Genomic DNA, 230522 nt, shown 5'->3' with positions numbered 1-230522 from the left:
CCAGATGCTGGAAAAACTGGGGCTGCAGCAGCACCCCTGCTGTCGGTGTGTGCCCGCCATGCCAGGAGCTGAGCTTGACCTGTGACCTTCCGGGGGTCAGGCTAGCCCGGTTTTCCTCCACTCTGCACATTTGCACTACTGTTTGAGTAAAGTGAGTTTTCAAATAATCCAAGAATAATGGGAAGGGACCACCTAGCAGCTCCTCCCTCAGCACTGACCTCCATCCGCCATCCAACGGGCCCCGTGTCACTCCCCTGAGCGCAGTGCTTGCCGGGTGATCAGGCACACTTGTGCTTGCCATCTAAGTGTGGTACCACTCAGCCCAGCCCCAGCCCCCAACACAATTAAAAATCTAACTTTCATTTATGTAATCTCAATTTTTGTGATTATGTATTAATTATATTCTCATCATGCCTATTATATTCTCATCATGTCTATAAAATGAAGAGAAAAAAACTTACCAATTTCTTGCTTTGCAGAGACGATTCTAGAAGGACAAACTTCTTCCCAGCATCCTCTGTGAAACTTTGGATTCTCTACGGCCTGTCACCGCTGTCAGTTCTGCCTCACAAGATAACGACAGTGGCCTACTGGCTGTACCTTCTCACAAAAGGAGGGGTGGGAGGGTCGGGGGGCCCTCCCTTCCTGACCAGTTGTATGCAATTCTGCCCCAGTTACAAGAGGCCAGAAGATAAAGGTGGGGAAGGACCAAAGAAGGGGCCCAGGGGAAGCCCTCACCCCGCCATGGCAGGCTTCCCAGTGTGCCTGCCTTAAAGCCCTGTGCTCCTGTTTGGGGGCCTCAACCGTCGTGCATTGTACTGTAAGCACTCAGTGAACTCTGGTGAAATCACACTCGGCTTGGCAATTAGGACCTTAGGAGGAGGGGTACGGGTCGTAGATCAAGTTTGTTGTTGTTGTTTTCAAGACTGGGTTTCTCTGTGTAGCCCTGGCTGTCCTGGAACTCGCTCTGTAGACCAGGGTGACCTCAGACTCAGATAGATCCACCTGCCTCTGCTTCCAGCACGCCTGGGCCGCAGGGCAGGCGTTTTAGCGCACGTTAGGCAGCGGCTTGGCAGTGTGCACAGCCCTGTCCACTACTGCTGTGCACACCAGCGGCCCTACCTTCCCTCGGGTGGCGGCTGCGCTGAGGCCGGTGGAAAGTCCCGGCTCAGACTCAGGCACAGTCGGTCCCAGCCGTGGATCTCTGTCTATCCTTAGCCTGGCTAAACTCTCTCCCCTAGGGCCGAGGTCCCTTTTAACCCTGCAGTGGACGGCAGCACTGGAGGAGGTGCAGGGTTTCTGGGATGCTCAAAAGACTAGTTAGCAGGTAGAAAGAGGCTGTCTGAGATCACAGACATAGTCTTGCAAGCTTCCAGGACAAGCCTTCCTCAGGTGGCCAACGCCGGTGGCTCCCCCTGCTGGGCCAGCTGGAGCCCTCACTGCCCATCTGGGTTCCACCCTGCCCCTGAGGTGTACAGCTACCCTTCTGTCTTCTTCCTCCTGCCATCCGCAGCAGCTGGCCAGACTGTCAGGCATGGTCACAGTCTCTTCCCAGAATTTGCTAGCCGCACAAGTGACTGAATCAAAGCAGAAAATTACTGCTTTGAAAAATTTGCAATCATAACTGAAAATCAGACACAAGTCCATGGCCAGTAGCCCAAGAGAGACACCAAGACTGTATAGTAGTTTGCTTTCTGAGTCAGAAACAAAGTGTCCAAGGAGCCCTGGAAGGCTCTGCAGCCTCTGAACCTCACACAGCTGTGAGGGAGGAGCTTTCAGCTCCTTTCCAGCGAAGTTTGCAAGAGCAACTGAAGGCTAAGCGAGGGGCTCAGCCACACTGACAGCGTAGGTTCCCGGGGTAAGGAGCAACTGAAGGCTAAGCGAGGGGCTCAGCCACACTGACAACGTAGGGTTCCCGGGGTAAGGAGCAACTGAAGGCTAAGCGAGGGGCTCAGCCACACTGACAACGTAGGGTTCCCGGGGTAAGGAACGGATTTTCTCGCCGTGTGTCCCAGAGAATCCAAAAGCGTGGCTGGGGAAATGCCTCAGAGGGGGTGTGTCTGCTGTTTCAGTTTGGATTCCCAGCATCCGTCAGGAGACAGCGCAAGTCTGTGACCTTAACTCTGGGATGGCAGAGACAGGAAGAGCCTGGGGGATCGCTGACAGCTCACTAGTGCATCTGAAATGAAAAGTGTAGAGGAATTTTAATTCAGAGCATGGCTGCTCTGGAAAGAGATCACATCCAAAGACCTTCTAGGTCTGTGTGATCCTGCTGGAATACAGACATGCCTTTAATCCCACGAGACAGAGGCAAGCAGATCTGAGTTCAAGGCCAGCCTGGGACAGAGCAAGTTTCGGGTAGGGAAAAGCTTAGGTCCAGGTGTGGCATGTTGGACCTTTAATGAAGCACTCAGGAGACAGAGGCTTGCAGCTCTGAGTTCTAATCAGTGCTGTTCAGGCAGTTCAGCTGAGTCAGTGAGCTGAGAGGCAGTGCAGTGGAGCTAAGTTTGTGGCAGTTCAGTTTGTGGAATTCAGAGGCAGTTTTACTGGGAGAGTTTTACAGAGGCAGGTTGAAGAGAGAGAACAAGCTAGACACAGGTAAAGGCAGAATGAGCCAGAGAATGAGAAGGAGCCAGATTAGAACAGATTGCTAGAATTAGCTTGAAGCCAAGCAGAGCAATTCAGTCAGAAACTGAGAGAAGCCAGATGGAATCAGCGTGGAGAGCAGTTTGAGCCAGAACAGCTGAGTTGAACCAGCCATCCAGAGTTCAGAAAGAGCTAGAAAGGGTGAGCTTATTCAGCAGGAAGTCTCAGAGGCTAAGCACATTCTAGGCCCAGGTTCGAGTGTATGGAGACTAGAAGCTTCCAGGACTAGGCCTAGGGTAGCAGAGGGAGGCAGGAAGCCTTGGAGAGGACAATTACGTCAGGAGAATAAAAGTTACTTTTACAGGAAAGTTCCAGGTTCATTGAGAAAGCCTGTCTCAAAAACTAAGATGGAAGGTGTCTTAGTATTCTATTACTGTGAAGAGTCCCCATGATCAAGGCAACTCTTAGAGAAGAAAACATTTGATTTGATTCCCTGTGGTTCCAGAGGGTCCATGACCATCATGGTGGAAAGCAGTTGGCACGGCACTGGAACAGTATCTGAATCTGAGAACTTTGCATCCTTAACCCATAAGCAGCAGGCAGAGAGAGAGAGAGAGAGATGCTGGGCTTGTCATGGGCTTCTGAAACCTTAAAACCCACCTCAAGGCCACACCTCCTCCAACAAGGCCACACCTCCTAATCCTTCCCAAACAGTCCCATAACTGGGGACTGCTTTCAAACCTGCAACCCTATGGGAGCCATTCTCATTCAAACCAACAAAGAGGGACTGGAGAGGTGGCTCAGCAGTTAAGAGCATTTACTGCTCTATCAGGGGACCGGAGTTCAGATCCCACATAGGGCACTTCCCAGAATGCCTCTATCTCCAGCTCCAAGGGGTTTCACTCTCTTTTCTGGCTCCTGTGGAAACCGGCACACATGTGCACACACACAAATAAAAGCGAGCCTTACAAAGAAAAGGTGAAGAGGCTGCAGAGGTGTGTCAGTGTGGGGGCACAAGGGCCCTTGAGCCCACAGATCACTAGGGAAACCAGAATGCTAAACGTACAGAAGCCTTTCTCCACGGGGAGATGAAACAGCTGTTTTCCTGCCCAGGAGGCTGGAAGTGGATTTTGCCCTGGTGCCCTTTGTACTGTCTGCAGAGGCAGAACTCACCCAAAGGCCCCAGACTCTTCCCCGAGAGACCGTTTTCCCTCCTCGGGGGGCTGCTGTGTGCTTTATAGCTAGCTGAGCTCTATGCCATGGGTCAGAGACCGCATCAGACTCAGGCCTTCTAGCTTTAGAACCCACCCTCACGGTCACCTGCACTTTGGGAAAGAGTCCCTGTGTGGTCCTCCTGGAACTGAACTAAGTGTTGCCTCAAAACCATTTTCCAGATTGTACCGTGGTTTAAAGATGCTGGCGATGGAAAGCCTGGTGTGAGGCTCCCCGAAGTCTGACCCAGGCTGACAAAGTCTGGGTAGCCCAGGATACCGGGAGGGACCCCTCACCCAATAGTTAAGGGCACTGGCTGTCCTTCCAGATGACCTGGGTTTGAGTCCCAGCACCCACATGGCAGCTCACAACTGTCTGTGACTCCTGGTGCACGCTGGCTACCCGGCCTCCTAGACTGCCCCAGGCGGTGGACCCCTCCCCCACCCGGCCAGCCTCCCTGGCCCCACCCTCACAACCAGACCTTGCCTTCAACCCAGCTCAACAGTTCTGCTTCCTTCCTGTGGTCCCACTCCACCCCTCATTCCAGACTCTAGGATGCCTCCCCTCCATACCAGCCAGGCTGGGCTAATTTGCCTGAGTAAGTGGACCATGGCACCCCAAACTCTGAAAGCTCACAGCTGGTGCACCAGAGAAGAATTGCACGGCCATCTGTGGGTTGCCGAAGCCCACTGTCCTGTGCAGAAGGCCTGGGTGGAGAGGCTTACACAGATGCCCTGATTTCCTGTCATGGTTAGTGGCTGAATGGAAGTTGGTTTAACACAAGGAGCCCCTAGCCAAGGGCGAAGTTTCTCAAAGCGTGCTGGACTGATCAGCTGCAGAGAGTGGGATCTGCTTGTTCAGCCCCTGTCCTGGATGACACGGGGGAGACAGAGAAGAGGTGCCTCAACTGAGAAAGCACCTGCATGCGATGGGGGGAGGGGAGAAATTTTCCTAGTTAGTGATCCGTGGGGCCGCCCAGGGAGCGTGGGTGGGGCCATCCCCAGGCTGGTGGTCCTGCTTTCTACAGGAAAGGGGCTGAGTGCACCTCAGGACGGTGGTGGTGGTGGCGCCCCCTCTAACCACAGCACTTGGGAGGGAGAGGCAGTCCCAGCTCTGTGAGATCAAGGGCAGCCTGGTCTACATAGTAAGTTCTAGGCCAGCGAGGGTTACACAGTGCAACATTGTCTCAAAAACTAAACACCTTATCAAGGGGTTGAGCAGATAGCATTGCGGGGTAACCGGGAGGACTTCCCTGTGACCTGAAGAGTCCACGAACAACGGCAGGCAGACAGCACGCTCTTTCGTCCTGGTGCTCAGGCAGTGGGCAGGGAGACCCGAGGCTCGCCAGCCAGCAGCCACATATTTGTGACCTGCAGTCCAGTGCACGCCTGGCCTCAGGTGAGGTGGATGGTTTCTCTGAACATGACACCCCCACCACAACTCAAAAAAGAGGGCTATGGGGCTGGAGAGCTGGCTCAGAAGTTAAGAGTGCTGGCTGCTCTTCCAGAGGTCCTGAGTTCAATTCCCAGCAACCACATGGTAGCTCACAACCACCTATAATGAGATCTGGTGCCCTCTTCTGGCCTGCAGGTGTACATGCAGATAGAGCACTGTATTCATAATAAATAAATAAATTGATTGATTAATTAATTAATTAATAAGAGGGCTAGGGGTGTGAGTCCCTTAGTAGCACACATGTCGGATGCACAGACATGCAAGTAAGTGTGCCCAGCATGGGTGGGGGAGAGCTGTTCTTGCTCAGGGCATCTCATCAGCTGAATCTAACAAGGCCGCGCTGCCTCCGTCATCTGACATCAGAGACAACAGGCACATGTGCCCATGCTACATACATGGGGATGGCGCCGATCCAGAGCACATGCTTACAGACATCATGCCTGTTGCTGTGTTCCGGCACAGCTTGGATCCTGGAGTCCTCACTAGGGCCCGTGAGGAAAGGAAGACACAAAGGTGTATGGACACCCAGAGAAGCTGGGTCAGGAGGTCTGACGGAGAAGCCACAGCACCGGAGAACCAGTGTGCTCCACAGGGAGACGGGGCTGAGCGAGGAAGCCGCGTAGCTGACCTCTGCGGGAGAACACAGGGAAGTGATCCAGGGTAGGGTGCAGAAAGCTACCGTGAGCATTTTACACCAACACGGTCAACCTCCCAATCAGGCCAGAGGAAGTCTTCGCCTCCCCTCAGACCAGGGCCTGGAACTCCGCCTCCCTGAGGGCCTGAGGCACTGGGATGTGTCCTCGTCGACAACACACATGCTCTCAGCACTCACTCCTGCAGTCTACCGAGTCTTAGACTCCACGATGCCTGACAAGGTTCCTGATGAGAGGACCAAGCGGCTGGATTCTCCTTGGGGCACCAGAACAGCACATTCCCATACCCTGGACCCTTAGGTCAGCACAGAGGTCACACAGGTGGCCCCGTAACGTACCTTAAGCCTTCCTACTTTTTGGATTTTAAATCTTCTGTCACACAGAAATCTTGCTGGGGGAGAGGGGAACCAACCAAACAGCAAACAAACACAGAAAGACCTACGCCCCAGCGGGTGTGACACTGAGACCCCAGTGTGCCCCTGCCTCACCAGCACCTGGTGCTTCTTTTTCCCTTGTGATCCAGTGCGTCTAGGAGAACGTGGGGGCGCTATGGGAGTGTGCACAGTTCAGGTGTGACCACTGGAAAGAACCTTGACATTCACCCACTGTTGCTGAGAAACACGCACACCAACAACTCAGCAGGCCCTCGGCCATGGATTCAGCTTTTCTCTACAAAGGAGAAAATAAAGGGCCTCGGTGACTTTATTTTCAGTGACTTCAGTCCTGGCCAGCGCCAGCGCCGCGCCTGCAGAGCCAGGGGCTGTCCCTCGGTACTGCAGCGGCCCCTGCTGTCTGTGCCTGCCATGCCGGGAGCAGCCTCGGCAGCCAGTCTCTTACCTGCCACTTCCTGCTGTGCATCTCAGAGGCATGTCTGTCCCTCTGGTCTTCCTCATGGTCCTCCCGTGCTGGGAGCTAGCCCACTACCAGGAGCTCAAGTCTGAGACTCGGCTCTCTTTCCAGGGTATCAGAGCGCAGGGGTCAGAGTGGAAAATGGTTAGAAAGTCTGTAACCACAGCCAAAAGCTAGACATGAGTGCTCGGCTAGTCACGCAAGAGGAGCACGAAGGTGTGGCCACTTGGCCAAGTGAATATGCGGGGAAAACAAATCGGACAAATCGGACTTTTTTTTTCTTTTTGTAGCTAGCAGGGAGGTAGCAAGGGTTTCAGGGAAAGACAGGGAAGAACTGGAAACAGGATGTGATAGGGTGTGTGATGTGAAAATCCCCAAAGAATCAATTAAAATATGTTAAGAAAAAAAAGCGAGCCAACTGACACAGGTCATTTGACAGCCCAAACTCAAGAGATTCGCTTCTGCAAAGAGAGGGACCCTTTCCTCCCTTTTGTTGTTTGTTTAAGCTCCCATCCGGATCAGTTCAGCCCATTGCTGCATCTTCCCTGAGTGGAGCTTTGGTGTGCAGCTCCGGGTTTGAATTAAAGACAAAACACCCACGAAGCCTTGGAAGGTTTTCGGGCCTCAGCATCATATACTCAACTGTCAGAAGAGTCAGCTCTGAGGATGAAGCCTTAGGATTTTTCAAAGGCATTTCCCAAGAAGTTGTTTTTTTGTTTGTTTGTTTTGAGACAGGGTCTCTCTGTGTAGCCCTGGCTGTCCTGGAACTCGCTCTGTAGACCAGGCTGGCCTCAAACTCAGAGTCCCGCCTGCCTCTGCCTCCCGAGTGCTGGGATTAAAGGCTAGTGCTGCCGCTTCTCCCCCCTCCCCCCGACAGGAAGTTAAGTGTTTGAGAGCAACTGGAGACTCTCAGTGAAGCCAGTGGGACCCAACCAGAGTCACTGACGCTGAGGAATTAACAGGAAGAAAAACAAGGCTCTCTCCCCATACATCCTGAAGAATCCAAAAATGAGGATAAAGAGATGGTTGGAGGGTAGTGTCCGCGGTGTGCAAACTTGACCTCAGTTTGGGTCCCTGGGAGGCAGGTAAGAAGCTGAGTGAAGAGGCAGCAGGAATCTGTCTCCCAAGCTCTGGGGAAGTGGAGACAGGAGGATCACGGGAGGACGGAGGGACGGTGGCAGCTCCCTGGCCTCCAGTCTAGCTGAAATGGTACACTTCAGTTCACTGAGACCCTGTTTCAAAACAATGTGGAATCCATTGAAGATGACAGCCAGTGTCAGCCTCTGACCTCTGCGTGAGCATCTCTCCTTCCCGGACACACGTGCACACACACACACACCCCCCCCCCCACAGGGAATCAGAAACTGTGGACAGTAAAGCCATCTTCAGTGTGACAAGGAGGAGGCTATGGCATTTGGAACTTACTGGCTGTTTAGAAATAGGGGCTTGTGCGCCAGGGCGCTCTCAAACGATGAGCTCATGAGTCAAAGGTAGCAATGAGGGAGCAGGAGCAGTTTCTGGGTATCGGTGGGCTGTGTGGTGCTTAGGTTACAGTGCGGGCCCCGGCAGGTGTGGACTCTGGGGACACAGCCACGTGTTCTCTGACCCATGGCAAGCTGCACAGCCTCTGGGGGTTTAGACCTGGCCTGTTTTGAGCAGTTATGTCACCCTGAAGAGTCTGCGGACAACCCTCCCGTTGGCATGGCCATTTCCATCCTTGCCCCTGTAATCCAAAGACACTGTTTTCTGGAGGAGCCTTGAGCGAGCGCAGTGCAGGCTACAGACCAAGGGGAGGCCTCCAAACCCCAGGTGCTGGGTGGAGTTAAGCCTTGCCACATTTCCACGTCTGCACACAGGCAGGTGAGCGGGTCACAGATGAGCGGACACTTCCCTCAGAGCACCATAAGGTTGCGTCAGGACTGCAGCAGCTTCTGACTCCCCACTCTCTCACTTCAGGCTGTCTAACCTGGAGGCTGAGCCAGTGCCTGCTTCCCAGCCTCAGCCCTTGCCCCTCCACCCAGAACCTGTCTGCACAGAGCCACAGCCTCCCCCTAGAGCTCCAGCCATCTAAAGCCCCAAGCCCTGGAAGATCTGACCCACACTGGCGTGAACCTGTTCACATGCGCACGTGAAGGCTACCCTCAGATACCGTCCCTCCAGTACAAAGCACCTTGTTTTATTCTTTTTCTGAGGCGGGGCCTCTCTGCGTAGCCCAGGCTGGCCCTCAGATACCGTCCTCCAGTATAAAGCACCTTGTTTTATTCTTTTTCTGAGGCAGGGCTTCTCTGTGTAGCCCAGGCTGGCCTGGAACTAGTTCTGTCCAGCAGGCTGGCCTCCAACTCAGATCCCCTGAGGGATGAGACTAAAGCTGTGTGCCAACACATCCAGTTTATTTTCTCTCTTAATGTGGGTTCTGTACCCCACACTCATATCTTCATGCAGCGTGGCAAGCACTGCAGTGACCCAGTGTGTGTCCAGGCACCCAGGCATACCTGTCCACAGAGCAGCCACAGCCACACGCCCCCACGTACCCAAGCACACCATGCACATGGCCATACCCACAGGCTGTTGCCAAGCACACCATGCACACAGCAGCTGTGCCTGTGGTCTCAGGTCACCAGCCATCCCATGCACAAAACACATGTGCCCACACTGGCCTTTGCATTCAGGCACAGTCACACACAGCCATGCTCACGTATGCGCGGCGGCAGTTCCACCGTGGGTGTTGAGGAAGCCCACTCTAGTCCTGCTTGGCCTCACGTATGTTAGGTTAAGGAGGTAGGCAGCGCTGCAGCAACAGGCCTTCCTGAGAGAGGGAGCTATGTGTGGACATCTGCAAAGCTTTTAGCTGCCAAGCGTCTCGGTCACATATCACAAGAGGACCCCAACTGGAAATGACAGAGACGCCTTTACTCAATCCTCTGACAGCCCCCGACCCCCGCAGGGTGCCCCTGGGTCTGCCCCTTGTTCCTGAGGGGCCCAGAGGAAAGGATCTAGCTGTGCTATTGGCCTGTGGGAAGCTCGGGAGGCCACAGATGGTGGCAGAACAGCAGATCTGCTTGGAAGCACAGCCTTGGAGCTGGTCGTTCGTGTCCACTGGCCAGGTCATCTGCACATCCCGGGTGGTAGCAGGGGCCTTGTGAGCCCTCTGGAAGAGCCTGTGGGCAGGCTTGGAGCCCACCCCTTACTGGCCAGCCCACCTGGACCATCTTCCACAGGTGAGGAAAGCTGCAGCTGTGCGGTGCTGAGAACCAGTCCCCTTCTGGGCCACAGACACTCGGGTAGGAGACCTTAGCCATGGGAAGGACCTTTGGGCTAGAGGCATCTCGGCTCAGCAGTGTTTGTTCCGGGATGATCTCAGCATGCACGGCCCAGCTGTCCTCATTTTCTGGAGGTTCCTGGTGTCCAGCTGGAGCAGGGAGCCTGGGAGCCTGCAAGCAGCTTCAGCCTGAACCCAAGGGCTGAGGGAACCGCGCAGAGCAGCGCCAGGGGCTGCCAGTTACTGAAAAGCTGCTTCAGCCCTGTTCTTCACAGGACACCAGTGGGTGTCTGGATAGAGAAGGCAGTGCACAGACTGAAACCTGTCAGGGGAAGAAGGAGGCTCAGGTCTACCGGGTGGGGGTCTGACACCAGAGCCCACCAGGGCCAAAAGCGCCCAGCGTCTACTCACCGTGTAGGGTCCTGTTGTATACTGAAGCTTCCGGCCACGTTCACCACATTACGTGGGTCCTCAGGGCCCCCATAGCTCAGGGTGACCTGGGAGGGGGGACCAGGGAGAGGGAGGGTCAGTTCTTCCTCCGGGGTCCTTCACCTGCCAGAGGAAACGTCACTCACCCCTCGGGCTCAGGGAAGCAGGATGAAGGCCCTTCATCCAGAAGGCAAAGTCTCTGCCCAGGTCCACCGCCCAGGCACAAGAACCCTGGGGCTAGCCCTCTCCTAAGCCTGGCCACACCAGGAGAGCCCGTGCCAGGGCTGGGCCTTCCTACCTGCTGCAGCACAGCATCGGACGGCAGCCTCTGCAGGTTCTCCAGGTGCGAGTGGAACAGGGAGCTGTGGAGCAGCCGGGCACCCAGGAGCCCCTCCACGATGTAGCCCACCGTGCAGTCATCAGGCAGCCGCACCCGCTCCGCTGTGCTCATGAAACTGCCGAGGCTGGAGGGCACACTAGCCAGTGCCTCCACAGCCCTTACCACCCCCAAACCAGGCAGCTGGGTGCCCAGTCTCCCACTTACCTGGCCCATGGGCTCATTTTGAGGGCAAGGCCCCTGCTCAGGCAGAACCCAGCCCCACCAGTAGCAAACCAGAATTTCACTGTGTTTGACTGGAAAAAGAGAAAGCTTGGTCAAGGCTGCCAGGGACGGCACCTGGCCCTCCACCGCCCAGCTGAATCTTGTTTTCTAGGCCACCATGTAGGAGTCTGCAGAAGGCCCTTTTCCATCACTGGGCCTGGCTTGCCAGCTCCATGTGGCCTGGAACCAGAGTACCCAGCCCACACCTGCCTTAGCCCTTTCTCACTCCTGCGGCCCCAGGGAGGATGCTGGCCCAGCACTCACTGAGCCTCCGCCCTGGACCCTCTCAGTGGCTTCGATGGGGTGGTCCAGACTCGGTCGTCCCAGATAGATGTCCTGGTTGGACGAGAAAGTGGAAAGCAAGTGCAGCAGGCTTTTGGGGTTCACGTAGTTGTCATCATCCACGTGGCAGAACCATCTGGAGGTGAAGGGAGAGGCCTATGCACTGAGGCCCCGTTTGGGTGGGCACCTCCACGCTCCAGGGTCCTCTGGTGGGCGGGGTGACTTACCTTCGTCCAGACTCTATGAACTTATCGTATTCCACCGACATCTTACAGCATAGTGCCTGGCGGGTGCGCACAGCAGAGCAATTGGTGTTGATCATGCGGCCGCCTGCACGGTTGGAAACGGGAAGTGTGAGGGGTGACTCCAGCACGCTTCCTTAGCTTTAGGCTGGAATAGGCCTGTCCAGCCAATGGACCAGGTCCCACTGCAGCCCTGCACAGCTCATCCTGAAGCAGACGACAGTGACTTAGAACAGAACAGGTGGGAAACAGGACAGGACGTGGCAGGTGACGAGGGTGACACTGGTCAGAGGCCGCGGCACCTTGCCAGGAACTGGGGGCCCAGGAGGGATCTGATGATTGGAGGGCACCGGAAGGTGGACTGGCAATGGATGGGTGTCGCGGCTCTACCCTCCCCTGGCTGTTTGACATAAGCACGAACAGCCCCAGTAGGTACAGCTCGGTGCGGGGGAGCGCCTCACCTGCCAGCTGCTGGAGCTCAGGGTCGTCTCCATCGGTGAAGATGAACGTCTGTGGGAGAAAACACCGTAAGGCGCCGGAGGATCCCGTGACGGTCCGGGGGCGGGGGCGGAGCCCCGGGCCCACGGGCGCAGGGACCCCAGCAAGGGTTTCAAGAACCTCCACGGCGCGGGGCGGATTGGGGCGCGCACCTGTCGTGGGGCTCGCGAGATCCAGGTGCGCAGCAGCAGCCGCAGGCGCGGACCGTGGTTCTTCCGAGTGCTCTTGACAGCGATGAAGATGTCGTCGGGCTGCAGGCGGGAGACCACGGGGGTCCGGCCCGGGGTCGGGAGCCGGCCGGAGTCCGGGGCGGGCGCGCGAGGCAGCGGCAGGGGCAGGGGCAGCAGCAGCAATACAGCCAGGACCGCGGCCAGCGCGAGGCAGGCGCGGCACAGCAGCCCGCGCGCGCGGCTCATGCGCTCGCCCCGGCCCGGGCGCTGGGCGCCCGCCTGCGAGTGCGGCGGCCCCTTTAAGAGTAACGAGCGGCCCGCCCCGAGCCTTGACCCGGAACTGACGGACGCGCCGCCCCGGAAGTGAACGTCGCTGTGCGGCGCCGGGGGTGGAAGATGCCGCTGCCGGTTCAGGTGTTCAACTTGCAGGTAGGGGTTGCTGGCTGAGCCCGCCGCGTGGCCGTTCCGTCCAGAGCGGGCCTGGTGGGCGGGGCTGGCGGCGGGCGGGGCGGGGCGGGGCCCGCGGCCCTGGCCTGGGCGCGTGAGCGTCGCCTGCCTCGCGGGCCGCTCTGGGCCCCGGCCCCCGCCCCGCCCCCGCCTCGCGCGCCAACGCTTTTCGTGCGGGTGCCGACTGCCCAGGAGAGGTGCGGCGGTCAGGATGCGGGGCAGCCCGGCGCCCAGCTCCGCTTCGTCGTCGGCCTCCGACCTGAGCCGCAGCCCTGCTCACAGCAGGTCGGACTTGCGGCCCGGCACGTCGGGCGACTACAGCCTGAGCGCCAGCCTGTCGGCCTGCACGCTGCTCTCCGAGGTACCGCTGCGCGCCTGGCGGGAAGCGGCTCTCCCCGTTGTCGTTCGAGGCCCTGGGCCCCTCCAATCTTCCACCGTCCTCTTCCACGTCGTGGCCGGCCTGCCTTGGCTCTCCTGACTTCTTGGAGAGAGGGTGGCAAACTTTCAGTCTCTGGCCTGGAGGAGGCTGCATCAGGATGGCGGCAGGGAGCGCCGGAGGGCTCCTGAAGTCAGTCAGGACTGGGGTGGGAGAGCTGAGGAGGGCACTTGGCCGCCAGCACCTGTGGGAGCCCAGTGCCCTTGGAAAGTCTCGGGCAGAACTGACCCTGGGGGACAGGAGCATCCCCCGGCTTCCCTGGTGCCATGTGTCAAGGTGCTTTCTTTATTGTAGGGGGCGGTGGAGCCCATGCAGATTGATGTAGATCCCCAGGAAGATCCCCAGAACGCACCTGATGTGAACTATGTGGTGGAGAACCCCACTCTGGTACGGATCTCCGTGTGGGGGAGGGCTGCCGGCAACTTCGATCTGTTGAGGGGTCCAAGTCGGCCTCCCTACTGTGGTGTATATGCCAGGAAGATTGATGCTTCTTAGTGACCAGGTTAATCACCTCTTTCTAAGCCAGGAAGCCGAGTTTTCATTTGCCCACTCATGTTGTGTTCCCAGGCACCTCCATGACCCTAAACCCACTTCCATAGGAAGCAGCTCTAGTAAGGCACGGTGTGACGCAAAGGTCTGCTTACAGCCAACACGCTTTCCTCTGTGCTCAGCCCAGTACCCATCACTTGTCAGGGTATACTCATATTCCCACTTGCCAGTGCAGAGCTTGAACCTGAAGGTCCTTAATCCCTTATGGTCTCTTCCAGAATTGGATAGTATCCAGGACTGTAGGCCCAGGGCTCAGGTTGTCAGGCCCCTGCTTACCCCCTTGACCCTCTTACCCCTCCCCTCAAGGACCTGGAGCAGTACGCAGCCAGTTACAGCGGCCTGATGCGAATTGAGCGGCTGCAGTTTATTGCTGACCGCTGCCCTCCGCTGCGGGTAGAGGCCTTGAAAATGGCCCTGTCCTTCGTGCAGAGGACCTTCAATGTGGACATGTATGAAGAGATACACCGGAAGCTCTCCGAGGCTACTAGGTGAGGCCTGGGAGGGGCAAGTGACCAAGGCAGGGCTGCCTTGTGTGCCCAGAATTTCCCTGGTGATGTGCCAGGAGCAGTCCCTCTACATACCCAGAAGCATGAACACGTTTCCTCCTTGGAACAGGGAAATGGTAGCAGGCCTTGTTTTCTCTTTCCTGGCCTCCTTTGCCTCTGTGTGGACAGTTAGGATTTCTAATTCTTAAGAATCTGGTATAGCTGCCCCCCCCCAAACAAACAAACAAACAAACAAACCAAACAACCCTGGCTTCAGTGGGTGGAAAGCACTCATCCTCCTTTGAACGTCCTTACCTGGCCATGGGCTCTCTGACAGCAGTTTTCTCTGTACCCCTGGTACAGCCTGCCTCCTTTTATTGGGCAGGGGAATAGGCAAAGGCCTCTTGAGGGCCGGCCTGGCCTGTGGAAGTGGTGTCCCTTCCTCCCTGGCCTGCAGTTACCCCTATCCTGATGGCTAGGTCACCCTGCAGGGAGCTGCAGAACGCACCAGACGCTATTCCTGAGAGTGCAGTGGAGCCCCCACCCCTGGACACAGCCTGGGTGGAGGCCACTCGGAAGAAGGCCCTATTGAAACTGGAGAAGCTGGACACAGACCTGAAGAATTATAAGGGCAATTCTATCAAAGAGAGTATCAGGTGCTGGCCTGCTCTGGGCAGGGGAGGTGGGCAGCTGGGCCTGGCTGGCCCCTCGACCAGTATCCACTCACTGTCAGGCCTCCAGGCGTGGCCACGATGACCTGGGCGACCACTACCTGGACTGTGGGGACCTCAGCAATGCCCTCAAGTGTTACTCGCGAGCCCGAGACTACTGCACCAGCGCTAAGCACGTCATCAACATGTGCCTCAATGTCATCAAGGTTGCCTGGGTGACAGGAGGGTAGACGTGGAGGGCCCCACAGGGACAACCCAGACTCACTCTGTCCTTACCCGCCAGGTCAGTGTCTACTTGCAAAATTGGTCTCATGTGTTAAGCTATGTCAGCAAGGCTGAGTCTACTCCAGAGATTGCTGAGGTAAGGGCACCTCCACAGATCCCGTGCTCTAGAAGTGTCAGCCCCAGTGCCTCATACCCATTCCTCGCCTGAGCCTGCCTTTGACTTTGTTCTCTGGGTAGGGTGGGACAGGAGGTAGAGCTCCTTCAACAAGGAGGCAGGGTAGGCACCCTCATGTCTGCTGTCTTCCCCTGCAGCAGCGTGGAGAGCGGGACAGCCAGACCCAGGCCATCCTCACCAAGCTCAAGTGTGCTGCGGGTGAGGCTCCCAGGCACCTCCCGCCCACCCTGGGGGAATAGCTGGGAACACAGTACTGGCAGGCTTCAGGGTGTCAGTGGATACCATGCTGTGGCGGGGGCTAGGGGCACTTGCTCAGCTTCAAATAGAGAAGCTGGTGGGGCCCACAGAAGGGCAGCTGGTTTCCCTGAGCCTGGCTGTGTGTTATTTCATTCTGAGGATTCCCTGCAGACATAACTCACAGGAATGTCTTCAGTTCCGTGCTGTTACTGACAGCTAGGATTTCTGTTCCTAAACTAAGGATACTGGTCGCAGGAGGCCAGAGGCTCTGTGCTGATGACCACAGGGCTCCTAGGGCTCTAGTGGCCTGCTCTAAATAGCTCAGCTTCCTGTCTCACCTCCCTGGACCCCCGTTAGGCTTGGCTGAGTTGGCTGCTCGAAAGTATAAGCAAGCTGCAAAGTGCTTCCTTCTGGCTTCTTTTGATCACTGCGACTTCCCAGAGGTAAGGAGCATGAGGGACCCTTCAGCTCGTCCAGGTTCATGAGAGTGAGAGTTTAAGCTGGACACAGTGGCACACACCTGTGATCCCAGCACTCACAGTAGCAGAGACAGGTGGATCTCTGTGAGTTCCAGGCCAGCCTGGTCTATAAAGCAAGTCCAGGACAGCCAAGGCTACACAGAGAAACCCTGTGTAAGAGAGGGTGTAAGCACTGTCTGAGTGGGTAATGGGAAGGGCAGGGCAGGCCCCAACTCTGGGCTTCTTGGTCTGTGCACTGGTCAATGCCCAGGATCCCAGGTCTCTGGACCCACCTCCCCTTCTGCCTCTCAGCTGCTGTCCCCCAGCAATGTGGCTGTGTATGGTGGCCTGTGTGCCTTAGCCACCTTTGACCGGCAGGAGCTGCAACGCAATGTCATCTCTAGCAGGTAAGTTGGGTGGTGGGCTCCTTCAACCTTTGTTTCCAAGCCAAGCCCTGTGTCCCTTCCTAGCTGACACTCTGGTGTCCTCAGCTCCTTCAAGTTGTTCTTGGAGCTGGAACCACAGGTCAGAGACATCATCTTTAAGTTTTATGAGTCCAAGTATGCATCCTGCTTGAAGATGCTGGACGAGATGAAGGTAAGGGTGGGGTCTAGTCACCCTGGAGCTGGGCAGGCTGTGCCCAGGCCACTGAGCAGCTCTCCTCTGCAGGACAACCTGCTCTTGGACATGTACCTGGCTCCTCACGTCAGGACACTATATACCCAGATCCGCAACCGGGCTCTCATCCAGGTAAGTGTGTGTGCTGGGGGTCGGGGGGTTTAGGCAAGGGCGGTGTGGAGTGCAGACATTCTGAGGCGCAGTGGACAGCTTGTAGCTTCTGTCCTGTAGTACTTCAGCCCCTACGTGTCAGCTGACATGCACAAGATGGCTGCGGCCTTCAACACAACAGTTGCAGCCCTGGAGGACGAGCTGACGCAGCTCATTCTGGAGGGGCTCATCAACGCCCGCATCGACTCACACAGCAAGGTGGGCACTCGGGGCTGGGCTGGGGCTGGGCTGGGGCTGTGGCGGGCTGGGGGGCCGCTCTGAGCCTCCTCTTGTGCCTCTACAGATACTGTATGCTCGTGATGTGGACCAGCGCAGCACCACCTTTGAGAAATCCCTCCTGATGGGCAAGGAGTTCCAGCGACGTGCCAAGGCCATGATTCTCAGGGCAGCTGTGCTACGCAACCAGATACATGTCAAGGTGAGCAGCCTGGTGTGCGGAGGGATGGGCAGTGCCTCCACAGCCTCCACTGAACCCCCTGTGTCCACTTCAGTCTCCTCCTAGAGAAGGGAGCCAAGGGGAGCTGACTCCAGCCAACAGCCAGTCACGGATGAGCACTAACATGTGAGAGGCGCCCCATGACCCTCAGAGGATGCTCCGCACACCTGCTCTGCTTGTGGAAGCAGCACCTGGGCCTCCTGCCTGCTTTTCTCGCGATGAGACCCCAGACTGTGTGGCTCGTTAGAGCAGCCTGGCCTTGGATGCCAGTTCATGGGCCTTCCACTCTGAGGTACCCTCTGCTGTGGTAGGCAGGCTGCCCATTATGGCCACTCAGACCTGACTCTAGGTCTCTGTCCCAATGAACAGACCATGTGCAATGCCCAGGTCGGGTACCTCCAGCCCTTCCTGTCCATGTGTAGTTGTGACTGCAGCAGTGTCACTGACCGCGTAGTCCATTAAAATACAGGTTGACCATAGGCTCTCTTCCTTTCTGCTCTGGACGATCCAATCCAGGGCAATCTGCCTGTGTCCCCTGGAGACCCTGACCACTTAGAAGAGGCGGAGAGGGGCAGGGAGCCGGAGAGCCTCCTTGGATGTGGGCTGGGAGCAACAGCCATAGGCCATTACTAGATCTCTGAATGGTTTATTGTTCAATGCTGGAAACAAGTGTGGGGACAGGGCAAGTCCAGCCAAGGCCACCCTTGGTGCAGTACTGCCAGGCCCCCGCCTAAAGACATCAACATGTCCTCCTGTGTCAATAGGAGATTCCCTGAGAAAAGGTATTTCCTTAAGTGTCCAGGCGTCAGTGGCTGTCCTGGAGTGGAGACGGCTCCTGCTGGCTTTCAGGCTAGGGCACTCCCCACAACTTCAGAGAAACCACCTGGTGTTCCAGGCCTCACTTGCTGAGGCTCCTGCAGCCCAGGCTGGGTCCCTTTCCAGGCCAGAGACTTCTCTAATTTGGTCTTAAAAAGCAATCCATGACCTGACAGGAGGGCAAGAGGAGAACGGGGGTGAGGAGGCCAAGGTGCCCACTGTTGCTGCAGGCGGATGGGCGGGTTACAGCGGACACCCACTCACCTGGGCAATCTGCTGTTTCTCTGAAGGCTCGTTTCTTGCAGCAGCCACGGCACAGGTTAAACACACACCTATTGCCCTGTGTACAAGAAGCTAGTGAACTGAGGCCAACACCCGCACCTAGACTAAATTCTAGGTAGGTAGTACCAGACAGACTCTAGTACCATAAAGAGCCTCTGGAACATCGTTGGGGACTGCCCTGCCCACAGAGCCAAAGAAGGGCCAGCTCACCTTTGGATTTCCACACTGGTCACACTTGGCATATTTGGCTGAAAAAAAAAAAGAGGGCAGGTTGAATGAGGTGAACATGAGGCAAGCCAGAGTGAGCAGCTGCCATCCACCTCTACAGAGCTTACTGTGACCACCTGGGCCAGGAGACTGGTTAGGGACAGTGAGGATGCGGCTAGTTATGACAGGAGATGGCCGGTAGCCTCACTGCAAACAAGTGGAAGCAGGTGGGCTGCCCACTCCACCCCTCGCCCCCAGCTTGCTGCTGAGTGTAAATTCAATGTGAACTACACAGTGAGGTCCAAGGCAGCTAAGATTACAGAAAACAAAAAAGGCACAATCAGAGCCCTGTCCTGATGCCCCTTCCTGTGTGCAGAATCACAGGCAGAAAAAGAAACTCCCATGGCATTTTCTGTACAAAAGCAGTCCAAGCTGTGACAAGGCGGTTCCTGCCATCTCCCCAGACTCTTAAAGCCATCGGACAGGACTCCCAGGGAGCTGCTGCCAGACTGCTGAGCTTCTAGGAAAGGAAGCAGCTGAGTGTGAGAGCACAGGTTGCCAAAATGGCCAGGACAGGGCAAGGCATGGACTGAGACCTCGACGCTGCACACTGAGAAGTCCCGAGTGACCTTCAGGTCTTTCCGTTTGAGCCAGCTCCTGGCTGACCACTATCCAAAAGCACAGCAACCTTGCATGCTCGCCAGAGTTCCCAGTGACTGCCCCCCACCTCCCATGCAAGGCTGAAGCTCACCCAGGACGCAGCAGGACAAGGACAGCCCTCACGACCCAAAACCATGGTCACTTGACCGAAACCTAGCCAAGGAGCTTATATAATGGCCTTGTCTGATACATAGTAGGTTTATAGCAACACTAGATCAGACTCAAAGGCTCTTCACAGGTTCTTAGTGTCATATCCAAAGTCCGGTCTGAGAATTGTCCTGACAGGCCTGGACTCCTTTCCCGGTAAAGAAGATGGAGAATGAAGGTCTCCAGGCAGCCTGTCCAACTACCCTGGCCTGAACGGCAAGAATAGCACTTACGTTTCAGGGAAGGATCAAAGGTTTTGTGAGGGTTTCTCAGCTGCTTCTTCAGCTTATTCTTGGATAAGCCATCCATGCTGCCCTCTTCTTCCTCCAGAGCCCGCTTGCTTCGACCACCACTGTTCTCCTTGCTCCCTTCCCTAGGGCTAAGGGAAAGGGCAGTGAGCATACTCAAAGACACCTATAAGATAGGCTCAGTTCACCATTGCCAAACGGGGTAGACCTCGGGACGAGTTCCAAGGCAGAGGGGCTGGATGGCCATGGAGGGCACTGGTGCCAAGGACCCAGCTCAAGTAACTCTATTCTTGGCTGCCCAGGCAAAGAGGGCTTGTCCTAGAACACAGGACATAGATACAGCCCATACAATAGAGTGGCTAACAGAGAAGTTAAGACTTCCTGGAATGACATCTGAATTTGAGGGGCCCAGGGACTGTGACACCAAGCCCAGGCAGGCTGTGATCACAGATGACAGGTCTAAAGGATCTTAGATAAGTACCCAAGACACCTTCACACAGGCTCTGTGTGGCTTCCTCCACTCAAAATGGGAACTTTGCCTTGGTGACTAGAGGAAGTGGCAAAGGGCACCTGTGTGTGGACTCCCACTATAGGCTGCTCGGCTCACCCTGGCCGGATGTAGGGCTGGCAGATCCAGTGGAAAGCAGGTAAGTTGCCAGTTGGCTTCACTCCTTCTTGCTGCCTAGATATGTCCTCCTGCGAAGGTGCAAGGCCTGTCAAAGACCTGAGCCTCTGGCCCCTCCCACAACCTCCTGGGCTCCCTCAACCCCGCACCTGCCTGGCACCGACGCTTTAGAGCCTGGTTCACAGCAGCCACGCCTTCCAGGGTCTTCACCTTGGCCAGCTCCTCTCGAAGCTGCTGATGTACCTGCAGCCTGAGGCAGATGCCTGTCACTCCAGTCGTCATCTGAGCCAAATGCTAGACACGTGGCCAACATCTCTTCCCACCAAAGCTCCTGCCCTCCCACACTGCCACGCCACCAGCCCTTCAGCAGACTTGGTGGCAAGTTGTTTTGGAAAGAGCACACAATACTCCAGGCAGGGACTGGGACACTGCCTAGAGAGGCCGACTCGCAAGCCCGTGAGGAGCCACTCACGTGTGGTGCCACAGCTTGAAGAGGTGGGCCCGGACGTAGGACAGCGGGCACGGGTACTGCTGCACAATGTCCAGGTACTCCTCGGCCAGCTCCCACACCGCGGGGCTGCGGCCCTCGAACAGGGCCGGGTTGTGCAGGTTCCCCTCTGGGAAGGGGAAGGAAGAAAGCCTGGAACACCCCTGGCCCCGCAGGTCACTACCTAGCTACGGGGTTGGCAAGCCTGGAAAACCTCTCCTGAGGGCGTGGCTTGGGCTCCATCTACTTACACAGTCTACAAAGACAGCATGTTGGAGGCACCCGCACTCACCTGCGCTCATGACCCCCTGCACACCCGTGTCCTGGATGCACCGCTCCACGTCCTGCAGGCACCGGATGTTCCCATTGGCAAACACAGGGATCCCCACGGCCTTCCTGTGGGGGAAGAGACCTGACCCTGTACCATGCCAGGAGGGCAAGGACCACCCACCAAGTTCTGTCTTGTTGAGACACCTTGCCTTCCATAGTATAGCTGCCTTCCCTCCTGGGTAATTCTAGGACATCAGGTAATGCTGGACATCCCGAGGTTTATGCCACCTCCATGGAGTCCAGTGGCACCTGACCCACCATACCTACTCACCGAACTGCCTTGATGTGCTCCCAGGAGGCTGTTCCTGCCATGGGCCCCTTCTGCTCCTTGGTGCGTCCATGCACAGTCAGCAGCTAGGACAGACGCACCTGGTCCAACCTGCTCCACGCAAAGGTCCCAGACCAGCTACAAGGGCCCTTCGAGGCTCTCAGCTTTCCATGTTGGGAACAGCCAAGACCATCTGGGCATGGATCTATCCCTGGCCCCAGGGTCTTGACAGCCCTGCCCCTCTGGAGGAGCCCCAGGCTGCAACCAGGAGTCAAGAGCCAGAACCCCAAGTACAGGGAAAACTTGGAAGAACTCAGGATGCAAAGTACCGAGGATGGCTCCCGCCATTCCCAGGAGCTACCTGTCTCAGAGCACACTTGACTGGGCTCAGCAAGTGTGACGGGGGAAGAGGACCACGTCCGACACCCACGGCTTATGCCCGGTCCTCCAGAGACCGGGTACTGAGCTCACCTACAGCAGCCTGGGCTGATGCCTGGACAGCCCAGAGATGGGGTAGTGAGCCAATGCTGCTCTCCTGCAGATAAGACCCTGGGGCCAGGGGCCAGTTTCGGAGGTCTGAGACCAGGCTCAGTCTGGAAGGGAGGTCAGGAGAGGCCCACTGCCCTTCCCACAGAAAACATCTTGTCTGCAGCCCTGACTCAAGAGCTCCAGGAGAAGCAAGCTCCTTGTAGTCTTAGAAGATTGTCAGGGGGACAGAATGCTGGAGCGTGGGGCCAGGCTGCCTGCTGGACCCCAACGGCTGCCCCTGGGAGCCATGGCCCTCACCTGACAGCCAGCCTTCTCCAGCATCTGCGCGTACCTCACTGTCTTGTCAATCTCTGGGAAGACACGGATTTTGCATGTGACAGGAACAGAGAGTCTCTCATGAGCCAACAGAACTGAGGAAAAAATGATGGCCTCTGAAGGAAGCACGGTCCTACCCCAAGGTGGCCAAGCCCCTCTATGTTCAGCACACAGAACCACACTAGCTTTGCTGTATGGTGTGCTGGCTTCCAATGAGAGGTGGCAACCAAGAAGCCTGGCTGTCCTCATGGGAGCTATGAGGAGCCAGGGCACTGTCCTGGCACTTAATGTCTGGTTCTCAGGGGATGTCTGGCATACGTCGGGGGACACTATAGTCACCTCCTTCCAGCAGGGAAGGTGGGCCAAGAGCAGAAGGATCACCATTGTTCTCTCCTGAACCCCAACCAAACAGCTGTGCTATGGGCCCTGTCAGACTGTCTGCTGACTCAGTGGCATGCTGCCAACTCACTCATTCTTTGAAGAAGATCCCACTCCTCCTGCAGAAAGGCGCCATAGTGACCTGCAAAGGTGAGAGTGGCCCAATGTCACTGGCATCCACATCGTCGTGAACACTCTACTAGGCCAGTGCCTCAGAATACAGAGGGCTTCACAGCCAGGCTGTGTGCATTCCTGTCAGCCTTTACACAGGATCCCCAAAATCAGTAGTGTCACTGGCCAGAACAGGGGTGGAAATGAAGTTAAATGGCTTCTCAGCCCTGACTTGGGAGCTGTCTGAGCCGCACAGAACACTTAGGCCACATAGCCGAAGATCAGTAGTGCTTGTGGGGGGCGCCCAGTGAGCCCGTGTGTGTGATTACAGAGCCATGGAACTCCCATCAGCTGGTAACATTTATCTATAGGATACCTATGGGGCCAGCAGAGTCTGGTCCTCAGTCAAGTACCCAAGAACTCTCTAAGATATGCCCAGAAAAAGGGCTGGTGCCACCAGTCAGTGGCAGAAAAGCAGTTCTCCCTATGCCCACCCATACCCATACTCCACCAGAACAGGCCTGCACCCCTTATCTGAAGGCCTAGTGGACTCAGTACTGGACCAGGCAAGTGTCAACACAGACTGCAAAAATTGATCTCACCTCTCTTGGCTATCATCTGTGGGCAGCCCAAGTTCAGGTCAATGGCATCACAGTAATCTTGTGCTAGGAGAGCTGCCTGGACAAATACCTCTGGGTCATTGGCACAGAACTGCGAAGACATGAATGTCACCCATGGTCAGCCCAGGCCTAGGTCTCCCTGCCTAGGCCACCCAGCCCTCTGAGGATGCCCATGGTCTTTCCACCAACATTTACAACATGACAAAGCAGGAAGCATCTTACACAACTAGGAATGTGAACTATACGCATGCCCTTTCTCTGGATGTGTAACAAAAGCCACTGGCACAGACTTGTGAAGAACTGAGTCGGGGGTCACCAGACCAGGGGGAATATCAAAGGCATCCAAGCTGTCCCTTCTCCAGGGCTTAGGCTAGTTCCCCCAATTTGGGGGCCCCTCCCACTCGGCAGCCGCTTCCTACTCCGTGTGTCAAAGCAGGACCGCAGGACCCCACCCTCCTCCTGGGTCTGAGAGCTTGGGGAAGCTTTCATATCCAGGGCCCCTCCACCCACCTGCACAATGAGAGGCCTGTCCTCAGGGCACACTTCACAGTACAGATTCTCTTTCCGGTAGTTGGCATCTCTGACAAAGACCTGGGCGTGCAGCATGGGCGTGTAGCACAGCTGGGCTCCGTGGCGGCGGCTCAGCAGCCTCCAGGCCAGCTCGCTCTGGTCCACCATCGGTGCCACCACATGTCGAGCGCCCCCAAGGGTGTGGCTCCAAAACTCAAAACCCTGCAGTTTGGGCATCCTCTCCACACTTGGGGCAAAAGAGGACCAGGCTGTCATTTCAGCCATAGTATACCGCTATACCCGGGTAAGGGTACAAAGTTCAGCTCAAAGGGGCTGACCACGCCTGTCAGGTATTGCTTCCGGCTCCTCCAAACACAAGTGAAGGTCTGGGTAGCACAGGATGACGGCAAGGAGAGGTATCTAAGCAGGCACAGGGTCACGCTGCCCCCCACCCCTTCCAGCAGTGACCCTGATATACCACTCATCCTCTCTGGACCTTACCCCTCATTTGGTTCAATGCCAGCCTAGTGGCACCAGTGTGGAGAGTAAACAGGTCTGTGCCCGAAATCTGGGTCTGCGCTCCCGAGGGCCGGACCTGGCCAGGTGAAACCCACCGGGCTGCACGCGACCCCACACCGCGTCGGCTCTTGAGCAGCGAGCACGTCGGTCCCGCGGGCCCCTTCCCTGGTCTGGTCTGGAGCCTCCTGATCTGAGCCTGTCTTGCCCCTTGGGCTGGGGACCCGAGACCGCCGCCGGACGACGGCAAAGGGGCCTGAATTAGCACTACTTGCCACGCCGTGGGAGCTGGCCGGGGCTCGGAGAAGGCCTGTGGCTGTGGGCACGCTCCAAAGAAAGGGACACACGGGCCCCGGAGCCTCCGCCTTACCCGCAGCGCCGGCTGGAGGACCCGCGGGAACGCGGCGCCAGTCGCCAGGCTTGGTGCTCAGCCTCAGCGCATCCCTGCCGGAAGTGCCGCCGCCGGAAGCGCACTGCCAGGCGCTCCGCGCCGTCCGCGGTGCGGCGGAGAACCAGCTCCCCGGAAACCGCAGCTCAGAGCTGAGGGGACCGGCGCTGTGGCGACTGGAGCTGAGCAGCAGGGCCGCGCTGTACCTTCCAGACAGGCGGCGTGGGGCGACCTTCCCTCCCATCCGCACACCCCGGCTTCCACTCCCCGCTGCATTCCGGGAGCCGCCCTGGTTCTTCAGACCCGAGACGTAAATTCAGTAAATTCACATGGACTGAGATAAAGAACTACTACTTCAGGGGCGGGAAAGGCTCCAAGAGGCCCGTCCTTCCTTGAGTAACGGGAAGCTTCGTAGGGGAAAGGAACACGCGTAAGGAAAGATGGTGTTGGCTGGGCGGTGGTGGCACACTCCTTTAATCCCAGCACTCAAGGGACAGAAGCAGGTGGATCTCTGTGAGTTCGAGGCCAGCTGGTCTACAGAGTGAGTTCCAGTACGGCCAGGGCTACACAGAGAGACCCTGTCTTAAAACAAACAAAAAAGCAAAACAACAATAAAAAAACAGGAAACAAAACTATGACAGTAAATTGTTAATAGTAGTGCTCTATTTCCTCTATTAGATTCCTTTTCTTTTTTTTTTTTATGTGCACTGGTCCCCTGGAACTGTAGTTACACACAGTTGTGAGCTGCCATGCGAGTGCTGTGAATTGAACTCAGATGCTCTGGAAAATTAGCCAGTGCTCTTAACCTCTGAGCCATCTCTCCAGCCCCTCTATTGGATTCTTAATAGCACTTCATCTTAGCCAGGTGTGCTGACGAAAGCCTTTTATCCCAGCACTCAGAAGGCAGAGGCAGACAGATCTCTGAGTTTGAGGCCAGCCTGGTCTACAGAAAGAGTTCCAGGACACCCAAGACTGTTAACAGAAAGAAACTCTGTCTTGAAAAACCTAAAAGAAAAAGAAAAAAACAAAAAACTTCATCTTATTGCTTTTTTTTTTTTTTTTTTTTTTGTATCTTCAAAGATACAAAGATCACTATGTATCTCGCCAGCCACCATGTCTGACTCTTTTTTTTACTACTCTTTTAATTGTTCTGGGCTGGAGAGATGGCTCAGAGGTCTGGTCTTGCAAAGGTCCTGGGTTCAATTCCCAGTCAACCACATGGTGGCTCAGAATCATCTCTAATGATATCTGGTGCTCCCTTCAGGCATGTAGGTGTACATGCAGTCAGAACACTGTATACATAATAAATAAATCTTTTAAAAAATGTTCTAAGGCTACTTATTGTCCCTTGAGCTAAAATGTCTTTTTTTAAAAAGTATTTTTAAAAACTTTTTCTTGATTCCTTGTGAGTTTCACATCACACACCCCAGTCTTGTCTTGCTCATCTCCCCATCCCCTCATATCTGCTCTTCACCCTTGGAACCTCCGCCCAAAATAAAACACAATACTAACCAAACAACAACAAAAACAAAACACAGACAACATCTCACCTTGGACACTGTATTGTGTCACAGTGTGTTCCACAGTACAGCCCTCTGTCCACACACAAGTCCTCGATCTACCCCGAGATCCCTGGCTTCTGTGACACCATCAGTGTTGGCTCCTCATCCACACCCCTCCCAGTGTTCCTGATGTTGCCCTGTGTCTTAGGGACCCCGTAGCTTCGGTTCAGCGGGGCTGACCCCTTCACTCCTCCCAAGTGTTAACAGATGATGCAGATTTTGGGGTGGGCCAACCCAGAGCCCTGGATCTCTGGCCTGGGTGGCAGCCGAATTGGTCTCAGCAAGCCCTCTCCCTTATCTGCACCCCAGGGGGAGCTCTACAGCAGTGCTCTGGCAAGGCCACCCAGTGCCACCTGAGGCAAGGGGCAAAGCGGGGTCAACGCCCCTGCTCACATGCCCTTGGGGCTGGCTCCCGTGCACCTTCTCTAGAGCCAGCTCCACTGTGCTGCCCGGTCAAGGCTCCAAGTGCTGCAGCCTGTGAGGGGCTGAGCCAGCTCTCCCGCTCTCACCCCCCGGGGTGGCTCACCTGTGCCATCCCCATCAGGGCCAGCCCCACTCTGTGTTTCCAGGCATGGTACAGGGCTCACTCTCCCAAGTGCTGTAGCCAGTGAGGGACAGGGCCAGCTCTCCTGCTCCCATGACTTCGGGGCCAGACTGCCAAAGGTGGTGAGGGGTGAGAGGATAGAGGGCATCTCCCCCACCCTTCTTAGCAGATGAGTGTCCGGGATCCAGTGAGGGGCAGGGGCAGTTATACACAGCCCCTGGGCATCCCTACCTGGTCCCCCAGCTGCCACCGCCAGTTCCCCATGTTGTTCAGTAGTAATACAAGCCACGGACATTGACCCAGACCCAGTCATGGCCCTCAGCAGCAGCTCAGGCTGGGACCTCACCATGGCCTCAGGTGGCAGGGCTGGCCACTCACAACAGGCTGCTCCTGTTCACCCTTGAGTCTCTAGTTCCAGCTCTTCATAAAGCTCAAGCTGCTCCACTTCTCTTTCTCCCATCTTTCCCTCCCACCGCATACTAGGACACTGTGGTGGTCCCCACAGCAGGCAGGCTGGGCACAGGGCTGGCAGGCTCCTGTGCTGTGTGGCATGGCAGCAAGCTGGTGTCTATGGCTTGCCTGTGTTGTGGGCTGTGAGTGACATTTGTCCAAAGGCATTTGTCTGTCTTCCTCTTTCTGCTCAATGCTGCCTGGATTTGATCTTACTTGTTTGTTTTGTTTTTTTCAAGACAGGGTTTCTCCATGTAGCCTTGACTGTCCTGGACTCAATTTGTAGACCAGGCTAGCCCTGAACTCACAGAGCTTTGCCTGCAGGCCTGTGCTACCACCTGGCTGATTTTGTTTGATTTTTAAGAGTCCTACGCATAAGACAGCTTTGGCCACCAAGCCAGGCTCAAGCCACGGCGAACGAAGGACCGCCATCTGCTCTGCCCTGACTGATACAAGACCAACACCACCACCACGTGTCTCTCTGCCTCTCCCCAGGGAGGAGCTAAAATATCTGCTAGTCTTCATAGATCGGATCTGAGACAGATCAATGGTCTCACTTTCACTTATTTGTAAATTTCTGAAACCGCATCTCAACAAACAAACAAGAGGCCAGGCCTGATGGCTCATGCCTTTAATCCCGGCACTCAGGAGACAGAGGCAGGCGGATCTCTGAGTTCAAGACCAGCGTGGGAATCTAAGACAGCCAGGGCTACACAGAGAAACCCTGTCTCAGAAAACAAACTAACAAAACAACCAGACAACTGGGCATGGTGACACACGCTTGTAGTTCCAGCTCGCCTGCAACTCTCCATCCTCCTCCTGAGCTGCTGAATACTAGGGCTGCAAACCCGTGCCACCACACCCAGCGATGACTTGTTTTCTTAGCATTTCTACTGTTTGGGTTTGCTAAGTGTCTGTTATCTGTAGGTTAATTTTTCCAACATATGTAGCAATATCTCCGCCATTCTTTTGTTGTTCTCTTAACAGGGTCTCTAACCCAGGTTGGTCTTGACCTAAATTTGTAGCTGAAATCTCAGGATGACGATGACCTTGGATTTCTGCTCCTCCCGATTTCCCACCACCCAAACCCTTAGTCTCTGCTGTTCTGGAAAGCAAAGCAGGCATGTGTGTGCAGGTCAGGCACTCCACCTGCTCAGCCCGTTCTCATTTTTTTTTTTTTTTTTTCTGCTCTTCCCTCGTTTATGCAACAGCCTACATTTCCATTGTTTGCAGACAGTGTTTGGGGCTGGAATTTCCTTCTGCTTTGTTTCCTGGGGTCCTTGCCCTTAGGTTGGCCTGCCCCCTAGTGGAACCTTCCAACACTGTCTGTCAGCCGAGGCAGCCAACGTGCTGCCAACAGCTGGGAAGGGCAGGCTGTTACTTTCACTCCTCTCCTGGCAGGGCGCCATGATCTTACTGTAAGGCTGGGTAAAGACGCTGAGATCGGACTTCCTGCCAACCAGAGCCGAACTCCAACCTCCAGAGGGGGTTGGTGAGGAAGGTCCCTGGCAGGTGCTGGAACACAGAGCTGGGTGGTGAGCCTGGGCGAGGGAGCCTGTCCTCAGCTGCACCCATCTAGAGTGAGCTGGCATCATGTGGGCAGAAGGGAGAAATGGGCCACGGCGAGTGCCCCAGACTCACTGTTCCTGCCAGGGTTTGGTAGAGTCCCCTGATACTGTTTTCCTTTGGCCGAGAGTCCTCAGAACAACTTTCAGCACTTCCCGTGACTTTCTGGAGACGGGTCACCACAAAGGCTGTTCTTCTGGGGGTGGTCGTCTGAACCCCTCTGGCCTGGGAGTGTGGGTGGTGTTCACACTTTTGATTCAATATGGCTGACACTGGTGCTCAGGCAGCTGGAGGTTCTGCCAATGTTTGCCCACTTTGTCCTTCCCAGGATCTCACTTTGTGGCCTTAGCTGGACTGGAACTTGTGTAGACCAGGCTGGCCTCGGGCTCGCAGAGATCAGCTTCTGCCTCCCGTGTGCTGTGTACAGGAGCAGCATGTGCCATGTGCCTAGACACGGAAACACACGGCAGCAGCTGAACTAAACGGCGTATTCTGAGAACTACCCTTTCCCCCTCCTCCCGTCTGCCCATCCACCCTAACGCACAAAGAGGACGTTAGCACTGAGTTTCCGTGTGCTGACGCAGGGTCTCACGTGGCTAGCTCGAAACTTTCTCTGTAGCCCAGGCTAGTCTCAAACTTACGGTGTCTTCTTGCTTCAGCCACCCTAGTGTTAGGACTACAGAGTCCCAGGCTAACCCGTCTGTCCCAGGTTGCGTTTCCTTACTCACGGCACTCCTATGGACACTCATGATACCGTTTGTTCTGTCGGCCACTGTGAGAGCTATTTAGGTTTCTGTCGGCCACTGTGAGAGCTATTTAGGTCATCTTTAATATGTTGCAATTTACAGTTTTATAATTGGTGTGTGTGTGTGTGTGGTGTGTGTAGGCGAAGCCTGAAGCCTGGAGACTTTCCAAGAAGCTTGAACACAAGGTGATTTTTCTGTGTGCTGCCAGATCTTCCCCCAAGACCTTTGCTCTACGCCTCCCACCTTGGGGCTGGCTTCCTGTGATCACCTGTGGTCATGTTTGCAGCCTGCCGACCTGACAGATAAGGAGCTGTCCCTGGCGTGACTACCATTTTTTATTTCCCCTATAATGAGAGGTTAAACATCTTTTTATATGTTTAGAGGTCTCACTGGCTATTATTTTGTTTATAACTCCCTTCTTAAGTAGCTTCATGGAGGCATAATTAATATTTTTAAAGTATTGAGAGTGACAATTACATGTTATAGATTCCGTAATACAAGTGAAACTGTTCCAGGGAATGAAAGTGTGTGTTGCCTCCCCCGGTTTCCCTGTGCCACCACCGGAACCATCCAAACACTTCTGTTGCTCCTGACATGCGGACTTTCGTGGGGCTTTGTATGGACAGGTTCGTGTCAAGTCCTTGTGTTTGGTCGGAGGCGCACGGCTCATTCTTCCTGCGGCTAAGCAGGTTCTGTTATGGCTTGTTCTGAAGCATGTCTCTCCATCCACCTGTTTGTGAATCTGGAGTGGTCTCTGATCCAAACTGTTGCTATAAACGTTCTTATCAAATCTTCATGTGGACAGAGGGTGATGTATGTACCGAGGAGCAGAATGGTAGATCATATGTTTTTTGACATGGGTTTCATGTAGCCCGGGGGCTGGCCTCAAATTCTCTATGTAGCCAAGGGTGACCTTGAACTCTTGATTCCCCTGCCTCTTCCACCCAAATGAGTGCTAGGAAACAGGTATGTGCCACCACACCTGGATTCACGTTTCATTGTGTGTGTCTGTGTGTTTGAAGGAAAGGGTTTATTTGGCTTATTCCTCCAATCGCAGTCCACCATGAACGAAAGTTAGGGCAGGAACCAGACAGAAACTCACAGTCAGGAACTGAAGCAGAGGCCGTGGAGGCACACTGCTTGCTGCCCGTGTTCAGCCCGAGCCATGGCTGAGCACCATCTGTCTGTGACTTCTTTGGTGACTGCTGTTGGCTTTATTACAAGCTAAATCCCAGTCCCTGAGGTCATCCAGTGAAGGACACACTGCCTCCTCTTTGCACGTCTGTTCTACACCTGTGCTACCTAAATTGTTTTTTTTAAAAAAAGGATTTATTGTATGTGAAGAGTGACCACCAGACATACCGCTGCCTGCGGAGGTCGGAGGACAGTGTGGGAGCCCCTGGGCCTGCTGCAGATGGCTGTGAGCTGCCCAGTGTGGTCTGAGAGCCCAACTCCATCCCTGGAAGAGCAGCCAGTGCTCTTAACTACTGAGCCATCCTCCCCCCCCCCCACTTGTCTGAAATATTCCTCCATTACTCAGAATTGTGTGACTTATCCTGTTTTTATTTCATTATCTTTTAAGACAAGGTCTCAAACGGCCTCAGACTCTTATGTACCTTGACTTCTTGATGGTTCTTCCTCCACCTCTTGAGTGGCAGGATGCCAGGCCTGGGCACCATACCCAGATCTTACTTCAATCATTAAGCCATTGGAAGTTAGGAAAAGTCTACTCAGGGGCTGGAGAGATGGCTCAGAGGTTAAGAGCACTGGCTGTTCTTCCAAAGGTTCTGAGTAAAATTCCCAGCACCCACATGGTGGCTCACAACCACCTGTAGTGAGATCTGGTGCTCTACTGTGGCATGTAGGCGCACATTCAGACAAAGTACCGTATAAATAATAAATCTTTAAAAAAGAAAAGTATACTAATTTATTATTATTATTATTATTATTATTATTATTATTATTATTATTATTATTGGGGGGTTCAAGACAGGGTTTCTCTGTGTAACAGAACTGGCTGTCCTGTACTTGCTTTGTAGACCAGGCTGGCCTCAAACTCACAGAGATACAGAGATCTGCCTGGCTCTGCCTCCTGAATGCTGGGACTAAAGGTGTGCACTTTTTTTTTTTTTTTCTTCTTTGAAACAAGGTTTCTCTATGTAACCCTGGCTGTCCTGTAGACCAGGCTGGCTTTGAACTCAGAGATCCGCCTGCCTCTGCCTCCTGAGTGCTGGGATTAAAGGCCTGTGCCACCATCGCCTGGTAAAGTACGCTCTTAATAGCTCAGCTGGGCACTTTCTGAGGTTAGGGAGCAAGAACAATACCCCAGGTAGACTAGCTGGTGTGGCCCCTGCTGTAGCTGGGCTGGTGATGATTAATTTCTTGTACTCATTTTGCCCTCAGCTTCTGGATAAGATTTAATAAAAAATTGTTAATGAGTAGATGTGCACCTTGAGGCTGATTGTTTTCCATACAGAAGTTTAGATATGTGATTCTTTAAAATGTTTATAAACTACCTTTTAAGAAAATTGATTCCTGCCAGTAAAAAAATTGCAGCCTGTCAGTAAAGACTAGCTGAAAAAAATTACCTTGCTTGCTTTTATTTTGTTATTCTACAACAAGTTGCTTAGTTACAAACGGATGGGGGTTCTTGGGGAAAATCTGTTTCCCACCGTTACCCTGCTCGTGGGAGTGTATTGGGAACATGCTTGTCTATGTTGTGATCATTCCTTGAAGAAAAACAGCAGTAACCACATTGTGGTTATTCTGCTTGAAGACTTTGCTGGGATGTATAAACTGCGGGAGAAAAAAATAGCTGTTTTGCTCCATCCACAAAATGTGTGTGTGCGTGTATATATGTGAATATGTAAAAATGGTTGAAGCTCACTCTTTGGAGTTTTGCTCCACGTATGTATGTATGTATGTGCGTACGTATGTGTGTGCGTATGTATGTGTGTGAAGTTGTTGAAGCTTGTTGGAACTGGCTTGTTGGAGCTTGTCTTGCTTCATCCATCTAGTGTGTTTGCGTGTGTACGCACATGTCCCTTTTCTCCTTTTCTCCGTCCCTGGCTTTTCCGCAGCAGCCCCCACCAGGAGCCAACGAGCTCCAGCCCTCCGCCAGTCACCATCAGTTCTGCCTACTCTTGGCTTGCTGTCTTCAGTGGCAGCCCCCGTCAGCAACAATTAGTTCTGGCTTGCAGAACCAAGCTTTCTACGCTCAGAGAAAGCTGCTAGGTGACCAGCCAGCTGTCTAGCTCCTCCTGCCTCAGTTTACCTGTGACGTCACCTTCTGAGACAGGGTTTCTCTGTAACAGCCCTGGCTGTCCTGCAACTTGCTTTATAGTCTAGGCTGGCCTCAAACTCATGGAGCTTCACCTGGCTTTGCCTGAGCACCGGGATTAAAGGAGTATGCTACCACTACCAGGCCTGCTTGCAGTTTTTCTAAGAGCATTCTGTCATGTCTGTAGCCCAGGCTGGCCTTGAAGTCAGAGGTCCACCTGCCTCTGCCTCCTGAGTGCTGGGATTAAAGGCCTGTGCCACCATCGCCCGGCAAAGTACGCTCTTAATAGCTCAGCTGGGGACTTTCTGAGGTTAAATAAGCATTGGCTGATGCTTATTTCTGTTTTCTCCATTCAAGAATTTTATGGTTCTTGGTGAACAAGTGTTTTTAAATAGATGAAAACTTCCTGGTTAGTGTTTTAAGCTGTGAGAGTCATTCAACCCTTCAATTTGGCTGATCTGTCTTCCACCAGGACAAAGTGGTATAAAGGCCTGGCTGTTGCCGCCTCGAAGGTCACCAAGGAGGGAGGCCTCTGAGGTAGAGGGGATCATCATAAAAAAAAAAAAAAAAAAGGGTTAGAGACAGTTGTGAGCTGCCATATGGTCCTGGGAATTGAACCCAGGTCCTTTGGAGGAGCAGACAGTGCTCTTAACCACTGTACCATCTCTCCAGCTACTAGGATCTTCATTTCTGCAGAGCAGCCTCTGGCCCCCATACCACTAGCGTTAGGTGTTGGGCTCCTTGCTATAACCCACCGTTCTGATTTGCTAGGCTGGCTTTCCTGCCCTGACTAGATTGCCATTCTTTTCCTGGGGCTAGAACTCAGGACCTCAAAGTCTAGGCAAGTCCTCTACCATCTGACTCACACCCACAAACCTCCTGAACAGGCGTGTAGCCCAGGTTAGCCCTGAGCTAGCAGCAGTCACCTTACTTCAGACTCTCACGTGCTCGGGTCACAGCTGCACACACACTACCACAGAGACCTTCATGGGCCTGGGGCCTTTGGTCTATGCCCTCTCCGGGCCCTTCCCACCCCGCTCCCCGGACGCTGAAGGCACACACACAGCTGAGCTCCCATCAGGACTCAGCATTTTGGGTTGCTTGTCCGTGTTCAGTGGCTACTCCGCACTAGGCGCGTGCACGATGGAGGGCCAGTCTCCCCATCTTCCCAGGGGTGAGAAGTTTTTGCTTCTAGTATTTTTTCTTTGTTGTTTTATTGAGCAATGTGACTGTGGCAGCCCTTAGCAGATATGTTTCCTGAGCCTGAGTTTCTTCCCTGAACCTACAAGCTTGAAAATGAGGCCCAGCCCTCCCCCTCTCCCAGTTCTACGGACTGAAAGCAGGGCCTTGTGCACATCACACAAAGGCCACTTTTCCTCTCAAACTGCAGCCCCTGCCCTTTTACTCTGGGACTCCAAATTACCCATGAGGTCCCATCTGTTCCTGAGCTCTGTTCCTGATTAAAAAGAAATGAAGATTCCTGCTCCCTGGAGGACCAGCCCAGACTGTTCTCCACCCAGTAAGCCTGCCATGACTATCTTCACCGGTGTTACTCAGCGGTCCTTTCTCTTGCTTGTGTCCTTCACTATCCCCAGGTGTTCGGCCTGTGGTGGTTACACCTTACTTTTTTTTTCTTTTTGGTTGCTGTCTAGTCTCGTGATCGTGTTCCCACTTCTTTTTTTCCTCTCAGAGATAGGGTTCTTTTGCGTAGCCTGGCTGGCCCCGAGCGCTGGAACTAAAGGTGTGTAGCCTCACTGCCCAGCATCCCCTGCTTCATATATAGCCCAGGCTGGCCTCTGCCTGTGGGGTCAGGAGTGCACAGGTAGCCAAGGCTCCGGTCTTCTCCAGCTGTCGGCAGTTTAGTTAGGAACCTGACTCTTAGGCTTAGTGGTGGCGGGGCACACCTTTAACCCCAGCAGACAGGCAGTTCCAGGACAGCCAGGCCCCAGCGTGAGTCTACCCACAGGAGAATCTCAAGTCACGTGGTGGGGGGGCACCAAAGAGCAGGAAGACACCAGGTGAGCACACCACATGAGCGCTGAAGATCCCAGCCTTGTGAGGGAGTCAGGCCTTTCCAGTTTATAGGACGGTTCCTGTCACCAGACCCCAGAGTTAGGCAATCTCTAGGTGGGGCTAGAGCTAACCAGTTGTCAGTCTTGGGCTGAGGAGCCTTCTGAGCACCCTACCACAGCGGTTTCCTAGGTTACAGGGACACAGCTGGACAGGAATGCTGGCCGTTTCTGCCAGTCTCTCCTGGACACTCCTGCCGGCGACTCTGCAGCCCTCCTTTAGTCCTGGCCCCTGCGTGTCTCCGCAAGCTGCCTCCCCTCCAAGCCAATGTACACAAGCTGGGTGCCCTTGCGGGCCTAGGAGGCTGTGCCTACGGTGCCCTTGCGGGCCTAGGAGGCTGTGCCTACTTCTCTCAGGGCCTTACAGCGCCCTCTTGACTCACCTCCCCCACTGCTCGCCTCCAAACACACGGTCAGTTTGGTGTGATGAGGCAGCCGCCAGCCCCCTGCTCTGGGATCTGCCTCTCCCATCAGGCAGCTGCTGCAGTTTTCTGCTAGAGGGGCTGGCACCAACTTTCGCTGACCCTGGGGTGGGGGCTTCTAAGCCGATGCTCTTAGAGCAACTTCAAGATGAACTAATTCTGCTCATACCAGTGCCACGGTTCTAGCCAGCCCGATGCTGAAACCCTCACCTGCACTGTACTCCCCTTAAACTTGGACAGAACCCCAAACCCATGACCCCAGGAGCTGCTCAACTTAATCCTCATGTGGAGGTCCCCCAGACAGTACCAGAACCTGAAGACCAAATCAGGGACCGGAAAGAAAGTGAACAGGAGCCAGCGCTCACGTGCAGTTTAATTGTGGGAATGGGCAGCATCAAGAGCAGCTTTTTTATCAGGTTGGTGGAAAATGACACAGTCCAGACATGGTTCTCCACACTGCCACCGGCAGCAAATCCAACCCAAGCAGCAATCTGAATCTCTTCTTGGAAAACAACTAAGATCAGTGCCCGGAGCGGTCCACAGGGTCACTTTGGCCCTGCATCATGGGTGCAGCCGGGCGTGCTGGGACCAAGGGCCGAGGGTACAGTGTCTGCTGGGGTCCTCGTTCCCCGGGAACCAGCCCTCTCTGTACCCTGCCCTGCACTGAGCAGGGCCAGGGCCAGGACACAAAGGGGCTCCAGCCAGCAGCCTGTAGAGGGGGCCTGGAGACTTTCCAGAAACCTTCCCCGACGGCTTCCACCATTTCAAGGGGTTCTGGATTGAGCCAGCCCTGGGGGTCTTTCCCAGCAACGCAATAAATATGAGAATTTAATGGATAAGCAGCCAGTGCGGCAAAGGCCACACGGCAGAAAAGGCTCAGTTTGGCTCCGGCTGGCCTCCACCGACTCTTCACAGACCAGGTGTCTCCAAGTCGGGGCTTGAGGAACCCCACTCGGTGGCTGGGATACACGGGACGGTCCTGTTTCCAGCAGCCACCGGGGGAGGGGCGGTGCTGGGCCACGAGGGCAGGGGGTCCCACCAGCAGGACCCTCCCCAGTCCCCGAGATCGGGGCGCGGTGGGGATCGGTGCGTCTCTGGTGGCGGGCGCGGAGCGTGGCTTGGTGGCCTAGCCCTCCCGCACACTCACTCGAGGCTCAGCCAGGGAGCTGTGGATGATGGTGATGATGGACTCCAGGCCACTGCCCTCCAGCAGCGTGCGGTGGTCGCCCTCAATGACGTGCACAGATACCTTCCCGTCGCACACCTGTGAACACCGGCAGCTCTCGTGGGACCACCGACCCCCCGGCCTGTGGCTGTGCCTGCCTCGCCTGCGACCCCCCGGCCCGTGGCTGTGCCTGCCTTGCCTGCTCCACTCACCTGCGACCCCCCGGCCCGTGGCTGTGCCTGCTCCACTCACCTGCGAGAGGTTGTAGTCGGCTCCCAAGTCCTCCCCGTAGGTGCCGCCTGTCTTGGCACGCAACAGCGTCACGTTGCCGTGGTACTTGGCCTTGGGCTTGTACTGCTCGGCTGCTCGAAGCTTGTGGTAGAAGGACAGGGCGGCAAAGCTCAGCTCCCGGCGGTCCAGGCCCTGGTGGCTTTTGGTGATGAGGTCCACAGCAGCGGCCACCCGGTCGTCCAGGCTCTTCAGTGGGATCAGGGCCTCCAGCACCTAGAGGGGGCGGTTCTGAGCGTGGTGGCTGGGCAGGCGGGCTCTGGAGGAGCACTCTCACCACCCGGTCCACGTGGGCGGGGGCAGACCCCGTTCCCCCAGACCCACCATTCCGGCCACTCAGCCCACCTTGTTGTGTTCGGCGTCGATGAACTGCTTTATGAAGAAGCAAATGGCCTCAGCCTCGGCCTCGGCCTCACAGCCGGGGGTCATCTTTGCTCGATAGCTCTGTCAGGGAGGGAGAGACTGCTGCGGCAAGCACTGAAGTGACCAGGACCCTCCCGGGAGAGGTGCAAAGCCAAGAGGCAGGTGGCAGCACTCAGGACCAGCTGGCCCGGCTCTCACCTGGGTGTAGGCCAGGACATAGGTGTGGGAGCCGTCGAACAAGAAGAGGCTGTTGTGGGTGGGGGCCGGGCCCTGCTGGGCCTGCAGCTGGGAGCACATCTCGAAGGCCACACAGGCGCCGAAGGAGTACCCGGCCACTCGGTAGGGGCCCTCGGGCTGCACCTGCTTGATGCAGTCGATGTAGTAGGCAGCCAGGTTGGGGATGCTGTCCAGAGGTGCCGCTGCAAGGACAGCAGAGGCCAGCGCTTAGCAAGGACCCAGGCCCCGGCAGCGCGCAGCACGGCCCGGCGGGCGCACGTACCTCCGGTGAACTGCAGGCCGTAGGTGGGCACGCTGAGCTTGGCAGCCAGGCTGTGGAACACAGTGGTGGAGCCTTCGATGGGGTGCACCAGGAACAGGGGCCGCTCGGAGCTCTGCACTGAGTTGAGCCGCGTCAGGGTAGGGCCCTCGGGGTTCACCAGCAGGGTATTCAGGTTCAGCTGGCTCTGCTTCAAGGCCGCGTCACTCTTGGACTTGGGGGCTGCCGTCTCTGTGAGGGCGGGGGACATGGGGTAGCCTTGGCATGTGGCTCTGGTACGGGATGCCGTGCACACACATACCAAGTGCCCCGACAGGCCTGACGCACTACGCACCCGTGGCTGAGCCAGCCTTGGCGGACAGCTCCTGCAGCTTCCGCAGCGTGAGCTGCCGCACCTCGCGCATGGGCAGCACCAGATCGTGTTCCCGCTCCAGGATCTGGCGAACTTCCACACCCATGAGCGAGTCCAGGCCCAGGTCTGCCAGCGAGCTGTCCAGGTTAATGCCCGCCAGGTCTCGGATGCCTGCGCAAGGGACCACTGTCATCGCTTAGAAGGGGACATGGGGACATGACGGCCGTTCATCTCCACAGGACCATCACTGTGGTCAGAGCTCTGCGCCTTGGCCGCCAGTCACCCAGCCCAACGTGCAGGCCACTCTGCCCTCTGGGTCTGCAGACAGGAAATTAAGGCTCAGGAGGCCGCTCACCTAGGATGTGAGCTATGGCCTTCACCAGGTCCCTCTGGGCTTCACCGTCGCCATGGGCCACCGCTTTCTTCTCGGCCAGCACAAAGCTGCTCAGGACTGCATGGGGCTGGTTGAGGAAGAGGTCCAGCACCTCCATGCAGGAGGTGATGCGCTGTGGCAGCGTGCCGCCGATGACCGTGTCATTGGTGCCCATCGCTTCCAGGACGATGCCCACATCACCAATGGCACCCCACTGCACGGCAAGGCCTGTGATCGAGCAAGGTGGCGGGTGAGGTGAGGTGGGGAGCGAGGCGGCGAGGCGGGGAGCGAGGGAGCCAGACAGGGGCGGGCTGGGCAGAGGCCCACCTGGGAGGCCGGCGTGCCTGCGCTGCTCGCATATGCGCTCCATGGCAGAGTTGGCGAAGCCGTAGTTGGTCTGGCCGGCGTTCCCACGCCCACAGCTCACAGAGGAGAAGGCCACGAAGTAGTCCAGCTCGGGGCAGGCTTCCCGGGTTGCCCTGTGGGTGCTCGCGTCACTCTCTGCCAACTCGCACGCCCACAACCTCTCCGGGCAAGGCAGAGAAGGCCAGAGGTGGCACAGCCCTGCCTCCCCAGACCCTCAGGTCCCGCAGGGACCAGTCCAGACAGGGGCAGAGGGAGAACAGTGGAGGGGCTCCCCACCTGTCGAGGTTCAGGGTGCCGCTGTATTTGGGCTTGTTGACGTCCTGAAAGAGCTCCGGAGTCTGGTTCTCCAGCATGGCGTCTCTCAGCACCTAGGAGAAGGGGTTTCAGTGCTCGCTGAGGTGAGGTTCGCACCCACTTAACAGCTGCCCCAGGCCTCGGGCTTTGGAGGTACCCAGAGCCCAGGATGCTTTTCTCACCATGGCCAGGTTGAAGACGCCGCCAACAGGGCCCAGCCTCGCGGCTTCAGCGATGAGAGCGCGGGCCCCCTCCAGCGAGCTGGCATTGCTTGTGGACACCAGCACCTGTATGCCCTGGCGCCGCCACTCTCGAACCTGCTTGGCTTGGTAGCCTGTGGGACACAGGGCTGTGGGCTGCACCAGAGGAGGGAGGCCCACAGCCCACCAGAGGGAAGCCTGCTAAGGCTGCTGCCCCAGCTGCCCCGTGCTGCTTACCTGTGCGGATTCCAGACCGGGAGGTCAGCACGAGCCTCTGGGCCCCCCGAAGCACGAGCCACCGGGCCAGCTCCAGGCCAAAGCCACCCAGGCCACCGGCGATGATGTAACTCTTATGGGCCGGGCAGAAGGTCTTGGAGATGGCGGAAATCTGAGTGGGCTGAGCCCCGGGCAGCACGGCCTCCGGCTCCTCTGCCCGCACCTGCATGTAAGCAGCAATGGCTCAGAGCAGGAAAAGCGCTTGCGTGGTGACCTGAGCCCTGGGACACACAGAGTAGAGGGAACCGACTCTTCCAAGTTGTCCTCTAACCCCAACACTTGTGCCGTGGCACACACATGCCACAGTACCGACGTAAGCAAGCCAGGAGGGCCTCACCTGGACAAGCACTTTGCCAATGTGTCTCCCCTGAGCCATGTAGCGGAAGGCGTCCTCCACCTTGTCCTTGGGAAACACTGTGCACTTGAGCGGCTTTACCACCCCGTCCTGGATGCCGGCCTGCAGCAGCGCTGCCACCTCCCGCCAGCTGCTGTTGGCCTCCTCGAAGAGCGCATCCAGCAGGATCCCGTGGAAAGTGATGTTCTTCAAGAAGACAGCCATGCCTGGCCGGGACAGCAGCCACGTCACCAACGCCACCCACCGACACTACCCCCGCCCCGGACCCCCGGGCCAGCCGTACCCAGCGGATGGTTGTTAGAAAGGTCAAATTTGCCAATCTCTAAGAAGCGTCCATGCTGAGCCAGGCACCGCACACTGGCCTGTAGCTTCTCCTCTGCCAGGGAGTTGAGAACCAGGTCGACCCCTGTGGTGGCAAACAGGCCTTGGTCATGCCGGGTTCACCCACACTCAATGAGAGGTCCAGGCTGACGGCGTGAAGCGCCCAGGCCCAGGCGGGCGCTCACCCTTGCCGCCCGTGTGCCCTCAGGCCCAGGCGGGCGCTCACCCTTGCCGCCCGTGTGCCCTCAGGCCCAGGCGGGCGCTCACCCTTGCCGCCCGTGTGCAGCAGCACGTGCTGCTCAAAGGACGTGTCTCGAGAGTTAGCAAAGCTGCTGTCCTCAAGCTGCGGGAACCGGGCCTGGAGGTATGCCCGCTTCTCGGCGGAGCCTGTGGGGGAGAGGCCCGGTAAGCTGGGGCCATGGAGCTCCAGCAGGTGTGCGGACTTTCAGGCTGGGGGGGACGGGACAGGACGGGGCCTCACCCACGGTGGTGAAGACTCGGCAGCCCAGGCTGAGGGCGATGGAGATGGCCGCCTGGCCCACACCCCCGGAGCCGGAGTGGATCAGCACCGTCTCCCCTCGCTGAACGCGCCCCCGCACAACCAGGGAGTAGTAGGCAGTGGCGTAGACGACCGGGACAGACGCCGCCTCCTCCAGGGTCCTGAGGGCACAGCACAGGGTCAGCCCGGTCTGGCCACCGGGACCGTGTCAGCCCCTCTGCAGCCAGCCCACTCACCAGCTGGCGGGTACGTCCCAGAGGAAGTCCGGCGACAGCAGGACCGAGGTGGCCAGGCCTTCAGCGGGCACCAGCCCCATCACACGCCGGCCGCTCCTGTCACGGCCCGAGAATTCCATTCCCAGCATGCAGTCCCGGCCGGCCCATTTGCCTGTGGATTTGCAGAAGGGAGGCTCAGGTCTGCCCCGAGGTTGCTGGGGCGCCCCTCTCCCCTGGGAGCTGGCTGTCAGGACTTCTCCCCGGGCTGCCGTGGCACACACTTTCCCGCTCTGGCTGGTACCTGGAATGGCGTCGGGGGACAGCTTGCCCGTGGCTAGCATGATGTCCCGGAAGTTGAGGGAGGCATAGTAGACGGTGCAGAGCTGCAGGCCTGCGCTGCTGGGCTGCGCGTGCCTCAGGGGCGAGCAGACCCAGCGGAGGGAGGCCAGGTCCCCTCGCGTTAGGGCGTTCACAAAGGCATGTGCCGTCTGCTCCTCCGGCTTGTCTGCGGGCAAAAGCAAGCAAGGATGCCACGGGGCCCACCTGGCCAGGGCTCTCTGTCCCCCATGCCCTCCTTGGCCTGGAAGTGTACAGGCAGCCACGGGCTCACCCTGCTCTAACAGGAAGTGACGGAAGGCACCCCAGGCCCCATCGCGGTACACGTTCATCACCAGGTCCTTCTCCAGCACCTTCTGCAGCTCTGAGGAGCCTGGGTCCAACTTGGGGACGTGAGATGCGCTGCTGAGGTTAGACAGCAGCAGACACCTGTGGGAACAAAGTGGGTAAGGACAGCAACGGGGGAGGGGAAGGGGCAGGGAGGCAAGGCACAGCTCAGGGATCGCCTACCGAATTCGGTGTCCACCAGGCTCTTTGCGGAGACAGTTCACCAAGCCCACCACACCCGAGGTGGGACAGTCCGTGGCCGTCAGCCACACAGGTTGGGAGGAAGGCGTGGCCAGAATGCTCTGCAGGGTAGACAAGGGTCAGCCTCTAGGAGTGTCACGTGCAGGGTGAGGAAGGCACCCAGCCCGGGCCCTGACCTTCAGAGAGTCCACCCACTGGAAGCTGGTATCCTCCACAGGCAGGAAGAGGGGCTTGTCCTGCGGCAGGGGCCGGCGGCACAGGAAGAGCGCAGTCCCGTAGAAGGAGCTCTTAAGGCCCACCAGGCGCAGGGCTTTCCTTGAGAACAGGCTCTCCCACTCCTCCTACATCCGTGAAGTCCGTCAGTGCCAAGCTGGCTGAGCCACACCCAGCCCTCCCCTGCCCCCAGCGAGGACCCCTAGCGGCAGTACCTGGCTTAGGAGGCTGGGCCCGGGCTGCACCTCAGAGGGGAGGCAGGCCAGGGTCTCCCCAAGGGCCTGGCCTCTGAGCACTGTGTGCAGCAACAGGAAACCCCCTTCCTTGAGGGCAGCTACCATGTTGTCCAGCGCCAGGGCTGGGTCTCCCAGTGTGGCCACCGCACAGTTGCACACCAGGAGGTCAAGTGCACCCAGGTTGTTGGGAGCGGGATCGGAGGGGTTCCACTGGCCCGGGCTGACGGCATGCTGCTGTAGCTGGGCGTCCTGCAGGGCCTGCGGGTGCCGGTCCGTGGCTGTGTACTCCAGCTGCAGCATAGGCTGCGTGTTGAGCAGCGCCGGGATGCGAGTGAACAAGTGACCTTCTCCAGCCAGCACCTGGGGCGGGAGAGTGCCTCAGATCTGCTGCCTCCAGGGGCAGCATAGATCCGGGCTGCGCTCGCCCCCTGGCTCCTCAGTCTATGGCCATGCAAGCACAGAGCCTCTCCCTGCTCTACTCTGCTCTTCTGTAGTCTCCACGATGCCCCAGCCCGGAGGCCAGAGCATCCCAGGATTCTTTCCCACAGCCTTCTGGTATTTCATGCCCTGGGCTGCTAGGGTGACATTTTCTCAATCTTTTAAGGTGGACCAGGCCAAACAAAGCACAGGGACCACGGAAAGCTACCACGTCATGACCGGCTGCTCTGGGGTCAGCTCTGGGATTGCCCCAGACCCACGCGTAGGGCCTGTCCGCCTTGTGGCACCCACCTCCGCCACCTTCATCTTGAGACTAGTCAAGTTCTCCAGGGCTGTGTCTACGCAGGCTTTGAGGGCCTGGGAGTTGAGGAGGCCACTCAGGAGAGGGTCTTCGGGCAGCAGGAGCCGTTCCTGAGCCAGCGCCTCACCCAGCTCCAGCTGCAGGTTCCCGTTGAGCTGCAGCTGACAAGCAGCTGCCAACAGCTGAGGCAGCCCATGCTGTGGATGGTCCTCCAGCCCAGGCACTGTCTTCAGTCCCTGCTGGGTGGCCTTGGCCTGCAGAGCCTGGGCCAGACCTGGGGGGAGGAAAGCCTGTGTTCTCTAGCCATCTCCCCAGGCCCACAGGAGGCAGGCTGCTGTCACCAACCCCAAGCTGCCCAGAGGCCAGGCCTTGTCTGCTGGGTCTCAAAGACAAGGACTGAGGGAAGAGGAGGGCAAGTTTGGGCCCTCAGGAGGCTGCCTCACCCTTGCACAGCTGCAGCTCTCTCTGCAGGGCAGCGCTCTCGGCCAGGCACCCGGTCTCCACGTGGGGTGTGAAAACGAACTTCTCCAAGGTGGGAACCAGGTGCTCCTGCTGCCGCCTCGGGGCTGCTGTGGTGTGCAGTCTTAAGATGTGCACGCCGCCGGACACCAGGCTGCCCAGCCTGGGGCTGGTTCTCACGTCGGCCACTGCGGAGACACACACATCAGTGCAGGCAGTGCCCAGCCCGAGGCGGGGCCCGGAGCTAGGGCCAGAGCTACCTTGGGTCTCGCCCTCCAGCGTGTACACCTTCTGCAGGTGGGTCGCAGGGTCGATGTGGATGGCCGTCACACGGGTGGGGAGCCGCAGACTCTGCTGGCTGGCCCCCAGGATGGAGATCTGCAGCATGGTGTCCAGGAAGGTCACCCAGTTGTCCTTCCAGAGCAGCTTGCCCTGTTCACCTGCAGCCAAGGCGGGGGTCAGCACGCCACGCCCCACCTGCCCAGAGCTGCCGCCTCCCCCATCTCCCCAGCCCACCTTCAAGGCTGGCCTCATAGATGCCCTGGAACTGAGGGCCATAGTCATAGCCACGCAGCCGCAACTCCCGGTACACTTCTGCCTGGGTCAACCGGGAGGTGGGGGCGGATTCAGGGGGGCTCAGGTCCTCAGGGTGGTCGAAGAACTTGGAGTTAGGGTCTTCCCACTGGTACACTTTTCCTGTAGGAGACAGGCAACCTCCTGAGCTTGGGGCAGGCTAGGAGGGGCTGGGGGCCCACCCTGCAGGCCCAGGAGGCTCCCACTCACCACTCACGATCAGGTTGCCGTTCTCAGACACCTCAAAGGCACGGGAAGCCTCCAGCAGGCGCACCTCCAGAGGCACAGTCCCTGCGGAGGAGGAGGCTCAGAGCAAGGTCACGACAACCCCAGCAGCCCCACCGCAGGGGCCCCTTACCTGTCCTGGGCAGTATGGTGGCCTGGTGAAGGATCACGTCCTCAAACACGACAGGAGTGTGTTCCAGCGCCAGCCCCAGGCCTCGAGCCAGCGCCCGCCACACCAGGCACAGGTAGCCCGTGGCAGGGAAGATGGCGCGCCCATCGATGCAGTGGTCCACCAGGTAGTGGTCAGGGGACTCGGGACTGGCGTCTGCAAGGCACCAACGCCTCAGCAGCGGCCCAGAGGCTGGGGGGGAACCTGCCCACCACGAGACCCGGCTCACCGATATTATACACTGTAGCGGAGGAGGAGCTGGAGCCATTGGGGAAGTCCTCAGCAGCTGGGACATCCCAAGTCTGACTGTGGTCCCACTTGATGTGAGGGGAGATGAGAGGGGTCCCTCGGGGAGCCGGGAACACCACGGGCGGGAACAAGGCATTAGGGTTGACGTCGATGCTGGAGAAAAGGGACGTGAGTAGCCCAGCTGGCCCCGAGAGCTGGCGCACCTCTTGCCTCACTTTTCATTATTTATTTATTACATACACAGTGTTCTGCCTGCATGTACACATTCATGCTAGAAGTGGGCACTGGACCTCATTTTAGACGGTTGTGAGCCACCATGTGGTTGTTGGGAATTGAACTCAGGACCTCTAGAAGAGCAGACAGTGCTCTTAACCTCTGAGCCAGCTCTCCAGCCCTGTTGCCCCATTTTTGCTTTAAGACCCCAAGATGGCCAGAACTGAGCTAGCAGCAGTAACCCCTCTCACGGGCCTGGTGTGGGACCCCACGGAGGCAGCAGGAAGGACCTACCCTGTGAGGTGCACCTTGCCAAGGTTGGTGAGGAAGAACTCCAGGTTGTCTTTATGGTCCCTCTTCATCAAGGGGATGATGGTGCAGCTGGACTTCACGCCCCGTTTCAGGACAGCCTACGAAGGGCAGAGGGTTGGCCGTGAGCCCGCCCATGCCACACCCACCCCTCAGTGGCCCCCACAGAGGCCGGGCGCTTACCTGGAGCAGGGCATGTGGAGCGATCTCCAGCACCACGGCGTGCTCGGGGACGTGCCACAGCGCCTCCTGGAAGAGCACGGGGCTCACCAGGTTGTTGACGTTGTACTCGGCGGAAGACGTGCGGGCCAGGCTGCTCTGCCACTGGGCCTCGGGGATGGAGGTGCTGAGCCAGCGAGCCGAGCGCGGCCTCGGCTCCTGGATCACCTGCACGCGGGAGCTTGTTAGCGGGGAAGGTAAGCCACCGCACCCTTAGGTCCCTGGGGGGCCAGGCGCTCACCTTCTTGAGAGCCTGCAGCAGCGTGGGGGCAATGCCTTCCATGAAATAGGAGTGAAAGGCAAGGCCGCCCGTCCGCACCTCCTTGGCAAACACACCCTCTTGCTTCAGCTGCTCCACAAACTCGCTCACGGCAGCCTGCAGGCATCAAGGCAGCGGTCAGAGGGGCCTGGACTGGCTCTCCCTGGTCAGGCAGAGTCCACCCAGCTTAGGCCTCACCCAGAGGGTCTGAGACAAGTGTAGCTCACCAGCTGGGCCCTTCAGAACTTAGCAGACACAGACTGAGGAGGCCTTGCCTCCCAGGCAGGCCCAGGGCAAAGTGCAGGGGACAGAAGTCCTGCTATGGCTGCAGGCCCACCTGAGGTCCAGAGATGGTCACGGTGTCCTCAGAGTTATGGCAGGCAGGCACTACACCAGAGGGGCAGCGCTGTTTGCACTCCTCCCAGGACAAGCCTGCAACAAGAGTGGCTGGCCTGAGACCTGGCTGCAGGCCAGCCCATGCCCCTGGACCAGGGAAGAATCTGCCATGAGCACCACCCAGGCCAACGGCGTTGGTGGGGCCACAAGAGGTGGCCTGATGACAGCCTTAGAGCGTGGCACCTTTACCCGGCTATGTCTAACCTCACGAGGAGGTGCCATCATGGAGGCAGTTAGAAAGGGAGCCTGAGAGGTGGCGAGGGGAAGCAGTGGAGGAGCTGGGCACTCAACAGGGTAAGGAGGTGGCTCTCCGCAGCTCCTGACCCCATCTCCTGCGTGCTGTTTTCATACTTTGCTCGGGCCTGCGGGCTCAGCAGACCTGAAGCCTCCTATAAAGATAATCTGAACAGAGTGACCTTTCCTGAACCAAGGCAGCTGGTTCTTTTAAAGGGCCCAGGACAGAAACCCCTTCCAGAAGGACCCGGCGCCTGAGGAGGCTGGCGGCCCGGGGAGGAACCTACCGACAGCGGCCATGGCGCCAGCGGGGAGGTGGGCCTCCTTGATGCACTGGCCTCTCCAGTAGGCCGCAAGCACAGCCTCTCTCTGAGAGAGACAGCCATCCGCATAGCCACAGGAGACCTCCCCCAAGGAGTGTCCGATGATGCCATCAGGCTTCAGGCCCACAGATGTCAGCAGGTCTATGAGGGCAATCTGGAAGTAGGGACACAGGCCGTGTCACATAGAAGACAATCTCTCAAGAAGGCTGGCATGCCTGGCACACCAGGCCTCTCCTGGGTACTTCTATGCCTGATGTCAGGACCCCGGCAACGCCCACCCTTCCCTAAGCTTGCACGCATTGCAAAGCTCTGCCCAGTGAAGGACACATGCTGGCACCCCCACACTGGACAGGGCCAGGACTCCTCACTTCTGAGGAAGGCAAGACTTGACACAAGTGTCCCAGGACCCCAGCAGCACGCAGGTGACACACCTGGATGGCAGTGAGGCTCACGAAGGCATGCACGATGTCGTCAAAGGTGTTCTCATCTGTGCTCAGCAGCAGGTCTGACACCTTCACTCCCAGTGGCTTCACAGCCTCGTCAGAGCGCAGGATGGACTCCCGGAAGCTGTCCAGGCGCATGAGGCTCAGCCCCATCCCGCGCCACTGTGTGCCCATCCCTGTCCCAGAAAGTTCATCAGGGCCGTGGCTACCTCCCAGCCTCACCCTCAAGCAAAGGGACCCCCTCCTCTGAGGGCCAGCCTGGGAGCACGGGGGCAGCCTCACCAGAGCAGATGAACCAGAGTGGCCGCTTGTTGGCCGGTGCCTGCTGCACTTCCTGGACAGCCCCCTCAACACCTAGCACCGTGTAGCCCCTGAAGGGCATGGCTGCTGTAGGGGTGGCTGCAATGTCGTTGAGCATGCTAACAAAGGCCAAGTCCTGCCTGTGCTGGCGGCCCTGTTCCAGCAGGCCCTGCACCGCCTCGACGGTGCGTCCACTGGCGTGCAGCAAACGCGGAAGGGCAGCATGTGGGGCCGGCACGGCGGCCTGCTGTGTGTTGGGCTGGAGGATGACGTGAACGTTGGCGCCTCCAAAGCCGAAAGAGTTGATGCCCACGTTGCCACCTCGAACAGGCAGGGGTTTGTCTACCACCTGCAGGCGCCCATCCAGCAGTGCTGGGATTTCAGGGTTGGGGTTGTGGAAATGCAGGTTGGGGGCCCAAATGCCGTGCTCCAGGGAGAGCAGCACCTACAGTGAGAACACACAGTTAGCGGCAGCTGCCCCAGCCAAGTGTGGCCTCCTAGGCCCCAGGGGCCATGTGCCGTGTGTGGTACGGGCCCCTAAGACCCGTGTCCTCTCCGGCCTTGTGCCCTCACTGTTTTTATGTGCCAGCCAGGGGACAAGGTCCCCAAGGTGAGGGGTTGTAGGCTTGAACACAGTTCCTCAAGCCAGGCCAAGCCCCAGAAGCCCAAAGAGACGGGTGTTCCAAATGACCACATGTGCCTGCCAATGCACAAACGGGCTGAAGGTCCCTACGAGAGGGCAGGGTCACCCAGCAGGAACCGGCACACCAGAGCCCATGCTGGCTCACTCCTCCCTTTCCCATCCCAGACCAGGCATCTTACTAGACCTGGCTGTGCAGACAAGCCTCAGGCTGTACCATCCTTCCCACAGCCGTTTCCTTTGGCCAGAAGCTGCACAGCTCAGCACACTGACCACAGGAGCGTGCCATGAGGGAAGCTCCATTCTCCCTGCCATTCCAGCCATGGCCCAGCCAGGGGGCCAGCTGGTAGGCAGGCAGCTCTGAGGTGGGCAGCACAGCGGTCACAGCACACAACTGTCCCCGTGACAGGGACTCTGTCGCAGAGCATGGCCTGCTCACCTTGGCCAGGGCGGCCAGCCCCGAGGCAGGCTCTGGGTGCCCCATGTTGGATTTGGTGGATCCAATTAACAGAGGGCCCTGGCGGGAGGCACACAGGGCGCGCACAATGCTGTTCAGTTCCTGGGGGTCGCCCACCTGCAGGGGACAGAGGACGTCAGGGCTGCAGCCTGCGGAGCCTCGAGCGAGGGCCGAGGAGTCACAGGTGTGGGGCAGAAGGAGCTGTCACCTTGGTGCCTGTGCCGTGGGCTTCCACATACTCAAGGGACTCAGGGGCCAGGCCAGCTGGCTGGTACAGCGACTGGATGAGCTGCTCCTGAGCCTCGCCAGAGGGGAACGTCACACCTGGGGTAATGGCGGAGTCAGCCTTGCACGCTCCACCTCCCCACCTCCTGGGACACAGGCTCTCCTTCCCTCCCTCTGTGCCCACCTTGCTCCTTGCAGCCATCTGTGTTGGTGCCAGCATTCAGCACCGTGGCATAGACCCGCCGGGCCAGGGACTTCTTAGTCAGCAGAACTGCCACAACAGCCTCAGAGCGACAATATCCATTCCCTAGAGCAGATGGACACCTCAGCCATGTGCTCTGGGGTAAGTGTGCGCGCACGTGTGTATGGTGTATGTGTGTATCCTCACACCACACACTCTGGGTACAGACCCCGAGGACCCCACCGGGGCCAACCTTACCCGAGTCGTCAAAGGACTTGCAGGTGCCCTCTGGGCTGAGCATGCCCAGCTTCATGAACTGCACGGAGGTGTTGGGCTTCAGTAGCACGTTGATGCCACCCACGAGGGCGGCGGGGCATTCCCCACTGCGGATGGCCTGATAGGCGTTCTGTAGTGCCAGCAGGCTGGAGGAGCAGGCCGTGTCCAGGGCAATGCTGGGTCCTGTGGGCGTGGCATAGAGCAAGTGTTGGTGCCCCAGGGCAGACGCTGACCCTCCCCGGCCCCCGGCCTTGAGTACCCCAATCAGCCTTCCCCAGGAACAAGGAAGTCTGGGTCCAAAAGGGCTACTGGGGTAGGAGGACACATGCAGCGGGGCCCAAGGCCAGGGCCGGGCCATCCACCCACCAGGGCTGGGAGAGAGCCCACCTTTGAAGTCAAAGAAGAAGGAGAGCCGGTTGGCCATCATTGCACGCTGGCAGCCCACCATGCTGTAGCCCAGGAGCGTCTCAGGGTCTCTGCTCAGGGCCTCTGATGCCTCGGAGCCACTCACGCCCACCCACACACCGGTGTTGGTCCCTCGGAGTGAGGCCGGGTTGATGCCTGCCGGGGGAAGCAGCCGCCACACAGGCTTGGATGAGGGGGAAGCCATCGGGGGCACAGTGGACCTCTGCGGTCTGGGTCATGCGGCGACCACAGGAAGGACAGAGGACAGCATTGTCTAAAGGCAGCTCCCTTGGCCTCTGGTGTCACTGGTGGGTCTCAAGAGCCTCTGGCCAATGAGTTCCCTAGTGCCAAGGGCAGCGTGCCCTGGGACAGGCTGAGATAAGGAGATACAGGGACACAAAGGCCAAGTGTCCAAGCTGGGAAAGCAGAGGACAGTGGGCAACCCCCGGGGAGCTGTGCCCAGCCTCTGACGGAGCCTGAGCGGCCAGACAGGCCCACTTTCACACTGAGGCTACTGGGGTCCTGCACTGTGTTTAACTGCAGGACTGTGCATCAGGCTGTTTATCAAGTACAGGGCTAATTAGCATCCAGCAACCTGGAGTTCACACCCACGCACCACCCACGCTGGCTGCCCGGTGTGGGGCCGTCTACCCTGCGGACACATCAATGTCCCAAGTAGCAGGGTCCAGAATAAGAGACAGCCAGGGGCCAAGCCCCTGCAGAGCTACCTGCTAGAAACCCCGCCCCAGCCCAAGACCAGCCAGACATCAGGCAGTGAGGAAACTGGGGTAACAGGGCGCGTCTGGGACACTGCTAGTGTGCAGTTGTGAAACCGTGGCCTGCTCAGGGACCCCGCCTCCTGAACCACTGGCCCCACATCAGGGTTGGGGACATAGCCAGAGCGGCCTATGTCATGCCTTTCTCTGAGCTCTTGATATCTCAGAGCCAAAAAAGATATTATTGTTGCATTTCCTTTTCCTTCTTACAGTGCTGAGGATGAGGGCCAGGATGAGGGCTCCCAAGAGAACTGCACCCCAGTCCTCACGACAGCATGTTCTAAAAGCAACCTCCCAGTGACCCACCTCCGTCCACGATAGCCTCATAGCTGACTTCCAGGAGCAGCCGAAGCTGGGGGTCCATTGTGTGTGCCTGCTTGGGGTGAACCCCGAAGAAGGAGGCATCAAACTTGGACAGGTCCTTCAGCTTTCCGGACCGCTTGGGCAGCCCATAGAGCCCTGCGGAACAACACAGCCCCTGAAGCCAGGGAGCCAAGGAAGCCCTCTTCTTGAGGAGGGCTCCCAGAAAGAAATGTTGGTGACCCAGCCTCAGTGCTAACGAAGGGTCCCAAAACACCCACGTGTGTGGCCCAAACCCCCAGCTAACCCCAAGCCTGCTGGAGACCCTCTGCCTGCTAGGAGGCTGGCGCCCACCCCCAGCTAACCCCAAGCCTGCTGGAGACCCTCTGCCTGATAGGAGGCTGGCGCCCACCCCCAGCTAACCCCAAGCCTGCTGGGGACCCTCTGCCTGATAGGAGGCTGGCCAGGCCAGCCTTGCAATGCTGACTCACACTTGTCCATCAGGTAGAGCCACTCTGTGCTCTATGTCAGAGCCCATTGGGTGTGAAAGTCAAACCAGCATCTGCCAGCTCAGGGCACAGGCTGCAGAGGGGACATTCACAGGGCCCAACCCCTTCCTTTGCCCAACTCTGGGGTCCTCATTCAGCACCCAACCAAACAAGCTGTCCCTTTCTGTTCTGACTGGTTCTCAACCTCACAGCTATACAAGGTAATCGGCAGGCATCTTCACAGGAAGTGCCTTGGCCACACTCTCAGCGGTCCTGCCGCCTGGCCCTGAGGGGCACTCACCAGCCTTCCATCGCCTGTCATCATCTGTGACCATGTCCACACCGCCAATGAGGTTGTCCCAGAACTCCTGCAGGTTTTCTGACTCGGGCAACTTCCCCGACATGCCGGCTATCACCACCTCCTCCATGGCTATTCTCTGCGGGGAAGGTGGCATGGAGGGCCAACACAGTCAGTCCCAGTACCAGCCACAGCCGCCAGAATCCACAGGTAGTTCCCGCCCTGACTTTCTGAGAGCAAGGACTCAGAAAGGCCCCAGTGGAAACTATCCGGATCCGGCTGTAACACTGGATGAGCCGAGTGTCGGGTCTCTCTGCAGTGATAGCTATTTCTGAGGTTTCGATGCCTTGCAGCGTTCAGACATTCGACCCGGCCTGACCCTCCTCCCATGCCTTGCCAGAGCCACCTGGGACAGTGATCTGCCTAGTGTGCGCTCCATCCCAAGCTGGCTAAACCAGGAACTTGCAAAGAGGTGGGGCTTCAAGAAGCAGGGTAGGGGCACCCTCACCTCAAGCCACGGGGAAGCCAGTGCTTCCCTTTCACGACTGGGGTGGAGATCGGCTGCTGTTCAGGGCCAGCCAAGACGCCAGGCTTGGTAAGGACCCAAGGGGACAGCCCCGGCTACTATTATTGAGCCCAGGCCTGGTGGGGCCAAAGGGCCCCTCCAGCAAGATCCGCTAGGTGCGGAGCAGGGCAGACGGAAGCCTCTGGCCACTTGGCCGAACACCTTGTAGCCTGGCCGAGGCAACAGAAGGATCTGCTAGATCCTCGGGTTCCTAAGGCACCTGCCCAGGGCAGTGCAGGCCTTGCGGCCGGCCGTAGTCCGACGTAGAGGCTTCCGCGCCACCTAGCCGGTGAGGCCTGGATGCTCGGATGACTTCCGCTGAGGCCCCCGGGGCCTCGTGCGCACCCAGACCAGCATCTGGCCTCTCCGGGCTGGCGCCGGAGGACCACCGCGGCCTCCTGCGCCCTGCCAAAGCCTCCCAGCGCGAGGGAAGGCCCCAGCCCCATCCACGCGGCGCCCAGCCTCCTGCACCCGGCTGGCGCGGCGCCCACGTGACACGGCCCGCCGCGCTGGCTCTCCGCACACCCCTCCCGCGCCCCTCTCGGCCGGACCGCGGCGCGCATCCGGGTGCTCCGTGGTCGGAGGGGCACGGCGGCGCTTTTGTGAGCGCAGCGGGGCCGGGTGCCGAGGATCGGCGCCCACCCGTCCTCCCACCGGAGCCCCGCCACCCCGCCACCGGCCTGCCGCCCCGGACCCCGGAACGCGGCGGCGTACCTGACCGGGCTCTGGAGGCAGACGACGAGCGAGGAGCGCGGCGGGCGAACTGGATGGGACGCCGCTGCCGTCTCTCTGGCTCCCTCTAGGCCGCGCCGGCGCTATTTAAACCGCGGCCATCCCCGCGCGGCCACGCCACATGGGCTGACAGCTTGGCTGCGCCGCCCAGGCCAATGAGCGTCGGGGCTGCGCCCCGGGACCCGGCGCGCCGCCGCCGGTGGGGTGATGCCCGCGCGCGCCGCCCCCAGGACCCTGCGCGAGCGCGCGCAGGAGCGCAGGGCGCGCGCATCCCCCGCCTGCTTCCGTTCCCGCCCCCAGCCTCGCGCAGGCCACGCGGGTCCCGTCCGACGCCCTCGTTTCCGTGCCCCACCCCCGCGGCCGGGGCCGGGTGTACACTGAGCGCGCGCAGTGTGGATGGGGCGTGCTTGGTCACACTGGGGACTGCACTGGGGACGACTCCAGGGCCACGCGGGGCACGGGCCCACGTCGCCGCGACTCCACGCCGTGATCGTAGCGCGCGCGGAGCCGAGGGGCGTGGCCAGCTCCGCATCGAGACCAATTGGGCACCGAGGCCATTCGGGACGGCCCAATGGCGGCGCGCGGGTGGGCGTTGCTAGGCAATAGGGTGATGGGCCGGCAACAGCGGCGAGGCGCTTCGCGGGCCCCCGCGCAAGCGCGGTCGTTGACCCTGGCGGAGGGCGCCTCCGGTGGGGTTACTACCGGTCATCGCTGGCCGTCTTTCTCGGACACCCACCTTCTCTTCGGCCGCCTTGGAGACCAGGGTGCGGGCAGGAGCGGGAGCAGTGGGCAGAATCGGGAACACTGACGGGCGCGTGCCGCGGTCTCCGGAGTCCGCGCAGTGTCCAAGGCGCGGCCATCTGGCGAGCGGGATACCACCCCTCCCCCGCATGGTGGGAACAAAGGAGCTGCTGCGCGCCTCACGAGATGCTAGCTTCCGGGACCCTTTTCCTCCCTTTAAATTCTTTTGAAAGGGTTATCGAATTTGGGGACGGGAGATGACAAAACCCACCAACCAAAAAAAAAGACTGACGACTCACGGTTGGGCCCCTTGAGTGCCCGGGGAGGTTGCTTTCTTCCCTGCTGCTCTTACACTTTAGGCCCAAGCCACCAAGGCGACACCTTCTAATGGGGCAATGGCCTTGCTGGGTGGACGGGGTGTCAGTGGTCCTTGACTGCCTCTATAGTTTGGCGCCTCAAAAAGCCTAGATACAAAAGGTTGCCAGAGCCTCAGATGCTGGGTGTCAACCTTGTCTTCCAGCTTCCCTGACTTGGCTGTCATCCGGCTGTGAAAGGTGGCTGAGCAGGGACCCTGAAGGACAGCCTACAATGGCATCTACCCGCACACGGGCTTGCCCCCATGTCTCTAGGGGCCGTTCTGTGCCCTGCTGTTGGCTTCTTTTGCTGTAATGTGTGTTCTGTGGAGGTGGAGGGTGCAGAACCCAGGTCCCACACCTGCTCTGTCCCCATTTGAGGGCCTTCACTTTGGTGTTCGCTGTGGGCTTCAGGCCCAGCCCTGGGAGAGGTTTTCAAAAGGCTTGTGCATGTGCCAGCTAGAGCTGTCCAACCCCCCCCCCCCCCCGCCTGGTGCCTTCAAATATGCCATGCTTGCCTTCTCACTGGCCATTGCCGGTCAGCCATGGGTGGTCAGCAGAGCTCTGCCTCTGGAGCTGTGAGGGACTCAGGTGCAAGGGCTGTGACTCAGGATGCCAGGCTCGAGGGCAGAGTCCGGGCCTGTCCACGGAAGAGGATACTGAGGTCAGAGCAGACATCTCTGCTCATCTGTTCAATGGAGGCTGCAGGGTGACCTGTCACCTGGCCTCACCAACAGAGCATTGCCGTTGGCCCTGCTGGCCCCTGACACAGTTCCTGGGCGGCCGACTGTGAAGGTACCCCATGGTTCTGTGTGTGCACCTACTACAAACACACAGCCAAGAGTGAGCCGCAGAGGTTGCTGCCTAGGCCTGAGTTCTCACCTGGCATACGAGCCCATATTCCTGAGTGTGGCTTTCCTTTGATGTTTGTCTGGGCCACACCTGGGAGCCAGCCAGCGAGGAATCGCTGTCAGTCTTTTACACAGATGCAAAGTGAATCTGCAGAAGTCACATGATTAGTTAGGGACACAGCAGTCTGGGCCTGAGAAGTGCCTCCACCCCCACAGCTGAGGCCAGGGCCATCTTTAATTCTGCTGTGGGCAGGAAATGGTCAGGCAGTGATAACAGGTCCCAGGACACCTCAAATGCTTGACTTGACCAGTGCCAAGGCAGGTGGCATGAGGTTTTCAGAAGGGCATATGGATAAGTTCCTGTGGGCCTGAGGCTGAGAGGGGCTTCCCCGGCCAGGCTCCTGCTCCTGGGAGGACCTCTCTCACAATGCTCTGGGAGACATACCCGCTTTGGAGGTGGCCGCACCGTTTCCCCACCAGTGGCTGGAAGTGATGACCTAGGCGGGCAGCAGAGCTCAGCCCAGGCTCTAGTGTGCAAGTTGGTTCAGCATTTCCCAAGTAGGACAAGACAGACAACCTAGGCCAAGGGTTTTAATGGCTTGGCAGCATCAGGAAGGCCATCATCCGGGGGCCTGGCCTGTGCCCACAGCCCACCTGTGGGCTCCGAAACACCAAGGTGAACGCCCTCTGAGCCCCCTGCAGGAGAAGGGCTTTTAGTCCTTGAGGTTGTAGTTGCGGATCCGGATCCGAGGGAGCCGCTGCTGCTGGCAGTTTGTAGGTTTCACTGGATGAGACTTGCTGGGTCTGAAGTGTGTGGCTTTTGGCTGAGGTTCCATCTTTAGCCCTTGGACAGCAAAGGCCCTTTGCATGGAGACAGGGCTCTGGTCAGCCTTTTGGGAACAGCTGGCTCCCGGAGGTTCTGGGCACTCTATAGGCAAGAAGCAGAGGACGCGTAGATTAGGAAAACAGGAAAGGGTGCGTGCCCAGAGCTGGCCATGCCACACTGGGGGGACTCGGTCTGTTTTCCTTTGCAGAAGCCTACACAGGCCAGCAGGCCCTCCACAGTGACCTAGCCTGAGCCGGAGGCAGCAACTGTTGGGTTGACTGTGGTGCGTGACAGGTTTGTGTGGGCACGGGCTCCACATATTCCCAGCTGGTCCTCGGCTGCCTCTCCCTCAGCACACAGAAGTCTGGGCTCTGGAGACAAAATAACCCCCTGACCTGCTGCTACCATTTCCTAAGGGCATGGAGCAGGTAGCCCCCGCTCCCATTCAAGCCCGGCCACCTGTCTGTCCTCAGGGCCTGAGCACAAGGGTGGTGTTCCTGAGTGCTTCTGAGCACTCAGCCTCCCTAGAGACCGGCCAGGGCCTGGGAGCTGCACATAGGCACAGGGGAATGGGGGGGGGAGGGACCCTGGCAGCAGCCCTGCCGGCGCCTGCATGAACCACAGTCCGACTGATTATCCCATTGCTGCTGCTGCTAGAACCCAGATGTAACAGGTAGGTGCCGGCCAGTGAGGTAGTGACGTGCACCTAGCCTTTGTAGATGGCCACCTACAAGTTTGAGCTTTTCTGTCTTCTGAGTCTTCAACAATAAAAACGAATTTCTCTTCTAAGACAGAGCACTTCACCTCTCTAAAGTACCCAGACAGATCTTGCTCCCTGGCAGCCTGGCCCGGCAGACAGGCAGGTTCTGGTTTATCTGGGTTACATTTTTATTCTTTTTCTTTTCCTTCTTAGGCAGGACCTACTATGTAGCCCTGGTTTACCTGGAACTCACTATATAAACTGCTTGGCCTAGAAACTAGAGAGCCACCTGCCTCTGCCTCCTACGTGCAGGGGTTAAAGGTCCAGCCACGCACTCTAGTGTTTTGCAGCAGAACCTGGTGGCTTGCGGGTAAGCCACTGCTGGCCAGCCTTGACAGCCTTGCCTCAGCCACCTGGCATGAGGCAGCTGGGCGGCCTTGTACATGGTCTGAGTTGATGTGTCCACCCTGTGACTCCCGTGGACCCGGAACACGCTGAATGGGCACTGATGAGGAAGTCAGTGCAGCCCCACACTGGCCAGCTGAGTTCCTGTGCCACGGGCATGGAGCCTGAGTGCTTGCGCGGGCTCCAGGGAAGTGGCCTGCGGGTGAGCTGCCCTCGGCCCTGCTTCCCAAGCTGTATTCTCGATACTTGCTGCCCTGAGAGTGACGTGCCTCTTTTTCTCTTTGTCTCTTTGAAGTCAGGGTCTTGCTTTGTACTCCAGGCTGGCCTTAAACCCATGGCAATCCTCCTGCTTCAGCCATGTGATACCATGTCCAACTTTCTGAGGAAACTTTTTGAAACATCTAGAACCAGCAGACTCAATAGGGCCGTTTCTGCTCTAGCCCCAGTGGGACCAGGCTCTGCCATCCGACTCAGGGGTCTTCTGGGATCCTGAACATTCCTGCTGGCTGTGCCTGGCTCTCCAAACCCAGGCTACCTCTGCTCTGCACAGATGCTCCCACCGGCCTCTCTCCCCGCCAGTAGCTGCCATGTCACTTGGCTCTTTCCCTTCTAAGGCTCCCAGAAGGCATCACTGCAGAAAGGGCTTTGTGCTAGCTCCCCTTGCTGCCCCCCTGGAACAGGCAAAGGCCCGGGAAGGAACTAGCCTAGTCCATGGTGGCCAAGTGGAGCGCCTCATGACTCAAGACCAAAGTGGCTTCGAACTGGCCCCAGAGCTGGGAGCCCCTGAACTGTTCCTAAGCAGGTCTGGTTGGAGGAAGGACACCCTACTTTGTGGTCCTTGGTTTCTGCTCCTGGCCTCTCTCTGAGAGTCCTCCCTGTAGGAGGAAAGGAGGTAGCAGGCCTCCAGGGCAGGGGGTCCCAGCTCCTACTCTGCAGCTGGGGTGCATGGCACAGGGTATATCAAGCCTGTCTGAGGCCTGAGTCCCTGTGACCAGAGGTTTGGTTCCACCTGTGCTGACCTGGGGCCCTACCAGTAACTGGCCTGCAAAACCCGCCCTGCCTGTCGGGAATTCTACTTTCCACCTGGGCTCCTGAGTGGGCACCAGGGAAGTCTGGGTATACAGCTGTCTTGCACATTGCCAGACAAAGGCCCTGCCCATCAGCCTCCTGTTGGCTCCGTCCCTGCACAGCACTTGACCTGTGGAAAGTTGTACCTCTGTGAAGTATCTTGGGGCTTGCGGCTCTCAGCTGAGGGAGAGCGTGTGCCTGTGCATTGCTGCAGCACCACTGCATCTCTTTCCTGAACATTGGACCTTGGGGTCTGCGAGTAGAGCTGACTGTCTGGAGATGGACTCGTGCCTGATGACCAAGCGGTGTACTTTCTGAGCACGGCCGTCCTGCTCCTGGGAGTCCTAACCCCACGAGCACCACATCCCAGCTGCTTGGCTCCAGAGTATGCTTCAACCTCTCAGCTCTATGGCTGCCCTGATGTGGTTTTGCAGAGAAATAGACTCAGTGAGGTCTCAGAGCCTGCCTTGGGGTGGGAGGGCTTGCCCTGGGTGTCTTTAGTCCAAGCTGTGGCCCTGGGCATAGCTGACAAGACCTTGCTAGCTCATCTTGGCTGCTCCAGCCAGTCCTGTCTTTGGGGGTTAGCCAACCCTCACTGGGACCTCTCTCCTCTCCCCATGGGCTCTTGTGTGCACCTTAGCTTTCTTGGCATTTATCCTGAGCTGCTTTTTCCACCATGCTTATCCATTAGGTTGTATTACACTTTCTGGCCCTTCAAACTCTCCAAGGCTCCCTGCCACCTCCAAAGTAAGGTCCATGCCTTCAGTGTGGCCTGCACAGGTCCTCAGCTGCAGTGACAACATCCGCACGTGAGCCAACCCTGCCTCATGCCTTTCTCCAAAGGAGCCTCCAGCCTCAGGTGATTAGACGCTACCTGACTGCTCGTCATTACAGAACGCCGGACAAATGGCCAGGAGCTTGGGCTCCGTTCACAGGACTGTTGGCTACCACGTCCCCTTGAGCTGTGCCACAGCAGGAGAGCAAGCACCTCGGCTAAGTGTCCAGACAGAGGCTGTGCCCAACAAGTGCTTGCCTGCGCAGCCACCTAGCCCAATCCTAATTCTGCGTCTGGCAGGGGTGGGGGCGGTGGGGAGCCAGGGCTGAGGGCAAGGGTGCTGGATGCAGGAGGAGGGAGCTGCGTTCTGAGATACTTACTTGGGAAGACACAGACAACAATGAGGGCAGAAGGTGAGAGAGGGGTAGGGAGGTCAAGGGACATAACATGTCTCAAGTTGCTTGGGAAGCTGTCACCGGCTGCAGGACGTCACTGTCCCTATGCCCCCTGTGTGGAAGGCTCTATCAGGTATTCTCTGGGGATGGCCAACTTGTGTTTGGCTGGCTTCTAGATAAAAGTCATGACAGGAACTTTGATAGGCTCAGCCGACCCACTTGAGGCTCCAGGCAGCCCCGGAGCATTCTAGGCTACCCTGGCAGGGCAGGCCAGAGCTGGTGAGAGACTGTTAGGCCCACTGTGGGTAGCAAGCCCCTCGCTCCCTGCGTCTCACCTCACTGTGGGGACACTGTGGTTGCGGCATCTCTGGGCTGCTGTACCTTAGCTGTTCTCTGCTTTCCCAGCCCAGGACAGCTGAGTGAGGCAATGCTCCCCTCATTACCACTGTGGCCTCATGAGGAGAGGCCGCCGGCCACGCTGACACAGGCTGCCCAGCTTGCTCAAGACATTATGGGCGGCTGGCCAGGTCAAAGGCCTCCTCTGAAATCATTCTCTGGAGGTTTGGCCATTGACCCTTTGGACCCCATGAGCTGCTTTCCGTCCCCCCAGAAAGGAGAGACAGAGGGATGGCATGCCTGCAGCACATGCAGGAAGGGTGTACTCCCCTGGTGTCCTGAGGGCCAGGGCCCCCGACGTGCTCGGGCGCCTGGTGGGGCGCACAGCTCAGCACCATGTCTCTGTTACCTTCTCAGGGCTCTCGGCTTCAGCACAGCGCTGTAGGAAGGATGGGGGACGCCCAGTGTGGCACTGTATGAAGGATGGGGGATGGGGGCCCCAGCATGGCGCTGTATGGAGGATGGGGGACCTACCCCCCACCCCAGGCTGAAGGTGGGGAGAGCCCCAGGGAGATGAGTAGACATGGCTTCCTGAGGAAGGAGGCCAGCTTCATCCTGTGGTGGCTCCACAGGGATCCCAGCGCAGCATTGCTTTGCAGGTTCTAGGACAAACAGGACTTGCTGGGCTTGGGGAGGTCCTGGGGATTGGAGGAAGGCAGACATCATCCAATGTTCTGCTTCTCTGGGTTAGGGATGAAGGGTCAGTACTGCAGAATAGTGGGCCCGTGTCTACACTGATGGGAGATTCTTCCTGGGAGCAGAGTGTGGAGCTGAGGGCTGCAGGCTATCCCTCCTGCCTCAGTTGCTTTTAGCTTCCTCCACACCACTGAGTGCTCAGGATAGCTACAGGGTCTGAGTCATTCGCTGCAAAGGGGGAAGCCACTGTGTCGCTCTCACAGGTAGGAATTCTCATCCGAGTGTGCACAGCTGTGTCGGGAGGCCTGCTCTCCTGCTCTTCCCCTGCATGTTCTGTCCACACTGGTGCAGGAGCAGATAGCACTTCCCTGTTCTCCAAGTTAAGGCCAGAGGCCACCTTCCTCAGAATCACCTCGGAGTCTCTGAGCGTGGCCCTTAGCACAGGCTGGCTGGCGAGGAGGGTCTCTCTGAGCACTGGGCCCTGCTGGAAGGGCCTGCTGCAGGTCCAAGAGTCTGACCTGCACCCCCACCTCACGAGTAAGGGTGCCCCCGTACAGGTGGCTGCTCTGTCCTTGTTCACATGAAGGTTCAGCCCTGGTTACAGAATGACACGAACTCTGCAAATGTGTGCCTTAAGTGACAGAATGATAGAATCCAACAGCCTGTTGCTGGCTTTCCATTTCAGGCAAAGATCAGTGGTGCCACAATGTTCATGCTCAGAGAACACCAATCCCTGCCTCTCCAGAGTGCACAGCCAGTCTCTCACCCCCAGTCCTCAGAGTCAGCCTGACAGGGAACACGGCCTTGGCCCTACTAGCCTGCTCGGTTCTGAGGTTGGATCAGGAAGGCCACATTTCCTAACCCTGAGCTTGAATGGAAGGTTTTACTGAATAGCTGCCGCCAAGGTGCCCTGCTGCAGTTACCTGAGAACTAGCTCCTGTGGCCTTGGCAGACTCCGTGAGGAAGTCAGGGAAAAGTAGGTGCCTGACGTGTGCGGAGGGCACGTGCATGCACACACGCACACATGCACACACGCACGCACGCACGCACACGCACGCACGCACGCACACGCACACAGGCATGCATACACACACATGCACACACGCACGCACGCACGCACAGGCACACACACATGCACACACACACATGCACACACACACACACGCACACGGAGAAACACTGACCCTAGGGCACACATAGTTTTCAAGGTAAGGATGAAGAACAGCCTCAACCTAAACCCTCCACCTCTTCTGAATTGCAAGCAGAACTTTTCAGGTACTATAGGCACAGCACAGGTTCTTAAATGTGGAAGGAGAATTCTGGTTTGGGTTTTGTTGTTGTTGTTGTTTGTTTGAGACGGAGTTTCTCCGTGTATCCCTGGCTGTCCTGGAACTCATTCTGTAGAGCAGGCTGGCCTCTGCCTCCTGACCTCCGGGATTAAAGGTATGTGCTACTGTAGCAAGTGAATTCTGATTCTATATAATGGCTTACACATAGATCCCTCTTCTAAAGCAGGGAGAGACCAAGCTGGGTGGGAGGTGCCTTTAATCCCAGCTCTGGAGAGGCAGAAGAGCTGTATCTTGGACTGTTAGAGTTATAGTGAGATGCTATCTCGAAAGGAAGAGGGAGGGAGAGAGCGACAGGAAGGAAGGAAGGAAGGAGGGAGGGAGGGAGGGAGGGAGGAAGGGAAGGAAAGAGCAAGGAAGGAAGCAAGCAAGGAAGGAAGGAAGCAAGGAAGGAAGGAATGAAGGAGAGAAAAGAAAAAGTGAGGAAGGAAATACTAGGAAATAGTCAAGTCCTATCTTCTCCAAATTATTCACAAGATAAAGAGTGAGCTCTGGGCTAGGTTAAAGAGTGAGAGCTGGGCTAATGACTGGAGGCAGAAGCAGTAGGGTCATTAGTTCAAATTCAGCCTGGGTTAGATAGGGACATCTTATCTCAAAAACCCAAAAATAGTCAGAGGTGGTGGCACAGGCCTTTAATCCCAGCCCTCCGGAGGCAGAGGCAGGTGAGTATCTGAGTTGGAGGCCAGCCTGTCTAGAGAGTGAGTTCCAGGACAGCCAGGAAACAGACACAGAAAAACCCTGTCTCAAAAGCAAACACACACACACACACGTACACAGACACATGTACAGAAAACATAAAACAAATACAGGCAAAACAAACCAAATCAGTACTAAAGAGGGCACATCATTGCAAAGTCAAGTTCACGGCTGCACTGTAAGGTGACCCTCACCAGGTCTGAATTGCTTCACCATACTCACACTTCAGCACAGATAAAGCATGGGCAAGGTTTAGAAAGTACCTTTTCACAGTCCTGGGGAGCCCAAGGCTGGTGTCTGCTAAGCACAGCCTCCAGCCCTGCTGGGAGAAACGCTTAGCTTGATAAAGGTCCCATTGAGAAGCACACAGCAATCATCACATTTAGAAGCTTTAGCCTAATCCCCTTATTTAGGAAGGACACAAGACAGCTACTGTCACCACTCCTGTTACCATGGCGCTGGGAGGCCCAGCCAAGTCTTTAAGAAAAGGGAAAGGAGTGTATGGACTGGAAGAGAAGAAACAGAAGGAAGACAGCATCGTCTACATGGCAGGAGAGAGAAGAGAAGCCAAGTTCAGGGGTTCAGGAAGGCCAGCAGCTCCAGCTACACTGCAGAGCCCTTCTGAGGCAGCTGGAGGGCTGCAGCTTCAGAAGCAGCAAGGCAAGTGCTGCTGTGAAGCTCCCCGGCGCTGCCCAGTGTCTGGGCCTGGACGGGAGAAGACAGCCCCGGAGGCTTGATTTATACCCTGTTCAAGTTAAATCTCCAGGGTAGACTTTTACTCAAGCTATTGGGGGGTTGTGTGTGTGTGTGTGTGTGTGTGTGTGTGTGTGTGTGTGCGCGCGCGCGCGTGCTGCATGGGTTTCTGGCACCTCCACTGGCTCTGTCCCCTGGGTTCTACTACACTCCCAGGGTGCTGGGGCTCCTGGCTTGCTTGTCTAAAATAATGGCCTCCCTTGATGCCCTAAATGCCACAGGGGAGAACAATTAGAAGCCTCTAATGGCCTGGTGAAAATAAGCGTCCTGCAAAAGGCCACCAAACAACACGCTCAGCAGGATAAGGCATTTCCTGCACAGACTTGTCTCCACTTTGTCTGTAATGGACCCAGATCTCCAAGCAGAAAGAATGGAGTAGCATTCTATGAGCGTGCCGTGGGGGAGGGGAGGAGATGGGGTATGTGTGCCACAGCATGCATTCTGGAAGCTACAGTGTGGATTCCTGGACGGAACCCAAGTTGTCAGACTCAGAGTGCCCTAACCTGGTGAGCCATTTCTCAGGCCTCTGAAATCATTTTTATTAAGAAGTAATTTATATACAATAGAGGGCATCTTCCTAGCACTTCCTGGCAATTTATCTATTTTGTAAGGTATGTGCTTAAATATTTTAGTAATTTTTCTTGTTTTTCTTTTTCTTGAATCAGTTTCGTGTTTCCCATGGTGGCTTCCAATCTGTGACTTTGATCCTCTTGCCGTTACCTCCCTTTGCATATTGCCGGGCATTGAACCCAGGGCTTTGTGGGTGCCAGCTCAGGCACCCTACCAACTGAGCCATTTATCCCAAAGCCCAAGCCCTCAATTCAGATGCTCTGGAGAGGACCGGTTAATATGTTTTTGTTTGTTTGCCTATTTTTTGAGACAGGATCACACTGGGTAGCTAAAGCTGGTCTCCAACTTGTGATCCCCTGCCTCAGCCTCTTGAGTGCTTGGATTATAACTGTATGCAGTCAGGCCGGGCAGCTTTGCTTTGCAGTGCTGGGGTTAAACTGGGGCCCTCCAGGGCGGAAATAATGGTTCAATGGCTAAAAACACCTATTGCTCTTGCAGAGGACATGGATTCATATCCAAGTATCCATTTGGTGGCTTAAAAATATCCCTCGCCCCAGTTCAGGGGGACCCAATGCCCTCTCCTGAATTCCGAAGGCACCAGGCACACAGACATAAAGGCAAACACTCTTACAATAAAACAAATGAATCCACAGACAAACAAACTGGGATTTTCCACGAGAAAAGATGAGGACTCTGTCATTTGGCTTCAGGCAGGCTCACAGACCTTCCTGCCTGCTTCCCAGGTACCATGGGTGCATGCTACCATGCCTGGACTCTCTTTATTTTTATTTTTATTTTTATTTTTTGGTGGGTTCCTGGGAGCAGACCATGTGATACTGGAATGAAGAGTGCTTCCTGCCTCAAACTCAGAGATCTGTCTGCTTCTGCCTCTGAATGCCGGATTCCAGGCGTTTGATACCACTGCCTGGCCTTTTTTTTTTTTTTTTTTTTCCAAATCATGAATGTTTCTAATTTTTTTTTCTTCATCTAAGTCACATGAAAATGTTTAAGATAAGCTTAGTGTGGTAGCACATTTCTTTAATCCAGAGTTAGAGGCAGGTAGATCTCTGTGAGTTCCAGGCCAGCCTGGTCTACAGAGTGAGTCCAGGACAGCCAAGGCTACACAGAGAAACCCTGTCTCAAAACCAAAACCAACCAAACTAACAAAGAGGCTCAATGTGGTGGCTCACACTAATTTCAACACCTAAGAGGCAGAGATGCAGGAGGATTGAAAGCTCAAATTCAAGTTAAAAGAAAAAAAGAAGAGAAACAGCCAATATGGTTGGTCAGGGCTGAACGTTTGAGGTGAAAAGATTCTCACCGCTCACCTGATTCACGCAGTGCTGGCTGGAGTGTGACAAAAAGGGGGCAGGGTCACTGTAACACAGACCTCTCCACACCTGCCTGTGGGTGTCAGTACAGCTCCTGCCCAGCTCCCTGCGGCCTCCACCTGACCACTGCCCTGCCTGTGGGCCTGGGAGGAAAACACGCACGTCCATGGTCCTTAAAGGTGCTCTGTGATGCTGGAGTACTCCCTCCATCAGAGGAGTGGCTGAGGCCCGTGCCCTCAGTCCCAGCGAGCTGCGCTCGGGCTTCTCCTCCGAGTGCGTTTTCATAAAACCTTGCTTCCCTGCACTTAGTCACACCTTCCACTCAATGGGGAAAGTTCTGCCTTGGCCACTTGGTATGCTGCACAGCACACTGCCTTAGGACCCAGTGCCAGCGCCAGGGCTGGTGCGGCCGCAGCAACAAGCTCACCCACACTCTGCCACATCATGACTTATGATTAGTAGCTCCTTTGGTCTTTGTCCCTATTTCCTGGTACACAATGGCTAGAACCAGAGTGGAGTCATGCTTTGATGCTTACAGGGGCTCAGCTCCAGGCCGTCTCCCTCCCTAGTTCTCATATGCCCTAGTTCTCATATGGAATGTCTGTGTTTGGATGGCGACTCTAAATCACCTCTCCTAATTCCATACAATACAGTGGGAGTCCTCTCCCTACAGACACCTGCTGCGCTGCATTCTCAGAGATGGCAGAAAAAGGATGCACATGTTTAATATGAATTCAAGTACAAACACTTTTTAAAAGCGTTTCCAGCCCATTTTGGCTGAAATCAGGGGTGCAGATTTACTCTATTTTTTGCTTGCTTTGGTCTTTTTCTGTTGGTAAGCCATCAATAGAATCATCAAATGAAAAGATTATGCTAAGAAAATGTTATGGTGTGGTGTGAGGCCTGGAGATAAAGCCAGCTAACGTGTAGCTGAGCATGGTGATTCACACCTAGTAAGATCGCTGCCCAAGCTGGAATTACAGGCCTTTGCCACAGGCTCAGCTAGAAATGTTAAAGTTCCTGTCCTTGCTTGGGATGTAGCTCAGCGGTGGAGCACTTTCTTACCAATGACCCTTGGCTCCATCCTAACTACATAAAACTACTTTCTTTGTAAGGTTGGACCTGGCAGCTAAAACAATAGAAAATGATTGATTAAGCAACACTGCTTCCCTTTAGGTAGGCTATTTTGTGATGGGATTAGGACGGAGAGAACTCTGTTATCTTGCCAAGTGGCCTGTTTGGGAATTTGGCAGTTGTCTCTTGAGGTCCAATTTCTGGAAGGTAAGGTAAAGAGCTTGGCTTTAAGCTGGACAAGAGGAAGAGTGGCCTCAGCAATTCCATGCTGACATCAAGCCTGGTCTGCTGGGCCCAGTGCAGGGCTGAACGCCGGCAGGGCCCTCTCTGCATACCCGTTCTGCCACCAAATCCTGATTCGCCAAATGCAGTTGGAGCCCATTCCCTCCGTTTCTTGGGCTTCCGTTCCTTTGGTCCTTTTCTCCTCCCTCTGGAGGTCTTGTTTTCCTGTGTTTTGTCTGCATGTATGCAGACACAGCACATGCATGCTGTGGCCTTCTTTCGAACATCTGCCCCCTGCCACATAGGCCCTTCCATCCAGAAACACTCCTTGTTGGGACTTAATCCTCTCACTGAAAAAAATTAACCTGCAGCAGCTGTGTTAACTGGGCAGCTGTTTTTCTGTTGCTGGATTCTTGGCTTGCTTAATCTGCTTTTAGATTTTTTTCAAGGGGGAGGAGGCTCCCCCATGGATGTGGTGACACACTCCTGTGATCTGGGCACAGTAGATATGGAGGCAAGAGGCTAGTTCAGTGTCATGATAACAAGTGCCAGGTCACCCTGAGCTATATTAGGTCCTGCCTTAAAAAATAAAAGAAAAAAGAGATGGGGCTGGAGATGGCTCAGCGGTTAAGAGCACTGGCTGCTCTTTCAGGGGACCTGGGGTCAATTCCCAGCACCCACATGGGAGCTCCTGGCTCACTCTAGTTCCAGAAGGCGCAACCTCAGACATACGTGCATGTAGGCAGAACACCCAAGAACACAAAACACATGTGCTTTCTGTGCTGGCCTGGAGCTCCCAGGTTCCACTGATCCTCGACAGTGGTCTCGGGAGGAACTGAGACTACAGGTCTACAGATGTCTGTCACTGCCAGGCTGCTATGTGGGCTCCTAGCAGGACATAGCCGGATCTTGGCTCTTCCTCCCAGTCGGTTAACACAGAGCTTAAACCACGTAAATGTTAGTCTAGGAAACTAGAATTCTGTCTCATACATGCCAGGCCATACCTTTTTTTCTTTAAAGGGGTGTGTGTGTTGAGACAAGGTTTCTCTGTGTAGCCCTGGCTGTCCTCTGGCTCTGTAGACCAGGCTGGCCTCAAACTTATAGAGATCTACCTGCCTCTGCCCCCAACCCCAAGTGTTGGGCTTAAAGATATATGCCACCACCACCCAGCTGCTGCTCTTCTTTTTCCTTTTCCTCTTCTTCTTCTCTTCTTCCTTCTTCTTCCTCCTTCCTCTTCCTCCTCTTCTTCTTTTCTTCTTCTTAAAGGTCTCACATAGCCTAGGCTGGCCCAGAACTCCACATATAGCTGAAACACTTGCTCTTCTTGCCTTTGCCTCCCCATGCTAGGATGACAGACTTGCACTGATGTGGTCATTGGTGAAGTGTGGGGATGCGAAACCCGTGGACTCTAGGCAAACTCTCTATCCGCTGAACATCCTCGGCCCCTACTGTCCTGACACTAAGCTACACACACCATACTGGCTTTTGTTTCTGTTTTGTTGTTGTTACTGTTTTTGGAGACAAGATTTCTATGTAGGTAGCACAGGATAGCCTCAACCTTTCAGCCCTTCTATCTCAACCTAAGAGCTAACAGGGAGGAAGACACAGCAGACTAGGTGTGGTCTGATTTCCAGGGGAAATCCTGCTTTGTGGCTTTTGATTTCCGAGAGAAGCTTATCAGGATTTTTATCTTCCTTTCTCATGTGTAATGTGCTAGTTTTTCTTTGATGGCTTTAATATCACTTCTTTAATTAATTAATTAATTAATTAATGCCTTGGCTGTCCGGAATTCACTCTGCAGACCAGGCTGGCCTTGAATTCACAGAGATCCACCTACCTCTGCCTCCCTGAGTGTTGGGATCACAGGTGTGCGGCACTATGGCCTGGCTATCTTTATCACCTTCTTAAAATATTGCTTATTAGTGTGTGTGCGAGCGTGTGTGTATGATATGGGTTGTCCACAGCCCAGACTCAGACGCCAGAAAAAACACACAGCGTCACCTTCCCACCTTTCTGTGGGCTCCAGGGGTCGGCAGGCTTGTTTGGCTCCGCTCACTGCACCACCTCTAGGGACACCGCTTATTTGAGAAGTGTGATCATCGTGCCTGTCAATCCCATCGCCAGGGAGGCAGAGGTGGCGGATCTCAGTGGGTCTGAGGTCAGCCTACCACAGCGAGTTCCAGACCAGCCAGAGCTACAGAGAGAACCTCACTGTAAATAAAACCAGACAACCCTCACGGAGAACAAACCACTCAGAACACCTCTTCTGCCCCTCACCTCTTTTTCTGTAAGACTACGAAGATTATGACTGGAATTAAAGGTGTATGCCACCACCATCTGGAAAGGCTTCTTGTTTTAAAAAACAAGAAACAGGGCTGGAGAGATGGCTCAGGGGTTAGTAGCACTGTCTGCTCTTCCAAAGGACCGGGGTTCAATTCCCAGCACCCACATGGCAGCTCACAATTCCAAGGGCTCTGACATCTTCACACCAATGCACATGAAATTAAATAAATTATTAAAAAGGAAAACGACAAGAAACAGAAAAGGAGAGGATGAGGCAGGGCAGAGGGGAGGGGAGGGAAAGTGAGGTCTGGATGTAAGGAAAATAATATTGAAAAAAGAGAAAAACAAACTAACCGACAAACATTTTTTTAAAAAAGCAGCCGCCCCCAAATGTGTTGACAATAGCGCAGGCTGGCCTACAACTACCTAAGTCAGCAGTTCTCAGCCTGATTCATAACAGCCGAATCACAGTTATGAAGCAGCAATGAAATAGTTCATGGCTGGAGCGAGCACAACATGAGGAACTGTATTAAAAAGTCACAGCATCAGGAAGGGTGAGAACCACTGAGCTAGGCAGCCAAGGATGACCTTCAGCTTCTGGCCCTCCTGCCTCATCTGCGTGCTGGGATTATGGGGTTGTACTGGTCTGTGCAGCGAGGGGATTGGACCCTGGCCCGAGGGCATGCCAGTGGGCACTCTGCCGCCTCAGCCACGCCCCTGGCCCACCAGCCTCCTAACAGTTCCCACATTACTGACTGATATCCCTGCTTTGTTTTGGTTTGGTTTGTGTTTTGCAGACAGGGTTTCTCTGTGTAGTCCTGGCTGTCCTGGAACTCACTATGCAGTCCAGGCTGGCCCCGAACTCCCAGAGATCCGCCTGCCTCTGTCTCCCACATGCTGGGATCAAAGGCATGTGCCATCACCACTTGGCCCTGGACATTTTCTTGCACAGCTGAAATCTCCTCTGTCTCTCAGAGGAGCCTGGCTTGGTTTTGGTTCAGCTGAGCTACCATATAGGACGTAGATTGGAGACGCAGCTTCGCCCTCCTGCATGGAAGGGGGGGGGTCCCCGGGGATGCACACTCACACCGTCTGGGGCCTGACAGCCCCTACCCTGGCAGACCGCCGGCAGTTTTTCTTTTTCTTTCTTCCTCCCTTGACTCCCCCCTCTCCCGCTCTTTCTTTTTTCTTTTTTTCTCCATCTCACTGCTTTTTTGAGATAGGGTCTCAAGCTATGCATCCCAGACTGGCCTCAAAAAAAAAAAATGTTTTTTTGGGGGGAGGGATTATTGAAACAGGGTCCTATGTGTAGACCTAGCTTGTTTGGAAGTTTGCAGGTAGAGCAGGCTGGCCTTGAACTTGTGGCCCTCGTCCTGGGCTTGTGTTTCACTTTGTGGTGCTGGGATAAGCAGAGGCGTGGACAGGCCAGGCAAGCCCTCCTCCATGTGCTGCCCCGCATGTGCTGTGGGATATTGAGAGCTCTCTTCTGCATACTTCCTCTCTTTCTTTTATTATTCGTTTGTTTGTTTCTTTTTGCTTTTTCTAGACTGGGTTTCCCTGGGTAGCCCTGGCTGTTCTGGAACTCACTCTGTAGACAGGCTGGCTTCTAAGCGGAGATGCTCCTGCCTCCTCCTCCGGTCCTCTCCAAGTTCCATTCTCATCTCCGGGGCGCTCTCTGCCTGGGCTCACTGGTTCCCTGCAGCCCTGGCTGAAGGCCAGACGTCCCAGAACGGACTTCTGCCCCTCCACTGCAAGGGTGCACTCAGCGACGTCTGCCCTCCGTCTGCAAACAGCTGCTCTGCATCTTCACCCAGTTAACCAGTTGTTCGTGGGAACCTTAGAGTCCTGTCCTTATCACCAGAGCCTGCAGAAGCGGAAGTGGGTGCCGGGCCTTCTGTGGGCCTGGAATAAATGCGGCTAAGAAGCAAGCCGATCTGGTTATTTCTAAATGTGTTTGCTTTGCTTAAGAAGGGACTTCAACACATTGCTTTCCTAAGTGGCAGCTGGCACTCCTCAGAACTAGTTTTAAAAGCCCAACAGATCTCTGGGGCTTCCATGTCTCAAAATTGTGTCTGTCCTGAAGGCCCACAGCTCAGACAGCAACAGGACCTCCACGGGTTTGCTTGTTTAGTTCCTTCTGTTGTTGTTTTTGGAGACAGGGTTTCTCTGAGTGGCCCTGGCTGCCCTGGACTCCCACTGTAGACCAGGCTGGCCTGGAAAGAGCCACCTGCCTCTGCCTCTCAAATGCTGGGATAACAGCCGTGCACCACTGTGCCCAGTCATTTCCATTTTTCTAAAGCAATTTTGTTGTTGTTTTGTTTGTTGAAAAAAATTTTGTGTATGTAGCCCTGGCTGTTCTAAAGGTGTGTGCCATCACCAACTGGCCTTTCTTTCTTTCTTCCTTCCTTCCTTTTTTTTTCCAAGACAGGGTAGCCTTGGTTGTCCTGGACTTTGCAGACCAAGCTGTCCTCAAACTCATAGAGATCTGCCTGCCTCTGCCCCCCTGAGTGCTGGGATTAAAGGCATGAGCCACCATGCCCCACTTTTTACATTCATTTCTATTTTATGTGTAGGAGCACGCACTGGAACACTGGAACCGGAGGTATGGACTGTAAGCAGCTCTGCGGGCCCCGGAACCAAACTCAGGTCCTCCGGAAGAGCCTCCAGTACTCTCAACTGTGGAGCCCTCTCTCCAGCCCTGCACAGGTTTCTCCGATGCTGTGGAACTGAGTGCAGGCATCAAATGAGTGTTGCTCTCATTCGAAAATAGGGACCAGGCTAAGGACAGAAATGCTGGGAGATGGAGAGGAGCCTTGACCTCCTGAGTGAGAGCAGTCTTGGTCGTAGAGCAAGGCTGCGTGACAGTGGCGGGGCTGGGGGCCAGGCCTGCACAGGCTGGGCCCCTCCTGAGGGGGCTCCTGAGGGGCTTGCTTTCCCCTCCAGGGTTGTTGTTCCCAGATCTCACCTTGGCCACCAGAGCCTCATGTCCACTGTCCAGCTCAGGTTATTCAGACCTGGGGGAATTCTCTGTCACTTAGGGTGAGGAGCAGACAGGAAAGGAACACCATGTTCTGGGTCAGCTTACAGTAGTCACAAACTGTTCTTGGAGTTACCATTCTGTGAGATTTTCACTTGACTTTTCTTATCACAAGCAGCTCATTACCATGTCCCACAAGGACATCTTGACTGCTCTCCTGAGCTCACCTTGGATTTCACAAGAGACACAAAGCACCTGGAGAGCTGGAGAGTGGACAGGTGTCAGGGACTCCCGGTTAAAGAGCATCACAGGACGCCAGGCTGGCCTAACAGCAGCAAAGCAGGGAAAGCCTCAGAATAACCTCACTCCCGCTAAAGCCCATACCCCATCCTGAGGCTAAGCCGCTTGTGTGAGCCCCTGCAGTTTCCCACGCAGGCCTCTTCTCTTCCTGTCCCACCTTCCTGGCCCCACTTCCTCTCCCTTCCTTCCCATCCTTACCCCACTTCACCTTTCCTTCCTTAAAAAAGTATTATTTCTCCTGTGTGTTTTGCCCACCTGTGTAATGTGTGCACCCTGTGTGTGCCTGGCGTCATGACGTCAGAGTTTCCTGGCACTGACTTAAGGAGTGCTGGGAGGCGCCATGTGGTGTGGGAATTGAACTCAGGTCCTCTGCACAAACCAACATGTGCTTTTAACCGCTCACCCTCTCCCCAGCGCCCCGTTCTTGTTTTTTTTTAAAAACAGGGTCTCACATAGCCTACGTTGGTTCTGCCTCTGCTCCCAGCCCCGCGCTAGATCACGGATATTTGCACCACATCCACATTCCCTCTTTTTATGACGGGTCCTGGTACAGTCCACGCTGGCCTTGAATAAGCCGGCTAGCCGCAGGCTCCCGCGCTGAGAATGGAGGGTGGGCCCTCACCAGGGAGTCTCTTTCTTTCTTTTTCTTTCCTTCCTTCCTTTCTTCTCCTTAGATTTTATTTTATTATTTTGTTTGTTTGTTTCTGAGCAGGGTTTCTCTGTGTCGCCCTGGCTGTCCTGGAACTCACTCTGGAGACAGGCTGGCCTTGAATTTCCACAGATCTGCCTGCTCTGGCTCCAGGGCACCTTCCCACTACTGCCTTGGGAGTTTTCTTTATTTTTATTTTGTGCGTTTTAGTGTTTTTCTTAAATGGATGTCTATGCACAACATTTCTGTGTGGTGCCTTAAAAGGCCAGATTCCCCGGGACTGGAGTCTCAAAAGACTGTGAGCCATGGGGGTGGCTGGGAACTGGACAGAGGTCCTGTTATTATTATTATTGCTACTATTATTCATGGGTTTTCTTTTTTTTTTTTTTAAGACTTATTTATTTTGTATACAATGTTCTGCCTGCATCTGTAAACAATGTGTGTCTGTAGGCCAGAAGAGGGCACCAGATCTCATTATAGGTGGTTGTGAGCCACCATGTGGGTGCTGGGAATTGAACTCCGGACCTCTGGAAGAGCAGCCAGTGCTCTTAACTTCCGAGCCATCTCTGCAGTTCACTATTAATGGGTTTTCAAGACAGAGTTTCTCAGAGTCTCTGGCTGTCCTAGAACTCACTTTGTAAACCAGGCTGGCCCTCAAACTCAGAGATCTACCTGCCTCTGTTTCCCAAAGTGCTGGAATCACAGGCGTGAGCCACTGTGCCTGGCCACCGCCGTGTTCTTAGCTGCTGAGCCATCTCTCCCTGCAGTCCATCAGCTCCTCAGTTGGCACCGACAGTGAGGCCGCTCAGCGACTGGATGGAGGCCGCACAGGTGGGAGGCTCCAGGGGCGCACTGCTCCCCCCCCCCCCGAGTTTGAAAGCCTCTGGGATTAGCCCATACTTTGTTTTGACTCAATTAAGTGCAAGGTTCAAATGTTAAAGTTTAATCTAATTAGTTTTCAGTTTCTTTTAAAGATTGACCTACTTTTAGGTGCATGGTCTTTCTGCGGCTCGTTGGCATATGCACCACGTGTGCACGCAGTCAGAAGAGGGCGGTGGACCTTGGAACTGGAGTTAGAGATGGTTGTGAGCAGCCATGTGAGGGTTGGGTTTCAAACCCATGTCCGTGACAAGAGCAACAGGCGCTCTAATTGGCTGAGCCACCTTTCCAACCCCTACTTGTTGTTTTGTGTGCTGGGGACACATTTGTCACACATGTATGTGAAGGTCAGTTTGTGGTAGCTCTTTCCTTACCGTGTCCCAGGACCAAAGTCTAGCTGTCAGGTTTGGCAGCAAGCGCTTTTATCCACTAAGCCATCTTGTCAGCCCCTTATTTTATTTATTTTGGTTTTTCTCTGGGTAGTCCTGTCTGTCCTAGAACTTACTCTGTAGAGCAGGCTGGTCTTGAACTCAAAGACCTTGCATTACAGTACCTTAAATTGTTGTTTTTGAGACAGGGTTTCTCTGTATAGGCCTGGCTGTCCTGAAACTCTCTCTGTAGGCTGGCCTCGAACTCAGAGATCTGCCTGCCTCTGCTTCCTGAGTGCTGGGCTCAAAGGCGTGTGCCACCACTGCCTGATTTCACTTAATTTTTTGAGACAGAGTCTCTATTATGTCACTCTAGCTGTCCTGGAACTTGATATGTAGACCAGGCTGGCCTTCATAGAGAAGGCTAGGGTCACAGGTGTGCGCCATCAAACCTGGCTGAGGTCTCTCACTGAGTTTGAATCCACTATGGCAGGCCCATGCTGCCACACCGGGCCTATGTGGGTGCAGGATCTGAACTCAGGGCTTGAGCAGCACTTTTATCCACAAAGATATCCTCTTGACCCTTACAAGAATCATGTTGGCAGGGCAGTAGTGGCACACGCTTTTAATTCCAGCGCTTTGGAGGCAGAGGCAGGAGGAGCTCTGAATTTGAGGCCAGCCTGGTCTACAGAGCTAAGCTACACAGAGAAACCCAACAACAAAGGAAAGAAAGAAAGAAAGAAAAAAAGAAAGAAAGAAAAAGAAAGAAAGAAAGAGAAGGAAAGAAGAAAGGAAGAAAGAAAGAAAGAAAGAAAGAAAGAAAGAAAGAAGGAAAGAAAGAAAGAAAGAAGGAAGGAAGGAAGGAAGGAAGGAAAGAAAGAAAGAAAGAAAGAAAGAAAGAAAGAAAGAAGGAAAGAAGAATTGTTCTGTAGTTGGGTGGTGGTGGCACAACCTTTGATCTAAACACTAGGGTTGCAGAGGCAGGTGGATCGCTCAGCTCCGGGTGACCTGGTCTGTGGATCTGAGTTCTAGGACAGCCAGGGCTACAGAGGGAAATCCTGCCAAACAGGTTTCAAAGCGAACGTTTTTTTTAAAGGAAAAAAAAACCAAAAAACAAATGTTTCCAGCTTCCCTAGAAACAGAAGCGTTGGCTCCAAGGAGCCAGGGAGGGGCCACTGTGGGTGTGCCCAAGGCCTAGCCCACTGGCCACTTCCTGCCTGCCCCTCCCTCGCCCCACCCTCCTTCCCTGCTGGAGACACTCAGACCAGGAGTACTCTCCTGAGGTGGAGGGCTGGCCATTCGAGCCTGCGACAGTGAGCCTCCACAAGCAGGCCATCAGACAAGGGCTGGTTGTTCAGTCCTTTCTTTTCCCTCTGGATCTTCAGATAAGGGCGGCCTGCAGGACAGTGCGATCACTGTCAGATGGCACAGAAGCTGTTACATAAGTGGGATTTAAGAAATGACTTTCAACTACAGCACGTTTTACCTTAACATTTTAAACACCAACCCTTTTTTTTTTATTTATTTTATTTTATTTTATTTTCTTGCTTTTTGACTGGGCTCCAGTATGTGGCCAGGCTGGCCCTGAATTCATAATGACCCTCTTCCCTCTGCCTCTCAGAGCTGGGGCTTAAGGCTTGTGCCATGAGGGTTTTTAACAGAAAAAACAAACCAGTCACTGCACTGTGCTACCTTGCGCCTTCAGCTTGGTGGGAGAAGCTGGCAGACGGGAGGAGCCCAGACTGATCGGAGGAGCTGGGTTAGTCCGGACTGGTAGCCTCCCTGCCTCCTCAGGTGCTTCCACCTGGGACCCTGTGGCCCTTGGACAACCTCAGCCCTCCTGCTAACCCGCCCCTTCCAGGCAGCTCTGGTTAGGTCTGTGCAGGCCAGGAGCACTGAGCAGTTATTTGGTAACTGGGATCTGGCCTCAGTTGCCACCTGAAAATGGGCTCATTGTACCTGGGACTTTGTCTTGTACACCTCAAACCAAGAACCTGAAGGGTGCTCTGGAGATGCAGTCCCCGCTTCCCGAGGGGGTAGCCCTTCAGCCCGGCCCTGGCCTCCCAGCACCGCCCCTTTCCTAGGTAGAGGGCCCCTTTCTAGACTGCCCTAAGTCTCCAGCTTCCCCCGTCCTCGGTGAAAAGGTCACAAATCCATATTAAACCCAACCAAGAAATGTCTACAGCTTCAAAGCTGCAGATAAGGGGCTGGGTGTGGTGGCACACACCTTCAATCTCAGCACTCCGGAAGCAGAGGCAGATTTTGGTACCTTCAAGGCCAGCCTGAACTACCCAGTGCATGGTTCTGGGAGAGTCAGTGCTATAAAGTCACACCCTGACTCAAAAACACCCAAACAAACAGCGACAAACTGAACCAACCACTTAAGCAAAACAAGTAAATTAAGGAGCTGGAGGCAGCAGAATCAAAAGTTCAAAATCATTTTAAACTACTTAGCGTCCGAGACAAGCCTGAGCTACAGGAAACCCTGTTTCCAAAACAAAACCAACCAACCAACCAACCAAACAAACAAATAAACAAACAAAAACCCCAAGCCCCCCAAATAATTGTAAATTAAAACCAGCAAAGAAGTGTCAGTTCCATCTGAGACTGCGCAGGCCCGGGGTGCCGCAGTGGGGCAGAGAGCAGCCCTCCACCGGCAGCCAGCGGCAGGCACGCGGCCAGGCTCTTTTACAACAATTTGGTAACACTTCAAACTCCCCACACCTTTGACCTAGCTATTTCCCTTCTAGATAATTGTCCAACCGTGGGCTCCCACAAGGACAAGGGCCCTGCAGCACCACACGCAGTGTGGAGGATGACACACGGGAGACGCTGGGACAGACCAAGCCAGGCAGGGCAGCGGGGCCCGGGCAGGATCTGCCAGCCCCGCACACCTTCAGACGCGGCAGGAGAGCAGCTGCTGAGGGCTGCCTGCTGTTGGAAGGAAAAGGGCCACGTGTTTAGAGACCCAGTGCCCCTGGCCCTGGCAGCTGGGTAGGTGGAAGGGAACTCACTGGCCAGTGGGTGGATTGGAGGCAGGAGAGACTGTTTTTCAACTCGGGGTGACAGAAGGCATAGCCAGGTTGCCACTGGAGCCCCTTTCCTCCAGAGACCCAGTAGGTTCTCTGACACCGCTGCCACTTGCGAAGCTGGGACAGACACTAGGAAGGCTGGACTCTCCTAAGTCCTGGAAAAGACACCAATGCTTGCACTCCAACAAGGCAGCTGAGGTCTACCTTGGGACTGAGCTTTGGACACAGGTCTTGTGGATGAGGCCCTGAAGCCCTGCCTGGCTTCTGCAGAGGTGTCTGGAGCAGCTGTTTGGAGCGGCCTTTGCTGGGCTGGAAGGAGCCTCCCGTCAGGTCTCTGATTACTTTTGGCGCTGAGGACCACCCAGGGCCCCAGAGATGCTGCTCATGGACAGTGCCCGAAGCGCTGCCAGGGTCCCAAGCCCCCCTCTCCAGCTGGAGGCCCTCTCTGCTCGGGCTGGTCCCGTCCCCGGGGCCCGTGCCTGTGTGTGTGGCTACAGACGGCCCTAGCGCCTTGCACACGGGCGGTGCGTCTCTACCGCTGAGCTACGCCCAGCCTTGCATCATATGTCTTAATGCTTAATGTGTAGAAGGCTACGGCAGGCTGATGGCCTCTTCCCCAGGCGTTTCACTGCTGTGGAACTTGAAAATCCACTTGTTTGGCTTCGAGAGAAAGTCTGTCCACATTTCAGTTAGGATTACACTAAAGGTTTCTTCACTCTGGAGAAAACCGCTGCCCTGATCATATTTAATACTTTCATCTAGGAAGTACTTGTATTTTTAAAGCCTTACTTTTTTTTTTTTTTCCTTCCCAGAACAGGGTCTTCTGGGTACCCAGTCTGTCTTGATAGGCTTTCTTCTCCTGAGCCAGGCTCCAGTGCTGGAATTACAGGTGTGCACCACTGTAGGGGCAAGCCTTAGTCTGGGGCCTGTGGGGTGGGGGAGGAATGAGAGCTTTCTGGATGTTAGGCTAGGGCTTCACCCTGGAGCTGTGGCCCATGCTTTGCAGTGTCCCTATCAGCCATCACTTTTACTTCCTGAAATTCTTTCTAGCCCCACCCCACCAGGCTGCAGACATCCATCTCTCCTTTATCCTGCACACGGGTAGTCCATTATCCAAGACAAAGCCTCCAGTGTCCCCACCCCTAGGGACATTCCTGAAGAGGTGGAAGGGACTCAAGATAAATAAGAGAAAGAGAAAGAGGCTGATGCCCGGGGCGGCAGAGTGAAGCTGGGTAGGATTCACTTGTTGGCTGTGCTGAGGGTAGGAGGCAGGTGCTAGGGAGATGGGCGGGGTGAGGGATGCCCTTAGGTGGGAGGGGTCTCAGGAGGGGGCAAGCCTCCTGGTGTCTGCAGGTGGGTGCTGGGCCCTCGGGCTATCCAGTAACTCAGGGAGCAGAAGAATGGGGCCCAGGCCCTGGGCCAGCACTACTCAGAAAGACTTGAGGCTTTTGCAAGAATGAAGGTGAGAGAGGAAGCCTGGCTTGCAGGTGGGTAGGTGTGTGTCGTGGGGTAGAAATCAGGGGTTGGGGGGCGCTATCTCAGGTGTCAATTTGTACGACCCAGACCCCAGGAAGCTGTCCAGAGCTGGTCGTGGGGCTGAGGCCTTGCCCCGACCCTGGCAGAACCTGGGCAGGAAACCATAGAAGCCACTGAAGGCCCTGGGGGTTGGGGTGAGACAGCGCTGGCTCCCACCTCGAACCTGGAGGTGTGAAGCAGGCAGTCCCAGCCGCCAGCAGCCAGCCTCCGGCCTGATCCTCCTACCTCACCTCCTGAAGGCTGGGATAAGACGGCCGTGGCCCCAGCCGCGCAGCAGTTCTCCATGTCCTTCAACATGGACATCGGTGCACGTCGGGCCCTGTGCGGCTTCAGCAGCACTGTTAGGCGTCCAGGACCATGCAGCGGTCAGTGTGTGCTCACAGTGCGCTGAAGTGCAAACACCTCAAAAACAACCCTGAAGAAGGTCCACCGAGTTTCTGAAGTGAGGCCCGCAGGCTGGGGACTGGTCCTACCCAAGCCTGCTAACACGGCGAGGTCAGCCACCCCTTCACCAGAGACCTCATCTCCCAAGGTAGCACTGTGTCCAGAAATTAGCTTCACAAGCCACTCCAGTACTGGTCTAGAGAGAAAGCTCAGTTACACACGCCCAAGCCTCCAGGACGCCAGGCCTGCACCAGGAGAGGTAAATAAACCACTAGACTGCACAGATGATGCCCAGCTTCTCTCAACAAAATCCTTTGTTGGGTGAACCATGAAGACAGAAGTCTTTGCTGTTTTTAGTTTTTCGAGCCAGGGTTTCTCTGTGTAGCCTTGGCTGTCCTGGAACTCACTGTGTAGGCCAGGCTGGCCTCGAACTCACTTTTTTTTGTTAAACTTACTTTTATTACGAAATAGCTGCTAAAGTTATCAGCCACATTCCACACTCAGGCTGGGGGATGGCAGCTGTTTCTTCCCCATCTTCCCCACAGAGCTCCAAGTGGCGGGCAGGCTGCCTAGGGCACAGGTGTGAGCGGCCCCCTGGGCAAGTGGGGGTGGCCGGGACAGCCACGGAAAGCAGGTGTGTGGGCTCTAGGGATGCATCCCCTTACTGACAAAAGTGAATCTGTGGGAGAAGGGGACAGGCTTTGTGACTCACGGGACCTCCCAGTCACCATGGGAAGAGGACAGTGTGGACCTCACGGGGCCAGCCAGAGGCCGCATCCTCCTACTGGCCCTGCAGGTTGGTGCAAGCTTGTGTTCTGGCCCGTGTGTGTGTGTGGGGGGGGGGGGACACGGAGCCTGTGGCAGGACATGGCCAGTGCTGGTCCCGGTGGCTGATCTGACATGGAGCTGCATCACACTTGCTGTGAAGCTCTGCTCCACGCACCTTCACCAGGAGCCTGTGACTTGCAGCTGCAAGCGTCTCGCCCGCCAAGTGCCACCATCACGCTCTCAGCCCATGCTCCCCGGAAACCTTTGGTTACGTGTGCTGCTTCTGCTGTCTCCCCAGCTGCCAGCCAGGTGCTCCCAGGCTGCACGCGGACAGCATGCGGACAGCATGTGGACAGCATGTGGACAGCAGCTCCAACTCTCACTCTGACCCAGGCCCAGCTCTCCTGCTGTTGGACACAGGTCCTGCCTGGCAGAGGTGCCCGCAGCTACTGTTCAAGAGTCAGAGTGGAAAGTCTGAGACTGGGGAAGGCGTGTCAGCATTGGCAGCCAGTCTGCCCTCTGCTCCAGTCACTGTCCTGAACTGGGAGTAGTTGGCTGTCCTGCCCAAGGTCACCGCAAGGTTGGCATCGCACCCTCACCTCCTCCGTCCCCTTGCCCACCTCGCCCACCTGCTCACGGCAAGCTCCTGCTGCTAGCCCCTGCTCCACCTCTCACTGGGCTGTGGCTCCTGATTGTTGCTTCCTGAGAGTCCATCCCACTCTCTGGGAAACCATTCAGCCAGGAGACTAACCCCACTGAGAGCACTCTGAAAGCCACCAGTGATCTGTTCTAGAGGCAGAACAGGGGGACATGTTTGTGATCCTAGCACTGGGAGGGCAGAGGCGGGAGGGCTGTGGCCAGGTTCAGGCTAGCCAGGGCTACATAGCAAGACGCCAAAATCTAATCAAAAAGTGTCCCTTCTCAATGTGATGTGTGTTTGGGCTCCTCTTTGCTTCTGCGGGGCTGACACTTCCTCACTTTTTAAAGCAAGCAGGGTGTAGATCCTGTAGTTCCTGTAATCCCAGCACTTGGGAGGCACAGGTTCACTGCAAAAGCAAGGCCAGGCAGAAATATGCAGACAGACCCAGTCTCAAAAAACCAAAACTAACAACAAAAACATCAAACACACGTGATCTACATAGTTGAACAATGAAAATAATTTAAGGTCTGTCCGTCCAGCTTAAGGAACAGAATGTCACTCCCGCTTACTTCTGCAAAGAAGTTTGGCTCTCACTGGCTGTGCCTGCTGCCTGTCTGGACTCTGCGCTGCTCTCCTGCCTTCGAGGCCGAGAGGCGCAGCTGAGGACCGATGGATGAGTGATGGATGATGGGATGTATTTGGCTAACTCTGAGCTCTTTCTGATGAGGGGCAGCGGGTGGTGACACTGCTCCGGCCTCTGCGTCACTGTGCACACCTCCACCCTCTTCCTGGCCTGTGCTGCTGCGACAGAGCTTCCAAGGTCAGGAGGATGGCGCTGGGCTGCAGAGACGGCTCTGCAGTGCGCAGTGAGCATCTCCCAGCCTCCTCTGCCATCCGAGGCCTCCTTGAGAACCTGCTGCTCTGTCACTTCCTGGGTGTGGGTTTCTTTGTTCTGTGTGTGGTTTGCTGGGCTCTCTGAGACCAAGTAGGGATATTTTCTAACAATTCTAGGAGTTCCTGCCTTCCGCTCCCAGGCCCGCCCTCTATCTGCCCTTCTTTTTCTCCTCTGTCCTGGGATGGCACCTGCGCCTGGCACCTGTGGCCTGTGAGCTGCTTCCCAGCCCATCAGGTTCTGCTTGAAGCTTCCTTAGATTTGCTTTCCTGCTATCTCATTCTTTGCTTTGTTTCTTGAAATGAGTTTCACTGTGTAGCCCAGGCTGTCCTGGGACTCATCCTGTAGACCAGGCTGGCCTTGAATTCACAGAGATCCACCTGCCTATGCAGTGCTGGAATGAAAGGCTTACCCTTCCCCCTGCCCCCTGTGGCTGGGTTGTTAGAGTGAGTGCCTAGCATGTGGGAAGCCCCGGGTTTGATTCTCAGCACTGCCTAAGCCACAGGTGGTGGTACGTACATATGACCTCAGCACTCAGGAGTTGGAGGCAAGATTAGAAATTCAAGGTCATCCTTAGCTACGTGGGGAATCTGAGAACAGCTCTCTCTAGAGACATTGTCTTAAAAAGAAGAGTACCAATGTGGTGGCACACCTTTAATCCCAGCACCCAGGGAGGCAGAGGCAGGTGAATTACTGTGAGTTCAAGGCCAGCCTGGTCTACAAAGCAAGTCCAGGACAGTCAAGACTACACAGAGAAACCCTGTCCTGAAAAACCAAAAAAAAAAAAAAAAAAAAAAGAAAAAAGAAAAAGCTGAACTCAGTGAGTAAAGGTATTTAAGGTACTGGCCACTAAGCCTGACGACCTGAGTTCAATCCTTGGGACTTGGTGAAAGAACTGAGTCAATTCCTGAACGCTGTTCTCTGCCCAGCACACACATGCGCAAAGCTGCTGGGGATATTGCTTAGTGGTAGAGCCTCTGCCGGACTCGCTCCAGGCCTGGGTCCCCAGACAAAGACAAAAAGGTATTGTGCTTCCAACTTTGCCAGACACAATCTGAGTGATGTCCACAGACCACAGGTTCTTCCACCCCTAACTATACTGAGGGAGCACACACACGTACATAAGATGCACATACTAAACACGCACATATGCGTGTATGTGCATACACATACATGTAGTTTGAATGTGAAGGTCCTCCACCAGGCTCACATGTCTTACGGCTTGGTCCCCGCTGGGACTGTTTGGAAAGGAGCAGGGGTGCGGCCTTGTGGGCAGGCTTTGAGGTGCCCACTGCCTCCTGGTTAGTCCCCACTGCCAGAGGATGTAGCTATGGCTGCGGCTGCGCACCACGCCTGCCGCCACGCTCCCACCGTGATGAGCGTGGACGCTAAGCCGCTAGAACCGTAAGCCCAAGTTAAAGGCTTTCATTTATGAGCTGACTTAGCACAGTGTTTGCCGTAACAGTGGGAGAATAGCTGAGACAGGGGTGGGTGTGGGTGTGTGTGTGGGTGTGTGTGTGGTTTAACAGATTGCTATTTTATTTTTGATACACGGCTTCTCTGTGTAGCCCTGATCCATCCTGGAACTCAGTCCGTAGACCAGGCTGGCCTTAAAGTCAGAGCTCCAGCTGCTCCTGCCTCCCGAGCGCTGGGATTCAAGGTGTGCACCGCCAACAGTAACGGGTGCTGCAACAGTAATGCAGCAGTAATTTTTTTTTTTTTTTTTTGAGAAAGCAAACTCCTTTGGAAATTTCTGCTATTACAATTTCTATTACTATTACTTCCTCCTCCTTCTCTGAGACAGGGCAGTGCTTGTGTGTTGGTGGCCTGACAGATGTGCCCAGGGAAGTACTGGATTTCTGGACTCTTGTCTCAGGGGTGTGTGTCGTGCTCACCTCAGAACTAAGTTAGCGTAGAGCAGTGCTAAAGCACATGTCCACGGGTGCTCGCCATCCTCTTACTGGTAATGGCAAAGGGCTAGAAATGGCCTGGAGGCAGCTGTGGGCGAACACGCCAGGACGCAGCCACACAGCACAGCGGACGGTGCCCGAGAGAAGGACCCAGTCAGGCCCACAGCACAGACACCAGGGTCCTGTGCCACGTTCAGTGTCTCTGGCTGCGCGAGTTTTTATTTTTATCTTTTGACACAGGGTCTCTGTGTGTAGCCCTGGCTGTCCTGGAGCTCACTATATAAACCAGGCTGGCCTTGAATTCACTGAGTTCTGGATTAGAGGTGTGCCCTCCCATGCCAGGCCTTGTTTGTTCTGTCTGGCTTTGATTTGAAATCAGTTTTTCTTCCTCTACCCTTCCTTGGTGGCATCTCAGACAGTCCCCAAAAGCGGGCCCTGTGGAGAGTTTCCCAATATCTCACTGCAACCATCACTGGCTCTTCTAGAGAGGCAGGCCATCCACCCTGCTTCCACCTTGTGGAGAAGCAGACCTCATGCTGACGGCTCTGAGGGCCAGTGATGCGGTGTGTGCGGGTCTGATCTGCAGGGCTCTATGACAGACGGCCCGGGACACTCCGGCGTGTGCAGGAGCTCAGGCGCACAGTCCCAGGAGAGCAAAAGGGCGGAAAGAAGGCAACAACCAACCCCTTCACTTCAGAATGGTGCAGCCACACTGCCCCGCTCCCTCTGTGGGGAGCAATCAGGCAGGCAGGTCTCCTACCTGAGGCAGAGCCACCCTGGGAGGGCACGCCTGGAAGGCTGGATCCCAGGTCTAGCGGCCTCCAAGCGTCCTGCAGGGAACTGCTGGCCAATGACGATGAGGCGTGGGTACGGCACCCGCTTTCCTTAGGGACTGTCTGCGCCTGCGGTGCCCTTGGGGGCCTGTTCTCCTTCTGATCAGCTGACTTCCAAGTCTCTGCAGGAGCTCTGTGGGGCTTCTGTAGAGGTAAGGGAAGAGTCATCTATGATAGCTGCCCGCCGCCAGCCTTGGGGTGCTGTAGCTCTCCTTGCTGCGCCCATCAGGGTAGGGGACAGTTCTCAAGAAGGGATGGACTCCTGGAGAGCAACCGGGTGCTCTGGGCACAGAACCCCAGCAGTGCTGACGGACATCACCAGGCTCACCTGAGTGTCAGAAGCCCAAGTGAGTCCGGAATAGAGGTGTGGGGACAGGGCCCTGAAGCTGCAGCTCCCACCAGGGTGAGGCCACTCTGAGGTACACCAGGTGTCCTGGCGTCTGCTCCCCCACCTGCCCCAGGACTCTAAGATGAAGCACCGATAGCAACTCCATGATGGCATCGGAGCATGTGACCTCTGTAAGGCTCCCACGTGTTTATGCTCCCAGTTTCCATCCTCAAGAGCGTGTGGTCACCCCCGGCGCCCCCAGAGACCACAGCACCCAGCACCTGGCGGTACCTGAGCAGGCCTTGATGCTGTGCCTGCCTTGCGGCCTCGTGGGGAATTGTTTTTGCTGACCGCTTCGGCTGAGTGGGGTTGATTTTTCTGTGCATATTCAGAAACACATTTTCTCTCGGTGTGCCTGGGGTCCTGTCATGAAAAGTCAAGAGAAATTCAGGAACTGATATCATTGGTACACAAGCTTTCTGACAACATTACAAGAAACATTCCCCAAATCCCGGGACTCTCTTCATCTGGTGTCAGCCTTTGAAGGAACGACCTGCTTGTTTTACTACACAGAACTAATTCATCCATCTTCCTCCAGTTGGCCAAGGTGCTTCTCGAGACCTTCTGGGGAAGAAAGCCCTGAATTCCAAGCAGAAATCTCTTCCCCAAGAGCAGGGTGGTCCTGAATGACACTGGCTTAGGTAGAGCCCAGCCCAAGATGGCGCCTCTGGTCCCTCATTGGGCCTCTCTGCCCACCATACCATCTGAATGATTGTTTCTACCCATGCTCCACAGAAAAGTCAATGGAAAAGGAGGGGGCGGGTATCAAAGAACCACGTAAGGGACATGAAGGGAAACATGAAAAAGAAGACCAGCAGGGCTTGTGCCAAACACAGTGGGTATGACAGGGCGCAGCCCCTCTGCAGTCCTCCAGTGGTCATGAGCCCACCATGCCCACTGCCCCCAGCTCTCTTCCCCGTTTTTACCCATTTGCTTTATTCTTAAGCATGGGTAATTCATTTGTGTATGTTCTATGTGAGTTCTTGGTTTGGTCGTTTTTTAAAATACTTTATTTAATTTTACTTTATGTGCATTGGTGTAAGGGTGTCAGGTGCCCTGGAAACAGAGGGACACATGGTTGTGAGCTGCCATGTGGGTGCTGGGAACTGAACTTGAGTCCTCTGGAAGAGCAGCCAGTGCTCTTAGCCACTGAGCCATCTCCCTAGCACCGTTGTTTTCTTTTTCTTCCTTTTAAGACAGAGCGTCACCGTCACCGTATCCCCAAGTTAGTCTGAAACTCTCCACCCTCTTGCCGCATTCATCTCCAGGGCTTTTTCTTCTGGAGTTTAAGTTATTTCAGGAGCTGTAATAACTGTGGTAGTTTTGATGTGTGGAAAAAATCAGTTTAATATTTATTACTCTGGGAAGCAGTTGTACAACAGCAATTGATAGTAGGCTTGCTCACTTGACATGGGGAAGATTTCTTCTGACCAAACACATTTGAGAAGGGGGAACTACGATTAATACAAGTGGCTGAAAATTCCCGACTGCTTAGAGAAAATTCCTGACTGCCCCAAGACCAAAGAGCAGCTCCCACAGGTCAGGAGCAGCACTTCCATGAGCACACGCCTGTGGCAGCCCGTGGGGGAGGTGGTGGAGCGCTCCCACAGCGAGCGAGGCTCCAAATGGGGCCTCCTTTCTGGGCTCTCTTCCTTCTCAATTCTCCTTCCCACTTTCCCTCAAGGAAGACGGCTGCTGGGAAACCTGGGCTTGCCCTGCTTCCTCTGGCCAATCCTGCTCAGTTTCCTCTCAGACCAAACAGCTGACCTCTGGCTCCAGCTGTTCCCTCAGGCCTGTCTCCTGGGTGGCCTTGCCCTGTCCCTGACTCAGTTCTTCCCTTTGCTCGTTGTGTGTGGCCTGAAGCTGGCCCGGGTGTGAATGGAGAAGAAATGCCTCCAGCTTGCCCCTGGCAGCCCCTGGCCCCTCTTCCCCATGCAGCTGCACAGCCTAAGCTTGATGTTCTTTGCTGGTGTCCCTGATGTTCATTTTCCACACTTGAGCTCTGACCCCAACCCCACCATACCTCACAGCCTCAGTGGCTCTCACTAGTGATGGCTCAAAGCCTGCTGCTCCCCGCTGACTGGGAGTAAATTTAGCCCTTGCATCATCCCTGGGCAAACACATCTCTATATGGCTTTCTTTTAACTTATTTTAAGTAAACTTTTGGTTTGGTTTTGTTTTTTAAGACAGGGTTTCTCCGAGCTCACAGTGACCCGCCTCTTCTGCCTCCCTGAGTGCTGGGATTACAGTCGTGTGCCACTGCACCCAACTTCTTGTAACTTATTTGAAGTACACTCAAAAGACAAGTTCCTGTGGGAGAATGTATTTGCAGTTATTCAATAAATATGAATCAGTATTGAGGTTCCAAAAGTAATTTTCATAGCCTTAAAAGAGCTGATCACTTGTAGCTTAAAATCTACATTCAGCTGGTCCAGAGACCTGCTGCACTTTAGGAGCCCAGGCAGGGCTGCCAGCCTCTGCCTCAAAAGTCCAGGAACCCCAGCCACGTACATGCACGGCTCCAAGGCACAGGTGTGCTGTGTTCATCAGGCCGTGGTGGAAAGCTGTGGAAGAACAAAGCAGTGTGAGCAGCCATGGCATCCCAGGAGTGGCGGAAGTCTAATCAGGTCAAAGGAATAAAATGGCTGGAGCTGACATTTTAATGTTGCGGGATGAAACCAGGACCTCATGCGTACTACACATGTGTTCTACCACCGAGCCACACCCCAGTCCTTGACCACAGCTGCCACGCCTGGCTATAACAAGTTTAGGTGGTGGCACTTGCCTTTAATACCAGCACTCGAGGTGAAGGCAGACAGATATCCATGAGGCCTGTCTACATTGTTTCGGGCCCTTCAGAGCTACAGAGAAATTGTATCTAAAAAATTGCTACATACACACATATGTGTTATATATAAAGTATGTACATATTTTAGACAGGCTTTTAGACAGGGTCTCTGTGTCGCCCTGGCTGTCCTAGAACTCCCTCTGTAGCCCAGGCTGGCCTCGAGCTCACAGAGCTCCGCCTGCCTCTGCCTCAGGAGTGCTGGGATCACAGGCGTGCGTCACTATTGCCCAAACCAAGCTTCAGTTTCTGCTTTTCCTCCCCAGGCTGCATCACAGCACACAAAGCAAACTGACCGACATAAATTATCAGGATGGCAGTTATCGCTAAGACAGGCGGGACTACGCTGTGCTGAGGAAGGCTGAGAAAAGGTCTGGACCTTTGAGCTGGAAAAGCCATTGAGTTCTCAGAGTTTAATGAGCTGTTGTGGGAGCTTGGAAGGAAAAATACTGAGAGAGCCAGGTGTGATGGCGCACACCTTTAATCCCAGCACTGGGAGGCAGAGGCAGGCAGATCAAAGCGAGTCCAGGACAGCCAGGGCTATGCAGAGAGACCCTGTCTAGGAAAAGCAAAAGCAAAACTAAAAACAAAAACAGAAAAAGAACAGCATCATAAATGAGGTGAACTCTTCCGGGAAGTGTTTCATTAGGGCCAGCTCAGAAGCTGCGGCTCCGCAGGCCAAGGCTGCATCGGGTGAGAATCTCCCCTGGTTTTGGCAGTTTTTGAGAGCTGTGGGATCAAAGGGTCGTGGGGAACAGATGAAGCTTGGCCTGTGGGAGGCCATGGGTAAGGTGCAGCCTCAGTTGCAGTAGGAACCTCAGGCCTGAAGGGTCATGCAGAGCTGAGTTAACAGGAGGACACAGGGGTAGAGTCCCTAAAGAGGTCACTGAAGACGCAGCCTCGTTACCGTGGAGATCCCAGGATCTCATGTATGCCAGGCTGCAGGGTGGCGCCAAGGAGAGCGCAGGTGTGGATGGAGCAAGCCTGCGCCTGAGAGGAGCTCGGTGCTGCCGATGGCAGAGCTGGGCGGTGGAGCTGCCCAAGCCCTTTGGAGACCATAGGTGGTGAATGAGTCCTAGATACGGACACTGAATTATTTACACTGTTGGAGTTTGGTTTTGTTTTGATTTGATTGTAAATGCCCCAGGTTCTTCACACTTAGAGTAAAATAAGTATTTAAACTTTTTTTTTTTTTTTTACTATTTTATTTTTACAGTTGAAAGACTTTGGGTTTTTAAAAAAAGATTTTTGAACTTTTAGTGTTTAAACTTTTTGTTTTATTTTTTTTTCCCTTTTCTTTCCTTTTTTTTTTTTTTTTTGGAGTTTTGTTTTGTTTTGCTTTTTTTTTTAAGACAGGGCTTCTCTGTATAGCCCTGTATGTCCTAGAACTAGCTCTGTAGACCAGGCTGGCCTTGAACTTACAGAAATCCACCTGCCTTTGTCTCCTGAGTGCTGGGACTAAAGGCATTCACCACTCTGACATGCTAAAGCATTTGCATTTTTGTTTGTTTTGTTTTTCAAGAGACAGGGTTTCTGTGTTTATTTCCTAACAGCTATTAAAAAGAACCGAGAAGTGTGGCTTAGTGTTGATGCATCGCTATTGCTGTGTCAAGCTGATAAGGGGTGAATGGTGGCCAGTTTTTTGTCAACTTGACACACGCTAGAGTCAGGTGGCAAGAGGGACCCTGAGCTGAGAACACCCCTTCAGGCTGCCTGTCCCAGGCTGTGGGGCATCTCCTTCACAAACGGTCCATGTGGCAGGCGCTGCCCACCCCGCTACGGGTGGTGCCCCCTCGGGCGAGGGGTCCTGAGTCGTACAGGGCAGCAGGCTGGCGGCTAGAGAGATGGCTCAGCGGTTACAAGCTTGCTGCTTTTCTGGAGGACCCAGGTTTGAATCCCAGCCCCCACACGGCGGCACACCACCATCTGTAACTTTAGTTCCAGGGACAGGCACGTAATGTCTCTCCTGGCTTCCACAAGTACCGGGCATGCACACAGAGCACAGACAAACATGCAAGCAAACCACGAACACATATAAAATACAAACAAATTAAGAAAACACACAAAAAACTAGCTGAGCACGCCACGAGAAGCAAGCCAGTAAGCAGTGTGACTCCAGGACTTCTGCTTCAGCGTCTGCCTCCAGGTTCCTGCCTCGACTTCACATGGACCATGACTGGGATCTACAAGGCAATTAAGCCCTTTCCTTACCAAGTTGCTTCTGGTTCTGGTGTTTTGTCACAGGACTGGAAAGTAACCTGAGACAGATCCCCTAGAGCTCCAGTCAGTTCCAGGAGGCTGTGGGCTGCCTGGGAGACAGACAGGGGCTCTGGAGGAGCAACAAGTAGGTGGCTACTGCGGCAGCTCTCCAGTACCAGGACATTTTTATTAAAGATAGAAATTTTAAACTTCACACTGGTGAAGGCTGAAAACGTAATACCCACGTGGGCAAAGCTAGTAAAACCACATGCACATCTGTTAGTTAAACCGTGAACAGGTACAGAAGCCAGCATGGGAGGGCGCTGAGCAGGAGGACCCAGGTTCAAGCTTGCCTGGGCTACCCAGTGACTCTGTCTCCAAAACCAAGTGAAAGGCGAAGGGGCAGGCGGAGTGTGGCGCTTCTGGCGCCATGGGGCTCTTACGAGAGGCCTTCCTTGCTGCCGCCTGCAGTTGGTGTAAGGAAGACCACACTGGCGCTCAGGAAAGCCTCACACAGATTTTGTAGGTGCAGAGGTTACCTGAGCTGTTGAGTGGGGCTGCAGTTGTCCCAGAGGCGGGTGGCGTGAAGGCTTCTCGGGCACCTCGAGGGCGTCCTGGGGCTCAGAGGTGGGAGGAGGTGGGCCAGGAGGCAGGTTCCCTGGAAACAGGATCAGGAAAGGGTTGGTTCCCCATGTTCGTCACACATAAAAACAGCACACTAAGATGGGCGGTGGGGGTGGGGCACAGCTGTAATTCCAGCACTTGGGAAGCAGAGGCAGGAGTTCAAGGCCAGCCTGGTCTACTGATAGTTCCAGGGCTACAGAGAAACCCTGTTTCAAATAACTCGTGTGTGTGTGTGTGTGTGTGGCAACAGAAAACTATTTTTCAAAACCAAAGCAACCTTTACTCTAGAGACAGATTTGGGTCAGAGGTCAACTGGGAGTTGCGGAGCTCAGGGACAACCTCCCAGCCTAACACGCAGACGGCTGCATGGAGCAGCACAGGAACGAATTCACAACAGTCACTCACACCCGCTCCAGGCCAGCGATCAAAACATCTGCCTGTGCAGGACCCCCCGCCACACATGTCACACACACACACACACACACACACACACACACAAATATACACACCACACACACACACTTTGTATCGAGAATTTTGGTTTCTTTTACTTTAATTTATTTACCTTTATTTTTTTATGTGCATTGGTGTTTCGCCTGCATGTATGTTTGTGTGAGTTTTAGATCTTGGAGTTACAGACAGTTGTGAGCTGCCATGTGGGTGCTGGGATTTGAACCTGGGTTTTCTGGGAGCGCAGTCAGTACCCCTAACTGCTGAGCCATCTCTCCAGCCCTCAAATTTTGGTTTCTTTAAAAAACACAGCAATATTATATGTTTCCGTTTTACTCTCAGGTGTGTGGCACGGGGCTGCTTCATAGCAGCTCACTATGATTTGCCTCGTGCTCTAGCAGAAGCGTGATTTTGCCAGCTGCAGACCGCTTCTGGGACTGTGTGGCACTGGCAATTCTGGGGACTTTTCCAAGGATATATATAAATGCTAGGCCATAGGTAGGTTGTTGGTTGTGGTTTGTTAAGCAGTCATGTGCAGAGAAAACAGGAAAAGGAGGAGGAGGAGGAACCATTAGGTATCCTCATGTTGAAGATCCTCCTTGCCCCAGAAGCTCAGTGCCTCTACTCAGCAGGAAGTAGTCTGAAGATGCCGTCACCCCTTTCCTCTCCACCCTTTTTCTCTCTAGTGTTAGGGAGTTGAGCGGGTGGAGACAAGGGGAGGAGAGGGTGGCAGAAAGAAGAACCCCAAAGCAGCAAAGACCAGCTACAGCTGGCACTCGCACATGGGTGACCAAATGGGATGCTTTATGTCAAATGCCACACAGGGGATGAGGGAATGAATATTTTTTTCAAGCTGCCAGCGAAAAAATGTATCGACGCTGCTCCCACTGGGACATCCCCACTTTGCTCCCAGAGGGCATTTCCTCTTCTTTTCTTCCTGTATTTTGCTTCAAAAAAGGCTGGGTGAATGGCTGAGCAGCTGGAGAAACTGCCTGAGAATGGAGGAACACTGCAGAGGGGAGGACGGAGTTTCTGGGGGAGGAAAAAGGGCCAGAGAGAAGGCGGTAGGCTAGTCTAAGGAAACAGCTTGTGTCAAGAGAAAGGGTCAATCTTGAACCCAGCGCACTGCCAGAGTGGGAGGAGGGGAGGCCCGGGGTTATGACATCACCACATCTGCACTCAGACAGTCACACAGCATGTGCCTGCTAATGGCCTGTGTAACCTTATGTGTCTGGTGCCTTGTGTTGTGTTAGATTGTTAATTATTTTGCCCTTGAGGTCTGCTTGCTGTCTTTTACCACTCATGTACCCCAAAAGATGTTTGTAATCCTTGCCTCCAAAACACCCTGACTGGCTGAATAAATGCCAACACACCTGGCAGGGTAGACGTCAGGGAGGTGTGGCCAGGGGTCATGCAGGAGGTGGAGCACAGAGGAGGAGAGCAGTCACATGGGCAAGTGTTTAGGGGGTGCTGGACTTGGAGCAACGGCGTGGGGTGGAGGGCTGGGTGGTGAGCTCGGTCGCTTAGGGAGTTTCTATCTGCCCAGCCCCAGGTAGAAGAAGGCTCATCTAAAACCTATCAGGTGTCTGTCATTTATTGATTTGGTAGCAGGTTAGAGAATAATACCACCACAGTAACTACAGGCTCTAATAATAAATGTTCTTAGCCATATTTTATTTACTACAACAGATGTGGAACAAGGTTATAACAAGATAGGATGAAAAATGATAGCTTTAAGGGGTTTGAAAGAGGCCATAATTTCATATGGTATGCACTTGCCTTATGTGAAACAAATTCTACATAACTGGGCTATACAAAATAGAATTATTTCCTGTCAGGGGCTAGTCTGGTGCTATCCTATTGCTCCTCCCACCCCCCAGGCCTGCTTGCTACAAGCAGACAGTCACATACCCCAAATGACCTTGTAAACTTTGCCTCTCTGTTTAACCAATAAAAAGCCAGCACCTGGGCAAGGCAAAGGTGAGGTGGGCGGAGCTAGGACTCCTGGACTTGGAGGATGGATAGAGTCTTGAGAAGGAGACAGATGACAGGAGGAAGGAGGAAGCCACCTTGGGTTATGTGGAGAGAGAACCATGTGGACCAGCAGGAAGGACTCCAAGAATGGCATGGAAAGGAGCAATTCAGACGAAAAATACAAGCATGCATCTTGGGATTATGGATGGAAGGTAGCCCAGACAGGAAGGATAAAGCAGATGGAATGGGATGGAGGCTGGGAGATATGAGAAAGCATAGGTGGAATTATCTGCCCAGTCCAAGGTATGGATCCTAAAGCAATGATAAAATCTAACAGGGTTGTGTCTTATTGATTATGATAGCGGGATAGATAATGCCACCGTAATAATTACAGAGCTAATAACAAACATATTTGGCCTGGTATAATTTATTTCCAACAACTATTTCCCAAGACTGGAGGGGCTAGTGATACCCTTTCTAGAAGCCAGGCCACAGTTCCAGTGGTGGGGGAAGCTGTGAACAGTGAACAGTGCAACAGAGCGAGGGGAGTGAACGGTGAAAGTCAGCTGCTGAGGGAAGGGCGATACTCCAATATACACAAACAGATTCAGCCTGATGATGCTACTACAGAACAATGCTGCTTAGCAGCTTCAGAGCTTGGGACAAGGTTGAGGAACCCAGGTCCAACACATTTACAACGATTACAAAAGGCTCTGAGAAGCCTTTACTGACTTTTCACAAAGATAAGTCTCAGCTGTGAACAAAGCTATATCAGACCCTGATGCAAGGCAGGTAGAGACCTTGGTGTAGGAATACGAGACTACAGAATATAAAAAGGTTATTAGACCATTAAAGGCAAAGGCAGCACCTATAGACAAGTGGATAAGGGATACTATCCATATTGGTTCTAATGTGTACTATGCTTATATCACAGGTCAAGTTACAGCTAGAGGTCTCTGATGTCAAAATGCCCAGTGCTTCAAATATGGGAAGTACAGTCATTTGCAAAGAGCCTGTGATCAAGCCACTTAGATCACAAAATGCTTGGTGCTCCCCCCCCTTGAGATGGGGTTTCCCTGTGTAGCCTTGGCTGTCTTGGACTCACTTTTGTAGATCAGGATGGCCTCAAACTCACAGAAATCTGCTTGCCTCCCAGAGTGCTGGAATTATAGGTGTGTGCCACGGTGCCTGACTGCTTGGTGCTTTAATTGTGGGAAATTTGGTTATTTGTAACAACATTATGTACAAGGCATCTCTAAGGGCAATGGGTTTTCTAAATATACACCAGAAAGGTCTAGGCTTCCAGAGGTGTGCAGACGACGTGGCAAGGGTTGCCACTGGACCAGCGGGTGCAGGTCCAAGAGAGCTATCCAAGGCAATTTCTTGCCATTGAGAAATGGCCTTGGGGGCCTGGCTCAAATCTCCACAGCAGAAATTACGAGCCATTTCAGAGAAATGGCTAAGAGTCTCCAGGTCATAGAAAAAAAAACAAAAAAACAAAAAACAAAAAAAACCTGTGGAATTATATCAACCTATATAGTATGAGTATATGTTAACATCAGAATGGAAACCCGAGAAAGTTTTGCGTTGGGGATGCAGATTTGCTTATATTTCCACAGGAAGAGAAAAACTGTGGATACCATCAAAACTGATAAATAGCATTAGGTAGGGGAGGTGCTGGGCTACTGTGTACTCAAATGTTAACGTCCCCAGGATCTTTACAGCAAGTGCTCACGTATCCAAAATCATGTGGTAGAAATCTTTCCTCTCAAGTTACCCATGATGGGCAAATAAAGTTGTCTGCACCTGGGCTGGGCAGAAGAGAGGAAGGAGGAGCCAAGGTTCAGGGGCTTTGGGGGCTCAGAGAGAGACCAGAAGGAGGAGAGAGGATGGAGGAAGAAAGTACAGAGGTCATCATGGGTTAGCGTGAATTAAAAGCGTGTGGCAGAGAGCAGCTTGCTCTGAGGAGTGGCACGATGCAGTGAGGTTTGGGAGTAGACAGGGCAGCTTACAGGGTTAATATCCGCCCAGCCCCAGTGCAGTGAGGTTTATTAAAAATTAACAGGTTTCTGTGTCTTTATTTGTAAAATAGCAGGCTAAGGAATAACTGCCACCTTAATATGAATCAATATTAAAAATATTACAACAGAGAGGTTTCCAGAAAACCTTGGCCACTGATCTGTGAAAGTGCTTATTTCATTGAAAATGTCTTTGTTTATAATTTTCTACCACACACAGCACAATTAATGGCTTAAAACAGAAAGAGGGAAATGCAATGAAAATTCTGGAATTTTGGTTTCTTTAAAAAAAACACAGAAATAGAGCTGGGTGAGGTGGCACACACCTGTAATCCCAGCACTCTGGGAGGCAGAGGCAGGTAAATTGCTATGACTTTGAGACCAGCCTGGTCTACAAATCAAGTCTAGGACAGCCAAGGCTACACAGAGAAACCATGTCTTGAAAACAAAACAAAACAAATAAAATAATAACAACAACAGGCTGGAGAGATGGCTCAGAGGTTAAGAGCACTGGCTGCTCTTCCAGAGGTCCTGAGTTCAATTCCCAGCAACCATATGGTGTCTTACAACCATCTATAATGAAATCTGTTGCCCTCTTCTGGTGTGCAGGTGTACATGCAAAACACAACATTGTATACATAATAAATAAGTAAATCTTTAAAAAAAAAAACAACAAAAAACAAAAAAACAAAAACTAAACAAAAACCCAACCTGAGATGGCCTGAAGTGCTCTGGGACATTGTTTCTCACGTTCCCAGTGCAATGGCTCTTGGGTAGGGATAGGACTCTTGCTTTCCACTAAGTCTGGGAGACCAATCAGCCGGGGAGCCTCATCTTTAATCAGGACTGGGCAGCAACTCTGGCTTTGGCCATTCAAGGAAGTCCTCTAAGAGACTCAAGTTGTGACTCAGTCTTCCCAGTCAAGAAGTAAAATGGGATGAAGACAGGAATTCATATGCTGGGCTGAGTGGACTGGGAGGCAGTAGCAGCTCTCCCGAGTTCTCGTGGATACAACCTCTGCCCTGCTCCTCACTGCTCAGTGAAGAGCAAAATCTAAACACAGGCTCATGTCCACACCTGGGTGACAGCCATGCTTTCTGCCTGAAATGATCTAACCATGGATATTGCCAAGTGTTAAAGGACACCATTGAGCCAGAAATCAACACCCCTGGTCAACACGCAGTGCAAAAGACAAACTTCAAAGGGCAGGAAGAGGCAAGGAAAAGCCAGGAATGGAGAAGGTGCCGACACGCTGCAGCAGGTAAACCGCAGGGCAGGCTCCAGCCCGGAGGCATCAAGAGCCCTTTATTCAATTGTTCAACATCAGAAGATGGAGAGCAGAGATTCTGAAAATCTCTCCTAGATAACTCAGGTGACATGGAAACCTGAGCCCACAGGGCAACTGTCTTGAACTTCTTCGCTATCTGCTAACTGTGTCCTGTATGTCTCTGGGACATGTTTGAAGCCACATTCACATAGGAATTTACACCTGAAAACATGCAATGGTAAAGCAGGCATGGTGGCACAGGCCTTCAATCTCAGTACTGGGAAGACAGAGACAGGTGGATCCCTGAGTTCAAGGCTAGCCTGGTCTATAGAGCAAATACCAGGACAGCCAAGACTACACAAAGAAACCCTGTCTCAAAAAACAAACAAACAAACAAACAAAAAAAAAAACAAACAAAAAACAAAACCCCAAAACAAAAAACAAAACAAAATCCCAAAACAAAAACAAAAACAACAAAAATCATGCAATAACTCCACTTGAAAGAATCAAGACAAATGCTAGACATTCAATCTCGAAACCAGGAAAAGAACAATCAAATCAGCTCAAGAAAAGGAGCGAAGATGAGGTGGTAACTGACACCTAGGCCCCTAGGAACTAATCTAGTGGCTTCCAACAGCCACTTTAGAAGCTTCTAGAAAGAAAAAGAAAACACACACACACTTCTGCTACGGCGAGGAACTGAGGAAGGAATGGGAAGCAGCATTTGAAGGAATAATGGTTGGATTTTTTGCTTTTTCATGTGTGTGCATGTTATTTGTGTGTGGAAATGCAGGCCTGTGTGTACCTGTGAACCCTGAGGCCCAAGGCTGATGTCGGGCATGAAGTGTTATCTATCGTTCTTGCACCTTATTCTTTGAAGCAGCACCTGCTGGTCAAACCCAGAGGTCACTGACAGGGCCAACCTCTCTGGCTGGTTTGTTCTGGGAATCTCGGTCTCTGGCTACCTCATCCTGGGATTTGGGGACTCAAATTTCAGTCCTTGTGTTTATTCACCAACGCTTAACCACAGAGCCACCTTCCCAGTCCCTTTGGCTAAGTATTCTAGAGTATATATCACATGGACTTTTTTTGTTTTTGTTTTTTTGTTTGTTTGTTTTCCAAGGCAGATTTTCTCTGTGTAGCCTTGGCTATTCTGGATTCCCTCTGTAAACCAGGCTGGTCTCAAACTCACAGAGACCCACCTGCCCCCCTGAGTGCTGGGATTACAGGCATGTGCCACCTTGCCTTACTCTCACATGAACTTTTAGTCAGGACAAACCACACTGAGCCCCAGATGGACACAGCATACAATGGGGAGACAACAGGTCACAAGTGGCCAGTGGGCATACAACAGACCCTTCACCAATGAGCCAAGACCAGACTGCTAGCCTACTGTTTGTGAGATCACACATTTGTGATTCCAGCGTATGGGAGGCTGAGGCAGACGGGGTTTGAGTTGAGGCCAGCCTGAGCTACACAGTGAGACCCTGTGTGGAGAATAAGCATGGAGAGGCATAGCTCCAGCTCTGGCAAAGTTCTAGACTGGGTTAGACCAGGCTCCTGTCAGGCATGTGGGCACCCCAGGAAGGCTCTCTGGAAAAGAGAAAAGCCTCAGAGGATGAAGCAGAATGTCAGGTTCCCTCCAGAGGAGGCGGCTGCCTTTTGTGGAGTCTGAGGAGGCCCAGTGTGGAGGCCTGCTGCCAGGGCCCAGGAAGGTGGCAGAGCAGCAGGGCCCTGGTTCATGAGGTGAAATTTTGTGCTCAAGTGATTTCTTCCCAATTAGTGCGTTTCTGCAGCAGGATTTGGATGCACCCATCACTGTCGTTACTTAGTGTATCCGCCTGACAACTGTACACACACACACACACACACACACACACACACGCTCGAGAGCGAAACCGCAGCTGTAACCACAGGGAAAAACCAACTGTGGTCCCCAGTTACCTTCTCTTTTAGTTTTTGACTGTGGCTGGTCTTGACCTCCTGATCTTCCTGCCTGGGCCTCTTGAGTGCTGGGATCACAGGCAGCTATCCCTGCCTCCAGCAAGGTAGGTTTTCCCCAAACCTTTCAGAGATGGATCAAATTTTCACCAGCAGGGCAGGGGATGCAGCTCAGTGGAAGAGTGCTGGCCTGCAATGCACAGGCCCTGGTGTGATAGCTAGTATATAAATCAGAAGTGTAATAATACAGTTAAGCATAAGCAGGGGAAACCCTACGAAAGTGAGAGCTGTGTGAGGTAAAACAAGGAGGTGCTTTACTCATCCTGATCTTAATGGTGGGCCTGTGGTCAAAGGGGATTCTAATCCTCTGTGCAGGTCTCTTTTGGCACTTCACAGCTCATGAGGAGTGCGGAGAGGAGTGTGGAGACAGACGTTAGGCTGCTGGCAGATGAGAAGGAAGCCAGACCCCACTAACAGGCCACCGGAAGAAGAAAGAAGTCAGTGATGCCATTGTTCCATCTCTTCTAGGAGCCAGCTTGCTAATGACTGACAATGCACGGCCTGTTGGGAGGAAAAGCAGGCTGTGTGCCCACCGTGTGCCTGGAGTCTCTGTCCGAGGACTCTGGATGGGGGTGAGGGTAAGTGAGCAGTGTGCACAGGGGCAGAAAGAGCGAATGTCCACCTAACTGGAAGGCAGGGGTGCTGGCATCGCCATCAAAATGTGGGGTAGCTCCAAAACTGGATTACTCCTTTTTGTTTTCTCGTCATTTGCCTTGTGTTATTTATTTATTTGTTTTATACACATGACGGGTTTGCCTGTGTGTTTGCGCAGACACGCCTCCTGCCTGGGAAGGTTAGAAGGTGTTGGATCTCCTAGAACTAGATTTCAGGACTGTTGTCAGAGACTCAACTAAACCTGATTCTCTGCTAGAGCAACAAGTGCTCTTAAACACTGAGCCGTTGCTCCAACCCCTTGATCTAGTTTTTTATGAAAAGGTCTCACTCTGTAGCACAGGCTGGTTTTGAACTCACAATGTTTCTGCACTAGTCTGCCTTGTGCTGGATTAAAGCATTAGGTACCAGGTCTAGGAAAGACCTTAATTGGTACAGAGCTTGCCTAGCAAGTATGAAGCCCTGGGGTAGGTGCTCAGCACCACAGAACACTGTTCTGGGGGGTGGAGACCGGAGGAGCAACTCATTCTTGACCAGGCAGGGAGTTCTTCTGAGGCTAGCCTGAGCTATCTGAGACCTTGCCTAAAAATTAAAAACAAGGGGCCAGAGAGATGACTCAGCAGTTAAGAGCCCCGGCTGCTCTTCCAGAGGACCTGGGTTCAATTCCCAGCAATCACATGGCAGCTCACAATGCTGTCTGTCGCTCCAGTTCCAGAGGATCTGACACCATTCCACAAACATACATGTAGGCAAATCACCAATGCACTTAAAAATAATCAAATCTTTAAGAAAGCAACAAATGAACAAACAACAAAACACAAAAAAGTTAGGTGTTGAAAAAAGGCAAGAACTGATGTTGAGCTCTGATTTGGGGAGCATTAGACAGCATTAGACAGCATTAGACAGAGGGAAAGTACAGGAGAGAAAGAGGTGGCCAAAATGGACCTGGGCTCTGCCTGCTTGCAGGGGCTTGGTCCATCTGTGGGCCCATCTTCCCCCTCCTCCGTATTCCCCTCTGTTCTCCGTGGCTGGTCTTGGGACCCCGCATAGGCACTGCACTCTGAACTAACTGCCAGTCCTCACCACCAAGCCACCTCTCCAGCCTTGTTTTCTTTTTTCTTTTTTTTTAAAGATTTATTTATTATTTATACATTATTCTGCCACATGTACATGCCAGGAGAGGGCACAGGATCTCATCATAGATGGCTGTGAGCCACCATGTGGTTGCTGGGAATTGAACTCAGGACCTTTGGTAGAACAGCCAGTGCTCTTAACCTCTGAGCCATCTCTCCAGCCCGCCTTGTTTGTTTTCAAGAGAGGGTCTTACAGCACAGCCCTGGCTGGCCTGGAACTTGTGGTCCTTCTGCCTTAGCCTCTTGAGTGCTGGGATTACAGGTAGGAGCCACTACACTCACCTGTCCTGCATTAAAAAAAAAAAAAAAGCCTGGGTCCCGAGTCTCATTTGCTTCTGGTGGGAAGTCAATCAAGCATCAGCAAACAGCAGCACTCTCTGCGGACCCCTATGGGGCTGGCCTGGGACTGCCTTGCTGCTGGCCTCGCAGGACCTCAGCTGCTCCACGGCTGTTTCTTCCAGATGTGGCCAGAAGAGTGGGTCAAGGGACACCCAGTGCTGAGATGAAGCCCTGCTCTGTGCCTAAGGCGTCTGGCTGGCTCCGTTCCACCGCCAGTGGCCTCCCTGGGAAGCCAGCCTGCAGCCCTCCTTCTGGCCCCAGGCATTTGGCCTCCTGTGACAGAACCATGGCACCACCTTCCCCCCTGCTGGCATGAACCCAGAGGTGGCCTGGCCCACCATCCTGTTCCCAGGTCCTTACCTTTAGGGTGGCCCAGCTCAGCTCGGAGTCTATTCCCCATTTCTAGGAGCTGCTCCCTTTCCAGGTGGAGGCTGAGGATCTTCCTAGCTGCGTCCTTTAGTTTCCTTTGCAGATGCGGCACAGACAGGGTCTGCAGAGGCTGTGCCCCTTCCAGGGGGAAACTAGGGGACTCTGTCTGGTCCTCCATGCCCACAGGTCTCCAGTCAGCCAAACCCTGTACACAAAACCCAACCAGGAGACAGCCCTGTTAGATACTCCCGAAAGCCTGCTGGGGAAATCCGGAGGGCCAGGAGCTGGTGGGGTGGCCCACTGTCCAGCGCACGGATGCTCGCCCACATGGCTGGCAGGCTCACTGGTGACACCCTTCCAAAAGAAAGAGAGCAGAGTGACCCTTCCCCCACGCTTGACTGGGAGTTGGGAACAGTCCCCAGGCCCTGCTGAGCTGCCTCTCCTGGGGGAGGGTTGCAGTTCTCTGGAGACCATAGCCCAGAGCACTCCTTTCCGGGGATGAGCTGCTGAGTCTAGGTGTTTTCAAGTGGAGATAATGAGAGCTTCCACCCAGCCAGCAGGGGCTCCCTGAAGGCCTTTGTGGGCCTGCCCTGGAAGAGAGAAGGAAGGCCCCTGTGAGTCTCCAGCAGTACCCCAGACCTGGGGAGCCTGGGAAGTGTGAACATGGGCCCCTGTGGCAAAGCCACTTCTCACTGCTATGGGCTCCACTCTGCCCTGTGCTGACTGGACCCTCCCTCAGCCCTCCCTTGTTGCCCGGGGACAGGCATGCCTTTCCTTCTCCAACCCTTTCACTTCCTCTGGTCACCCCTTCTTCTGCCTGCCTGTTAAAAGAGTCCCTTCTCCACCCTGAGGCTCAGCTCTGGTCTCCTTTCCCTGAGAAAGCCTGCCGGGGAGGCAGAGTCAAGTAGACACAGACACGTACCCGAGAAGCACCATGTGCTCCTTGTTCAGCCTGGACTTGGGAGCCAACCCACACCTGCAGAAAACCAGGAGACCAGGTTCTGGCCTGGCCCACCTGCTCTTGACAGTTACGAGAAGCCATGACAATGGGCCACAATTCTGCGCATTTGAGCTCCCTGTCCTGGAACATCCTGGATGCCCTGCTCTGGCTTCCTGGTCCTTGCCAGCGCTGGCAGGTGCCTGTGCCCTCTGGGTGCTACTGTTCCTCAGGTAGCCTGAAGTGTGTGGGTGATTGCACCTATAGGTGACTGCACCTAGGTGCTTCTGGCATCTGCTGCAGGCCACAAGAGACTGAAGGGCTCACAGAAAGACACAGCAGAGGAAAGAACCCTGAGTCAGGGAAGGTCCTAGGGGAAGCTCTGACCAAGCCAGGCAAGCGCAGCAGGTTCCCAGGGGGCACTGTTACAGACCCAACTCTCCATGTGTTTACTCACTAATGCTCTGATGTAGGAGTCACTTCACATTTCCTTCTTAAAAATCATTCTTATTACATCTGTCTGTCTGTGTGGGGTGCTGTGTATGCCACTGTGCACATGTTGTGGAGGACATGGGTCCCAGGGGGTGCACTTGGCCTCAGGCTTGACAGCAAGTGCCTTTGCCTGCTGACAGAGCTTGCTGGCCTCCGCTTCGTTGTCTGTTCTCTTGGCCTACATCACTTCAGGATTTCCTCTGAAATTGGTGGACTGCAGTCTCTCCTGGCTGAGATGGTCAGCTGGAACCTTTTCCAGCTGGCATCTGAACCCTCCTAGTACAGCCATTTGGAACTGGCATTGTTCAGCGAGCCCTGACCCTGGACCTGGAGTGAGAGGTTGTGGAGCAGCTTCTGGACACAGGCACTGGTGGCTGCAAGGTCTTGGACCGTGGGAGTGGGCACACGCACGTGTCCTCTATTTCTCTACGCTTCAGGACAGCTGAGGCCACTGCCCATGGTTCCAGCTCATCAGCTCCCTTGGAAGCATTGATTTCTAGGCTTCCCAGTCTCTGGGCATCTAACACTTGGTCCAGATGGGGGCCATGCTGCCAGGCAGTGGGTACCAGCCTGCAGCCTTGTCCAGCAGGGCACTCATGTTTCTGTTGCTTCATTCCCAGAATGACTTCACAGTGCCAAAATCATAGCTACTAAGACCCAGCAGGGGCAGGGTGCCTGCTAACTGCATTTTACATCCGTGAGTGCTGAGGCCGAGGCCCACTGCTCCAAACCACTCTACCACCATTTAAAAGCCAGTGTGATATGGCGTGCTGAGCTGCCCACTGACTTGAGCCTGGGGAGGGTGGGGTGCAGGGACCCTGGGTGAGCACAGCTCAATACATCCATGTTGGTTAGTTCAGGCTCTTGCTGGAGCCTCAGCTCCCTCAGTCCCATGCCTGCCCCGCTTCTTCTTAGACACAGCCTCTGCCAGAGGCCACGGCTGTGTTCCTGTCCTTGTAATATGGTGCCATAAGGACATACAGTGTCTTAAATGTCTCAGCTGAGTGCCTAGAACCTGTGGTAAGTAATAGGTCACCACCAGCAACCACAGGGGCCACGAGCCACTGCAGGTCGGCACAGGTAGCCAAAAGTGACATAAGTCACCACTGTCACTGCGGGTCAGCTGGCAGGGGGGAGAGCACTGTAGGTTACAGTGGTTCAATGCAGGGGCAGGCCATCGTGGGTCAGGACACATCACCCGAGGTCACCCAATGACCAGAGGGCCTCAGGGGCACAGCTGCAGAGGTAAGGCCATCACCCTTCCTCCCCACGGCTCTCTGGGGACCGTAGGTGGGAAGAATGGGCTGCACTTCCTCAGCGGAGGTCCAGGGCCCTCTCTGTAGCTTAGGCTCTGTCATGGGATGCTGAGGACTCAGCTGCTCAGTCCTCAGCCCTGGCCACAGTGCTGACCAGATGCTGAGAGCTCTGTGGCCCTTCTCTCACAGGCAAGCCAGATGAGCTCACAGAGCGCCTTCTCGGCCGTCAGCCCAGGCCTGTCTGTGGACAGGTAGAATTCTCTGCAATGTGTTTCCGAAGGAAGGCTACTCAGTCACAGAGGGCATGGGCTCCATTCCAGCAACAGTATGGCCAGCCAAAGAAGTGTGGCAAGCCCACAGAGAAAAGCGGTGGGTGACAAGGAAGGCAGTGTCTGGGAAGTTAACCCGTGGGCACGACTGCCTGGCTTCACAGACCAGGAACCCAGCCAGGTGCCAGCGGACGTGTTTGCCTTCAGCAGTGGAAGCTGATGGCCCACGGTGGGAGACAGTGGCGGCAGTCCCGCCTGTGCAGCACCCACCTCTCTCTGTAGCTGCCGCCTGTGAGGAGGCTCTCGCTGGGGACCTGCCATTGTGAGGTGCTTCCTTAGCTCAGCCACCTGCTGCTGCAGCTCCGAAACCTCCAGGTGCATCTGCCCCACTTCCCTGGGGAGCTCGTGCTGGACAGTGCCCAGCTCCAGGGGTCTGTGCCGCAGCTGGGAATCAGGCAGAGAGCGAAGTTAGGCTGGAGGGGCTGTCCAAGGAAGGACGGGAGCATGAGGTGCCAGGGTGAAGCAGGGCCAAGTGGCTGTTCCTTCTCTGGCTGTACATACTGATCTGGGACCTGCCTCTGTGTGTTCTACTTCTGTGCAGTCCATGCCAAGGCCCTCAGAGGAGAAGATCTTCATGAAGGTGAGTTACATCCTCCCTCGGGCCCTGGTTCCCAGGAAGACATGAACTGCTGCTGGAACACTGCCCGTGACTAGGGAGTCCTTTCTATGGAAAGGGCAAATGGAAGGCTGGATGAGGTAGCCCGAGCCTTTAATTCCAGCACTTGGGAGGCAGAGGCAGGTGGATCTCCGGGAGTTCTAGGCCAGCCTGGTCCACATAGTGAGTTCCAGGACACACAGGGTTCTGTAGAGAGACCATCTCAAAAGACCAAAACTGGGGGTGGGGGTGCAGAGGAGACAGGAAGGAAGTGAGTGTGAGGGGGAAGCTACAAAAGGCAGGGACAGGCAGGGGCTACAGTTCAGTTGACAAAGTGCTTTCCTAGCATGCATGAAGCCCTGGGCTTAACTGCCAACATCACACAAACAGGGTGCAGTGGTGCATGCCTGTGACTCCAGCACTTGGGAGGTAGAGGCAGAAAGATCGGAAGTTCAAGGCCATCCTCAGCAAGTATGAGGCCAACCTGGGTTACATGAGAACCTAGCTTAAAAAAAAAAAAAAGACAGTGGGAGAAGTGGCTGTGGTGGATGTGAGGTTGAGAAAGCAGAGTTGGGGGCCAGCTCTCTCTGTAGCCATGAATGACCTTGACTCTCCTGCCTCTCCCCCCTGGGTTGGGATACAGGCACTCATCACCGTATCAGGCTTCCCTGTGAGCCACCCACCCATAGCCACACACAAGATAAACCAAACACTGTACAGCACAGTCCTTTGGTTGGGAAGACACCAAGGTCAGTAAGGTCACACCTGGCACCTCGCAGAGCCTGCGCCTGCGTCCAAACCTGGTTCTTCAGTAGGAGGTGCGAGTAAACCTTACGTGTCCGGGGCTAGTCTCACCTTCTTTCTGAGCTGCGTCAGCAGCAGGTTCAAGAGATGCACTCTGTCTCCAAGTTTTCTGAGTGCCAGCGCAGTAGACTCCTGGTCTGCCAGGGCCGGACCTGCAGAGAGAGCAGCGTCTCTCAGCCTCCCTGCACAGTTGAACCTCTTTTCCCCCAGAGGCTCACTGAAGCTCCTAACTGACCTCGAGGTAAATTGTGTCCATCCTTGAACCAAGAATTGGGTCCCTAGAGAGACCAGAGGCGCACTGACTGTCCAGTACAGAGTTGGGTCCCTAGAGAGACCAGAGGCACGCTGACTGTCCAGTACACCCTTACGGACAGAGTAGACCTCAGGATGAAAGCCAGCCTTACCACGTCAGGTAAATTTTCCCACCTAAACACAGGACCATTTATTCGAAAAGTAAGAGAGAAAAGATGCTCACGTAATACCTGGGGCAAAGATGCGACACCCGATATTCTAAGCTATTTGAGTGGAAATAATACATGGAAAATACATACATACAGAATAATAAGAATGATAAATGTATGTACAGCTGTTCTTTTGAGAACACTCAGGGCACCTAGGCCTGGTGGCTCACAGCTATAAATTCCAGCTGCTGAGGACGTGGAGGAAGGAGGATCACGGCTCACAGAACCAGACGAGCAAAACAGACAGGACCAGAGACTTCTTCCCAGAAGTTTGAGAACCTGATGAAACAGATGATTTCCTAGCATAAGGTAACAAGAATATATAAAAAGAAAATATACCAGCTGGCAGAGGTGGCATACGCCTGTAATCCCAGCACTCAGGAGGCAGAGGCAGGCAAATCTCTGTGAGTTCAAGGCCAGCCTGGTCTACAAAGTGAGTCCAGGACAGCCAGGGCTACACAGAGAAACCCTGTCTCAAAAAACCAAAAAACCAAAAAACCCACCCCTGCCCCCGACCAAAAGAAAGAAAGAAAGAAAGAAAGAAAGAAAGAAAGAAAGAAAGAAAGAAAGAAAGAAAGAAAGAAAGAAAATATGCCAGCAGTGGTGGCACAGGCCTTTAGTCCCAGCACAGAGGCAGATGGATCTCTGTGAGCTTGAGACCAGCCTGGTCTACAGAGTGAGTTCCAGCACAGCCAGGGCTACACAGAGGAACCTTGTCTTGGGGGAAATAAAGATGAAAATAAGAACAGTCCCGTAACTACAAATACATTAAGTTTCAAAGCTTCCAACAAGGAAAACTCTAGGCTCTGGTGATTTCAAAGTTGAATTCTACAAATAATTTAAGAAAAATGTGTGTCTGATCAAGCATATTTCTAAGGACAGAGTAGCCCTGGTTCTAAACTCTGACCTGAACATTAGAAAAAAGCAAATGAATATTGCATAAGTGTAACCCGCTCCTGAGCCAAACATAGTAGTTCTGGTGTCTCTACCAGACACTGGCAAGCAGGGCCCAGGAGCCCACGAGGAGGCGTGCCACAGTCTCTGGGCTCCTTCCCAGGAAGGAGAGGTGTGACAGGACAGAGAGTAGGTTTCACCCTGCTTTACTCACTATCACAATGGCATACAGAAGAGTCTGGAAGATGAGTGAGAGATAGCCCTGGTCAGGGCTGGGGCCCCTGGATGACCCATGTGCGCCTCAGGCACTGGGGGTGTCCTCGGCACCCCATACACACTCCTGTCCAGAATGAGAGCACCGGAAGCCTGACAGCAATGACGCCTGTCCCCTGTGCTCCTGCCTCAGCGCCCGTGTCAGCTCTGCACCATGAGAGCGGACGCCTGGCAAGGCCTGAGGGCACAGGGACCACAGACTTCTGGGACTTGGCATCGTGAGTGCTGCTTCAGGTCCCTCAGCGGCCCAGGCGTTTGAGCGCTTGCTCCCCAGCTGGTGGCGCTGTGTAGGGAGGCCTAGCAGGAGCTGTGTCACCGCAGGCTAACGACCCGCACCATTTGCAGTTCGCCCTCGGCCTGCTTGGTGCTTATGGTTCAGGATGTGCTCTCGACATGCTGGCCCAGTGGCCATCCCTGTCTGCTGCCTCGGCCCTGTCCTTTAGTCTCTGACCCTATGCACACATACGTCAGAATAAATGTTTTCTTCTGTACATTGTCTAGTTCATGGTGTTTTTTCACAGCAACAATAAAGTAACCACTACATTCACTGTGACAGCCAGGGCAGATTCCACAAGCTCAGGAAAAGGTGGTCACGGTCACACGGGAATGCAAACCCACACTGGCAGGGTGTACCACAGCCTGCAAGATGGCTACCCAGGAAGACAGGCTATACACACTCAGGGGCTCTCCTGCAAGCTGCTGACTGACGGGGAAACACAGCACTGTGAAGTCTGGCATTGCTCACTAAAACACTTTAGACAGAAGACACCAGACATACACACACGTGCCCCATAATTCCACTTACGTGAGAAGACAAAGTTCCTTCCCATCACCGGGGACTTCCAGGAGACAGGCCTGATGGCGGGGAGCACTGTGCTCAGCATGCATGCATTTGGAAGGCCTGTCTCTAGTCCACCTCAGTTTTCACCGTCAGTGTCACCGGGATAGCATAAGGTTCGGGCGTCCGGGGCACTCACCGGCTGCTTCTGCAGAGCCGCAGGCACCAGGGTGTGGGTCAGCAGTGGTCAGGGATGTCTTCACTGGCTCTTCCATGCCTTGCAGCTGCTCTTCCAGAGCCTTAATTTTATCCTTTAGGTTTTGCATTTCTGCTTCAAGGGCCAGAACATAATCTGCCAAAGCACACACTCACTGGCACGCTGGCTCCGCTTGGCTGCTGCTACAGCTGCAGGCGCCTCAGCTCCCCTCCCCTGGTCTCCCAGGCCCGGGCTCCCAGGACCTCCCTCTGCCTCTCAGCTCAGCTTCCATGAGCTCCAGGAAGGCTTTGGGACCAGGCGTGAGGACTTGCCTGCCTCCACTCCCACAGGCTTTGTGGTAACTCCCACATCAGGGACTTGTCCCTTAGAAGCAGCCATGGTGCCTGCTAAGAGCAAGCGTGGGTGTGGCTGCCACCTCAGGCCCACCACAGCATGCTCCTCCTGAGGAAGGCCTAGCCGGCAGCCTACTGATCAGGCCCCATCTGCCCCGCGCTTGCCAGGCCATCAAACATGTGTCCTGCACTCCCTGCCATGTCACCAAACAAACACCATTCAATACAGAACTTGAGTCTCTGTTGCACTTTGTCACCTGTCTAGGGGTGCACACGCCCTGTTCTTTACTGCTCCTGGGACCCCACCATCTTCTCATCCTTCCTCCTCACCTCCACCTCTCCCTGCTCACCTGGAGGGGCCGAATCTCCTCCAGCCTTGGGATCAGGACCTGCATCTAAACACTCTTCCGAGTGAGCAGGGGGATGATGCCCGCTCAGCATTTCCATCTCTCTCCTCATCTGTGCAACAGCGTTCCGCAGACCTGCGTTCTGTTCCTGGAGCCTCTGGATCTCACTAGATGGAAAATCTTTCCTCATTTCTCCTTCATGCTGCTGTGCAGGTACCTACCAACCACACAGATCAAAGGAGAATAAGTACGGATACAAACGAGAGGTCCTGTGTGAGAAGTTTTGGTGTGTTTAAAACTCAGTTATGTTATGCTTTGTAAACATGTTTTTGTTTTAATCCATGTGCGGTAGATGGGGCTGACTCAGAGGGTCCACGCCAGCAAGAGCCCGGTGCTGGCTCTGAGAGGGGCTTTTGCCAACTGCAGATAGTTTTCATTCTGAGGACTCTGACAAGCAATAAACAGTAGAGCCAGGAGAGAGATTGGGGGCTCTGAGAAAAAAGAAGGGTGCTGGTGCTCCCACTGCTGCTCCTGGTTGTTGATGCAGTTTGATGAGAAGTTGGAGATACCCTGAAACGAAGATTTGACTTGCCCCAAGGTACCCAACAACCCTAAGCAGCAGGAAGTAGCTAAAGGAAAATGACGCCCCCTTTCCCCTGCAACCTTCCTTCTCTCCTACCTTGTGTTGGGGTGGTGGAAGGGATTTGGGTTGAAATGGAGGAAGAGGCGTTAAGAACCCGAATAAGGTAGGTAAAAAGTTTGCCAACAAGGCCCTTTGCTCCAGCTGACCTTGGAGCCACGTCCTGTCCTCTGGAACTGTGTTCCCTCTGAGCGGAACAGCCACCACCTTCACCAGAATAGCAGGGTATTTGCGAGACAACCTCGAGATCAGGCTTGCTGACTGCTGACACTCCCTCACAGGCGGGAATGAAGGGGTCTCTGGGCCCTCACGTGTCTGTGTCTCTCACTCAGGAGTATGCAATCTTGCCCTAAGTGCATGCGACCTTATGGTCTAGAGACATGTCAGAATGTATATAGACTGTGGAGGCTAACTGAGGGCAGGAAGCTCTACCTATGGGGCTACAGGACCGTCACTGTCCACACAGCTGCTCCTACCGTTTTTCCCGAATTCATGTTCCTGAAAGCAGCCCCTCACACTTGCTCTGTAAGAAAGCTCAGGAACTCTGAGGTTCCCCAGCTGGACTTAGCAGACTCACCCCTGGTGTGTCACCAGCGCTCTATGGAGGGAACATGCCTGCTTCTGTTCTCCCACAACACGGTGACCCTGATAACCCAGAAGCACATGCCTTGAGAGGCGGAGATCTGAGAGGCACGCCATGACAAGGTTGCTAGTGGCTGGATTCAGAGTCAGACACTGATCACGGGGGCTAGGAAGGCAGAAGGGCACTGGGGGCTCTGCAGGTGGGTGACTGTTCACTCACAGGCCTGTGTTTGGCACATCCCAGGATTTATGAAGATTTTTTAAGTTTTAAAAAAGATTTCTTTCTTTCTTTCTTTCTTTCTTTCTTTTTTTTTGTTTGTTTTTGTTGTTGTTGTTGTTTTTGTTTTGAGACAGGGTTTTTTCTGTGCAGCCTTGGCTGTCCTGGAACTCTCTTTCCAGACCAGGCTGACCACAAACTCACAGAGATCCACCTGCCTCTGCCTCCCACCCCATCCTCTCCTTCAGTGCTGGGATTAATGGCATGTGCCACCATGCCTGGCTTGTTTATTGGTTTTTAGAGACAGGGTTTCTCTGTGTATCCCTGCCTGTCTTGACTCTGTAGACCAGGCTGCTGGTGAACTCACAGATCCACCTGCCTCTGCTTTGCCAGTGCTGGGATTAAAGGTGTGTACCATCCCTGCCTGGCCAAGATTTATTTACTTTTATTTTATGTGCATTCGTGTTTGGCCTGCATGCATGTCTGTGTGAGGATGTCGGATCCCCTGGAACTGGAGTGACAGACAGTTGTGAGCCGCCACGTGGGTCCTGGGAATTGAACCCGGATCCTCTGGAAGAGGAGGCAGTGCTATTAACTGCTGAGCCACCTCTCCAGTCCTGGCTTTAAGAATTCTATGCAGTTTTAGAACAATCCAAAAATTCACTGGGTACAGTACATCTGAAAGCAGAGAGACGAGCAGGAGTTAAAAATGCATCGGAAAGCATCCAAACAGGTCAGGAGAGCAGAGCTCCTGGGGCCTGGGGACAACATGAGCTGCAGACAAACTGACACTCACTCAGAACAAGAAGGGGAAGAAAAAAATCCTCATGACCAGAGGGATTTCACATGTCCTATCAGTGCAGACTGAGTTGAGTCTGACCTGTTACCAGCGTCTCTGGTCATAAGCCAAGCAAGAGCCAGCACAGGAATCCTAGCCGATCTCCTGAAGAGACACGAATGTGTCCAACACCACAGCTAAAAGGATTCATGGATTTTTATGTTCTGACTGTTTTGACTGCAAGTCTGTACATGCATATTTGCACTATATGCGTGTCACACAGAGGCCGGAAGAGGGTGCTGAACACCTGGCACTGGAGTTACAGATGGCTGTGAGCGGCCATCTATGGCGGCCATCTGTGTGGCGGCCATCTGTGTGGTCCTGGGAACTGAACCTAGGTCCTGTGCAAGAGCAGCAAGTGCTCTTAACTGTGGAGCCATCACTCTAGCCTCCTTCCCTCCCTTACACCTGTGACGCCAAGCTGGCTCTCCTCATCTCAGGCTGGCTACATCTTCTCCTTCTTGGGGTCCCCAAGGTGACAACTCTGGAGCATGAGGGCCACCCGTCTGATCTGCCCTAGACAATGAGTCAAGTTCCCATGAACAGGTGCCAGACAGGAGCCTGTAAAATGACTGTGTCACAGTCAGCCAATCCCAGTTAGCCGAGGAAGCCTATGGCAAGTTTGGTGTCAGCCTCTTGCACAGCACAGGCCCCTGGCCATTCAGACACAGTCCCCAGGTGCTCCCAGTGGGGCCTGCGGCCCTACTCGGTGACCCTCAGGCAGCAGCTCCGATGCTGACTTCTGAGGCTCCCCAGCAGGGCAGGGGGGGAGCAGCCCTCAGCATTTGGCTCAGCTTTGTGTACGGCTGCCCGTCGGGAGCTAGCAAGGGCTTCTCCCGAGCACTCTGGCCCATCACTCCACTCCTTGCACACGCTGGCATATCTGGGAATCACACTGGGCACTCCGGTTGTTGCCCAAGATCAAGGGTGCACTTAAGGGGGTGGTGGGCGTGGGCTGTTCCTGATGACAGAGCACACTTCTAACGCTTATTGTTTGCCCAACAAAGAAGCCAGCCAACCGGCAGGCCTTGCTGGCCTGCTCAGCTGGTACTTGGAGACAAACGTCCTCTTTTGATTGCTAGCCTAGGGGAAAAGTACAAGAAAGCTTCCAGTAAGGCACCATTGATGAAAATAAGTGCTTTCTCCTCCGTCATCTGTCTATAGTGTTCCCTGTGCTCAGGCTGGGGAGCGCTTCATCTGTCTATAGTGTTCCCTGTGCTCAGGCTGGGGAGCGCTTCATCTGTGACCTCAGGAAAGCCTGGCAGGAAAGGCCTGTGGGTACTAAAGCTATGGACCCTCACCTTGAGGATCCCCTTGAGATCTCTCTGCTTGTGGGAGAAATATGACCACAACTGCTAGGGTGTGTCCTCAGTGCTCAGTCCCTAGGGCCACCTGCCTCACAGGTCCCAGGAGGGTCACAAGTATCTTCAACCAACTTTCCTGCCATGGGCCAAGTTTGGAACTTGAGTGTGAGAGCTCGGAGGAGAATTTGGTTGCTGTTGTAAACTACTCAGCCCCGGCAAGCCCACCGCATGGCTCCGGGCAAGCGCCAGCTGCCGGCACCAGAGCCATCCATCAGTTCCAGTGCAGGTACTATCCTCCCTGTGTCTCCTTCTTGTGATCTGGGAACTTGGCCTTCAAGGGAATGTCAGCTTAGCAGGAGAAAGACAAGTCTTAGGCAGCTATCCCTCAGGAATGGCCCACAAGAACTTCAGTATTTGTACCCCAGAGACCTGATGAAAGGGCAGATTTTTTTTCATAAAGGGGCAGATGTTCGACTACTGAAAAAAAAAAAAAAAAAAAAAGACACCGTGTGCTAAAGCCATCTGAGAGAAGAGAACCCCAATCAAGAAAACGCCTCCGAAAAATCAGGCTGTAGGCTAACCTGTAGGGCATTCTCTTAGTTAGTGATTGATGGGGAGGGCCCAACCCACTGTGGGTGGAGACATCCCTGGGCTGGAGGTCCCAGGTTCTACAGGAAAGCAGGCTGAGCAAGCCAGTGAGCAGCGCCCTCCATGGCCTCTGCGCCAGCTCCTGCCTCCAGGTTCCTGTCCTGCTTGAATTCCTGCCCTGACTTCCTTCAATGATGGACTATGATGGAGAAGTGTAAACTGAGTAAACCCTTTCCTCCCCAACTTGCTTTTGGTCATGGTGTTTCCTCACAGCAATAGAAACACTGACTAGCGACCATTAAAGGAAGTCCTGGAAAAGGGTCACACCGAGTTAAGCCTTGTCTTCAAAGGGGCGCAGAGTAGGAGAGCCTGTAGAGAGCCAGCCCAGGCTGAGCTTTAGTGCCATCTGTGGGAGTTTTCTGCAGCTTCAGGATCATATAACCATAAACTGGGTTCAACAGAAATTTATTCTCTCCTGTTAGCAGGCCCAGAGCCCGAGATTACGCTGTGAGGAAAGCTGTGCCTCATCTAAAGGCTTGCAGAGGATCTGTTCCGGCCTTGTCAGCATCTGGTGCTTGTTAGTAATCCTTGCTGTTTGCAAGGATTGTAAATTTGTCCCCTGGTCTCTGCCCCTGCCATCACACGGCCATCCTGGGCATCTGCATGTCCTCTCCTCTTAGCACAGCAGGCACAGGGAACAGGGCGTGGGGCCGTGCTGCTCCAGCATGGCTCATCTTAATTTACTCCCCCCTCAGCTATACGATCTCAGTGAGTCATACGCTGAAGTTTGCTGTGGGGAATGCAGCTCAGCCCACAGGCATCCTGTAACCAGTGTCTGACTGAAGCCATCACCGAGCTGCTAGACCAGGACACGTGGAGGAAAGGCCATCTTCTTCCATCTGCCATTACTCAGACAACATGCATGAAGTCATGGCCTGTGTACAGAACTCCAGCCTCTTACCCAGGATTTAGTGATGGAAAGGGCTCCTAAGCCAGCTGGCTGAGTAAGACCACTTGACTTGAAAGTCTGGCCATTTGAGCATGATGCCTGGAATATGCATGCTGTAAGGAGAGAACCTAAATTCCCTAAGGTTGTCCTCCGACTCTACCCATGTGGTATGTGCACACATGCGCACACACATGCACACAGAATAAATAATGTAACAAAAAAAAACCTGACTACATCCTGAAATGCTATTCTGGACATTTGGCAGTACACTCAATTTTCCAAAATTGACACCATTAACTGATGAGGTTAATAAAAGAGGAAGCACTATTTTGCATTTTAAAAATGAAGGCCTGTATCTCCAACCAAGGACCATGTATGGATATAACCTAGAACCCCTGCTTGGATGTAGCCTATGGTAGCTCAGTATCCAAGTGGGTGTCCTAGTAAGGGGAGCAGGGACTATTTCTGACATGAACTCAATGGCTGGCTCTTTGACACCCCCCCCACACACACACACCCGAGGGAGGAGCAGCCCTGCTAGGCCACAGAGGAGGACTGTGCAGCCAGGCCTGAAGATACCTGATAAGCTAGGATCAGATGAAAGGGGAGGAGGACCTCCCCTATCAGTGGACTTGGAAAGGGGTAGGGAGAAGATGAAGGAGGAGGGTGGGATTGGGAGGGAATGAGGGAGAGGGCTACAGCTGGGATACAAAGTTAATAAACTGTAACTAATATTAACAAAATAAAAATTTAATATAAAAAAATGAAGGCAAGGCAGCTGTGGCACACGCTGTCCCAGAACTTGGGAGGCAGAGGCAGGTGAATCTCTATGAGTTTGAGGCCAGCCTGGTCTACAGGACAGCCAGGGCTACACAGAGAAACCATTTATTGAAAAACTAAAAAAAACAAAACAAAACAAACAAACAAACAAAAATCCACAACAACAACAATTCAATGCTCTGTATAGTCTATATAGTGAGCTGCAGGACAGCCAAAGATGCATAGTGAGTCCTGGTCTAAAAAAAAAACAAAAACAAAAATAGCTGGGCATAGTGGCTCACACCTTTAACCCAAGCACTCAGGGAGGCAGAGGCAGGCAGATCTCTGTGAGTTCGAGCCTGGGTCTACAAAGCAAGTCCAGGGAGCCAAGGCTACATAGTCTTGAAAAAAATAAAAAACACAGAAGCAACCAAACCAAAATATCTGGGCACAGGTTCTTTTCTGAGACTGATACTCCAACCAAGAATCATGCATGGAGACAACCTAGAACCCCTGCACAGATGTAGCCCATGGCAGTTCAGCCTCCAAGCAGGTTCCCTAGTAATGGGAACAGGGACTGTCTCAGACATGAACTCTGGCTCTTTGATCACCTCCCCTGATGGCCCAGCACCCTTACCAGGCCACAGAGGAGGACAGTGCAGCCAGTCCTGATGAGAACTGATAGGCTAGGGTCAGAGGGAAGGGGAGGAGGACCTCCCTATCAGTGGACTGGGGAAGGGACATGAAAGGAGATGAGGGAGGGAGGGTGGGATTGGGAGAGGTTGAGGGAGGGGGCTACATGTGGGATACAAAGTGAATAAATTGTAATTAATAAAAAATAAATACATTAAAAAACAAAACAAAACCCCCAAAGAAAACCAAAGCATTTGTGACTAGCGATGATGTGGGCGTGAGAGGCCTCACCCCAGACAACTCTTCCTGCTCAGGCTCTCCTCCTTTGAGAAGCTGCCACTGCTCACATGCCTGTATTCACAAGGTGGCAGCCCACAGCCAGGAGTACACAGACAGCCAGTCTCCTGTGGCTAAACAATCCAGGGAGCAGAGGTGGGACCCTCAATATGTCCTGCGATGTCATGTGCTCAGGTTCAGCACAGGGAGGAAATCACTCCCGGGCCGTGAGCTTCACAGCAGGACAGTGAGGAGGAGCGCAGCGACAGAGCACATTTATGTGTGTGGTGCTCAGGCCCTGATCGTGCAGGGAAAGTGCTCTGTCCCTGTACCCTGACCTGTTTAAAAATTCTCAGTCCATGCTGGCCTTAAACTCACAATTTTCTTCCTTCAGCTGCCTGACTACTGAAATTACAAGTGTGTGCCACCACACTTGTGTGAGTGTCCATGTGTGTATGGATGTGTGGTATGACTCTGTAACTTAGTGAATGTTTTAGGCACTAACCCACTTCCCATCCTGTCAAATATTCTTATTTTGGAGTGGGTGGGGTTAGAGACAGGCTAACCCTGTGTAGCTCTGGCTGGCCTGGAACTCACTACGTAGACCAGGATGGTTCCCAACTCACAGAGTTCTGCTGGGATTAAAGGGAGGCACCACCATGCTGGCCCTTGAAATAGTCTCCTTATCTATTTTATGTAGGAGTACTCCATCGGCAAGTACACCTGTGCACCAGAAGAGGGCACCAGATCACATTACAGATGGTTGTGAGCCATCGTGTGGGTGCTGGGAATTGAACTCAGGACTTCTGGAAGAGCAGCCAGTGCTCTTAACCTCTGAGCCAACTCTCAAGGCCCCCTTGAAATATTCTTAACCATGGCCAGGACCACAGCACGCAATAGAGGGACTCTGCCCACCAGGTCTTCCATGGCAACATAACAGAAGCCATAGCCAGAGGACTAAGTCGATGAGGACAGAAATCAGAATATGGCTGCCTTGGGTGGGGAGATGGGACCAAGGGAAGGGTGTAGGGAGCTTTAGAGAGTGAAGAAAGGCTTTCTGGAAGCATATGTGGTACATGTACCCATTAGACTCTCTTCAGGATGCTAGACCTTCTTCATTTTGTCACATTGGGATGTGAGAACACCCATTTAAAATAAAGAAAAAAGCAAGAAAAAAAAGCAAAACCTTTTGCAGGCCCAGGATAATGCTGTTCCCAGCCTCTCCCAGTCTAAGGGTGCCTCTAGGAATCAGCTCTGCTAACAACTGCAACAGCTCAGGCAGGTAGGTCTCCATGCTGGCAGTGCTCACCTCTAAGAGGGAGGCAGTCGGAACCAGGGCAATGTCTCCACAGGTAAAGACTTGCTGCACAAGCCTAATCATCTGAGTTAGCCCCCCGAAACCCACCGCTGTGGAGCTGGTGCCCTCTGACCTTCACACACAACAGGAATGATGAATAACAACAAATAAAATGGTCTGGTCTGGGGAGTGGTGACACAGCCTGAGCACAGAACAAGGAGCGACTCAGCAGCGATCTGACGCTGCCACCTAGTGTACAGGAGGCAGGAACGCGCCTTTCTTCAGCCTCTTTGCAAGTGGGTTTTAGAGCGCCAAAGGCAGAAGAACAGAGAAGGCTGCACTGGCTCGTCCACTTGAACACTGTAAAGTTTGGACTTCCCCCTTTGGAGCTCCTGTCTTTGAGAGAGGCTGGACTAGGAAAGCCTGAGCCAGCCGAGCGCAGGCTGCTGTCTCCTCTGCATTGTGGTGGGAAGGCTCTTGAGGCCAGCAGGGGGCTCACCTGTGCCTCCGGTCCAGTGAGGATGCCGTGTGTCCGCAGCGTGTCCATGGCCTGGTCTCGCTCCAGTGACACAGCCTCCAGCAGTGCCTCCTGCTGGCGCAGCGCCCTCTCTGTCTCCTGGAGCTTTGCAGCAACCTGAGAGAGTGTCATCTGTGGGTGGCGCTGGTCTCGGAGGCCAGACTCCCTTTTGCTTACAAAGTGGCCAGCAGGGTCAAGTGAATGGCCACAAGAGTGATATATATGTCGCTCTCAGCATGCTGGGCCATGGTTGGGGGGGACTTTCCTGTTCAGCTATGGTGCCCAGTTTGCCCTGGCCAGGCAGAGGCCACGCCAATGGGTAGGGACCAAATCAGCACTCCCAGAACCATGCCCCTGTCAGGAAAAAGAACCCCTATAAATACATTTGAGGACAGGGCAGAGACTGGTTTTTGTTCAGATTGGCCTTGAACCTGAGATCCTCCTGCCTCCTTTTCCTGAGCAGCTGGGATTACCGGGCTGCATCAGCACACCGGGACGACTGTGACTCTGCCACAAATTAACTGGTGTTTTCTGAGTTAAAAAATTATATGGCAAGGGCCAAAGCCATCCTGTACTGTCCTGCGTAGACTCCACACCCACAGCACCCAGCACACCTGATCTTTGGCCTTGGTTAGCCCTTGGATCAAAGTCTCTGATCTCTGGATCTGGTCTCGTTCAACGTCATCACAGCGACGCTGCCAGTCTAGGCATAGCTGTACCTGTGCCCGCTCCAGGCTCTGTTCCTTTTCCACGGCCAGGGCCAGTTGCTGTTTGTACCTACAGACACACCCCGATGTCCCATGTTAATTTTCCTGAAGTCCCTTCAGCATGAAGAGCAAAGCTGGGCTGACATGCCATGAGCCTCGGCACGTCCTTCCCATGGCAAGCTTAGCCCACGACAAGGAAGGACACATGTGCGGTACAAGAGAGGCCTGCAGGAACAACAGCCCCTGGGGACAGGCAGACATAGCAGGCACCAACATTCACCAAATGCTGGAGAAAACAGTGCTAGCGGTGGCTGCACTCTGCGGACAGAGCCAGTGTGCAGAGAGGGAAGCTAACCTAACCAGGACTGAGCAAACCCTCCAGAGACCCTCCATAGGGGAAAGCTGGAGCATGGAGTGGGGGGGCACGAAGGCTGAAAAGCAGGAGGGGCTGAGCGTCCAGGTGGGACAGCAGGCTGCAAAGGGGGACAAACACGCCTGCTCATACCGCACAGAAGCCAGGGTGGTGGGAAGCCAGGACAATCCTAAACGCAGGCGCACTTAATGTGTAACTTCCCGGCACAGCTCAAGATAAAGCTGAGAGGGAGCCACGCCCATGCACACTCCTCTGTAACTGACAGGCCCAATGAGCAGATCACAAGGACATGGACACAAAAACACTGTTAGCCACCACTGTGCTCAAGGCGACATTTTCAGAGCCCAGACGGCAACAGGGCATATTTTGTCTGTAAGTCTGCTTAGCCAGCCTTTGGGGCAGAGCACGTTCCAAAGGCACAAAACAGGTTGCAGAGGAAATCAATCACTCAAGATGCATTCTGAATCACAGCAGACTCAGGTAAGAAATCTCTGACAAATGGCACCCAAAACTAAAATCCCCGGGGATTAGTCAACATGGTTCTAAGCCATCTAGTGACCAGAGGACACACAAGGAGACAGTATTTTAGCAGAATGACATCAGGATTTGTTGGGTATGTAGCTAAGCTATGCTTGAGAGGAAACTTTCACTAGCCACCTCTGACAGAAGGGTGTCTCAGTTAATCATCTTGCTCCACTCTTCGGATCAATCAGAACAACAAACCAAAGCCAAAAGAAATAGAAGACGACAGACAGCAGTAGGACTGAGAACAGAAAATTGAGAAAAGTCAAATCCAAAAGCCAGTTCTTACCAAGATCAGCAGAATTGATAGAACTGATAAGCTTCTGGTGAGGCTGGTCTGAGATACAAGAGAGACCATCAAATGAGCAGTGTCAGGGGTAAGAGGGGCCCTAGCTGTCCACTCACATTCGGTAAGATAGCAGGAAGGAGGAACATGCCCACAAGTGGATGACGTGGCTAGATGGACACAAACTACCAAAGTGGACAGAAAAAATACAGAGAGGAAATCTTAAAAAAAAAAAAAAAAAAAGCAGCTATAGACTCAAGCATCATGGCTACTGAGAGTGTAAAGAACCAGCGGCATCCTGACTTCAAAGCAACAAAACCAAACAGGCCAGGGTCAAAGCTGCATGGTAATCCTCCACTCAGGTGTCCAGTCCAGGCTGAGCCACCCCGGGGCAGCCAGATGGGGGTGGGGCAGTCAGGGCTGGCTACAGGGGATCGGGTTTTACAGGGGTACAGTGGTGAGGTATAGATGGCTATGTCTGTCCAGATCCATCCTGTGGACAATGTTTTATTACATCTGGTTGACTTGGTTTCATTATGGAAAACAGGTTCTTATCTCCACTCAAGCACATGTTAACACAATGACCTGGAGCTGGTTGGTGCGGTGGCTCACATCTTTAACCCCAGCACTCAGGAGGCGTAGGCAGATGGACTGCTATGAGGCCAGCCTGGTCTACAGATCGAGTTCCAGGACAGCCAAGGCTACACAGAGAAACCTTTCCAAAAAACAAAACCCAAACTAAAACAAACAAACAAAAACCAATGAACAGGAAAACATGAGCATGTTTTTGTGTGTTTTTTTTTTTTTCCTTTGAGACAGTCTCTGTATGTAGCCCTATCTGTCCTAGAAATGTGTGGATCAGGCTGGCCTTGAACTCACAGCAATCTCTCTGCCTCTGCTTCCAGAGTCCTGGGATTAAGGCTGAAACACAAGCACGTGGAAGGCAGAAGAAGGCGGCCACTGCTCGGCACCATAGCAGCCCTTTGCTGCTTTCCTTGAACCTGAGATTCCTTATCCCAAAGCGTCTGGGCACACCTGCTGGGCCTGGGTGTTTGCTCTCTGTACCACCACGATCTGCTTATGGCTCATTTCCCATCCCTTCCCACAGAGTTCAGGGCCAAGCTTGTTTTATGTGGCTCCAATCCTGAGAACCTGTAGTGGTTCTTGTCCCCAGGAGACACTCAGCACAGACGGCTGCCTTGGGGACAGTACCTGTCTATGTCCTGCTGGAACCTGGCCACCTGGGCTTTGAGCTTCATCCCTTCCTCCTGCAGCATCTGGACCTGAAGGTCTTTGGAGACAGCGTCCTTGGACATCTGATCGATCTGGGCATCCCAAGCAGCTTTCATAGCTGCCGCATCGTCTCGAAGCCTGCACGGGAAGGTGAGAACACAGTGAGGTTCTCTTACACTCTCTCCTGTTCCCACACAGACCAAAGGGATGCACACAGAGCTTCACATGTAGAAAAGCCACGTCAGCACTGGGGAGGCAGAGGCAGGCCATCCCTGTGAGTTCAAGGCCAGCCTGGTCTACAGAGTGAGTCCAGGACAGCCAGGGCCGCACAGAGAGACCGTGCCCAGTGTGGCCATGACAAGCGGAGAACGGGTAGCTTCCCTGGGTCAGGAGGCCGGTGCTGAGAGTTCAAACCTGGCTTTGTGCACAATGAAAAAGGCCACCGTGCCAACATCTCTGCACGTTTGGGAGTGTGGAAACCACACGTGAAAGGCATCAATCTATAGCTGCTGTGGCAATCTGGCGTGACTCTGCTGTATCTGGTTCTGAGGAAATGGGCCTAGAAACACACCTCATCCCTTCTCACCAAGCTTCCTCCCAGGCCAGCCAATACTCCCAGAAACACCTGGTCCAGGGACCTGTCCACTGTGGCCCCTCTCACACTCCACCTCCTTCCTAAACACTTGGCTTGGCTTAGGTGCCAGGGCACAGCTACTGCACTCTCATGATGAAGACCAGTAGATACTGACAGCTCCAAGTGGAGCAGGCTGGTCACCACCAAACCTGCTTTCATCTTAATCCCATATGTGTACCCTGTGGTTTCAGAGAAAACAGAGAGGGTGGCTGCGAAGCCCTGAGGTTTTCACTGGATCCCAGCGCACTCAGGACGGAGATGAGCGTACAACGGAACGCCCCAGAAGTAAGAAGAAAGACTCAAGTTGACAACTTCTGACCCTCTTCTCTTGAGATGAGGTCTCAGTTTGCAGTCTAGGAAGGCCTCAAACTTGAGATCCTCCAGCCTCCTCCTTCAGAGCTCTGAGGTGACAGGCATGACACCCTGCCCTGCTGTCTGTTGTCAGACGCCCCTGTCTGCGGAGGAATAGCCCTTAATAAGCAACAATTGCTTAGAACAGAAACTAAAAATCAGTTAACACTGGGGTGGCACAGTGTAATCCCAGCACTTGGGGGCTGAGGAGGGGGTGGTGGGAGTTCTCAGCTGGCCAGGACTATCTAGAGAGCCCTTCTTTCAAAACAAAGCAGAGTCATGACTTCAAGGCTTCAAGAGAAGGAAGCAGCCAGGCTCTGCGAGGCCCCACCACTGCAGCTATACTGACAGGGAGAAGGAACACAGCCACGAGCTAGCATGCCTGCCAAGGCAGACGGCACACCTGGGACACTACTGGCTCACCCGGGCGCAGGGGAGTGATCAGACAACAGCGTGCTAGACTTAGTACAGTAACGTGGGACAAGTTGCTGCTGCCGCCTCCCCCTCCTCCCCCTCTTCCTCCCCCTCCTCCTTCTCTCACCTGCTCCTCTTCTGTTTTTCGAGGCAGGGTTTCTCTGTGTAGCCCTGACTGTCCTATAACTATCTCTGTAGATCAGGCTAGCCTCAAACTCACAGAGATCCACCTGCCTTACCTCCCAAGGGCTGGGATGAAAGGAATGTGCCACCACTGACTGGCTGGAACAATATTCTTAAAGTCTAACTTTTAAATTTTTACTTTTGCCTTATGTGCATGGGTATTTTGTCTGTATGTGGGTGCTAGGGACAGAACCTGGACCCCTGGAGGAGCAGTCAGCACTCTTAACCACCGAGCCATCGCTCTAGGCCATGTAAATAAGCTTTGATTTCCTGACATTTCACAGGTATAAGACTACCTCTCCCCAGGACAGGAATGTAATTTCGGTGATTTCTCTGTTTAAAAGAAGATATAAAACCCCATCCCAAAGAAAGATCCATTGCTAAGCCCGGGAACGTTGGCAAATGCAAGACTTCAGTGATTCTACGGAACACAGTCCCTCTGGCTGTTTCCTCACCACCCAGGATGAGGCTATTACACAGCCAGTGCTTTCACGGCAATTTCTCTAACACCCAGTTTCCTGATGCGAGGCACGGGCAGCAGGTGGCCCAAACTCTCAGGCCTGAATTAGACACTGGAAGGAGCAGGTGTACTGGAACACACCTGTAATCCCAGCACTGGGGAGTCTGAGGGACAGAACAGAGGCTTCCAAGCCAGCCCAGGCTACACAGGGAGACCTTGTCTCAAAAAACAGACAAAATCAACTGTTGAACCCAGAGCTGTATGTTCCTGAAATCCCAGTTCTGTTCATATCCACAAAAGAGCTGAGAGCAAGTCTACAGAGGAGATCACATACCTGCACTAAGGCAGCATTATTCGTGAGCGCCAAAGCGGAAACAGTCCATACGTGCAGAGTGGATAAAGGCCTGTGGCCTGTCTGTACTGGATATCGGCCTGGAAAGCGAGTCTGACTTAGCAGCCTCTGCACGCCATAGCCTGCGTGCTATGTATGGTATTTCTTGTGAATGTGCAGGAGTGTGAGTGAGGACAGATACAGATACACACGTGTGGACACATGTGCCTAGGTCAGAGGTCAACCCTGGGTGATGTTCCTCAGGAGCCATCTGCTTTGGTTTTGGAGATAAGGTCTCTCACTGGGCCCTGAGGCTTACTGATATGCTAGGCTAGCTAGCCAGTGAGTTTCCCACAGCTTCTGAAAATGTCTATCTTGACCCAATCATAACAATTTAAAAGAGAATGAATGACATTCTGTAAATGTGGGTGAACCTTGAGAACGTGAGTCTCTGTGACAGGACAGTCACATAAGGGCAAGTGGCATAAGATCCCTAGAGCTAGCAAGGCCCAGTGAGGGCAGACTGGAGGGGCGGCTAGTGCTGGACAGGAACAGCACTGCAGAGACAGGTGGGTGGCGCTTGTCATACCGACGCCAATGAACTTCGAACTAAAAGAGAGTACGTGGCAAACTGCCAGGCATTGCACTGCACACCTATAACTCCAGCAGTGCCTGGGAGGTTGAGGCAGGAAGATAAGATAGAGGGCAGCCTGGGCTATCCATCAAAACCTTGTCTCAGAGAGGGAGAAAGAAAGGCCAGGTACAGCATCATAGGTAGTCCCGGCACTTGGGAGGTAGAGGTACAGGGTCATAAATTCAAGGCTAGAGAGCAAGTCTGGGCCAGCTTTGGCCAGAAAGGCCCTAAAGTTACTCCCCCCGCCGAATGCAATTTCCCTGGGTCTAGCATGGCCCGTGCCAGCCCAGGGCACAGGCACACAGGCTGCTGGTTGGCGGGCCTGAGACAGCAGCTCACTTGTCAATAAGGGCCTTCTTCTCTCTGGCATCATCAGCGCGCATCCGCTCAGCCCTGCGCAGCTGGCCCTCAAGGGTTTCACAGCGGGCTTGCACCTCCAGCACCGTGGCCTCCAGCGCCTGCAGCTGCCCTGCATGCGCGCCCTTCACTGCTGCCAGCACTGCGTCCTTCTCCATGGCTTGACGGTCAAGCTCTTCACATCTGAAACACAGGGATGGGTCCCATGGGGACTCATTCAGTGCCCTGGAACCTTCCAGAGTATCTGCTGTCCTTTCTTACACTACAGTTGTCCCTGACAAGATGGCTGCCCCTTCAGGAATAACTGGTGTGTGTGTGCGCTTGTTCTTTGCACGTAAGCAGCTCTTCTTAGATGTCAGGTTCCTGGATGCCCCCCAATGCTCACAACACAGATGCCAAGACAGGCTCACAGAGCATTCTTCGCCCACCACCAAGCTTCCTGACCGGCCCATGGAAAACAGGCTCTGCCTGCCTCGCAGGCAGGCAGTCTCCTGACAGCTGCTTGTTTGCACTGCACAGATTATGAGGGAACACAAGTAAACTTGGTCCCCTTCTTCTTCCCTCTTTCCCTTCCTTCCACACGTCCCTCCCAAGTGTATGGTGCTATGGTTACTGTGCTTCCTTTGGAATAGAAAGGAAGTGATTCTTGCCCTGGGGCTGAAGTCCTCCTCACCGGCAGCACACCCTTGGGACTTTCCTTCCTGACTAAGGACTATGCTGTTCCCGATGCAGCTTGGGGGAGGGTGAGGCTTGGATTGCCTGGTTGGTCCCACCTCGAGCCCACACCATCTACTTCCTGGGTGCCCCAGACACCCGGAAACATGAAGCGCCTGCTGCTGCTGTCTGGGTCCCAAGCCACACTGAGTACAGGGCACTTCAGCAGGACAGAGAGCTCAGAGACTCTCCATCTCCAGAGGGAGAGGTGGCTGACCAGCACGGTAAAGCTCAGGGAGCCAGTGTAACATTTATAAACGCGTTAAAAAACAAGTTTTAAATGCTGACTTTTAATTTTTAAATATTTATTTATTTAGTGTGGGGACATGTGTGTAGAGTCAGTTTTCTTTTCTTTTTTACCACATGGGTTCCAGGGACAGAACTCAGGCCACCTACTGTGGTGACAAGTAACTATGCACAGAGCAATCTAACCCACCCCTAAAAGCTAACTTGTACCTAAGTTATACTTTTAAAAGTCTGTTTTGGGCATTGGAGATTAAATCCAGAGGTTCAGATATTCTGGGCTTGTGCTTCACCAATCAATGAACACTTTAAGCCTGGAGACCTCAGCTGCCCAGTCCTCTCTGAGGAAGTGGAGCTTGGAGCCAAAGTGGCATCCTAGCTCAGGCTCTCCCATAGGGCCCTTGTCTCAGTGACTATGAGAGGCACCACCCAGGTAGAAGCACTCACTTCCTCCTCAAAGTCTCCTCCGCTCTCTTCCGGGTCAGCCGTTCAGAGTGAAGCTTCTCCTCCACAACCTTTATCCTAAACAAACACTGTGTTAGTAAAAGCAATCACACATGGGACCAACGAGCAGAGCTGGGAGAAACTAGGAAGGCAGAGCCACCAGGACCCAGGACAGAGCCCATGCCCCGAGCACCCGCAGGGCCTGGGACACAGAGCCCACGCACCGAGCATCCTTCACGGCCTCCAGATCCTGCAGCTCCTGGGCACGGCCCTGCAGCTTCCTCTCCAATTCCACGTGCTCTGTTTCTGCCTTCTGTAGACTCTCTGCTGCCTGTGCGCCCGCTTCTCTCAGCGCCCGGAGCTCTTTGTTCAGCTGCTTTAGCTGAGACAGAGGGAAAGGCCCAGGGGAGTGGCTGGTAAAGGAACAGTGTGGTTCCTGCAGCCCAGCGTGACTAAGGCTGGCAGAGTGACCAGAGCCCGAAAGCCTTCAAAAGCCCCAGCAGTTACCTCGAGCTCTTTGGTCAGGACTGCATTGCTCATGTCCTCAGCCCTCAGCTGGAACTCATGCTCCCTTCTCCGCATTTCAGACTCAAACTCCAGCAGCAGCTCCTGGAACAAGAAAGTGAAGGGGGCAGTCCCTCAAACACTCAGCTCACACTCTGCTCCTCATGAACTGCGATGCTTTCACAGCACGCACAGAGTTTAGCTATGGAAAACAAAGACTTAATATTTTCCTCCCATCATTCACACACACACACACAGATATATAGATATAAATACAGATATAGGTATAAATATAGATATAGAGATGTCTTTAATCTCAGCACCTGGAAGGCAAAGGTGGACAGATCTCTGAGTTTGAGGCCAGCCTGGTCTACAAAGCAAGTTCCAGGCCAGCCATGACTCCACAGAGAAACCCTGTCTCAAAAACCTAAAAAACAAATTTGCTGGTGGTTCACTCATATTTCATTAAAAAAAAAAAATCATTAGGCTGGCAAGATGGCTCAGTAGGTAAAGGCACCTTTGGTCAATCCTGAAAATGAGACTGAGATCCTTATAGCCCACGAGAGAGAAGGCATCAAGTTATTCTCCATCCTCTACATGCACGCTCACATACACTCCAAATCAAACACAATTAAAAAATAATTTCCCGGGGCTGAGGGTGCGCATTGCTCTCGCAGGCACCCCGGTTTCACGCCCAGCGCCAGCACTGGGTGGGGCCTGTGTACACAGCTGCCGGGAGTCAGCACCCTCTGCCGCCGTCTACGCTCACCGACACGCATGTGCACGAATTCTCTTGCATAAATAAAATTACACTAAAAAGTTAAGTGGCCAGTGGTGGTAGCACACGCCTTTAATCCCAGCACTTGCTAGGCAGAGGCAGGGGATCTCTGTGAGTTCGAGGCCAGCCTGGTCTACAAAGCAAGTCCAGGACAGGCAGGGCTACACAGAGAAACCCTGCCTTGAAAAACAAACAACAACAGCAGCTTGTCAGGTAAAAGGGTCATAAGCGAAACCATCTTAAGAAGCGTCTCTGGGGGATGACTGGCTCGCGGGTGCCGCCCGCACAGGGGCTGGTGGAATGCTCCCCAGGCTGCACGATCACTGCTGACAGGACAGCACCATTCCCCTTCTGTGCACTTCCTTTGCGTTTCTCTGACGTGATGAGGCCAGCCCTGGGGCCCTCCAGCTGCCAGTGAACCGGAAAGGCCTCTTCTCTCTCTCTCCTGTCAGGTGTCTGCCCTCTCATTTCTGACTGGCTCAGAGCAGGAGCCCTGGGAGATCTGAGTGCTCCAACCTGTGAGAGCCATGCAGTCCTGGGCCCTGCCCTGCCCACAGACAGCGGCCCCGAGGACAGGCTGGGGGTCCTGGGCCCTGCCCTGCCCACAGACAGCGGCCCTGAGGACAGGCTGGGGGAACACAGTGCAGCCTGCGAGAGTGGCCCCTCCCCTCCCCACTCCTCCTCTCCCCCATGAGGCACCTGCCAGCCTGCAGACACACGTGTGCACCCACCAGCCCTGGCAGACATGCCCCTCACACATGTGTGCACTGACCAGAAGATGTTCACTTTCTGGCTCAGAAAGTGTCACTTTTTCAGTCCCTTGAAAGGTAAATGTGAAGTATGAACGTCACATGACTTACCCTCACTGGAATCAGAACCCTAAAGCCATTATCACAGGCTACAGAATCATGGGGACACAGCCTAGCAGCAGAACGCTTGCCTGTCATGCGTGATGCCCTGGTTCTTTCTCTTCCAGCATGGAAACGCTCAGAGGAAGGAGGAAGGAGGAAGGAGGCAAAGAAGGCTGAGGAGCTGGCAGAACACACCTGGAAACGCAGACCTTGGGAGCAGTCAGGGAAGGCCCCTCAGGTTCCAGGCAGCCTGGGTCCACGTTAAGAGTCTGTCTCAAAACTCTCAAAACCAAACCAAGCAACTGACTAAATGACAACAAGCCCATAAAATCACTAACACCGGTTTTTCTGAAGAAAACCCACAGGGGAGTTGTGCAGGCCCTGCTGGGGGGAAGGGGGCAGGGACCCATCCTACAGCACCAAGCCAGCGCTGCCACCTTCTGGTCTTACTGGCATGCGACACCTCTTGTCTCCACAGCACTTGTGTCAAGGTTGTGGGGACTGAGTCCACACTGGGGATTTAGTGGAGCCCTAGGTTCCTGCCCAGAGGCCTTTGGCAGAAGCACGAGACAGCACGCAACAGTCTGTCTCTCACTGTCTCCTTGCACATGCCCTTGTCTCAGCAACTGACTCAAACCAAACCGAGGCACCTGTGACACTGGCCTCTTCCAACAGACCCTCAGGGGCAGGGGCAGGGGCAGGGACAGACACCCCTGCTGGCTCCCCAAGAGTTGGCTTGCTCTCTTCGGCCAGAGCCTGCCTGGGCACGCCCCGCCAACCTTCTGGCTACTTCTCCCGTGTCTGAACCCTGTCACTGCTCTGCACAAACACCCAACAGCCTCCCAGGTGCTGTGGCCCGGGCCTGCCTCCACCGTGAACATTGCTCCTCTTGAACCCTAGCTCCTAGGCATCGGGGTACAGAGGTAGGTGCTCGTCTTCCCTGCTGCCATCTCTTCGCACACAGGGCAGGGGCCTTTCCTCGCCACTCACCCACTGGACAGGCGAGTCTGACCACACCCGCTCCTGCCCTCCTGCCTCACCACGTCCACCTTCATAGCCAGGGCCCTGGAGCGCACTCAGGGAGTTGATTGATCCAAGGTGCTCTTCGTTCTGTGAGGGCAGGCGTGTCTAGGTGTGACAGGCATTCACACGCTCAACCCGGAGCATGGGGAGCCGCCAGCACATAGCATACATTCAGAAACATTCTGAAATGAATGAGTACATTTCCTCCAGTCCTGTGACCCTGTGACTAACCAATCAAAAAGAAGATTTAAAAAAAAAATAATTTATTATTTTTAAATTTTATGTACATTGGTATTTGGCCTGCATGTATGTTCAAGTGAGGGTGTCAGATCCCATGGAACAGAGGTTATGGAGGTCTAAGCCGACATGTGGGTGCTGGGAATTGAACCCAGGTCCTCTGGAAGGGCAGCCAGCGCTCTTAACTGCTGAGCCATCTCTCCAGCCCTTGAAGAAAAAGATTTTCTTTGGTTCACAGTAAGTGATAACATACATGATAAAGTTAGCTCCTAGTCATCAGCTTGTTTCACTTCATAAGAGAAAAATCATTTCATCAGCTCTGCTTACAGGATGGACCAACATGTGAGACCCAACAGCAGAAGGACAGGGCCTGGAGGAGCAGGGCTGTGCCATGCAGCCCTCTCCTCACAACTACTCCAAGGCCAAGACAGCTCCAGGCCACACCCGTGCCCTGGGCCACGGAAGGCTTCGTTAGACTGGCTAGTCCAGCCTTTCTCAAGCTTCCTGCAGCAGAGCTGGCATGGTACCATGCAAGGTTTCTTGCTTCCAGAGAAAGGGATGCCACCCGAAACGACAGGGCCCACACTCCCGGGCGTCTGAAGGGACAGCTGAGCGCACTGTGCTGAGTCTAAGCAAATCTATTCCCCAGCCTTTTCCAGCTAAAGCCCCTCTTGAAACTCCTTTGGTGACTTTGGTACCACTGAAAAGGTGCCATTTCCTGGACATCACAGTTGTTCAGTTGTTTTTGGTGTTTGTTGTTAACGTTTCGAGCCAGGGTCTCATTTTGTAACTCACGTTTGCCTTGAACTCATGGTGATCCTCCTGCCCCAGCCTACCAAGTATTAAGACTGCCAGCTTTAGCCAGGCATGGTGGCGCAAACCTGTAATCCCAGGACTTGGGGAGGCAGAGGCAGGCGGATCTCTCAGTTCCAGGCCAGCCTGGTCTACAAAGTGAGTCCAGGACAGCCAAGGCTCCACAGAGAAACCCTGTCTCAAAAAAACAAAACAAACAAACAAAACAGATTACCAGCTTCACCATATCTGGTATAATTAATCTTTTCTTGACCACATATCTCAGTTCCTGGCTGTCTTGGAAGTCAAGCTAACTCACAAAGGACAAAGTTCTTGGTCCCTAAGGATTCTAAAAGTCCTCTGAGGGCAATTTCCCAACAGATAACAAGAACATTCTGAGTCACAGCAGCACCCTGAGGGTTGTTCTGCACAGGTAGTGAGCAACAACAGAGCGGATTTCACATCCAGGTCAAAGGTGGCAGGTGCTTGTACACTTTGAGCTGTGAGTCTAGCCTCTTCTGCTGGCTTCCTCAGGTAGACTGAGTTGGTATGAGTGGCCACACATGTTGGTGAGGTTAGGACAGTCATGTTACATGAGCCCTTTCAGTGCCCCTTGGTGGGATGCTGCCCTGTCCTGGGCAACCTGAGGCTGTGCCTTGGGCAGGCTGCATGGCGACAAGGTCCTGCTTCACCCATACAGCCCTAGAAGAGGTTCTGCCTTGAGAATTGCTCTCCTCGGTGCCCAGCGCTGAACCGGCTCTCCGTCCAGGCAGCTTTTGTTAAGAGACTTGGTATTGCTGGGCAGTGGTGGCGCACCCCTTTCATCCCAGCACTCGGGAGGCAGAGGCAGGCAGATCCCTGTGAGTTCCAGGCCAGCCTGGTCTACACAGCAAGTTCTAGGGCAGCCAAGGCTACTAGAGAAACCCTGTCCTGAAAAACCAAAGAGAGACTTGGTATTGACAGTGATTGAAAAGGAACAGATTTTTTTTTTCTTTGTTTTTTTTGAGACAGGGTCTCTCGTATAGCCCTGGCTGGCCTAGAACTGCTATGTAGATCAGTCTGACCCCAAACTCACAGAGATCCACATGCTTCTCCAGTGCGGTAATCAAAGGTGTGCGTCCCAGCACTCAAGAGGCAGAGACAGATGGATTCTGAGTTCGAGGCCAGCCTTTTCTACAAAGTGAATACATGAACAAATACTGTCTCAAAAAAAAAAAAAAAAAAAAGGATATACAAAATGAAGCCAGGCAGGGCACGGTGGCATGTGTCTTTAATGCCAGCATTCACAGAGACAGGTGGATCTCTGAGAGTTCAAGACAAGCCTGCTCTATATAGTGAGTTCCAGGCCAGCCAGGGTTACACAGTGAGACCCTGTCCACACACACACACACACACACACACACACACACACACACACAGTTTACCCTGGCTATTCCTAAGCAACAACCTATAACGGGCAAGGAATGAAGGAAACACTTTATATACTCTTTAGATATACTTTATATACTCTTTAAATATACTTTATATACTCTTTAGAACACTCTTAAAATATTTTATTTATTTATTTATTATGTATACAGTGCCTGCAGGTCAGAAGAGGGCACCAGATCTCTCTATAGATGGTTGTGAGCCACCATATGGTTGTTGGGAATTGAACTCAGGTCCTCTGGAAGAGCTGACAGTGCTCTTAACCACTGAGCCACCTCTCCAGCCCCTGAAACCCTCTTGAACTGTTTATTTTTATATATCTGAGCATTTTTCTGCACACACTGATTACAGAGGTCAGAGGAGGGCACTGGAGCCCTCAGAGCCTGCGTTACAGTTGACTGTGAGCTGCCATGTGGGTGCTGGGAGCTAACTCAGGACCTCAGCAAGAACGGCCAGTGCTCTCAGCCACGGAACCACTTCCAGGACTTGCAAGGAGGGAGAATCCACAATGCTTCTATTTATTTCCTTGTTTGCCCTGTACACAAGACATAAGCCTTGACAGCGACAGACGGCCACTGTAAGCTTTCCAGGCAGAGTTCCACCACGTGCTGTACTAGGGTGGATGGCTTAAAGAAGCACATGTTTTTAAATGATGTATTTATTCTCATTTTATGTGCATTGGTATTTTGACTGCGTGTATGTCTATGAGAGGGTGTCAGATGCCCTGGAACTGGAGGGACAGACAGTAGTGAGCTGCCATGTGGTTGCTGGGAATTGAACCCGGGTCCTCTGGAGGAGCAGCCAGCGCTCTTAACCATCTCTCTAGCCCCCAGGAGTATATATACATTCTTGTGTTTGGATACAGCTACTGACCTGACAAATGCTCATCCCTTTGTCCTTAAGGCTCAGTAGTAGCAGCCCTGCTTTTGACTGGCAAAGCTGAAATGCACCTGCCCAAGCCCACCTGAGGCTTTTATATACTCTGGGACCCCATTCCGCATCACACTGGTCTGTTACACTGTTCTAGCTTGCTTCTCTGCTATTGTGATAGAACACTTGATCAAAAACAATTTGGGGAAAGGTGGGTTTACTCAGTAAGAGGTTGTAGTCCATCCCCAAGGGAAGCTGAGGCAGGGAGCGAGGGGAGACCATGGAGGGGTGCTGCTGCTGATTGCTGGCTTGCTCTCCCTAGCTTGTTCAGCTGTCTTTCTTTGCTAGCTCAGGATCACCTGCCAAGGACTGGCACTGCCCACAGTGCCCTAGGCCCTCCCACACCAAGTGGCCATCAAAAAAATGTCCTAGACATGTCATAGGCCAATCTGATGAAAGCAATTCTCAGTCAAGATTCCCTCTTCCACGGTACCTCAGGTGAACACCCAAGATGAGCCACTGTGTCCATGATGACCTGTTGCTAGACTCGGTGAATCAGTGGCAACAAACACTCTAGTTATCGGTCACATATTTGCACTCCAGAGGCTCGGACTAAAATCGAGGACCCCATCTCTGTGAAATCCAAGTTGCTGCTCTGGCACCTGCAGGAGCCACGAAAGAAGCAGGAGAGCCGAGGCGCCACTCCAGATGTCGGCAGCAGCACACGCCTCACTCAGAGTCCTCAGCGCCCAGCGCCGGGTGATGGCTGTGGAACGTGGGAACACAGCTTCCTTCAAAAGGGCATCCAGGTGGCAACCTGGTCTCCCCTCCCCACAACGTGTCTTCTTGAGGCAGGGTCTCACTGTGTAGCCTGGCTGGCCCGGGACTCACAGAGACACTGGTGTCTCTGCCTCCTGGGTGCCACTGTACCTGGCAATTCTGAACGCGATCTGAAACACAAGATAGCTCTGAGTGGGTCAGGGTCAGGGCTGCTGTCACCTAGGCCATGTGACGCCAGCCTCTGCAGTGCCTGCTGTGGCAGAGGCTTCATCCAGACAACTAGCGTGTCTCGGCTGGGGACACACTTCGATTGCTTTGTACGCACAGTGTGCTAAGTTTCACCAACAGCACAGAAAAAAAATCAAATAAAAAAGGACAAACCCTCTCTTTTGTTTGCTTTTGATGTTTGTTTGTTTGCTCCCCCAGACAGGGTTTCTCTGTGTAGCCCTGGCTGTCCTGGAACTCTCTCAGTAGATCAGGCTGGCCTCGAACTCACAGAGATCCACCTGCCTCTGCCTCCCGAGTGCTGGGATAAAGGCGTGCGCCGTACCTCAGTGGTTTATTTTGTGTTATTTTTTCCTCCCTCAGTGCTGAGGACTGGACCCAGGGCAAACAAAAGCTCTACTGCTGAGGTAAGTCACAACCCTCCTTTTTTTTTTTTTTTTTTTTTTTTTTTTTTTTTTTTTTTTTTTTTTGTGACTTAGGCTCTCTTGCAGCCCTGGCTGGCCTGAGGCTCACAGAGATCCACCAGCCTCTGCTGGGATTAAAGTTGTGCACCACTAAGCCTAGCTTCAATTTCCCTTGGATCTTGGTAGAAAGCAAACACCTGGCTCTAAACCACGAGCTTAGCAGCTGGGTCCGGCTGCCCATCATCGGGCCACTAAGCCCACATTTACTGCAACACGTGTCAAGGAGAAGCGCTATCTACAAAACCAGAGCCCAGAGGCTACGGCGGCTCTTGCCCTCATTCCTGCTGCTGGGCCTTCCCTCTGTAGCCTGCGCCCATGGCCTCAGGGGGGCTCCTGAAAGCGGGTCACAGAGAAAGATAAGGCCTGGCTCTCTGTGACCGTGCAGGCGCCACCTGAAGGGGCACAGCTGCAACGCAGCGGCCTCCCGGGAACACCCCTGAAGGGCGATAACCCTCCCGCAGGCAGGACTCCGGGCGGTGGGCACATGCACACTTTGTTTGGAAGGAAATGGGGGGGCGCAAATGTGCAGTTCTATAGAGGAACGCGCCGCGGCCAGCGGCCGGGCTGGATGGCTGGCTCCTTGGAAACACAGCTGAGGAAGTGTGTGCACAAATCTCTCCAAATGGCAAAGGGTGTGAAAATCTTTACGTCCCATGCTACTGCTGCGTGCCCACTCTGCCAGCGGCGCACCCACTGCTGAGCTCTGCCACAGTGCCTCTCCTGGATGAGCCCCAGAGGCCTGGTGGTAGAGCGAGCACACGGTTCACGGCTGTCTGGAAGGGCATCGCCGTGTCCTCATCAGAACAGAGAGTTATCCTGAGTATGGGTTTGCTTTCCCTGCATGTCAAGCTTCTACCAATACTACAGTTTACGCCCACAGAATGCCTCAGCCACAGGGTTGGTGTTCCACAACCAAGAACTCACTTCACAGCCAAAGAAGTGCTCAGTGGGCTCACGACTGCAGGACTCGGGTCCTACCATGCCTTGTTGTCACGAACAGCTTGACTGAGCAGGGAATGGCCTTCCGTTTACAGAACCAGCTAGGTGGCATTAACTTGCTGGGCTGAAACGAGCTTGTCTAGAAGGCTGAACATGCTCTGAACTGGAATGGAATAAATGGTCAACTCTGCCATGGCAACAACTCCTTGGTCCAGGGACTGACTTCTCCTGAGGTAGAAGTATGAACGGGTATGGTTCATCATCATCTGGCAAAAAGTTTACCTCCTACTGTCGCGGTGGTGCACACCTGTAATCCCAGCATTCAGGAGGCAGAGGCAGGTGAGTCTCTGTGAGTTCGAGGCCAGCCTGGTCTAGAGGGCAAGTCCAGGACAGCCAGGGCTGCACAGAGAAACTCTGTCTCAAAAACCAAACCAAAACCCTTCTGCTCCGGGATGCTGTCCTCTTGTGCCCTGCTGTCCTAGAACTCTTGATCCCAGAGAGGAATCACCGCAGTGTTTCCGCTGCACCAGTTCACACATGGCCTGCCGCTCTGGTCCCCAAACCTCTAGGTCAGCAGGTAATGAAAGAAGCTAGGAGCTGACCGAGTGAATGAGCCAGACTAGCAGGGAGTGCTGGATGACTGCCCCGGACAGGACGGTCCCTGCGGACATCTCGCTACTACCATGCTCTCTGATGATGGCCAGTGGGGTTGGGCGCAGAGGAGCTAGGTGCTCATTTCCTCTTTTATAAAAGCCTTTTATTTAAGATTTCAAATATACTTCCAGTGAAAGTTCACGTCCATTCCGTACGCTCGCAGACCGTCATCCTACAGGAGGCTGCCGATCAGCCGCACTGACGCCGTTAGTGTGACACCGTAAAGGTTGCTCAAGACACACATTTGCAGTCACAGAAGACGCGCGTCACCCAGCTGTGGCGGGAGCCTGTCAATTGTTACGCCACTGTCCACTTCCTTACAGCCCACCGCTTCCTCTCCTCCCGCTGAAACCAGTGCTTGCACCTCCTCTTCCTGGCCCTCACCTGCCACGGCCCAGCAGGACCTTGTCGTCTGGAGGATGAGGCAGCAGTCTGTGCAGTGGCAGCAGCTTTTAGGGTTCTATAAAGCTTCTGCCGTTTTTTTGTTTTTTGTTTTTGTCTTTGTTTTTGTTTTTTGTAAGCTGTCTTCAAGATTTCTAACAATTTAACTGAAAAAAATCTGAGTTGGATTCATCCACTTTTCCAATTTTTCTTTGTTTTCTAAACAAACAGAATTGTTGAGCTGTGGAGAAGGCGCAGCGGTTAAGGGCTGCTCTTCCAGAGGACCAGGGTTTGATCACCTGCATCCACAAGACAGCTCACAGCCACGTGCCAGGGCCTGCCGCCCTCTTCCGGCCTCTGTGGGTACGCACATTCCTTCCAAACACCTACACACATCAACTTTAGAAAGGGAAAAAGGTCCCTTGTTTCTTCTGTGATACATTCACACTGCTCTTGATAGCAATGCAGGGACTGTTCAAGCGCAAGCACGTGCTCTGGCTAGAGATGACACAGCCACTAAGGACCTGAGTTCAATTCCCCGAAACCCAAAACTGTAAACAGTGAGAACTGATTTCCACAGGCTACTCCCTGACCTCACAGCATGCTGTAGCAGGTATATGTAGGCCCCATACACACAAATCAGCGTAACACATTTTAAATACATGCTATACATACTTCCACGGTCTTTGGCTTGGGCCTTTGTTGTAGCCTCTAGAGCTGTCCAACCTCCTCTTCCAGCATCTCTTAAACTGGCTCTCCTCCCAGCTGACTATCCAGGCTGAAGCCATATCTTCTAACACTTCAACTAAAGATTCCACAGCTTTTGCCTCAAAAAGACACAACCTCTCCCACCAGACCCGTGCACATTCTAGCCCAGACCTGCACACACAACTTTCTTTTGTTTTGTTTTGTTTTGTTTCCCTGACCAGTTTTCGTCACGTAACCTAGAGGGCCTCAGAACTTTCAATCTTCTGCGGTGCAATTACAGATGTGGACAACTACTGCTCTCCTGTTTTGTTAAGAATAAGTGTGGGCGCTGGGCAGTGGTGGTGGTGAGGTGGTGTAGCTTTACCTTTAACCCCAGTGCTCAGGAGGTGGGGGGAGGCAGAGCTCTATAAATGTGAAGGCGGCCTTGTTGGGATAACTTCCCTTCACACTGTGTAGAGGTGTGTCTCTGTACTGTGTCTGTAGCAGTGGAGAGCTAAGTGTTGGCAGAATATTGGTTTCTATGGCTTTGTATTTGTAAATATTTGTCCTTCCACACCCGCTCAGGTACGTGAAGGCCAGGTATCTTCTCTCTGACTGGTTGTGATAAAGAGCTGATATAGCTGAAACAGGTAGTGGAGGGCAGAACTTCAGGGACAGGGAGGGATTCTGGGAGAAGGCGAAAGTTTCGGAGGTAAAAGTTGGGAAAGTTGGGAGGGAACAAATGGAGGCCGTGAACAAGAGCAGAGAGGTAAAAGAGCTGGGCTCGTGGCGGGTCGCAGGTAGAAGAGTCAGGTCAAGTCCAGAAGGTAGCTGGGAGCCTGCCCAGATAAAGGCCGAAGCTTTAACTATGTAAAAGTCCTCATGTCTTATTTGTACTGGTCTGCAACACCTTGCCACGCACCACCACCACACACACACACACACACACACAGTACAGCCTGGTCCACAGAGTGAGTTCCAGGACTATACAGAGTCAAGGCTACACAGAGAAACCCTGTCTCAAAAACAAAACCAACCAACAAAAAAGGAGCATGTGTGTGCATATAAACACACACATTGTGAAAGTATCTTCCCTTCTCTACTCTTGTCATATAACAATTTGGTTGACTATGTATTACTTAATCTAGATCAAATACTAAAGTTAGGGGCATCAGAAGAGGGAGCACTCACGAAACTAGCTGGACAGGCGGTGTAGGCACTTGGCTGGTTGAGGCAAATTGCAAATCTGAGGTTGGGGGGGCTGTAAACCCACCTTGTCTTTTTTGGTTGGTGGGCTGTAAACCCACCTTGTCTTTTTTGGTTGGAGGGCTGTAAACCAAGGCCTTGTCTTTTTTGGTTGGTGGGCTGTAAACCAAGGCCTTGTCTTTTTTGGTTGGAGGGCTGTAAACCCACCTTGTCTTTTTTGGTTGGAGGGCTGTAAACCAAGGCCTTGTCTTTTTTGGTTGGTGGGCTGTAAACCAAGGCCTTGTCTTTTTTGGCTGGTGGGCTGTAAACCACCTTGTCTTTTTTGGTTGGAGGGCTGTAAACCCACCTTGTCTTTTTTGGTTGGTGGTGGTTTTTTTGTTTGTTTCTTTGTTTTTGAGACAGGGTTTCTCCGTGTAGCCCTGGCTGTCCTAGAACTTTCTCTGTAGGCGAGGCTGGCCTCAAACTCACAGACAACTTCTTGCCTCTGCTTCTTGAGTACTGGTATTAAAGGCTTGTGTCACCACTGCCAAGCTGCAAGGCCTTATCTTAAAAACAGACAATGTTTCCTTCCATAATTGGGAAGAATAGCACATCTGTGATACAGTCAGCACACTGCTGTCTCATGTTCAATGGAAGGACAGCCTTCTGAATGTCTGTACTTGGAGGTTAAGTACGCTTTATAGAAAATGTGTAGTGGGGCTAGGTTGGCAGGGTAGATTTGTAATGGTTAGCTTTATGGGTCAACTACGCTGCCCTAAAGGCTTCCCAGCTAGCTGGGAATGACTGTTTCTGGGTATGCCTATGAGCCAGTTTCCAACATCTGAACCAGCAGATTGTGCAAAGAGCCAGTCTTAGTGCGGGTGGTGCCAGCCGATCTGATGAAGAACGAAAGAACACGAGTGTTCCTCCCTTTCTGCTTGAATCCTGACTTCACCTCCTCCTGCCCTTATAGGCTGGGACTCCAGTTTCTTAGGCCTTTGGGTTCAGACAATCAAGTTCCAGGTTCTCCAGCCTAAATGGCAGAGTGCGGGTGGCCTCCGAGGCCTACAAGCTCAGTTCACATAAGCCTGCTTCTGCACAGCTCTGTGTTTCCATTTCCCTGGAGACTCCCGAGTGGCCCGCAAGAAAGAGCACACTGCCAATGAGTTCCAGGAAAGATCTGGATTTCTCAGTACAGACCCCTAGAGTGGAGATCAGCCCAGCGATTCCACGTCTCCTGGGGTAATATTCTCAACCAACCCCTCACCATCTAGATTTCAAACTAGCTGGCAAAGGGTGCCCCAAGTAACAGCCAAGCCCCAGGGACACTGTACCTGTCTCTGCAGAGTGAGTTCACTGTCAAACTCCTTCAGTGTCCTCTCCAGTTTCCACTTCAGCGTCTCACACTGCTCCCGCTGCTGGTCGACTTCACTGCTCTTGTCACTGTGGTAACAGACACAGAGTTCAGATCTGGAGCCATTACTGAGTGTGCTCTGAGAGTATGCACATGTGTATACACCGCAGACTGCACTTCACCCACAGCGTTGGCGCATGGCTGTTGCAAGGGTGCATACAACAGGCCTCCAAGAAGTAGAACCTCAGCTTGGCCTGAACCTGGCTGCTATCCCTAAATGGAGATGGAGATGGAGAAGAAGAGAGGGAGAGACAGAGAGAGAAGAGGAAGAAGAAGAAGAAGAAGAAGAAGAAGAAGAAGAAGAAGAAGAAGAAGAAGAAGAAGAAGACAAGAATATTCTAATCCCATCTGTGAGTTCCAGGATAGCCAGGGCTACACAGGGAAACCCTGTTTTGAAAAACCAACCAAGCAAGCAAGCAAGCAAGCAAACAAATGGACCCTGAACATGACTGCAAGGTCTCAGGCTTGGAGAAAAAGGAAAAGGGAAGAGTCACAAAACAGCACACACAGAGTGAGCTGGCATCTGTGCTGTAGCTCTGCCAATGCTCCGCGGCACTTGCTGACTGTGGGCCGCAGGCACGGCACATGTCTGACACAACAGCTCTGTGATGTTCGGGGAAACACGTGAATGATTGCTAAAGCTTGGCAGACCAGCAGCTTCCATCAAGCTAAGAATGTCAGCAGATAGCATCTCACATGCCGGCACAGTGGCACCCGCCTTCAGACCCAGCACTCAGGAGGCAGAGAACGGGGATTCCTGTGAGTTTGTGGCTAGCCTGGTCTACAAAGCGAGTTCCAGGGGAGCCAGGGCTACACAGTGAGATCTGATCTCTAAAACGAAACAAAACGTCTTGGGCTGAGATCTCAGGGAAAGCTCAGGACACTGCTGAGCATGCAGCAGACCACAGCAGCACTCACTGGGCACCAGGAAATCGACTTGCAGGGTAACTCACCTGTGGACATGCTCCAGCTCCAGGCGGTGCTCCTGCAGCGTTAGCTGGAGCTGATGCTGCAGCTCCTCCGTGTGCCTGGCCTCTCTGCTGAGCTCCTGCCTCAGCTTGGCCACCTCTATCCTGAGCTCGCTGGCCTCTGCTTGCCCGGCCTCCTCCCGCCTGCGGGCCTGCGTGAACTCGGCGTCATAGCGCTGCAGCTCCCGGTCCCGCTCCTCCAGCACCTGAAGGTTGTAGACGAAGTCTTCCTGTAGGCGCTGCAGCTTCCCCTGGGCCTCCTCCAGGCGGTGCTGAACCTCCTGCAGGGCTGCCTCCTGCAGCAGGGCGCGCTGGGCCTGCAGAGCTCGCCATTCCTCCTCCTTGCGAGCCAGCAGCTCACTCAGCTCCTGCTCTAAGCACAGGGGCAGCATGGTGGCAGCTGCAGTGAAGATGGCAACAGGGAGTACCATTAATGTTATAAAAATAATGGTTAAACGGTGTAACACTTAAGAACAAAATACAATATTTCGAACAAAAACTAGTATCCAGTGGTTTTTGACATGGAGTCTTGCTAAGTTGCCCAGACTGACCGTGAACTTCCAATCTCCTGCTTTGCCTCTTGAACAGCTAGGGTAACAGATGTGTGCCACCGTGCCTGGGAAAATCTTCACTTTTAAAAACAGTAGATCCAACGTTATAAAACTACCTTTCCAGAGAGCTAGTAGGTTTCGAAGAGGCACTTGCCGGGCCGGGAGCCGAGGACTGGCCCCCAGGGCGCTACTGCAGCTCCAAGCATATTGGTAGAGGGCCTATTTCTTTTTTTTTTTCTGGTCTTTTCTTTTTTTTGGTTTTTCGAGACAGGTTTTCTCTGTGTAGTCTTTGTAGACCAGGCTGGCCTCGAACTCAGAGAGATCCGCCTGCCTCTGTCTCCTGAGTGCTGGGATTACAGGCCTACGCCACCACACCCGGCTAGAGCCTGTTTCTTTTCAAGGCACACTGTCGACTGTTACCTATTCTAGCGGGGCCCTGGTGCCAGTGCTCAGCACAAAGTGATTCTTGCCTCTGGACACAAAGCAGGTTAGCTTGGAGAGCCTGGTTTTATTTACACAGCCGACCCAAGGCTACTCACGGGGAAGTTTAGAAGGCCAGCCATGCCGCGCACCAACACATAGGCACGAGAGCCAAGTGTGAGGTCGGAATGTGAGTCACCCTCTTCCAACAGTGTTTTCCCAGGGCAGTTGGAGGCACCTGGCAGTAGCATTTTGCATCACTGCTACCCCAAAGAAAGAGCAGTGTGACTCTCTGTAAGTGGGTCTTTGTTAGAAAGAAAAACACCCTGCCCAGGCCACCTCACCACACTAGTCACGTATCTTCACAGAGAAGACGAGAAACGATGGCCAGCACACAGAGAGAGCCAAAGCAAGGTGACGTAGGTGCCTCACCTCTGCTCAAGTCAACAACAGGAAGCGTCACAGGCACAGCACAGGGACCAGCGACAAGGGTTTGCTTATGTGCTGTGCTATGTGTGTGTGGGCTGGCGAGGGCATGGGATGTGTACTGAGTGTGTGTTGCTGTGAAGGTATGTGAATATGTTAGAGTATGGTGGGTGTTGTCTGTGCTATACTGTGGGTGAGCGCACCAACCCCAGAGTTCTAAGCCAGTAGCTGCTCTTTATATAAGCAAGACTACGACTTAAAAACTTTTATTCATGAAATTACTGATAACAAAAGTTAGTGACGGTTGGGCTGCAGAGATGGCTCAGGGGTTAAGAGTACTTGCTTGCCCTGCAGACTATCAAATGTCTATCAAAGCAGATGTTGAGACTTATGGTCAAACTTTGGGCAGAATGCAGAGAATCTTATGAAAGAAGTGGGAAATAATAGTAAGATCTATTAAGATCTATGTAGCCCATGGCAGTTCAGTGTCCAAGTGGGTTCCATAGTAATGGCAACAGGGACTGTCTCTGACATGAACTGATTGGCCTGCTCTTTGATCACCTCCCCTTGAGGGGGGAACAGCCTCACCAGGCCACAGAGGAAGACAACGCAGCCACTCCTGATGAGACCTAACAGACTAGGATCAGAAGGAAGAAAAAGAAACCCTCCCCTACCAGTGAACTTGGGGAGGGGAGTGTGTGGAGAAGGGGGAGGAAGGAAGGGATTGGGAAGGGAGGAGGGAGGGAACTAGAGGGGGGATACAAAGTAAAATAAAGAATAATTAAAAATAAAAAAAAAAGAGTACTTGCTCTTCTTGCAGAGGATCCGATCCCTTTCCCAACACCCACATGGCGGCTCACAAGCATTTGTAACTCCAGTTTCATGGAGCTCTAAAGCCTTTTTCTGGAGTCTATAGGCTCCTTCATGTACATGGTACATGTAACACTGCCACAGCACACACAGAGACATAAAAATAAGTGAATAAAATTTAAAATTACAGTCAAAATCATGACACATCATCAAGACTAAAAGAAAACAAACAATAAAAAAACCAAGAGCGCATTTCACAGGAAAGGCTGGGCTTCCATCAGTAGTGGGCACAGCTTTGCGGCAGGCCTTCCCGTAAGTACTACGTCAGCTGGAGCAGGGCCCGGCAGGCCCTCTGTAGTGCACCGGGCAGTGTCTGTGTGACACTATACACCCCCAGCTCTGTCTGCTGCTCTCACACAGAGCCTTCTCCCAGCATAACAAAGCTTCTCCGAGCTGGTCGCAGGTTCCCCAGCCCTTTAGGGGTCCCAGCATGGCTGTATACAGACACAATCAGAGCACTGCATGTGCAAAGTCGCTGATTCTATGGGAGGAGGGCACAATGGCCCAGGAAGTCTGAGTGCTGCTGAGAAGAAGCAAAGCTGGAGCAAGGGCCCTCAGCAACACCTGGAAGAGACTACTGGTTCACAGGGGACAATTCCTGTAGACCCCAAAGCTCCTCAAGTGTACTGAGATGGAGTTTCTTGGAGCAGATTACAAACTGAGGCAATCCTCTTCATCCTACTGCTTACCTGGCAGAAGTCCTAGCTCCACAACCATCAAATCATAGCCGCCCGGCCTCTCACACCTGCCACAACGCCAGCCTCAGGAGGCCAGGAGACCTGGGGCCTGCTGAGTGCTAGCTAGCCACCCTCCACTCTGCTTAGCTCCCACAGCCTACTCAACGGTGCAGCAGCTCAGACAGGCCTGACTCTTCCCTGTCTCATCCGCTCTGCACCTCAGCTGCCTCGACTCCTGTCACCTTCCTACCACACCCGCCAACCGGGAGCCAGAACCACCCGCCCTTCCTCGAGCTGCTCGAGAAGAGCGGGCAAAGTACTACTATGCCCTTTTATGAATACCAGAAAATCCTTTTTCAAAGCCTAACTCCAGTCGCCTGCTCCACTTAGAGCCAGGCCTACCTGACTGAACATTCAGCTCCCACCTCTTCAGTCTGCTAGCCACACGGCTTCAAACTGTTAGTCTTCTACCAAGGACAGCTCGGATACCATTATGCCTGACCCCTGCTGTGGCTTCCAGGCATTTTCAAATCAAATTCCATTCTTCGGAGCTGCATACAGACAGCGCTGGGTTCAAGTCTGCTGCCGTGGCCTGCTGCAGCAGTCTCTGGACGTCTAGCTGCCTCCAGAAGGCCTAAGGGCTGACACTTTTGTCCCTAGGCCTTGTGTTTTCTTACTGGGGCAGTTTCTCACTGCTAGGTCTTCAAACTCGGCTGGTCACCGTCTGTGAGGCCTCTGTCCACCCAGCCTGGCGAGCTGTGCTAACCCCTATCCTATTTTGTTTGTCTCCCGACCAGGCAGGCAGGGTGGGGGCCAGTGCTCTTCAGCATAGACAGCAGCTCAGTAAGCAGAAGCCTGCTGAGGTGTGTTCCTTCCAACACACCACAGAACGACTGTCCTGCTTCGGTACAGTCTCACCAAAGAATGGTCCTGGAAGTCCCAGAGGAGGCTAGCTGCTGTCAAGCAGCACAGAGTTAGAGGGCATCTATGTGTCCGTCAGCCAACAGATGTCCCCACAGAGCGCCCGGTTCTCAACACACAGTCTCTGGGGAGCTGGAGAAGCCTCTGGAGGAAAGAGGGCCCACGGCCAGCGAGCCTGCGCGCAGCGCCCAGGGCCTCTGCAAACAGGGAAGCCCTGGGTGGAGGAAAGAGGGCCCACGGCCAGCGAGCCTGCGCGCGGCGCCCAGGGCCTCTGCAAACAGGGAAGCCCTGGGCGGGCAGCACACCCGATTGTTGCTCCCACACACACACTTCTTTTCAAAAATCTAAGAGAGGGCTGTCAGTGTAGCTGTGAAGTCTAAAGAGTGCTTAGAAACCTCAGGATTTCGGAAGGTGAAGCGACTTTCCCTGAAAGACATGATTTCCCAGGGGCTTACAGGCCCAAGCAGACTTCCAGGCAGCATAGGCCTCGTCTGCAAGACATGTTCATTAATGCACAGCCCAAAGCCAGCCTCGGGCAGAGGTCTACCATGGCTTGGCTGTGGCCCAGTGTTAAGATGATGTCACAAACGGTATGGCAGCATGCGCAAGAGCTCATGAACTCAGCTCCAGAACTCACAGAGCTCAACAGATGGGCAGCAGGACATGGTGGAACAAGGCCTGCAGGAGGCGCTCCGGAGCACATGACCTGCCGGTCAGAGAACAACACCCAGCAGAAGGCTGGCTTGAAAAGGCACCTTCCAGGTGGTAGAAGATGCTGGGACCTGAGAGCAGGTTACAGCAGAGCCAGAGAGCACCAGAGCTGGGGGCAGGGCCCCATGGCATGGGCCTCATAAGAGCTGACACCGCACTTAAGGGAAAACAATTCAAGATCCAGTCCTGAAGTCATTTAAGATCTACCTGAGGAGGAAAGAGTGTCCCCTCAGGCCCAGCATGGCGTGCCTTGTTGTGCCCACAGGGATTCCTAACACTTGAGCAAACGCCCTTGCTGACCAGGGATATGTGGTAGAAGCCTGTGGAAAGCAGGGATGAGGCAAGGGGAGGAACAGCCCCTCCGTTCAGCTGCTACAAATGTGAAACAATTTTTTTCTTAATGTTTGGTTATTTACATTACATTTCAAAAGTATTACATGACCCCAAAACAAATGCAGTAGCAGACTCTAAAACTTAGACAAAAGGATAATTTGTAAAAGCGTAAGAACAAAACTGAGAACAAGCTGTTTGAGCAGCAGCTGGACAGCCTGCCAGGCAGCTTCTCCTTTGGTTTCCTTCTTTTGAAGAACTGCAGCTCAGGTGCACTTAGCAATCTGTCACCAAAAAAAAAAAAAAAAAAAAAAAAAAAGCTGCCCATCTCAGGAGCAGAAGAACCACTGTCTACGTGGACTAGGGGTGCCACCACCCTGTTCTGGCCATGCAAACACCTGTAGGAGATAGTTTTCACTGCTGGGACAGAATACCTGACAAAAGAAATGGAAGGAAGGAAGGAAGGAGGGAGGGAGGGAGGGAGGGAGGGAGGAAGGAAGGAAGGAAGAAGGGAGGGAGGGAGGAAGGAAGGAAGGAAGGAAGGAAGGAAGGAAGGAGAAAGGAAGGAAGGAGGAAGGAAGGAAGGAAGAAGGAAGGAAGGAAGGAAGGAAGGAAGGAAGGAGGAAGGAAGGAAGGAGGAAGGAAGGAGAAAGGAAGGAAGGAGGAAGGAAGGAAGGAAGGAAGGAAGAAAGAAGGAAGGAAGGAAGGAAGGAGGAAGGAAGGAAGGAAGGAAGGAAGGAAGGAGAAAGGAAGGAAGGAGGAAGGAAGGAAGGAAGGAAGGAAGGAGAAAGGAAGGAAGGAGGAAGGAAGGAAGGAAGGAAGGAAGGAAGGAAGGAAGGAAGAAAGAAGGAATGAAGGGCCTCCTTGCTTGGGCTCACGGTCTGACAGCCCCGTCTGCTCCGGCCAGGAAGGCAGGGCAGCAGGAATATGAAGTGTGGTGACCCTGCACCCACACTCTGAGCAGAGACGACGCTGCTGCTCAGTTAGCATTCTCCTTTTCTCTTCGGTCTGAGGCTCTGCTCTGTGGAACAGTGCTGCCCATTCAGGTGGGCCGACTTCAGTCAACCTCATCGGGAATGTCTTTCAAGGTACGCCCACAGATCTGTCTCATAAATGATTCTAGAGCCTGCCAATGTATCGATCCATTTTAATGATCACAATATCCAATGACCTTTACTCATAAAACATTTTGAAGGACCCAAACTGAGCTCAGGCGTCGAACATTTAAATATTCACAGGAGACAGAACTCAGGCCTGTGAAACCCCAAGTTTTCTTCATTTCCTTTATTAATTGTCAGAGTAGCTACAGCCGTGCCCATTTTTAAATCTGTAATAAACGGCAAACAGTAGATGGATTCCTGCCATCTTACCACACTACCTGGAAGAGAGGCGGCATGCCATGAGGAGCACACATCGACGGAGAAGTAAAGAGAAAGAGAAACCATACAGTCTCATAGTCAAGGGCCAGGTCAGACTATCAGACACATAACATGTTTCAGTGCCCCAAACCTACAAAACTTAGCAATAGGCATTTCGAGTGAAAAAAAATAAGAGAACATAATGTCATTGACATACACAAAGGCTTTGAAAAACATTGTTGTGGCTCGGCATTCTACGTAAAAACAGAACTGCACACACGCAATACACCTGCCAGTTTTAACAGGCATGTTTTCCGGAGGAAGTGGTGCCGCTCTGAAGCCATTCTCCATGTCCTGCTCAGCTTCTCGCCATCCTCACACAATTATTTGCGAAAAGGGATCTCAACTGAGAAAAAGCCTCCATCAGATTGCCTGTAAGCACGTGTGTAGGGTGGTTTCTTGGCCACTAACCGAGGTGGGAGGGCCCAGCATCATGGATGGCACTACCCTGGGCAAGGTGGTCCAGGGCTGTTAAGAAAGCAAACTGGGGAAGCCATGGGGAGCAAGCCAGTGAACAGTGAGTGTCCTCACAGCCTCGCCTCGTTCCTGCCTCCAGGGTCTTGCCTGGCTTTAGTTCTTGGCTTTCCTCAATGATGGTTATTTGTACAACAAATAACATCTTTCCTTCCCATGCTGGCTAGTTCTTTTCAACTGGACACATGCTACAGTCATTAGAGGAGGGAACCTCAATTAAGAAAATGCCTCCAAAGCATAAACAGGCAAGCCAATACGGTATTTTCTTTTTCTTTTTTTTTTTGGGTGAGCAGGGGAGGGGATTTCTGTGTATCTTTCTCTTTTATTATGTGTAGTGTTCTGCTTGCATGTACACCCACTTGATGGAGGAGGGCAGCTGATCTCATCTTAGAGTGTTGTGAGGCACCATGTGCTTGCTGGGAATTGAACTCAGGACCTTTGAAAGAGCGTTCAGTGCTGTCAACCTCTGAACCATCTCTCCAGCCCCTGTATTTCTCTTGCTGTCCTGGAACTCACTCTGTAGACCAGGCTGTCCTCAAACTCAGAGATCCACCTGCCTCTGCCTTCCAAGTGCTTGGGCTAACAGCGAGCTCCACCACCCGTGACAACATATATAGGGTGGCTAGCTTAAAGAGTTTCCTCTTTTCCACATGCTCCACCCCGCCCCATGCAGACCAGGCTGGCCTGGAACTCGGGAATCCTGCCTCTACCTCTGCCTGTCTTCCAGAGTGTTGTCCTCAGCACCCAGCTGAAGATTTCATCTTCCAACACCAGGAGTTGAACCCAGGCTGCCTGGGTGAAAACCAGGAATCCTAACTGCTGGAGCATTTTCTTAATTAGTGATTGATGGGAGAGGGCCCAGCCCACTGTGGGTGGGGACACCCCTGGGCTGGTGGTCCTGGGTTCTGTACGAAGGCAGCTGAGCAAGCAAAGCAGCACCCTCCATGTCCTCTCCATCAGCTCCTACCTCCAGGTCCCTGCCCAGTTCGAGTCCCTGCCTTGGCTTTCCTCAGTGGGCTGTGTGACTCTGGATATGTAAGCCAAATGAACCCTTTCCTCTCTAAGTTGCTTTTGGCCATGGTGGTCTATCACAGTAGCAGAAAAGTTAAACTAATGCTATACAGGATTAATCAAATCAAATATTGAGAGCAATGGAGAGCTGACCACAAGAGGCGATGGAAGACTAGAACATATGCTCACTGCCGTGCTGGTGACAGCCTAAACCTCTGAAGCTGTAAGCAAGTCCCCACTTAAATGCTTCCTTTTATAAGAGTTGCCTTGGTCACTATGTCTCTTCACAGCCACAGAATAGCAACTAAGACAATGTGGGCTTATATCGGACTACTCCCTCTGATGTCCTCCCTGTGGAGGCACCCATGATCTCCATGTCTTCATGACCAGCCCCAGGCCTGTGGTCCCTAATCCCTTGGGACTGCTGAGTCTCCTTCACCTGCTCTCCTCAGGGAGGATTGGCCTATACCCAGATAGCAGCCTCGAAGAATCCATTCTGTGCCTATTTCCTGCAGCTCTCCAAGGACCCCAGCTGCTACAGCAGTGGGTAAAACCTACTCTGATACAGATTCTAAATAAAGACTGTTGGAAACTGGATCTGAGTTTCGTCTGGAAGGTCTGAATGGTTTGATTTGGTTAACTTGTGATTCTTTTTCTCCACCCAACATAACAAGAATAAAATGTGAAATAAAAAGGAAAAAGTCAGGACGCTTTCACTGATGTATGCGAACATTAGTAACTGAAAATATGTTTAGAAGCAAGGTTTTTACACAATAAAGCACCTCCCCAAAAGGTTTTTACTATTACAATGAGAAAACAGTAACTTTATTTACTTAGGTTTTTGTTGTTTTGTTTTGTTTTGTTTTGTTTTTGAGACAGGGTCTCTACATAGCTCTAGCTGTCCTGGAACTATGTAGACCAGGCTGGCCTCGAACTCACTGAGATCCACCTGCCTCTGCCTCCCAAGTGCTGGGACTTTACGGCATGCGCCACCATGCCTAGCAGAAAACAGTAAGTTTGTGACAGCCACTTGGCAGGCACCATCTAAAACTTGGTCAAAGCTAACATTTCCCAGTAGTGAGGCATCTGTCTTCTGCGGGGGGGCGGGGGGGTACGGGAGCACCATTTTCTTGCTAAAAATCTGTAACTTACTCATGTTAAATACCGGGCCAATCCAGGATGAGATGCAGTCTAAAACATAACGGACTAATGAAGTCCATGAAGGACCGAGGCGCTGTTCCAGGCTGCACAGCAGAGAAAACACTGCAGTTATGTGCTGATTTGTGTGAAACCTTCACCGTATGAAGGTGCGGACCGACGCTGCCTCTCAGTGATGGTAAGAGGAGTCTGGGGCAAAGCTACAGGGGATCAGGAACCTGATGCGATGGCCGTGTCACTCACCGCGTGTGCCACCCGGCAGGACCCAGTGGAATCCGCTCGCGACCTAGAGCTGCGCCAGCCGGGACTGGGGTCTCCTGGATTCCGAGCTCCTCACTCGACTGCCCGCGCCTAAAGCGCGGGCCCCGTTACCATAACGACTGGTGCACCCTGAGCGGTGCTCAGGTCATCCGGGCAGAAACAGGAGCTCCAACACATAGTTCCGACGAGTGCGCTGCTACCGAAGAAAGAGACGCATAGGGTTCGGGGCGCCTACTGTACTCCCTGAGTAGTGTAAGCCAGTGAGCAAAAGCCCACACCAGTGCGGCCCTGTGCCCTCCCCGCAGATGGTCTGAGGGTCCCCAGGATTTTCATCTTGGAGCCCCAAAGGGCTGACTTCAGTTTAGCAGGAGGCGCTGGAAGGCGGGCTGACTGTGAGCTCAGGGGTGGAGCCTGGGTGGGGAGCTTTTCAGGGCTGCAGATCTTTCCTGTGCAGATTGCACGGGGGGGGGGGGGGGTGAAGGGGGGGTGGGGGGGTAGAGGTTGTACCTGCGGCCTTCACCAGGCAAAGGGGCTAAGTGAAGGAGCTGGTCCTCCTTCAGAGCTCTGGATGATCAGGGACTACGATAAGTGCTCCCAGATACCTCAGGCATCAAAGGGTGACCGGTTCCTCAGGACCCGGCTTTCATATGGAGCGTGGGGCTGCATGGGCCTGCTTCGGTCCCACACTTAGGTCCAGGCTCACCTTTGTTTTGTCTTACCTTGGGTCATCCGAGGGCCAGGGAGATGGCTCAGTGGAGGCATCATTCAGCCTGATTGACACTCGGGGACCCACGGAGTGGAAGCAGAGAACCAACCCCTGTGAATTTTTCTCTGACCTCACAAGGTATAGCGGGCAGGTCTACACATTCACAAATGCGCAAATAAATACTGAAAAGAATGGTGTTCGGATCTCCTTATCCTGAAGAGCTAAACTGAGTCCTGGCCCCGGGACAGAAGCCAGCATTGGCTCACATACCTCAACCAGCACAACTCCTAGGGGTTGAGTAGTGTCTGGGAATCCTCTGCTTCAGGAAGGCAGCATGGAGGAATCTAGTGTCGTTGCTACTTTCCTGCCCTACATCCTGCAGTCTTCCTCCACCATCAGTCTCTTTCTGTGCTTGCTGTCCCCACTTCCTGTCAGCATATATTTGGTGCTTGGCCTGAACCTTCTCTGAGCCGGCATGTCTATCCTTTGTTTTTCTGTGGCCTTCTCCTCAGCCAGGGATCCCCTGGACCATTAAGGGCCTTTTGTTCTATTAGAATGTGAGGTAGGCCCAACTGTCAGTTCTTTGCTGCCTAATGTAGAACCCCTGCCTTAGCTGAGGAGCCCAGGGTCATCAGCCCCCTTCCAGACACGTCCACAGATATGCCCACACCCCTGCCTCTGCCTCACCCAGTCATATTCCTGGGAGCTTCCCACGGTGATGGGGGTGGGGGGCTGGGCCTCCATGTGCATGAAAATGGACAGGAAAGCTGGGAGGACCCAGCCTAAGATGAGTGCCTAATGATAGGGGTAGACCACCCACATGGGAGCCAAAATGTATGGCACCTGAGCCCCTCAAGCCTCAGTTTCCTCATCTGTACAGCGAGGCTCTGTAAGCCTGTGTGTTATGGAAGGGAGTAGGTTCCCCAGAAGTTAATCCCCAACCCCTAAAGGGGCTGTATTTGGAAGTTAAGGCTGTAAGGAGGATATTGCCAGTAAATGAAATCATCAGTGTGGGACTTTAGTCCTTCAGGACAGGCGTCCTGTAGGAGAGGAAGAAACACAAAGATCACACTGAAGGGCCAAGTGAGGACATAGGAAGAAGAGACTGTCTGCGGGCTGAAGAGAGAGGCCAGAAGGAAGAAACAGCCCTGCCGACTTCCTGACCTCCAGACACAAGAGAAAGGAGTGTCTGTGTGAATCCCCAGTCTTTGGCATTCAGTTATGGCAGCCAGAGTGGAAACACCACATCATAGGTAAATGTGCTTAGACCTGTGGCTGAGTAACCTAGGTATCATAGTGACTGTGGCCATCCTTGCAGCTAAGCCGCAGGCCCTGGCAGCTAAGCAGGGGTGCCATCCAGGTCTAGAGGCTGTGGGAGTGTCCCACAGTTGATCTGGGGTGCCACGGCTGATGGCTTCCCCAATGGCTCAGACTGAGGCTGTGTCTCCCTCAACCAGTCTGCCCCAGCAAATACCCCCTGCACCCCAAGATTTCTTCAAATACCACCTGATGGTGCTGGCTCGTATAGCCACACCTGGCAACCTCCCAGATGGCCACATCCTAGTCCTGTAGCATTTCCTTTAAGACAGAGGATAGTCCAGAACCCCTGGCACCTCCCCTGAGCCCTCCCTACCTCATACACCTCTTTCCTCCTTTCTTACTAGCCAGGAGATGGCTAAGGAAATGACATTAGTTCACTCCTGTGGAGCGCAATGAAGGCAGGGCTCATGGGTAAAAGACAAGCCAGTTGCAGTAAGAAAGGATGCTAAAATTACCTGTCCTCATCCTGGGAACCAGGGTGCTGGCAGGCCAGGCTCACACCAGACGCTCAAAGGGAAAGTACTGCTTGTGTCCTTTAGCTGCTGCTGGTGGTGGCAGCCGCCTTGACTACAGGTGTGGCGTAGTCTGCGGCTTCTACAGAGTCTCTTCTCATGCTGCCCTGCTTAGGATGCCAGGCACGTTGGATCAGGATGTACCCAGGACAGTGTAACCTCATCCTAACCAATTGCATCTTCAGTGATCCTGTTTCCAAGTAAGTAAGGCCACACTTGAAGCACAGGTGGCCAGGACTTGAGCGTGTCTTTTGGGGAGCCAGCGTGTATCCCATTACAGACCAGTTCGTCTGGGCCTGTGCTGGGCTTCAGTGGCCCCTCGGCAGTGATCCCTGCTACAGACTGAAGTGCAGGGTATCAAAGGCTAAGGGGTACTGCCTTATGCCATGGCGAATGTGCAGCTGCAACCTCAGCCTCCCTGCCCATGCCCTGGGAACAGAGGTCAACTGTCCTCACAGACCACTGGGCGCCAATGCCCCCACCCCAGTGCAGCTGTCAGCGCATTTCTGAGGAGCAGATGCATGGGTTCCACAGTGGAATGGACAAGGGCAGAAAGGCTGAGAGGCTACAGTTGAGCCAGAATTCTGGGATGCCAGAACACAGGCTGACTTGGTGGATGCTACTTGTCACCGAGTGAGCATCCTAACATGGTAGCTAGGCACTCCAGAATAATGCCCCGGGGCTGAAGGCAACACCAGAGCTATCCAAGGACACCTGGCCTCTGGCCACCACAGCTTGGGAGTTCTTTCTTTGACTTTTGATAACCTTGTCATGGCATCTATCCCCAACACACACACACACACACACACACACACACACACACACACACCACAGCTGTCTGCCTTAGGACTTGCTGGGGCCACAATAGCACAGGGATCTGGAACAAAAAGCAGGGCAGGGCTCTGCTTGGCACAGACCCGTGTGGGCTTGAGCAAGCCACTTCCCTTAGTTTCAGGAAATGGGCAGTGTCAAGCTTGCTGGGGCAATTTCTCCATCTGCCTGGGGCAGGAGATGAGCTGAGAAAAGAAGGGGGTGAAAGTCACTTGTTTCTTGGACCTTTGTATGAGTGACAATGGATGCAAATATTTGGCCATATTCCCTACAAGGTCCCCAAATAGGGAGCAATACTCTCACCTTGGGAATGACTATTGTCACCTGCACTCCAAAGATGAGGACAGAGGTACAGAGGTATAGGTAAGAGTCACTATTGGCGGCAGTGTCTCTCACTCACCCCTACAGTATGGCAGGACCTGTACAAATGGTCCCTGCTCCTTAAGAACCAGAGAACTGAAGAGGGCCACAAGGATGAGTGGGGTGGCTAGGGACTGAGTCTGCAGAGATGAGGCTTTGGCTGGACGTTGGTGGCACTCTGGAGACAGAGGCAGGCAGATCTCTGTGAGCTCAAAGCCAGCCTGGTCTACCAAGCAAGCAAGTTCCAGGACAGCCAAAGATACACAGAGAAACTCTGTTTCAAAAAACCGAGAGAGAGGGAGAGAGAGAGAGAGAAAGAGGGAGAGAGAGAGAGAAAGAAAGAGAGAGAAGAGGTAGAAAGGAGGGCACGTGTCTGCGAAGCCAGCCCTGGCTTTGTACAGAGGGAAATGCCAGCTCGGCCACTGACCTCCACCTCAGGAACCGTGGTCTTTTGCTTCCCTGTGTACTTGGCCTCTGACATCTCATTGCGGACAGGGGGACCAGTTCCTGGGTCCTGACAGACAGTTAGGCAGAGCCTTGCCCATCCCTTGGTCTGAGGTGAGAGTGTAGCACAAAGGCTGTCTACCCCTAAGTTACCTTGTCCCCTTACGATGGTCTGGCCTCTCTCCTGGAGCTCTTGATTCTTTCCTGATGAAAGCCAAGATCAAGAACCTTTCAAAGCAAGGGGTGGAAGGTCACGACTTCTGCCCCCTTGGTTTGGGGTGTTCCACACTGTGAACCTCAGGTTGCAATGTGGACATGATAGGCTCCAGGTAGACGGTGGCGGTGAACCAGGCCTCAGTTAGTAGAGGAAGAGAAATCCAGGGGCATGTATGTCAGTTCATGGGGTCACAAGTGAGCTGATGTCCCAGCCCTGCTCACAGAAGTCGTGGTACGAGATGGGTGTGGCCATCATGGTACGAGATGGGAAACCACTGTGGATGCTCAGCTGAGCCAGCGCTAAATGTAAGCAAAGCAGCGTTGACCATTGGGGAATTCTGCAGCTCCACCCCACTTCTGGTGGAGAATGGGCTAAAGGCTTATGGGAGGGGTGAGTGCTGGGTGGGCTGGGGGCAAGACCAGCTCCCTCTGGCCACCCACTCACCTTGTCTGATCCTGGTCCTGAGCCTGGAGGTCCAGGGGACTTGGGAGTCCCTGGGTCTTAGTCTTGGTGTGGACGGAGAGTGAGGCAAGGAAGAGCCCAAAGGCTGTCTTTGTGGGGAAAAGCAGCTCTGCTTGGGCTAATCAGAACTGAGGGCACCCGGGGCATCTGGACTACATGGACAATCAGGGCTGTCAGCGGAAGGTCCTGAAGGCTGCGAGAGTAGATGAGGTACAGAAAAGAGTGGGGACCAAGGCCCCAGGACAGATTCTCCAGAACTGCTTAATGAGAGGGAACCACCAGAAGCCAGGGAGGCCCAGGAAGGCCCAGGGAGGCCCAGGGAGGCCCAGGGAGGCCCAGGGAGGCCCAGGGAGGTCCACGAGAAAAGCCTGGGTAGGGGGTGGGGGGAGATCGGTGAGCTTTAGGGCCAGGTGGAGCCACAGCGGAGAGTAGGCAGCACTACCGGGCCAGGGGCGAGGTGCCTCTGAGGTGGTAGGATGGTGGGCAGGGAGGGCCTGCGCAGCGCTGGAGCTGGGGTGTGCTGACAGCTATCCCTGTGACTAGAACGTTCATTGGCTGCTGTCAGCAGAGGCCGCACAGCCACAGGCTGTTCTCTGGGCTCCAGAACAGGTCTTCCTTCTGTCTTCAGATGTACTGTTGGCCACCAGCCCTGCTCAGGTGGCAGCTTGATGACCCCATGGCTTCCTGGTGTCACCTCCGCAAGCCAGGACTTGGAAGGGTCGCTCTCCAGCGCTGGCTGCGGTCTCTGAAGCTGCCTGTTGTCTCCTGCACTTTACAGATGGGTGTTGCCCTTAAGCCCACAGGGCATGGAGAAAGAGGACAGGAACAGCAAGGGAGAGGAGGGATACAGGCGGCGATGATCACAGGTCCAGTGGAGGCCTGTGATGGCTACTCTTGGCTGTCAGCTTGACCATATCTGGAATTAACTAAAACCCAAGTGGCAGGGTTCACATGTGAAGAACCTTTAAAAATTACTATTATTAAATCACTTGAAGCGGGAAGACCACTCTGAACCCAGATCATCTGAGGTGGGAAGGCTTTCGCCTGGGCCCACCTGGTGGCAGTCTGTTTAAAGACACGGAAGAAGGCAGCCTGCTCTCTGCCTGGCTGCTCTCACTCTCGCTGGCAAGACTGTGCCTTCACTGGCATCAGAGCCGAATCTTTAGGATTCAGGAGTCTCTGGAGGAGCAGCCGAGACAGCCAGCCCATGGCCCTCCCCTTGCTGGACAGCCGTTGTTGGACTACCTGGACGGCAGCTCCTAAGTCCTTCTGGTGATCCATTCGTTCTCCCAGCTCTGTTCCTCTAGCTAACCCCACCTACCGCAAGGCTGCCAGAGCCACCACAAGGCCCCAAGAGCAGGCCTGCGCCACTGGGCTCATCGACAGAGACAGCAGGAGACGAACAGGGGTCCCAGGCAAGTCGGGCCCCTCTCACTGCACCGCCTGTCTCCTCATCTCAGGCTCATCCACAGGGGAGCCAGGACCTAACTGGTTCCCGGGAGGGCAGAGGGAGCTGGAATGTCCCCTCCATCTGGGACATGGGGACATGTTGGGGATGTTTTGGTTTATGACATGTAAACATGTTTTTGTTAAAATTCCAAGCTGGGGATTTTAGTTTGTCCACACCTGGGAAGTGTCTCGTGCAGGGTGTGGTCTTTTCCAGCTGGAATTAGCTGACTTCTGAGGACTTGGAGAGGTGTAGGTATGACAGCCCAGAGGAAGGAGGCGCGGCTGCCTGGAGGAGGAGGAGGACTGCTGGCTGCTGGTTCGTCCTGCTGCTGCATTTGCCGATCTGCTGGTGACCTGGGCTTCTGGATTTCTGGACAACTGATACTGGTATTGCTCCCAAAGAATCCTACCACCCTACCCAGCGGGAAGTAGAAGAGAGAACTCCACCCCCGTCCCCACTAACCTTCTTTCCCTCCTACCCGGTGCTGAGGGGTTGGAAGGAAGGTAGAAGCGTTTAATAATCTTAAATAAAGTAGGTTTGTTAAAAGAAAAAAATCAAGGTCAAGAGAGAAAGGACACAAGGAAGAAGGAGAGAAACAAGTAGGAGGAAGAACCCCAGGGGCTTCTGGACTTAGAGGGTCAGACGTGTGTCACAAGTGAGAAGGGAACCCAGCCTCCCAGGCGAATGCCCATCCTCCAGGTCTCAGACGAACTGGGAGCCGGGCGACGGCGCACCCCTTAATCCCGGCACTCAAGAGGCAAAGGCCGGTGGATCTCTGCGAGTTCAAGGCCAGCCTAGTCTATAAAGTCCAGAACAGCCAGGTATAGATACACAGAGAAACCCTGCCTCACACAAACAAACAGCCTGCGGTGGGATGCCCAGACTCACCAGACCTCCTATCCAGTTGGGCGTGCCTGGCTACCTCAAGTAGGATATCACTGCAGCCCAGTCCAGAAACCCCACAGCATCTGGCTGAGGAGGGGACAGAGGAGATGAGCAATGGGCATTGTCACCCTATAGGAGAGAGGGAGGCAAGGCAGCCTCCAGCCTCACAGGGAGGCTCTGGCTTAGACAGAGAGAGCAGAATAAACACCCTTAGTATGCAACCAGGAAAGTAACAGATTCCTGACACAGTGGCATACACCCTTAATCCTAGCACTTGGGAGGCAGAAAAAAGCAGAACCCTTTATGAGTTTGAGGTCAACCTAGTTTATATAGTGAGTTCCAGATCAGCCAAAGCTATACAGAGAAACCCTGTCTTAAAAACAAAACAAAATACCAAGCTAAGCACAATGGCTCATATCTTAACAGCAGCACTAGGGAGAATTTAAATTTGAGACTAGCCTGGGCTACACAGTGAGATCCCACCTCAAAACAAAAATAAAACACATTTATGTGGGGCTGGCACGCCCCCAAGTCTGACCCAAAACAACAATGACAAAAACCTCAAAACATTAAAAAGAAGTTCTGGGATAACTGGATGTGCACATGAGGAATGAGACCAGACCTCCAACTCAAGCCACTCATGGAGAGGAACTTGAAATGGTACAGTGGGTTAGGGAGCCACCAACTCTTAGAAGAAACCACAAGGGAAGTGTTCTATTCCCAACATCAAAAAGAAAGAGAAAGAAAAAAAGGAAAAGATAAGTAAAATTTCGTAGAGTGGGTTTTTGTGAGGATACTAAACACACAAGCAATTAAAAATAAAGCTCCTAACAGGCTGCTGGTGCATACCTTTCAGCCAGCACTCAAGCGGCGGAGACACAGGTAGGGGCACAGCTAGGCTAGCCAGTGCTACATAGTGACCCTATTTTAAAAAATGGAAGAAAGAAAAGAAGAAAAGGCCGGCGGGCAATAGAAGATGCTCCTGGAGCCAGGGATATGCCGAGGGGCAAAGCGCCCCTGCACAGGTGTGAGGCAGGATGAGTTCAGATCTCTAGCAACTATGTCATTGACGGGTGGCTGAGTGTGGTGACTGCCTGTGATCTCAGCAGCAAGAAAGTGGAGACAGGGAATCTCTCAGGCAGACAAGGTAGGCAGATGAGCCAAATGGGTGAGCTCTGGTCACACACACACACACACACACACACACACACACACACACACCCCACAAGAGCAAGCAGAGAAATGATGTTCCAATTACTAGTCACTTGAGAAATGCAAGTCAAAAGCACAGTGAGCTGCCACTCCCACCCGTAAGGACGATTTTAACAAAAATAGAGACAGAAACCCCACAACCAGAGAAGAGGGGTGTTGGCAAGAGCTCAGAAATTGGAAGTCTTCGTTCTGTGGTGGGGGTGTGACATGGGCAGGTGGTGTGGAAAGCAGATTGGTAAGTGGTTCCTCAGGAAGCTGAACACGCAATTCCTGTGTTGTGTGAATCAGCAATTTCACTCCTACATATACTGCTGAGAGGGCTGGACAGACATATGTCCATACAAGGACTCATACACAGATGTTCATAAGATGATCATTAGTCGTGATAGCCAGGAGGCGGCAATGGCCCAAATGTCCATCAACGGGGAACAGACGCACAGAATCCATGCACTCTGTCTGAATAATGGAGTGTTATGCGGTAGCGGAGTGAAGTATTAGTAAGTCTGAAGACTTATGGTCAGTGAAAGAACTCTGTCACACGAGGCCATACACTGAGCCAGGCCTGCAATCCCAATGCAGGCTTTGGGAGGCCGAAGCGGGATGATTGTGAGTTCAAGGCCTGCCTAGGAAACTTGGTGAGACCTAGTCTGAAAACAAGGAGGACGGCGTCTGGAAGCATCGCCCAGCAGCAGAGAACGCGCCTGGTATGAGCTGGAAGGCTCAGCCCCCGACACCCACACTGTCTCCGAGCAGTGCGTCCACAGAGCAGACAGTACACACAGAGTTCCGGGCGGTAGGGGTGATTACCTAGTGGGTGGTCGGTAGGGGTGATCACCTAGTGGGTGGTCGGTAGGGATGATCACCTAGTGGGTGCAGGGCGCCGTTGTGGAGGACGGAAAGATTTTGAAACTGGAGGAAGCTGGTGACCAGCGACACTGGGAGGCACTGGGTGCCCCTGTTTCTTTAGGAAAGGTGCGTGTGACATGAATTCCATTTTGACTTTTAAAAAGGAGTGGACCATGGCAGCGCTACGCCCTGCTGGGAAGTGGGAGGGAAGACAGGGGGCGCAGGTCACGCTCGGGGTGTCCTCTGACCTGCGTGCACGGACACCCTCGCTTTGCACGCGCGTGTGCTGTGTGGAGGTGCCGACCACTCCGATGCGTGTGGGGGTCAGCGTCAGCGTGTCAGCCACTCTGCTATACACCCCCCCTTTTTTTTGTTTATCAAGATGCTGTTTCGTGTTTCTCTGGGATTAAAGCTGTGCGCCACCACTGCCTGGCTCGCTTTGATTTCTTAAAACTTTATTTATTTGTTGTGCGCCTGTGATCCCAGCACTGCGGGAGGCAGAGAAGGCAGATCTCTGTGAGTTCGAAGCCAGCCTGGTTTACATAGTGAGTCCAGGACAGTCAAGGCTACACAGAGAAACCTTGTTTTGAGAAACAATAATTATCTATTGTGTGAGAGAGAATTTGAGTTCGAGGGGGTCATGACGAAGGTGTGGAGGTCGGGAGGACTTCTGGGAGTCAGCTCACCTGCTTTGTGGCGGGGGAGTGTCTGCTTGTTTCTGCTGTTGCACTGCGTGCTTCGGGCTAGCTGGCCTGCGGGTTTCTGGGCAGTCAGAATTCTCCCGTCTCTGCTCCCATCTCACCACAGGAATACGGTGTTACAGACGCTCAGCATCGCAGCTTCTCCTGCGGGCTCCGGGCTCGCTCAGGCAGCCTGACTCACGGAGTGCCTCCCCAGCCTCAGCTTTGCCTTTCGGAACAAGCTCGTCTCCGCACCTGGGGCTCCCTGTTCCGCACCGGTGGAGGAGGGATCCACCTCTCTGTCTATCACCACCGGGCTGGGATTATAGGCAAACTGCCAGGCTTAGCTTTTACACTGTTCCTGGGGAGCCAGACTCAGGTCCTAATGTCAGAAACCAGACCCAAGAAAAAGTCCACGCAATCCAAAGAATTTCAGCAAGGCAAACCCAGCAACCCAGCATGCCTAGGGGGCTCCCCCTGGGCTTTTATCCCTAATGCAGAGGAGCCCTGCAAGACGCTCTGAGTGGCCAGAGCTCAGCCTCACTCTTTGTCCGACACAGGGTTTCTCTGTGTAGCCCTGGCTGTCCCAGAGCCACACAGGCCTCAACCTCACACAGACCCGCCTGCCTCTGCCTCCCAAGTGCTGGGATTACAGGGTGTGCCACTGTGCCCGCCTCAGGCTCACATTCTTTAAGGGGTGGGCGCTCTTAAAACGGCACAGCTGCAAAGCCAAGTGCAGCTTTGGAGAGCAGGATGCAACCCTGAGCACATTCTTCTCTTGTAGAAAGATGCTGAGCTGGGGAGCGATTCTTGCCGGATGATGTCTTTACTCATTTCATTTAAAATTTTTTTTTCAGGAGCTGGAGAGATGGCTCAGTGGTTGTGAACACTGACTGCTCTTCTAGAGGGACCCAGGTTCAATGCCCAGCACCCACATGGCAGCACACAAGTCTGTGACTCTAGTTCCAGGGGACATGATGCCCCACACAGACACACATGTAGGCAAAGCAACAATGCACATAAAGATAAAAATCAATAACTTAGCACTGCTCAGATTTTACTCTTTTATGTCTGTGGGCATTTGCTTGCATTACGTGTACCATGCGCGTGTGGGGTGTCCTCGGCGGTCAGAAGAGGGACGGGATGGCTGACCGTTACAGATGGTGTGAGTTACCGTCTGGACGCTGGGACACCAACCCGGGTCCTCTGCTTTAACCAGTGCTTTAACCACCTCGCCATCTCTCCAGACCTGCCTCGCTGAGTTCGCTCTAGATGGGGGGCTCTGATGGTCTCTAACCCTGCGATCGTGAAGACAGGACAATTCACTGACATTCCCACACTCATGCTGGTGCAGGAAGCATTTTAACCACTGAGCTGTCCCTGTCCTGATTTTACCTTCAAGACAGGGACTCTCTTTGTCTCTCTCTGCCTCTGTCTCTATCTCTCCACACTCAAACACACATACCCACATACACAGCGCCCACTCATCACCCATGGGCAAACACCCCAACACCCCATGCCCAGCACCAACAGAGCACAGGTGCATGTGACTGGGTAGGCTGAGGCTCAGCTTCTCCTACCTGCCCACTCTCTGATCGCTGTGCAGTGGGAAGGTCGGGCAGCTGCCAGGCTAATATGTTTTTCCTATTTATTTTCTCCAGAGGGTTTGGGATGGAAAAGCCCTGGGAAAAAGCACAGAATGAAGGAATGGGTTGGGCCCAAACTCATGGTCTTGGGTCCAGGTTGTGTTCCATGGGGCTTCTGCCTCCGTGACATCACCTCACACAGCAGTCTGGCTCAGGCAAGGCTGCACCCCTCTGTGCCTGTGGGGTCTGGAGAAAAGGTACCCTGGTGTAGAGTAACAGGTTTCAATAGTGTGTCACTAGATCCCTGGACAGGGCTCACCCAGGCAGCAGAGGCAGGAGCCAGGCAGCTGGGGACCCCAGCGAGAGGAGCTATGCCTGGGACGGAATGTTTGTCCCAGTGACTTGGCTTTCTCTTCCTGACCCAGCCTGCCTTGACCCCAGTCCATCCTGGGCTAGCAACTGGTGCTGGGTGGCTCGTGCAGCCTTGGCCAGGCACAGTGGCTAGGCTGGAGTCTTGACAATCACCAAGGCTCTCCACGGGCTGCAGTTATGGCGTCTGTATGGCTCTACAGAATCTGGAAGATTCCTTGGCTGCTGAACTTCCACCCTCGCTGGTGCAGCTGACAGGAGAACTCTCAGAAAACCCCCTCTCTTTCCAAGATCATGGTGGAGACAGGAGTTGTCTGGCGGCGGTCTGGGAGACTGGACGCTTGCTCAAGACCGGTGACAGGTCTCCATGTCCCATGGTTCCTAGGGGCAGGGATCTTGGGAAATCCGTGTCCCCCAGGGCTCCAGCCACCAAGTCTCCTCAGAGCACATTCCAGGGCCTGATGGGACCTGAAGCTGTAGACTGGAATGGAAGGGGGTGGGGCCTGGAGGGGGCCTAGAGGGACACGGACTGCGGAGAGCAGGGCCAGATCTGGCCGGACCACTGGGAAGCTAGGAATAGCTACACCGCCCCTCTTCCTTCAGAAAAGGGCACCGTGGGCTGGTACAGGGCCTGCTGGGCAGACTGGGCATTAGATCCAGGTCTGGTGCCAGCTCCCACATTATTGCTAGGTGAGCCACAGGGCAGCAGAGGCTGTGCTGTTGATGGCTCTAGGTCTTGAGTACTCCTAGATTCACCCCGAAAAAGGAGTATTGGGTCCTCGAGGGCCACTAGGTCTGCAGAAATGTGGTACTAACGGTGCTGCTCCTGGCCTCCTGGAGGAGGCAGTGAGAGCCTGGGCGCTGGCCTGGTTTCCGTTTTCCTATTGGCAGCTTTGAGCTGTGTGGTCTGAAGGAGGGCTGGGGTGGCAAGCACAGCTCCTGCCACCCCGAACCATGAGCTCAAGAAGACTGGCTAGCCTCATCTGTGTCTGCGCATGTGTAACGCACCGGTGCCTGGGGCCGGAAGTTTGGCTGCCTCCTGGACGTGGCCACCTACCAGGCCTTCATCGCTGAGGACGGAGGCCCATATGCCACTTGTTGGGGGCCATGGGATTCTCACCATGCCTGGTCTCCCCAGCGTCTTTGGAGGAAAGCCCCAGTGAGGGCCTAGGCAGGGGTGTAGCTCAGACTCCGAGTGAGCGCTTTCATGGAGGGGTCGGTTGGAGGGTGAGTGCGGTTGGCCCTGCCAGGCTGGGCTTCTCAGTTGGTAAGGAGTCAGGATGGTGGACTCTGGAGGCAAAGCTAATGTCCACGGTATGACCCCGCCCCCACCCCAATTTACCATGGTCAAAATATGGCCGGCTGTGACCTTCTGGATTAGAGAACACCCTTTCCCATTCTGGCTGTGCTGAGATCTTTGTCCAGCGTTGGGTTATTACCTAAACTCCTTAGCTTCAGGGGATCTGGAGTCTATGCAGCCTCCTTAGAAGTGAGATGGAGTGTTCCAAAAGTAACCCAGACTGGGTGCCCGGGGGTAAGTGTCCCGGGCCCTGCCCGCCAAAGGCGACACTCCCTGGCGCCTCCGCAAAGCCTATCCCTCAAAGCGCCCTGTTATTTCATTGACTGGAGAAGAAAAATGGGGCGGAAGGTGTACCCCGCTCAGAGGAAGGGCTCCGCTTTCTCAACCCTGCCCCTTCCCAAGCGGCCAGCATTCGTGGGGGCAGGATGGACAGCTCTGTCCTGTCCTGTCGCCCATACCGGGCTGGGAGTTGAAGGGTGACAGCGCAGGGCTATGGCGTCAGTGTCTGTATCTGGCTTCGCAGGGCCCTGACCGCAGGGGGAAACGGGAAGTTCAGGGAGGTTCACAGCCTTGCCCAAGATACCCCGGCAGTCCAAAGTGCTCGGCTCTTGCTTCTCAACCAGAGGAGACTATTCCAGCCGCTACGGAATAGCCCAGGCGTGGGCATAGGCAGGAGATGGAGGTTTGCGCGGGGCGAAGGTCCGAAGGAGGCCTGAGGACCCAGAGCTGAGGCTCACGGTACGCGGCGGGCGGTGGGGGCGTGTGTCCCCGGGCAGGAGGCGCGAGCCAGGGCATGAAGGGCAAAAGGTCCCAGTAGAGAGGACGCTGCCACTCCCGTGCCAGGATCATGAAAGGGTGGAAAGGGGTGCCGAGGGGAGGCGAGGCGGGCAGCCCGGGTCCGAGGGCGCGGGAGGGACCAGTGCGAAGGTCCGCGCCGGGTGGGCCCGCCCCGGGGCGCCTCCGTGCTTGGCGGGGAAGGGCGGTGAGCGCGCCGTCGAGGCGCAGCAGCCCGCGCGCCCCCTCCGGCAGCGACGCGGGGTCCGGGCGGGGAGGGCAGGGGCGGCGCCAGGCAGCGGTGACGTGCGCGGGGGACGTGCAGCGCGAGGGATGAGAGCACTTAAAGTCGCCCCCGGCGCCTAGGCGGCCAGAGGCGGACGCGGCGGCCGGCGGGAGCGGCGGCAGGTAGGCGCGGCGGGATGCTCGGCGCGCGGAGCGGGCCGGGACCCCGCTCCAGCCGCCCGGGGTTGGGCCTTCCTCCTTCAGGTGCCGGATCGCGGCCCGGAGCTCCTGGCCCCTGGGCCCTTGGGCTCCTGCCCTCCTGGTTCTCCAGCCCCTGTTCTCGCCGGTCTTGGAGAACCCTCGCACTACTGCGGCGCCACCAAAGGTCCCGGAGCAGCCAGTGGCGCGCTCGCATCCTGCCTCCCTGGCCTCAAAGAAGCCGACCTAGCTGGCCATCGGGCGGCCCTCGGGGGCTGGGCTTCATCCAGGAGGCAGCTGCCCCGGGCGACCTAACGTCCAGAGTATAAATAGCTCGGCCCGAGAGGGCTGGAGGGTGGCCGGGCGGCCCGGGAGCCTGGGCTATATTTGGTGGGAATGCTACAGCCTTCTTGGAACCCTGAACCTCCAAAGGGCGTCAGCAGGCCGCCCAGTGAGAGAGGCACACGTGCGCTTCGGAACGGTGCCAGGTTGGAGGAGGAATGCCCTCGGGTCTCTTTCTCGCGTCTGCTTTTCACATGCCCCCTTCCTACCACCTTAAACTCACTAACCCTCACCCAGCCACCACCACTAGCCCAAACTAGGCAGACGAAAAGGGGGCTTTCCTGCGGCAAGGGCTCGGTTTGCCCTATCCTCTTCCTGTAGGAAAACCGGAAACAGCCTCAGCTTTCTTACCTGAAAAGTGGGCTGCCGAGGCGCCTGCCTGGATGCTGGGCCAGACAAAAGGGTCAAGCGCAAAGGAAGCCGTTAATTCTGGACAGCGGATGGTATTTGGAATCTGAGTAACAGGCAAGGAGGCAGCAGGATCCAGAGCCTGCTCCTTCCCCAAGGCACAGGGTTGCATGTCCAGGCCAACAGAAACGCTTTCTGTAGCGTCAGAGTCCGGGCGACGGGGAGGTCTGAGACAATAACGGGCCAGGCTCCCATACAACCCGGGCTCGGTAGCTTGTCCAAAGCTGGGGCCGGGTTCCGGGAGCAGGTTATCTCCCAGGACCCCCAGCTTCATTCCACAGGCCCAAAGGTTGGCTGGTGCCCAGTGGGCTCTGGGTCTGTCTGTGTGGAGGAGTGAGGACGGTCTTAAGAAGTGTGGGGACTCTCAGGAACTAGGATGGTGTGCAAGTAATGGGTCTGCCCCTCCAGGGCCACCTCGGTTTGTGTGGTGCCTTCCTGACAAGGACTTCGTGATGTTGACAAAGCCTTGGATGGTGGTTTGGTTCCAAGATAGACTTGCCCAAACACTAGCTACCTTGGGCAGCGCATGCTCCCCATAAGAAAGACCTCACTGGCTGCACGCCTAAACTTGGCGGGACAGCAAGGAGAAAGCGCTGGTGATCTGAGAGCGAGCCACCAAAAAGTGATTGATGTGGAAGAGGCCGGTGCGTGGGACCCACAGTACGTCGCTTTTCCGGGACTGCCTGACTCTAGAGCCAGTCCTGCAGTGAACTGGCCAAGAAGGGGAAGGCTGGTGAGGGGCCAAGAGCACGTGGCACCTTGAGGACCCAAGCGGGACCTTTAGATGGTGATGCTAAGCAATTGGAGACGCCTCTGGACCAGGCCTTGGTCCACCTGGCACTGAGCACTGGCACAGGGTCAGGTCAGGAATGGAGACCGCCCTAGTGGCCAGAGTGGGCTTCCGGCCTCAGTTCCCATCAGCGGAATGGGCCACGAGGGGCAGATGCACTCCTGAGCTCGCTCAGGCATCTCAGGCCCAGCCGCGCGCCCCAGCTCGCCTCTGTGACGGGCAGAAGGAACTGGCTCGCCTCGCAAGCGAATCTGCGGTTGACTTAGATCCCTAGCCATAGGTCCCAGGGCATGTGGGGCCGCGCGCTGCAAGTACGGTAGCCGCGGAGAAGGACCGCCTACTCTAGGCAATACGGCGGCGGCTCCTCCCTTGGCGCGGTCACGTCCCCCACGTCCCGAGGCCGCTCGGGCGGGGCTTCCTCCCCTTCCCGACCCTAGTCCGACCCACTGAGCCCCTCCCAGGTCGGCCGGACCTCCACCTCCAGCTTGCAAATGGAGTGAGAGGGTTGCCGCCCTCTAATCCAAGCCCCACCCCCACCCATACATCGGCCATCTCCAGACCTACCTCCTCCTCGCTGGGCAGTAATGGGAGCCGGGTGGGGGGCGCTTACGACCTACGAGCCTCCCTTTAGCTTTAGCCTTAGCTCGTAGCTTTAGGAAGACTTGCGTGGGAGTCGAGAGATCCGTAAGATGGCCTTGCGGAGTGGCTAGTGCGATGCCCAGTAGGCCTCGGTGGAACCTTGATGGAAAGTGGTGCGGAGAAGGGTTTCCCACAGCAAGCTGGGGCTGGCTCCCAGGGTTCCCCATTTTGTGACAGCCAACTACTGAAGGTTTCTCACAGGAGGTGGGCCTCTGAGCCCAGCTATCGGAGGACAGCGCTTCAGGGATCGCAGGCTGGAGTGGTGGTTGGCTCTGGGCAACTCTGCACGCTGGCAAACAGGGCCAGTATTTCTAGCCCACTGGCCGCTTCAGAGTTGATGTGGGCTGACAGAACAGCTTGCAGGGGAGCCAGGCGTGCGCTGGAGCCGGGAGGGCCGGGCACGCCCACGGCCCATCCCCTGCTGCGCCATGGAGGCCTCTTCAGGAAACTCCCCTAGGGACAATTCCACTCCTGCTTGTGCACACTGGTGGGCTCAGGGCTGAGGGCCCAGAGAGGAGAGGGAGGGGAGGGGAAGCAACTTGGAAGGGCGCCTTTCAGCAACCTCTTGCCCTGTCGCCCTGAGACACTGGGTGCCAGCCTCTGCTGGTTGCTTACTTGTCCTCTTGAGGATCCAGGATGTAACTCAAGGAATGAAGCTGTCTCAGTTCCTGTCATCTACTCTGACCACAGAGGCAGGACCAAGGCTGCCCTCCTGAGGGCAAGCACTTAATGGGCACCTGGGCACCCTTCCGTGGACTGATAGTCCAGCTCCAAGCATCCCGGCTGGTGAAAGGAGTCCAGTCCAGGCCCTTGGATGCTAAGTGCTGTTCCGAGGGACCCCAGTGGACCTCTGTCAGAGTGGTTGGCCTCCCGAGGGCCTTGAGGCACCAGCCCTCCGGAGTGCCCTGGCCTCCCCTGACCCAGCCCCCACCCCAGATCAGTTTTCTGTCACCTGGAGGCCGAGTTATTTCTGGGCTGCTTCATATGCCTCCCTGGGAGGGTAAATGTCACTGAAAGGCCAGACAACTTGGGTATGTCCATGCGAGATGCTTGGGGAGGTGAGGCCCCTGTGTTAAGCAGGGGAGCCCTGGGGTTAGGGCACTGGTCTGCATTGGGGCCCATCCAGGCTCTGTTGCCCTGTAGACCTACCCGGCCTTTTACTCCCCTGGGATGTGTCCAGGCCTGGGTGGTAACAGCAGGCTTAAACTCTACCCATGGTTGGGAAGAAACTGTCATTTTCCCCTTGCAGGGGAGAAGTCTCCCTGTGCAGGGTCCTGATGACAGGCTGGGCGCGGACCACGCGGGTACTGGGACTTGGTGGGGAGCTTCCTGCCCCTGTGCCAGCACCTCCTTGGCACTGCAGGTGGCCCTCCCTGTGTAAACCTCACATGGCAGCCACGGGGCCGAGAAGTCCCAGAACATGTCCTCTTCTGAACTTGCTGGCTCTCCAAGACCCCAGCTCAGAGGGCACCTCACCTGCAGCGGGGACTGGTCCTATTTCTGTGCTCTGTGGACTCTGTGTGCTCCGGAGCAAACACGCAAAGGTAGAGAGACTTCAGATGGCTGGAGTACCTGTTGGTGCCTTGACTAGTGCTAGCTCTAGCCGCTGCAGCCCAGAAGCTGAGCCCGGGAGCCCTGCTGAGGGACCCCAGGTACCCAGAGTTAGGCTTGTGCTCACTGCTAGTTCTGGGCATGCTCCCCTTTCTGCTTGGCACGGAAACTGGATTTTACTTTTTTAAAAATACACTTTATTTTGTGAACACGGGGTGGGGCACAGGTGTGCGTTGCTTGTGGAGGTCAGAGGACAACCTGGAGGAGTCATTTTTCATCTTCCGTCATGTAGGTCATGGGGACTGAACTTGGGCTGTCAGCCTCAGTGGAAGGTGCCTTTACCCACTGAGCCATCTTGCCCACCCTGGATTGATTTTAAAACGTGCAACAGGAGGCTGGGCATGGTCATGCATGTAATTCTCAGCACTCAGGAGTCAGGAGCGTTCAAGGCCATCTATTATACATCCAGGCCAGCTAGGGTTCCTTAGAGATGCTGTCTGCATGCCTGTGCACACAGGAAGGAAGGAAAAAAGAAAGAAAAGGCAACAAGTTCCGCAAGTCCACAGTCTGAACACGCAGGAATCCTGGAGTTGGCCACCCTCCCCGTTCTCTCCATGATCGCTCCTCAAAGCCTGGGCCTGGGCTCATCCTTGTGTTTTCTTTTGGTTTCATCTCTAAATGGTATATCCCTAAAATGTACCCACCCCAGTTTTTAAGATTCCCTTTTTAAGTGCATGTCTGGACAGACACTTCTCCTTTGGGTCTGAGGAGGAAGGGTCTGGGCTGGGCCCTGGCTAGAGGCAGGGCGCAGCCCCTGAAGGTCGTGTGCGCTCCCAGCAGGGCTCTGAGCTGTCTCAGAACCTCGGGGGAGCCACAGCAGGGGCAGCTAGGACAGTCTGGGTTAGCATGTCTGTGCCCCAATCACAGGACTTGTCACAGAAGGAAGGCAGCAAAGGGGCAGGGCTGAGGTCCATGCCCAGCCCTGGGGTGGGCATCCAAGGTGAGCGGCTTTCCTCCTGTCAGGGGTTTACACTCCAGGGCCAGCCCTCACACTTCATGGCCTGCTTTTCTCCCCAGAGCTGTTTGCTGTACACCATTTGTGGAGAGCGACGACCAGGCTGGGCGAACACTCAGCACAGAGGCCACTCCCGCTGCAGCCCAGCTCTTGGTGAGTCGGGGACAGGGCTAACCTGGGGTTAGGGAGCGACAACCAAACCCAAGCATGGTCCTGGCTCTCCGGCTTGCTCTGGCTCATATCAACTAAGGCCCTGAAATCATGACAAGGGAAGTTAGCACTGGGCAGGTGTGGGACTTGGGACAGTCCTTGATTGCCTTAGTAGCTAGGGGCCAGAGGATTGACTCCCGTTCCGTAGATGGGGATATGAGCTGCTCCCATGGCTGACTTTTTTGTCCTTGACCCCGTACCTTCCCAGAATCCATCAGGATCTACAGCCTCTTCCGAAAGCCAATGTCATAGCTGGTTCCAGGCAGGGTTCCAGCTCTAGCTAGCTCCAGCTCCAGCAGTGGGGGCCTCAGACACCACAGCCCACTTATTTCACCTGCCTCTGCACCAGCCATGTCCCCCAGGCGGCCAGAGTGGTCAAGAGTGCAGCATGGCTCCTTGGGCAGGGAAGCGGGGCGGGGCCGGGCCTAGTCACTCACAGGTGGGCAGAGTGCTGGGCACCCCCCCTAGACCTGAGTGTGCCCTGAGGGAACAGGAAGTACAGGCTGCGGCCAGGGAAGGCCCTGTGGCCGTGGCTTCCGCCAGGTGGCTGATTCTTGGGTCTGCCCTTCCCAGGAGGTAAAATGAGTCCTGGCTGAGCCCTAAGGTCACTGTCCTGCAGAGGCGCCACCTGTGTGGGAACAAGCCCCTGAACGAAGGGTCCAGACAGCTTCCCACAGCGCCAGCGGAGGGTGGCTGGGCTGGGAGCCCTGAGCCGGCAGGAGCAGACTGGCCGTGGTTGAGCTAAATGGCCGGGTGCCAATCCTGCCACTCTCCAGGTGTCCTGCCTGCTTCCGTCTCCACCCTCCTCTGCTGGGCTGTGGCTGAGGTGATCCCCCTGGCACCCTGAGTCAGCCCTGTTTCTTTCCTCAGGTGGAAGCAGCCCTCCTGGCTATGGGAGGGGCTGTGGTGGACGAGGGTCCCACAGGCGTTAAGGCCCCTGATGGAGGCTGGGGCTGGGCCGTCCTCTTTGGCTGCTTCGTCATCACGGGTTTCTCCTACGCCTTCCCCAAAGCAGTGAGCGTTTTTTTCAAGGAGCTCATGCATGAGTTTGGGATTGGCTACAGCGACACGGCCTGGATCTCCTCCATCCTGCTGGCCATGCTGTATGGCACAGGTGAGGCGGGGGGCAAGTCCTCCAGCGGTGACCTTGCCAGAATGGTTCTCAGGAGGGCAAGGAGTCTCGGTCCCTGTCTCAGTGGGGAGGCTGTGCTGACACTTTCAGGGCTCAGGCTGCGGAAGTGGCGCCTTCAAAGGCGGCTGATGCCTGCCGACCCGCTTAGACGATGTGAGAAGCTGGGCTAGCCCTGTACGGATCCCGGCCCCAGTGCCCGGCACACCCGATAAGCCGAGGGCCTGCCGCTCTGCTGGGTTGGGGGGAGGGCAGAGGCACGCTGGCAGCCCGGCCCTGCCTCAGCCACCTTCTCCACACAGGGCCACTCTGCAGCGTCTGTGTGAACCGCTTCGGCTGCCGGCCCGTCATGCTTGTGGGCGGCCTCTTTGCGTCCCTGGGGATGGTGGCTGCCTCCTTCTGCACAAGCATCATCGCCATCTACCTCACCACAGGGGTTATCACCGGTGAGTCCGGGGGCCTGCGGGCCTTGGGGTGTCAGGAAGGATGAGCCCAGCAGAGCAGGGAGTGCAGTCCTGCGGGGGCTCTGTGCTTGGAGAGCAGCTGCAATGGAGCCTGTGTCCAGGGAGGCCGGGGCGTGGGCGATGGGCTGGGAAGACCCAGGGCTCTAAGCTGCCTTGTTTGGAAATCTGAGCCACGAGGTCTCACCCTGCCTTCCCTGCAAGTCTTGGGGTCTAACCCTGTCCCCGGGGTGTGTGTGTGTGGGTCTGGGGTGTGTGCAGGCTTGGATCTCAGGGTCTCACACTGCCCGCCCCGCAGGCCTGGACTTGGGGTCTCACACTGTCCTCCTCTCTCACAGGTTTGGGTCTGGCTCTCAACTTCCAGCCCTCCCTCATCATGCTCAACCGATACTTCAGCAAGCGGCGGCCTATGGCCAACGGGCTGGCAGCGGCAGGCAGCCCCGTGTTCCTCTGCACACTGTCTCCCCTGGGGCAGCTGCTGCAGGACCACTACGGCTGGCGGGGCGGCTTCCTCATCCTGGGCGGCCTGCTGCTCAACTGCTGTGTGTGCGCTGCTCTCATGAGGCCGCTGGGGGCGCCCCAGGTGGGCGGAGGGGCTGGGCCCCCGAAGCCCCAGCAGCCCTCCCGGCACCTGCTGGACCTGAGCGTCTTCCGGGACCGTGGCTTCCTCATCTACACGGTGGCGGCCTCCATCATGGTGCTGGGGCTCTTTGTGCCACCTGTGTTTGTGGTGAGCTATGCTAAGGATCTGGGTGTGCCTGACACAAAGGCCGCCTTCCTCCTCACCATCCTGGGCTTCATTGACATCTTTGCCAGGCCTACAGCTGGCTTCATCACGGGGCTCAAGAAGGTGCGGCCCTACTCTGTCTACCTCTTCAGCTTTGCCATGTTCTTCAATGGCTTCACTGACCTGACAGGCTCCACAGCCAGTGACTACGGTGGCCTGGTGGTCTTTTGCATCTTCTTTGGCATCTCCTATGGCATGGTGGGCGCACTACAGTTTGAGGTGCTCATGGCCATCGTGGGCACTCAGAAGTTCTCCAGTGCCATCGGGCTTGTGCTGCTGCTGGAGGCTGTGGCTGTGCTCATCGGACCCCCTTCGGGAGGTAAGTGCTGCTGGCGGGGAGACCGGGACACCTCGGCGGCCGGGCCAGCCCACCCCTTCCTGTGACACCCTGCTTCGGGAGACTGGCAATGGCAGGCCCTGGAGCCAGCAGATAGCAGCAGTTGGGTGCTAGGCATAAAGCTGGCAGCTCTGCCCCCACCCCCCCACAGGGCCTGGCAGCTTCTTCAGAAGCCTGCACACCACAGGGGCTGCTCTCAAGGGAATAGGGCAGCGTTTGTTACATTGGTCCTTTCACTTTGAAGGCCACCCCCTCCCCAAAACAAAACAAAACAAAACAAACCCAACCCACTGTGTTGAAATTTAGAACGGCTTTGGCTGGAGATGAAGGCCTAGCCATGCTGGGCTTGCTAGGCTTGGCCTATCTGCACAGCCCTATCTGATCTCCTTGGAGCTTTTGGCCCCTTCTGTCTCTTGGGGTCTTCAGTTACTAGGTATATATTGTCTTGCTAAGCCATGTTTCTTTCTAGGGGTCACGGGGGAAATCTGAGCCACGAGGTCTCACCCTGCCTTCCCTGCAAGTCTTGGGGTCTAGCCCTGTCCCCGGGGTGTGTGTGTGTGTGGGTCTGGGGTGTGTGCAGGCTTGGATCTCAGGGTCTCACACTGCCCGCCCCACAGGCCTGGGCTTGGGGTCTCACACTGTCTGAGACCGGGAAGGGGGTATACACCCCATAACTGCAAACCCTCAGGGCCACTTTTATCTTTTTTTGTTTTTTTGTTTTTTTTTGATTCAGCCTTTCCTTCCATGGGGAAGAGGAAGAGGAAGGAGGCTGGGCAGGGCTGGGCAGGGCTGGGTGGCTGTTACTCGGGCTGGAGTTCAAGGCAGACAGGGTGACTGCAAGTGTGAGGCGCTTCCTCCAAGCCAGAAACGGAGCCCTCGCCCCGGTGGAGGAGCTCTCCAGGGGTCTTCTAGTGACCTGGGTCTTCTTCGCAGGCAAGCTGCTGGATGCAACGAAAGTTTACAAGTATGTGTTCATCCTGGCGGGGGCCGAAGTGCTCGCTTCCTCCCTCGTGCTGCTGCTGGGCAACTTCTTCTGCATCGGGAAGAGGCCCCAGACGACACAGCCTGAGGGGGTGGCCTCAGAGGAGGAGAAGCTCCACAAGCCCCCTGTGGACGTGAGGGTGGACTCCAGAGAGGTGGAGCACTTCCTGAAGGCAGAGCCTGAGAAAAATGGGGAGGTGGTTCACAGCCCGGAAACCAGCGTGTGAACGGCCTGGCCGGGCGGGCAGGGAGCAGGGAAGAGGTCCAGAGACTGGCAACGCTCATATTTATTTCACAAACAGGACCAGCTGAGACGGGGCCATCGGCTCAGCTCTGGCTGCCTGGTCAGCGGGTCAGTGTTTTTCGGGGAGAGGTGGCGGGGTGGGAACCGTGTCATTCCAAAGTGGATCTGTGGTGAAGCCAAGGAAGCCCCACAGTTACCAGCCGCCTAGACCGGGGACCCAGCCTGCTGTGCCGAGCAGTCTGTTCCTCCCCGCACCCTCCACTGTGGCCAAGGACCTAGAAACCCACACTTAGGAGACAACACGACTTTAATCAGAGGGCAGGGCTGGGACAGGCTGGCAGGTGGGTGCTGCCTGCAGGGTCCTCCCTGACCCCACCATCCTAACCCCATCTCCGGCCCGAGTCTCCTACAGTGCCAGTCACCCTTGTCTGTCTAGGGGACAAAGAGCTCCTTCTACCTGAGAAGGCAGAAACAGACCTGCGTGTGGGAGGGCATCAGAGGGCCTGTCTCCAGGAGCCGTCAGGTTCTGGGCAGTGGTCTGTCCACCCCGAGTCCCACCTTTGTTCAATAACAAACTGCTGATTCTTAAAAAGTGGCTCTGATCATCACTAGCTCTCCTGGTTCTGCCTGCTGCAGGTCTCCGCTGCCCCTAGGGTCTGTTCAGTAGCCACAGCATTCATACAGCAGGAAGAAGCGGGGAGGGGGACAGCGAGGGAGGGAGCCTCACGCTAGAGAGGGGTGCCTGGGTGGCACTTGGAGGCCACGGGGAGCCCCTGGGGTGAGCTTGTTCACTGTGTGTGGGCTTCCAAGGTAAGTTTCCTGCCTTATGTTTATTCGCCCCTCTGGAGGGTCAGTAAATTTCTCTATGTGGTCAGCACCTGCTGATCTCTGTCCCCCGTCCTCTGTGCAGCCCATGCTCAGCACTCGGGCTCACCCTGGGCGCCTCACACCCACCTGCCCTGTGGCCGGTGGCGGCCTGCGTGGCTGGAAGCCCGGTCAGAGGCCGCTGGGGCCGCCTCAGTAGGTGGTACGTCGTGGGCGCTGGGGACGGCAGCGGGCACCTTGGCGGGCCGCGTGCAGCCGGAGAGAAGCCACGTCCCTGCTCCTCTGCAAGGAAAAGGAGGCGAGTGCTCGTATCTGGGCCCAGCCTCCCATACCCCATGGTGGGTCTGGCCCTGCTCAGCCCCATGAGGGGACTAAGGGCTTGCAGCTCTAACCCAGTCTCAGGACTCTGGGGTGCCTCTCCCATCTGGTCTTTCTGCTTTTTCTACTTGCAGTCAGCTGGTGGACAGCGCTGGTAGCAGCAGTGGTCACATGCACCCCTGGAGTCCCTCATTTGCCAACCTCACCAGTGCTAGCGGGGTGGCCAGGACCTGAGGCTTCAAGACAGGCCAACCCAACTGTGGCCATTAGCTACTTCTAGAAACTAGAGTAGACACACAATGGGAAGTGGGTAGCGTCCTGGTGCCTCCGTGGACATGGTCTGCTCTGCCCACCTCTTAGTCAGCCTCAGCCTCATTCCTTAGGCCCCCTGCCCTCAGGCCTGCTTCTACTCCTACGCCTAGCTGCAACAGTCGCATTGATACTGGCTGGAGAGGCAGGCAGAGCAAGGGGCGTGCTAGAGCTATCTGTCCTGATCAGGCTCTGGCAGTGATTCTCCAACCCTCACACCCTCACTAGGCTGTGTCATCCTGGGTGACAGCAGCGGGCCTGGATGCCCCCTCCCACTTGTGTCATCCGTACTTGGCACCCATTGATATTTGGGAACATGAAGCAGCCCGGAAATGGCAAAATGATTGTTCCTTGCACACAGGCAATCATGGTCAAGATGCTGGGACCGGTTTTCAGGAAGGTTCTCGGTAGGGGAGAGCCCCCAGTGGGCTGCAGCCTTTCTAAGTGAGGTAGATGCTGGGCGGCCTCCTCTCGGCCTCTGTGCGTGGGAGCCACAGGGGGGCTGCCTCTGGGTGCCACAGTCAACAGGTAGCATCATCTGTCTGCGTTTCTGGGCTGAGCGCTTAACACTTGGACAGAAGGAAACTCAAAGTATGGCTGCTGGGGTACCTAGAGCGGTGGCCAACCCAAGCAGGTTGGTGATGCGAGCAGCTGGGAAGACTGAAGGCCTATGACTGCTCCTGTAGCTGAGGACACACAAAGGCCACACTGAACCTGGAAGGGGCTGAACTGAACACCAAGGGAAGGCTGTTCTGGCTCCTATGGAGACCCAAGCCTGCCTGACAATGGAAAGGCCTGCAAAGGCCCAGGGGGACAGAAGGTATCACCATGCTCACACCAGAGTCTGAGACATGAGCTGCCCCAACTGCTGGGTCTGTCCTACGCCCCGTGGCAGAGAACGCATGGCAGTGAGCATGTGACTGACCCAGGAGCGGTCCAGCGGCTGGGCATACAGACCCTGTACCATCTTAGGAGCCTGTGGGGCCGTCTAGTCTCCATGTGTCCCGGGCACCCTGGGGTCTGGTAACCTCTACAGGAGAGATGAAAGCAGCACCTGACAGGGCAGCGCTTGCACAGGGCCCTGCACTTCGCTTGGCTACAAGAGGGAGAACTCTAGACTGGGGAATGTGCCAGTGTAGATGGAATTGGCTCTAGTATTTCAGCCCCTAGCTCAGGGGCTCTCAGACTTCCTAATCTGACCCTTTAATTCAGTTCCTCATGTTGGGGTGACCCTCAACCGTATATTTTCATTGCTGCTTCATAGCTGTATTTTTGCCATTATGAATCCTAACATTTTTGGATGGAGGTTTCTTTAAAAGGGTTGTGACCCACAGGTGAAGAGCCACTGTCTTAGCTAATGAGCCAGAGCGGGACAGCGGATTCCCTTTCGAAATCCACCACTTAGCATGTTCAAGGTATAGGCAGAAGAGGCTGAAGAGGAATGTGGAAGAGACAACAGCAACTGAGGGGGGAGGTTAGAGGGCAGGAACACAAGCAAGACAGTGGGAGTTCCTCTTTCCAGCACGCCCACACCTGCCACATACAGGGGCCTGCCCAGCAGATTTGGGCTTAAATCCTGCCAGCATTTGACTGCTACAATTGAGGCTCTTTTGACTGCTACAATTGAAGTTCATCAGGATGTGGAACACAAGATTAGGAATTCCCGCAAGGACAGGTTCCTACACAGGAACAGACCTTTCCCTGTTCCCCAAATAAAGTGCTGCGTGGAAAGCTCAAGTGTCCATGGATGCCCTCTCCCAGTGTACAGCAGGAACCAAGGCGGTGGGCCACACCCACCTCAGAGCTTCCTCTACCCAGCAAGGTCAAAGGGAGGCACCAACAGGGGCCTGCATGGGTTAGGCACTTAACAAGCTGAGTGGAGAAGGGCTCAGAAGTGTCACATCCCTAAGGGAACGAACACATACACACACACACACACACACACCCAGCCACACGCACCAGAGTCCAATGGGAGTCCACTTTCTGGCACCCACTCCATGTAGCCTCCCCATACCCACAGGCTGAGAAAGGACAAGCAGGAACGTCACCCTGAAAAGGTTAGTTCTGTTGGGTTTATAACACCCAACACTCAGAAGGCCGAGGCAAAAGGATTTCTCAGAGTTCCAGGCCAGCCTAGGCCAGAGACTGTCTTAACCGCAAACACCCACCCACACCAAGTGAGCTTGGTGGTTCACACACTGCTCAAAGAAAGACCACACAAAGGGGAGGGGAAAGGTAGAAGTCATTATGAATTTATTATTTACACAATTGTTAAAGTACACAAATACAGTGGTAGTACAAACGCACAGCTCAGAGACTGGTCACCAAGACACAGGTTGATACACACATTCTAACTACGCTTCCTGCGAGTGATGATGGGATTAAATACTGGGCAAGAACCGTCAGAGCCACACCCTGGAGGACTTCCAATGGGTCTAATCTCAGCACACCCCAACAGGGCCAGGCCGAACCTGGATCAGTCTCAAGGCCACCCCGACACCCCTCCGGCACCACAGGTATCTACAAGAACACTTGCCAGGCAGGCCTGCCGCTGGAAAGGGGAGCCCCAACTCTGATAAAGGGCTTGCAACAAAAATCTCAAACTTGCCCGACCCTCCCTACCTCCCTCTACACTCCCAGACACACAGTCCCACCCAGTCAAGTCTCTGCACCCGAAAATGCTTGCAGAGCAACCAGCTCAGGATTCAGAAAGAAGCACCCACAGGCTCAAATGGCTGGCAGGCACAACTAACAGCCACATTCTGGGATGCTATCACACATCAGCAGTGTGTCCCCTAACCCCGGGCCAGTGCTGTGCCAGGGAACTCTGGGAAGAAGGGAGAAGCCATGGTGGCACCATCAGAGCCCAAACCTCCACAGGGAGCCAGGTACCCAGCATAACTCTCCATAGGCCGACAGGAAAAAAAGAGATGGACCCACACAAGTGTACTGCACCCCATCTCAGATGGGGGCTCAGGTCCTGCCGCCTCTTCAGATCCGGTGCACAGGGCGGGGAAGAACATGTTGGCACCCTAACGGCCAGCGGCAGAGCTGCCTAGCCCGCAGATGTGTCCAGCTGAGGGTCATGAAGCATGTGCACCACACCTTTCAGGAGGTGAAGGTTCTAGGTTCGGGTAGGCAGTCACCTACTTCTTGGCACTTCAGGGTTGGTTCCCTTGGCCACTGGTCCCTCTGGGCAAACCACGGTGTTTAGACAGCCTGCTCCCTGGCTGAGGAGAGAGGCGATGACAAACCTAGTGGCAGCTGCATGGGAGCATTCAGTCTGCTCAGCAACTTCCCAAGTTCAAAGGCATAGAGGCAACCAATACTACCAAACCACAACCTCCCTAGACACCAGAAACAGCTCAGCTTTGAATCCGGGATCTCTCCAACAGCCTACAGGGCTCAAGGCCCCCCCACGTGGATTCTTCAGAGCTCTGACTTCCTCCTTCGGGAAGGAGGCCAGGCCACAGTGCTTTGCTGAGGGTACGCCTGCCACACCCTCGCTCCATGGCCGCTGTGCCCCACCTGCTCTGATGATCGCAGGCAGATCGGTTTACAGCGGGAGAGGAGGAGCAAGATGCCCAGGTCAGGCTGATGGAGCCCACAAGACACACACACACACAAACTGATGAGAATTTCCTTTCCAAAGTGAACAAATAGCACAACACAAGAAGACAAAACAAACAGAACACACATCCTTGACACTCACATGTGCCCCTCTTGCCTGCCATTTTACACAGAAGCTCCAAGCCAGCGTGTCTTAGGATTCTTTAAGGTCAACATCTTTGTTTAAGACCGCAAAAACAGACAAGAAAGAAACAATAAAAAGACAGATTTCTTTACACAGATTTAAGCCAGTAATTTTTAGCAAAATGATACAAAACTGTCTTAACCAAGTAGAAGAGACTGGTAGCTGCGGTGGGGTCGTCAGGGAGCGCAGGTCCGCCACCACTGGTGGGAGCTGAGAGGCTCTTCACAGGGAGTTGGGTTCTCTCTGCAATGGTCTCCCAGCCTCTGCTCTTCGTCCCAGCCCCGTGATAACTGAGCTCACATGGGGCCACGGTGGCAGCCCCTGGCGATGGCAGCTCCTGGAGCCTGTCCATTTAGTTTGTGTTTTGATTCCCCATGAGCATCGCTGGGTGAGTGGCCTGGAGAGCTCCCGGCGTTAACATTTCGGGTTTAGACCGGGGGGCGTGTCACTAGTAAAGCCATTGGTAACAGAGGAGATCAGCCATGCATTGTCTGCCCTTCACAGCAAAAAGGAGAGTTCTCATCGGTGCACGACAGACTGAAGACCACTGGAAGCCACCCGACCGGGAATCTGTCGGAGCCAAAGCACAGGACAAGGTCAGCATGAGGCCAAAGGAACAGGCCAGCCAGGCGTGTGGGCGCACGTGACTCAGCGGAGCCCGGGAGGGAAGGGCTACACTGCCGCCTGGCTTCAATCTAAACACCTTCACCCCTGGCTGCACAGAAAGGCCTCTGTAGCCAGGAAAGGCACTGAGCAGAACACAGGACAGGAAGATGGGGAAGAAGAAGCATGCAAGCAAGGAAACTGCAGAGCTGTGCTCCTGTAGATCCGACAGGAGCAGTGACACTTGCTCCCAGCCTCCCTTCCTAGAAAGAACTTGGGAGCTCTGAAACAGGCGTGTCCCTCAGGGAAGACAGAAAAATTCTTATCAACACATTTCCAGAGTGCACATCACATGTTAAACAGAGCAGATCTCTCAGCAGCACAAACCCCACCAAAGCTCAAGCCCCTGATGGAAGGAACCACCAAGTACCATGTGGCCAACAAGAAAGGAGCTCAGCGTGGACACCCGGCCATGCACTGACGGCAGGGAGCAGGCGGCTGTGGCTGGGTTAATACAGACAACAGCTGCGTGGACAAGATGGCTGCGCAGGTACCAAGTTTGGAAAGGAACACAAAATGAGGACAGAGATAAATGAAAGAGGAAGAGGATGACTGAGAAAGCCAGGACGGGCAGAGAGCACCGGGAGGCTGCGTGTAGAAACAGCTCCAGAAGGCCAACACCGAGCACGCACCACTCAGCTGACTACAACAGAACATGTGCAAACCCGCCCAGAGCCAGGGCTGAGGGCGGGTCCAGCGTGCCGAATGCAATCACAGGGAGGCCGGAGGACAAGGGCACAGCAGGACGGTTCCCTAAAGTCACTTGGTCCAGAGAGTCTAAGGATGCCACTAATCCCCCAAACTGGGCAGCTCAACACAGCTACTCCATATCCCCACACAGAAAAAAACAAGCAGAAGCCTCACTCTACCTCCAGCATTTGGCATGCAAGCCCAGCCCACCAGCGAGCCCAGATGACGGGTGGGGAGTTGCTCCCACCTTGCTGGTGCCTGCTACTTGCAGAGCCCCACCATAAGCACACTCACCCAGTGCTGCCTTCCGATGGAGATGAGCAGCTACTTGCCGTGGTGTTCGAAAGGAATGCTATTCTGAGGTAGGGAAAAGACAGCTGTTGGTAAGTGTCCTGCTGGCCACACCAGCACATGAGACCCTGGCTCGCTCGCTGGCTGCTTGTACCGAGCCTGAGTCCTGAGGTGCCCCTTGCCTTGGCCAGGTCAAGACAGACACACACTCTGGGGACTCCAGCTAACGGCAAGTCTCTCCACACAGAGCACAAACTCATCTGCTCCTCATGACCCTTGATAAAGTGACCACTGGTATTCCAGCAGAGCCCTCCGAACTTCCTGCTTTAGAGAAGCTGAAATCCAGTGGACGGCGGGACCGAGGAAGCCCTACAGATGGGTTTTACAGCACTACGCAGCAGGTGGAAGGGAAAGCACCTCCCAGGGTACACTCACAGACACATTCCCTCTGATGGCAGCACCGGGCTGATCTCATGATCTAATTTTGGGGGAGGTATGGACTAGGTAATAACCGGCTTATTTTGAATTGTGCCAGACAAGAGACCTTTCTTTTCAACAAAGGAAAAACAAACAACACAGATTCACTGTCAGATGCCCTGCAAAGCCTATGTTCTTTTGGCTAATGAGAGCAAACTCACAGATATCAGAAAAAAATGGGAGTGTGGCCTCCCCAGATGACCTGAAGGAAAGATGCTAAGGAAGCAGCAGATGCTTGCAGGCATCTGAGGATGGGGTTCTGACAAAAAGAAGGGGTTATCCCAGGACCTGTTCCATGCTTCATCATCATCAAGTGGACAAGGGCAGAGGATGCTTGTTGAGACTGGCTTTAATTGGGTGTGAAGACTTGTGGGTACCACACTGTACCTCATAGGATGCACCAGCTATAGAAAACCAGCAGTGGTTAAAGGAGTACATGCTGTTGCAACAACAGCTTCTGTGCATGGTACTCTCTAGCTCACTGTGCTAAGTAGACGCCATCACTCCTACCAAAACCTCAACTCTCTAGAGAAGTTAATACTGGCCTTTGAAGCCTGGAGTAACCCCAATTACCCTTTCATTTCCAAACCTCTAGAGTAGAGGCTTGGCTGAGGGCCTAGAAAGAGTGGACAGAGGGATGGATTATTTGAAGAGAACACATCATACACAGTACAAGCACACTGAGGCTGGTGGTACTGTGCAATGAAAGGGATACTCTTAAGGGTATCTGCCTTTTAGCGCCAGCAAAACTGCCCCCCCCACACACAAAGTGCAGCTGTGAAGACAAATGAGCATTGTGGAGACAACCAGGACACAATGTTCTAAGAGAATATCTCCAAGGCAGTCAAAGGAAAATTAAGGAACTCCAGGAAGAGTGCTTTCAACCATCATCAAGCCTGTTAATAGTTCTTCACAGGGAACATGAGGTAGCGAGAGATAGACAGACAGACTGAGCAACCGAGCAAGCAACCAGAGACTGATTTTGAGGCTCAAGTTAACCATGTAAACCAAAGTGTGCTTCTGTCACTATTAGGACCAAGGCAGCAAAGTCTTGGCAGGAAGACGCCTGTATTCTTGGGTTCCATAGAACCTTCTGATTCTCACATTTCCCTCATGGATCCCAAACTACCAGATGTTTCACTTTCACACTGAACTAAAACAAATGCAAAAGCTTGCCCCAGCCATCCTTTCCTCAGTCTCTTCCCAGATGCTGACACGAAAATGTCCAAACCTAGCCAGGGCCCCTCTGCACCAGGCTGTAGACGAACAGGCAGAGCTGGACCACTTCCTAAGGTGAGCACAACGGTTTGGGTGAAGGGAAACAAACAAACAAACAAAAAAAAAAAACAAACAAAAAAAAAACTGTTAAGTCTTCCACAGGGAGCTGAGCTTAGATCATACACAGCAAGGGACTCAACCTCCTGATGATGTCAAAACTCCTCAGGCCCACAATTTAAGTAATCTCTTGTCAAGCTTCCTACACATTCTCTCCTCTTCAGGAGAGAATGATCATACAGAACCGTCCTGCCTGGCACATCAGAAATGCACAGGAACACATCTCTGCAGCCATGACTTCAGACCAGTCCTTGGTGGGGCCTGAGCCCAGAAGCCCCAGGGATCTTGCACTGACTCAACACATGCTCAGTCCTTCCGCACTCCAACACAGGTCAGAGCGAGCCAGAGATGCTGTCATACAACAAGCTTCAAACGTGAAGGGCAGCGGGCAGGTGAGAGCTCCCTCCAACTCATCCTTGACCTCAACCCCCAAAGTGGGAGACTCTAAAATTTGCTTCAGAAAAAGAACCCTAATGTAGTCTGTTGAATGCAAAACAGTAGCGAAAGCACAGAGAAGAGGAGACTCAGATGCAGGACGCGGGAGCAGCTACGAGGAAGAGCCTGGAAACTAGTGCAAACCATCCTTCTTTCCTGGAGCACCTCCTTCATCAGAGACAGACAGGGCGACGACAATGGCGGCTTAAAGCCTGGCACCTCCAAGGACCCTTCTTCTGCAGCCACTGCCCTCACTGGGGTTTTGCTAAGGAGAAATGGGCTAGCAAACACGAGCGGAATTATGTAAGCCGGGTGTGCCCACAGCAGAGTTCTCCCCAACCAAAGGTGTGAGGGAGCAGGCGTGCGACGCCTTGCCTGACGGGGAAGGCGGCGGGGCAGGAAAGGGACGTCCCTTTGAAATCCAACAGCAGAAGAGAAAGTGTCACACATAGGTCACAGTCCATTACAGACCTAGACAGGAAACAAACCCTTTAGAAATCAAGCCAGTCACAGCTCCAACAGGGTAAACAGCCTCAAAATTAAGGAAAAAAGTAAGGTGGGAAGGAAGGAAATACACTCTTCAGAGTAATCCCACTCCTGACTATGAACCTGTAAGGTTGGTCCGTAAGGAAAGGTGAGGGAGAGAACCAGTGTCAGCACACAGTGACAAGGACACGCATCCCCACGCCTGGGTCTGGCACAGCTAGGCCTCAGTGAGTCCTCCATGCATACCTGTGAGGTGGACATGCGAGAGGTATCTTGTCGGCCCGTGAGGTCAGATGAGGAGACGTTGACAGGCGCCCCACGGTGCAGCCGCATACTCACTTTCCTTTCTCGTTCCATGCCAGAGACGGGCCGAGGAGAGGTGTTGGCTGGAGAGGGTAGGAGAGACCTTGACTAGTAACTACCACCTAGTAAAGACCTTGGCTCTTTTAACATCTCACTCGCTCTAAGTGGGTCTCACAGAGGACCAATTTGATTCCCAGCACCCACACAGTGGCTCACAACCATCTAAGTCCAGTTCCAGGAGATCTGACACCTTGTTTTGCTGTTCATGGGCACTAGGTCCACGTGTAGTGCACATACACACGAGAAAAACACCCACAAACATACAGAGCCCTGCAGGCACAGCAGAGGCTAGGGCCCTAGCCAACAACACGGGCTCTGGTCCTGAACCTGTTAACTGGCTCAGGGCAACACACACCAACTCAAGAGCTCAGCATCCCTAAGAACCCCGCTGGCAGCAGGGACACATTCTGAAGCCCCACGTTTGGCAATACATCCGTCAGCCCCAAGTATTCAAAGGGTTATGAGAAAATCCACCTAAGGAGAGCTAAACTCTTCTGGGAGATGGTGTGCTTCCCCTGCGCTAGGAAATGTCCAAGTTGTCGGGAAGGGCAGCTAGGGCTCTCAACCACTGCGCAATCTCTCCAGCCCCAGGAGAACAAAACTTTATATGGGAAACAGGCAATATTGGCAACATTTCTACTTTCTCTCTCTCTTTTCTCTGAAGATCTCACTATGTAGACAAGTCTGGCCTTAAACTCCCAAATTCTGGGGTTAGAGGCGTCTGTCACCATGCCATTTCCAAAGGCAGCATCACCAGCTGTTCCTGAGTCCTACCTACTCTTCAGAGTGAGGACTGACTGGCTGGCTCAGAATCCTCGTGAGACCCCAACATGGGAAGATTAGTTAGCAAGTCACGCTAAGAGGTGTGCTCACCCGTGTGTGAGGTAGGGGTAAGGGGCGTTGGAGGAGCCACTTCCTGGGTTCCCCGCAGGCGGCCGGAAGCTGTAGAAGGGAGGCCACGCGTGGCTGGATTCCGGGAGTGTCTTAATCGTTCCTCTCGGTCCCGGCGTTCCCGCTCAGCATCATCTGCAGCTCGGCTGGCACCCTAGGAAGGAAGATTAAAGTAAACAGAAGGAAAGTGGTTTGGCTTTTTTTTTTTTTTTTTTTTTTAAGACAAGCTCCCTTACAGCTTTTGGCTGGCCCCTGGCATTTTGAGAAAATACCAAAGGGCACTTGGGATAAGACTGTCCTTTGAAATCACTCACACCAACAGTGAAATCAGAAAGAACATTTTCCCACAAAGATGATGCTTGTGTAATACCCCCACGAAGGCCACAGCCCTCTTTATCCCGTCAACTGGAAGTCACCGGAATTCCTACCCATCAATGTTGGCATGCTAATTAATGTACTGGGGAAGGAAAAGGACTGCCTGAGTCAGGGAGGTGGTGCTCAATATGAGGCTTGAACCCATGACCCCTGAGATTAAGAGTCTCATGCTGTACCAACTGACCTAGCCAGGCACGGAATAAGAAGTGGGTGCCACGCTGAGACTAAGACTGAAGGGTAGCAACTAATTAGCTACATGGTAGAATTTAGATTAGTATGCCCAGGATAATTTAAGTTATGAGCTAGTTAGGAACAAGCCTAGCTGAAGACCAAAGCTAAAGTCCTTGAAAGCTGCTACTGCAAACTGTTCAGAATAATTAAGACACATGTAACGAGAGTTTCTTTGCGGTGCCGCTGCCCAAACTACGGCATGGAAACTTACTTTTCTTTATACAGTACACAAAAACATCATCCCTGCAGGGAGGAGCGCAAGGCAGAGGCCTAAGCCAAGTCAGAAAGTCTAAGCCGAGTCCAGACACTGACAACGCTGTAGCAGGGCAAGGCCAGCCTGTCTATGGAAAGGCCAACAGCAAGGTTCTGCTGGCCCAGAGACCAGAGTCAGAGTAGCATTCCGGTCCCTGTCAGGAGGGTCTGCAAGCAGAAGCCTCATTACCCTGACAGAAGGACTAGGCCTCTCCCGAGTCAGTTTAGCCCATAGGGCAGTCTCCTTCCAGTCCTGGCCACCTACACACATGTACACTAGGCCCAAACAGGTAGTTGAGCTCCCAGTGGCCCCACGCAGTGCACACAGCTGACAGGGGGAGACGCAGTGCACACAGCTGGCAAAGCGCGCACGCTGCAGACGGAGCTTCTGCTACTACTCCAGCAGGTGCAGTACTTCCACCGAGCCAGCATCCGCTTCAAGTTACAAGTTTCTTGATTGACACAGGGTCTTGCTGGGCAGCCCAAGGCCGGCCTAAAGTTAAGAACCAGTCTCCTAAGTGCTGGGATTAATTACAAAGGTGCATAAGCATGCTTGGCTTGAAAGAATAAATTTCTCTTTCTATTTTGGTTTTGTTTAATCTGTTTACTTTTTATCAAGTCTCACTCTGTAGCCCTGGCTGGCTTGGAACTCACTGTAGAGACCAGACTGGTACCAATCACACAGAGTTCGCCTGCTTTTGCCCTTTAAATGATGAAATTAAAAGCATGTGCCACCATTGCCTGGCTTCCAAAAATGAATTCTCTTATCTCCCCCCTCCCCCAAAATAGGGTTTCTCTGTGTAGTTCTGGCTGTCCTGGACTCACTTTGTAGACCAGGCTGGCCTTGAACTCACAGGATCCACCTGCCATTGCCTCCCTAAGCACAGGGATTACAGGCATGTGTCACTGTACCTGGCTTACAAGAATAAATTTTCAATGAAAACAGACATGAAAGTTTCACAAAGCCTTGAATCTTAGCAGCAATGTCTGAATGGTTACAGAATTAAATTCAGACTAAATACCAGGCCCTTCACCCCAGAGGCTCCCTGGCTGTACTAGACTTGCTTTGTAGACCAGGCTGGCCTTGAACTCAGAGATCCATCCCAAGTGCTGGGATGAAAGGTATGCGCCACCACTCCCGGCAACTCTTCTGAGGCCTATAGGGTGTTCCCTGGATTGGAGACTGGGGTACTGGATGATAAGAGGGGCGGAGCTAAAGGAGACCACCAGGCTTCCTACCAGCCCAGGCTATCATGCCACCCCACCACAGGTAGCTGAATCCATAAAGCTCTTCAAACCGGCGATAGTAATTGTAACAGAATACCCTAAGGCAGGCAAGGGATGGCAGTGCCTGCAGCACTTGATGCCACAGCAGGAAGACAGCTTGAGCCTAGGAGTTCAAGACCAGCCAAGGTAACAACAAACTCAACAGACAATAAACCTCCCAGAGCTGGAGCTGCTCTCGCAGAGGACTTGGGCTTTGTTTCTGGCACACAGCACCTACAGAGGCTCAAAAAAGCTTCCAAGTCCAGTTTCAGGAGACTGACGACCTTCTCTGACCCTGAGAGGACCAGCTGCCCACAAGGTGTGCATACACATATGCATGCAAGCACAAGCACACACACACCCCTTAAAAAATCCTCACTGGGCGGTGGTGGCACAGGCCTCTAATCCCAGCACTTGAGAGGCAGAGGAAGGCAGAGCTTTATAAGTTCGAGGCCGGCCTGGTCTACAAAGTAAGTTCCAGGACAGCCATGACAAAGAACCCCTGTCACAAAAAAACAAACGAAAATTCTCTCAGAAGAAGCTTTACTCTCTAAAATGAAGGAAAGAGAGAAAGGATGGAAATAAAAAGAAGGACAGAGAGCAAAGCAGGCCTTTCAACTAAAGAGGGCAAATCCACAAGTTGACCCCGGGCAGACCTCCACAGCTTAGCGGGCTCATTACGTACAGCCACCAAGGCCAGAGGTTTGTATTCTTTAATGTGTTTGTCTGCATAGAAGTATGAATGCGTAACATGCATGCAGTACCCATCATGGCCAGAAGAGGGCATAAAGGGGGAACTGGAGCCTATGGTCCTAAAAACAGAACCCAGGTCCTTTGCAAAAGAGGTGAGTAGTTTTTGCCCTACTTACCATCTTCCTTCTCAGTACTGTTAACATGCAGGCAAAGTGGTCTCTAGGCCCAACTTTTATCAGGTGCACTTGGCTTTCACAATTCCACCCATGTGCCTTTGACCCTGAGCCTTCCACAGACAGCACAGCTTTACATACAAACCCACCCCGCCGCCAGCGCCAGCCTCCTGAGGGTCAGGCGGCTGTCGCCCTCCTGAGGGTCAGGCGGCTGTCGCCCCCTGAGGGGCAGGCGGCTGTCACCCCGTGCTCTAGCAAACCACTTACAAATTTGAGCATGTTCCAGTCGAACACATAGTCGTAGGAGAAGCCCTGGCGATGGAACAGGTTTCTGAAGAGCTGCCTCAGGTAGGAGTAGTCAGGTTTGTCATCAAAACGCAAGGAACGGCAGAAATTCAGGTATGTGGCAAATTCAGCTAAAAAATGAGAAACTCAAAGCTAGCTTGCAACTACCAATTGTGGCCCAGACCCTATCCATTCACCAGTCCACCTCCCACAGTGACAAATATCAAAGACAAAATTTGAAAAGTGGTCATATTTACAAACTCAGGCCTTGGGAGACCACTTGAACACAGCATCTAACTAGCTCAATGGTAGAGTGCTTGCGTAGCTCTCAACACATGTGAGGCCTTGGGTTCCATATCCACTATCCTCTACATCCCCCAAAGGTCAACACTAAAGAGCAAAATTTAGCTATTAAATGCATTTTTATCCCAGAAGCAATTTCACTAAACAAGGAGAGTCCCTAGGAAATGGCTCTGGGAGGTGAAGAGAGATAAAGGGTGGTCAGTTTCACTCTTTGTACAAGGCGAGCAAGTCTGAGAGCACAGCAGAGGCCCTCCATGGAAGTGTCTATTCAACGTCAGGGCAGGGAGCTGCTGGCCCGGCCCAGCAAATCTGCAGCAAGAACGTGAGGGACTCACAAGGATAGCCCTTGCACAGCACTTCAATGGGAGTGGACATCTTCTTCTCACTGATCCTCTCATACTTCTGCCTCTTGGTGGCGGCCTTCAGCCCCTGCCAGGGGAGAGAGCCCAGGTTGAAGTACATCAGCACGTACCCCAGAGACTCCAAGTCATCCCTTCGAGATTGTTCTGGAAAGAAAAGGGAACTATGTCAAGGATGGCGTGTGTGTGTGTCTAAAAGCAAAACCTGGCAAACAACGGTAACAACAAACGGAAATAAACTTCAAAGAAAACAGACCCCTCCCAACACCAACATCTTGCAGAACTGCTGGAGAAGCCAGCTCCTCCCTACAACACCCCACCTGGCAACACAAAGACTCTGGCAGTCGCTCAGCTCTACCTGTCTGCTACAAAGGTTGGTTGACAGCCTCCACACCTCTCCTCACCAGGCTCATGACCCTGGACTGCTACATAAGTTGGCTGTTCCTAAGCTAAGGGATCAGCACGCTAAAGGTGCCCCTAAGTCAAGCGATCCATCTCCACGTCAGGGCTTACCAATGCCAAGGTGCGTGTTGATCGAGGCATAGCGTGCCGTCCCTGTGAGGTTCTTGTTCTCTCGGTAGGGGATGTGCTGGTGGGTGCGGGCATCCCGATACTTCTTGGCCAGCCCGAAGTCAATGATGTAAACCAGGTTGCCTTTCTTTCCCAGCCCCATGAGGAAGTTGTCTGGCTTCACATCTCGGTGGATAAAATTCTTTGAATGAATGTACTCAATACGACTTATCTGCAGACAGAGAACAAAAGTGTGACTGAGTCCCACGGCGGTGCACGCTGGGAATGGGGCTGCTTGGCAGCGAGGCTCACACTGCACCTTCTCTGCTTTCTGAAGAGCACAATCATTTCAGTTAGGGGGGGGTCTTCTCTCAAGGTATCTTTAACCCTCTGTCCCCCCAAGAGGCCCAGACATTTTCTTCTCTCCCTGGCTCCCTTGGGAGTAGAGAAGGCCACAGGCCGAGGGACAACCTACTACTAGCTAACGATCTGCATCAGCTCAACTCTGCATGAGCCACAAAGAGGAATTTTCACGGAAACCAACCAAGAGCTACTATAGTCAAATGTGGGCTCCCGGAAAGAACTGAGAAGTACATTGAATATGGACGCTCTTAGATTGGTCTCCAAGTCAATCATTTTGAGTCCAAGGTTAAATAAATCTCCCTTTTTCTCTATGCACAAATGGGTGTAATAATGGAAAAATGGCAACCCACCAATTTGTTTAGTTCTTTTGAGATAGGGTCTCACTATGTAGACCCTGCTGGCCTGGAACTTGCTGTATAGACTACGCTGGTTACAAACCCACAAACCCTGCCTCTTGAGTGCTGGCATTAAAAGCCTCCATGGCCAACAAAACCCAGTAATTTACTCTACCAAGGCAGCAAGTACATGCTAAGTGCTTACTGCACTACCTGAGCACTTCAGGAAAAGGAGTGCTTACCATTTGGTCAGCAAGCAACAGAACAGTTTTGAGACTAAACTTCCTTGAACAGAAGTTGAAGAGGTCTTCCAAGCTGGGTCCCAGTAGCTCCATCACCATGACATTGTAGTCCCCCTCAGCCCCACACCATCTGATGGTTGGGATGCCCACTGGAAGAGAAACCAAACATAGCACTTCAGCCTGCACCATTGCATCAGATCACCTCTATTCAACATAACACAGGTGTCTAGTGAAATAAGGGTGTGGGTGTGGGTGTCAAGGAGTTCAGAGGATCCCGGCAATGTTCTCAAACATGCCCACTCGTGCTTAAGCCACATACAACAATACATGACACAGCGCAAACTCTGACAGGAGTCAAGCAAGCGTGGCTTGACTTGTGAGACAGACAGTTCATTCTGTAACATCAGCATCCATAGAAAGAAGAAACATGTGAGGTAAGATAGGTCCAGAGAAGATGGCTGGAAGCCACAGCTGCACCAGGGAGACTGGAATCTAACGCTGAGAAACAGAGAAAGACCATGGCCTGCAGAAGAGAGAAAAATGTTTCCTTTGTTTCTCTGACACTGAGTGCATAAAAGCAAACACAATGAAAACTTCTTGGAGTTCCATACAAACTTTAAACACACTAGCTGACAGAAGAGAGAACACAGAGAACAGGGCAAATCCAACAGAAAGAAGGCAGCTGAGTGTGGTGATTCACTTTCCAAGTGGAGCTGTGGGATCACAAGTCTCACGCCTTGGACGACATATCAAGACACCATCTAAAAGAAAACAACAGCAACTACAAAACCCAATAGCACAGAGCTCCAAATGAGGGAAGGAACCTAAGGATGTCTTCAAGATGTTAACTCTGAAAACAAGAATCAACACTAAACAGACTACTTTTTAAAAAATGGGTCAGAGAGCAAATATTCTATCTAAGAACATATATGACTGACAACAGTCACAAAAAGACGTTCAGAAAAAGCCCAGCATGCTTGCTCATCAACATTAAGTACCAAGGATGCACAAAGCGGCTTGCTCAGGTCAGAGAGCAAGCACTGCACAGAGGCCTTCCAGGATGCCCGGCTCTCCTCTACCACAGCATGTGCTCTGGTGAGCTCCACGCGCTGCCCTGGCTCTTATCGTGACACTCCACTTTAGGCCCTGTCAGGAGCCCAAGGCCTCTTTTTCCGCCCATGTGAGGCACTTCACTGTGAGTTTAGATGTCTACAGAGTGGTCCTACCGTTTGAAAAATAAAAAAGTTTTATTATCTCCACGTATTTTACATGTTATTTGAGAACTGATATTACAAGTATCTCTGTATAAAGTAACTGGGCCCGGGAACCTAACTGGAGACCCAGTGGACCCTCTAGCAGCAGCTTCTAAATCCCATCCACCTGCGTCCCTGTGCTCTCCAGAGAATCACCACTCGGATGCCCTCACTGGGCTATGTACAGTTTCTATCAACCAGTACTCCACAACCTCTCCCTGCCCACCTGTCATGGGATGGTGTGAAGGAAACTGGCCCCAGGCTCACAGCAAGTGACACTAGTAGGAGGTGTGGCTTTGTTGACAGGTGATCAAGCCAGGCACAGTCTGTCTCTCCTCCTGCTCTGATAATACCAGATGTACAACTCTCTGCTACCTCTCCAGCACCGTGTCTGTCTGGGGGCAGCCATGATTACAATGGACTGAACCTCTGAACTGCGAGCCAGCCCCAATTAAATGCTTTCTTTTCTAAGAACTGCCATGGTCACGGTGTCTCTTCACAGCAACAGAAACCCTAAATAAGACAAATGGTTTAGGTTTGCTTTCTTATTATAAATAGCACTGAAAGTATGTTCTTACTTAATAAGTCCATGGAATTCCCTTTTATCTCTGAATATACCTAGAAACACATTCGCTGTGGTGCTAAGGTACAAATTATCCAACTGTACAAGACCCCTGAGGAGATAACATCAAAGCTTTCTAAACGGGTACGCCAACTGACACTGCGGCAGCAACGAGCAAGGCCCTGGTCCGGACACGCTGCTGCTGCTCAGCACTGTTGATTCCCTACTTGTAGCTCGTGCGTGAAATCAAATCTCTGACCATATACTGTGCCTTTTATGCACACGACAACCACATCTGTTTCTTTTCTGAAATGCTGAAGCATTTCTTGACAATTTTCTCTATCAGGATAGTTTCCTATTTATTGCAGGTTTAACAAATAGGACTTTCTGGTTTTATGTGAGGCAAGTTATCTTCTTGTTGCGAGTGATGCTTTCAGTTTTATTCCCCTGCCCTCATGAGATAAAGTTAGAGTCTTCTGCTACCTTTCAAGTGCTAGGATTACAGGGACATGCCACCATGCCTGCCCAGCTTGCTTTCAGTTTTCTCCTGTGAAATTATTCCTCACCCTAGATCATATTACCTTGTAAAAGTGTCAAAGTACAATGTTGCATATAGAGACCTTGTCCTAAAAGTGTTTAAGCGCTGAAGTCACTTTTGCTTCTAGCAGTGATGAAAGTAAGAGACTCACTTCATCCCTGTACTAATAACCAAGGAGAAGAAAGGTAAAACATGGACCCCAGGAAGAGGATGCTGATGCCTGAAAGACCACCCACTACACGCCCAATTGTCACCATAAAAGACAACCAAACAGACCAACGTAACTTGACTTCAACCCAGAATCAGAGGAGGAAGATGTGCACGACAGAAATACCCAACATACGGTTAAGAGTGTCTGAACGTTGACATCCAAGTTATGAGACATGTAAGGCATGGAGAGATGGACCCACAAATTAGAACTGGTAGAGAAGGGCCTAAAAAGTCAGAATAACTTTTGCCAAGGAACTGTAATTCCAGCTACTCAGGGAACTGAGGCAAGAAGATGACGGAGTTCAAGGCTCATCAGGGCTACAGAATGAGTTTGAGACCTGACTAGGTAACTTATTGAAACCCTGTTTCAAAATAAAAAAAAAAAAAAAAGTGATGAGGCTGTACGTCAAGTGTGGAGTGGCTGCCTAATGAGGGACGCAGATCAAAACACAGTACTGCAAGAGAAAAAAAAAGTTGCTAGTAAATATAAATTCCCTGTCAAAACGTTTCATACCCACATTCTCCTCTCTGTCTCTCTTCTCTCTCTCATGTGTGCCCAAACCTAACAAAGATTGAAAACTGTAATGTCTAAGATGAAAAAACACCAGGCAGATTAAACATTGTAAAGACCAATAAACTCAAAAGTCAGCAATAGATGGTGAAGCAGACAAAAGTAAACAGGAGCCTCAGTGTAGCGTATGGCAGGTTCAGCTCACGCCTCAGTGGAGATGGGAAAGTGAGGCGAGCAGGCAGACACCTGAAAACAAATGCAGGCTCAGTTCAATGAAGCCAGGCCTAAGACTCACGGAGACCACCACATTAGCGTGGCAAACTACTCACACAAGCGCTGCCCACTGCCGCAGTCCTGCATAAAAGCGGCCTCTTGAAGAGGGCCAGGGTACCAGGTGAGGTCCACATCTACACAAACCACCAACAGCTCTGGAGTAACAGTCCTACGTAGATGCAATCTTCTCTGCAGAAAACCACAGCTTCATTCACAGCAGTAACACGGACTCAGCAACCCTCATTCCTTCTCCAATGTGTATTAATGCATCCCTGTCACTTGTTTTCCAGTCCTAACTGTCTTAAAGTTGGCCAGGAGGCATGACTTTTTATGTGTTCCCACATCCTCCCAACATGTTCTGTCACTGAGGGAGAAAGGACACTTTCTTGTGTTTCACATGTTTCAAGTTCCTGCCTGAGTTCTGGAACTAGCCACCTCAAGTTATCTGGGCACCTCTCAGTGGAAAGCTTGGGACCAGGCCCCGTCTGTGTCCAGACCCACACAACTTTATCTCCAACAAGCCATGACACCTCCAGGCAACTGCTGCTCTTCTTCATGAGCACTGTCGTTCACTCTCTGAATTCTAATCACCCTGTTCTCTAAGCCACTGGACAAGATCTAAATAGGTTCAAATCAGATGAAGGGGAAGTGAACACAAAGCCTCAGCCCTCTACAAGAAGCTGTTTGCAGCGGATGCCTGCTGGGAAAGGCCGTTCTCACCAATGTAGCGTCACTGGTATTCACTCTCCAACACAGGCACATGGCCAGAATACTGGCCAACAACAACAGAAAGATTCCTACTTCCCCCCTACTTGTGCTTTTTTGTTAGTTTTCATCTTACTTCCCTTTTTAAGTTTGTTCCTGCATTTTTGTTCTTTGAGAGACAGAGAAAAAAAATATGAAGTTGGGTTGGTAGGGAAGTGGGAAGGATCTGGGAGGAGTTGGGGAAAGGAAAACAATATGATTAAATATATTTCTGGGGGGAGAAAAGGTTGTCAGGGGGTATGGAGAGAGCTGGAGAGCTGGCTCAGCAGCTAAGAGCACTTGGTTGCTTTTGCGGAAGATACAGGTTTATACAGTGCGCTCCAGGGCAGCAGGGCTACGGACAGATGGAGGGGTGTGTGTGTGTGTGTGTGTGTGTGTGTGTGTGTGTGTTTATGTTTTGACTGGAATTTCACAACATTAAAACCAACTATGAGAGAACTAACACTGACCCTTCCTTTATGTCCTCCAACAAAGCCTTTTAACTTTCTGCATAGAGTACCTGTCTCAGAATTGACTCCCAAATACCTCATGTACTTCCTATTTTGCTATTACAATTTTTTGTGTTTTTTTTGGTCTTTTGATATAGGGTTTCTCTGTGTAACAGCCCTGGCTGTCCTAGAACTTGACCAGGCTGGCATCAAACTTAGAGCCTGACTATAAACGCTATTTTTAAAGTTACATTTTGTGATATTTAAGGTGTATACTATCATAAATGACATTTTGCAACTAGTTTTGTTGACAAATTAAACTGGCCTTATTTTAAATGTTTATTTAATCTGTGTGTGTACATGTTTGTGTCAGAAGACATCCTTCTAGGGATTTGTTTGAGGCAGAGTCTCTGTTTCTGCTGCTGGCCTGTGGGCTTCTGGGTGATTCTGTTTCACCTTCCATGTTGTAGAGAAGTGCTAGGACTGCAGAGACATACTACACCTGCCTGCTCTTTAACCAACTGGGCTATCTCCGCAGCCCCACTGATGGCATTGTGATGTTAAGCTAACTGAACTCTTCATTTCTTCTGTTTACTCTAGGAGACTCTATCATACGCAAACAAGCTCCAGGAATATTGTGAAAAGGCTTCAGAGTGCACATAGCACGACCGTATTACATAACGGCAAATTGCTGTTGAGGAGGAAGGCACACGCCAAGGCTCCCTGGCGTAGCTCTTGCTGGAGGAAGAGGTGACGGATGGCAGCGTCTTCCTTTTCAACGGGGAATAATGGTGATGTTATTCCATGGCATTGGAGACACAATAAAAATCACTGCAAGGATTCCTGAGCTCACAGAGCCCTGCTGGAGAGAGGCAGAGTGTCATTTGTGGTGCACTTTACCGTCAGCACACTGCCAGGAAGTACCTAGAGGGGCACTGAAAAGAAAGTGACTATAAAACCAATTAGAAGGTTACTGGTAATGCAGGATGAAGAGCCTTCCAGCTACGGGTTCAGTGCTACCCTGAAGCCAGATTATCTCACATCTAGAGAGATCTAGAAAAATCCAGAATCCAAAGTAGATCCTTGCCTGGAAAGCACTTGGATGGTTTAAAGAAAAACCCAAGTACTGCCTGTGTGATGACTTGGGAATGAACTACCCCACTGTTGCTCATGACTGTGGACATGGTAAGTACTTTACAGGGTCTAAGATGCCAAACAAGTAACGGGGTCCAGACACTAGGAGACACAGGTACTGCCAAGCGTTCTCCACTGTGATTTAACAAAAGTATTTCACTGTAAATGTGGGTACTCAGAATTAATTAAAATAGAAAAATTTATTACATTTCCAGCAGTTGAGGTTTAAAGATTAAACCTTTCAAATATTTCTAAGTAATGTTATTTCGATTTTGAAAACCAAGTTTCTTGTGGGAAAACAAGAAAGAAAAACAGCAAGGCTGGGCTGTAGTTCGGTGGTAGAGCACTTATCTAGCACGGGCAAGGTCCTAACTTCATCCTAGCACCCAAAACAAGGCCCAACAACCCCTAACTACGGTAAACAGTGTGTAAGCAAGGGCCAGTGGAGAGAGAGCCTGCAGGGAGACTAGACAGGCATGTGTCTTCACAGGGGAGCACTGGGGACTTCTCAAGGGAGTGAGGGGCCACAGGCCTCTTTTACTCCAATACCTAAGACACCTATTTGCTACAAGTTCTCTAGTGGCATCCAATAGTTCATGACCAACTATGTGCTCCAACAGATACAGTGTCCTACAACATTAACCCGAACACTCAGGAGGCAGGGCAGGAAGACTGTGAATTTGAAATCTTGACAAAAAGACAAAAGACAGAAGACAAACACTGCCAGCCACAGTGGGGATTATCAGAGCACTTGGGAGCCAGAGGAGGAAAGATTATCAGCCTGGTCTACAGAGTGAGCCCAGCCCGCGCAACACAGACCCTGGTCTACAGAGTGAGTCCTGGTCAGCCCGCGCAACACAGACCCTGGCCAAAAGATTCAAATAATAAACAGAAAGGATGAAATCCAAAAACCCAAAAGAGAAAAACCTCATGCTGCAGCCAGCCCTCAGCTCTACACTTTCCTTTTTTGCACAGCCAGAACCAATGTAAACAAGATCAGGACAACCAAAGAAGTGCTTGTTCCTTTCAGAAGGGAGCAAGGCAGTCCATAGTCACCTGCCTACAAACATGACAGATGCCGGGGGAAAGCCTTGTGGTTTCTGAGCAAAGTGTATCCCCCATGCTGCATCTGCCAACTGCCAAATCTGTGCATTCTTTCCCTGGGTACAAAATATTTCCTAAGACAGAGAGCTGGAGGGCTATGGTAAGCAAGCAACAGGAGTAAAACCTAACCACAGCTTGAGAAACAACATTCAAAGGCCAAGAAAGGGGAATACACATTTCTGAATCTTGTCTGAATCTGGTGAAGGGATATGGGCAAATGATTAAGGACCAACACAGGAAGTAATGCTACCCACCAGCAGGTGCCCAGCTCCATCCAGGACATCTCTAATCATGATGAGCAAGGAGGGCAAGTGACAGCCAGATGCTCCATACAAGAACAGCAACCACAGCAAACGGCAGCGACGCTGGAGCTACAGACCGGGGTGGACCACTTTCTCCTTTCTGATCACTGTATGCTGCCTCTCCCTTTAGGCCCTCTAAGGCAGCACATTCTCAGACCTACAAGCCTTAATTCATTAAGCTTAAACGTTGAAAACTCCTTATGTCATTTTGTTCTACTCTACTCGCTACAAAGCTATCCAGCCAGTCCCTAATGCTCCTAAGAAGGCTGTCCTCCTGAGGATAGCGCCGAAGGGTCAGTGTGCACAATTAGGTCTCTGTTGACCTCTCTTTGGGACAATAAAATAAAAATAAAACTCACCAAAATTGAATAGGATAAAACTAACAGAAGAAAAAGAGCCAAGGGGGGGGGGGGCAGAAGACACATATGGACACAGAGACACAGAAACCTCATAAAAACACAACACTAGAAACCATAAAACATATGCAAAAGATCTGAAAGGAAAAAAAAAAAAAGAATGCCCAAACAAAGCACTATGAGAGAGGGAACCTCCAAAAGTGACTGCACTCACTTTTGTGCTGGCTATCAACTGCTGGGCGTGGGATTTCTCCTTAAGAGTAGACTGTATACCATTGATGCTCTGTTGGAGAAAACTAATTTTTTATCGCTTGGTGATAGCTTCTGGTTCAGGGATGGTCACGTGTGTCTATTTCCCCTCTTAGGGCTGGGACCCCTTCTGGCTGAGTTAGTCCCAGGCACCTTCTCTGTGAATTTGCATGCACACCAGCCCTGCTATGTGTGGAAGGCAAATGGGCACGTCAGCAGGGGTTCTCATCTACCCATGGCCTCTGGTTCTAAAACCCAGGACAGGAGACAACAAATGAAGTTTCTTTAAAAACTCAGTTATGTTGTGTAAATATGATTTTATTCTAATCCCAAGTGTGGGATATGGGACTGCCTTAGTTTATCCACAGCTGAGAACTGCCTCGTGCTGGGGTATGGTCTTTGCCAGCTAGACCTAATTCTGAGAACCCTGACAGGCATAATATGAGAGCCCAGAGGGAGACCTCGCAGAGGCTTGAGGAACCCAATGGAAAGGACGCTCCGAAGAAGACTGCCCGCTGCGTTTGCTGCTTACCTGGAGATCCTGACGACTGAGACCGGCACTGCCCCAGAGAGAACCTACCCAGGCAGAAGTAGTAAACAAGCCTACGTCCCCTCTCCTTCTAACATTTCTCGCCTACGTAGGGTTGGGGGCTGGAAGGGAGGCAGAGGTCTAAGGAACCCCAAATAAAGAAGAGTTTAAAAACAGCACCTATAAATGGACCCTAAGATAGACACACAGCAGCACATAGCTACTGCCTTAGATATTTTGTTCTAGAAATGTTGGTTTCTAGTAGAGGCACAATTAAATTGCTTCTGTTGAGGGAGGGCAACAAAACTTTTCTTGCTGATGCCAATAAAGGCTGTCAAGGGAGAGGCTCCGACCACATGGCACCACGGAGGCCTATGCTAAGAGACTCCACAGAGCATGAAGGATGGCCATTTTTCAGATACAAAGCCTGTCACAAGCAAGCTCCTATGCTAGGAGATGGGTGGCTTCAAGGTCTTGAAAGCCTCAAATAAGAGGCTCTGCTACCTGAGGCACACTATCCGGAAAGCCCAGAATTCTAGAAATGAGACTGGCTCACCACTAGCTCCGGCACTCCTAGGGCCTTGCAATGACATCTGACAGAACTGAGAACAGTGATTCAGCTGGGAGAGAAGTCATGATCAAAACTCCTTTCTAAGAGAAAACTGGAGCTTCAGGTTTCGTGGGACTACTGTCAAATACTAAGGAAAGCATGTGACCCGGAATAGGCCAAAGGCAGGAAGCACCATGGTGCAACACACAGCACCACCGGTGGCTCGTTCCCCATAAAGGACAGGTTCATTTCTAAACTTAAACAAAGCCAGATTTCAAAGACACTGCCATCTAGTGGGAAGCTAAGCAGGGTAGTTTCTTAAGAAAAATAGGTTAAAATTATGCTTCTTTTTCCTGGGCGAGGTCCTCTGTACCTGTAAGCCAGACCATGGGTAGATACTCAACTCCAGGGAATCTTACCTCCTCCCTGCATCATTTTGTAGATCTTGCTCTCAATGTGGAGCTGAGGATGTTTGGTTTTAACACATTCTAGCTTGATGGCAACTTCTTCACCTGCAGCAATGTCCGTGCCTTGGCAAAGAGAGAAAATGACATACATTATGTCTACCACATAACCCAAAGCTTGTTGTAGAAAGGACAAGAGCTATTTGATATCCTTTACACCTTTCTGAGGAACAGCACTGGGGATGGAATCCAGCGCCCTTGTACACGGCTGGGCCAAAACCCTGTGAACTGAACCACACCCTGGCCCTTACAGCACGAAGTTTCCTGACACAAACCAAATGATGGGTGCTCTTCACTGCCTGTTAAGAGACGGTAGTGCCGGCTGACCCACACAGAAAGCTATCTTTATTCAAATAGGTAGGAGAATCTATTCGGCATGCCGCCTTCCATTTTTACTTGTTCCCACTGCACCCACAGGACAGTCACCAGAGTTGCAGGCCCCGTTCTTTCTACCCACTCAGGGCACACCACGACCCAGTACTAGGATGCTTCTCTGTGATAAACCGTCTGGAGTGTGCCTGAGTCTCCCAGGAAGAGGAGAGCTGGGTTTTACCCTGTTCTCCCTCCTCCAAATTTCAGGCCTCACAGGCTTGACATTCACCCATACATCTCAACAGTTTCTTACAAACAGTTCTCAAATGGACCCAATCCCCTCATGGCTGCAGGAGTCATCTCCAAAGTACTGAAGGTCTAGCAAATATCCTCTACCAAGCCAAGGGATACAGGCCCCAATCCCTTTGTAGATCAGGCTGGCTCTGCCTACCTGTCTCTCAAATGATAGGGTTAAACGCAGGCACCACCCTCACCCCCTTGGAGACAAAGACTAGACTGGACTCTCTCCTTAAGCCCTGGTCAGTTCTGCCTCTGCAATATAAACAGGACAGTTTTTGTTATTTTGTGACAAACACTATGATGACTAGCGCCTAGGAGTTTGGAAGCAAAAAGACAGTCCCTTCCACACTTTACTCCAAACGCTTCCACGCAAGTGTTCCGCAGTTTTCCTGGCCCAAGCTGCTTGGGGCTTCCCCCTGCCTCCACACATCCAGGAGCCTAATGAAAACAGCCTAACGTACAAGGCCCTCCTCCCCGACAGGCTGCTTCTAAGCAGAAAGCAATTCCTTAGTTCCGAAACGTGGTTATTTGAAAAAATTTAACATGGCTTTCCATAGAGTCCAATACAACCACACATGACAAGGGTCTGTGCTGGGTGGACGAGCTGTGGACTGGGCAGCCTGGCTAGCTCTTGGTGACTTAATTTCCCTTGTTAACTAAGAGGGGAGGGATGTGCGAGCTCCATGGGGAGCCGAGGAGACAAACGGTAAATGAGTCACTCCGTTCCACGGAAGGTGGAGCCAGGCCCGTAGGACAGTAAATGTCAACAGCATAATGTCTGGTGCCACCCAAGACACACACACAAGTCACCCTGGTCTGCTAGATGGCTGTTCCCTGAACATCTGGGCCCAAAGCCAGTATCCAATGCTGCAAACCCTAGGAATAATCGGATCCAATCACTGCCATTGGCCAGTCTAGGCTTAATAACTCGACTTACTACTCCACAAAAACTCTTTGGCATACTGGTAATAAATAAGAGGCAGTGTATCTTATTCCTCCTCCCAAAGGAGAAGAGTAGCCTATCCATTTACACAAGAACTGAGTTCATCTAGAATGTACTTGCGGATGAAAAATGACCTCTAAGTTCCTTTAAGGAACTAGACTCTGGGCTGAACTTGGCCAGCCAGGAGGAATGGTGACTCACTTCACCAGTTACGTCAGACATTCCCTGCACCCCAAGCAGTAGTCTCTGGACATCATACCACCCTTTCCAGCTGGCAGGTCCACAGGGACGAGACAGGCTAGGGCCAACCAGCCTACTGGATCAGGACCTTCAGGAAGGTGGAGAATACCACTAGCTTTACTCTTCTGTGGCTACTATAGCTCATACCTTGATAGTCACCCCTGCAATACTCTCAGCCTTGGGAACAAATGACCACCAACAACTTTAGAACATAATGTGAATTACTACACCCTTTCTTTTCTTTCTTCTCTTTTGGTTTGTCAAGACAGTTTCTCTTGTGTAGCCCTGGCTGTCCTGGAACTTGTTGTATAAACCAGACTGTCCTCGAACTCAAAGATCCACCTGCCTCTGCTTCCAAAGTGCTGGGATTAAAGGTGTGAGGCACCACTCCCTGGCTGAATTACATCTTTTCATGGAGCCAAAATGCCACGGACTGTGTCAAGAGCCTGCAGGACCGAAAGGGGGCTGCACTCAGTCTGATCATCAGCAGAACAGCTGGACACAGGACATGCAGACATGAGGGCAGCACAAGGCTGAATCCAGAAACTTCCTCACTTGTGTAGAAAGACTAAGCAGCTCCAGGTTCTGTTGGTGTTACAGGTGCCAATGCAGACTCCCTAGTTTGTAGCCCTGGAATTTTGTCTATCACCACAGCAGGCTGCATCTCTGAGGCCCACTAGCATGCTAGTCAGGCCAGACCTTCTACTGCCACTGGGCCAAATACAGGAAGACTTAGAGGAATTCTGGTAGCGATTTAGCACTACTAGAAAGACTGAAATTCACAGGAGCTGGGGAGGTGGCTTAGAGGTTAAGAGCACTGGCTGCTTCTCCAGAGGTCCCAAGTTCAATTCCCAGCAACCACATGGTGGCTCGAAAAACCTGAAATTCACAATACCTGGTTCTCTATCATTCATAAGCCTGATAAATGCAACCAGAAGGGGCACTAGTACCTAAAAGAAGCTACTGTAATCAGGGGTTCAGATGCAACACAAAAATATTTATTGGGGGGCAGAATTTATTCAAACAGCTCAGTGGCTCTTAAGGGTGCTTCCTGCCAAACTTGATAAAGTGAGTTCAATCCCTAGAACCCAAATCGTGAAGGGAGACAATCAACACCTACAAACTAGTCCTCCTGACTTCTACATATACCTACACTATCCACACTCACACAAAAACTTAAAACAAAAACCCTAAAATATTTACTCAATGTTTGTGTTACCCCCAAAGCCACAATATCTGTCAGACAATCCTACATGGCTGAAGCTCAGGCTCCCTTGCCAGGCAAGGGGCTGAACTGTGTTTAGATATACAAAAATGTTAGCTGATGACTCAGAGCCATCTGTAACTCCAGTTCCAGGGGACAGGACACAAAATAATTTTTAAAAAGCAAACAAAGCTATGTCCCTGAAGTTGAGCAGTCCATAAAGGCTCTATGAAGCTGACCCAGCATGTCACTCTGCCTAGGGACAGGAAGGGAACAGTGAATGACAAGCCCAGGTGCTTGTCAGGATTGTCCAGATGCTCATCAGGATTTATCTTGTCTGGGCTGGAGAGATGGCCCAGCAGTTAAGAGCATGGGCTGCTTTTCCAGAAGACCTATGTTTATTTCCCAGTGTCCACAGGACAGCCAACAACTGTCTTGTAACTCTAGTCAGGGGATCGGACATTCTTCCTCAGGCCCGGCATGCACGTGAACACAGACATGTAGACATGTGAGCAGGCACAGCAAGCAATGTAAAAACACGTCTTAAAAAAACAAAACAAACAAACAAAAACACACAAACCAAAAAAAAAAAAAAGCCAGGCAGTGGTGGTACATGCCTTTAATATCAGCAATCCAGAGGCAGAGGCAAGTGGATCTTTGTGAGTTCGAGGCCAGCGTGGTCTACAGAGTGAGTCCAGGACAGTCAGGGCTGTTACACAGGAAAACCTGTCTCAACAAACAAGAGAGATTTATTCCATGTGTCACCTTGGGCAGAAAAACAAAGAGGAATCCAGTGACTGCCTGAACCCCTGGCTGCTTGGGTACTGACTTGAGGCTTAACGGCGCCCCAGTTTTTGATTATCCTCAGACCTTTTGAGGATGCTCGGGTCAGGTTGGACCCTCCTGGAACTTCAAACACTGGGCAAAAAGTAGGCCTATTAAGCAGACCTGAGGTGTGTTCTCACCATTCCTGCCTCAGCTTCAGATCTGTCGTGCAGTCATACAGCCTGTCAAAACTGTATGAAATCTTTCTGGACATCAATTTTCTTTTCTGGTATGTCAGCCCTGACTGTCCTCCAACACGGATAAATGTAATTCTCTGATGTCTGGCTCAGTAGATAACACACTTACTGCCCAAGCATGAGGGCCAGAGTCTGGATGCCCAGCACTGTGTATACGTCAGGCAGCTGCGGCACACACTTGTTAGCCCCCACGTTCAGGAGGCCCAGACTGGATTTCTGGAGCAAGACGGTTAACTAGATTAGCCAAACTGTACAGTTCTGGTTCCAAGTGAGAGAGAGCCTGCCTCAATACATAAAGTAGAGAGGGATATAACAGCTTCTGGCCTCCACGTGTATGCATACCCCTAAGTACACATGCACCCACATGTAAACACACACATGCATACATACCACAAACACACAATTTTTTTAAAAGACATCTTTCCCGTTGAAGGTCACAGTGACATTGAAAGTACCACTCTCATGGCTCAGCAGTATTCAGAAGCCCTTCAACATTGTGAGGAGAAAAATCAGATGAAAATATTACTAAGATTTAGCTCCCAAAGGAGGTTTAAACACATCTTAAAATCTGACTACACTGTCCATCAAGAGAAACTGGAATGGAAGGGATGAAGAACAAATTTATACAGGGGGCAAGAAACCTCCATCTTAGCAGTCACAGCCTCAGACTTTACTACTGCTTGCTTCCAGAGGAGAAAGAGGATGAAAGCAGCTGCCAGAACAGTAGGTAATGCTTGCTGCCTCTCGTGCACCTGGTACTTTGTAGCCTGGGCCTGTACTGTTGAACTGAACGGACCCTGGCTTTCTACATAACACGGGGCAACCTCGACCCCAGCCTAGCCCACCCTACAGGCTCTTCCCTAAGACAGCCAGGCCCCTTCCTGGCTGGGAACAAGCCGACCTCCCAGGGTAGGCTGTTTAAAAATGTTATCTAGTAGGGACAGGCGAGCGGCTCAGCAGCTGCAGCACTGGCTGCACACTAACAGTTTCTAACTCCAGTTCCAGGGGCTCCCACACCCTCTTTTGGCCTCCAAGAGCACTGCATCCACACAGTATGCAGATAAAGCACTCACATAAAATCACAAAAGAAATGGAAGTTACTGAGTGGCACAGAACCGGCAAAAGCAAAAAGGCTTTCTACTGCTTTCCACACCTCGAAACATCAGTTCCAGACCCACACACGCAGGGGAGAGGCTAGGGTTTGAGAGGCTGCTGAAATCAGCAAAAAGCATCTCATTCGGGGTCATCTACAGGTATGCAGGCAGGGGCATTCCACATCTGGCTGGCTTAGACAGATGAAGACTGAGGTTGGGCATCCTAAAACCTGGGCAACCAGGAAGAAGGCCTGTGATACAGGTTCCTGAAGAGGTCATTCTGGAGAAGGCTGAGTAACAACCGGGCAGCCACTACAGACTTTCCTCCTGCACAGCAGGCCACCATGGAAGCCAGCTTTAATGACCACAAACAGTGTTAAATATTTCTTTGTAAAAGCGTCTCAGGAAGAAATCTAAAAACCCGAGTGATAGGCTTAAAACAGAAACAACTCCACTGGAAGAAGAAAGCGTTTTATGAGGAACACAGAAGTGGAACAGCTGGGAATGTTCTCAAATACACTTGCACTAGAATGCACGGTCACACAAATTTTAAGATGAGGCTCCTCAAACTATGGGTAAATGAACCATCCCATCACAGACAGGTTGGCTTTCTCCAAGCCTTCCTCCAGACCTGACTTTCTAGCCTACATCACTCTAACCCACCCACTTCATTTTCAGTTCCCCAAGGGGGTAGCTTGGAAGAACAGTGAAGAGGGCTGAGGGCCAAGAGAGACAGGAAAAGCTTGGCAGTGCTTAACCCCACACAAAAGGCAGACTGTGGGCCTAGCATGGTTGGAAGGCACATAGATTTCTTGAGTTCAAGGAAAGCCAGGGCTACAGAATGAAATCCTGTCTTAAACAACAGACAGACAGACAGGTAAGCTGGGACCTCTAACCCTAGGATCCCTGTGTCCACTTGGAACACAACAGAGGAGTCATCAAAATAGAACTTTCTGAAAAGGTTAGCTCATGTGATCAAATGCTGTGCCCAGTCCTCAGTCCAAGCCAACCAGATGTAAAAGTGCCAACACCCACATACCTGTAGAAGACCCTGGGCAGGATGTGTGTGCTGGTTCAAGACTGTCTCTCAGCCCTCTGTCCTTTCCCTGATGCACCACTGCTCTAAGGAGCTGATGGTTTTCCTTTTTCTTGTTTTCTGTTTTTCTGAGGCTGCAAGAACCAGGTGGGGCAGAAGGGGTGTGACTAAGAACGGAGCACCAGGCAGACCTTGCTCTCCTGGAGGAAGGTTTCCATTTCCGAATGACATGTGACCACCACATCACAATTTGGTTGTCAGAATCAATCTTCACAAAGTACAAAACCTTTTGGCAAAATCTCAGGGAATGGAAAGTTTCAAAATACTTATTTTCTGATGCCCATGAAAGGGTGGCTAATGGATTGGTTTTCAGTATAGCTCCTATATCCTGAGGTTAAACTTCTGCCAAAATCTATTGTTCTATAAATAAGCCAAACAGCTCCAATTTTTCCAGCACTTTTAACTCCCAAACTCTGCCGAGAAGGCATCTGGCTGAATATGTGGTTATAAATACTTAAATAAGAAAACCCTAATATCTCTAAAGTGTCTTTTACTCATCAGACCACCCTGGCAATAAGCACAGGTTCAAAGGCATCACTGTGGCATTTAGCAGACTTATCCCTCATGTTAGCCAGGCACTGTAAATACTTATACTACCCAAACAGGCCAGCTATCGGGCCCTAGGAGTTGGAGTGGGAAGTTCTTGAACTTGGGAAGCATGAAAGGCAAGGCCCAAAGCACTGCTTCCTCCTGACTCTCCATCACAGGTACCACAGCCGAAGATGAGTCCAAGTCGGGCTACTGCTCACCAGAGCATGTTTACCACTAACAGGGTGCTCACAGCAGACGCTCAGGGCTCAGGTACAGGATGTCGGAGTAACTTATAATTCCACTAAGAAATGCAGGGAGAAATTTTTATTTTAAAATTCTCAACTTGCGGGTTTAAGCAAACCTTTAATTACACGTATGTATACATGCATAGCCTTTAACTGTTAAGTCTGACATAACCCAGGATGGTCCAATCCCAAGCCTAGGATTCTCAGGTCTACCCCGAGAGAGTTCTGAGACTCAAGTCAGAGAACTTTCACACTACTCTCTCCCCTCTCTTCCGCCAACACCTCAACACCGACTGTGCCTACACTAATCCAGACTTCATCCGCGTTGGTTTCCAGGTGTCCCGCAGTTAACTCGGACGCTCCACAGACACTGAAGAGCCAACCCACCCAAGGCCCAAGGGGCCAGTAACTGCTCTGGCTCCACGGGAACATTTTCAGTCCTGTTCTGGAGCCAGGTGGCAGCCGGGAGGCTAGAGACGATCCCTTCAGAGGGTCAGCTACCTGGAGATGCCATTGTGACAAGGGGCGGGCCCCAGGAACCCTCAGAGATGAGCCCGTCTTGTCCCCATTTCTGGCTGGGACACTCCCCACCTCCACACTACATTCGGACTGTTCGGACCTTTCTCCCACACATGCAAACAACCAGGGCCACACTGCAGCGGTGAGGACCAGGACCGACCCTCCGCGGAGCGGAGCGTGGCCTTTGTTTACTGTGCTGACCTTAGGTGGGGGAGGATGCTGACGCCGGGCCCCGCTGCCCAGGCCCTGCCCCCTCCGGGCCCCACCCCCGGCCCGCCGCCCTCGCCCGCCCCGCTCTCCCCTCCCCCGCCCCTCCGACCCCGGGACGGGCGGCCGCGGAACCCCCCGCCCAGGACGCTGTCCTTTTCCCACGCCCTCTGACACCTCACCTCTCCACGAGGCCCGCTGGCCGTCACCCACCCCCCAGCCTCCAGGCCCCGTTCCTCATCTCCCGGGTCCCCCGACCTCTCCCAAACACAACCCGGGCTCTGCCCCACGGTCCTGCGGTCCCCAAGGCCAGCTGTCCTCCTCCCTCAGTCCCCAACCCTTCCCCGCACCCCACCCCGGCCCGCCGCGCCCAGCCCCCCGGCCGCGCTCACTCGGCGGCCGTTGGTGCTGTCTGGCCGCTGCCGGCGGGCCCGGGCCCTCGGACGGCGGGGATGCCGAGCAGCCGAGCGTCCACCGCGGCCCCGCGCAGGCCTGGGCCCGCCGGGGACCCCGCCCGCCGCCCCGCAAGGCTCCCGGGTGCTCCAGGGCGCCGGGCCTCACCGAGATAGATGTCTCCAAAGGAGCCGCTGCCGATCTTGCGGCCCAGCCGGTACCTGTTCCCGACCCTCAGCTCCATGGCAGCGGTGCGGCTCGCTACTGTCCGCCCGGCCGCTTCCTGGGTCTGCGCTCCGGGAGGCGGCGCCGCTGCTGCCGCTATTGCGGGTCCGGTCCGACTCCGCCCCCCTCACGGCCCCGCTTTCACCATCGCTTTCCGGTCGCCCCGTCGCTCTCAGCGCCTCAATACGGGGCGGATGGGACAGTCCGAGCGCCGCCGCCGCTGCTCCGGCCCCTGCCGGCCCCGCTCGCCCTCTCCCCGCCGCGGATGGACTCGGATCTTCCGGGCCTAAATCCCCCTTCAGCTGCCTAAAGGAGCCGCCGCCATCGCGCTGTGACGTCACTTCCCCTAGCAACCCACAGGGGCGGGGCCACGGCGCTTGGGGCGGGGTTTGTCCACTTGATAGATTGCGCAGTCGCACCCAGGCCTGTTTCTCTGTCCCAGTAGCCACCGCTCCCGGCAGGACGACTACAGCTGGTCTGTTTGAGCTTTCCGTTTGTTCCGACAGAAATTCGAGGAAGCTAAGCTGTGCGTGGTACGGGATGTCTGTAGTCCCAGCCCTTGGGAGGGCGAGTCAGGAAGATCATGAGTTCAGGACCTGCCTGGGCTACGGAGATCCTGCCTCCAGACACACCACATATACCAAGATAACTTGGAAGCCAAACAGCAGTTCCTTTTGTAAATCCCGGGAAATGCCCTAAAGTGCTGCCCTTTACAGACGGGAACAGGGCAGAGAGGGGTATCCAGGCACATCAAAGGGGAAAAAACGTGGTCTTCCTGATACCCACGGTGGGCAGGAAGGGACATACTGATGAATTCACTGAGGGTGTAGAAGGTAGGTCCCAGGCCCTGGGCTCTCCAGTGCCGTCTGCCTGGAGACCAAGTCAACCTTTTTATCGGGTCTGTATTGGATCTCGGTGTTCTCCCTGGCAAGTACAAACATGCATTCTGAAGTCCAGGCTGAGAGCCAGCCTCCAAGACTGGCTGTCCGTTCTGACCACTAGGGGGCCTTTGGAGGAGCCAGCACTCAGGAGGTGCACCTAACCAGAAGGGGCAGCCTTCCAGGTAGATGCCTCTCTAGGCCCAACCCCACCCAGCTAGAAACAGAGTCACTGATCAGTTTAGAGCTTATGCCTGGGCAGCTGGCACCCTTAGCGCTGTACACGGCTGTAGAGCTGCACCTCACCCCGAGCAGCCCCTGCCTCGTGGGCAGCAGAGCAGTCCAGCAAGCCCTGCAGGAGCACGAGCCCCCTCTCTTCTAGCCTCTCCTGACTCCAGTGCGTTTTGGTGGTGCTGTAGTGTGGCTGGAGATAAGACAGCAGAAGGCAAACAACCCAGAAGCCACTGAGTGGCTCAGCTTCTCAGCCCAGGAGTGAGGGCCAGACTTGACCAAATGAATAACAATGATCTTACTGACACCCCCTTAGAATCTTTCTTTTTTTCAATACAGGGTTTCTCTGTGTAGCCTTGGCTTGCTTGGTAGACCAGGCTGGCCTTACAGAGATCCACCTGTCTCTGCCTCCCTGAGTGCTGAGGTCACAGGGGTGTGCCTCCATGCCTGGCTTGTTTATAATCTTTCTGTTGATGAACAACACCCAACTTCCCCATCAGAGAAGCCCAGATGCTGCAATGTGAACAGGACAGGCCTAGTTGCTGGCCCAGCCTCTCTCTTAACAGCCTTGGTCCTGATCTTGGCTGGGTGGTCCTCCCTCTGGAGGCATCTGCTCTGTCTGGGATAGGATCTGAGGGTGTGAGCAGCTGTGTGCCTAGGGTTCTGCATGCCTTTCCTACCTATTGTTTTAGTCAGGACAGTGAAATGATAAAGTAACCAGTTCTTGCTGTGTTTTACTTACTTGGTCAAAAGGAGGCAACTCATGGACGAGGCCCCAAGCAGGATCACACTCTTGTTTTTGAAGGTCATTTGCAAGTGGCCTGTGTTGGGGTTCTTAGCTTCTTATCAAAGTACCATGCTACAGGAAATGTCTGCCAAGACCATAGCCACCCCCTGGGCATGCCAGGGGTTGCAAAGGCTGAGCTCGTGACAGCCGTGACAGCTGTTCACCACCTGCACCTCTGAAGCTCAGGTTCTCTCTGTACTCACACCTACCTTCTCAATGTTCTGCTACTAATTTGAACACTGTTGAGAAGGGGCCAAGAGTCAGGCCTATAGATCCTTTTACAACGACAATGCCTATGCAAAGGCCTGCGCAGGTGCCTACAAACATGCTGTGTTCTGTTGGGAATAGCTTTGTTACTTCCCAGACCGTGGTGATCCTAAGTGATACCCACACTAGGTGTTCAGTAAACATCAGCCTCACGGATGAGCCCAGTGACCAGATGCCAGCTCAGTGTGGGGCATAAGGTTAGGCCATCCCAAGGCAAGACAGCAAGGTACAAATACTGTCCCCAGGGCCTGGGGTGTCCGCTGTGGGGCCCTAGCTACCCCTCTTAGCCTCACTTCCCAACAAGGCTGCTGAAATGGGCTCTCCCCTCAAAACATACATGGGCTCCCTAGGTGTGTTGTAGATTGGGAAACTGCCCAGCCAACGTCCATTTAACCGCAAACCAGAAGAGAAGCACAGTCTCCTCAGGAAGGTTTGAGTGGCCCTTGTTGGGGTTGAGGAGCTAGATACTTTCCAGCTGCCTCAGCAGAACTTGGAGCACAGATTCCACCATGGCCTTGCTGAGCACAGCCATACCCCATCCACAGGGCTCATTTCGAGGGTCGAGGGTTGAGGGTCGAGGGTTGTAGGTGTCTGCAGCTTCCCCACCCCCGATGCTTGCAGTGTCATCCCCTTCCAGGCACATTCAAGACCACTCGGCTTCAGCCCAAATTTCCCTAGCCTCCCAGGTACAGGGTGAGGAGCCTTGTGAGGGGAGAGGCAGTCCAGCCTGTCCATCCTGAACCATCAGAAAAAGAAGCGAGAGAACAGAGTGAGCACATGCCCTTCCTGTTGAGCCGCCTGTGTGTGTAAACCCTTAACAGTGGTCACCTTCCGTGCAGCTCGCTTAAATTTTGCAGGTCAGCCTCACCTGTTTCCTCAGAGGTGCACCGCCAGGCTTTGGAGCTTTTATTTAAATTTCTCTTAGATGTCTTCACTCTACGTGTGAGTGTTTTGACTACAGGTGTATGTGTATCCTGTGGGTGGTAGAAATAAAATGCAGCTCTGGCAAGAGCAACAAGTGCTCTTAGCCCCTCAGCCATTGTGTCTCCTCAGATTTCACCTCTTTAAGGTCCCCATGAAGAAGCCCAAAGGTCACTCACTCAGGAGTAAACAGAGAGGCAAGGCTTGGCTCTGGGGGCTCAGAATTTACATTTGCTTGTGGCCATCAGAACTCATGGTGATGACCCAAAGAGCAGAGTCTCTTATCCACCCAGTCTCCTATGCTGGCCCTTCTCAGACGAGTGCTGCTACACACCCCATCTCCAGAATCAAGGAGGGTGCTGTAGAGCCGTGTGTGTGTGTGTGTGTGTGTGTGTGTCTGTGTGTGTGTCTGTGTGTCTGTGTCTGTGTGTGTCTGTGTGTGTGTGTGTGTGTCTGTGTGTGTCTGTGTGTCTGTGTCTGTGTGTGTCTGTGTGTCTGTGTGTGTGTGTGTGTGTCTGTGTGTGTGTCTGTGTGTCTGTGTCTGTGTGTGTCTGTGTGTGTGTGTCTGTGTTTCTGTGCGTGTCTGTGTGTCTGTGTGTGTGTCTGTGTCTGTGTCTGTGTGTGTGTGTGTCTGTGTTTCTGTGCATGTCTGTGTGTCTGTGTGTCTGTGTCTGTGTGTGTCTGTGTGTGTGTGTCTGTGTTTCTGTGCATGTCTGTGTGTCTGTGTCTGTGTGTGTCTGTGTTTCTGTGCATGTCTGTGTGTCTGTGTGTGTGTCTGTCTGTCTGTGCGTGTCTGTGTATCCTAGGAAAGACGTGTGAAGGCCTGACTTGGGTTGGACACAAAGTGAGAGGTGCTCTGGGGGTTCCTTCACTGCTATTTCTCATGGTGTCCCACTCTTGACTGTTCTATTCAACAGGCTGCTCTGGCTTCTAGAAGTTTCTGCTCATATCAGCTTTCCTGGCCTCCTAATAGCCAATACAGTTTGCTAAGAGATCATAGCTGGCAGTTAGCCAGCTCTTTTTTTTTTTTTTTTTACATCAGAGCATAGGTCATAGTCACTGGATAGCCCCAAACTGTCACTTTGGAGGCAGTTAGGAGGGAATTGGGCCATTCACACAAATTGTGTCCACTCTGGCTTCCCCTGTGCTAGCTCGTGGGACTCTTGGGGTCACTGACAGGGTTTTGTATTTGGGGAGAAAGATATCAGTTCAGCTTGTACCAGCTGGCTTCCCTGATGAGCACCAAAGGTCAAAGGTCAAGGATGCCCTCTTGCAGATGTACTGTCCACAGGAGAGCTGATGCACTTTGCCCAAGGTGCCACTCACTGGTCATTGCTGGTGGGGTGGGGAAGATGGATAAACCAGCTCACACATGAACAGAAACTGCCAGCATGACTAAAGATCTGGGGCCTCGTGACAGCATCCTGCAACACAGGGCGAGCGCTGGCTGCAGGCGCATCTACTGGCAGGGTCCAGGGCGCATGGTTTTGTTAGAGTTCTCTAGGGGACAGGAGTGATAGAATAGTTAATAGACGTGGAATTCGGTGTATATAATCCATATATATGTGGGGTTTGTTAGAATGGTTTACAGGCTGTGGTTCAGCTAGGCCAACAGTGGCTGTCTACCAACAGAGGGTCCAGCTGGTCAGTCCATGAGGCTGGACGTCTCAGCTGGTCTTCAGTTTACGTTGGAATCCCGAAGAACAGGCTGCAACGCCAGTGAAGGGATGGACTTGCCGGCCAGAATGAGAGCAGGCAAAGAGCAGAAACTTCCTTCTTTCCTGTCCTTTATCTAGGCTGCCAGGAGGGTGGACCGGACCCAAGGTGGATCTTCTACCTAAAGACCTGGTTTAAAGTGGATCCTTCCACTTCAAATGATTTAATTAAGAGGAAAAACTCCCGAGGCTGGAGAGACGGCTCAGTGGTTAGGAGTCCAGAGTTCCGCTCCTCCAGAGGACCTGAGTTCAAGTCCCAGCAACCACATGATGGCTCACAACCATCCATACTGGGATCGGATGCCCTCTTCTGGCATGCAGGTGTACATGCAGGTAGAGTGCTCATATACATAAATAAAATCTTTAAAAAAGAAAAAAATTCCCTCACAGGTGTACCCAGGTACTTGGGTTTTAGTTCATTTCAGATTCGATCGAGTGGAGCGCCAAGAATAGACTCACAATGACTTTGGTGGTCCTTAGGTCTGAAGAATGAGAAGGTTGGCCTGGAGGAGAACAGCCCTGTGAGGGATCCAGTGGAAACCGGGCGTTACTGAGGGAGTTTCCGGTGGCCACATGCACACAGTGCTATACGTGTGCTGGGCCAAGCTGGCACCAGCCACATGCTGAAGGTAATTCCAGGAAGTTCTGGGCGTGTCACACTCAGGTGAGAGAGACCTGTAAAAGCTGAGAAGAGCAGTGCTTTGGGTTCTCAGAAGGTCTGTGCCAGTCCAGAGGACTGATCAACCAGAGGTGGGAACCCCTTTCCCACACTAGAGAGAAAGGAAGTAAGTTTGTGCCCCCACCTCCCTTAACAGCCCTATGGGGGCAAGGCCTGACCGAGGCCAGGACAATGAAATGCTCAGGGCTGCCTTGCGGAAAGCACCGAACAGGTGGCTCACTAAGCTAGAGTGAATAAAAGTGGGAAAACAGCTGTTGGTGAGTGATTCGAGGAAGCTTGCTCACGGCCACCCACCTGGGACCTGGGAGATGAGCTGGACCCTCAGTGCATCCCCTACTGGGCGTGCACTGCGCTGAATCCTCTCAGCAGCTTAGGAATGGGTACCCTGAGCTCCACACACAGAAGTGAAAGCTCAGTGTTGAGAGAGACAGCTCTAACCAAGCCACGACTCAAGCGGAGCCTCCTGATCTTGATCCCTGACCTGACACAGTTCCTGTTGACCATCACTCAGATACACGTGGGGGGGGGGTGCCTTGCAGCAGCTCTGACCCAGGGAGGCCTCTCTGGAGCTGGCTGTGTAGCTGTGGGTTTCTCTTGCCTAGCACCCTTCCTCCGCATCCTTTCCTATCCTGATTCCTAGGCCTTCCTACAAGTGCTGTCCCTCAGTAAGCCCCTCTCATGGCCCTGACAAGGGGCTAGAGCTCCCCACACCATTGCAGCTCCGGTGGAGGAGCAGGCAATGGAGGACGCCTGCCGAGCCTGAAGGAAATCACAGTATCTTCAGGCACTCCCTCCCTACTCAGGCGGTGCCCCAGTCCCTGTTACTGGGCTATCTGCAAGGCTATGAGGGTCATGCCTGTCTTTTGCCTGAGGTCTGGCTCCTTTCTGTGGGCAGGAAGGCAGCTGGTACCCTGCTGTGTCTAGGCACCAGGCAGACCAGCGTGAGAGCCAAGGCACCTTGTCAAGAGAGCTCAGACATGCCTGCCCACCCGAGATCCCTGCTTATCTGCATCTCGCTGCTTGGGGCACTGGCTGGGCACTGAGTCACCGGCCCAGTTTCCCTTGGTTCCTGAGGTGAGCACCCAGTGAGCTGGCAGCCATGGGAACACCGTCAGAGCTCAGTGGGTAGCACGAGGCCCACCACCCCGACAGGCTTGGGTCGCAGTGGAGCAACCCATGAAGGGATGGGCACTGCAGCCTGTGACGTCAGTGCTCCCCGACAGGCAGGACACACCCAGCTCAGCTGGCAGATAAGCAAGCCCAGCTCTGTCCAAGCCTGAGCGTGCTCGCCGGCGGTCAAAGAAAGGGCGCTGTGGTGCTAAGGGGGTTCTGGGTGAAGTCAGGGCAAGATCTGTGGACTCTCAGTGGGGGCTCACAAGACCTGGCTGGGGAGATGGCCATCCTGGGGTGCTGGAGAAGGGCCAGCTGTCATGATTGTTAGAATGATTGCTGAGGCTAGACGTGGTGGCACAGTACTCAGAAGGTGGAGGGGAGAGGACCAGGCATCCAACGTCATCCTTGACAACACGGTAAATTCTTTGAGGAAACAGTAGAGTACCTCAGACTATCTCAAAACAAAACAAGAACAAACGCTGGGGAGATGGTTTAATTGGTAATGTGCTCCCTGTACAAGGACCTGAGTTTGATTCCTACAGTCTGTAGGAATCTATACATATATAAAATCTTTAAAAAAGAAAAAAAATTCCTCACAGGTGTACCCAGTGTTTAAAACAAAACACTGTGTTTAAAACAAAATCAAACCAAAAGTAGGCATGACAGGCGTAGCAGCACACGCCTATGGCAGCCTCAGTAGGTAGAGGTCGTCCTAGTGTCTGTAGACAGTCCCAGACAGCCAAGGCCACCAAGGGATACCGTCAAAGGCCAGCAAGTCAGCGAGCAGCAGCAAGGGATACTGTCAAAGGCCAGCCAGCGAGCAGCAGCAAGCGGCTCTAGTAGCCTGCACGCAATCCTAGTTCTAAGAAGACAGAATCAAGCTTCTGGGGCTCAGTGGTTATGCAGCTGCTGTGACTGTCCTCTGACTGTCCTCCGAATTGAGCAACTGCCTTCTTGAGTTCAGCTAACCCCCTTGCAAAACGGATTGCTGGCTGTTCACACCCTCTCACGGAGTGTGAGGTAGGGCATGAGACCTTACACGGGTCAAGTCTTGGCTTTCTACCACCTGCCGTATGTCTTAATGGCATGTGGCCGGGAAGAGAGAAGAGGGGTTGAGCAGGGTTCTCAACCTTCTTGATGCTGGAACCCTTTAATACAGTTCCTCATGTTGCGCTGACACCAACCATAAAATTATTATTTTTTTGAGACAGGGTTTCTCTGTGTAGCCTTGGCTGCCCTGGACTCACTTGGTAGACCAGGCTGGCCTCGAACTCACAGAGATCTACCTCCCTCTGCCTCATCAAGAGCTGGGATTACAGGCATGTGACACTGTGTCAGGCCCATAAAATTATTTTTGTTGCTACTTTGTGAATTGTATTTTTGCTACTGTTACAAATTGGAATGTAAATATCTGTCTCCTGATGGTCTTTGGTGAACCAGCAGTTCAACCCCCTCGGGGATTGCAACACACAGGTTGAGAACAACTGGGCTAGAGAATTCAGGGGCCGGGACTAGAGGAGACTCCTTCTGCGGAGATGTGGGAAAGCCCTCATCCCTGCTGGGTAGAAGTTTTCCAGGTAGGTCCTGTTGTGGAGAATAGCACCCTAACCCTATAATAACCCTTCACCAATGGTCTGTAAAGAAGCCCAATACACTCACCAGCATTCCAGAGTGAGCTTTGGCAAAAATCATGCCGGCTTTGTCTTTAGGATTTAAGAGAGGGGGATAGATTTCGCTATGTATGCCTCTGGGAAGGAAATTTAGCAACATCAGCCTGCTCAGTGAGCTTAGGACAATGAGAGGCCTGTTTTCAAGAAACAAGGTGCCAGAGCTGGAGGAACAGCTCAGCTGTTAAGAGCACTCCCTGCTCTTGCCAAGGACCCAGGCTCCATTCCCAGCACCCACATGGTGGCTTACAGCCATCTATAACTCCAGTTCCAGGGGATCTGACACCCTTTTCTGGTTTTCTTGGGCACCAGACACACACGTGGTGCACTTGTAAGGCAAAATATTCATGAAATAAAAATAAACCTGAAAACTAACTAAAACCAAGGTAAATGGTGTGTGAGGAGCCCCAGGCTGACCTCCGGCCTCCACATACACGCATACATACGAATGCACACCAGCACACAGGCACACCGACACACACGCACGAGTGAATGAAGAATTGCTGGGCAAGCGGTGGGTGCCAAAGAGCGTGGACCCGGACCAGCTCCTCTCCACCTGAGCGTCAGTGCCTGACTGTAATCAATCAGCTGAGAGCAAACTGAGGAAATTAGGGAAAAGAAAGAGGTCAGCAGGAAGGGCAGAGCAAGGAGCGACAAAACTGAAAGCCAGTTCCTGGAAGAACACCAGCGGCAGCTCCACGCAGCAGTGATGCCAGGAAAGCATGCGAGTCAATGAGCACACGGGTTAGGGCTTGAACAACAGCGTTAGGAACACAGAGCCCTGTGAGATGAAAGTCTAAATAAAGAAGAAAAAAGTTCTGGAGAACTGTAAAATCTACACATTACTCCCTCCCCCCCAGAAAACAAAGCAAACCAACAGCAACAAAACAAACCAAAGAGAAAAACAAAATCAGAAAAGACTAGAAAGTGATCATGGGAGCCTCCCTTTCTGCTCAGAGGGGGCTGCTCCGTCCAGCTTCCAGGACCAGCCAATTCTTGCCTCGGATGAGATGTTCCAAAGGTGAAAAAGAGAAAGGCTCATTTTACAAGGTCAGGACTGTATGAAGACAAACCAAAAAGGACAAAGGATGGGATGAAAGCCTGTTCTACTAGGAGCTTAAGTGAAGAAAGATGAGTGGATGGATGGATAGATAGATAATAGGTAGGTAGATTAGATAGATAGATAGATAGATAGATAGATAGATAGATAATAGGTAAGTAGATAGGTAGGTAGATAAAATAGGTAAGCAAGTAGGTAGGTAGGTAGATGGATGGACGGACGGATGGACGGATGGATGGATAGGGTTCTGCCAAGATGGCTCAGGGGTAACCAGAATGACAACCTGAGTTCAATCCTTAGGACCCACGTGGTGAAAGGAGAGGCCTTCACACGCTGCAGGCATCCCCCAAATACATACAAAGTACATGTAACATACAAATCTAAAACAAAAGACAGTGTCAGGAACTGGATTCAGCTGGACATCAGGCGTGGAGTGGCCTGGGTTTCTCTGCTTTAGTGTCAACGCCAACACAGTCTTCCCAGAGGAGATGAAAGAGACAATTTTGTCATCGACTCAATGGACACAGAAATTATTTGGTGGGATAGGTAGCCTGTCTCCTTTGCTATGACTAAGGAGCTTCTGGTGCAACAGAAACGAGAGCATCCATGTCTACTGCAAGCAATATGTATATATAATATATAATAATAAATATACGTAATGTTACATGGTACAGCAAAGTGTATGCATTAGAAAAAAAGTCAGTGGCCAAGATGGTGGCCAGACCGAGAAGCCTAACGGGGGCCTGGCTTCACGCAGCCTTTGAGACTAAGACAATCCAGCGGTCAAAGTTCTGGCTGTCCAGCTGAGTGGAAAGCCTGTGTTCTGGAGAGATGGCTCAGCCAGCAAAGGTGCTTGCTGTGCGAGCCTGGCAACCTGGCACCCACGTGAAGGCAGCTAGAGAGAAGCAGCTCCCAGGGCTGTCCTCCAACCTTACACATGGGCCATACCACCGACAAACGCCGTGCACGCTACACATGATGTAATAAATAGAATCTGCTTAAAAAAGAAAGCATCTCAACACAAACCTTTTCTTCTTTATATGCATCTGCTCATTATTTATTTATTTATTTATTTATTTAGGTGTGTATTGAGAGAAGGTTTTACTGTATGGCCTAAACCTTGAACTCACTGTGAGGCCCAGGCTGGCTTTGAAGTTACAATTTCTGTGCCTCATTCTCTGAAGCAGTAGAATTATAGGTGTGGCTTTCACTCTTTTTTGAGACGGGATCTCTGTGTAGTCTTGGCTGTCCTGGACCAGGCTGGCCTCAAACTCATGAAGATCCACCTGCCTCTGCCTCTGTGAATGCTGGGGTTTTAGGCATGCCCTACTGTGCTCGGCTTGTAGCATCTTTTTGTTGTTGTTGTTTTAATGATTTACTTTTTAAAAATCTCTTTATCTCTTGCATTTTGAAGTATTCAGGTTGCTTTGGTGCTGGGTTCAAAGGGCCTCCGCGGACAGGGTGTACAGAGATTCAGCATAATTGGACACCAGTGTACACAGAGAGGCTTGGCTCCCACCTCAGGGCCTGGCAGTTTCTCAGACTCCACAGACTAGGCCATCACGAAAGAGAGTCACCTTCAGCACCTCTGTAAAGCAGTGCAGGTGTCTGTTTCACGTGCAACAGCGATGCTTCCTCTGTCCAGGCTGTGCCGCGGGTTATCAGGGAGGCCGGGTCGTGAGTGTGCACAAGCGCTGCGGCTGCGCACCCTGCCGGGAGTGCGGGAAAGATCTGCAGCAAGATCGTCACGAGAAAGATCTTCTCTCATAAGAATAACCCCAACTGAAGAAAGAAGGAGGCCCTTCCGTACGTCAGCAGATAAGTATGTTAGCTTTTTTAAAAATTGCTTTAACAAAATACCCAAGGAGGAAAAAAAAACAAATTAAGGGATGTTTCACGTTGTCACACAGGGTCAGAGGGGTTTGCATATAGTCCCTTAACCTGCTGTTTGGGCCTGAGGAGAGGCAGATCATGAGAGCGAGGGCTTGGTAGGACAGAGTAGCTTACCTCGTGGTGGGCTGAAGCAGGTACAGGAGGAGAGGGGGCAAGGCACAGGACCGTGTTCTCAGGATGAGCTATTTCCTCAAGGCCTGGCCATCTACTTCTTATCACCTCTCAATGTCATCAGATTCTGACTCCACCAAGCCTTAATTCTCGAGAGATCAGAGCTCTCAGGATCCAGGGACAGTTCCAAAGTCCTCAGCTGGCAGCCACACGCCCCAGTCCATGCCTGTGGAAGAGGAGTAACATTTAAATGATAACAATAAATAACCCATTACATACATTTAATCTCAGAAGGAAGGACTCTGCTGCCCAGGCACGTGGAAACAGGCACGAGTCACCGTGGCTGAGAGGAAGAAGCTAATCGGAGTGGCTGCTTGCTATGCAGATGCCCTGGGAAAAGCAGGGGTCCCGGGGCGGTGTGGGCCGGGATAGGTGAAGCATGGGAGTTTTCAAGGCAGAGCCACTCCGTAGTTTTAGACACCTGAAACCCTACCTTGATGCATGGAAATTTAGTCCTTTGGCGGTGGGAAGTCCCATGATGGCGTCAGGTGTGAGGGGGGAATAGGACTGTATGGCCAACACATCAGGCACCGTGGCATAGGGGCTTGGTGCTCACCCGGGCGATTCTGGAAGTGAGTGAGCCCTGAAAGACCAGAGGCAGAAGGAACTGCACACAGACACGTATCTGCATTTGGTAATGCTGATTGGCAAAGGGTTCTGAAGATTCGTTCCAAGCACCTGAAATCAAGGAATGAAACGGACGGTTTCTCACTGCGGAGCAGAAGCTCTGTCACTGAAACATCAGAGGCTTGGCTGGAGTGATCCAGGTGGTGGTAGGTTAAGCCTGGAGACATCAGTTGAGCGCCTGTCTAATACTCGTGCACATGGACACACGCATTACACATATGAATGTGCAGAGGGCAGCACACATATGCTGACCTTTGGTCAGTTAAGAAGCAATTGCTATAAATGAGTGAAAATCCCAACCCTTCTATTTACCAATAAAGACTCAAGAGCCAGATGCTAGGTGAAAACCTGCGAGCTCAGAGAGGCTGAGAAAGTAACCAGCTGACCTTCCTTCTCAGCTCAGGTCTGGATGGAAAAAAAAACCCAAAAGGCTCATTAGCTTAACTGATGGACCAGGAGGAGAAAGCCAAAGCTCAGGGAGCTGAAGAGCCCAAGAGCTAAAGCTGCTTCTACTTCTATACAATGTCTTAATACCCCTCACCTCAAAGTCCCTCCTACTCTAATCCCTGTCACCTGGTTTCCTGTCCCGCCTCTTGCCCTAGGGTTAACTTTATTAAATCCTGTGTACAGAAATTTCTTGGATTAAAGGTGTGTGAGAGGGCTCAACCATACCAAACCAGAAACAGGGTTTTACAGTTTACAGTTTTGGAGTTCACAATGGGATCGGATATTCTGCAACAAGCAGTGTCACTTCAGTGAACACAGAGACCACCCGTTATGTCTCTAACGTCATTCTGTAGTAAGGACCCACAGCACTCAGAGAGATGGAGGACACTGGGCTAGCTCAGCAAACATCCACGTTCCCGGAGTGTCTTCTCGTGCTACTGCTCTGGACCAAACTGTTCCCCTCAAATCATATTCTGACACCCCAGTGTGACTGTGCTTGGAGCCAAATTACTTAATGATGTAATTACAGCTAAATGAGATCATCAGGGTGGTCTCCTGATGGTTCCCTTCTAAGAGGACAGGGCTCCTGGGCACATAGAGAAAGTCAGGCAAGCACGTGGGGAGAAGGGACCTCTGTGGAAGAGAGAAGCCAGGTGAAGCCAGCTGGCACCCTCTGCGGGTGGGACTGCAGGTGTGACCACAGGTGTGCAGCCTGAGATCAGAAACAAAGGAACATCTGTTCTTTGGACCACTTTGTAGCACTTAGTTATGGCAGCTTAGGCAGATTGATACACCCAGGAAATGAAGAAAGCTTCAACAAAACAACGAACCCACAATGACGGGATTAGAGCAGAGACACCAGTAGAAGGTGTCCCTGAGGGCTGAAGCTGGAGTGAACTAGATTCCAAACAGTAAAACAGGTAAAGTGTGAGGGCTACAAGCCAAACAGAAACAAGTCCATGTGGGTTACACACATGTAAATAAGAAAAAGACTGAACGTGGCAGTGGGGAGAGAAGTGAGTGTCCCAAGTGGAAAACTCCGCTTAGGGAGACTCTCTCCTCACTCCCTGCCCTCCTTAGCCTTGTCTGCTTGACGCGGGCTAGAGAGATCTGGGGGGAAATTTCTGACAGCTCCTAACCTGCTCAAACAGCTACCAGCGGGGGACCGAGTACCCAAACCCCAAGACTGTGGGGTGCAGCTCTTATTTAAACCACCATGGGCCCTTTATCTGGTTGAGTTTCTGTTCTCAAACCCCAAGCCCCAGTCTTGTCATTACAAGAAAAAAATCTGACAGTTCCCGGTAGAACCACCTGTCCCGTGGTGCTCCTAACAGCCCCGAAGGCAGAAGGAAAAAGGGTCTCCAGCCAGCAATGGTGGCCTGGCTTCTCAGGATTTGGGGGGCTGAGGCAGGTGGGTGGCTATAGGTCTTTCTTTGGCCAACCTAGGCTACATAATAAGCTCGTGGCCAACTTGGGTATACAGACTAAGAAAAAGACTCCGAGAAACTCGGCCAGGAGAAGCCTCAGGGGATAGAATATGATGCCCTGTGGGCAGAAGGAACACACGGAGTAACCAAGGAACTAAGAAAAGACTGAGCTATGACTTTTACATTTAGAAACAGCTTTATGTAGCCCAGGATGGCCTCCAACCTGCTATGTAGCCAAGGATGGCCTTAAGATTTTGATCCTCCTGCCTCCACCTCTGAAGTGCTAGAATTGCCAGGGTGACTCCACCCTGGGTTCTGTACAGAGCTGGGAATTGAACTCAGGGTTTTGGACATGTCAGGACAGCACTCTGAAACGAGCTGCACCGGCTCCTCAAGTATGACTTTCATGTACCAGTAATGATCACAGATGCGCCACACTGTGAAAACGGCATCGTGAGACCCAACACTTTGCATGATTAAGGTACACCAATGAAGCAGAACCGTGAAAAGCACGTGTCAGTCAGGGTGTCAGCAACCGGAAACATGGGCCATGGACCGTGTAGGAATTCTAGCTTTTCTAAAATACGGATACAGAAGAAATTTAAAGTTATCTTAGGTTTCAGAACAGTCCCAGGTCATGAATCTTTTCTGTTGTTTCTAGTTTGCTATACTTGTATTTTGAGGTGAGGGTCTGGTGTGCTGCCGAGGCTAGCCTCAAAATCCCATTCCTATGCTCTTCCCACCTGAGCCTCAGGTGACCTGTAGCCTCGGGGACTACAGGGTCACTAATCTGAGCCTGGCTCAAATGGTTTGAGTAAGAATAAATATTTATATTTGTCATCTCCTGAGATGATAAGAACACAAACAGCTACAACACACAAGGAAAGAAACTACCTGAAGGTCAGAGGATGAAGGCAAAGAGTGACGTGTGGGGTGTGACAGGAAACTTGAGTTCTGTGCACAGGAACCAGATTATATTACAAGAGCCGGGGATTGCTTGGAGCAGGCCTAGTTGAAGAGGAAGGGAGGTGCTACGCCACCAGGAGGCTGGTTGGCCCACTGCAGCACCATGCGTGTTCAAACAACAAGAGAAAATAAAAATAGAACTCTCTGTGTGTGTGGTGTGTGTGTGTGTGTGTGTGTGTGTGTGTGTGTGTGTGTGTGTGTGTGTTGGGGAGCAGGGACAAGGGACAGAATCTTGTATGGCCCAGGCTGGCTTTAAGCTCACTAAATAGCTGAAGATGACATGCAACTCTTGGTTCTTTTTGCCTTCTCTTCTGGAGTGTTGTGATTCAGACACGTGCCACCAGGGCCAGAGAGATGGCTCAGGGGTTAAGAGTGCTGGCTGCTCTTCCAGAGGTCCCGAGTTCAATTCCCAGCACACAGAGGGGGCACCGTTACACATTAAATCAATCAGTCAACCAACGGGTCATCAGACATGTGCCACCACAGCATGCCTTACTTCTCAAATACATAGAGAGAACTGGAAGCAGAGAAACAGAAAAGTTTCAAGGAACAGCGCAGTCATGAGAAATCATTAGGTCATTGACTGTCCCGTTAGCACGGTCTGAAGCCTGGACTTCCGTGTGAACTATACTTAGGGCAGCCACTGGAGCCAGCCTGGGATGGATCAGGTGCTTCCTGCTTTCTGAGGCTGTTTTCTTGGGAAATTAGAGGAGAGAGGGTGAGATTAGAAGAGAGGCTATCTCAAGGGTAGATAGGCCCAGACTCAGATCACCTTCTCAAATGAGGCCCCGGGAGACCACCCACAGGGGCCAGATTTAATAAATAAACGCACGGATTGTCCAGATGAGCTTTGTGCTCCAGATAAGCCATTCCTGTGTGGAACAGTGTCTCTGGTATAGGAGGACCTCGGTGGATTCCTGGGACCAGGAAAGGGATATAGTTGTTGTTTTTGTTTTTGTTTTTGTTTTGTTTTCCCTGAGGCACGAAAACCCAATTTAGGAGGATCAGCTGCAGGGCCCTGAGCCTCATGCTAAACATGCATGCTTTGTAGTTTGCATTGCTGCATAGCAGATCTAATGTGCCCTAAGCAACCTGTGTTCTCCCGGGCCGCACTCACCTGCCCTCTCATCTCTGTGTGCGTAAAGGTCCCAGTAGCCCACTGGGCTTGCCTGTGGGCTGAGTTCCCGTGTCTCCGCGGTCCAGTGGCTAGTATCCTCCGCTGGCTGTGAGGGCCACACAGTTCAGCTTTCAGGGACTGGCAATGAGAAATCACCTGTTCCTTGGGCTCCTCCAAGTCAGGATTCAGGCCCACAAACGTGGAAGAGTTTTGGTAACCAGGAGTCAGGGCTGATATCTGCTCTGATATCATCCTCAACTGTTGACAGGAACCTTTGACTAGAGGGAAGTCTGTAGGCCTCCTAGTGCTTCCTCGGCACACTCGCAAACACTTGGTGTTCTTGGAGAAAAGGCGAGGCACCGTGCAGGCTTTGCTGAAAGCTGTGGAGAAAGCCTAAAGGCCTTGCATCTTTGCAGGCTTGCAGACCAAGGCTGCTACTGGAAAGAGGAGGATGGGCCGGGCCCACAGAGACCCCGCCTGCCCCACTGCTGCCTGCCCAGGCAGTGGAGGACTGGACACCATCAGCTGCCCATGGTGCTTTTAGGGTAACTATCACAGCGTTAGGCCCAGATGATGGTGATGACCACAGCTTCACCCTGGATAGGCCAGCAGACACACCATTTTAGAGAACTTGCTGTACGGTCACACACGTGGTCACACACGTAGTCCCAGCACGCAGGAGGCACAGGCAGGCAGAGCTCTGTGATTTGAGAGCAATCTGATCGACATGTGAGTCTCAGCCCAGCCAGGGCAACATACTGAGACCCTGTCTCCAAAAAAAAAAAAAAAGTTTGCCTGTAGGTTTGTTTTTTTAAATAATAAATTGATGTTCAGGCACTAATCATGGCTGCACATATGCTGAGTTCTTGCAAACACCCATAACTGTATTACCCAAGATGCTTTGCAGAGGCAAAGAACATTCTAGCAGCCCAGAACACCCATGCCATTCAGTCACTGTGTCCATGGAAGCATCCGCTGCTCTGGTTTCTCCCACTAGTGTGATCATCAGAGTTGACGTAAGAAGATCACCAGCATGCAGGGTGGGAACCGTTCCTTTGTGTGTTCACAATCCACCCAGGTAGCTCCATGCTTCAGCAGTCTGTTCTTTTGTTTTGAAGATTTATTATTTATTTACCTTTGAGACAAGGTTTCTCTGTGTAGCCCCGGCTGTCCTGGATGATGCGTAGACCAGGCTGGCCTTGAATTCAGAGAACTTTTTATTTTATGTGCGTGAGCATTTTGCCTGTATGTATGAATGTGAACTCAGTGTGTGCCTGGTACCAGAGTAGGGCAGAAAAAGGACTGGATGTCCTGGATCCATGATGAAGCACTGGGAACCGAACCCAGGTCCTCTGCAAGAGCAGTGAGTGCTCTTAGCCCCCGAGCCATCACCCTGGCCTCAGCAGTCTGTCCCTGTGCGTGCTGAGTGACACTGTGGTGAGCGTGCCCCCAGTGTGTTCATACCCTTTGCTGACAGACTGTCAAGAGCAGAGTTGCTGTGGATTTTTCCAAGACAGGGTTTTGTTATGTAGCCATGGCTGGCCTGGAGGTCCTTCTGTCGATAAGGGGCTGGCCTTGAACTCAGAGATGAGCCTTCCTCTGCTTCTGGAGTGCTGGGATTAGAGGCTCTCCGCTTGCTTTCTTATATGATCCGGATACACCTGGTCAGGAGCGGCATTGTCCAGAGTAAACTGGGCCATTCTCATTAATCACTAACCAAAATCTGCCCCAGACACGCTTACAGGCCAAACTGCTGGAGGCTCCTCTCCCCAGGGGAATCTGATGTGCATCACATCGAGAAAAACTTACCAGGGCAGCCACATAAAATGTCTTTAAAGAGGATGATGTAAAGCTGGGGGGGGGGGGAAGATTACTGTAACTTTTCCGGGTGATATGTACAAACATCTACACTAGATGGATGCCAACAACAGATCAAACAAATGGTTCTACTCAAGTCCAGAATGGTGAACCAGCGAGTTTATCAGGCTCAGTTACAGGGGCATGGTGAGGACTTCCAGGACTATGGGTGACCCCAAAACAAGTGCATCTCTCTGAAAAGCTTTCTGAAGCCACACCACACAATCTCCCTGTTCCTCTAGTCTACACACACACACACACACACACACACACACAGGGAAAGAGAGAGGAGAGAGACAGAGACAGAGGCAGAGACACAGAGAGAACGGCTAGCAGACAGTAATGCCTAGCAGACAATGTTCCACAACTATTACGTGTAACTTCTACCCCTAGATACACTACCAAGATGACATGCAGCCAGGGTGAGGGACATAGCAGGGACTGAGTGGCTGGACCAATCCCTCCTTCATCAATAGGCCACATCTTGTGAGAATCCCTTGTGCAGTTCACAGCCTCTGTGATTAAGATGGCAATGGTGATCTTAAGAAATTGCTCACTCATAAAGTACTTGCCCGAAAGCCTGAGGTCCTCAGCTCAGATCCTCAGCATCCACATAAAACCCAGGTGTGTTCACGTTCACCCACAACCCCAGCATCAGGAAGACGGAAAAAACGGGATCCCTGCTGATTGTTGGCCATTCAGTGGAGCTGAACTGATGACCTCCAGGTGCTGCGAGAGACTGTTAAAAAGCCAAATGGTGGTGAGAGGGTCAACAAGATGGCTCCGTGGGCGAGGGTGTTGATCCCGATGACCTGAGTTCCAACCCCAGGACCCCAGTTCCAGCAGCGATGGGCCCCTCCTGTCCCACAAACACATGTAATAAAAGAACTAAAGGAAAATAAGGTGGAATGAAAAGGAGAGTTAGAGGGATTAGTAGATAGGGAAAGTGAAAGCAGGTTCCCTGAGCAGCTTCTTTCCGAAAGACATTAGGCAAAGAGGAGGTGGAAACAGTGGCAGGTTTCTACACAGGACCAGTGGGAAGGGGAGTACCCAGGGGCAGGACAGAATGCCTAAGCCAGGGTGATGTAGGGCCAGCCTTAGCGACCCTCCCACCCTGAAGGTTCAAAGCTGTTGCTTCTCTTTCCTTGACAACTTGGTCTTCTGTTTTCTCTGGAAGGTCAATGCCAGGGAAGGACCCTATAGGACCATGAGCAACACACATGCGCACACACACACGCACACACGCACTCGAGACAGAGAGAAAGAGACAGAGGCAGACAGAGAGGGAGGAGGAATTGATGTCTATGAGGCATAGAAGAAAGGGCCCTACAGCCGTCATAAGCAGCTTCTCAGAAAGCATGTCCTTGAAATGGGTTATGACACGGGAAAGACTTTACAAACACACAGTACTACATGTCAAGCCTTTGAGTGAAACAGCAGAAGTCTAGTCAGTGTGGTGAAATCTCCCAGAATTTTGTGTTGCAAATAGAATTGCTGTAGGGACTCACTTGGCACGATTACAGCCATCTTGGGCACAATTGCAGTCCTGTGCTCACGGCATCCCTGGCACACGTCCCAGAGCCTACCAGACAAATGAGGTCTTTTATCCGGCCAAGTGTGGTGTGCCAGCCACTGGCACTGGGCTGTTTCTTAAGTGACGGGAACATTGTCAGCAGTGAGGACCAGGTATGCCCAAGGGCTGCTGCCCACTGCTGTCCCGCCGGGCGCGTCATCGCCTGCTTCTGCCTTCAAATTCTTGCTCAGCCACACGTTGGCCCTTGGCATCCTTCTGTCTCTGCACTAGGGAAGCATTTGGGAGCTGAACATGGCGCACATGCCTACCACACCAAGGCCTGAGGATCAGGAGTTCAAAGCTAGCCAGATGTGCACCAAGTTAAAGGCAGCCTGCAGGCCTGGGATGATGCCAAGTAAAACTCAACAAAGGCTGCTGTGGTGACACAGCATAATCCTGGTGCCTGTGGGGTGCAGGCAGGAGGATCGCAGGTTCAAAGCCACCCCTGCTACATAGTGCAAATAAAAGCCAGCCTGGGCTACCAACAAATAAACACAAGCCACAAACAAAAGCTAGCATTTGAGCCGGGTGCGGTGGCACTCCCTCGTGATCCCAGCCTTCGGGAAGGCACAGGCAGGTGGATCTCTGTGAGTTTGTAGCCAGCCTGGTTTATGAAGGGAGTCCAAGACAGCCAAGGACACACAGAAACCTTGTCTGGAAAAACCAAACCAAACCAAACCAAAAAACCCAAAAAGATAGCATTTGGCACCGGTAACTCTGTGTCCACCTTTCGCCCAGATAGTTTAAGCCAAGTTGCAGGGATGTCCCTGAAGCTTGAGGAGAAATGCAGTTTGTGTATATCGAATGGAACCTTATTTCAGGAAAGGCCAGTGAAGATGTCGCCTCTGGGGATGAGCTCAGTGGGAAGGAACTTCGGAATCCCCAGGATACCGGAGGCCTGAGTTCCATACCCAGCAACACAAAACAAATGAGATGTTATATAAAAATCTTATATTCTGCCTTCTGTCTGGATATGCAAACAGTAGCATGGAGAGGCTACTGTTTCCCTAATCCAGCCTTGAGTCTCTGAATTCCCCCCTCCTAGCCAACATGGCCATACCCTTCCCACACTCTCCCTACCCTCTCAGCCTCCTCCTTCTTCCTCAGAGTCCTCTTGGGGCAGTTTGGCAGTGGGGATTGGCCTCTCAGGATTTTAACCCTTACAGGTCTTCCTGAGCACAAAGACACAAAGAGAAGCTCGGCCACTCTTGAGGGGAAGCAAACACTCTGTAGTGTGACAGGTACAGATGGTCTAAGCAGCTCAACCTGCCCGGGAACTTTGCTGTTCTGTCTTCCCCCGGAGTATCATTGCAGCTTCGATTTTGCTTGTTCCCACCCGCTTCACGACTTTAGTAATTGCATGAACCTGAGGAGGTGCTCCCTGTGCCCAAACCCTGACGCCACAGTCTGGCCACCTCTCTGCCAGCTGTTTGTAGAGCCCAGAGCCTTGCGTTTGCCGCCTCTAGTGGCAAAGCAGATGGGCCACAGGGAGCTGAGCCCTGCAGGCAGAGGCGAGGCTCCCACTGCCAGGAAGAGCCGCCTCCGCCTCCGGATGACAAGGTCCCAGGCGAGATCCCAGCCTCAGGACGGAGAGTGAGCAATCCGCTTGTCATCCCCCGAGGCAGGACGTCAGCAGGCCGTGCTTGCCAACAGCACCCGTACCACCTCTGCTAACCAACGAGACCTAGCCAATCTTCTTTCATCTTTCTGTGCTTCCGAACTTACTAGCTACAAACGCGAGCGCATTTTCTGTGTGTGAACTCTCATCCAAATCCCTAATAAAACTTTTCACTATGCATCTGTTTTCACTTTTGTAAAACATTCACTCTCTCAGAACACAAAACAAAACCCAAACACTACAGAACAGGGCACTGTTACCCGTTTCCTGGCACACGGAATGAGGACAGCTCTCAGAAACAGGGTCAAGCCGGGGGAGGCATGTCTAGGTCCCTCCAGCTTCCTCCACCGAGGACCTGGCCGGAAGCTCTGGTACTGCTGAGCCAGGGAAGAGGTGCCTGTGGAAGGTGGAAACAGTTTAGAAAATAGCTGAGGCCCTGCAGGGACAGGGCAGCAGGAAAATTAGTGTTTCCTGGACAAGGACATCTGCCTTCGAAGGAAGTTCCGTAGTGTAAATGCTGTTCCTTACTGTGCTGGGTTCTCCTCCCTCTCCTCCTCCCTTTCTTCCTCCTCCCCCTCCTCCTCTTCTTTGTCGTCTTCATTCTTGTTTTAGGAGGTCTCAGATAACACAGATAAACTTACTATGTAGCTGAGGATGACCTTGAATTTCTCATCTTTCTGCTTCTACTTCCCAAGTGCTGGGATTACAGGCAAAACCACCACATACAGCTTCCACTAAACTCTTCTAATTCCCTCTGATTGTCAGAGGCAGCAGGGACCCTGCCCAGTGCTGCTGAGGGCAGCCAAGGAGATCCCAAATAAGGAGCGCCACTTGGATAAAGCCAGATCCGTGACCACATCCCAGGAGAGACGCTGGGACAAGCCGATGTGAAGCAAAGTTGGTGAGTTATTCCCTAAAGCTAATGGGTGGTAAATATCTATATTTATGGACGGACACTGGTGGGGGAGATGCTTAAAAGGGCAGCATGCTGCCCCTCCCAAGACACGGGCCTTAGGTGTCTGAGAGAGAGAGAGCTATCTTCAGGTGTCTTTACAATGGCCAAATACGAGCTTGTGGCTTGTTTTTGTTGTTTTTCTGAGACAGGGTCTCACTGTGTGCCCCAGGCTGTTTTGGAACTCATTCTGTAGCGACCAGGATGGCCTCAGACTTATGGTGATCTTCCTGCTTCTGCCTCCCAAGTGCTGTATTTCCAATTGTGCTCTACCACATCTGATTGATTCTGTGGCTTTCTACATTACATTGCTCAAGGATATAATTTAGAGCAAGCTTTAATGAAGTAAAATTGAAAATTAAGTTTAGGGAAACTTAAGGTTGTTTTTTGTATTATTTTGTAGATGAAACTGTAAAGTGATTTTTCTGAGGTGCATTGTTTATATTTAGGGATGAGAGAGGAGAGTTCACACAGCGAGACTGAAGGCCAGACATTTTGGCCCTGAATACACTTGGTTCAATAGCAGTTTTTCCCATCTTTGTTTGGGAGGGCAGATGCTGTTTCTGTAGGCATCTTGGCTTTATAAGGTGTGTTCAGGTTTCGGGTTCCTGGCCAGGCTCTGGGATGAGAGGCGTCTTCTCCTTCCAATTGTTAGAACACAGGTCTATCTCTGTAAGACACTGGTCACTCTAACGGGACACTTCCCACAGCATGAAGAAATCAAGCCGCTCCCTGACGTCAGTGTCCCTGCGTCCCTGCCGTCAGGGAAACAACCCTCACGAGATAAAGATGAAACTCGGTCAGCACCACTTCAGCAGGTGCTGGGCCGAAAGCTTCCCAGGTCTGACCAAGTTCTTACTCATTTCAACACAGTAAACACCTTGGGGAGAAGTCTCCATGTGACAATGGGCACAAAGCTTCAGGGATAATGACATGGAAACTCCCTTGCAAAATACACCTCTGCAGCAGAGCACCCATGACCTCTGAGCACCCGTGACCTCTACAGCAGAGCACCCGTGACCTCTGAGCACCCGTGACCTCTGAGCACCCGTGATCTCTACAGCAGAGCACCCGTGACCTCTGCAGCAGAGCACCCGTGACCTCTGAGCACCCGTGACCTCTGAGCACCTGTGACCTCTACAGCAGAGCACCCGTGACCTCTACAGCAGAGCACCCGTGACCTCTGTAGAGCTCAGGGAAAGGGCCTGAGGAGGAGGATGCAGGCATAAGGACAGACCCTGTTGGTGGGGTGCAAAGTCTCTCTCATAAGGACGGGTTCTGTTCACTGAGAGGTAAAGCTCCGGATTCGGGCCTAAATGAAGCTCAGGACTTGGGGGTTCCGGTGAAGGCTTCATAGAACGGCAAAAAGAGCACTAGGTTGTTAAACATCATCCTCTGCAGCTTTCTGGACAAAAAGCTAGCGTTTGTTTTTCCTTGAAGAACACGGGCCTGCGTGTTCAACAGCTCTGGGGCCGCCAGTGCTTTCTCCAAGCTGCACCGCCTACAGGCCCCTCCCATCACTCTCTCTAAACACTCACCTCTAAGTTACGTGTGTATGTGTGCAGTATATCGTGTTGGAGGGCAGGAGTCCTCAGAAGCCGGGAGCGGGAGCACCAGATCCCGAGAGCTGGGGCCGCGGGAGCCACCCAACGCAAGCCATCCTAGTGGCTGGGGCACCTCTCCACCCCCCGCCTGGCTTTTTGCCTGGGACACAGTTAAGCTGGACTGAGCTGTGGTTACCAGTCCTTAACCTACGGTACCTGGCTCCTCTGTCCTCTTCTTCATGTGTATTAGCAAAGACCAAATCACGTGGAATAAAATGTCCAGCCAGCCCCCAAACTCATAAAAGCCTTCCCTTCATCTCTCTCTCAAATATTTTCATTCTATGTGTGGTGTTTTGCCTGTATGTATGTCTGTGCACCACATGAACGCAGAAGGGGGAACCCCTGACACTGGAGTTACAGAGAGTTGTGAACAGCTATGTGGGTGCTGGGAATTGAACTTGGGTCCTCTGGAAGAGCAGCCAGTGCTCTTAGCCAATTAGCCAAGTCCCTTATTTCCACTCTTGGTTGAACCTCCTCCTCGGGTTCCTTTAAAGGAATGTCTCTTCTTTCCTTTAGGCCTTTGTTATTCTGTTTGAAAATATTATTGTTTCTTCTAATATTCCCTCACCTTAAGGCTCTGCTACAGGTTCCTAAGAAACCTCATTCATGAGGAGTAATTATGTGTCACCTCCGTTTATAAAGCAGCAACCATGATCTTCTTCTTGTATTTAACACCCCGGCCCCTAAATTTCCTTTTCCTATCTTGTCTCAAGAGTTCCTTCCTTAAAGCTCTGCCAGAAAGTCACAGGCAGGGAGTGACGGGAAAAGCTCGGGGAATGTAAACTTGGAAACCCTGGCCCAATTATAATGAAGAGAAGACACAGAGCACCAGGGCTGGAACTTAGCTCGGAGATGAAGGACTTCTCTAGCTTGTCTGAGGCCTTGTGTCCATGGCGTCGGCACTGAGGAAGACCATCATGATGCTTCGGAGTAGGTGCGGTGCCTCAGGCAGTCATCTCAGAGCGGTTGGAAAGCCCCGTCTCTCCTTGGAGCAGAAGCGAAACTGTTGAAAATTAAAACCAGGCTTTGCCGTGGCAGAGCGTACTTCCACCGATGGCTGACGGCTTCCCATCTCCACAGTCTCATCCAGGCTGGGCTCAAACTGCTGCAGAGATCTCTGTGAAGACGTGGAGAGACTCTCCAAACTTCACCCAGCCTTTTAGAGTAGGCAATGAAAACACACACACACAGACGGCGACAGACAGACAGACACACACACACACTCTCTCTCTCACACCCACAAAGAGGGAGAGACAGAGACAGAGAGAGAGGAGAGAGATATAGACAGAGACAGACAGACTGTTGCAAACCCTTGCACACAGAGACAGAGATAGAGACAGAGAGACACAGATGCACACTCAGACACAGAGAGACAGAGAAGAGAGAGACAGAGTCAAACAGACACACACACACATACACTCATACAGAGAGAGAGAGACAGAGACAGAGAGAGACACACAGAGACAGAGAGACAAAGGCAGAGACAGACAAACAGACACACATTCACACAGAGAGAGAGACAGAGACAGACAAAAGCAGAGAGAGACAGATAGACAGACACACACACACCCGGGCGTGGGGATGAGGTCCCATAGGCTTACTATAGACACCCTCAGGCAGCAGACAGGGACAGTTAGGACAGGAGAAGTCCCCTTGGCCCTCCCAGCCACATTTCGTTACTAAGCCGGCAATCCCACTGGCCTGCCCTGGGGCGGGGATGCCTGGCAGCAGCCCACGTCACCAGGCCCAGGTGCCTGGCCCCCAGCCACCCCAGCTCTCCCTCTCCTGATCCTTGCTCACGCTCCTCTGCCTCCTCTCTCTCTCTCTCTCTCTCTCTCTCTCTCTCTCTCTCTCTCTCGTCTCTGTTTGTCTGTCTGTCTGTCTGCCTCTCCCTTTCCCTGAAGTCCCCATTCTGGGACAGCCATTTGATCTCTCTTCCCCCAACAAACCTAGATCTGTTGTGTGGCGTGATTTCTCAGGGGCACACCTCAGCACAGGCCGCCAAAGGTGCTCCAGCCCGCGCCGGCTGAGTTTTAGCCTGTCACTTTTCCTTCCAACACAACCTCTCCTCTGGGTCGCTTGGAGACATGCTTCCTGAGACAAGCACAGACGGTGCCCTTCCTTCACAGGCATCTTCATCTACTTGCCCGAATGGCCCAGGGGATGGCTGCTCACTCGTCTTGACACTTATCCAGCCAGCTCTGCCTTGTCCTTTTCTTTCCCCCTTTTTCCCTGATGGGGAAAATCGGGTGTGCAGGGGAGGAGCAAGGGGACTGTGTGGGTGGACATGGGCAGGGTCCGCTCCCCTTTCCAGTAACAGGTGTGCGAGACCCAGCCGGGCCCTCCAGGCGGCCCTGTTCGACTGCGCTGTCCCCACTCCTGCCACCAGAGGGCAGGCAGCCCTTCTTAGAGCTGCGCCTGGCCGCGGAGTCTCTGCTTCACTGTGCCTCTGGCCTGCCCTTGCCCAAACCTCGGTGCCAGCCCTGCCCAGGACCTTCCCTGCCTTCAGGGCTAAGTTTCTAGATGGTTCCTGGAGTGTGCTATCCCGGCATCGAGACAGGATGGCCCCAGTGTCCCCAGGGTAATGGGACCTTTCGGTGACCACGTTGGGAAAACATCCAGGAACTTGTCCAAGGGCAGCAAGGGCCACGTAGGCAGGGTTGGCCTTGATCTGGAGGATTTCAGCTTGGGGAGGGAGCAAGGAAAAGAGGGAGGGAGGAGGGGAGACAGAGACAGAGAGAGACAGAGGCGCTGTGGGTGTGCTAGAGCCTGGACATTGTAGGCGGGTCCACAGGGAGTGGTGGACCAGGCCGCCCTGTGAGCTACTGTTCCCTGTCTCCTAGAGATAGGCTCAACCTCAGGCTCAGATGGGGGGCACCAGGGTACTGAGCAGGGGCTGGAGACAGGAGAGGGTCATGAGGAAACCCACAGATGCTTAGGAAAGATAGCGTGAAAACAAAAACAAACAACAC

At 53.4% G+C, this 230522-nt stretch overlaps 7 protein-coding genes and 2 long non-coding RNA genes across 37 annotated transcripts in view; 3 read left to right on the top strand and 6 right to left on the bottom strand.

Annotated features, from left to right (window-relative positions):
* Positions 1 to 9644: 9644 nt before the first annotated feature.
* Rfng (RFNG O-fucosylpeptide 3-beta-N-acetylglucosaminyltransferase) lies at positions 9645 to 12547 on the bottom strand. Of its 2 annotated transcripts, none has more exons than XR_009592647.1 (8): positions 12219 to 12547; positions 12030 to 12078; positions 11554 to 11656; positions 11309 to 11462; positions 10988 to 11076; positions 10742 to 10907; positions 10426 to 10566; positions 9645 to 10336 (listed from the first exon to the last, which is right to left on the bottom strand). XR_009592647.1 is itself a non-coding variant. In XM_021637487.2 (8 exons), the coding sequence occupies exons 1-8, from the start codon at positions 12480 to 12482 to the stop codon at positions 10255 to 10257; spliced, it is 993 nt and encodes a 330-aa protein (XP_021493162.1). In that variant the 5' UTR covers positions 12483 to 12545; the 3' UTR covers positions 9645 to 10254. The 2 variants fall into 2 exon arrangements, 1 of the variants encoding a protein (XP_021493162.1); XM_021637487.2 differs by having other exon boundaries at positions 10426 to 10511; positions 12219 to 12545.
* Gps1 (G protein pathway suppressor 1) lies at positions 12517 to 17623 on the top strand. Of its 10 annotated transcripts, XM_060386235.1 has the most exons (15): positions 12625 to 12665; positions 12969 to 13044; positions 13414 to 13506; positions 13975 to 14156; positions 14633 to 14809; positions 14895 to 15030; positions 15108 to 15185; positions 15362 to 15422; positions 15819 to 15904; positions 16232 to 16326; positions 16411 to 16516; positions 16589 to 16669; positions 16769 to 16906; positions 16992 to 17126; positions 17200 to 17623. In XM_060386235.1, the coding sequence occupies exons 3-15, from the start codon at positions 13429 to 13431 to the stop codon at positions 17272 to 17274; spliced, it is 1428 nt and encodes a 475-aa protein (XP_060242218.1). In that variant the 5' UTR covers positions 12625 to 12665; positions 12969 to 13044; positions 13414 to 13428; the 3' UTR covers positions 17275 to 17623. The 10 variants fall into 10 exon arrangements, with proteins under 10 accessions (XP_021493142.1, XP_021493140.1, XP_021493138.1 ...); XM_021637467.2 differs by lacking the exon at positions 12969 to 13044 and having other exon boundaries at positions 12517 to 12665; positions 14645 to 14809; positions 15365 to 15422; XM_021637465.2 differs by lacking the exon at positions 12969 to 13044 and having other exon boundaries at positions 12517 to 12665; positions 15365 to 15422.
* Positions 17624 to 17774: 151 nt separating this feature from the next.
* On the bottom strand, positions 17775 to 24671 carry Dus1l (dihydrouridine synthase 1 like). Of its 4 annotated transcripts, none has more exons than XM_021637472.2 (14): positions 24524 to 24671; positions 23638 to 23884; positions 23110 to 23218; positions 22488 to 22538; positions 22001 to 22113; positions 21218 to 21300; positions 20909 to 21012; positions 20602 to 20746; positions 20283 to 20379; positions 20112 to 20200; positions 19490 to 19635; positions 18453 to 18490; positions 18225 to 18300; positions 17775 to 18129 (listed from the first exon to the last, which is right to left on the bottom strand). In XM_021637472.2, the coding sequence occupies exons 2-14, from the start codon at positions 23872 to 23874 to the stop codon at positions 17990 to 17992; spliced, it is 1428 nt and encodes a 475-aa protein (XP_021493147.1). In that variant the 5' UTR covers positions 23875 to 23884; positions 24524 to 24671; the 3' UTR covers positions 17775 to 17989. The 4 variants fall into 4 exon arrangements, with proteins under 4 accessions (XP_021493147.1, XP_021493148.1, XP_060242219.1 ...); XM_021637473.2 differs by lacking the exon at positions 24524 to 24671 and adding an exon at positions 24139 to 24516; XM_060386236.1 differs by lacking the exon at positions 24524 to 24671 and having other exon boundaries at positions 22001 to 22053; positions 23638 to 24126.
* Positions 24672 to 35535: 10864 nt separating this feature from the next.
* Positions 35536 to 52630, bottom strand: Fasn (fatty acid synthase). 2 transcript variants are annotated; one of them, XM_021637430.2, is made up of 43 exons: positions 52492 to 52630; positions 51216 to 51351; positions 50433 to 50585; positions 49333 to 49506; positions 48928 to 49128; positions 48673 to 48795; positions 48472 to 48587; positions 48246 to 48380; positions 47149 to 47611; positions 46855 to 47042; positions 46388 to 46577; positions 45808 to 45902; positions 45453 to 45587; positions 45176 to 45379; positions 44978 to 45093; positions 44451 to 44623; positions 44186 to 44377; positions 44038 to 44118; positions 43771 to 43950; positions 43515 to 43694; positions 43239 to 43442; positions 42786 to 43069; positions 42036 to 42416; positions 41784 to 41948; positions 41590 to 41708; positions 41354 to 41508; positions 41045 to 41248; positions 40765 to 40915; positions 40511 to 40689; positions 40297 to 40416; positions 39992 to 40114; positions 39691 to 39914; positions 39315 to 39516; positions 39060 to 39211; positions 38860 to 38951; positions 38545 to 38696; positions 38200 to 38445; positions 37827 to 38015; positions 37496 to 37723; positions 37195 to 37415; positions 36979 to 37077; positions 36598 to 36849; positions 35536 to 36444 (listed from the first exon to the last, which is right to left on the bottom strand). In XM_021637430.2, the coding sequence occupies exons 2-43, from the start codon at positions 51340 to 51342 to the stop codon at positions 36307 to 36309; spliced, it is 7506 nt and encodes a 2501-aa protein (XP_021493105.2). In that variant the 5' UTR covers positions 51343 to 51351; positions 52492 to 52630; the 3' UTR covers positions 35536 to 36306. The 2 variants fall into 2 exon arrangements, with proteins under 2 accessions (XP_021493105.2, XP_060242207.1); XM_060386224.1 differs by lacking the exon at positions 52492 to 52630 and adding an exon at positions 51721 to 51739.
* Positions 52631 to 55031: 2401 nt separating this feature from the next.
* On the bottom strand, positions 55032 to 163867 carry Ccdc57 (coiled-coil domain containing 57). 5 transcript variants are annotated; one of them, XM_060386225.1, is made up of 19 exons: positions 163408 to 163867; positions 137684 to 138098; positions 136651 to 136759; positions 124026 to 124127; positions 123743 to 123900; positions 123522 to 123596; positions 122100 to 122300; positions 118733 to 118891; positions 116247 to 116409; positions 115615 to 115749; positions 107036 to 107249; positions 106336 to 106488; positions 103782 to 103882; positions 102542 to 102715; positions 99309 to 99522; positions 89070 to 89188; positions 83718 to 83849; positions 83026 to 83242; positions 55032 to 55382 (listed from the first exon to the last, which is right to left on the bottom strand). In XM_060386225.1, exons 2-19 carry the CDS (start codon positions 138088 to 138090, stop codon positions 55168 to 55170), a joined length of 3048 nt encoding a protein of 1015 aa, XP_060242208.1. In that variant the 5' UTR covers positions 138091 to 138098; positions 163408 to 163867; the 3' UTR covers positions 55032 to 55167. The 5 variants fall into 5 exon arrangements, with proteins under 5 accessions (XP_060242208.1, XP_021493106.2, XP_060242209.1 ...); XM_021637431.2 differs by lacking the exon at positions 163408 to 163867 and adding an exon at positions 146909 to 147263; XM_060386226.1 differs by lacking the exons at positions 55032 to 55382; positions 163408 to 163867 and adding exons at positions 74630 to 79869; positions 146909 to 147268.
* On the top strand, positions 160692 to 170789 carry Slc16a3 (solute carrier family 16 member 3). Of its 5 annotated transcripts, none has more exons than XM_021637433.2 (6): positions 160692 to 160844; positions 166111 to 166201; positions 167129 to 167372; positions 167690 to 167833; positions 168187 to 168954; positions 169906 to 170789. In XM_021637433.2, exons 3-6 carry the CDS (start codon positions 167150 to 167152, stop codon positions 170178 to 170180), a joined length of 1410 nt encoding a protein of 469 aa, XP_021493108.1. In that variant the 5' UTR covers positions 160692 to 160844; positions 166111 to 166201; positions 167129 to 167149; the 3' UTR covers positions 170181 to 170789. The 5 variants fall into 5 exon arrangements, with proteins under 5 accessions (XP_021493108.1, XP_021493107.1, XP_060242212.1 ...); XM_021637432.2 differs by lacking the exon at positions 160692 to 160844 and adding an exon at positions 161171 to 161288; XM_060386229.1 differs by lacking the exon at positions 160692 to 160844 and adding an exon at positions 163910 to 165026.
* Positions 170487 to 204253, bottom strand: Csnk1d (casein kinase 1 delta). 6 transcript variants are annotated; one of them, XM_060386233.1, is made up of 11 exons: positions 203924 to 204250; positions 201804 to 201934; positions 195605 to 195715; positions 186422 to 186570; positions 185485 to 185713; positions 184948 to 185118; positions 184292 to 184440; positions 181017 to 181188; positions 180027 to 180166; positions 177051 to 177113; positions 173886 to 175973 (listed from the first exon to the last, which is right to left on the bottom strand). In XM_060386233.1, exons 3-10 carry the CDS (start codon positions 195618 to 195620, stop codon positions 177081 to 177083), a joined length of 1059 nt encoding a protein of 352 aa, XP_060242216.1. In that variant the 5' UTR covers positions 195621 to 195715; positions 201804 to 201934; positions 203924 to 204250; the 3' UTR covers positions 173886 to 175973; positions 177051 to 177080. The 6 variants fall into 6 exon arrangements, with proteins under 6 accessions (XP_060242215.1, XP_021493112.1, XP_060242216.1 ...); XM_060386232.1 differs by lacking the exons at positions 173886 to 175973; positions 177051 to 177113 and adding an exon at positions 170487 to 171304 and having other exon boundaries at positions 203924 to 204253; XM_021637436.2 differs by lacking the exon at positions 177051 to 177113.
* A 10104-nt stretch (positions 204254 to 214357) lies between these two features.
* LOC132655073 (uncharacterized) lies at positions 214358 to 221662 on the bottom strand. 2 transcript variants are annotated; one of them, XR_009592646.1, is made up of 4 exons: positions 219947 to 221662; positions 215796 to 215945; positions 215306 to 215528; positions 214358 to 215080 (listed from the first exon to the last, which is right to left on the bottom strand). It is a non-coding gene; the product is annotated as an uncharacterized LOC132655073 (long non-coding RNA). The 2 variants fall into 2 exon arrangements; XR_009592645.1 differs by lacking the exon at positions 219947 to 221662 and having other exon boundaries at positions 215796 to 216413.
* Positions 221663 to 225273: 3611 nt separating this feature from the next.
* Positions 225274 to 230522, top strand: part of LOC132655072 (uncharacterized) — a 27982-nt gene continuing 22733 nt past the window's right edge. Inside the window, exons 1-2 of the long non-coding RNA XR_009592644.1 lie at positions 225274 to 225504; positions 225760 to 225895. This is a non-coding gene — a long non-coding RNA (uncharacterized LOC132655072). The remainder of the gene's footprint in view (positions 225505 to 225759; positions 225896 to 230522) is intronic.

This window comes from Meriones unguiculatus, chromosome 7 (assembly GCF_030254825.1).
Source record: "Meriones unguiculatus strain TT.TT164.6M chromosome 7, Bangor_MerUng_6.1, whole genome shotgun sequence".
Classification (NCBI taxonomy): domain Eukaryota; kingdom Metazoa; phylum Chordata; class Mammalia; order Rodentia; family Muridae; genus Meriones; species Meriones unguiculatus.
Note: the sequence above shows the minus strand (reverse complement) of the source record. Positions and strands in the feature narration are given on the sequence as shown.

What these genes read in the sequence shown, in the direction of transcription:
- Slc16a3 (XM_021637433.2), top strand. Translation starts at nt 167,150, where the DNA reads ATGGGAGGGGCTGTGGTGGACGAGGGTCCCACAGGCGTTAAGGCCCCT. An exon ending in GGCCATGCTGTATGGCACAG is followed by an intron (nt 167,373 to 167,689) that starts GTGAGGCGGGGG and finishes TTCTCCACACAG; the next exon opens with GGCCACTCTGCAGCGTCTGT. An exon ending in CACCACAGGGGTTATCACCG is followed by an intron (nt 167,834 to 168,186) that starts GTGAGTCCGGGG and finishes CCTCTCTCACAG; the next exon opens with GTTTGGGTCTGGCTCTCAAC.
- Fasn (XM_021637430.2), bottom strand. Translation starts at nt 51,342, where the DNA reads ATGGAGGAGGTGGTGATAGCCGGCATGTCGGGGAAGTTGCCCGAGTCA. An exon ending in GGCACCCTGAACCTCGACAG is followed by an intron (nt 38,697 to 38,859) that starts GTGGGGAGCCCC and finishes GAGCACCCACAG; the next exon opens with GGCAACCCGGGAAGCCTGCC. An exon ending in CGGCCTGCAGTTCACCGGAG is followed by an intron (nt 37,416 to 37,495) that starts GTACGTGCGCCC and finishes CTGTCCTTGCAG; the next exon opens with CGGCACCTCTGGACAGCATC.
- Rfng (XM_021637487.2), bottom strand. Translation starts at nt 12,482, where the DNA reads ATGAGCCGCGCGCGCGGGCTGCTGTGCCGCGCCTGCCTCGCGCTGGCC. An exon ending in GGGTCCAGGGCGGAGGCTCA is followed by an intron (nt 11,077 to 11,308) that starts GTGAGTGCTGGG and finishes CTCTTTTTCCAG; the next exon opens with TCAAACACAGTGAAATTCTG. An exon ending in AAAATGAGCCCATGGGCCAG is followed by an intron (nt 10,908 to 10,987) that starts GTAAGTGGGAGA and finishes TGTGCCCTCCAG; the next exon opens with CCTCGGCAGTTTCATGAGCA.
- Gps1 (XM_021637459.2), top strand. Translation starts at nt 12,895, where the DNA reads ATGCGGGGCAGCCCGGCGCCCAGCTCCGCTTCGTCGTCGGCCTCCGAC. An exon ending in CAAGCTCAAGTGTGCTGCGG is followed by an intron (nt 15,423 to 15,818) that starts GTGAGGCTCCCA and finishes GACCCCCGTTAG; the next exon opens with GCTTGGCTGAGTTGGCTGCT. An exon ending in GCAACCGGGCTCTCATCCAG is followed by an intron (nt 16,670 to 16,768) that starts GTAAGTGTGTGT and finishes TCTGTCCTGTAG; the next exon opens with TACTTCAGCCCCTACGTGTC.
- Csnk1d (XM_021637437.2), bottom strand. Translation starts at nt 203,999, where the DNA reads ATGGAGCTGAGGGTCGGGAACAGGTACCGGCTGGGCCGCAAGATCGGC. An exon ending in TGTTGCTTGCTGACCAAATG is followed by an intron (nt 185,714 to 186,421) that starts GTAAGCACTCCT and finishes CTCTGTCTGCAG; the next exon opens with ATAAGTCGTATTGAGTACAT. An exon ending in CTCGCATGTCCACCTCACAG is followed by an intron (nt 171,305 to 180,026) that starts GTATGCATGGAG and finishes TTTTCCTTGCAG; the next exon opens with AGGAGCAGGGACGTGGCTTC.
- Ccdc57 (XM_060386225.1), bottom strand. Translation starts at nt 138,090, where the DNA reads ATGCTGCCCCTGTGCTTAGAGCAGGAGCTGAGTGAGCTGCTGGCTCGC. An exon ending in GAGCTGGAGCATGTCCACAG is followed by an intron (nt 136,760 to 137,683) that starts GTGAGTTACCCT and finishes CTGTTACCACAG; the next exon opens with TGACAAGAGCAGTGAAGTCG. An exon ending in AAGAAGGCCCTTATTGACAA is followed by an intron (nt 118,892 to 122,099) that starts GTGAGCTGCTGT and finishes CTTCCCGTGCAG; the next exon opens with GCTTCGAGACGATGCGGCAG.
- Dus1l (XM_021637471.2), bottom strand. Translation starts at nt 23,922, where the DNA reads ATGGCTGAAATGACAGCCTGGTCCTCTTTTGCCCCAAGTGTGGAGAGG. An exon ending in ACAGATGATAGCCAAGAGAG is followed by an intron (nt 22,539 to 23,109) that starts GTGAGATCAATT and finishes TCACCTTTGCAG; the next exon opens with GTCACTATGGCGCCTTTCTG. An exon ending in GGATCTTCTTCAAAGAATGA is followed by an intron (nt 22,114 to 22,487) that starts GTGAGTTGGCAG and finishes TTTTTTCCTCAG; the next exon opens with TTCTGTTGGCTCATGAGAGA.